The sequence below is a fragment of the Mastigoproctus giganteus genome, chromosome 6, assembly GCF_048544385.1.
Source record: "Mastigoproctus giganteus isolate SK-2022 chromosome 6, ASM4854438v1, whole genome shotgun sequence".
NCBI lineage: Eukaryota > Metazoa > Arthropoda > Arachnida > Uropygi > Thelyphonidae > Mastigoproctus > Mastigoproctus giganteus.
Genome location: NC_143580.1, coordinates 58,335,057 through 58,623,414, shown reverse-complemented (window position 1 = coordinate 58,623,414; position 288,358 = coordinate 58,335,057). Strand labels below are relative to the sequence as shown.

The 288,358-nt window shown below is 37.0% G+C and overlaps 2 protein-coding genes and 1 pseudogene across 4 annotated transcripts in view; 2 read left to right on the top strand and 1 right to left on the bottom strand.

Annotated features, from left to right (window-relative positions):
- Positions 1-105,227, top strand: part of LOC150084321 (uncharacterized) — a 118,781-nt gene extending 13,554 nt beyond the window's left edge. For both annotated transcript variants that reach the window (XM_090375168.1, XM_090375169.1), the window contains exons 2-8: positions 1,066-1,515; positions 33,123-33,200; positions 46,598-46,677; positions 55,324-55,542; positions 84,402-84,477; positions 97,870-98,019; positions 104,879-105,227. In XM_090375168.1, coding sequence (XP_090231294.1) covers positions 1,079-1,515; positions 33,123-33,200; positions 46,598-46,677; positions 55,324-55,542; positions 84,402-84,477; positions 97,870-98,019; positions 104,879-105,044 — 1,206 coding nt within the window. In that variant the 5' untranslated portion in view covers positions 1,066-1,078 and the 3' untranslated portion in view covers positions 105,045-105,227. The remainder of the gene's footprint in view (positions 1-1,065; positions 1,516-33,122; positions 33,201-46,597; positions 46,678-55,323; positions 55,543-84,401; positions 84,478-97,869; positions 98,020-104,878) is intronic.
- A 47,808-nt stretch (positions 105,228-153,035) lies between these two features.
- LOC150084319 (SPRY domain-containing protein 7) lies at positions 153,036-282,178 on the bottom strand. Of its 2 annotated transcripts, XM_090375166.1 has the most exons (7): positions 282,065-282,178; positions 253,729-253,845; positions 236,216-236,376; positions 229,981-230,083; positions 201,786-201,976; positions 163,475-163,568; positions 153,036-153,183 (listed from the first exon to the last, which is right to left on the bottom strand). In XM_090375166.1, the coding sequence occupies exons 1-5, from the start codon at positions 282,174-282,176 to the stop codon at positions 201,879-201,881; spliced, it is 591 nt and encodes a 196-aa protein (XP_090231292.1). In that variant the 5' UTR covers positions 282,177-282,178; the 3' UTR covers positions 153,036-153,183; positions 163,475-163,568; positions 201,786-201,878. The 2 variants fall into 2 exon arrangements, with proteins under 2 accessions (XP_090231292.1, XP_090231293.1); XM_090375167.1 differs by lacking the exon at positions 163,475-163,568.
- LOC150084320 (E3 SUMO-protein ligase KIAA1586 pseudogene) lies at positions 190,401-191,444 on the top strand (annotated as a pseudogene).
- Positions 282,179-288,358: the final 6,180 nt, after the last annotated feature.

The window sequence follows — 288,358 nt, the reverse complement described above, 5'->3', positions numbered from 1 at the left end:
AATGATAAAAACTACAACCCACCCATAAATTTAAAATTGAAAACCACTAAAATTTACACAAAAGCTTGTGTAAATTTTAGTGGTTTTTCAATTATGCTTTTCCACAGCTCAAAAAAAAAAAAAAAAAAAAAACCGGCTGTTATTTTAGTTAATGCTTGAACACACACAGTTATGGTAAATATTTTATTTTATTACTTTTTATTTATTTTTTATACTTTTTTTATTTAAATTTTCTTTTTTTAAATAAATTCTTTTTTATTTTTAATTTTATGTAATAAGCTTTTTTCATCCTTTAATAAGTTTTTTAAAACTTATTTATTGATTAATTTTGCGAAAAAATTTTATTTTGTTGCACAGAGCATTAAACTACAATACATAAATAAGCTTTCGGCTGGGTGGCAGCCTTCATCGGATTAAAATACTTGAATGGCAGTTGGAATAGAGATGCACTGCCAGGATGGTGCGTGAGGTGCGTGGTTAATTGTTTGTTGATGTTTGTGGCTGTGACGTATGGTGGTGACGTGGCCAGCGTTTGTCTATGGATAGAATTAATGACTCTGTGATGGGATTAACTTGACAACCACTGTTCCTGTTTAAAGAGGTATCCGAGCATTTTATATTTAACGATTCCAACCAGGTACGCCTTAGGTAATGGTGGGACCTGTCCACAACCAAGACATCGCGGTGTGGGTCGATGTCGTGGTGGGTTGTCCAGACATGCTCGGCGATAGCTGAGTGTTCCACATCTGCCAAACGGATCGCCCTTTTATGTTCTGAGAGGCGTTTCTCGAGTCGACGTCCAGTCTCTCCAAAGTAGCAGCTCGTGCAGTCACGGCAAGAGATGCGATAGACAAAACCGCTCTGTAGAAGGGTGGGGACAGGTGCTTTTATGTTGGAAATGAGAGAACGCAGTTTCTTGCCTGGGAGTTGGATGCACTTTATCCCATGTGATTTTAGGTTATTTGTGATTTTATTATGATTAATTTTTTTATTGATTGATTTATTGATTTAAAATTTTTTATTGATTAATTTATCAATTTATTTAAATTGGTTTATCTCCCACAGATTCTGTATAAACATGCCTTCCCATCATTCTGATTCCTGTTCTTCAAGTCCTGTGTTCCAAAAACCAAAAACAGTTGCAGCATTGGTAAAGCATGCCAGTTCTGGGAACAAAAGTGTCTCACCAGAGAAGAAATCATTTATAAATCATGCACACAATGGCAGCTCTCAAAAGCATAAGAATAAGAAAAAGAGTTTATCACCAGAGCAGACACATTCAAAAAGTCTTGAAAAATCATCCAGGGAACGTTCACGTTCATCTGTTCACAGAAAAGAAGACTCCCACAAACATATTCGAGGAAAATCTTCACTTAGGGACAATATTTCACCAGAAAGAAAGCATTCACTGTCCCCGTCGTCTAATAAGAGGTGCCCTTATACAGAAAAAGGAGTATATGATAGTTTTTGGAGAGAGAGGAAAAAGTGGACACTGTCAGAGGATTTTATGAGCAGGTAATTTTTTCATATTTTTTATCTCATTAGTTTTCAAAAGTAAATGTCTGAAATTTTTGTTGTGTCGGTGTGTCTCAAACTTCAGTAACTTGAGGATCCCCTCTCCCCTTTACATTTAAAAAAACTGTACACCCAAAAAGCAATAGTTTCATTTTAATTAAAAACATAATAATATAATAATAAGTAAAATTTATACACAGCTATATAATTATTTTTGTTAGCATGAGAGAATAAATAGGAAAATTAAATGCAGTTTTGTCTGAATATTTTAAAATTCAGAAAAATTTAATTTATTTGCATTTAATTTTTTTGCATTTAATGAATTTTTTAAAATTAATTTTATTTAAATCTAAACATAGAACTAAATTCCTGATATGCAGAAATAATGATACCATAAAACAAGCCAATTTTTATCTTAAAGTAAGCCGATAAATTTTTCCATGCCTGATTACACTTTATCCATTTTACAGTAATATTTATTGTGAAGGTTGGTGTTGCTTTTTTGAGACTGTACCAATGACGGGCTTATTAGCAGAAAGGTGAAGCTTTAGGCCTGATTCTGTATTATCTATAGATGGAGTCCTAGGTCTAATTTTATATTTAATTAGTTCTGTATTTTCACTTTATTAATAAATAATGCTGAGAATGCCTTTCACATAAATATATAGTATAAAACTGAGCTTCATTGCTCGTACATTTTGAAATCTTAGTACAAAATAGTATATAATATGTCAAAGCTTAGTCTGATGTTCTAGATAGCCACACATGGCCTAGACTGCCAGATTATGATCACTGAAGATCAATTTATGTATCACATAACTCTATAAAGCTGTCTTGTTCAACTGAAATTAACATCGCTTGTTACCCAGAACTGCATTGAGTGGGCATGTTATTCAATTGTTAAACAGGAAAATAATTACAGCATTTAATTTTTAATTATTTGTTTGAACAGAATAAGAATGTTTCTCATTCCATTTAAAATATGCAGTCATAGCTAACTGTATAAAATTATTTAAACACGCACTTAAATATTCTTATTATCACCATGTAATTAAAGAAAAAAACATGATAGTAATGATATTTGCCATATAGTGCAAGGAAGCTACAGGCTTTGCTGCACTGGAAAAAAAAAACCTAAGTAGACAAGAAAATACAAATGATGTGCTTCCCTCCTCACACAGATAACTATCCAATTGACCTTTGAATTATTCAAACTGTCAGCCTCAAATACCTGCAAAGGCAACTTGTTCCAGCAATCAACGACTCACTGGCTAATGGAAAACTTCCTACATCTTGTCTAAAATCTTGTAAAAAATCTTGTCTAAACCTCCTCGCCTGTAATTTGAATTTATGGCCCCTATTTCTGGAATTCTTTATAACAAGGAAAATTCCACTTTCATTCATTTTACTAACTCCTCTCAGAGCTTTATAAAACTCAATCCGGTTACTTCACAGGTGCCTGGTTGCCAGGCTCTGTGGCCCACATAGTCGGAGTCTTTCCTTGTATGGTGGCCCTTTTTCTGATCTCATAGGTTGCCCATCTTTAGACCCTTTCGAGAAGCTCAGTTTCTTTTCTTTTTTTTTTTTTTCAGATGAGGTCTCCTTACTTGGACACAGTATTCCAACTGTGGTCTTATGATTGCCTTATACATTAGGATAATGACCTCCCTGTTTCTACAGGATAATGTTCAATAAATCATTGACAGGACACCATGTGCTTTCTGCCTGTCTATTTAAAATGCTCAGACAATTGCATATCTGGCTGTATTGTAACTCCCAGATCCTTTTCTTACTCTGCTGTTTTTAATTGAATCCCACCAAGTGTATAATATTTGTGGGTTGCTGTTCCTGAAGTATAACACTTTGAATTTTGCCTTATTAAAACATAGCTGTCACTTTTCTGACCATTCTTGCAGCCTGTTCAAGTTATCCTGAAGGAGTGCTGCTTGGTACTGAACATTAACTACTCTACCAATATTATGTTATCTTCAATTTTTGATATCAAGCCTTCTATCCCCTTGTTGATATTGTTTATGAAAATTGGAAAAAACAGTGGTCCAAAAACTGGTCTTTGAGGACCTCACTTCTGAGTTTACATCAATCTGAAGAATATCCAATAATCACAACCTTCTGCCTTGCAGCCACCCAGCAATCCATCTTACTGTTTTTCCAGTAATCTCAATATGATCTAGCTTATACAGTAACACGAGGGACTGAGTCAAATGCCTTGCTAAAATCCAAATAAACTATGTCAAAATTGTTCCCTACATCCAGCTCACGAGTAACTGTGTTAAAATAACTTACTAAATTATTTAAATATTATTTTCCCTTTACAAAACCATGTGTGTTTTTTTGGAATGCCATATGTATCTAAATATCCTTAGACTGCATTCTTAATGATTGCCGCTAAGATTTTCCCTACTACTGAAGTCAAGGTAATTGATCTATAGTTACCTATTTCACCAATGACATTAAGAGTAGGAGATCTGGAGATTTACTTAACAAGTACAGGTCACTGTTGCACAACAGTTGTTAACAAGCACAGCCTGGTCTGTGCTTGTTAACAGGAGACTGCTTCTACAGGGATGGGATACACTTAAATAGAAATGGTGCAAGAATATTTGCTGATGCTGTCGAGGCAGTGTTAGGTGGATCAGAAAACCGCTAGCTTGGGGGATTCACAGACTAAAAGGTTAAAAGTAGCCGCAGGCAGAGGTGAAGGTGATTCTTGCACTACATCTGTTAGAATAAGCAGCGGCCTGGAGCGAGGCGTGCTGGGGGTTTCAGGGACTGATAACAGTCATAGCGAAACAGGTAGGTATATGTGATGTGTTAGGGTAACTAAGAATAAGAATAGGTGCATGTATACCAATGCTAGAAGTATAGTAAATAAATTTGATGAATTTGAAGTGTTGGTCAAGACATCAAAGGCAGATATTGTTGGGTAGCAGAGACGTGGTGTCACACAGATATTAGGAATGCAGAATTGGAATTTGGGTAGTACAGACAGGATAGGAAGGGAGGAAGTGTTATGTTGTTAATTAAGAAAAACATAAAATCAAAAGAAGTGCATCCAGTTGATATAGATGAACAGTGCACTGTTGAGTCAGTTTGGTGTTACATAAGTACTGCAAAAGCAAAAATAAGAGTAGGAGTGCGTTATAGACCTAATGAGTACAATGAACAATTGTACAGAGAAATAGTGGGCTAGTAAATCAGAATGTCTTATAATGGGGGATTTTAACTTCCCAGATATTGACTGGAACTTGTGGGTTGGTCACTCGTACGCTAGTAAGACTTTTGTGGATTTATTGGATGATTGTTTTCTGCTGCAGCATGTTTGAGAGGCAACCAGAGAGGGTAATACTCTTGATCTGGTAATCAGCAGTGATCATTTGTGTATTAAGAATTTACAGATAAAGGAACCACTAGGTGCCATAGTGATCACAGTGTACTGATGTGGGATTTACTTAAAGATATAATTACCATCAGAGGTAAAGAAAGGGTTTTTGCTTCCGTAAAGGTGAGTACAGTGGTCTTAGACAGTTTTTAAATTCTGTACAGTGGGATCAACTGATGATGTTACCAACAGAAAATTCTAAGTGGGAAGCATTCAAGGAATTAATTGTGGAAGCTACTAAAAGTTTCATACCTATTAAGAAATATTGTTCAGGGTTTAGGCCTAAATGGTTGTCCAATGAACTAATGAGACTTGTGGCAGAGAAGAAAAATGCATGGGATGCATATAAATTATCAGGCGACACAGAAGCCTATGGCAGATATAAGCTAGTCTGTAATTAAGTCACAAAAGAGGTTAGGCAGGCGAAGGCAGATTACAAGAAATCTTTGGCAAAGGATACTAAGAAAAACAGCAAGCATTTCTTTACTTATATAAACTCTAAAAGGAAGGGGATGAATCTGATTGGTCCACTTGATACCAACGGTTTGACTGTTGATGATTCTGCTCAGATAGCAAACAAACTGAATGAGTAATTTGCATCTACATTCACACCTGAGGAGTTATTTAGGTTTGAAATTCTAGAAGGTTATCAAATTGTAGCAGGGTGCTTAATGATTTTGAAATAACTGAGAACAAAGTGGAGGAGAAATTGTTGAAGTTAAACATAAGAAAGGCACCTGGGATGGATGGGATCCATCCAGTTATATTAAAGGAAGCAGCAAAGGAAGTAAGCAAACCCTTCATCATAATTATGAGAGCATCCTTGGATTCAGGGGAGGTCCCCATGGAATGGAAATGTGCAAATGTATCCCCAATTCACAAAGGGGGATTGAAGGGTAACACAAGTAATTACAGACCAGCTAGTTTAACTTCTGTTCCGGTTAAAATAATGGAATCGCTGGTTAAAGATGCATTGCAGAATTATCTAGACTAGACTGCAGCAATAATTCAGACACAGCATGGGTTTGTTAATGGAAAGTCTTGTCTGACAAATTTGATTGGGTATTATGATGTGATTACAAAGGAACTGGATGCAAAAAAATAATTTTGATATCATATACTTGGATTTCAGGAAAGCTTTTGACACTGTTGCACATGGAAGACTACTGTACAAATTGGAGCAGAATGGTATTAAGGGTAAATTGCTACAATGGATACAAGGGTGGTTGGGTGGGAGAAGACAGAAGGTGGTAATCAATGGGTGCTGCTCTTCGTGGACTAATTTTATTAGTGGAATCTCACAGGGTTCGGCGTTTGGTCCACTGTTGTTTTGTTTATTTATCAATGATATTGATGAAGGTATATCAGGCTTAGTGTCAAAGTTTGCAGATGATACAAAGGCTGGCAGGGTTGTTAATGACAGTAATGGAAGCGTAATGCTGCAATGGGATCTAGAAAATTTGGGCAAATGGGCTGAGAAGTGGCAACTGAAGTTTAACCTTGACAAATGCAATGTACTGCATATGGATAGAAGTAACTCCAAAGAAACGTATCTACTGTGTGGTACTACACTTAAGATGGTAGAAATTGAAAAAGATCTGGGAGTAATTGTGTAGTCAGATATGGTTTTCTGAGCAATGCAGACAGGCTGCCAGGGCAGGGCCATGGTGTTTTGTCAATGATATACAGGAATTTTGCTAGCAGGAAAAAGGAGGTGATTGTCTCTCTGTATAAGGCAATGGTCAGGCCATGCCTTAAGTACTGCGTGCAGGTCTGGTGGCCTCATTTTAGGAAGGATGTAGATTTGATTGAGCGTGTACAGAGAAGGGCAACAAGATTGGTGAGGGGATTGAAAGGATCGATCCTCTTACCAAGAGAGGCTTAAGTTCTGCAAATTGCAGTGGCTGGAGACTAGGCACCTGGGAGGTGATCTGATTGAGGTGTATAAGGCCTTGAATGGGTTGAGCACGCTGAATTCTGATGGGATTCTTCCACTTGTTCAGATTACGAACCTAAGGGGGCATAAATTCAAATTGAGGAAAGCCAGATGTAGAATTGATGTGTGGAAATTTGCCTTTAGCCAGCGGGTGGTTAATTTCTGGAACAAACTTCCATCTGTCGTGGAAGTTGATAGGTTAAATAAATTTAAGGAGGAACTGGACAGGCATTTGGAGGGAATGGTTTTATTTATTTTTTTTTTTGGTTGATGCTGCATAAGCTCCTACACTTGCTTTCTTGCATCACATGCCACTACTACTACTACTGCCTTTCTGTATTGGCAATATGTTGGTGCTTCTCCAATCCAAAGGAATCTCTCCCGAGTCTAAAGATGCCCTCCTAATTAAACTCAATTCAATATACTTCTTGGTGGCCTTCCTCAAAATTACTGGGTCTATGCCATCAACTCTAGGAGCCTTACTTGCCTTTATGCTCAAGTTTTTCTAATAAACAGTCATATGCAGTTTTCAAATTACTAATTTCATGTCATTCCACCTCACTTGCACAGCCTCTTCTCAGCACAAAGGGTCTTTCATCAGTAAAGACAGATGCAAAGTACCTATTCATTTCATTCACAACATTAGCCGATTTATCTAAGACTTTCTCACACCCAGTGCACAAGGATCTGATATGATTCACTTTCTTCTTAGTTGAATTCACATATATAAAATTCCTTGTCCTTATTGTTTGCTCTCTTAGCCAGTGCTTTCTCATATGCGGCCTTACTCTTCCTAACCTCATTTGTAGTACTATTACAGATCAACTTGTACTTGTTATAGGTTGCAGTACTTTTTGTTGCTCTGTAACTGTTCTGTGCTGTCTTTTTCTGCTCTATTTGACTAGCCAGCTCTGCATTCATCCATTTCAGCATCCTCCTCCTGCAATATTTTCTTATTGGTATGTATGTATGCATTCATGGCTTCTATGATTGTTGCTTTAAAAGTATTCCGTAATTCAAATATATTATGGAATACTTTTATTAAAGTACCTATTTGCCCTCACTCTGCAATACACCCAATTAATAGATGCCACATAGCACCTTAAACTGTCCAAGTCCCCTCTTCTGAAAGTAAAACCTGTACCTTTACCTTTTACTATTGCAACACCTTCCTTCATCTTCCGACTGACTACTTGATCACTATCTGACAATGGATTCTGTACTTTTAGCCCCGTAATGTCATCTGATTCTTGAGTAATGATGTGGTCAAGAGTATTCTCACCTCTAGTTTTTTTTTTTCTAACATGCTGGTACAAATAATAATCATCTAGTTTATTTAAAAAAAATTTTTCCCCATAATGAGTTTCCCTCCCACTTATTCCAATCAGTCTGGGGCAGAAAAGTCACACATAATAAGACTTTCATGCTTGCTTGTCCATTCCATCTGCATGTAGAGACTTCTGGTCTGTAGATCACTCCTGCTCTCATTACAGTAAAATCTTGTTAATACAAACTCAGTTTATATTAAGTATTCGTTTATATGAAGTACTTACCATTCCCCTGCTATGTCAATTTCTATGTAATATATTTGTTTATTACAAAAATCGGTTAATATGTATTACAAAGTTTGTTTTCATCCCGCGTGAAATAAATATTGGTATTTTGTACATTTAATACAAGTATATTTTGTACATTTAATACAAGTATCTTAGCACAGCTGTCCGATTATTGCCTCTGGTTCCCTGCTTCCCGAAGGACACTGACTTGCTAGAAATTATTTTAGTGTAAACAAAACCAGTTTACATAAGTGCATTCTGAAAAATCATGTTAAATTAACAAAAGAATAAAAACAGTTTTTCTAAGTTGTTTACATACACTCCCCGCTCTCAACGGGATTAAGGTCAGTTGCAATTGTTATGCCAGTTCGAAGAATCTTTTGCTACAGTATACAGTAATCAATTTTTTGTGCCATTTTATCTGAGCTGAGATCTTTTTCGGAACTTGTGTCTTTAAGTTAAAGTTTGTTTATATTAAATCTCATCTAGTAGTGTTATGGTTACAAAATGTAAACTGACATAATTGAGATTGGAAATTATAAACTGAAAATTTTACAAGAGGCTGATAGGATTGAACTTAGCAAAATGGACATTGCAAAGGAACAACATCCCTTTACCTACTTCATCTACAATACTGAAAAACCGGAAAAAAAAAAACTTGAACTGCATAATACTGGAGCAGTGATAAAAAAAAAAAAACAGGAAACGAATTCTTGGTTCAATACACAAGGAGCTTGAAACAAAACGTTTTGAGTGGTACCAACAAATGCATGCATCTAATTTGCCAATATCAGGTCCAATTTTTCAAGAAAAGGCAAATTATCTGGCTGAGCAACATGGAATTAGCAATTTCAAATGCAGCAGTGGCTGGCTCCAAAGATTTAAAGACAGGAATAACTTGGTTTCGCGAAATGTTTGCGGCAAGTCTATATTAGTCGACAAGGAAAAGGCTACAGACTGGTTGTGTTCTGTTTGGTTTATTCTTGAAAAATGAGGCAAAGGATTTTTTTAATCTTGATGAGACAGGTTTATTTTATAATTTGCTGCCAAACAAAACATTTGCTGTTTGAGGAGAGTCTTGTCATGGTAGAAAATTAAGTAAACAAATACTTACTATTCTGTTATGCTGCAATTCAAATGGCAATACAAAACTATGCCCACTGGTGATTGGTAAGTTTTCCAAGCAAAGATGTTTTAAAGAAGTTAACCAACTTTCCTGTGATTATGTGGCCAATAGAAGTGCTTGGTTTACTGTCAAAAAATTTTTCAGTCTTGGTTATCAAAAGTGGACAGAAGAATGTCTTCAGAAAAAAGGAACATTTTGATAACTAGATCATTGTACAGTACATTCTGCTGAGACACTTAAGTTGACAGATATGCTGCCATTGTAGGCGCCTCCGTAGCCAGGTGGGAAGGAGCAGCAGTGCGTAGCACACGCTTCTTGATTAGACCGGGGTTCGAGCCCGTCACCACCAAATACGGAGGATGCGGAAAGGTCATTCAGGGAATGACCACCGCATATCCCGGAGCAATATGGCCTTAGTTGCTAATGCTCCTAAAAACCAAATAACAACAAATAACAACAGCTGCCATTGTTTTTAACCTCCTATTACCATCCATATGACCACTCTTGACCACTCGGCTCCTGACCAGCCGAGTGGTCAGGACCAGCATGGCAGATTATGGTCCATTTCCCTCAACATGAATTGTTGAGGAGGCTTCCGTCCTGCAATGGGTGATAATGGTTGCAGTTTACTTCCTTTACCACCAGTTTTATGCAGCCACAGGATAAAGGCATTATTTATAACAACAAAGAAACATATAGAGCCCACCTGATAAGGTACTTGATCCTCAACGTAGGAGGGAGGGAACAACTTGCAACTAAATTGGAATGTCTTGGATGCTATCCATAATCTTGTTATTGCTTGGGACTGTATTGCATCAAGTGTAATAATCAACTGCTTCAGAAAGAGTGTCTTTGGCGAGAATATTATCGAAAAACATGGTCCAGCAGACGAATGTGATAGCAACATTGAGGAATGGGAAATTTGGAGGAGCTATGGATTTTGTTGGCGAATTTAAAGAGTTTGTGAAGGTACATGCAGTTCCTCCACAGCAATGCAACACCAGAAGAGCTGCTAAGCACCAAGCAAAATTAAGACATTTTTGTTACCAGCAACAGCGAAAGTGAAGAAGCACACACACACACACACACACACTACCATCTAAAAAAAGATGAGCAAAATGCATTGAGCATAATAGAGTTGGCCTGCGGTAACGTTTATAAAGAAACAACTATTGCATTTTATAATGTTGGTGCTGTAGTTAAAAATGCATATAGGACAAAAACTGTGCAAACAACATTGGATTCTTTCTTTAAATTAGATTAATTAATCAGAAAGTTAATGGATTATATGGCTCCTTTTATATTAAAATTAATTCTCTTACTGTGATACTAAAATATTGTATATATCAAAACATATACTGTACAATATTTTCATTTCTGTTAATTGCTTTTCTCTTAGTTTATCTTACAAATAAAATCAAATCTTTAAAAAGTGTGTTAATCTTACTGTATTGTTAGACAAGGCTTTTGTTTTAATTATTTTATTTTATTAATTTAAGTTAATTAATTTTTTATTTATTTTTGATATTATTATTATTATTCTTAGATATGTGCCAAAAAAAAAATAATAAAGGTAAAATTTTGACACTTTTGGGGGATCTCGTTACTACAAACCTCGTTATTACAAAACATGAAAATTTAGGTCCCTTCAACTTTGTATTAACGAGATTCAACTGTATATCTTTGCTTCCAGCTAACTCACGCCACACAGATTCTATGCTGGCAAACGTAACTTCAGACTCAGTAGAAGCTCTTTTCAGCTCAGGATGCTTTTGATAAGAAGCATAACCCTACCACCCCTTCTGTCTTTCCTAAATATATTATACATTCCCAATGTCATTCCCAATTTCCAGATGGCACCACTTTTCTGTTAGTCCTATTATGTCAGTATTAGTTGTACTAACCAGGAGTTCAAATTCAGCCATTTTATTCACAACACTCCTGACATTACTGTAGGCATAGTTAAGATTAAGCGTTCTATAATTTACTACCCTGATACCCCTTGCAGTTATTTAGGCTTGTTTCCTTAGCTTTATCTTACTGCTCATTTGAAATGTTTGCTACCCTCAGAACATCTTGACAACATTGGCTGTTGCAGCATCAAAAAGAATTCTTTAAGTGAGTGCAAGCATTACTTTGACCCATATCATCAGATAAATGCAGATCAATGTTACCCTTCTCCCTCCCCCCCCCCCCAAGCTAGCAGTTTCTCTGAACTGTTAAGGTATCCTCAATAATACTGGCAAAAATTCTTGTGCCACCTTTGTTTAAATGAATACCATCTCTACAAAATAGTTTCCTTCTACCTACAAGTGCATGCCATGCTGATAAAAAAAAAAAAAATATCCCCCCCCCCCAGAGCCTTGCAGATTCTCTCAATCCTTGAGTTAATCCACAAGGCTTTCAGCATATAATCCTGCCTATCATGTCTGGGCAGAATTGCAACCGCACACATTTTTACCTGAATCACGGCATTCTTTCCGCATGGTCCTATATATATATATCAAACAAATTGTCGGGTTGTGTTCGTTAATGCCCACATGAATAATAATGCTCTCTTTACAGTAACATCTTAAAATCTGACAATCTGTTGGTAACGTTATCAATTGTTGCTCTTGGCAAACACCCTGGTTCTGATCCACCTATCTTATATTACAAAAAATATTATCTGTTTCCCTGACAATAGTCTCCCAATAAAACTAGATCACCTTCAACCAGAGCTTTATGCACTTGACTGTTCTTATCTGGGACCTGAATCAGGGGTGCATCGCTTGACAGATCACAAGATACTTGAATCCCTGATAAGCTCCCAGTTACATTTGTTTCTATGGCAAGCACTTATTTTTTCAGTGACTCAAATCCTTCTCATAATGCAACAAGTTCTAATTTGAGATTGGTAATCTCCTTACACTGGGCTAGTGCAAAGAAAAGAATTGTCAGTTGAGATAGGCTTGTGGACCAACCTTTAGCATTAGTAGTGGCATATGATGCAAGAAAGCAAGCTTATATAGCATCAGTCAAAAACAAAAAAACCCCATTTTACCTATCCATTTGCTCCAAAAGTTTGTTCAGTTCTTCCTTGAATCTATTTAAGCTATCAACTTCCACAATGACAGGCGGAAGTTTGTTCCAGCAATCAACCATTTGCTGGGTGCTGGAACAAATTTCCGCCACAGGCTATACAGATGATGAACTCACGACTCACACTGGAAATTCCCACTGCATTTTCTTGTGGGGCATGATATACTTGGACTGTATTTTAAGTGGATCTTGTAGCAACCATTAGTAAGGTAAAAATTTGAACTTTAGAAAGATTACAAAATTTTAATTTACAATATATTACACAATTTATATTACCAAAATGTTACAAAAATTAAACTTTACAAAACTTTAACCAGAAGAAAAGTTAAATTTAAGCTACTGAACGGAAGTTATGGAGTTTTTTAAGAAATGGAATAGAGTGGGAAGGTGTTTTATTAAAAATATATATTTTTAAATATTATTTATTAATAATATTTCTAATTAATATGACTTTTGCTGAATTTCTTGAGCTAGTCTCTCAACATCAGGGAAGTATGCCCTAATTTTCATCTTTAAACATGCCGAGAGACTCACATTGTTCAGACAGTTTCTTGATTTATTTTTTATATAGTTCATGTTCGAAAATATTTGCCCGCAGAAATTCATCGAACCAAAAACATCGAAGTCCAAACGCAAATATTTTCAAATACGTGTCCGGTAAGCTGCTCCATACATCGAACACAATTTGGTCTTGCTTTTCAACTCCTTTATCGCCGTCCATTTGTGTAGAATTGCAAGGGCAGCCTCTCCAAATCGTCAATTTCAGATTTAAGGCATTTTAATTTTGCATTCCACATGTCCTTGATTTTTAAGTTGTCTAACTCCATTTCAAACTTTGCTTCATGTGGGCTAAAAGTTAAAGAGCCGCAGGATGTCAACCCCTGTTGTAGTGCCTTTTCTTTTTTTTATATATATATATAATTACATCAAACACGAAAGGTATTGAAACCCTACATTGTTAACAAATTACCAGCATAGTAGTATACTGGTAATTTGTTAACAACAGGCTCACTCAAGAATTTCAGCTAAGGGTAATACCCAGTTAACCCAGTAGTAGTATCTCCCTAACCCCCTTTGTAACATGAGTGATATCATGATGCTTGACAATCATCAGATTTTAACTTTAATATTTCAAAAAAAAAAAAAAAAAAAAAAAAATTGAGGTATTTGAATTGTGCTTTGAGTGTATTAATGCCTGGACCTTTTGCCAGTAGATTGTAATGCTTAGTAATTTTATTTCTTTATATATTTATTTATTTATTTTTAATAATAAATGAAAATTTTGCAATTGTTGTGTTTTTTAGCCAGTAAAATACCTACTAGTTTTAATGGCAAAAGAGTTTATTTACTTAAATTTTCAGTGTTCATATCATAAAATAGAAACATGAAACAATCTCTACCAAGTTTAAGTTTGTGGAGGCATTTATAGCATAAAAAAAAAAAAAAAAAAAACTTTGAAATTAATGTATTTCAATAAAAAAATTAATAAATCTGTATTAATACTTCTTGTCCCTATAACAAATATTATAAGCATGAAATCATTGTATCTTTTTTTTTTTCCAAGATTGTTTTCACTGCATGAGATTTCCTTGGAGTTAGCAGTGCCAAACAGTGCAAAAACACAAGCTTAGAAGAAAAAAAAAAGAGACCTCCCAGATCACCTGTCCTCCCCTCCAACAGTTCCCTAGTTTTTCCATAAGTTTATTCATACTATCCACTTTGACAACACTAAATGGAAGTTTGTTCAGTAATAAACTACCTGCTGGCTGAATCCAAATTTCTGTACATCTATCCTGGAAATGTTCTTTCTCAATTTGAATTTATGCCCTGTTGTGTGCAGTCTGAGCAGGAGGAAGGATTCCATCAGCATTGATCTTACTCAATCCATTCAAAGCCTTCTCAATTTAGATCTCCTCGCAGGTGCATAATCTCCAGATGGTGCATTTTGCAGAATGGAAGCCTTTCCTGGTAAGAGCACCCTTTTGTTCCTCTTGCTAATCTCGTTGCTCTTTTCCACTCATTCCAACAGATCCACATTCTTCCTAAAATGAGACTTCTAGACCTGTATGCAGTACTCAAGATGTGGCCTAACCATTGCCTTATATACAATAGGACAATGACCTTGTTATCCCTGATGGCAAAATTCCTGTATTGATAAAACCCCATGAGTTGCCTTGACAACCTCTCTGCACTGCTCAGAGAACTTTGTATATCTAACTGCACAATTACCCCAGGTCTTTTTCATTCTCGAATACCTTCAGTGTGGTACCATACAGTTGGTATGTTAATTTAGGATTTCTACTACCCAGGGGTGGATCTAGGTTTTGTGGGGCCTGAAGCTTATACAATTTTTGGGGTCCTCTTTAGAAAAAGAATACAAATTATGAATACAGAGTTATGTACGAAAGTGAATATTTATTTAGAATGTAAAAAAGAAATCACAACAGCGGACAAATACCATAAACATCACAAAATCCAGAAAAATAACATATTTTTATTAATTAACTGCCTGACATCTCTATAATACTTTTTTTCCTACATTTTTTGAATGCTTACTCTTTGATCGCCTCTTCATATGACAGCGATTTTGAATAATCATTTTCTATAGAGAGATTAGAAAGATAATTCAGTCTTTCATCTAGCATGGCTGACTGAAATTTGTTTTTTATTATTGATAGTTTAGAAAACTTTCTTTCAACTTCACAACTCATTATTGGTAATGTCATGTAAATTTTTAGGATTGTTATCAAATTTGGGAAAGCTTTTATCAAGTTTCTTTCATATATGAGCTGCAAGGTTTCAGGGCATTTCAAGTTTTCTTGTGCAGTGACTAGTCTTAGATACTCTTTGAATTGACGACACTCATTAACCAGTTTGTCGTCAATATAGTGGCGTATTATGAGTTTTCTGTTATCTTCATTGATGTCAGTATTTTGTGTTAGATCAGCAAGAAATTTAAATATTTTTCCAGTGTGTTAATATGATTCACTCCTCTTCATTAATTGGATTATCAAACACTACAAGAGCCTATTCATTACTTCTATTTGAAATTTATCTCTTCCTTTTAATGAATTACTGCTTTTGGTATGATCTGAAAATTTTTTTGTTACAATTCGCTTCTCAATGTCAGAATAATTTCTGTTGATTTCATTGCTCATCTTTATTGCTTTTATTTCATATTCCAATAATTTTCTATCTGAATTTTCTCTCAGTTCTTTAATAAATAAATTGAAACATGACAAAAGAAGGTACCCTTCATATTCGTCCAAATCGGGAGTCTGTAATTTCTCACTTGTTTTATTGAAATATTCCAAAATGTCTTTCCAAATTGCAATTAAGATGATGTATTTTAGCTTTATCAACTCTTTGCATCTCGTTTGTTTTTGGGCTTGCCTTCCGAGTCTTTAAAAATATCTTTTAGAGTCCTTAAAATGGTGTACCCAAGTTGCAAGGCTTGAATAGCTTTATAATGGACAGACTATCATGTTACACTTAGACTTGTTAAAGTAAAATCCAAGTTGGTATGTGTGTTTAAAATACTCCATCTACGAGAGGAACCCAAAAAGAAAATCTATCACTGCTACAAAATACTGCAGTAGTCAACCGCTTCAGGTACTGTGGAGGCAGCTTTTTCTCCAACGAGATGAAAGGAATGAGCTGTGCATGCCACATATTCTGCATACTTATTAATGTTTTTAAAGAGTGCTTGCAGCCCTTTGTCCTTACTGTGAATGTTGTTCAATGGCAGGTTACAATCGGCCAGAACTTGTTTCACTTTGTTGAATAAAGTTACATATACAGTAAGTCCTCCACATCCGCAGGGGATACATTCCAAAATGTGGATGGCTGAAACCGCGGATATAAGCGAACACCTGCTGACCCCATATATAACATGATTTTCTTGTACGTACATACAATGTATAATAAAGTTTAATTGATAAATTAAACACAGTAAGGCATTGCCAACATTAAATATAGTAATAATAAAGTACAGCAGACTCTCGATTTACTGCGATTGGATTAATCGGGACACTTCAAGACTCCAAATTTAAAAAAAAAAAAAAAATCAATGAGAAATCATAAAATTCAAGTAATAACTAGAATAGGTATAAACAGATATTTTGCAAGTCGTAAATAAGTAACAAGAAGCGGCATTATAAGTCATCATTGGGAGATTAGTGTGTCTATTACCTTGCAACCCCCGCTGTCTTTACACTTACAAAAAAAAGAGACCAAACGTTTAGTTTGATTTAGTGTGTTGTGTCAATTGTTGTGTTCTGTCAGACCTCAAAAGGACAAATTTTGTTTCATTATTTGTCAGAGATGTTGGAATTTTTTTGTTTAGAAATAGCAAAAATGATGGGCAAATGCAAGAGTTGCGCTTTCAAATTAAACAAAAACTTGAAATTATTCAAAGGTTTGAAAACGGTGCATCTGTTAAATTTCTAAAGAATCATTATAATGTTGATGACCAAACCATACGCGACACTCTAAAAAATAAAGGGATGCTATTAGATTTAAAATCACATCGTAAAAAATAAAGGGAAGCATCGTATTGGACACACGAGTAGTACATGTTAATTTTTTTTCATGGTTAACCGCAGATAACTGAATCAGCGGATATGGGGGCACAACTGTTATAGTTTTCAGTTTGGCAAAAAAGTTAAAAATCGCTCATAGGGTTTTCCATTATAACAGTAGTGCACAATAATCGGCACGTGATCGGCATTTGTCACATCTGGTGTAGAATCTACAATAATGGAGTATTTGGTGTCTGGTTTATTTATTTGATTTACCACTTCATTTTTTACCCGTTTTCCCATTATTTTGATTAATTCTGGTACCCAGTGCCATAGGACATGTTTATATTGTGATATGACTTTTAGCCCTGCATCTTCATGTCCTGCAACGGGTGAGTCGGCACAGTGGGCGGCAGAAGTATTCCTGTAAGTCATTCCTACACCTGGATGGCTAGCAATAACTTAACTATACATGGAAGCGACTGCGAACCACATAAATATATCCCACTAAACCCAAATTAAATGTATTCCCAACTCAACTTCCCCTTAGCCTGATCTCAAAAATACCTGCAGCCACTGCAACACCACCTGACACGAGTGGAAAGAGATAGCAGTCTTAATTGATTGTGGTTAAAGTATCTCCTATTTGAAAATTTTACAAAAACATATGACCACGTGAACACATTGTTAGGACCCTCTCCCAGTACCTTGGAAGGGGCTTGTGCAAGTGAGGGGCCCTGAAGCCTAAGCTTCATGGTAAATCTGTCTCTGGCAGATTTACCGTGAAGACATGTTCACATTAACATTAGATTCATGGTAAATCTGCCAGAGGCAGATTTACCATGAATCTTGTTACAGTAACATATCCTGATTACTGCCATTAGCCACTCTTTCTACCTTCACATCATCTGCAAACAAAGATATTAAAACCTGATGTACCTTCATCAATATCATTAATAAATATAGAAAATAACAATGGGCAGTGTCCATTGATAACCACTCTGTCTCTTCTGCTCAAGCATCTCACTATCAATGGCAGTAACTTGCCCCTAATGCCATACTACTTCAATTTGTACAGTAGTTTTTCATGTGGAACAGAGTCAAAAGCTCTACCGAAATCGAAGTATGTGATATCAAAATTATTTTTTCAGTTCCTTTGTTACCATCATGGTATCCTGTCAGATTGGTCACAAGATCATTGCCCCCCCCCCACCCCATTACAAATCCATGCTATCACTGCATTCCTGTTTAGATGGTCCTTGCATTACTTCTTTAACCAGTGACTTCATTATTTTCCATGGAACGGAAGTCAAGCTAACGTATCTGCAATTATTTCTGTCAACCTTTGGTTCCCCTTTGTGACTTGGGAGTATATTTGCACATCTCCAGTCCATAGGGACCTACCCTGATGTTCTCATAGTTATGGCTAAGTTTGCTTGCTTCTTTTGCTGACTCTCTTAACATAATTGGATTGATTCCATCCACTCCAGGCACCTTATGTTAAGCTTCAACAATATCTCTTCCACTTTCCTCTCAGTTATCACAAAATCATTTAGCTCCCTGTTAGATTTTGATGGACTACTGACATTTTCCTCCCTAAAGAACTCCTTATTAGTGAATGTAAATGTGAAATACCTATTCTGTTTGTGTCAGCAACCTGAGCAGGAACATGTCTATCTCCATATGATGAAACCAGCGTTTCATCAACTGGAGATAGGCATTCAAGGATTTGTGGTTGTATGAGCAGAGCAGGGTTTGTCAAATGAAATGTAGGATACCATTATCAGCAGAATAGTGGATAAGAGGGAAAAAGTGGGCAAAAGAACGGAACCTTAGAAATGTTGAGATCAACTTCTTCAGCTTCTCAAAGCTTTTCCACGAACGTGTCCAAAGATGGGTAATGTAAACCAAGATGTCATCAGTCGATTGAAACTGATAAAACCTATATTGACAATCATTTAATGAAGGTTGGAAGGTTTTGAGATAGTATAACAGTTGCCAGGCAATCAATTCCCCTGTAACTCAGACTATTTGAAAATCATGGATGGCATTGAATGGAATGTGTTCAGTATGGTTAAGGTGATAGTTTTTATGAATTGGAAAATGAGCAACCTCCTTTCATATGTGTTTAATTCCAGCATTTTATAGGTTATTGGCAGAAAAATGGGACGTTTTATTACATTCAGTTATAACATTACTGTGTTCCATAGCAATTGAATTGAGGTTTGTTTTTCGTTATAACACAACCATGTTATTAAATGAACGGACATGTTTTTGTAATGTGATGGCATTATAATAAATGTAAATTTTTTCCAAGAATTTTAGTGAATATTGTATGTACTATTAATACTTAATTTGCCACAATTTGAAAAGTTAAATTTTAAAAAAATATTAGTTGATAGGTTATCAATAAAAACGCAACTCTTAACATATAATTTATTTTCATTGTAAATACTTCTCTGTACAATATACTTTTTTAGGGCTGTGGTATGTCATAGCAGTGCTTGTAATCCCAGAATCAGATTCCACTGCACTGTTCCTCCTCTTAATTTTTGCTGCTTTGAACCAATAAAAATGGGATTTGTTCACTTCAACTAAAAAAAAAAAAAAAAAAAAAGGGCCATTACTGCATAAAAAGAAAAATAGGACTTTAAATCACCTTTGGCATGTTAGCAAGCACCTTACCAAGACAGTTGATGCAGGAGTCAGGGGGAAATGTTGCTAAGTCGGCTTTATCTTTGAATGAGGATGCAATAGAACTGGCAGGATGTAATAGAGGTGGAAGAATGGATGGACAAAAGTTATGGACAGTAGTTTTGTCAGGAAATCAGAAGACTTGACTACTATGTGGAAAAGAAGTAAGTTTCCTACTCTTAGTCTTTTCAGAATAGAGTGTGGATTTATTAATAACTTGTTTACAACTGTTGCAAGATTTAGTATAGGCAGAAAATGAATCTGGAGATTTGGATACAAACCAGTTGTCATATGCTATGTTATTCTGAACAGTTTCATCATATTTGTTTTTGAAAAACGTTCTTTACATCAGTGTTTTCCAATAGTAGCTGAATTGCCCTGGGGTGGGGGGGATTTTAGAAATTTGTGGGGGGGGGTTGTTTGTCATATAGAGGAGTGCTACAGTCGAACCCACCTTTGTAAACTAGCTGAGTCACATCAAACTCAGGGATCTCATTAGTAATACTTGTTTAAAATAAAATTATATATAGAATTTATTTAATTTGTATATAATTACTCTATATTATAGATACAATCTTTTACATCCATATTTATCAGTGATTCTTCTGTATTTATGATATAAACATTTATTGACTACAAGTTAGAGCACTGATGAAAATCAACTAAAAATAAAAATATTTGTAATTTTATGCAGATTTTTATAAAAATCTGAAAATTTTAGTATTCCCAAAGTATGGTAAAAGTTCTCAACTACATCATTATTTTATTTATTTATTTTTTATTAGAGATGTATAGATTTAAACTTTAAAAATTCTTTAAAGCTCTGTTTAGGAGTAAAAAAAAAGTGCCTATTATGTTAATTTTTCATTGAGTTTCATTTTTACTTGCTAATAAAAGTTAGCCTTCGGGCATTCAAGGAATTTTTATTTTGATAATAAAACTTGTTTCTAAATATAATTTTTAATCTTATTTTATCATCCAATACATTTTCAAGAATGAATTTTTACAATTTTCTATTTTCTACTATTTCTTGATGTATTTCACTAATCAAGTTTTTTGATTGGTGAAATATGCATTCTTATGACACACACAAGCTAAGTAGATAAAATATTTTTTCAGCTAGTTTTATAGAGTTAAAATTATTTTGAGTAGGATGCTTCATAAAGGATTTTCTCTACAAGAATATAAACTTAAAATTATGGGATCAGAAGGTTTAGGCCTACTAAGTAAAAAAGGAATTATAAATCATGAATGTCACCCAATATTGCTTTCTTATGATACACAAGCTAAGAATAGCCATGTGGTAACAGCTTTGTTGGAGAAGTAACCACCACCAAGTTATGATCTGAGGGACTAAGGAAAATTATTATTAATTCACTAAGGAAAATTTGTTTGTTGTAAAAAAAAAAAGTTAGACTTGAAAAAGGCCAGTTTGAAAGAAAGAAAATAAAAAAAAAAAACAAAAGTTCCAAGTGATTTGTGAGCTGGAAGAGCAATAGATGTAACAATGAATTTATCAGAATGTGATAAAGAGATTTTAAGCCAAAGATAATAAAAAAAGAAAAGATTTGGGGCAGGAAGTGTCTGACGAGAAATATCAGAGCAGTCATATACATAAGCATCACCTTTAAAGCCGAAAGAATCATATATCAAATAATTAAGACAAATGAGGTGAGAGCTGATCGAGACCAATGCCTGATGTTGGTGTTCAGAGAGCCCTGGTGCACATACTCTCAGACACCCTAAAAATAAGGATGCGGGAGGTTCTGGATTACAGTAGTAACCTTACCACGATGCCCACCGTAGCCTGAAAAAGACCTGACTCATAAAGTACAATGGAACAGATGGGGAGATGTCAGAGCTTTGCACTGGAAAACTAGAGGTGGTTTTTGCCATTCCACGAGTGACAGTACAGTCATTTATCCTGTTATTTTTATTATGTTTTTTTTTTTTTTTTATCTAATTATTGGAACTGTTAATGTGATAATTTAGATTTCAGTTGAGCACAAAAAATTACAAACTGTGAAAAAAATTTTATGAGGAATATTGACATGTTATTGTTATAAAGGTTTAAATGCTGGGGTGAAGAAATCATCATGTGTGACTACTTTCATAATGAAATGATGCTTTAAAATTGCTTATATTAGTGTGGAAGTGGCCTTATTTCCTATGCATTCATTTGCAGTTTGAAAATACAAGTGTGTATGCTGGTGGGTTTAGTGAAGATGATGTCATTTCTTTTTATTTAACTCATCTTGCAGGTGTTGAAATATTTCTTTAATGGGGTGTTTAGCCACCCAACAAGTAACCATCAAAACTCTGTTCTCTTGGAGGTGACATTCATTATACCTCTCTGTGATCCATGTTTCTTTACAGCAGTTATCTTCTTTCAGAAAATATTTAGCTTTACAAAATATTAATTTGCTGCAAGGTTTAACTACAGTTTCTCTAAAAGACAATTACAGTCACTCCCCAACTTACATAATACTCAACTTATGGAAATTCGGCTTTATGTAAGTTTTTGCCGGCAGGTGGAAACATATTTGCATCCTGTAGGAATATCATGAAAATATCGTAATGTGAACCCAATAACACATTGTGTTTTTTTTTTTTTTTTTGTAATTCATTCCAAGACCTCAAGTTGAAATTTTCGCTATATAACAGCTATTTATATCTCTAAAAGGTCATTTTTATAATGGAAATTACGCTACACTTTCATCGTTATCATATGTTCCATTATAAGAATCAATTTTGAACACCTTTGTGATATTTTTCTAAAACACATTTCTGGAGGTCACTACCATAAAACAATAAAAACAATTTACACTTTCCAGTTTATTGGACTTTTCTGTTAGTGCATCTAATTATAAACTAGTAGTAAACTTGATCTTATTGCATTTGCAATAATACTGATAACTGGAATGGTGTGGATTTTTATGTTATTATGGTGAATTGTTTCCCCTTCACTGGAATCTTCAATCATAAAAAAAAACAAATAAATTTTCAGAATCTTCTCCTCATTCCTATTTACTTATTACAATGATGAAGGGAAAGCGACCAATGGAAAGTGCAAGTGCTGGCAGTGCTAGAAAATGAAACAAAATTGATTTATAAATGAAGATGATTAATTAAGAAGTACGAAGCAAGACAAAGTTTGTCATTTGTTGCATGGAGTTATCTCTTGCTGTTTCAACAGTGAATACTATTTTAAGGGACAGTGCATGTTAAAGGATCAACGTATTTCACACCATGGCCAGTCTGCCCCAACAGTGATCACAAAACATGTTCACATGCTATATCGAAGATGGAAAAGCTATTAATAATATGGATGGAAAATCAGATTCAGAAGAAAGATTCAGTGGCCATTCAAGCAAGAAGTATTTGTGAAGATAACGATAAGTGCGACAAATCCCAAGTCAAGTTTGTGGCAAGTAACGGGTGGTTTAATAGGTTCAAGCATAGGTTCAAAAACGATTACGTTTTGGAAACCAGTGAAAGTATTAAAATCGCCAGTGCTGATTCTGCAGCTGCAGAGAGATTTTGATGTGTTGGAAAAAATCCCTTCTAAATGTGCACAGCCCTCAACTTTTGCAGTGGTGTGCTTATCAGCTGCAGAATTAATTCTGGCAGCGATGCTCAAAAAGTAAAACTTTCTGATGTTATGCTTGTCTTCTCTCCCTTTTTGTAATTTTATAATTTTGAAATTTTTTAGGGAAATTCTGACTTGCGAAGTGTTCCGCAGAACACAACCCATACGTTAATCGAGGAGTGGCTGTATTTTGAAACTCTACTGCAGAGCTTTCCAGAGTGGGTTGTATCATGTTTTGATGTGTGTCACCACATTTTGGCATCATATCAGCATTATTTTCACTCTGATTTCCTTTCACTGAGTATATTAGCATTAGTAGAGGCATATGATGCAAGCAAGCTTATGCAGCATCAGCCAAAAAAAAAAAAAAAAACTTCCATTTCACCCCTCCGTTCGTTCCAAGTACCTGTCCAGCTCAGCCTTAAATTTATTTAGGCTATCAACGTCCACAACTAAGGATGGAAGTCTGTTCTACCAACCAACCATCTGCTGGCTAAAGGCAAACTTCCGCACGTCTATCCTACATCTGTCTTTCCTCGATTTGAATTTATGCCTTCTAAAATGATTATTCTGAGCAAGAAGAAGAATTCCATCACCATTGAGCATGCTCAAACCATTCAAGGCTTTATACACCTCTATCAGATCACCTTGCTGGTGTCTAGTCTCCAGACACTGTAATTTGCAAAACTTAAGCCTTTCTTCGTAAGAGTACCCCTTTGTTCCATTCACTAATCTTGTTGCCCTTCTCTGTACTTGTTCCAGCAGTGCTACATCATTCTTAAAATGAGGCCTCCAGACCTGTATACAATACTCAAGGTGTGGCCTGACCATTGCCTTATATAAGGGGATAATCACCTTCTTATCCCTGCTAGAAAAATTCCTGTATATCATTGACAAGACACTATGAGCTACTCTTGCAGACCGTCTGCACTGCTCAGAGAATTTTATATCTGCCTGCACAATTACCTACAGGTCCTTTTCATTCTCTACCACTGTCAGTGTCACTCTGGAGTTGCTGCTTCCCATATGTAGTACTTTACATTTGTCAATATTAAACTTCATTTGCCACCTCTCAGCCCATCTGCTCAACTTTTCCAGATCCTGTTGCAGCAACATACTGTCATTAGTGTCCTTAACAACCCTGCCAACCTTCGTATCGTCTGCAAACTTGGACATTAAGCTCGATATACCATCATCAATATCACTTATAAATACAGAAAACAACAATGGACCCAATACTGAACCCTGAGCGACTCCACTAATAACATTAGTCCACGATGAGCAGTGTCCATTGATTACTACTCTCTGTCTTCTCCCACTCAACCATTCCTTTATCTATAGCAGCAATTTGCCTCCAGTGCCACACTGCTCCAATTTGTGCAGCAGTCTTCCATGTGCAACAGTATCAAAAGCCTTTCTAAGATCCAAATATATGATATCAGAGTTATTCCCTGCATCCAGTTACTTTGTGACCATATCATAGTATCCAATCAAATTGGTCAGGCAAGACTTTCCCTTAACAAAACCATGCTGTGTCTGAGCTATAACTGAAGACTGGTCTAGGTGATCCTGCAGTGCTTCTTTAACCAGTGTCTCCATTAATTTACCTGGAACAGAAGTTAAACTAACAGGTCTATAATTACTTGTGTCAGCCTTTGATCCTCCTTTGTGAATTGGGGTTACATTTGCACATCTCCAGTCTATGGGTACCTCCCCTGATTCCAAAGAAGCTCTCATAATTATGGCTAGGGGTTTGCTTACTTCCTTTGCTGCCTCCTTTAATATAACTGGATAGATCCCGTCGTCCACCCTGGGTGCCATTTTATGTTTATCTTCAACAATTTCTCCTCCACTTTCATCTCAGTTATTACAAAATCATCCAGCTCACTGGCAGAGTTTAACTCACCTCTGGCATTATCCTCCCTGAATAACTCCTCATGGGTTAATGTAGATGCAGAATACTCATTTAGTTTGTTAGCCACCTGAGCAGTATCATCAACAGTTGAACCTTCAGTGTCCAGTGGACCAATCTGATTTATCCCTTTCCTTCTAGAGTTTACATAGGTAAAGAACTCTGTTTTTCTTTGCATCTTTTGCCAAGGATTTCTCATAATCTGCCTTTGCCTGCCTAATCTCCTTTGTTACTTGGTTACAGATCAGCTTATATCTGTCATAGGCTTCCATGTCACCCATTAATTTATATGTATTCCATGCATTTTTCTTCTCTGCCACATGTCTCATTCATTGGCGCCTCCGTAGCCAGGTGGGAAGGAGCAGCAGTGGCACACTTCTTGATTAGACCGGGGTTCGAGCCCGTCACCACCAAATACGGAGGATGCGCAAAGGTCAAGGGAATGACCACCGCATATTCTCGGAGTAATATGGCCTTAGTTGCTAATACTCCTAAAAACCAAATAACATAACTTAACTCATTAGTTCATGTGACATCCATTTAGGCCTAAACCTTGAACAATATTTCTTAGTTGGTATGTAGAGCCTAGTAGCTTCCAAGATAAATTCTTTGAATGCTTCCCATTTTGAATTTGCTGTTGGTAACATCATCAGTTGATCCCACTGTATAAAATTTAAATACTGTCTCAAACCACCGTAGTCACCTTTACGAAAGCAAAAACCCTTCCCTTTACCCCTGATGGTAGTTACCTCTTTGAGTAAATCCCACTTCAGTACACTGTGATCACTGCCACCTAGTGGTTCCTTTATCTGCAGATTCTTAATGAATGAAGAATCACTACTAATAATCAGATCAAGAGTATTGTACTTCCTCTAGTTGCCTCCTGAACATGCTGCTGTAGTAAACAAACATCCAATAATCCACAAAAGCCTTGCTAGTGTGTGTGACCAACCCACAAATTCCAGTCAATCTCTGGGAAATTAAAATCCCCCATTATAAGACACTCTAATTTACTGGCCCACTCTATTTCCCTGTACAGTTCCTTTATTATACTCATCAGAGTCATTAGGCCTATAACACACTCCTACTCTCAATTTTGATCTCCCAATGCTTATGTCACACCAAACTGACTCGACACTGCACTGTCCAGTGATGTCGACTGGCTTCACTTCCTTAAATGTTATGTGTTTCTTAAATAATAGTATAACCCCTCCTCCCTTCCTATCTTGTCTATCCTCCCTGTACACATTGTACTCCCCAAATTCCAGTTCTGCCTTCCTTATATCTGTGTGATACCACGTCTCTGATATCCCAACAATATCTGCCTTAAATGTTCTGAGCAATACCTCAAATTCATCAAATTTATTTACCAAACTCCTAGCATTGGTGTACATGCAAGTATACATGCACCTGTTCCTATTCCTAGCTACCCAACACAACCCATGTGTTTACTTGTTATCTGCATCCCCTCTCCGTTTCACATGGACGTCAGGTGACACGACATCACTGGAGCGCTAAATGCAAAATTCGTTGCGTATACTTTCATTTGAATACTGCTTTCTGTTTTGTCCGGTGCTTTGCTGCTACTTGCCACGTGGTCCTAAGTTTGAGTCTACAGGCCAGGACTGATGAGGTGAGTTTAATTTGCATTTCTGTGTTATTTTCACGTATCATTAACCTAGTATTGTGTTCGTTGCATTCTTTTCCAAAAAAATTCTATGTTGCCGTTTTGTACTTATGCAAAGAGTAATTTTATTGTTCCTTGCACGTGTTAATTGACTTTCGTTTCTGTTTAGCGAAAAAAGGTTATGTTTTTACGTGACTTCAGGAGGGACTGAAGCAAAAACCAGTCGTTGGATGAAAAAAAAAAAATTATAATGGGAGTCATGTTTTTAATCGACTTTCAATTGTGTTTAGAAAAATGGTTAGATTTTTACGCGACTTTGGGAAGGATTCAAGCAAAAATGAGGGTCGAGATTCAGAAACGGGTATCCCTTCCAGACTGCTAGTGATACGGCCGTAATTGACGGGCACTGACTCCGCCCATTGTCACGTGATCTCTTTAAGAGATGGAAACAGCTGGCATGGGTGACATGCACTGCGTGCCAGCCCTGTCAGTGTGCCATGTACCTACCGGCACTGGAAACACGAGGCACGCTGAGGTTTTTCTGGGTTACGAAACCGAAAAATTTAAAAAAAATGAAGTATTGTTCTCGGCTGAATAATTCCGGAGGTCTGGTGGCGGTAGCACCCAGAAAAAGAAGTAAAAAAATAATAAAAATTAAGTTTTTTTTAAAAAAATAAAGTAACTCTGTGATTGGCTGATTACGATTATTTGTTGCTGTGCCATGTTGTCGTCCGCGTGTCACTTGACATTCACCGGGCGAGGTGAGGAGGGGGGGGAACGCAGTGAGTGGGCAGAGTCACAACCCATCAATCATTGCTTTCCCCCTCCTCTCCTCGCTGCCATTTTGAAAGGGGTACCCGTTTCTGAATCTCTACCCTCCAGATGATTCAATTATGACGAAGAAAAATAATCCAATGGTATTCCTTCGCGGTTTCAAAAAAAGATGGGGCTAATTCATTATAATTTTTTCCAAATTTTTAGATTTGATTCAACCATTTAAAGCTATGAACCAACGGTCATATCGTTTGACCGCGAGTGTAACTATGTATTGAAAATATGTTGCGGTTCCCCTCAGGGGATAACTGAATAACATAAAACCGATTCTTCGCTTTATATAAAAAAAAACTATTAAATAAGATATCCCGACTATGTTTACGATGTATGTGCCGCCCATGTGGCACTTGACATTCACCGGGCGAGGAGAGGAGGGGGAATGCAGTGAGTGGGCGGAGTCACAACCTGTCAATCATTGCTTTCCCCCTCCTCTCCTTGCTGCCATTTTGAAAGGAGTACCATTTCTGAATCTCTACCATCTGGAGAAACAAAATTGTAGCAATGAATAACCTCATCATGGTTATAATTAATGTCTCGGTAGAGATCTTTATATGCAGGCCATCCATCACTGATGATTCTTGTACCTGACAATATTCTCTTTCTTATAATTGATAAGAGTTGTTTTATCTCTATTTTCTACTGGAACTAAAAAAACATTGTTTGGTAATTCTTTCGAATACAGTAATATCCCGAAGTTACGCGATAGGTGGGTCCGACGAAAATCGCGTAAGTCGAATTCGCGTAAGTCGGGGTACAACTTTGCATATAAATACATATAAATTTTGTTTAATTGGGACCAAGGACTAACAAAAACACTAGTTTAGAAGAAAAATATTAATAAAATTGCAGTTCTTTATACATATTAATACAAAATATGTATTAAAAAAACAAATGACTTACGTTAAAAAGTTATTTCGATGTCGATGGCTTCATAAAATCTAACAAATTCGTCTGACGACACAGCGCGTTCCTTTTTTTCACGCAGAATTTCTTCGTAGCAAGCTAATAATTTTTTTATTCCTTGCTTTGTAGCTATAACGCGTTCTTCGTTGGAGTCTATGTTTTCTAAAATTTTTAAGCCCTTTACAATTGAGATCTTTTCAATTTTCAACCTGTCAAGTTTACAATTGTCATGTGCTTTTCGGCGTTGCTTCATTTAGGCCTGTAGCACGTGCAATATCACATGGTCTTTCATTTCGCTCAAAGCGTTTCACAATTTCATATTTTTTCTCTATCGACAGAGGCGGACTGGCCATTAGCTTTACCGGGGAAACCCAGTGGGCCGGTGTGATTTTGGCCATAAACCATAGTGTGAGGCCACTATAAATTTTCCCGGGTAAGAATTTTTGATCCAGTCCGCCTCTGTTTATCGATAATTGCTTTTCTTTTTCTCTCTGAATCTGCAGTGTCTTCACCAGGACGCTTCCTTTTCACACCTTTTAATTTTACTAATTTTTAGGGAATAAAGCACAATTACAAAACGAGGAGCACGCTTGATACGCATAAACAAAGCTGCGCGCATGTAGCAACTGAATAAACAACACCATAAAGGCAGAGATACACTATTAACACCTCACATTTCTAGGGTTTACTACCATAAAACAATAAAAATCCAGTTGCGTTTCTGCTAGTGAAATCTGTTATAAACTGGTAGTAAACTCGATCTAATTGCATTTGCGATTATATCGATAGCTGGAATTGTGTTGGTTTTTACGTTATTATGGTGAAATGTGTTTCCCCTTCACTGATATAAAAAACATAAAAGCAGCAAAGTTGAATTTTGTTCATCTTTCGCTCTCAATCTCCGCCGTCGCACCAGATATCGATAACATATGAAAAACGACCTTGAAGATAGTGGGCGGCAGCGTTGCCAAACGAAAAAAATCAAGAACCGCGTAACTCCGAGTTCGCGTAAGTCGGGGTAGCGTAAGTCGGGGTATTACTGTACACCAAAAACCCACTGTTTTTCTATTATTTTATAGCTATATAGTGCAAGAAAGCCTGAGGCTTATGCTGCACCAGCCTAAAAAAAAATTCTGAATTATTGAGAGAGAGAGAGAAAGAAAGAGAAGTAGAAGGGAATCACCAAGAAAGAGAAGAACGATGATGATATCCAGCTCAGGACCCTGGGTATCCCAAGCCCATACTCACCAGATGTGAGTCCCTGGGGTTATTATATATTTTCTTTTGAAAAATGCTGATTCATAAATTTCAACTTCGATAGGTATTCCATTTTCTGAAATCCCTCTAGTTAACTATCTTAATCAATTATTGATATCATGCAGATCTCCCTCAGATCTTTGCATTTTCCAATTACAGTGTTTTTTTATTGATATTTAAATGAAGAGCAATGCAATCTTGAGACCAATCTTAGGACCAGAAGTATAGAAATAATAAATTGAGAAAACGCTAATGTACTATCATTAAAAAATGATTTATGTCTAATACTCTTTGTTTTACGGAAAGGTTTCTTACAACCCCATATAAACATATCAGTTTTATATTTACTTTTTGTTAGCCGCATTTCAAGTTTGCAAACTTCACCAAAAGCTGTACTTTGCAAAATGTGATCCAAGAAATCAAGTGATTAATATTGCCACTGCATAAATTCATCAACTCCGTTAAACAGTGGTTGTTATTTTTGACTTCTTCCTCAGAATAAACTGCATTTGATAATCAATTTGGAGGTTTTTATCTGGACATAATGTAGGGTCTTAAAATTTTTTATGGCACCCATTAATAGAATTTAACCAAAATGAAAATTTAAAAAGTTAGCGGGTTAAGTGTTAAAAATACCGGATTTTGAGTTCGGCTAGTGGGAAGTATTATTAAGAGTTGGCAACACTGATACTGTTATGTCGCGTGACATTCGCCATGTGCAGTCGTCGAGAAGAAGAGGGGGAACACAGTGAGTGGGCGGAGTTATGAACCGTACATCACTGCTTTCCCCTCTTCTTCTTGATGTGATTTTCAAAGGGACACCGTGTTCTGGAGTTTTACTTTAATGAAATTTGGAATAGCTGAACAAATATTTTTCTTTTAAAAAAAGGTGCAAATATAAAATTTAATGGAAATCCATTAAATTGGAAGTCAGGTTGTTACAATTATATATATTATAATATGAAAGCTGGGAGTCGGATTGTTACATAAAGTTGTTGGGACAGAGAGAGAGAGAGGTGTGTGTGTGTGTGTGTGTGTGTGTGTGTGTGTGTGTGTGTGTGTGTGTGTGTGTGTGTGTGTGTGTGTGTGTGTGTGTGAACACACCTTAAAGGGATGGAGTGTCAAATAATTACAGAATTCTGGGTGGTGTGTTAAATTATTTTTGGCGTGCATCAACCTCAAAAAAGTTAGAAAGCATTGCTCTATTGTTACCTATATTTACACTTCTTAAGCAGCTGTTCCAAAACTTTTTTAAACCACCACGTGTCAACATTGGCACTTAATGTGTAATATGTCATTTACATGAGCAGGATATGCAAAGTTTAAAGTCTAAATTATTATGAATTGTGGTTATCTTTTTTTTTCATCTGTTATTACTGTATGCTTCCTTTATTAATTATTGTTGCTAAATAAACTACACTAAAGCTAAAGTTCTGTACACAATGATCAATTAACTTTTTCCATTACTTATCTCTTAGGCTTATAAGTTCCAGTAAAGAAAATATGCATATCACATTACAACAAATTATGAGAAGTCTTTATCTAAAAGTACAATGGAAAGTAGGAATTCTTTTCTTATGTTAACACTAAGAGGAAAGATGTAATGGTTTTGTTTTATATGAATAATCTTGTATAGATTGCTAAAAAACAATAAATATTGTCTACATTCATATATGAAATTTTTAGAAAGAGGATATTTCACATCTATCTAATATTTAAGACATCTGTTTACACTTTGAAGGAGATTATTTTGAAAAGGAGAGAGAGAGCAAGAGCACCAGCAGACCTCAGTGATAAATATTAAAATGGTTAACTTCCTTTCAGTTACAATAAATGATTTTCTAGTAAATGAAAAGAAGTTGTAAGAGAAATTGCTAAAGCTAAAAATGAACAAAGCACCTGGAGCTGATGGAATTTGTTGAGTTATATTAAAAGAATCACCAAAGGAGGTAGTTAAACCTTTTTCTGTAACACTGAGAGTATCCTTGGATACGTGGGAACTGTTATGGCTTAGAAATGTGAATGTATTCTCTCTTCACATGGGTAGTTCAGCGAGTGAAGTAAGTAAATATTGGGTGATTTTTATGCCATAGAAATTACTCAGGTTGATCATTTAATTTGCAGAATATTAGTACTACTGTACAACCACTCAAATTTTGATAAACTGCCAGTAGATGGCAGGAGAGTGTATGTCCAAGAATGCGCTGACACAGTTTCAAGTTATGATATGCTGTTTGGTAGTTGTAAAATAACCTTACATTATAAATGTGAGCCGCATAGTGGAAGGTTTGAAGGCTGAGAATTTTTTTGTTATACTTTATTATGTTCAACATGGACTGAGTACTACAGAGACTAGGAGAGAAATGTCAGAAGTTTACAGAGATAAATGTTTGAAGAAACTGTAATCTTTAAGTGGCAGAGCATCATTTTAGCTCAAGAAACCATGATGACTATGCTCAAAAACGTATTAAGAAATGGCTTCTGGAGTGGATCCACTCATAGAAGCACTCATAGCCATTAAGAAATGGCTTCTACAAGTGGATTCACCAGTAGTATAAGTGATTTCTAACCTTTTCTATCTTGATAATAATAGATAGCACTTTGAAGAAGATTATTTTAAAAAGGAAGGGGGTGGGGAAAGGGAGACAGAGAGAGAGACTTCATCAGTGAAGATTAAAATTAAGGTAGGTTGATTCCATAAATTAAATTATTGATGCATGTCTCATTAATATTATATAGTAGTTAATAATGTACATATTCAGGAATTTTATGCTGTATAATTCACTGCCAGATATTATAATGTCCAAAAAAAATAGTGTATCCAACTGCTTGACAAATGGGTGTAACAGCTGCTAAAATCACATGTTAAATTGATTAAGTGAATGAGTCAGACCAGTGAGTTCAAAACAGAAAAGCAAGTTACCAATAGAGTTTTTATAGATGCCTCTTTTAATTTTTCCCAAAAGTCTTCCACGAAGGATCATTTTTCATTCAGACCATAGATGGGACGACATGTTATTAATTTCTTTAATAAAAATCCATTTCTTTCAGTTATTGGTATCTGGATACTTTTGCAAGGATAGCCTCTTTTGCTATATGCTGAGTGAAGAATGAATGAGTTACAGCTTTTATATCTTCCTATTTGTGAATCTGTTATTTTATATTTTTTTAGAAGACGAGTAGAAAGAGAAAAATTAGGAGCAGTTGGCATTTCATCTCTTTGGAATCCTTCTCCTGAAAGGCAAATAAAGTAAATTATTTATTTCTCTCTTTACTGATTTAAATTTTTATAACTGTATTTAAGATATACACTGATGAGCCAAAACATTGGCCACCTACCAAATACGATGTTGGTCCTCCATGTGCAGCCAAAACAGCTCGTACCCAGCGAGGCATTGATGCTACAACATTTCTAAATGTGTCTTGTGGTATCTGGTACCAACACGTAACCTGGAAGTCTTCTTTGTGTTCAAAGAAGACTTCCAGGTCTCGAACAATCCAGATGGTGTGGCATGGCGTATTATCCCGCTGAAAGACGGCACTGCCAGAGGGGAAGACTGTTGCCATGAAAGGGTGTACCTGGTCAGCAAAGATGTTTAGGTAGGTGGTAGACGTCAAAGTGCCTGGCACATGGATGACTGGACCTAGGGTATCCCAGCAGAACATCACCCAAAGCATGATGCCACCAGCTTGTTTTTGTCCCACAGTGCATCCAGCGCCATCACTTCCCCAGGTAAACGACTCACACGTACCTGGCCGTCCACATGGTGAAAGAGGAAACGTGATTCATTGGACCAGACGCCCTTCTTCCAATCACTCAAGGTCCAGTTTCGATGCTCGTATGCCCATTGTACATGCTAACGCCGGTGAACCATGGTTAGCATGGGCACTTGGAGCGGCCTGCGGTATCGCAGCCCCATTTTTTGCAGAGTTCGATGTACTGTGTGTTGTGACACATTACTCCTGTCACCAGCATTCCAGTTATCGGCAAGTTGTGCTACAGTCGCCCTTCTGTTGCCACATACCATTCGGGAGAGCCTTCGCTCACCATGAGCATCGATGAGCTGTGGCCATCCAAAAAACCCTCACTGGCAGTTTGTGGGTTTCCCCTCCTCGGACCACCTTCAGTAGGTACTTACCATGGCTGACCGTGAGCATCCCACCAGCTGTGCTGTTTCGGATATGCTCTGACCCAGTCATCTGGCCATTACAGTTTGGCCTTTGTCAAACGTGTTTAAGTCCGCTGCCTTTCCCATCTGAAGAACAAGAGTAACAATGATTGACAGAGCTCAGTATCAGGTGTTTTTTTATACCGTGTCTCGACCTGCACATGCACCGTAGTTCACCTGCAGTTGCTTCGATTTGAAGAATGACTCGCTGGTCATAATGTTTTGCTTCATCGGTGTATATTGATGAATGGAACAAATTTTTTTTACAGTTCTCTATCGAATTAAATTAAACTGACAATCATTCTCTGTTTTTACCTAAGTTGGATATTCATATTATAAAAACCAATGAAATGTACAGTAAAGATAACAATTACAATTAAGAACAGGCTGGACATCAAATATTTGTTTTTTTCATCAATATCATTCATATCTCTTATATCTAAATGAGTGTACAGGTCACCTATAGGAGTGAAAATCAATCCTCCTGGACTATCTGTTTGCTGTTCTCTGTCTTTTTCCTCTTCTGCCTTATTTCCTGTTAGGTTTTTAGTTCTAGTTAAGAGTAAGCCCTCTTTCAATTAATGATTCTTTGACACTATCATTTCATCTTTCTCTTTGTCTATATCTAGGTCTTATTAGCATTCACTTTTACTTTAAGTATCTGTTTAGTTAATCTCTGTAGCTGAGTGGTCAGGAGCAGGAGTGCAGTAGCACATGCAGTTTGAGTAGATCAGGGTTCAAGCCCCTGACTGCTAAATACAGTCGATTTGCCAACCTGCACTGGACCAGCATGGCAGATCATTGTCCATTTCCCTCAACACTAAGTGGCATTGATCACAGTGTGCTGAAGTGGGATTTACTTAAAGAAGTAACTACCATCAAGGGTAAAGGGAAGGGTTTTTGCTTTCATAAAGGTGACTACGGTGGTCTGAGACAGTATTTAAATTCTATACAGTGGAACCAACTGATGATGGTACCAACAGCAAATTCAAAATGGGAAGCATTCAAAGAATTAATCTTGAAGCTACTAGCCTTTTCATATCAACAAAGAAATATTGTTCAAGATTTAGGCCTAAATGGATGTCAGATGAACTAATTAAACATGTGACAGAGAAGAAAAATGCAAGGGATACATATAAATTAACATGTGACACAGAACCTATGATAGATATAAGCTGGTCTGTAACCAAGTTACAAAGGAGGTTAGGCGGGCGAAGGCAGATTACGAGAAATCTTTGGCAAAGGATGCAAAGAAAAACAGCAAAGAGTTCTTTACTTATGTAAACTCTTGAAGGAAGGGGATGAATCAAATTGGTCCACTTGATATCGATGGTTCACCTGTTGATGATCCTGCTCAGGTAGCTAACAAAGTAAATGAATATTTTGCATCGACATTCACACATGAGAAGTTATTCAGGGAGGGGAATGCCAGAGGTGTATTCAACTCCGGCAGTAAGCTAGATAATCTTGTAATAACTGAGAGTAAAATGGAGCAGAAATTATTGAAGATAAACACAAGAAAGGCACCTGGGGTGGATGGAATCTATCCAGTTATATTAAAGGAGGCACCAAAGGAAGTAAGCAAACCCTTAGCCATAATTATGAGAGCTTACCTGGACTCAGGGGAGGTACCCATGGACTGGAGATGTGCAAATGTGACCCTAATCCACAAAGGAGGATCAAAGGAAGACACAGGTAATTACACACCTGTTAGTTTAACTTCTGTTCCAGGGAAATTAATGGAGACACTGGTTAAAGAAGCATTGCAGGATCATCTAGACAAGACTTCAGTTATAGCTTGGACACAGCATGGGTTTGTCAAGGGGAAGTCTTGTCTGACTAATTTGATTGGATACTATGATGCAGTCACAAAAGAACTGGATGTAAAGAATAACTTTGATCTCATATATTTGGATCTTAGAAAAGCCTTTGATACTGTTGCACATGGAAGACTGCTGCCCACATTGGAGCAGTGTGGCATTGGAGGCAAATTGCTGCTATGGATAAAGGGATGGTTGAGTGAGAGAAGACAGAGTGGTAATCAATGGACACTGCTGTTCGTGGACTAATGTTATTAGTGGAGTCCCTCAGGATTCAGTGTTGGGTCCATTGTTGTTTTCTGTATTTATAAATGATATTGATGATGGTATATCAGGCTTAATGTCCAAGTTCACAGACGATACGAAGATTGGCAGGATTGTTAATGACACTAATGACAGTACACTGCTGCAACAGGATCTAGAAAAGTTGAGCAGATGGGCTGAGAGGTGACAAATGAAGTGTAACATTGACAAATGTAAAGTACTACATATGGGAAGCAGTAATCCCAGAGCAACGTATCAACTCTGAGGTACCACACTGACAGTAGTAGAGAATGAAAAGAACCTGGGGGTAATTGTGCAGGCAGATATGAAGTTTTCTGAGCAGTGCAGATGGTCTGCAAGAGTAGCTCATGGTGTCTTGTCAATGATATACAGGAATTTTTCTAGCAGGGATAAGCAGGTGATTATCCCCTTGTATAAGGCAATGGTCAGGCCACACCTTGAGTACTGTACACAGGTTTGTAGGCCTCATTTTAAGAAGATTGTAGAGCTGTTGGAATGAATACAGAGAAGGGCAACAAGATTAGTGAATGGAACAAAAAAGGTTGCTCTTACGAAGAAAGGCTTAATTTTGCAGATTACAGTGTTTGCAGACTAGGCACCTGCGAGGTGATCTGATTGAGGTGTAAAGCCTTGATGCTTTGAATGGTTTGTGTCTGCTCAATGTGGATGGGATTCTTCTTCCTCTTGCTCAGAATAATCACCTGAGAGGGCATAAATTCAAATTGAGGAAAGACGGTTGTAGGATAGATGTGTGGAAGTTTGCCTTTAGCCAGCGGTTGGTTGATTGCTGGAACAAACTTCCATCTGTCGTCCTAGAAGTTGAAAGCTTAAATAGATTCAGAGTAGAACTTGACAAACATTTGGAGCAAGTGGATGGGTGAAATAAGGGGTTTTTTTTTTTTTGGCCGATGCCATATAAGCTTGCTTTCTTGCATCACGTGCCTATGCTAATTCTAAACATGAATCATTGAGGAGGCTTCCATCCTGCAGTGGGTTGATAATGGCTGCAGTTTACCTTTTTACTCGTATCCTTTCTGTATTACTATACCATCACTTTGCTTATCTTTGTTATTTGCTTATATTTGTTATCCCAAGGTTTTTTCTGATTTCCTTATTTATATTATATTATGAATCCATTGCTTCCATCTATTAATTCCATTTATTTTTCTCAAAATCTTCATTGCTGAATATTCTAATTATTGATCAATTTCTTACCAAACTTTCAGCTGAATAGGGTAAATAAGGTTAAGAACTGTTTTATACAAACCTAATTTTGTATTTTGGATAATTTCTCTTTTTCTTCAAATGATTTAACTGGCTTCTTACACTTACAGCTTGACTTATTCTATTGCTCAGTGCTGGATTCCACCAGCACTGAGCTTTCTCAATCCATTCAAAGCCTTAAACACCTCAATCAGATCACATCACAGGTGACTAGTTTCCATTTCTGTATTTGCAGAACTGAAGCCTTTCTTAGTAAGACCACCATTCACTAATCGTATTTTCCTTCTCTGCACCCATTCCAGCAGATCTACATCCTTTCTAAAATGAAGCCTCCAATCTTGTAATGAGACCAAGATGTGGCCTAACTATTGCCTTGTAGAATGGGATAATTACTTCATTCCTGCTAGCAAGGTATATCATTGAAAAAACCTCCGAGCTATACTGACAGTCTGTCTGCACTGCTTAGTGAACTTCACATCTGACTACACAATTGCCTGCCCCCCAGAACTTTAATTATACACTACCCTGCGTGTAGTACCATACAGTTGATACATTACTGTGGGATTACTGCTACCCATATGCAGCACCTTGCATTTGTCAATGTTGCCCTACAAGTGCCGTTTCTCTGTCTAATTTTCCAGATCGTGTTGCAGTAGCTTACCCTAATTACTGTCATTAATCACCCTGCCAACCTCTTTATTGTCTGCATACTTAGGCATTAAACCAGATACACTAGACTCCCGCTAGTCTGAACTAATTGGGACCGAGCCCTGTTCGGATTAGCCGAATAACTGCAATAATGCAGAAGCAAGCAGAAACAGGTCTGGTTTATTAAGGAATGAATGTATAGTAAGCCTATTAGCGTTTGTACGCGAGCGTAACACACCGGAAGCAAACCCCCCTCCACGCTATGACTAATTGCACGCAACATTGTGCATTAAACGTGAATGTTTATATCTTCGCTCTACATTACATTTTATAGTTTAGTTTAGTTCAGTCTGCTGCCACAATGGCCACGAAACGGAAACACACAACGTGTACGTTGAAAGATAAGCTGGAAGTTTTTGAAAAGCTGGACAAGGGGAAAAGTGCAACGAAATTAGCAATAGAGTTTGGAGTGGACAAGGCCACAGTAACTGACTGGGAAAAAAACCGCGCAAAGATCGAGCAGTTTTGTACCTCTACTTCAGAAAAATCAGTTGAAAATCGACAAACAGTAAGGCCCTCAACGTTTGACAAGCTTGATGAAGCCTTATTCACGTGGTTCACTCAGGAAAGAGGAAGGGGAACACCCCTAAGCAAACCTCTTGTTAGAGAAAAGGCCATTCATCTCAACAAACTAATGAAAGGTGATGAATCATTTAGTGCGGTTGGTTTGATCGCTGGAAGAAGCGCCATGGGATTCGCCAGCTAACGATCACTGGGGAGCAATTATCAGCTGATCATGCTGCAGCAGAGAAATATTTGGGTGAGTTTGCTGATTTGGTATCACATTATTCACCTCAGCAGATATATAACGCTGATGAGACAAGTTTAAATTTTAAGGCTTTGCCCACAAAAAGTCTAGCATTTCAACAAGAAATGCGTGCCCCAGGTTTTAAAATGAATAAGGAGCGAGTGACGTTGATAGCTTGTAATAATGCTTCAGGAAATCACAAGCTACCTTTGATGATGATCGGTAAATCAGCGAAGCCGAGAGCTTTTAAAAATACGAACATTAACAATCTTCCAGTTCATTATAAAAGTCAAAAAAAAGCTTGGATGAACAGACAGCTTTTCATTGAGTGGTTTCATAATCAATTTGTCCCAGCAGTGAAACGTTTCAGCAATGAAAATGATTTGCCACCTCGTGCCATTCTCCTCATAGACAATGTGCCGTCCCACCCAGACGTTTCCGAGTTGACATCAGGGGATATAAAGGCAGCTTTTTTACCGCCTAATGTAACACCGTTATTACAGCCCATGGACCGTGTGTAACCAGAGGGTGTTACGGTCAATCAACCTTGCATACAGAAAGAAATATCTTAGGTCCTTGATAGAAGATAACACCAATTCACTTTCTTTACATGAGAAAATGAAACAAGTGAACTTAAAAGATGTTGTATAATGGGTTGCTGAGTCGTGGGAGGTGTAACCGAGCAGTCCATACAAAGATCATGAAAGAAATTATGGCCCTCTCTCAGCTTTGTCGATAGCTCTGACGAAAACAATGACATAGAACAATTAATTCAGCTCGTACAGGAAATTCACTGGTGCGAGGAAGCAATAGAATCTGACGTTAACGAGTGGATTGCAGCGGATGGAATAGGTCATGAAAACCTGTCGGATGAGGACATCATGGCAGCTGTCACCCAAGAAGACTCCAAGCAGAATGATGACGGGAGTGATGACGAGCCCGGTGTTTCTGTGGAACAACTTGTGTCGCACACAGACGCGACAGCGGCCCTTGACCTCACTTTACGCTACTTAGAACAACATCCCAGCGCTACACCGGCAGACTACATGTTTATGAAGCAGTGGCGAAACATAGCATCATCTAGCCGATTTTCATCGTTACATCAAAAGAAACTAACAGAGTTTGTTACTTCTGAAAAATGACTTTTGTTCCTGTTTTGGTGTGTAAGTATAGATCTGTAATTTTAATAGGCCATGTCAAACACTGATTTATTAATTTTGTATTAGTACAGTACTACAATAAAATACAATTGTTTTGTGGAATTCTAAATGTTTTTGTACCATTAATGCCATTTAAATTTAACTGGAAAATACAAAAAACGTATATTTTGCGAACTAAAAAATTTCCTCTCCGCCGACCGAAACAAGTATAGATCTGTAATTTTAATAGGCCATGTCAAACACTGATTTATTAATTTTGTATTAGTACAGTACTACAATAAAATACAATTGTTTTGTGGAATTCTAAATGTTTTTGTACCATTAATGCCATTTAAATTTAACTGGAAAATACAAAAAACGTATATTTTGCGAACTAAAAAATTTCCTCTCCGCCGACCGAAACGTGTTCGGATTAACGGGAGTCCACTGTATATCTTCATCAATATAATTGCTAAATTTAGAAAACAACAATGGGCCCAGCACTGAACCCAGGGAAACTTCACTAGTAACATTAGTCCACAAAGAACAGTGTCCATTATTAAACACTCTATCTTCTCCCACTCAAGCAACCATTTATCCAGAGCTGTAACTTGCCCTTAATGCTACACTTCTTCAAGTTGTACAGCAGTGTTTTATGTGCAACTCTATCAAAAGCTTTCCTGAAATCCAATTTCTTAGAATTATTTTTTGCATCTAGTTCCTTTGTTACTGCATCATAGTATCCAATCAGATTAGTCAGACAAGATTGCCCCTTAACAAATCCATGCTATGACTGCAATATAATTGCATTATTGTCTAGAGAGTCCTGCGTTACTTCTTTAACCAGTGACTCCATTATTTTCCCTGAAACAGAAGTTAAGCTAACAAGTTTATAATTGCTTATGTCACCTTTTGATCCCCCTTTGTTAATTGAGGATACATTCACATATTTCCAATCCATAATTATTTCCCCTGAATCCAAAAATACTCTAGTAATTATGGTTAAGTGTTTGTTTGTCTCCTTTGCTGCCTCCCTTAATATAATTGGATAGATCCCATTCACTTCAGGTACCTTATGTTAAGCTTCAACAATATCTCTTCCACTTTCCTCTCAGTTATCACAAAATCAGTAATATTGGAAGATTGTGCATAGGACACACACACCTCACCTACTTGTTCCTACTCATGGGCAATGATCCTCCTATATGCACACATTGTTCATCACAACTTATGGTTTGACATATTCTGTTAGACTGTTTGTATTATTCTCATATCAGAAATATTACCTTCCTCTCTCTGATTCAAATGCAATTACCTTTATCACTAATCCACCTATAGGGAAACAATGCCAATCTGGATGAACTTTTTGCTTATCTCAATCAAATTGGGCTTTATGAATATATCTAATATCAAATAAGGCAAACTCTGATACTGTTCCAAATATTTGAACAGGCACATTTCGGCCTCAGTTGCCCTTCTGCAGCAAAACCTCTACACCACCTTATAACAAAATCATTTAGCACTCTATTAGATGGCGCCTCCGTAGCCAGGTGGGAAGGAGCAGCAGTGCGTAGCACACGCTTCTTGATTAGACCGGGGTTCGAGCCCGTCGCCACCAAATATGGAGGATGCGGAAAGGTCAGGGAATGACCACCGCATATCCCGGAGCAATATGGCCTTAGTTGCTAATGCTCCTAAAAACCAAACAAACAAACAACAACTCTATTAGATTTGATGAACTTCTGCCATTTCCTCCTTAAGAACTCCTTATGAGTGAAGGTAGATGCAAAATACTTATTTAGATTGTTAGCAACCTGAGCAGGATCATCAACAGTTGAACCATTTTAAATCAAGGAGACCAATGCGATTTAATGCCTTCCTGTTAGTGTTAATATAAGTAAAGGAGCTTTTGCTTCCTTTCTTTGCATTCTTTGTCAGTGACTTCTCATAATCTTTCTTAGCTTTTCTAGCCTCCTTTGTGATTTCTTTATGGACTAGTTATTATCTATCATAGGCTTTTGTATCACCTGATAATATATATGCAGCTCATGCATTTTTCTTGCCATGTCATCAGTTCATCTCTCATCCATTTAGAACTAAGTCTGGAACATTATTTCTTAGTTGGTATGAAAAGCCTAGTACATCTATGATTACTTCCTTCAATGCTCCCGTTTAGAAAAAATTGCTGTTGGTAACATCATCAGATGGTCCCACTGTAGTCAACCTCACGAAAGCAAAAGTCCCCTTTACCCTTGACAGTAGTTATGTCAAGGGTAAAGGGTGAAATAGGTGGGTACATGGGATGTGTCAGGGTAACTAGAAATAGGAATCAGTTAGAATAAGCAGCGGCCTGGAGCGAGCCGTGCTGGGGGTTTCAGGGACTGATGACAGTCATAGCGAAACAGGTAGGTATATGTGATGTGTTAGGGTAACTAAGAATAGGTGCATGCTAGAAGTATAGTAAATAAATTTGATGAATTTGAAGTGTTGGTCAAGACATCAAAGGCAGATATTGTTGGGTAGCAGAGACGTGGTGTCACACAGATATTAGAAATGCAGAATTGGAATTTGGGGAGTACAGACAGGATAGGAAGGGAGGAAGTGTTATGTTGTTAATTAAGAAAAACATAAAATCAAAAGAAGTGCATCCAGTTGATATAGATGAACAGTGCACTGTTGAGTCAGTTTGGTGTTACATAAGTACTGCAAAAGCAAAAATAAGAGTAGGAGTGTTATAGACCTAATGACTCAAATGAGTACAATGAACAATTGTACAGAAAAATAGTGTGCTAGTAAATCAGAATGTCTTGTAATGGTGATTTTAACTTCCCAGATATTGACTGGAACTTGTGGGTTGGTCACTCACACACTAGTCAGACTTTTGTGGATTTATTGGATGATTGTTTTCTGCAGCAGCATGTTCGAGAGGCAACCAGAGAGAGCAATACTCTTGATCTGGTTATCAGCAGTGATCATTCGTGTATTAAGAATTTGCAGATAAAGAAACCACTAGGTGCCATAGTGATCACAGTGTACTGATGTGGGATTTACTTAAAGATATAATTACCATCAGGGGTAAAGGAAAGAGTTTTTGCTTCCGTAAAGTACAGTGGTCTCAGACAGTTTTTTAATTCTGTACAGTGGGATCAACTGACGATGTTACCAACAGTAAATTCTAAGTGGGAAGCATTCAAGGAATTAATCGTGGAAGCTACTAAAAGTTTCATACCTATTAAGAAATATTGTTCAAGGTTTAGGCCTAAATGGTTATCAAATGAACTAATGAGACTCGTGACAGAGAAGAAAAATGCATGGGATGCATATAAATTATCAATCAACTCATTACAGACTAGCTTATACCTCTGGCAGGTATAAGCTAGTCTGTAATCAGGTCACAAAGGAGGTTAGGCAGGCGAAGGCAGATTACGAGAAATCTTTGGCAAAAAATGCTAAGAAAAACAGCAAGCATTTCTTTACTTATATAAACTCTAAAAGGAAGGGCATGAATCTGATTGGTCCACTTGATATCAATGGTTTGACTGTTCATGATCCTGGTCAGATAGCAAACAAACTGAATGAGTATTTTGCATCTACATTCACACAGGAAGAGTTATTAAGGTTTGAAAATGGCAGAAGGCTATCAAATTGTAGCAGGGTGCTTAATGATCTTGTAATAACTGAGAGCAAAGTGGAGGAGAAATTGTTGAAGTTAAACATAAGAAAGGCACCTGGGGTGGGGCTGCCTCCTTTAATATGACTATCCAGTCATATTAAAGGAGGCAGCAAAGCAACTAAGAAAACCCTTAGCCATAATTATGAGAGCAAACTTGGACTCTGGGGAGGTCCCCACGGACTGGACTTGTGCAAATGTATCCCCAATTCACAAAGGGGGATCGAAAGGTGACAGGAGTAATTACAGACCAGTAACTTCTGTTTAACTTCTGTTCCGGGTAAAATAATGGAGTCACTGGTTAAAGATGCATTGCAGAATTATCTAGACTAGACTGCAGCAAGAATTCAGACACAACATGGGTTTGTTAAGGGAAAGTCTTGTCTGACAAATTTGATTGGTTATTATGATGTGGTTACAAAGGAACTGGATGCAAAAAATAATTTTGATATCATATACATGGATTTCAGGAAAGCTTTAGACACTGTTGCGCACGGAAGACTACTGTACAAATTGGAGCAGAATGGTCTTATGGGTAAGTTGCTACAATGGATAAAAGGATGGTCGAGTGGGAGAAGATAGAGGGTGGTAATCAGTGAGTGCTGCTCTTTGTGGTGGACTAATGTTATTAGTGGAGTCCCACAGAGTTCGTTGTTGAGTCCACTGTTGTTTTGTATATTTATCAATGATATTAATGAAGGTATATCAGGCTTAGTGTTAAAGTTTGCAGATGATACAAAGGTTGGCAGGGTTGTTAATAACAGTTATGGCAGTGTGCCACTGCAACAGGTTCTAGAAAATTTGGGCAGATGAGCTAAGAGGTGGCAACTGAAGTTTAACCTTGACAAATGCAAAGTACTGCATATGGGTAGAAGTAACCCCAGAGAAACGTACCAACTGTGTGGTACTACTCTTAAAGTGGTAGAAAATGAAAAAGACCTGGGAATAATTGTGCAGTCAGATATGAAGTTTTCTGAGCAATGCAGACAGGCTGCCAGGGCAGGTCATGGGGTTTTGTCAATGATATATAGGAATTTTGCTAGCAGGGAAAAGGAGGTGATTGTTCCTCTGTATCAGGCAATGGTCAGGCCACGCCTTGAGTACTGTGTACAGGTCTGGAGGGCCTCATTTTAGGAAGGATGTAGATTTGCTTGAGCATATACAGAGAAGGGCAACAAGATTGGTGAGGGGAATGAAGGGAGCCTCTTACCAAGAGAGGCTTAATTTCTGCAAATTGCAGTGGCTGGAGACTAGGCACCTGTGCAGTGATCTGATTGAGGTGTATAAGGCCCTGAATGGGTTGACCACGCTGAATTCTGATGGGATCCTTCCACTTGTTCAGATTACGAACCTAAGGGGGCATAAATTCAAATTGAGAAAAGACAGATGTAGAATAGATGCACGGAAATTTGCCTTTAGCCAGCGGGTGGTTAATTGCTGGAACAAACTTCCATCTGTCATTGTGGAAGTTGCGCAAAACCGAAATGCGTTAATCGAATATAATAATCAATAGGAAAAATTATAATTGGGCCTTGACCTTCTGGAATGTCCATAAAGAATTTTAAAAATACCTTTTTAACTGTATACAATGTAAAAGATAATGAAAATAATTATGGAATTAAATGTGTATTGCATAAAACACCGGTTCCCAAACTGTGGGCTGCGGAATATTTTAAATTTCCGAGGGAAACACAAGGTATGTTCGTGTCAGACGGCACCTGGGATTTCTCCCATCTACACAGTGATACTCGACATCTGTCGGACACCGCACAAACTACTAGCGTTGAACAGTGTTGACTCTCTTTTCATCAAACAATTTCCGATAGCCGACAACAATCTTCTCTGGGCCCTGGCGAAATACATATCGCAGAGAACCTCAAACAAAAGGTTTGGGGTTCTCTGCGATACGAAAGCTTTCATCTAGTTCTTTTGCCGTTATCTCCTTCGCGGTAACATTTTCATCTGGCTTATTTAAAAAATTGAATTTTTAAATGCAAGTTTGCATTGACTTTATTAGCCGGAGACAAACAAGTAACATGTCTTCTTCCGATGGTTGATGGAACACACTGAGGCGGGCAGCAGGGAAACATTTGTTTATTGCCTGTCTGAGCTTAATGTGTGATTCAAATCTTTTTCAACTATGGCATTAAAAAAAAAAAAAAAAAAAGATCGCGTTAACTGGAAATTTGCATTGTGTAAAGTGAAAAGTGGTATATTTTTTTCAATTAGCAGTAACGGAAAAATGCGTTAATCGAACTCGCGTTATGCAAGGCCTGGCTGTACTGTTGTAAAGTCCCCCCCCCCACAAAGTTATGTCAATACATTCAAATGATATTGCAAAATAAAGACCACTAGTTCTCAGTACTGCACCCTGCACAGTTTAATCAAATTTTAAGATCATCATTTAACATGGTAAATTTACATGAAGTTTTTTTGTTATAGAACTTCAAAAACAGTTTTATACTTTTCATAAAGTGGAAATTAACTTTTGGCATTAGTTGCAGCAAGTCTCTCAGTCATGAGATGGCAATTTGAAAGGTGGACAATATTTAGAATTAATACAACAGTTTAACCAACAATATTAAGTTCACGATGAAGTGTAGCAAATTTACATGTTTGTTTACAGCTATGTTTTATTATGATACCTCATAAACAGTTTTATAGCTTAGGAAAGTTGGAATAAACTTTGCAGTTGTGTAACTTGAAAAAATTTATTTAATGACAACTAAGGAGTGAAAACAGTCTTTAAATGTGTAGTAGTCCAGGTTGATTGTGTGTGTGTTAACAAAATCATATTAGACAAAATCAGCCTCACATGAGGGATAATGAATCTCATTTTTGCAATTGCTGTTATATACAACTTGCTATTTTTTTTCTCCTTTAGTTCTGATGAAAATGATACAGATGAAGAAAGCTTTAAAAGAAAGGAGTTAAATTCTGAATCATCAGATTCTTATAGTTCAAGTAAGGTTATAAGATTTTTATTTTAAAGATCACAAGTCAATGTAGTGACTCCTGCTCATAGTGCTATCCTGCTTTTAGCACTCATTTCTTCTGGTCCCCATGATCAATCCTGTTAAGTGGGCTTTCCTACTTAGTGCTCTTCAAAGGGACCTGCCCCAAAGGGGTAAGTCCTTTGAAAGTGCCATAGTGAGAGTTTGTTAGCTTTTCCCCTTCTATATGGTTCTTTGATATTAGTAATAAACAGTCTATGAGTCTTCCTTCCTTTTTTCCTTACTCCAACTCCTCCTCTAAAAAAGACAAGTTAAATAATACAGCTGACCCACAGGTTGGAAAACTTATGGGTCAGCTTTGTTATTTGGACTTATCTTTTTAGAATTATTATCTGCTTCTTGTATCATATGACAAAAGATACAAATAAGTTGACAGGTGTATATTCTCAGCTTTATTTGCAAATCCTCCTGAGAATATGCATATGTATGTGTATTAGCTTGAGTATGCACAGGTGTGTGTTCTCAGAATCATTTGCATGTTATGCAGGCTTGAAAAACCTCTGAATACCTCAGGAGGAACAGTTGACACACACTGAAGAATCTCACCCAAAATCACAAAAAAAAAAAAAAAAAAACTGTATGCAAGTGATCAGGTGATTTAGAGATAAGACTTAAGAATGAGTCCATATAAGCTGACTATTACAAAGGGTACTAGGAAAGTTTTGCAATATGACGCAACAATGAATCACAGGAAGTTGCTTGTTGCTGCATGTTGAGACATGTTCATACGTGCATAGTAGCTGCCGCCCCAAGTCGATGGGCTCAGTTATTCATTAGTAGTGAGAGTGTAAAGTGCTTGCGATGGCATCGTGGTCACGAAATGAGATAAGGACAGTTTTGCGGTATAATTTCGTGCGTGGTTTAACCATAGACCAGTGCTTAGAAGAAATGACTCTTGCACTAGATGATGATTGTCCACATCGTACAACGATATTCAGGTGGTATAGAGAATTCCAAAGGGGAAATTTCACTCTGGAGGATTCGGAGAGGCCGGGAAGGCCACGAACGTCAGTTACGGAGGAAAACGTTACTGCTGTGAGGAAAATGCTTGACGAAAACAGGCGAGTGACCTACCAACAGATAGAGGATACTTTGGGCCTAAATGCACCAGCAATTCGTTCGATTCTGCAAGATCATTTGCACGTGAAGAAACTTTGTTCTCTCTGGGTGCCGCATCAACTGACTGAAGAGCAGATGACACGACGTGTGACTTGGTGCCGGGAGATGTTAAAAAAGTTTGATAAGGGACAATCTCGGTATGTGAACAACATCGTGACAGGTGACGAGACTTGGCTGTACTATTACGATCTGCCGACCAAGGCTCAAAACAAAGTTTGGGTCTTTGATGATGATGATGATGACGACACACCCGTAATTGTCAGAAAATCCCGATCTGTAAAGAAGAAAATGATAGCTGTATTTTTCAAATCGAGTGGAATTGTGGAACGTGTCGTTTTGGACACGCAGAAGACAGCCACAGCTAAGTGGTATACTGAACAATGCCTGCCTAAAGTCATTGGATCTATGAAGAACGTGCGGCCAAAGTCAAGAATGGACACCTGGTACCTCCATCACGAAAATGCTCCAGCTCACCGTGCCAAAGCCTGCACCGAATATTTGACCACGACAGGACTGAAACTTCTGGAGCACCCTCCCTACAGTCCAGACCTTGCTCCCTGTGACTTTGCACTGTTCCCGCATGTGAAAATGAAGCTAAAAGGGAGGCGGTTTTCCAGTGATGAGGACCTTCTACGGGCTTGGGACAACGAGTGTGCTTTACTCCCTAGTGAAACTTGGCAGAACTGGTTTAAAGATTGGTTTCGGAGGATGGAGAGGTGTATTGAATGTAGAGGAAATTACTTTGAAAAAATTAAATAAACAAAGCTGTATTGCAAAACTTTCCTAGTACCCTTTGTATTTGCAAGTGTCAGTCACAAATCATGAAAGTTTGCTGCCTGTGATGTACTGCTGCAGTACCTTTACAAAGAGGTCTTAAGTTCTCTTAGTGATGAATGGTGCTATTTACCAATTAATCAATGATGAATTGATTAATCAGCACAGCTATTTGCAGATATTGGAAATTTTAATATCAGAGTTGGAGAGATGTGGCATTGCTGATGACATTTATTTTTCAACATTATTGGACACCAACTCATCATGCAGCTGTTCAGAATTATTTGAATGTGGCTTTCTGGTGGATTTGGTATCCTTCTCTAACATTGTTGTGGCTGCTGCTGAGTCCAGATAACTTGCGAATAATTCTTTGTGGCTTAATATTAAAGTTTCCCAGCACCATTTTGCCTCAGTTGATGTGCTGAAGATGCACATCAAAGAAGCCTCAAACACATCCTATGCTACATGATGCACCATACATGGAGAGCCATTTTGTTCCATGAAAAAAAGCATAGTCTGTACACAGATGATTTGGATTTCTAGTTCTCTACAATTAATAATACTAATAACTGATAAAATAATAAACTGAAATAAAATGTGCATTGAGAGTTCTGGGACTTAATGAGATGAGTTATTTATGCTATACAGCTACTGATGTTTACCTTTTGTTTTCTTTTTGTTATTCTTCACAGTTTATTAATTAACTGTAATTTTAATTTATTTAATTTATCAAGTTAAGTAGAGGTATCCGATATAATTGTATCTAATTTATTTATATAATCAGTTTTATCGAGTATTACAACTGTATCTCCTTTATCTGCTCTCTGAATAATAATGTCCTTATTTTCCTGAAGTTCACGGAAAACTGAACTTTCATGTCTATTCGATTTAGGCAGTTGCATGTCTTTTATGTTATTCACCACTTGGTTAAATTGTTGAATAAATAAATCTTTTTGCGAAAGACCAAATTCAATATCTATTGCGAACTGTTTTTTAGGTAGCTTGGAGGTGGTAAATTATTATTTTAATCCTTTGGATAAAAGTCAAATTTGGTCCTGTAATAGCGTATATGAGGAAAGATTTGTAATCTGTTGATATGTTACATGTTGAGTGGGTGGTGTTTAAGCACTAGCAAAAGCGTTCTGATTGTGTGATAGCATGTTTGAACGCCTGTGGGGGGTGGGAAGTCAGCAACAAACTTGTATGTAATTGATCAAAAGCTCGCAAGTGTATGAACCTGTCTTGATACCCTCGATAATGTATTCAGTTTGTTAATGTGTCTGTTAATAGCGTATATGAGGAAAGATTTGTAATCTGTTGATATGTTACATGTTGAGTGGGTGGTGTTTAAGCACTAGCAAAAGCGTTCTGATTGTGTGATAGCATGTTTGAACGCCTGTGGGGGGTGGGAAGTCAGCAACAAACTTGTATGTAATTGATCAAAAGCTCGCAAGTGTATGAACCTGTCTTGATACCCTCGATAATGTATTCAGTTTGTTAATGTGTCTGTTTTTTTTATTTCTGTGGCCTGTGCTTCACATTGCAAATCTATGGAGGTCTTCAATACAGACCAATCGTTTGGATGTGGATAATTTTTTAATTTGTTGTGAAGTTTCCGAACCTGAGAAAGGTATTTTTGTTTATTGGAATACCAAGATTTTAAGGCAAGTTTACATTATGCGATGTGGCAAGTGCTAGTTGCTTTATGCCTGCAATTTTATGATTTAAATTGACCCTGGCAAATTTTGGAACGATGTTGTTTTGAAGGCAATATTTTAGGAAAGAAATATGATAAATTTGAGCCGAAGATCTTAGTGTTAATTTAATGTGATTTTGCACAAAGATGTTCAAAAAATCTCCCATAATTGTGTGTATCAATAAGTTATGCCTGGAGCTAAAGGAAGTGAATGAAATAGTCAACAAGAGGTTAATATATGAATTTGATTGTATACAATAGAGGTTACTACCCCTTGCTACAATAAACCAAATTAGGGTACAAGCTAAGGATAGGATACAAAAAATTACACCAGCCGACAATAGGAACATCAAAACATACTTTATTTCCGTCCCATATGTTGAACAGTGGCACAAGCAACTTAACAGATTCTTTAAAGATACCGAATTTAAGATTGTTGCCAGACCAATACGGAAATTACATGCTATACTGAACAATCGTCAGTCCTTTCCTCTTTCGCAATACAAATAAATGACTTGGTATACGACTTTTCTTGCAGTGGTTGCAACTCATCTTATCAAGGATCTACGCAATTCCATCTGAACGTTCGCGTAAAACAGCATGTGTCCACAGTTTGTGCTTCTCTTTCAGCAGAGTCAGAATTACCCTTTCATGCCATTAACGAAAAACATACATTTTTATTTAACGACTCCAAAATACTTAGTGTCCAACTTAATTTTATGAGACTATTAATTGCAGAAACTGTCGAAATTAAATTACATGTTGTTGTTTTTTGGTTTTTAGGAGCATTAGCAACTAAGGCCATATTGCTCTGGGAATATGCAGTGGTCATTCCCTGATCTTTCCGCATCTTCCGTATTTGGTGGTCACGGGCTCGAAACCCGGTCTAATCAAGAAGCGTGTGCTACGCACTGCTGCTCCTGCTCACCTGGCTACGGAGTCGCCATTCAATTACATGAGAATGCTATTAATGTTCACCATCCATATCTAATCTCCAATTCATGGTCTTTTGCACGCATGCCCCAAGACAAATAATCGCGGCCGTTTACTCCATAATTTCACACTTTCACACTCCATAATTTCCATTTCTGAGATCACGACATGTGGTCGAAAAGCATTGTCTGCTTCAGGAAGGAAAATCATTTTTCAAAATTTACGTTCACTTTAATTTTTTAAAATTTATTTTTAATTGTTTTTTGAATTTTAATTAATTTTTGACTTGTTTCCAATTGATTTTTTACTGTAATCATTTTGTGTTAATCTTTTATTCATTTTAATTTCTGGAGAGTATCATATGGAAGTATTCTATGTATCATATTGAGGTAAATTTCTCTTATTCTTCTACAAACAGGAATACTTTAATGAAAAAAATTACAGAAGCCATGAACACATACATATTATTAAGAAAATATTGCAGGAGGAGGATAGTGAAATGGATGAATTGCAGAGCTGTCCAGTTAAACTGAGCAGAAAAAGACCACATGGGATAGTTATAATGCGACAAAAAGTATTCAATCTTACAACTAGTATAAGTTCATTTGTAATAGTATGACAGATAAGGTTCGAGAGCCCATAGCTGCATATGAGAAAGCACTAGCTGAGAGAGCAAAGAATGGGGACAAGGAAGAAAAAAGTGAATCATATTGGGCTCTTGTGCACTCAGTGTGGGAAAGTTATATAACCCAGCTGATATTGCAGATGAATTGAATTGGTACTTTGCATCTGTGTTTACTGAAGAAAGACCTTTCATGCTGAGAAGAGGCTGTCATATTAGTGAATTAATCAAATTAGCAATTTTTAAATTACAGATGACTGTTTATTAGAAAAAGTTTCAATAAAGGCAAGAAAGGCTCCTGGAGTTAACGGCATATAGCTAGTAATTTTGGGCGAGGTTGCCAAGGAGGGTATTGAACCATTGAAGTTAATTATGAGGGCATCATTGGACTCAACAGATATTCCTTTTGATTGGAGAAGTGCCAACATATCACCAATACATAAAGGTGGTTCTAAGAGCGAAGTTGGTAACTGCAGATCGGTTAGTCTGACTACAGAGGTAGGGAAAGTCTTGGAGGCAATGAAGAAGACTGCAATCCAGGGACATTTAGGTAGGTGTGGTATTCCGAACATTTAGGTAGGTGTGTTTTTGTAAAGAAAATCATGTTTAACTAACTTAGTAGGTTATTTTGACACAGTTACTCATCTGGATATAGAGAACAATTTTGATATAGCTAGTGAATTTTAGCAAAGCAATATAACGACTGATTTCCTCATGAGAGGTTACTGTATAAGCTGGAACATTAGCATTAGTAGAGGCATATGATGCAAGAAAGCCAGCTTATACAGCATCAGCCAAAAAAAAAAAAAACCACCCCTTTCTCATTTCACTGCTCCATTCGTCTCAAACGTTTGTCTAGTTCTGCCTTGAATTTATTAATGCTGTCAACTTCCACAACAACAGATGGAAGTTTGTTCCGTTCCTGCAATCAACTACCTGCTGGCTAAAGGCAACTTTCTGCACATCTATTGTACCACTGTCTTTCCTCCTCAGTTTGAATCTGTGTCCCCTCAGGTTTGTAATCTGAGCAAGAAGAAGAATCTCATCAGCATCGAGCCTGCTCAATCCATTCAAGGCCTTATACACCTCAATCAGATCGTCTCACAGGAGCCTAGTCTCTTCAGAAGCTGCAATTTGCAGAACTTAAACCTTTCTTCTTAAGAGCACCCCTTTGTTCCCCTCACCAGTCTTGTTGCCCTTCTCTGTACTCCTTTTATCAACTCTACATCCTTCCTAAAATGAGGCTTTCATACCTGTACGCAGTACTCAAGGTGTGGCCTGACCATTGCCTTATACAAGGGGATAATCACTTCCTTATCCCTGCTCGCAAAATTCTTGTATATCATTGACAAGACCCCATGACCTAGTCTGGCAGCCTGTCTGCACTGCTCAGAAAACTTCATATCTGGCTGCACAAATACCCCCCCCCAGGTCTATTTCATTCTCCACTACCCTGAGTGTAACATCACTTAGTTGGTACATTTCTCTGGGGTTACTGCTACCCATATGCAGTACTTTGCATTTGTCAATGTTAAACTTCAGTTGCCACTTCTCCAGATTCCGTTGCAGCAGCATACTGTCATAACTGTTATTAACAAAGTTGCCAAACTTTGTGTCATCTGCAAACTTTGACATTAAGCTTGATGTCTTTTTCCTTTATTATTGTGTTCACTGTTGACACTGACAAATCTAAATTCCGCACGATACTTGTTCATATTTGACCATTTTGAAACATCCTTATTATAATTTTCTCATCTGAATCGATTGCTTTCCTTTTTTTTTTTAATAGATTTGCTAATATCGCTGTCATTTATTCTCTTAGACTTTATCAATATCATTGATAAATATACAAAACAACAATGGGCCCAACACTGAACCCTGAGAGGCACCACTAATAATGTTAGTCCACGTCAAGCAGTATCCATTGATTACCACTCTCTGTCTTCTCCCACTCATCCATCCTTTTATCCATTGTAGCAACTTGCCCATAATGTCATACTGCTCCAATTTGTAAAGTAGTCTTACATGTGCAACAGTATCAAAAGCTTTCCTGAAATCCAAATACAGTAGACTCTCGATTTTCCGGGATAGATGGTAAAATAAAAATCCCGGTTAATCCAAAAACACAGCAAGTCCCCGACATACATTCCAGGACTTCTTACGCAAGTCAAGTTTTACGTAACTAGGGAATGACTAATAAAATATTGCTCCTATATCCGTGATATGCCAAAATTACAAAAACCACAGTATCCTCAGAAGAATGAAGAAAAATAGCTATGTATTTTTCAATTAGTTAGTTATATGTATAGAAAAATAGTTATATTTTTAATTAGTTCAATTTAAAACTTTATCTGGGGACAGCGGTGAAGTTGTTGGAGTGACACATACGAAAATAAAACATTAATGGAAGAAATTGTACGGTAGCCTTGGTTATCATAGTTGATTTCATTGGTGCTGACCCCTTCACAGCTTCTCGTATTCTGTTGTTTTCTTTCATTATTGCATTCACTGTTGACACTGACAAATCTAATTTCTGCACGATACTTGTTCATATTTGACCATTTTGAAACATTCTTATTTTAATTTTCTGATCTGAATCGATCGCTTTCCTTTTTTTTTTTTTTTCGATAGATTTACTAGTACCGCTGTCACTTATTCTCTTAGTCAGCACCTTGATAACGGTCAAAATGAAATTTTATGTAAAGAATTTCATAGGGTTAAGGTGAAAACTCACTATTATCACCCCAAGCAAGCTCACATTTTACTAAAACACCTTTCTGGAGGTCACTACCAAAAAACAATAAAAACAATTTGCACATTCTGGGTTATTGGGCTTTTCTGTTACTGCAATTCATTATAAATGGGTAGTAAACTCAATCGTATTGCATTTGCAATTATGCCGATAGCTGGAATTCTGTGGGATTTTACGTTTATTATTGTGAAATGTGTGTCCTCTTCACTGAAATCTTCAGCCATATAAAAAAAACCTAAATAAATTTTAAAAATCTTTTCTTTATTCTAGTACTAATACTAACACATGTTATGTGTGTTATGGTATACATTATGTTGCTACTTACCTTCTAACACATATGTTGAAGTGGTATAACATTAATTTTTGTTGCTGTTTATGTTGAATGACTATTAGTCATATTGACATGTGATAGCTGCCACCAAAAACTTCAAGGCTGTAGCTTTCATTTAGTGTGTTTGGATATCCTGATGTTTGCATCGCTTTGTGCTTCATAGGAGAAGTACTATTTATTTGTATTGCAACACCAAGGCAACTCACTGTTAGTCCCACTAAATGCCAGATTAGTGCCACAAAAAGGCTATTTGTCTTTTCTATAGAAATCTCCAGTTTAACAGAAATGTGTGTATTCTATAACTAATAAATTATTTTTGCTATTTATACAATGTTTATTATATTAAATGCTATTTCCATGTCTTTCTAGATGAACAAAAACATAAGCATAGAAAGTCAAAGAAATCTAAACATAAGAGGCATAAGAGGGATAAGAAAAAACGTAAAAGAGAAAAGGAAAGCAAAAGACATCAAAAAAAAATCAAGAAAGTTTATGACAGTGCAGAAAGCAGTGAAAGTCATTCTGAAAAGAGCAATAGTGATGATGGAGATGAAATTAAGGAGTTTGAAATGTGGGTAGAGAAAAGAAGTATGCATTATTTAACTATATATTTTTTAATTTCAGTATTTTATGTTACATTGTTTAAGAAGTTTGAAAATTGAATCATATATATATATATATATATATATCCTGCAGCAATATTCTGTGGAATCTATCATTTAACTATAGTGTAATGTCCAAAAACTGGACTTTTTTTTCCCCCTCCCATAACTGAAAAGTACTATTTATTTGGTGTGAAACTTAAAACTTCTTCTCTGCATAGTGTCATTAGTCGATGAATTCATTTTTCAAATATGATTAAATTTAAACTTAAATAATATATCACTTCCAAAAAAACTCTCACCTGGCAGGTTGCTTCCCCACAATGCATTTTGGTTTTGATAATCAGCAGACTTTAAACTGATAGTAAATGTTATTATTTATGAACAATAAATAATGTGAACATATACCACGTGGTCTGAATTGCAAACAATATTTATAATATTGTTTGCAATCTTATGATAAAAAAAAGTCCATAGTTTACCAGATTTATTTCTAAAGCCATAGAGCTTTTGCTATGAATATATTAAAGAGCTATATAATACTTAGTTAATAAGGCAAAAGTAGCAAATTTTACTGTACAAACCTGGAACAAAGTTTACTGCGATTGTTCAGGTAGCTAATCATACAACTCAGGAATTAGAAATTATAAGGAATTAGAAAAAAATTAAATTTTTTTTAGAAAAATTAGAAATATCTTTCAAATTAGAAAGAAATAAAGATTTGAAAAACTGAATAAATAAAAATGTCATCCTTATACTCTGGCATGTCTACTGTGGCTAGAGGCATTTACAACTAATCATTTTGAAAATGAATAGAATCAACCATATTTAGCAGTCATGTGGGGTTGAACCACAATGGACTTAAATATATGCATTTTTGCACTTGACACTTAGCTAGAAACTATGGTAAGCTTTTGTTGCCATCCCAGAAATATTTTGAGTTGCTGGTAGAGTCAGTATGAAATATGAGACAAAACACTGCCTTCTCCTGTCAATAATCAAAGGCTGCCTTCCCTATTAATCACGTTTTCTAAAGACCACCAAGTACAATTATGTGTTTATGTGTACAGTATAGTACGTCACATTCAATTTCTCAAAAAAAAAAAAAAAAAAAAATAGAAAACTCGAAAGCATATACTTTTATTTCTATATATATGTGGAAGATATCATCTTGTGCTGTTGATACAATATTCAGTGCAGTATTATTTATGCTTCTGTTTGTTTGTTTGTTTATTTTTTCTTTGTTATTTTATTTATTCCTTAAATGAAACATTACTAAAACAGTTTTGTGGATACTCTTTTTGGTCACTTCATGGTTTTTCATTTTTAGATTTTGACCAACAGCCCAAGAAGGTAAAAGAAAAAAATAAAAGAATAAAATAATCACATACATAGAGAACTGGAGAAAAGTGACTTGCTCAGCTGTTGAGGTCTTCTCCATTATTATTAACCTATGCTCAAAATTAGAAATTTACTTTGATAATTCATTCTTGGTTCCGTTTATTCTCCAAAAACTGGAATCACCACCTCCTCTGGTTGCTGGTTTTTGGATGTGCATGCATCATATTAAACAATGATGTGAATTTTAATATCATTAAAATTCATGTTATTGATTGCACTGGCATACATTATTTAAAAAAATATTCTCTTTTTTTTTTTTTTTTTTTTTGTGTTCATAAGTGAGCAAATTTTAGGTGCCAATTCCAAATCTGTAATAGATTTTGCTGTCATAGAACAAAATGTACAAAATAAAAAATATAACTTATAGCAGAATAAATTTTTTGAACATTCAGCAGACAGTTTTTACTACAGGCTATGAAGAACAAATGGTGATGTACATGGGTATTTGATGTGAAAACAGTTTTTTTTTTTTTTTTTTTCTTTTCTCTGTTGACTTAAAAACTTTCATTATTCCCAGTTTCAGGTGTACTGGTGCACAAGCACTTTATTTCCAGAGATCATCACTGGATTGTTGATGACATCTGCTTTCTGGTGTGAGGTAGCACTTTTTGGTAGTGTTTCTAATCCTGTGATCAACTTAAGCCCTGCTGCCCCATTCACTTAGAAAGTAAAGGAATTTTGTGTAACTCAACTGTTTTGTCCAAGAAGTATGGGGTGGGAGGGGAGAATTAAAAGTGGTTCAGGACAAAAAAGAAAAGACCTGGGGAGTTACGATTCAGTCGCACATGACATTTTTCACATGTTGTCAACAGGCAACTAGGAAGGCACATGTCCTGTGACATGTAGAACTTTTGCAAGTAGGAAAAGGATGTCATCGTCCTCTTATACAAGTTGATGGTGAAACCACATTTAGCATGTGGGTTAAGGTCTAGTGGTTACTCTTGAAGAAAGATATAGAGCTTTTGTAAAGGGTTCAAAGAAGGGAAACCAGATTGGTAAGGGGTGCTAATCAATGCCATTATGAAGAATGGCTCAGAAGGTGCAGACTGCAAAGCTTGGCAACTAGACATCTTGAGGGCACCTAACAGAAGTATATAAAGCCCCGAAGGAAATCAATAAAATGAACAAGGGAAGTATATTTTCACTGGTAGAAAAGAGAGAAGAATTAGGGATCCAAATACAAAATTTTGTGGAGCAACAGAAAGTTGGATCTCATGGCGTTCACCTTTGGCAGTTGTAGATCATTGGCTAAATTGCCTGCTGCAGTGAGCAAGGCAGATAGTTTGGCAAAGTTCAAAGCAGAATTGGATAGCCACTTTTTGGCAATGGGGAAAGTATGAATGATAGAATATTTCTTCTTTTTTTTTTTTTTTTTTTGGCAGATGCAGGAAAAGTCTGCTTTCTTGCATCTTTAGCCATTATAATACAGGTAACCCTCATATAACATGATAGTTAGGTTCCTTTAAAATCTCGTATAGTACGAAACCTTGTTATACGGGACTAAGAACCAGTACAAAAAGGGGATTACATTCCAGAAGCTAACAAAAATACACCATTTTGTTTTTATAACTATCGGAAACTTAATTTTTATTGTCTTACAAACTGTGATACATATATGTCAGATAATGTACGTTCATTTAATTTTCTTCCTCCTCATCACTGCTAAGCACAATCAAATGAGAATGTTTTCTTTGTTGCAGAATATCTTCACCTTCTGAACTTACTTCTGCAGCATTTAAATTTCATGTATCTTCTGCTCTCTTTAAAAAATCATATATCTGGGTTTGTTTGCTTTTGCTTGATAGATCTTTGTAAATTTCATGGTATGGAGCTAAGCATTTTTGAAGCTCCCTTTTGAACTTTGTGCTCCTTTCAGTCAAAGGATCTGCATTCAAAAAATAAGATTCTAATTGCTCGTCTAAGTTTATGCCCTCCCGTATGCTTTTTAGTGTAAAATTTGGAACTTCAGAATTTTCATCTGTACTGCCATCCTCTGAATTGATTGCTTCATTTAAATTTAAAGTTTATGGAACATATGATACCCTTTTTCCTGTTTTTAAGACGCTACAAAATTTGTATCTTTGATTCTAGAGAAATAGTTTCTTTTGAGCAGAGCTTTTTTACTTTCCTTAGGCATAATTTAGGTTTGGAATTTAATTCACAGCAAAGAAATTATTCCAGTGCAGTTCTTAAGAACAAATTTTAATAATACATACCTGGAAAAATTTATAAAAGAGCAAATAAAAACCAAAAGCCATGAACTGAAATGAACATTACAAAAACTTTAGGTCATGAACTGAATGCTTCAAAGCCACAGTTTTTTTATGGTCTCAAACAAGTTTATAAATAAATCTATTTGTCCTACCAAAATAAATAAATGAAGTGTTACATTGGTGAGTGATAAATTCCCTTCACAGTAAATGCATAGTAGTTCAATAGCACCGAACCTAACACAGGGATTTCCCAATAATTTTTTTTTTTTTTTTTTTGCATAACAACTAGTGAGTCAACAGCGGGGATTCACAAAAAAGAATGGAAATGTTGAAAAATTACATTCTAAAATATAATAACAGGGTTTTCCCTGCACAAAAGCTCAAAAATACTGTGTTATGCGAGGTTTGCCATTATTCTCTAACCACATTAAAGTGATACTGTGTTGTGTGAGGATTACTACAATTTATTAATCGTGTTAGAGCAAAACCATGTTGTGGAAGTACCATGTTATATGGAGGTTGCCTGTACTAAGTTCTATACTAAATCATTCAGTTCAGCTTGTGGCACTTTGATGTTGATTCAGTTTTGCCAGTACCTTCTCAAATTCACTGTGTTTATTTTGGAAAATGAATATGCTGGGAGTGTCAAAGTTCACTTTAATTAATTATTAAAACTTTGCTATGGGGGATGGGAGCAGGATTAACAGATGACAGCAGAAATTAATGTTGTATTGCATCTGTGTTCTTTGTGTTGTATTCTGTAATACTACATATACAAAGATAGCAATCCAACATGTGGTCACTAGATTAGTGGCACACTATAGATACAGAAAATGATCGGATTTTCTTATTCCATTAACCAGTTATCTCATATTTTAACCATGTGGATGGCAAACAATGTGAGGCCCACTATTCATTATGGTCACCAATTCTAACACTAAAGTAAGCGTGGTACACATTTTCCTGTAAATGTCAGTGATTGTTTCTCTGATTTTGTGATGGAAAATTCCTATAGATGTAACAGAAAGAATCAGGATTATTAACACAACTGATGATGTGACATCTGAAAAAAATATGAACATCAAGAATAGCATATACTAATGATAAATTAACATTGAAAATACACGACACCTCTTTTATAAATACAAAATACAATTAATGAGTCCCCAGTGACAAATAGTGTAATGCTATCTTTTGAAAACTCTGAGTAGACAAGAAAAAAAAATGCAAACGACTTTTTTTTTTTTTTTTTTTTTTTTAGTAATTCCATCAGGTAAGGATTAAAACTGGGCTCATAGTTTTCAGATAGTAAACGTTACAGACCATGGCTATTTTTTAATTTGGAAAGTACAGCTGTAAAAAAAACTGGTAAAGAATACTTGTTAGTGGTCAAAATGTGCTGCATGCATGCTTGTAAATTTTTTCCGCATAGAATTTTGGTTTCAGTTTCTCTTGAATACATACTTGTTGTAGAAGTGAGGTAGTTGGCAAGGCTCCACCCCAGGATAACAAGACTGCTGCTATTAAAGATATTTGTTCTTGTTATACGATTATCCAATATAGTGTCAGAATAAATGATAGAATTATAAAGTGCACCACTTTAAACTGTTACTTGCTTTTTTTTATCAAAAAATACTGTTTCAGATAATGCAACAGTGCACCTGCTTATGTAACTTTTTTGGTATGCCTGCTCTTGTATAATATTGTAATATAAAATAAATACAGCCAGATTTTCTTTATCCATAATTCTGTGCTTCATATGTGTGTTTATCAATGTTTAAAATCTGGAAAGGAATATTATACCAGAAAATAGCAAAAATTAAAAAGGAGCATAAAAAAAAACAAGTTGAAAATAAATCTATTAATAGTAAAATAATAAATTTTTTTACAATAAGTAGTACTGCAATGAATTTGAAAAGACTGCATGGTTTTACTATTTAGATTTGAATTCATTGATTTGGATGTGTTGCAACACAGGATGATCTCAATCATATACTTCCACAACACTAGGCATAAGTTTGTTCCAATAACAACTACTCTCTGGGAGGCAATCTGCTGAAGGCAGATTTCTGCACATCTATCCTCCACTGATCCTTTTCCTATTTAAATTTACATCCTCTTATGTTATCTGAGAAAGAGTAAAGATGCCATCAGCTTTTAGTTTACTTAACCTGTTTGTTGAGTAAACTACTAAATCCAGATGCCTGAAACACTGAAATGAGATCCCTTCACAGTCTTCTCTATTCCACACTACAATTTACAGAACTCAGATCTTTCTTGGTAAGAGTATCCTTTTGTGCCTCTGCTCTCTTACTAACAAATCAGTGTCCTTCCTGACAGGAGGTTTCTAAACCTGAATGCAGTGTTCAGGATGCAGCCTGACATTCTTATACAATGGAATAATCCCCTCTTTCTGAGCTGGATAAGTTTCTGCCATTGAGATGTCCTAGCAACCCAGAGAACTTCATGGCTAACTGACAATTACCCCTTGGTTGCTTTCATTCCCAACTACTTTGAGTTTTGGTATTACCAAAATGGAAAGATTATTCTGGGATTACTGTTACCCGAATGCCATACCTTTCAGTTATCAGTATTAAATGTTATTTGTCTAGTTTATCCAGATCTTGTTGAAGTAGCAGTCCCTGATTACTCTCATTAACCACCCTGCCCACTTTTGTAGAATGAACAAACTTAGACATTAAACTTTAAATACGTACATCAATATTGTTAATAAATATGAAAAACAGTAAGAGGGCCCAACAATGAACCCTGGTTGCCACACTCATAACATTAGCCCTGAATGATTGTTATATAGCAACCATTCATGTGGAACAATATAAAAGCTTTACTGAAATCAAAATATATTATGTCATGGTATTTTTTGCATCGATTCCTTTGACTACCTCATAGTAGGTAATTATTGGTCAGAAAAGATCTCCCTTAACTGATGCATGCTGTGATTGCCTTATAACTTCTGTATTCCTGTCAAGATGATCTTGCATTACTTCTACTACTGATTCCATTATTCTCCTTGGTATAGAAGTCAAACTTGCTCACTTTGTCCTTTTACCCCTCTTTGTAAATAGAAAACATTTGCACACCTCCAATCTGTTGGGACAGCCTCTGAATCCAAGGATGCCCTCATTATTATAGCTAAAGGTTTGCTTTTTTGCAGCTTCTTTTAATATAACTAACATAACTATCATGAAATCATTTAACTCTCAGAATCGGGTATATTTCTGGTATCCCCTTTCTGAAAGTCTTACTGTGTGAATTTAGATGCAAAATTTTATCTTTTTATGCCAGTAGCCTTACAGGATGACCAGTTATTGTCATTTACATCTGATGAACCAACATAGTTCATGCCTTTCCGTCTAGTTTTAACAAGACGGAAAGACTTCCTTGTTCTTTACTTTAGAAGCAAAGAAGCAAAGAAGAAAGAAAGAAGCAAAGAATTCCCTGTTACTTTACTTTGTATTCATAGTGAAAGGCCTCATAATTTGCCTTAGCATTCCTACCATTCTTAGTAATTTGATTGCAGACTAATTTATACTTATATTAGGATTCTGTGTCCCATGATAATTTATAATCATCCTAAGCAGTTTCCTTCTCTGTTATTAGTAGAAGCATTGCAAAAAACAGGTGGTAGATGACTTTCATCAACCGGTGAAATACCACCACTTTGCTTATTGGAGGCTTGAAGTGGTGAAACCCATGTTTAGTCTCTAGAGCAAAGTTTCCGGCATCCCCCTCCCCTCATACTTCTCCTTCAACCCATGCACGGTACTAAGTACTATAGGTTTTGAAACCTTTCGTGTTGGGGTTTTCATTAAAAAAAAAAAAAAAAAAAACCAGTTTTGCTTCTGCTTATGGCTGCAGTTAAACTATTAGTCTGTGTATCTCCCAAACTAGCAGTTTTCCAAACCACCTAACACTTCTTCATTTACCTTTAGCAAATATTTTTGCATCCCTTCTATTTAAGTGTATCCCATCCCTATAAAAGTCTCTGATTGATTAGGCTCTTATCATGTACCCCCCTCCTGTTATGCCTAGGCAAAATTCCAATCACTTTTAATTTAGTCATAATTCACAGCCTTGAACATTGCCTCATATCTCTTATGAGTCTTACATGTACAACAATATGAAGGTTACTTAATTAGTTTCTAGCTTAGCATAGAAGGAGTTATCTGATATTAAATGTATGCTATTTTTTGATTGTCTTCTTGTAACTTGGCATGCTTTTCCAAGCAATGCCTTAGATTCGTGATCCCAATTTTGAAAGGCCTGAAAAGAGGAGTGTGGCTGCTATCATTTCATCTGACCCAAATTTCCTTTCAGATAAGTTGATTTTTACTTTCAAGAATAGGTAGAAATCAGGAGCATGATATCTGGAGCATGGTAGGTGAAGAAACAATTCATAGCCAGCCTGATGAATTCACCTATGGCAGCAGCTGATGTGTAAACAGGTGCATTGTCTTGGTGAAACAAAACACCTTTAGTCAGATTTCTTTGTCTCTATGACATTATTGCATCTTGTACTTTAGTTATTAAGTTAGCATAATATTGTCTCTTTATTGTTTGTCCCTTTGGGAGATAATCTAACATTGTTATTATTATTTTTGAATCCCAGAAGCTGAATGCTATGATATTGCCTTCCAGCAAAGTAATGACATTCATCGTTTTGTACTTTTGTCCCATTCTGTAGCTGCTCTGGACTAATCTGCAAGAGATTAAAAAAAAAGTTCAGAACAAAAAAGAGTTAGGGATTATGATACAGTCTGATACAAAGATTCAAAATATAGAAGTTTACCTTTACCAACCAATGTAAAATAGATAGCAAGGAAGGCACATGGTATCTTGTTAGTGATTTATCAAACTTGTGCAAGAGAAAGAACGATGTCATTATTCCTCTATAAAAGACAGTGGTGGGAATGCACTTGAAATACTGTGTGTTGTGTACAGGTCTGGAGGTTGCTTCTAGAGAGGGTCCAAAGAAGAGCATCTAAATTTCCAAGGAGAGCCTTATGAGGAATAGCTTAAGAAGGTGTAGATTGCAAAGCTTGTCAGCTAAACATCTTAACTTGCAGGGCATATAAGCCCCAAAGAGACTGAGTGAAATGAATGAAGGAGAGACGAGAGCTAGGGAGGCACAAATATAAACTCTAATGGAGCAACAGGCGATGAGTCTCATGAAATTTGACATCAGGCAGCTTTTTATTGGAGAGTAAATCAGTGGAATAAGTTATCACCCTCCTAAGCACAGTGGCTAAGGTGGACATTTTGCTACAGTTCAAGGAGGAATTGGGTAGTCATTTTCTGATGATAGTAAATGTATGAATGATTAGGATTGTTTATTTTTTTTATTCGGCAACTGTAGATAAAGTCTGTTTCCTTATATCATTTGGCCATTCCGGTATTAAATATATAATGGTAATGATAATTTAAATTTATAACTCTTATTGTAAGTCTCAGAACACTTTGTTCGGGAAATCCCTTACATTGATAGCAAGAACAGGGCTTTTCTTATTGCAATGACTCTTGACTGAATAGCACTAAATGCTACACCTGAAGTGTACACTATTTCTTGGCACCTCCGTAGGCAGGAGCGGCAGTGCGTAGCACATGCTTCTTTATTAGACCGGGGTTTGAGCCATTGACCACCAAATACGGAGGATGCAGAAAGGTCAGGGAATGACCGCCGCATATCTCCGGAGCAATATGGCCTTAGTTGCTAATGCTCCTAAAAACCAAATAACAAAACAAACACTATTTCTTTAAAATGCTGAGGTTGATGTTTGATTGCTGGGACCTCCAAAATATGGACTGAACAAGTGCATGGCAGACAATGCAGTCCATATCATAATGTTTGGTAGGTCTTGTTATTACAGTTCCTTGAAGTGAAAGTTCTCTTTGTTCCAGAAATACATTTTTCTCATTGTTGTACTATGGTAGGTTGCATTCCCATTAGAGAACATTTTTCACTTGCAGGAATTGTTAGAAAAATTCCCAATAAGCATTTGTGGGCTTCATATTGTTTTTTCATTTCTGCATTACTTAAATTTATTTCCAAATGAAGGGCAGCATGGTTTCATATTGTGAAACCACATTTTCTTTCATTTGGTGTTGTGATCACTAATGGATGTGAAGATACCATATTTCTCTAACCATTTCTGACATTATTTTTTCACTGAATGATCCACAGATACACTTTCCTAGCACACCGTTGTGTTAGCATTGATGGTCTTCCTAAAATGATCTGTCCTTAATGGAAATGAAGACCTCTTGGCATTAATGAACTGCCCTACCAGATCTTGCACTGTCCTTTCCTCCATAGTATAAATAGGCCAAAAAAAAAAAAGAATTGCCATTAGAAGGTTGCATATGTGGCACAGCAGATAAACATATGTAAATAACATCAGCATTTATTGCAAATTAATTTTTACCATTACGTATGTAATCAGACTTTCTGAATACTCTGTAATTCTATTTACTCACCAAAACTTGTTTCCTCTAATATAAGTTATGTAGTAGAAAATACATGATCTCTACATTGTTACCAAAAGGACATTAAGAAACAACACTGAGACAACAAAAAGAACTGGTGGAAAAATAAAAGGTGTTGTAAAGTATTATCTCCAAACAGTGGTTTAGAGACATTTTAATATGATCTAGGGCCTATTTCAGTCTATAATATAATGCATGGTTTGTGAAACATTTCACCAGCTTATAACATAGGTTGATATATTTCTCCATTCTTCCAGCAGAAGAGCATTTAATGTTTTGCATCAATGGACAAACTATTAAATCTGGGATTTGAGCCCAGTTCTGAATAGATCATTTCATCAGTGTTGCATTGTTCTGTTGAAAACCGTGATGTTCTGAACCATAAAATTTGCTCATTGTTAGAAGAGCATTATTGAAGATGTCACAGTATTGTTCCTCCTACAGGGTACTGCTATTCACAGAAGCATCAGTCCAACACCATACCACAAAAATCAGACTCGTGCCATCCGATTACCACCATGTTTCATAGTTGAAACAGTGTGCAGTCATTTTCAAAAGATTTCCTGGGTTTTGACAATCAGACTCGTGCCATCTGATTACCACCATGTTTCATAGTTGAAACAGTGTGCAGTCGTTTTCAAAAGATTTCCTGGGTTTTGACAATACACATGACAGAATCCTATCCACTCCTTCCAAGGTCACTTCTGAGCAATGGCACCTTTGCTTCTATTTGTGCATTAACTTTAATGATGTCAAGTTTATTTGTGCAACCCATGGTAATGCAGCACCTTTTTGTACATTGAAAAATGCTCCTGTGCATTTCCATACTCTTTTGTGGTTTTCCAGAAACTTTGGGGGTAGTACTTTTTAAAGATTTTTTTGTTGTCCAAGTATATGTGCTTGACTTAGTGTGTGTGTGTTTGGCTTGGGAATAGCCAGGTGCTTCCCACTTATGTACAGTATTCCAGCTGAAGAAATTTAAATATATCACTCACCATCATGTCCTGTCCCATGGTGTTACCAAAAAGGACATTATTAAGAATATTTGCTGAACTCATTTCATCATGAAATATCAGTTGTAAATGCACCTGCTTCTTACAGCTTTGTTTATCTTCATTTCTCTACTATAGTGGCCTTATAATATTTGCAAAATTATCAAGGTACTGAGATTAACATATGATTGCTGATGTTTTTTTTTTTTTTTTTTTTTTTTATGGAAACCCCAAACACAAAAGGCATTAGAACCAATAGTAACGTGTATAGGTTGAGAACACAGAAGATACCTGTTGATATTAGACTTGAATTTCTGTAGATTGTAATTTTCCAGAAATACATGTGAAGGAAGGCTGTCTTAGAAAACAGAAGTTGAAGGGATAAATGAGGAAGAAGAAGAAAGGTTGGTTCTGTGTATTCAGACTGGTTTGGAAGAGAGGAGGAATTGTAGATGCCAATTAAGAAGAACAGTGCCCATGGAAGTATTTATAGAAAAGGCATGCAGCACAGATGAAATGTTTGTGAGACAGAGAGTGGAGAGACTTTGTAAGAGGTGAATCATTAATTAACATGATTGCCCTATTTTGAATGGATGACTAGAAGCCTGAGAGAGGTTTTGGGTGCACCACTCCAGTTATGGGAGCAATATTCCATAGCAGGTTGAATTTGAGAATTGTACAGTGAGTGGTTGTTCAGAAGTAACACCAAGAACAAAAGAAAACCCCCATTTTTTTTTAAATGCAGAGGAAGCAATGCTCGGGGGAACGAGATTATGTGGGAAGACGTATACTTCTTGAGCTCCTGCAAACGATAAGTTTTTTACACATTTTATTATATATTTTTGATTAATTAACATATTAATTTGTGTTTTACAAATAGATTAAATAGGCTTAGTATCATTCATTAGCTTATTTTTTAAATTTAGCTAGTGATTTTTGTAAGTTACAACTCTCTGCTTATACCGCTATTGCATTGAAGTTTCGAGTGCGAATATCGTAGCACAGAAGAATAGTAGGATTTTAATTGTAATAAATAAGTAGTTTGAAGGTTTTAACCACTTTTTGGGCATATATATCTTGCATTTACCTAAGGATAAAACTAATTTAACATTGTGATCGTTACGGTATAGGATAACTTCATAGCGTATGTCTCGAACTTGACAGCGTAAAGTATAACATAAAACTAGATAGCATAATACGTATCACTGCATTAGCATAGTATAGTATTGTATAGTCAAGTGTAGTATGGTATAATCTATTAATTAATTAAATCGTATTTAAACAGAAATCATGCCCCAGACTAGAGCAGCAAAGCAACAAGTACAAAATAGCAGGAGTGCTGTGGCTTGGGAAAGAACCGAAGGGGGTGATTCTCCAATGCATCACAGCCTTAAAAAATGTGCAACTTGTGAAATGTTTGCGGAACTTTCTGGAACAGGATATGATCTTGCCAAGAAGGATGTCTTTGTGTGTGCTAGATGCAGAGAGTCAAGAAATTAGGAGCTAGCTCAGCATTCTGATGGGCTTCTATGAGAGTTTGAAGAGTAGGGTAAATGCCCTTGAAGGAATTAAAATAGGAGACCCATTAAGCTCTCAGCTATACTACTCAATGGCAGAGCTCACTCTTGTGCATCAGGTAACACAGCAGCAACCTTCAGAGCAGAATGTGTGGTCACACAAGAGCTAGTTATTGTCGGTGACTCTGTTGTCAGGGAGACGGGAAATATATTGTGCAACAAGGATAGGTAGAACAGGACCAGGGTATGTCTGCCAGGAGCAAAAGTAGATGATGTTGTAGAGCAGATATCTTTTAAGAGGAGAAAGGGTGATATTGTTGTACATGTTGGCACTAATGACATTAAGAGTAGAGATCTGCAGACTTAGCATTAGTTGAGGCATATGATGCAAGAAAGCAAGCTTATACAGCATCAACCAAAAAAAAAAAAACCCCATTTCATCCATCCGGTCACTCAAAATGTTTGTCTAGTCCAGCCTTAAATTTATTTAAGCTATAAACTTCCACAACGACAGATGGAAGTCTGTTCTGACTTACTTAGCAAGTACAGGTCAATGTTGAAAAGTCACAAGTTAGGGTTAAATTGAAAGTGTCTGCAATTCTGCACAGACATTATAGGAGGGAGTATATGATGAGAGCCTTGTCAATCAATATGGACTAGGAGAAATTGTGCAAGGCACATCGGGTAGAATTTTTCTCAGCCTGGTCTGTGTTTGTTAACAGGAGAGATTTATCCTATCTGAAGGGATAGGATACTCTTACATAGAAAGGATACAGGAATATTTAATGATGCTGTCGAGACAGTGTTAAGTGGGTCAGAAAACTGCTAGCTTGGGGGATTAACAGTAGCCGCAGGCATCGGTGGCCCCTCCGTGGCCAGGTGGGAAAGAGCAGCAGTGCGTAGCACACGCTTCTTGATTAGACCGGGGTTCAAGCCCGTTACCACCAAATACAGAGGATGCGGAAAGGTCAGGGAATGACCACCGCATATCCTGGAGCAATGTGGCCTTAGTTGCTAATGCTCCTAAAAAAAAAAAAACCAAACCAAACTGCAGGCATCGGTGAAAGTGATTCTTGCACTGCTGCTATTGGAATGAGCAGCCTGGAAAACAAGGAGCTGGGGATTTCCAGAATTGCTGGGAGTTATCATGGAACAAGTAAATACGTGGACTGTGTTAGGATAACTAAAAGTAAGAATAGGTGCATGTATACTTGCATTTACACTAGTGATAGGAGTATAATAAATAAATTTGGTGAATTTGAAGTGCTGGTGAAGACATCGAAGACAGGTATCGTTGGTATATCAGAGACCTGGTGTCACAAAGAGATAAGGAATGCAGAATTGGAATTTTGAGAGTACAATGTATACAAAAAGGATAGAAATGGAAGAGAAGCAATGCTGTTAGTTAATAAACACATAAAATCTAAAGAAGTGTTAACAGGAGTTAACAGGAGAGATTGCTTCTACAGGGATGGGATACACTTAAATAGAAAGGGTGCAAGAATATTTGCTGATGCTATCGAGGCAGTGTTAGGTGGGTCGGAAAACTGTTAGCTTGGGGGGAGACAAAGACGAATAGATTAACAGTAGCCACAGGCAGAGGTGAAAGATTCTTGCACTGCTTCTACTGGAATGAGCAGAAGCTTGAAAAACAAGATGCAGGATATTTCCGAGACTGCTGGGAGTCATTTCGGTACAAGTAAACACATGGGTTGTGTTAGGGTAGCTAAGAATAGGAATAGGTGCATGTATACTTGCGTGTACACCAATGCTAGGAGTTTAGTAAATAAATTTAATGAATTTGAGGTATTGCTCAAAACATCAAAGGCAGATATTGTTGGGATATCAAGACGTGGTGTCACACAGATATAAGGAATGCAGAACTGGAATTTGGGTAGTACAACGTCTACAGAAAGCATAGACTGGATAGGAAGGGAGGAGGGGTTATGCTATTAGTTAAGAAATACATAAAATCCAAGGAAGTGAAGCCAGTGGACATCGCTGGACAGTACAGTGTCCAGTAAGTTTGGTGTAACATAAGCATTGGGAGATCAAAATTGAGAGTAGGAGTGTGCTATAGGCCTAATGACTCTGATGACTATAATAAGAAACTGTACAGGGAAATAGTGGGCCAGTAAATCAGAGAGTCTTATAATAGGAGATTTTAATTTCCCAGATATTGACTGGAATTTGGGGGCTGGTCACTCACACACTAGCAAGGCTTTTGTGGATTTATTGGATGATTGTTTTCTACATCAGCATGTTCGGGAGGCAACTAGAGGGAGGAATACTCTTGATTTGATTATCAGCAGTGATTCTTCATGCATTAAGAATCTGCAGATAAATGAACCACTAGGTGGCAGTGATCACAGTGTGCTGAAGTGGGATTTACTCAAAGAGGTAACTACCATTAGGGGTAAAGGGAAGGGTTATTGCTTTCGTAAAGGTGACTACGATGGACTGAGACAGTATTTAAATTCTATACAGTGGGACCAACTGATGATGTTACCAACAGCAAATGCAAAATGGGAAGCATTCAAAGAACTTATCTTGGAAGCTACTAGGCTTTACATACCAACTAAGAAATATTCTTCAAGGTTTAGGCCTAAATGGTTGTCAGATGAACTAATGAGGCATATGGCAGAGAAGAAACATGCATGGGATACATACAAATTAACACATGACACAGAAGCCTATGATAGATACAAGTTGATCTGTAATCAAGTTACAAAGGAGGTTAGGCAGGCGAAGGCAGATTACGAGAAATCTTTGGCAAGGGATGCAAAGAAAAACAGCAGAGTTCTTTACTTATGTAAACTCTAGAAGGAAGGGGATGAATCAGATTGGTCCACTTGATATTGATGGGTCAACTATTGATGATCCTGCTCAGATAGCTAACAAACTAAATGAATATTTTGCATCGACATTCACACATGAGGAGTTATTTAGCGAGGGGAATGCCAGAGGTGTATTCAACTCTAGCAGTAAGCTAGAGAATCTTGTAATAACTGAGAGTAAAGTGGAGGAGAAATTGTTGAAGATAAACACAAGAAAGGCACCCAGGGTGGATGGGATCTATCCAGTTATATTAAAGGAGGCAGCAGAGGAAGTAAGCAAACCCTTAGCCATAATTATGAGAGCTTCCTTGGACTCAGGGGAGGTACCCACAGACTGGAGATGTGCAAATGTGACCCCAATTCACAAAGGAGGATCAAAGGCTGACACAAGTAATTATAGACCTGTGAGTTTAACTTCTGTTCCAGGAAAATTAATGGAGGCACTAGTTAAAGAAGCACTGCAGGATCATTTAGACAAGACTTCAGTTATAGCTCGGACACAGCATGGTTTTGTTAAGGGGAAGTCTTGCCTGACCAATTTGATTGGATACTATGATGCAGTCACAAAGGAACTGGATGCAGGGAATAACTTTGATATTATATACTTGGATCTTAGAAAGGCTTTTGGTACTGTTGCACATGGAAGACTGCTGCACAAATTGGAGCAGTATGACATTGGAGGCAAATTGCTGCTGTGGATAAAGGAGTGGCTGAGGGGGAGAAGACAGAGAGTGGTAATCAATGGACACTGCTCGTCGTGGACTAATGTTATTAGTGGAGTCCCTCGGGGCTCAGTATTGGGTCCATTGTTGTTTTCTGTATTTATAAATGATATTGATGATGGTATATCAAGCTTAATGTCGAAGTTTGCAGACGATACAAAGGTAGGCAGGGTTGTCAAGGACACTACTGACACTATGCTGCTGCAACAGGATCTGGAAAGGTTGAGCAGATGGGCTGAGAGGTGGCAAATGAAGTTTAACATTGACAAATGTAAAGTACTACACATAGGAAACAGCAACCCCAGAGCAACGTATCAACTCTGTGGTACTACACTGACAGTGGTAGAGAATGAAAGGGACCTAGGGGTGGTTGTGCAGGCAGATATGAAGTTCTCTGAGCAGTGCAGATGGGCTGCAAGAGTAGCTCATGGTGTATTGTCAATGATATATAGGAATTTTTCTAGCAGGGATAAGGACGTGATTATTCCCTTGTATAAGGCAATGGTCAGGCCACACCTAGAGTACTGTATACAGGTCTGGAGGCCTCATTTCGAGAAGCATGTAGAGCTGCTGGAACGAGTACAGAGAAGGGCAACAAGATTAGTGAATGGAACAAAGGGGTGCTCTTATGAAGAAAGGCTTAAATTTTGCAAATTACAGTGTCTGGGGACTAGGCACCAGCGAGGTGATCTGATAGAGGTGTATAAAGCCTTGAATGGTTTGAGCATGCTCAATGCTGCTGGGATTCTTTCTCTTGCTCAGAATAATCACCTGAGAGGGCATAAATTCAAATTGAGGAAAGACAGATGTAGGATAGACGTGCGGAAATTTGTCTTTAGCCAACGGGTGGTTGGTTGGTGGAATAGACTTCCATCCCTTGTCGTGGAAGTTGATAGCCTAAATAAGTTTAAGGCTCAGCTGGACAGGTATTTCGAAGAACAGAGGGGTGAAGTGGAAGTGGTTTTTTTTTTTTTTTTTTGGCTGATACTGCATAAGCTTGCTTTCTTGCATCAAATGCCTCTGCTAATTCTAATCCTAAAATGCATCCAGCTGACATGGGTGGACAGTGCAATGTTCAGTCAGTTTGGTGTGACATAAGCACTGGGAAACCAAAATTGAGAGTAAGAGTGTGTTATTGGCCTATGACTTTGATGAATACAATGAACAACTATACAGAGAAATAGTGGGCCAGTAAATCAGATTGTCTTATAATGGGGGATTTTGAATTCCCAGATATTCACTGGAACTAGTGGTTTGGTCATGTGCACACTAGCAAGGCTTTTGTGAATTTACTTGATGATTGTTTTCTATAGCAGCATGTTTGAGAGGCAACTAGAGGGAGTAATACACTTGATCTGATTATCAGCCATCATTCTTCATGCATTAAGAATCTGCAGATGAAGGAACCATTGGTTGGCAGTGATTACAGTGTGCTGATGTGGGATTTACTTAAAGGTGTAACTGCCATCAGGGTTAAAGGGAAGAGTTTTTGCTTTCATAAAGGTGACTACAGTGGTCTCGGACAGTTTTTAAATTCTATACAATGAGATCAACTGATGATGTTACCAACTTCAAATTCAAAAGGGGAAACATTCGAGGAAGTTATCTTGGAAGCTACTAGGTTTTTTGTCCCAACTAAGAAATATTGTTCAAGGTTTAGGCCTATATGGATGTCAGAAGCTAATGAGATTCGTGGCAGAGAAGAAAAATGCATGGGATGCATATAAATTATCAGATGTACAGAAGACTGGTAGATATAAGCTAGTCTGTAATCAAGTCACAAAGGTTAGGCAAGCAAAGGCAGATTACGAGAAATCTCTGGCAAAGGATGCAAAGAAAAATAGCAAAGACTTCTTTACTTAAGGGGGATCAAAGGGTGACTCGAGTAATTACAGAACAGTTAGTTTAACTTCCGTTCCAGGGAAAATAATGGAGTCATTGGTTAAAGAAACACTGCAGGATCATCTAGAGAAGACTTGTATTTGTTGTGTCTGAAGTATTAAGATATACTTGTCTGACAAATTTGATTGGATACTATGATGTGGTCACAATGGAACTGGATGCAAAAAATAATTTTGATATCATATACTTGGATTTTAGGAAATATTTTTATACTGTTGCACATGGAAGACTACTGTACAAATTGGAGCAGTATGGCATTAAGGCCAAGTTTCTACAATAGATAAAAGGATGGTTGAGTAGGAGAAGACAGAGAGTGGTAATTCGTGTACACTGCTCTTTATGGACTAATGTTATTAGTGGAGTCCCCCAGAGTTCACTCTTGGGTTCAGTGTTGTTTTTTGTATTTATCAATGATAATGATGAAGGTATATCAGGGGTGTCTATGTTTTCAGACAATATGAAGGGTAGCAGGCTTGTAATTGACAGTAATGATAGTATACTACTGCAGTAGGATCTAAAAATGTTGAGCAGATGGGTTTGAGAGGTGGCAACTGAAGTTTAACATTGACAAATGTAAAGTACTGCATATAGGTAGCAGTAATCCCAGAGTAATGTACCAACTGTGTGGTACTACACTCAGGGTAGTAGAAAATGTAAAGGACCTGGGGGTTAATTGTGCAGTCAGATCTGAAGCTTTTTGAGCTGTGCAGACAGGCTGCAAGAGCTGTCTACACTCATTGTGTCTTGTCAATGATATACAGGAATTTTTCTAGCAGGGATAAGGAGGTGATTGTCCCCTTGTATCAGGCAATGGTCAGGCCACCCTTGAGTACTGTATACAGGTCTGGTGGCCTCATTTTGGATGTAGAGATGCTGGAACGAGTACAGAGAAGGTCGTCAAGATTGGCGAGTGGAACAAAGGGTTGCTTTTGCCAAGAAAGACTTAAGTTCTGCAAATTGTTCTAATTGAGGTGTATAGGGATTTGAAGGGTTTAAGCAAGTTCTATGCTGATGGGATTAGGTTTGCAGTTTTGCATCCTGCACTCTCCTCTTGCTCTGATTACTCACCTGAGGGGACATAAATTCAAATTGAGGAAAGACAATTATAGAATAGAAGTGTGGAAATTTGCCTTTAGCTACCGGGTGGTTCATAGATGAAACTAACTTTCATCTGTCATAGAAGAGGTAGAAAACTTAAATAAGTTCAAGGCAGAACTAGAAAAGCATTTGGAGTGAATGGATAGGTGAAATGGGAATTTTTTTTTTTTTTTTTTTTTTTGACTGATTCCATTTAAGCTTTCTTTCTTGCATCATATGCCCCTACTTACTACTTATGCTAATGCAGTATTTGTGATGTGCTTGAGGCCTCCATTGCCGAGTAGTCAGGAGCGGGAGGGCAGTTGTACTGCCAACCTGCACTGGACCAGCATGGCAGATTATGGTCCATTTTCCTCAAAATGAATTGTTCGGGAGTCTTCCATCCTAAAATGGATTGATAATTGCTGCAATTTACCCTTTTTTTTTTTTTTTTGCCAAAAGAAATTAGAAGTCCGGGCAATCTTTAATAGAGATATGTGATCTTGTCTAGAGATCTGAGTGTCATCAAAGATAAGCATATAGGGTTAGTAGAATTCTTTTTGCAAGATATAAGACAGAACTAAGTTTTTTGAAAGATTGAAAATACAGTAAGTCCCCGACTTATGTAAACCCAAGTTACGTAATTTCGGACTTAAGTAAAAAAAAATTTAATAAATTTTTTTTTTTTTTAGGATTGTAAAATTTAAAACAGTAAAAAAAAATAATAAATAAAATAAATAAGCAAACAGTAACAACGAACATGACATGCACAAGTGAGATATGGAATAACAAGCTTAAAAAATAGGAATGAAGAGAAGATTCTGAAATTTTTTTTTTTTTTTATGACTGAAGGTTTCAGTGAAGGGGACGCACATTTCACCATAATAATCTAAAAACCCACAGAATTCCAGCTACCGGTATTATTGCAAATGCAATAAAATCAAGTTTACTACAGGTTTATAAATGAATTGGACCAACAGAAAAGTACAGTAAACCAAAAACTGCAAATTTTTTTGTTTTATGGTAATGACCTCCAGAAATGTGCTTTAGTAAAATGTGAGGTGATAATAGTGTGTTTCCGCCTTAACCCTATGAAGTTCTTTACAGAAAATTTCATTTTGACCATTATCATGGTGCTGACTAAGAGAATAAGTGACCATGGTACTAGTAAATCTACCAAGAAAAGGAAAGTTATCGATTTGAATCAGAAAATTAAAATAATAAGGATGTATGAAAATGGTCAAACATTAACAGGTATCGAGCAGAATTTAGATTTGTCAGTTTCAACAGTGAACACAATAATAAAGGACAAAGACAGAATACGAAAAGCGTTGAAGGGATCGGCACCAATGAAGTCAGCTATAATAACCAAGACTGCGAAATACATATCAGTTTTACAGTACAATAATATGCTTTTTTTCCCTTCCTTTTATGTTTTCTTTTCTTATGTGCCAATTTGGCTACTTCACCACTGTTCCCAGATAAAGTTTTTAATTGAACTAATTGAAAATATATAACTTTTTTTCTTTTTCCATTCTTCTGAGGATATTATGTGGTTTTTGTAATTTTGGCATATTAGGGATGTAGTAGCAATATTTTCTTAGTCATTCCCGAGTTATGTAAAACTCGACTTATGTAAGAATTCCTGGAACGTATCTCTTACGTATTTCGGGGACTTACTGTAACTAAGTTATCTTTACCCCATTGGAGAATTACCTGGAGATTATCATTTAAGGATTTTGTAGTGGATATTTGAGAAGATGAAGCTGTCTGTGCAGGGCAAGAATTCTTGGACTGGAAGATGAAATGCAACATGTCATCATTGGCAGAACTATGGATAGGATTTCCAGTCAAAAGGAGAAGATCATTAATATATAAGAGGAAAAGCGTAGGCGAAAGAACTGACCCCTTGGGAAACACCAGCATTAATGTAAACGTTAGAAGACAGAGAGCCATCTACCATCACTTACAGCAAGTGGTCAGAGAGAAAACTGGATACCCAGTTGCAAAAAACATTTGGCAATCCATAAAATGGAAGGTTGTTTTGAAGACCTTTATGCCAAACATGATGAAAAGCCTTAGAAATGTCAAGAGCAACCGCTTAACTTTCACTAAACTTGTCCATTGAATTTGTCCATAGATGGGTAACATAAACCAAAACATCACCAGTGGATCATGCCATTAAAAACCCAACTAACAAACCAACTAACCAGTGAATCAACACTGATTAGATTCATATTGGCAATCATTGATCAGATGGAAGGTTTTTGAGATAGTTTAGGAGTTGGTAGTTAATGGATTTCTCCATTACATTGGAAAGAGTAGAGGCAAGTGCAGTGGGACAATAATTGGATGGGAGGGATTTGTCATCCTTTTTAGGAAATGGCTGGATATGGGCAAATTTCAAATCAGAAAGAGAAACACCAGAGGAATCAGATGTGAAAAAGTGATACAGAACAGGAGCACATGTTTTGATTAATGAGTGGAGAAATGCCATCAGGACCTTGAGCTCTCTTGGCATCAAGGTTGTTCAAAATTCTTTACATCCTTTTTGATGGAAGACCACGGGAGGCACTGAGTTGAGTATACTGGGAATGGTAGGAGGTGGTTTACCAATATTATCATTACAAGAGTTAGAAGAAAAGTAGGATGCTAGCAGGTCAGCTTTATCTTTGACTGATATAGTAATAGACCCATCAGGTTTTGACAGAGGTGGGAACAGAGATGGCGGTATAGAGGGGCAATCATTGTGGCTAGTAGATCTGTCAAGATACCAGAATGCTTGACTACCATTTGGACAAGAAGCAAGCTTTCTACTACTCTTAGCCTGTTAAAAATCTAGTTTGGACTGATTAATAACTGCTTTACAATTGTTGCTATCTTTGGTGTAGATAGAAAATGAACCCGGTGATTTTAATGCAAGCCAATTGCAATATTAGCATTATCATTAGTAGAGGCATTTAATGCAAGAAAGCAAGCTTATGCAGCATCAGCCAAAAAAAAAAAAAAAAAAAACCCACTTCCACTTCACCCCTCTGTTCGTTCCAAATACCTGTCCAGCTGAGCCTTAAACTTATTTAGGCTATCAACCTCCACCACAAGGGATGGAAGTCTGTTCCACCAACCAACCACCCGCTGGCTAAAGGCAAATTTCCGCACGTCTATCCTACATCTGTCTTTCCTCAATTTGAATTTATGCCCTCTCAGGTGATTTTTCTGAGCTAGAGGAAGAATCCCATCAGCATTGAGCATGCTTAAACCATTCAAGACTTTATACACCTCTATCAGATCTCCTCGCTAGTGCCTAGTCTCCAGACACTGTAATTTGCAAAACTTAAGCCTTTCTTCGTAAGAGCACCCCTTTGTTCCATTCACTAATCTTGTTGCCCTTCTCTGTACTCGTTCCAGCAGCTCTACATCCTTCTTGAAATGAGGCCTCCAGACCTGTATACAGTACTCTAGGTGTGGCCTGACCATTGCCTTATACAATGGAATAATCACCTCCTTATCCCTGCTGGAAAAATTCCTGTATATCATTGACAATACTCCATGAGCTACTCTTGCAGCCCGTCTGCACTGCTCAGAGAACTTCATATCTGCCTGCACAACCACCCCCAAGTCCCTTTCATTCTCTACCACTGTCAGTGTAGTACCACAGAGTTTATACGTTGCTCTGGGGTTGCTGTTTCTCATGTGTAGTACTTTACATTTGTCAATGTTAAACTTCATTTGCCACCTCTCAGCCCATCTGCTCAACCTTTCCAGATCCTGTTGCAGCAGCATAGTGTCAGTAGTGTCCTTGACAACCCTGCCAACCTTTGTATCATCTGCAAACTTGGACATTAAGCTTGATATACCATCATCAATATCATTTATAAATACAGAAAACAATAATGGACCCAACACTGAGCCCTGAGGGACTCCACTATTAACATCAGTCCACGATGAGCAGTGTCCATTGATTACCACTCTCTTCTCCCCCTCAACCACCCCTTTATCCATAGCAGCAATTTGCCTCCAATGTCACACTGCTCCAATTTGTATAGCAGTCTTCCATGTGCAACAGTATCAAAAGCCTTTCTAAGATCCAAGTATATAATATCAAAGTTATTCCCTGCATCCAGTTCTTTTGTGACTGCATCATAATATCCAATCAAGTTGGTCAGGCAAGACTTCCCCTTAACAAAACCATGCTGTGTCTGAGCTATAACTGAAGTCTTGTCTAAATGATCCTGCAGTGCTTCTTTAACCAGTGCCTCCATTAATTTTCCTGGAACAGAAGTTAAGCTCACAGGTCTATAATTACTTGTGTCAGCCTTTGATCCTCCTTTGTATATTGGGGTCACATTTGCACATTTCCAGTCTATGGGTACCTCCCCTGAGTCCAAGGAAGCTCTCATAATTATGGCTAAGGGTTTGCTTACTTCCTTTGCTGCCTCCTTTAATATAACTGGATAGATCCCATCCACCCCGGGTGCCTTTCTTGTGTTTATCTTCAACAGTTTCTCCTCCACTTTACTCCCAGTTATTTCAAGATTCTGTAGCTTACTGCTAGAGTTGAATACACCTCTGGCATTCCCCTTGCTGAATAACTCCTCATGTGTGAATGTCGATGCAAAATATTCATTTAGTTTGTTAGCTACCTGAGCAGGATCATCAACAGTTGACCCATCAATATCAAGTGGACCAATCTGATTCATCCCCTTCCTTCTAGGGTTAACATAAGTAAAGAACTCTTTGCTGTATTTCTTTGCATCCCTTGCCAAGGATTTCTCGTAATCTGCCTTCGCCTGCCTAACCTCCTTTGTAACTTGGTTGCATATCAACTTGTATCTATCATAGGCTTCTGTGTCATGTGTTAATTTGTAAGTATCCCATGCATTTTTCTTCTCTGCCATATGCCTCATTAGTTCATCTGACATCCATTTTGGCCTAAACCTTGAACAATATTTCTTAGTTGGTATGTAAAGCCTAGTAACTTCCAAGATAAGTTCTTTGAATGCTTCCCATTTTGAATTTGCTGTTGGTAACATCATCAGTTGGTCTCACTGTATAGAATTTAAATACTGTCTCAGTCCATCGTAGTCACCTTTACGAAAGCAATAACCCTTCCCTTTACCCCTAATGGTAGTTACCTCTTTGAGTAAATCCCACTTCAGCACACTGTGATCACTGCCACTTAGTGGTTCGTTTATCTGCAGATTCTTAATGCATGAAGAATCACTGCTGATAATCAAATCAAGAGTATTACTCCCTCTAGTTGCCTCCCGAACATGCTGATGTAGAAAACAATCATCCAATAAATCCACAAAAGCCCTGCTAGTGTGTGAGTAACCAGCCCCCAAATTCCAGTCAATATCTGGGAAATTAAAATCTCCCATTATAAGACTCTCTGATTTACTGGCCCACTCTATTTCCCTGTACAGTTCCTTATTATACTCATCAGAGTCATTAGGCCTATAGCACACTCCTACTCTCAATTTTGATCTCCCAATGCTTATGTCACACCAAACTGACTCAACACTGCACTGTCCGGCGATGTCCACTGGTTTCACTTCCTTGGATTTTATGTATTTCTTAACTAATAGCATAACCCCTCCTCCCTTCCTATCCAGTCTATCCTTTCTGTAGACGTTGTACTACCCAAATTCCAGTTCTGCATTCCTTATATCTGTGTGACACCACGTCTTGATATCCCAACAATATCTGCCTTTGATGTTTTGAGCAATACCTCAAATTCATTAAATTTATTTACTAAACTCCTAGCATTGGTGTACACGCAAGTATACATGCACCTATTCCTATTCTTAGCTACCCTAACACAACCCATGTGTTTACTTGTACCGCAATGGCTCCCAGCAGTCTCTGAAATACCATGCATCTTGTTTTCCAGGCTTCTGCTCATTCTAATAGAAGCAGTGCAAGAATCTCTTTCACCTCTGCCAGTGGCTACTGTCAATCTATTGGTCTTTGTCTCCCCCCAAGCTAGCAGTTTTCCGACCCACCTAACACTGCCTCGATAGCATCAGCAAATATTCTTGCACCCTTTCTATTTAAGTGTATCCCATCCCTGTAGAAGCAATCTCTCCTGTTAACAAGTACAGTCCAGGCTGAAAAAAATTCTACCCCTTGAGCCTTGCACAATCTTTCCAGGGCCGAATTGATCGACAAGGCTCTCATCATATACTCCCTCCTATCGTGTCTGGGCAGAATTGCAGACACTTTCAAATTCAACCCTAATTCTCGGCTTTTGTTCAACAGTGACCTGTACTTGTTAAGTAATTCTGCCGGTCTCCTACTTTTAATATTATTAGTGCCAACGTGTACAACTATATCACCTTTTGTGCCCTTAAAAGATGATATTCGCTCTACAACGTCATCAACCTTTGCCCCTGGCAGACATACCCTGGTCCTGTTCCACCTATCTTTTTTACAAAGCATGTTCCCCGTTTCCCTGACAATTGAGTCACCAACAACTACTAGTTCCTTCGGGACCAGCGCATTCTGCCTTGGGGGTTGTCTCTGTGTCACGCGATGCCCAAGTGCAAGCTCTGGCGTTGATGTGGGCAGCTGAGAATAGAATATGCAGTAAGAATACTGCATATTCTATAAGAATATGCAGTATTCTTACCTTGAACAGCCTTAGCACATTTATTGGAAAACCAAGGTTTAGGTAAAGGAGCAGTGGGGAATAAAGGATTTCATCTACAACAATAATTTCACTGATATGGTCTGAGCATTCATTGATGTCAGAAGATTTAAAATGATAACGTAACCAAGGAAAAGAAGAATGGAAATTTGGCAGATCATCCCATTTTGCATTCTTGGCAATGCCAAACAACATGAGGTCGAATACAGCCACAAATGAAAGGATCCTTTGAAGAAGAGACCATCACTCAGTTGTAGTTTTGAGGTGCCTGGAGGATCATCCATCTTAACTTGGAAGGGCTGTTTATGAGAAGACGATCAAGAGTGTTGGGTGCGTGGTTAAGATTGTCTGGTATTCTAGTAAGTAAATGGACAATCTGTGTAAGGTCATTAGTTATTGTAAAAGCCCCAACATTTCACCCAGCTGGGTCCTTGTAACTAGAAGACTAAAGCCAGCTGGAGTTATGAATGTTAAAATCTCCAAGGAAAATTCTCACTTTTAGGAAAGTTGGATTGAAAAAAGTAGAATTTCAGAGAAATGAAGTGAGAGAGTTCCAAGTCATTATTGGAGTTAGGAGAATGATAAAAGGAACAGATAAAGACAGAATGGGGTGGAGAGATTTTAATCCAGTGAAGATCGAAAAGCGGAGATTCCAAATTACTAAGTGTTTGACAGGGAATATCAGAACAAACTTATTTACAATGACCACATTTGAAGCGAAAGGAATTGTAGAGTGAATAATTAGGACAACTAAGATGAGCAGTGGGTGAGGAAGCCAATAATTGATTTTCTGTCAGAAAAAGTAGGTGGGGTTTGGCAGACTAAGTGGAAATGGACACCATTGAGATTGGAACTGAGATCATGTATATTTGTGATATGTATGGAGGAATGTTTGGGGAGGTTTAGATCTTTTCACTGATAAGTTTGTTCTGTTGGTTTGACTGTTCATGGTACACCTTGAGGAAAGGACATGTTATATGAAATTTGTTCTGTTTTAATAACTGTAGCATGGATTTGAAAATTTTCTTGATCCTGTTGCAGTGGCACACTGCCATTACTGTCATTAACAATCCTGCCAACCTTTGTATTATCTGCAAACTTCGACCCTAAGCTTGATATACCTTGATCAATATCATTGATAAATATACAAAACAACAGTGGGCCCCACACCGAACCCTCGGGGACTCCATTAATAACATTAGTCCACGAAGAGCAGCATCCATTCATTACCACTCTGTCTTCTCCCACTCAACCACCTTTTTATCCATTGTAGCAACTTACCCTTAATACCATTCTGCTCCAATTTGTACAGTAGTCATGTGCAATAGTGTCAAAAGCTTTCCTGAAATCCCGGTATATGATATCAAAATTATTTTTTGGTATTGAATATTACCAAATACATGCCATTAAATATTTTTGTGAACTATGAATTGATGACATAATAACTAAACTAATTGTGAGTATTACAAGAATACAACATCCAGATCTTCTTTTGAGAATTGGACTCTGCAGAGATGGTAACCTGGACTTTATGGACTTGGACATCATGGTAGCAGTCTCATTGTGGCTGCTAAGGTAAACCTTATAGAGAATATTCTTCTTCAGAATACTTTGTTGGAAAATACAGATTGTGGAGAAGGACTTTAGAGACTAATATGCGGAGAACACGTTTTAAGCGCTAAGAACTCATGAATAGACCCACGTTAAAGACGTGTGAAGAGAACAATGAAGTTTGCGGGCGTAGTCTCTTTGCGCCTACTTGGTGCAAGTATCCTTTCAATGTTAATATGTAAATATGTAAAGTTTAATTAATGGTATTTTATGTAAACTTGTTTCTCAGAAATTCTGAGCTATGTAAATAGAATATTGGTCTTAGTAATACTGAGCTGAGCTTGTGGACTTGTTTCCATGTACCTTTTTTTTTTATTTTGCTGGCTTCCAGGTTTAGGCAACCTGGGGGGGCAGGATTGCTGGCACCCACCAGTATGGCACTTCTAGGGTGCAGAATTTTGTGCAGTACCTCATACACAGGGAATAATAGACCCATGAGCTAGTCTAGGTCCACCACAGCACATGTGCAGTTGTGGCCCATCTCCCCATGGTGTAGACAGACATTGGGCAGGCTTTCCGGGTGATCGCCTGCCTGGTGACAAAGAGGCCAGAAACAACTAAACAACATAACAACACACACAAACTACACAAACATAGCACTACACACATTTCCAGCCTTTTACAGAGTTCTGTAGCCATCACAGTATACCAAGGTGGAGATGAACTGATGTTCAGGTGCCGTCCTGCACAAAATAATATACATGTCTACACATGTACTGTCTTGGGAATTTCTCTTGCAAGTATGTGAATGCAATGTTCATTTCCAAAGCCTTCAAGAAATTTTTCATGTGCCCCAGTTTGATGTGGAGTGGTGGAAGCAAAACAAAACAAAACAAAACAGACTGACAGGGAGGACATCTTATATCTTCATGACAGGCCAATTATGACAAGAGCCAGTTGACAAATTTTAATGTGATTTTCGTGTTCAGCAGCATCAAATTAGTCAAGATTGGGTGTTTTCGTTTTCGTAACATTTTACATGTTGACCAGTGTTATTTCTAATATATTCTTGTTTATGTTCCGACACGACCATCAGGTCAATGGAGTTTACAATAAATCATTAATACAAACATTAATTGTATTTAGCAGTCACGGGCTTGAATCCTGGTCTACTCAAAGAATGTGTACTGTTGCACTCTCACTCCTGACCACTCAGCTGCGTCACATATATACTTCACTTCAGAAATCTGTAAATGTATTATATAAACAAATGTGGGGGTTGGGATTATGAATACCTTCTGTTGAAAGCTGTAACTTTTTCTGTTAAAAAATACTTACTGAATTTAAAAAATTAAATATTTTTTTGCAAAAATAAATAGGCATTATAGTTAATATTTGAAAAGTTATAAGATGAACTAATGTGAACCTCGAACCATAATGATGATTTTATTTCCACTAATATTAACCATCTTTTTTCCAGAAAAAGAACAAGAGGAAGAGGATGATGATGTTATTGGACCTATGCCTAAAACCCATGTACAGCTATCAGCTAAAGAGTAAGTGTAATAAATAATGCCCATGTTTATAGACATTTTGCTTTTAGCCATATAAATCTCACACTGATGGTCTCTAGCATAACTTATTGTTCTGTTTTAATGAATGTTAGTTTGGTAAAAGTCCATTCACCTTGTTGGCTCTGAATTTAGCATAACTAAATATTCTCGTTTATACTCCAACACGACAACTAGGTCAGAGGAGTTTACATGAATTATTTTGACAATGAATACAATTTAGCAATAATGGGAGCTTGAACCAAGGTCCACTCAAAGTGCTTGTGTGTTTTTGCACCCGTGCACCTGACTACTCTGCTACAGTTCTCCGTTTAAGCCATTTGGCCATGATTCTCCAAAAGTGAAGGCTGTAATCAGCCTTCAGTTTTGCAAATATACCATTCCAGATTTTCAGGTGAACTCTGTATGAAAATTAAGCAGCTTCTAATTAATAAATTTTATTGGTCCAAATCTCAGAACTTGCAAACTCTCAAAGCAGTGGCTGAAAATAATCGCTTTAATTGATTAGTTATTAAAAATTTCTGTTTAAATGTTTGCTGTTGCAGACTGAGAAATTCATTATTGCCTGTTTAATATAAACTAGTCTATGTAAACTATATAACTATGATAACTATGTAAACCCCAAATACCTTTCATTTACCTTTTTTAATTCATTCACAAAAAGTGCATTTTATTTTGGGATTGCTAACACACACACACACACACACACACACACACACTCTCTCTCTCTCTCTCTCTCTCTCTCTCTCTCTCTCTCTCTCTCTCTCTCTCTCTCTCTCTCTCTCTCTCTCTCTCTCTCTCTCTCTCTCTCTCTCTCTCTCTCGTGTGTCCTTCCACTTCACTGCATTGAAACATAGTTGCCAGTTTAACCATCCCTGAAGAAGCTCTGCTTAGTGCTGATCATTAACTTCCCTACTGATCTTGACATCATGCCACTCCCCCCTTGTCATTTAAGAAATTAAAACAGCTTCTTACGTTATCCCAATCTGCAGAATAACCATAAATCATAATTCTCTGCCTCCTGTGATCCCACTAAGGATTTTCCTTGTGATTCCAATTTCATCTTATACAGTAACCTGTGATATGGGACTGAGTGAAATGCTTTGCTTAAATACATTTTTTTTTTTTTTGCCACTGAAGTCAGACTAACTAGTGGAGTCAGTAGTTACACTTTTCTCTTGAACCCTCTATGTGTGTTTGTGATATGTTGGCACTTCAAGTCCAGTGATGCCCTCATATTTAATCTTAATGGATCAATGTACTCTCCTACTACCCTCCTCAAACTTGCTGGGTGTTTGTCATCAATTCCAGGAGCTGTATTTGCCTTTAGGCTAGTAAGTTTTTTTCAATAACAGCCTTTTGTTATTTCATCATTGCAAATTTCATGCTTCCCAGCTTCACTCATACAGTTTCTCACTAAGAAGACTTTCATGTGTAAATATTGATGCAAAGTACCCTGTACAGTTCATTTGTAACATTAGTTGGGTTTTCTAGGATATACCATAATGAAAGGGTCAAGTATGATTTGTTATTTTCTTTTTTATATTCACATATATGAAAAACTACTTGTCTCCATTCTTTTACGCTCATATCCAGTGATTTCTCATACTCTGCCTTGCCAACCTAATCTTTTCTGTGATACTTTTACACATCGGCTTGTAGCTGTTGCATTCTTTACTACTCTTCATTGCTCTGTTACCCATTTCTTCTTTTTTTTTCTCTGTTAAACTGGCTAGCTCAGTATTCATCCACCTTGGCATCCTCCTCTTGCTCTAATTTCTTAATGGTATACAGTGAAACTTCCCTGTAACGGACAGCCATGGGGAATGAAAATGTGTCCGTTAGAGAGAAGTGTCCGCTAACAAGAAGTCTGAGGGAGAAAAAAAAAAAGAAAAAAAATCGTTAAACGTTTAATTTAAAATTAAATTAAAATATATACAGATTTTGAACAATATTTTTGTAAATAATATACATACAATTGTGCTATGCATATTATGACTTTATCTTAAGAAAAATGCATACAGTAATCACTTATTTTCTTCTGCACCTTCTTCCGGCTGATAATTTTGTTTTCAACATTTGTTTGGAGTGAAGAAACCATTGAAAGTCCTTCAGTATCTTCTTCAGCGGCGAAAAACATTTTTAAACGATTGATTTGTATGAGCGCTTCTTCTATTTTCATCGATGGTTCGTCGTTAATATGTTCTTTGACAGAATGACCTCCTTCCATTTCTTCATCCTCATGAAGAACTTCTTGAAAAATATCGATGATAATGTCGTTGATATCTAGAGCACCATCTTCTGTAGTAAGGTTTGAGTCTATATCTTTGTAGCCAGGGTCACTTGTAGCTGAAGTATCGTACATTATCAATAGATGAAGTTCTTGTTCTTCTTGGTGCTCCACATTGCTGTTCACAACTTCAATTTTTGCATTTGAGAAGCCAGACTTTACAAAACAGTTCACGACAGTTTGTTTTCTAATTGTGTTCACTGAAGAGGAAATCCATTGAATCGCATCTAGGATGCTGAGTTTCTTTGCAAGGTCACTCACACATGTTACATCGTTCATGTTTGCAATGAGATGTCTTAAAACACGTTTTCTGTAGTGAAGTTTAAAATTTTTTATTATCCCTTGATTCAAGGGCTGACACTCTGCAGATGTGTTTGGTGGCAGAAAAACGATTTGAATGTTGGACAATTCAATGTACGGGTGAGATGCAGCATTATCCACGAAAAGAATAATTTTTCTGTTTTGACGAATCACGTGTTGGTTAAATTGACTTATCCATTCGCTCATGATATCTTGTGTCATCCACGCTTTTTTATTATGCTTCCAGTCAACATCCAAAAGATTCAACTTTATGCCCTTGAAACAATGAGGATTTTGTGGGTTCCTATAACAAGAGGTTGTTCAAAGTCTCCCAGCATATTTGTACACAATAGTACAGTCAAGCGTTCCTTAGAAATTTTTCTGCCCTGGCACTTTTCGTTTTTTAGACTCATTGTTTTTTCAGGAAGAGCTTTAAAATAACAACCCGGTTTCGTCACAGTTGTAAATATCCTTAGCTTCAAAATCACGACATAAATCTTCCAATTTGATGGTCCACTCTGTTACAACCCCAGTATCAACAGATCCACCTTCACCACTTACGGTTTTCCAAGAAATTTTATGCCGAGTTTTGAACTTGTCTAGCCCTCCCACAGAAGCTTTGAACTCATTTACTCCCATAGATTTCGCAACCTCCAAAGCTTTTTCCATAATAATAGGCCCATTAATGGGAATTTTTTTAGCACGTGCGCGACAAATTTGAAGTCCAACAGTTTTCGGGAATGATTTTTGAACCTGATCATTTCCGTGTTGCCAAAATTGTTTGAGCAGTTCATTTTTTTCTTTAGAATGTCGCTTACCTGCGTCTTCCCGATTTTGAATTTTGCAGCGAGATTGCGAACACTATTTTTTTGCCAATCATACGCATTAATGAGTTCGACTTTATCTTTTAAAGTTAAATCTTTACGAGAAGACATTGTGCACTTACACGACACTGAACAAAACTGAAACGACGAAAGGCCGACCATATTCCCCCCCCCCCTGCACACACCGAATTCATCAGAAGTTTTACACGTGCCTTAAAATTCTTGAAAAAGGGTTTAGAACTGCGACATAAACCTTGATAAAATTCAGAGAATCTGAAATAGAAAATAAACACACGATTGAGGCAATACGTGGAAGAAACGTTCCTAGAAAAAGGGCCGTGAGCTCGCCCGCTGTCCGTTATGGGGAGATCAAATTAAGTGCTAATCTAAACGAAACAGTGCAGATTGCCTGTCCGTGTCCGTTACAGAGAATGTCCGCTAGACAGAAGCTGCAAACACGTTAAAACCAATGGAGGTGAGTTGGGGAATTTGAAAATGTCCGTTGTAGAGAGATGTCCGTTAGAAGTTTCACTGTATATACACTCAGTGATCACTAAATTGTGACCATCTACCTAATACTGTGTTGGGCTACCATTTGCTTGGATAACAGCCACTATTCACTTAAGCTTTGCCTCCACTAGTTGTCTGACAACGTCTGTAGGAATCTGCAGCCGTGCTGCCTGCAAGGCTTTCCACGGTGTCGCAATAAATGACGGGTGGTTGCATGTCCATACATCTCACTTCCCATTCCAGAACATCCCACAGTGTTCAATTTGATTGAGGTCAGGCGAATTTGGATTCCAATCGAGAAGGGGTGATATCTTCACTGTGTTCTTTGAACCACTCTTGCACAGTGCAAGCCCAACACAGCATGTTATCGTCCTGAAAGATCATGTTTCTGTCCAGGAAAAAGAAAATTGCAAAATGGCAGGGCACAGATGGTCTCCTAAGAGCTGCCAGTAGATTTCACCAGTGAAATGTTGGCCCATACACACAAGGAGTCCTAGTTGTTGCCAGCAAAACATGTCCCATATTAAGCAACCACCACCTGCTTGGATAGTGAGCACCATGCACAATGTGTCTATGGACTTGTATTGCTTTCAACATACATAAAGGCATTTGTCGGTGTGTTGCACCAGGTATTTGGATTCATCCGACCAGCACACTCATTTCTGATCCTCCAGTGTTTAACTAATGTATTGTTTATACCACACCATTCATTGTTGACTATGATTAACGTTGAGGAGAGGTTGTCTTTTGGATCGTCTGCTGTGTGTGTTTGTGGAACCCATGCATCTGAGTGTGTGTGGTGCATTGTCATTTGGAATATTGTTCTTGCATTCCCCACATTGTAGTACAGTGTCAACTGTTGCACAGTGACCTGCTGTTGAGCCCATATAGCATGTTGCACCCTTCCCTCACCATGAATGTCCACCTTGCATAACCTGTCAGCATAGATTGGTGACCCATTCAGCACCATTCTTTATTCACCTTAACCATAGTGGGGCCATGAGCAGCTGGAAGATGTGGCATTTGCAATATGGAAGTACCCGATGCACGAGCTTCCTCATGTCCTTTTGAAACTCTGTGATATCTTTACTACTTCCCATAACTGCTAATTTATCACTTTGACTTGCACAACCAGATGCAAATTGCCACTGTTCTAGTATGCAAAGCTGTTCAGCTTTTTGTACTACAAGCTATATGGGTAGTAATGAAGGAGCATGGCTTTGAAGCTTAACTACAAGCAATGAAAACAAGTGCTGGCAAGAAATTTTGCTTTAGAAATATGGATTGTAATAAAGAGCATGGCTATATAACTGAGTAGAAAGAAACCAAAAATTCAGAGATAAAATAAGAACAAATGTGTGTTAATAAGTTGCCACCACAGGCTATTTATTTAGATTAGCATGGCCACAAAAGCTGCCATTGATTTTTGATCTAACATCCTACCATTTTCCTTTTGATATGTAGCTTGCCTTTACTGTCAAAAGCTAAAAGTGGATTCCCCAAATTATTATTTATTAATTTTAAATTTGTAATGGTTCAAGCCAAAGATTTACTTGCTATTGAAAGTTACTCACCATAGAAAATTGATTTTTTGAGCTCTGGTTCTTTATATCACCTCATTGACATTTTAATTTAGAACCATTATTTAGGATTGGCTGCTCTGGCAACAGTTCTGTTTCCAATTTGTCCACTGATCTTTTTTTGCTTGTTATAGAAAGTCATTTCCAACTATATTTCTAATTTTATTAGTATTATAAGGTATTTGGATATAACTGAACATGATATCAATAAGCTATATTCATTATCTCTGTTTTTTTATTTGATGAATGAATTATTTTTATAGATTAGTTTGAAGTCTCAGGTCCATAAAATGGACTCAACTGTAATGTTGAGTTCATTAAGGGTATTATCATCATTATTAATCTTTGATTTTAAGGCTCTAAATTAAAATAAAATTAATTTACATTAAATAAAAGTTTGCTGTATTTAAAAAATATGAATCACATCTATAGTGCAGAATGAGCCAAGACCATATGCTTATCACATTTGCTGTCCTTCACAAGTAACCATCACTGAAAAATGTGATGATGAAGCATCATTGTGGTAATATATAGTTTATTTCATTTTTAAATAAGAAACAATGATGAAAAATCCTTATACTATATTATTTTGATGTTGTAGTTTCTGGTTACTATTTCCAATTCATATGAAGGAGAAGACAAGAATTTTATGGTTGTTTTTTTTTTTTTTTTTTTTTTTTTTTTTTTTTTTTTTTAGGGAAGACCATTGCAAGTATAAACTATGTAATGGTTTGAAAGTTACTTATTTCCCAAGAGAGACATTTTTGTTTTAAATTGATTCTGTTTATCACACTGTTTATATTCTAGGTGCCTCACTGGAGAATATAAAATATAGAAACTATATATTACCACAATGCTTTTATTTTGAGAAGTAGTATGGCTACTGAATGCATAATGCCAATACAAGATAAACTAAAAAAACTTAAGTTTTTTTATATAGTATTTTCAAGTTTTTTGCTTGCTTGTTTTTCTTGTCATTTTTTCACAGTAAAGCATATTTGCAATATTCATTAAATGGAAAGATTGTGAGGGGAGATGAAATGTTATATCATCAGATTAATTCCAGTATTTCATAATCCCAGTATTTCATAACAAATCCCAGTATTTCATAACAAATGGTTTTATATTTTTTCATCCATAATTTCATTTCTTACAAATATTGAAAAAGAATAGTTAACTAAATTTTGAATTAATAACAGATTTATGCTGCATTTTTCAAATGGTGTCAGAAAGAACATTGCATAGAAAGTTTTTAGTACTGTTTAAGCTGACACCAACAGTAACACAGGATCTTTTTCCTTCTGTTATTTCACAGTCAAGGAAAACAGACTCATATGGATCCAACAGTAATGCATTTTAAATTTGTGTTGACATCACTTTCAGCATAGAAGTGCCACATGGTTTATTCTTTCTGTTAATTAAAAATAGAAATTTAAGTAGATTTCATTTTATATATATATATATATATATATATATATTTTTTTTTTTTTTTTTTTTTCAGTGAAGTATTAGAATTAAAAAATAACTAATAAAGTATTACTATCATAAAATTGCATTTATCAGTAATACTATGAATTTACTGTATGTACTCAGAACTCTGAGAAGTCAGAACAAAGTTATTTTAGTAAATTTTATTATATAGTTAAGAAAACTTAAAATGAATACCTCCTGGGCATAAACAAATGGCACTGACTTTTGTTTCCTATCTTACCCTTATGTCACCAATCTTCAAGACCCCGCTGTATTACCTCATGTGGTAATGGAGTGGGATTGTCCACATTCTTCTATAGATGATGATCAGGATGAAGGAGACTTGGCTTATAATGCTAGTGACACGATTTCAGAAAAGTGTGGTGTTCTGCAGCAGTCAGACACTGCTTATGTTTTGTTGCTGGTGAGTTGGTTAGTAAGCCAGATATAACCCAATTTCCATTTTTTTCCCATTTATTAATACACACAGTTTACATACATTCATATACAGGGTGTCTCAAAAATATTGGTACAAACGTTTAGGGGAGGTAGGTAACATCTAAAGGAATGTGAATTGCATAGGAACCCATAACTGGAAACATCACTGGAAAGTAGTAGCAGAGGCACAAGAAGCATAAATGACACAAGACAGTAATTAGTGGCAAACATTTATTTGACATAATATTATCAGTGGAGTACAAGATGGATACATTTCATGATGTTACAACAGATGCTCGAAGGTTCCACCATGAGACGCAATGCATGCGTGACACTGAATGCAGCATGGATTGTCGGACACGGTCGAACACACCTGGAGTTTCTTTGACAGTAGCAGCAGTGCAGACGAGTCTCGCCACGAGATCCATTTACGTCTCCACAGCCGATTCATACACAATAGATTTGAGGACCCCCCCACAGAAAGAAATCAAGGCTTGATAAATCAGGTGAGCTTGGGGGGGCAGGCAACAGGTCCACCATGGCCAGTCCATTGACGCCCAAAACGCCTGTTCAAATGGTCACAAACACACCTTCCATAATGGGCAGGCACCCCATCATGTCAAAACGAAATGTTATGTCTCAAATTTGCTGGAACATCGTCAAGTAACCCTTGTAGAACTTGTTCAATAAAGATCCGTTTTTTAGCAGAGTTCATGCGGGATGGTAACAGTTATGGGCCGACTAAGCAGTCACCGACCATACCTGCCCACATTTATTGCGAAGCGATGTTGTGCTGTATGGGGGCACACACCGTGTGGGTTGTCGCAGGCAACGGGTCCACAACGGCCAGTCCATTGACGCCCAAAACGCCTGTTCAAATGGTCACAAACACACCTTCCATAATGGGCAGCCACCCCGTCATGTCAAAACGAAATGTTATGTCTCACATTTGCTGGAACATCGTCAAGTAACCCTTGTAGAACTTGTTCAAGAAAGATCTGTTTTTTAGCAGAGTTCATGCGGGATGGTAACAGTTATGGGCCGACTAAGCAGTCACTGACCATACCTGCCCACATTTATTGCGAAGCGATGTTGTGCCGCATGGGGGCACACACCGTGTGGGTTGTCGTGAGCCCACACATGAGCATTGTGTTGATTGAATAAGTCTTCCCGAGTGAAATAAGCCTCATCCGTGACCAAAACATAGGCTGGAAAATTCAAGTCTTGAACACTTCCTTGGAGAAACCACTGCACAAAAGCCACCCGTGCAGGATCTTAGGGGGAGTAGTAACTGAACCCTTTGGAGATGAAAGGGGTGTAAGGAATTGTTGTGCCAGACACACTGTACACTGCAATGAGACAGAGGCAATGGCACGTATGCTGGTAGTAGGATTATTCTGGACGGCATTCAACACACTTTCTTCCATGGCTGGAATTCATGTCAAACGTGGTCTGCCCGCACTACTCCTGTTACCTCTAAATGACCCATAGTCGCACAGATTTTGATGCACACGTGCAAACAAACAGTGGTCCGGTACATGTCTGTCTGGGAAGTGTTCTTCATAAATTCGTTGAGCGGCTTGTCCATTGCCCTCTGCTAATCCATACACTAAGTGCATGCTCTTCGTGCGTCGACTACTGCTTGAACGAGTAAACCAGAAATTTTCCCTCTTGCGAACTGATGAACAGTGCCGTGTACCGACTTACGGTGATGTTTCTGGTTATGGGTTCCTATGCGATTCACATTCCTTTAGATGTTACCTATCTCCCCTAAACATTTGTACCAATATTTTTGAGACACCCTGTATATACAAAACTTACATAGATTTATATACAATTATATATACATTTCCATCATCTAGGGCTTGCGTGTGTGTACGTACGTGTATAATGGTGGCTCCAAGGTAGTAGCCCATCTCCACCTTTGTTCTCTGTGTTGGTAGAAACACTAGGCCACTTCGCTGCCAGGGAGCAGCGAACACCTGGCAAGCTACCGCCTGGTGCTCGTCCCCAGGCAAGATATAACCCCAGAAAAAAAGTGTGAAAAATACTATGTAAATGTCAGTGTGGGGGGATTTTTTCTTCTTTTTTTTTTTTTCCCCTTTTTAATTTATTAAAGAAGGTGGTCCCAGCCAGCTTTCCTGGCAAACCCACCATCTATCGCAGTACTGTACAGGTGGTTTCTAACATAACATATACTACTAGTTGGTTATCATTCCTGCACATGGAGACTGTCAGGGATCGTTTGCCAGTGTACTGATAGCATCACTATAATACCCCCAATCTAGAGAGTATGTTAGTTCATTATTCATATATCAATGAAACAGCTGTGGCACTAAAGCTGATCATATGTCTGCTGGTCTTGATTAGAGGATGAATCTTTCTAATGAGGAAACATTTAACTGCTTCATCTCACCACAGAAAGTCAACTTGACATTCACTACATTACATAAAATCACAATCAGGATAAGTCAAGAACGTTGTTCCCACAACAACGTATGCAGCTGATGTACCCATCACATAGCTATGGGCTGACCGGGCTAGCCAGGTGGGTAAAGCGCCTGCCTGGCAACCCAAAGGTTGCAGGTTCAAATCCCGGCTCGGGCTTGGATCAGAGTAAAATGCAAAAACTTTGGGAGGTGCATTATGGCCACAGAAGCCGATGCGCCAACAACTAACAAAAAAAAAAAAAAAAAAAAACTAAGCTATGGTGAAGCTGTAATCAAGAATAACACTGCTCAGGAAATGAATGCAATCCATATACAGGTCCATGCAGTAATGGAATGAACAGGGTAACTACTAAGGATAGCTTGGGTGGTGTCACTTGGAGAATGTTTTGGACTAAATTTTGTAGACTACACCATCCCATCTGTGAAGCACAGTGGTGATGTCAGCAATCTGATTATTCAATCTTCTCATTATAGAAATACCAGTTTTTTTGTGGTGGTACCCTGCATTAGGATTGCTATTTTAGACATCCATGCAGGACTCTGGTCTGAGCCCAGTAGAGCCACTGTGTGAAAAATTGACATGTGAGAACTCAAGCTCTGGGTGGGGATTGTCCCACCCATCATGAGTAAATACAAATATTGTGCACTTTATGATGTAAGTTGTTGCATGGTAACTGTTCATATTATATCTATAAAATATAATGGTGGGTTAAAATTTTGAACTGAAATGAAGCTTAATTTTCATTTACTATGAGCCACATATATCATTATTGATTTGTTCATGCTCTCCCACTCTCAAGAAAAATAATTGGTTCTACTCCTAAGAATTATCCCATTTTTCCTGCATGTTATCCGGAAATTTAGTTAGCAGTATAATTTAATAGTACAATTATTCAGCAATTACATCTTAATCATCTCCTGGAGTGTTTTACTCTCAAGAAATGTGGTTTTGTTCTTATTATCAGGATGAAACTACATTTCCAGCTCCACCACCACCACAACCATTATGGGAGGTAATGAAAAGGTTCAGGTATTCTGAGCAGTTTATTTGGCATGGTTATTAAAGAGGACAGAGATGTTCTTGAATCTTGCAGGGGTTGAGGGATTCAGAAAATTTGTAATTTTGCTAATGCTTATATTATATTTGTTTGATTTTGACTTGTGTTCAAAATGCCCTATTTTGACTCATTATGATTCATATGAAGTCAAAATAGGACATTTTGAATACAAGTTTTTGAAATTTGCAGTGATAAAAACTGTTAAATTTCATTTTTAACTTTAAACTAACTCTGCAGTAACTTTACAGTAATTAACCATTAAACCTTTCAGAACTTGATATTTATCAGTAAAGGAACATATAGGTTCTAAACCTGACAAATGTAAACTTTCTCTTTAATGTCTGAAAAAAAGTTTTTTGAGTTTTCTGAATTCTTCTTGGAGTAGGCCAATATTTCATCCTCTCTTAGTGGATTTTTTTTTAATAAAAAAAATCTATATTTAAAAAATGCTGTGTTTTAAATACCTTTTATTTTTAAAAAAATATTAATTCTGTTGAAAATTAAAAATAAAAAAAATAATGAAAAAGCTCTTACAGGCATAAAATATAAAGATGAAGCTATTAGCCTTTTCCAATTTTAAAAACCTTTAAACATGTAAAATTTAAAACATACCCATGCACATATATTTCTGCTTATTATAATGTATAAAATAGTTTTAAAATCTTTTTTTAAATTTGCATATATCAGGTGCTCTTATTCACTTTGTTTTCAAATTTTTTCAAAATTATTTCAAATTTGGCATGCCATGTGCATAATTTGGATATTACCCATGTCAATAACCCTACAACATGTAATATTCAAATGTCAATCACTTTCTGTTTCTGTGTTTATTATCCAAAAATAGCATATTTCAAATGAATCTCTCAAAAAGACAAAAACTGTTAATAATTCTTACATCTCATGGGACAGTTTTATAAATTACTTTAACTAGAAACAAACACAAATTTTAAGCTTTGTAGTGTCAGTAGCAGTCAGTTTCCCATGCTAGAGTTACTAGGATTGAAAAGTAGAACAAATGTGGTGGAGTTGTACCTCCTGGGTGCAATCATGCTATAACTTTGGGAAAACAATAAATAAAAATTCAAAAACCATACCGAGTGACAATTTGTCTATATTTAGGAAGGTACAGAAAATTATAGATTTTTATTTGCAGCCAACAATTAACACTGGCTTGTTATTTTTGTGTTACACCTTACAGGTGTAGCTCCACAGCTACAAGATTAAAATTAATATGAAAGCTGGTGCTTTACATGCTCTCTAAAGGTCTAATAATGTGTGGTGCTAGGAAACAAAGCACTAACTGTCTGTATATTGGTCATTTTGTCACATCTGTTCTAGTCACAAGAGTGGACAAAAATGGTGCTGATGTGGGTAGCCATGGGAAAGTTCTTCTGTGGTCCTGTTGATTAGAACACCTTAGTACTCCGAAAACAAGAGCTGACCCGGCAATTTTTTATTGGCTGAATGGTATAGATTGTGCTGAGGGTATTTGCTTACTAATTTGTTTAATCAGCTGAACCTTGTGATGTCATCTGTCCCCCTTGCCCCGATTCAGTGAAAAGTGATGGATTTTATTGTAGTGGGAGTCACTAATGCCTAAATTTCAGCTGCATATAAAAGATGTGACCTGATGAATTAGGTCACTATGTCAAAATGTATAATGATAAAAAAAAATTTAAAAAAGGTATAAAGGGTACATTTTAACCCCCCCCCTCTTCTTAATATGCTGGAAATCCCTATCTCTGTTAGTTGGTGGCTTCTCTGGGTTGCTGAGATTCTCTTGGTTGTATTTCACTTTCCCATCGCACTGTGTAATACACACAGATTATTGTTAATTTGGAAGGTACATTTGTCGAACATTGTTCTGGCAGAAAGATGGATTTGTATTAAATGTTTTAAGATTCCAGTTTCTGAAGGTTGGCGGGTAGGTACTATACCAGAGCCATTTTTTTCTACTCCAGCAACCAGACCAAACAGCTGTATGGATAACTTTTAAACAGCATGTAAAGCAGACACTTGCAGTTTAATTTTAACTTATTTTTAGATGAAGGAAGACATGGATATTTAATGTATAGTTTAAGCACAATTTAAATTTTAAACTAAATTTAGAATGTTTGATAGGACTTGCGCCCTTCCAACTGCAAAGCATAGCAATGGTGGCTTTAGTTTCAAAAATAAATGAAACGAACATTCCTAATTATTAATTTCAAGTCAATTTGAATTCAAGATGCCCTATTTCATCTATTTAAGAAAAGTAAGCAGGTTTACTTTTCTTAAATAGATGAAATTTTTTTAATTTCTGAACTTACTGATTCAGCTTAGGGAATAGATATTGCTTGTTTCATTTTTTAAACTAGTGGTTACATGTATAGTTAATATTATTTAATTAAATGTCATATGTTGTTTTCTATGTAAATTGAACAACAAACATATTTTGGATTAATTTTAATTTTTCAGTTATGGAAAAGCTTTGCTGCCAGGTGAAGGAGCTGCTATGGCTGCCTATGTAGCTGAAGGAAAACGAATTCCAAGGAGGGGAGAAATTGGCTTAACCAGTGACCAGATAGAAGCTTTTGAATCTGTAGGTTATGTCATGAGTGGTAGCAGGTATGTAATATTAATTAGTTACTTTAAGATCTTGAAATAATGCATTTTTTTTTAAACCAAAAGTGCAAAATATAATATGTATGTAACCTGTAAATATACTCACACTGTACAATAAGCCCTCACTTTAGAGGATTTTGGAAATAATGAACCAGGATTATCATTTGTACTAGGTGTTCTAATTGCCTCAGTCTGATATTTAATATCAGTTAAATAAGATCTTTATTGTACAGTTCACCGGTACACGCAGGTACCACGACCATACAATACCCTTCACGGCACCATGCCAGGGGTTAACATATTTTTACAAAAGAGCAGAGTGCCAGCATTTTCATCACTATCACTTCATCAGTCTACTAAGATAGAAATCAGCAGGGAATCATCTGAACCACCAGTGAGTCTACTTAAGGCCTCTTCACATCACACTAAATAAGCTTTAATCAGAGTTTCTGCTGCTACTATAGGACACAGCAAAATTTCAAGTTCTTCTACTCCACATAACTGATAAGTGCAGTAAAATACAGCATTACAACATTTAATGTCTTTTATTTCATAGTACAACACTTTTTGTAACGTTCTGGCAGCTTTGTAGATTACATACTGTATTTCTTCGATTGCAAGACACTTTTTTCCCCTATAAACATCTCTGAAAATGGGGTGCGTCTTAGAATTGATGGCGTCTTACAATCGTGGTTTTTTTTTCTTGAATTTTCCCGTGCTTTTGCACAGCATCACACATTTTTTTAACGTGGAAACCCCGTCTCCAAGTTTGACCGCTATCGCATTCTCCAATTCCATGGACAATAAAGTGGCGTGGGTGATTTCACGTGCTTTCGATAAGTGAAGCCACTGTTGTTTCATTATAGTGGAGCTCACTCAGCAAAAACTAGGAAGTTTTATTTGTATCTTCGAACGTATGTAAGTGGATTTACTGTATTTCGTTAATTTTGATCCATTATTACACATTAAAATGTCAAAAAGATTGCACTACGAAGTCGCATTGAAACAAGAAGTTATTGTTTATGCAAAAGAACATGGAAATAGAGCTGCGGGTCGACATTTTGACATTAGTGACATAAATGTTCGTCGTTGGAGATATGATCGCAATTCCATATTTTCGTGCAAAGCAACAACCAATTGCTTTACAGGGCCTAAGAAAGGAAGATTTCTACAAGTCGATAAAGCTGTGATGCGTTTTGTAATGGAGACATGTGCAGAAGGATTACCCAACACTTGACAGTCCATGCAATTGAAAGCCAGAGAAATTTCCAAGTCCCTCAGAATAGAGAAAATAATTTTTAAAGACAGTTGTGGCTGGTGCGACAGATTCATGTGTCATAGTGGATTATCGTTAAGGCGCCGAACATCTATCTGTCAAAAAATTCCTGCAGACTTTCAACAGAAGCTGATTAACTTTCAGCGACAGATGATGAAATTAAGGAAAAAAAGAAACTGAGTTTAGTCAAATTGGAAATGCTGATGAAACCCTGGTCTTCTTCAATATGCCTCGAAATTACACTGTCAACACTAAGGTGCTAAAGAAATCAAGATTATAAGCATGGGCTACAAAAAGCAGCATATCACTGTGATGCTGTGCATCACCGCTGATGGTCGAAAGTTGCCACCATATTTAATTTTAAATGGAAAAACCATACCGAAGAATGAAATTTTCCCTAAAGATGTTATTGTACGTGCACAAAAAAATGGATGGATGTCAGCAGAGCTTATGGAAGACTGGCTAAATGTTGTGTGGAATAGACGTCTTGGAAGTCTTCGTAACCCACCCAGCTTGCTAGTACTTGATGCATTTCGTGGACATTTGTCTGAACGGGTCAAAAATAAAATCATGCAAAAACGTGGTGACTTGGTTGTGATTCCTGGTGGCATGACTAGCCAACTGCAGCCACTTGACGTTTCAGTCAACAAACCATTTAAAGATTACCCGAGAAAAGAATATGAATTCTGGCTGTTGACCAACAACCATCCTCTGACACCTTCCGGAAAAATTAAGAAAGCGCCGGCATCAAAATTGGCAGAATGGGTATCAACAGCTTGGAAACTGATCCCAGAAAGAATAGTCAAGCACTCGTTTAAAAAATGTTGCATCACCAACGTTCTTGATGGCTCAGAAGATGATATATTATGGGATAATGAAGATAATGACAGCTCAGAAGATTCAGAAGGAAGTGATGAATAACATGCCTGCTGATAAATACCGGTATTATTGTTGTTAGTAAATTGAATTCAATTATAATAAAAATATATGTTAGATTTATTTTAGTGTTTTATTTTATTATTTTATTTTTTCTTAGAATCAAAGCTTTTTTTCTGAAATTAAGGCGCGTCTTACAATCAATGGCACCTTACAATCAAAGAAATACAGTATATTCCTTTGAAATTTAATGGACAGGCTTTACCCTCACATAGTCTGTTAAATGGAGGTTATACTGAGTTTCCTGAATGCAAGTTATTTCCTCATGTTAACATGTGAACAGGTTAGATAATGTATGCATTGCATTACACTTTTTTGTTGGTAATAGTGGGAAATGATGAGAGAAAGTAAGCTTATATAGCATCAGCCAAGATGCTATGTAAGCTGATGCTCATTTAAATAATCTGAATTCGAAATTCAGATTATTGAACAGAATATAGATTATTGAAATCAGAATATAAATTCAAATTAATTGGAAAATGGTGAAGGTAAAGAAGGCTAACACGAGAACCACGGGAAACTTACTGGACAAACTGGTTTTTCATTACTGCAGTTTCTTTCTGTATTCTTGGTAAAACATGGTGCATGTTATCAGTATCAGCAGTGGAAGCTGAGAAATGATATATTGATTGACACATAGGTGTGACAGACGATAACATCATAGCGTTAAGTGAGGTGTGTGTAGAGAATCTTTCTTTCTTTTCCTAACATAACCTAACCTTTAATGTTAGGTTAGGAAATCTAACCTTAAAAATGTACAAAGAAATCAGTAATATGGTTTTTTAATAGTGAAAACACTCCTGAACTCCAATAATCTGCTTTTAATAATGAGAAAAAACTAATCATTACATCGTCTGTCATGATGCTCACATTTCAATCAATATATTGTTCTCAACTTCCACTCATCTTTTCTAGTAGAGGATCCCCCTCTATGTCCTACCTGTCATACACGGCAAACAGTAGAACAGGTACTAATTATATGTTCAGCTTTTGCAGTCGAGTTCCGAAATTGCTTCAAAGAGTTGATAACAAAACATCAGTTCCTCAAGGAAATGAATTTCTATAAACCAAATATTATCTCTGCAGCAAGCATGACTCTTGGAAACTATTCACAGTAAAATGCAAATACAAACAAAACTGTTGTATAAAACCTTCCAGGCACATTTTAGCCCAGTAGCTCTTGAGCCAAGAATTTCTAAATCAATCAATCAACTTCTACTGTCGCTACCGATAACACGCACCGTCTGTTTACTGAGAATGCAAGGAGAAACTGCAGTAGCAGCAAACCAGTTCAGTAAGTTTGCTGTGGTTCTTGTGTTGGCTTTCTTTACCTTAGCTGGAGAAAGCAGTTAATCATGAACTATATGCTCACATCAGAGCCTTTCAAAGTAAAATTCAGATTTGAGAAATACAACTTAGGGGTGGTGACACATCATTTCCCTACATTGGCCAGTCATAAGAGGTTTGAATATATTTTCTATGCTGATGAGCTAATGGTCTTTGACAAAGAATTTGGTTCAAAATTTTAATGACTTTAGAATGAGAGAAGTGGATTTTTTCAAATCTATTTAATGTATATGTTGACCTGGCAAGAAAGGAACTGCAGATGGAATTAATCAAACTTAAGAGCAATGAACTTCGGAGATAAAAATTTCATGATTGTTCTTTATTGCAATTTTATGCTAATCTTCCAGTAGAAGACTCCAAAAATTTGGAATTTGCTAAGCATGCTTCATGCTTGGGAGTACTGTGAACAACTATTTTATATTAAAAATTAAATAATAAAAAAAAAAAAGATTAACTGACACATCTTAAAAATAATTTGCAAGTTGCAACATCTAAGATTCCCCCAAATATTGAAAATTTGGTCTGTATAAATATTTTGTCCTAAATTTTTCACCCTACAGTTTTAAATGAATAAAATTTATATAATTTTATTGCTTAAATTTCAATCTTACATACTGGAGGCCCTTTTGGTTTTGTCTTTTTACAGTCTGCCAGGCTCTCAGAAGTTTTCTGATAGACAAAATTGAAATAGAAAAATAATTAATAATTTGTTACGCTATGCAAGTCTGCCGTTTAATAAAGAATGTATTGTATTTTATTTCTTTGCAGATCTATTTGATGTATTTGATGTTTAATTATGGAATTCGGTAGAAAATTAATTTTAGGACCCGCAGTCATGCCTGAAAGTCTTATTTGATCTGCAGCCAATCAAAAGGCTGCCCATGCCTGATGTAAACAAACACTGCTACCAGTTTTGTTCTGATGACAATATTGAGGAAAGGGTTATGGAGGAAGGATGAGAGACAGCAGATAAATCCAAAACATTATTGGTTGTTGTTGTTGTTTGGGTTTTAATGGTGCATCAGCAACTAGGGCTATAATGCGCCAAAACCATGTCCCATACTAGATAACAATAAAAATTGTAGTGACGTAGTTGCTTAGGTCACTATGTCAATATATATAAAAATATAAATATGTACGATGTAAACTAATATAAAGATATATTTACATACAAGTAAAAAGGTTTATCGATTTTAAAAACAGCTGACACATTGTCGTTGTCAGATAAAATCTGGCTAAGTGTATAAGGCTCTGTCAGGTGGCTAAAAACGTTAAAATACGTAAGACGTTGCTGTCTATATCGTGGACATTCGGTTAAAATATGACAAATGGTTAAAAAGGTGTCACAATCCTCACACATAGGAGAGTCATCTGCCCTCAGCAAGAATGCATGCATAAGATGACTATGTCCTATGCGGAGGCGAGCTAAAACAACTTCCTCTCTACGGTTCCTGCACAGACTCGACTGCCAATGTTGAATAACAGGCTTTATCTGATATAACTTGTTAGCGACCTCATGCCAAGATTGTTGCCATTGGAAGAGTGTATTAGCTGCCTGTAGTCTGTATAACATCATTAGTTATATATGTCTGTTCTGTGCATACAGTTTTGCAAGGCAACCTCAAAATGAACAAAGTTTCAGTTAGATGGATATTCAGAATACCAATCAGGAACAGAAGAACAATTGTTTCAACATATGCCAAGAAATTATGAGATGCTGTAGTGAATAGTTATTTTCTTTCATACCAGCTTTTATAATGAATGACATGCAAATCACACTATTCAATCAGAAGACAACATGCCAGTTTATCCATTGATAGCACATAATTACTTCTACCAATGAAATTTTGCATTGTCACAATTGTAGAGAAAACGATAGTTGCAATTTTCTGGAATGCTAAGGGTATCATTCCAACACAGTGCATTCCAAATGCCATTATAGTTACAGAAAAGCTGTCTAGTGAATTGAAAATACCACCCACCCCAACTTTGCAATAAAAATGGCCACATCTCATGAATAATCTTTGTTTCACCATGACAGTGTTCTTACCCACTGTTCCACTCATGCGCAAGAAATTTTCAAAAAACAAACAAAAAAATTGAACTTTTCTCATTGCCTTTCATACTCACTGGGTTTTGCACCAACACATCCAGTTGTAGTTGATTGAAAAAAAAAAAAAAAAACTTTTCCTTTGCAGCAGGGAATTTCCAAGCCAATCAGCAGTAGTAGCATGTGGTGCCTTTTACCAGTGGGTTTAACACTTCACTGAAGCCCTCATAGCTTTGGATTTAAAAATATGCCACAAATGTGTGAAACTGATTGTTTTGAAAAATGCTGAAAAACTGTAAATTTTCTTCATCATATATCATTTGTAAATTTTCTTCTTTTATTGTGTATAATTTCTGCTGAATAATTAAAGAGGCCTTATAACTTTGATACAACTCATAAAACATTTAATCATGAGACTTCCCAATAGATCTAAGGGATTAGTAAACAGCTTTCTACTCTTATTTGTATGTCCACAGTCAGCTGACATTATAGCATTTTTCAGATTAGACATTGGGATTTTCACTTCCCTAAAGGTTGATAAACATATCTCACCTTATGTGAACTCCTGTCTTCTATAGAGCAGATAATCCCCCTCCCCCCCTATGTCCTAGAATGTAACCTTAGTTGCTGATGCACCACAAACCACCCAACAGAAGCTCCTTCTGAAACAATCTTAATAACATACTACAGGATGATAGCCCAATACCACTACTATGCTTAACAGCTAGGAGAGAGTGCTGTCATTTTCAGAATATTCTCTGGATTCATGCCACACTCAAGTTCTTCCATCTGGTGGGAACCAAGTATATCTGGATTTTGTCACTGAAAAACCCTTTCCACTTCCTCACAGGTCAGTTCCTCCAAGCATGATATTGCAAACATGATAATCACAAACCTAATTCATCCACCACTGTGAATTAGGTTTGTGGACAGCAGCTCATCAGTGGAATTTTTGTTGATGCAAAACCCTGCATAGTGTATGCACTACGAGAACTATTCTTTCGTGTTCCCAAACCATTGATTCTTTGACAACTTCATGCACTGTTTTCATGTTTAAATGTGGCATGGTGTGCTACTCTCTATGGTATTTGAATATTTAGTAGTCTGCATCAAAAAGGGCTTTTTCATTAGCATCCATTACTTTTGAAAATGTGTGAAGACAATCAAAATCTGTCAGTGCAGGGGTATTTCTTATGATGTTCAGTTGCAATCCATTATTTTTTTCTGATTTATATATCTTTGTATACTTGCAGACATCGGAGGATGGAAGCAGTACGTCTCCGCAAGGAAAATCAGATATACAGTGCAGATGAGAAACGTGCTTTAGCTATGTTCAATAGAGAAGAAAGGCAGAAAAGAGAAAACAAGATATTGTCACAGTTCAGAGAAATGATTAATGTGAAGCTTCAGAGTAAATAATGCACTTCAGTGTAAATTTGGCTAGACTTATAACAAGACTTAACTCTTGTTATAAGTTCATACAAACAATTCATATGAATTTAGGACAAGAAAAAAAAAGATATTGTAGCAGTTCATAGAAATGATTAATATGAAGCTTCAGAGTACATTAGACTTTGCAATTAAAGGTCACGTATTACCTGATTTCAAGATTTCAATCAGTCTGAGTATTATTTCACAAAATAGATAATCTTCCACTTATGAAAGCCACTTAAAAAAATTCAAGACATACATTTGGAAACCAGTGTCATTCCTTGTGTTTCAAATGTAAGTGATTTTTGACTAAATTCCATGACTTTTTTGTTTATTTGCTGTTTTGTTATGTTTATTTGAAACGCCTTAGACTTAGTCATCGTTTTATTTATTTGAGACATCTGAAATTTAATCGTTGTCCAAATCTGTTAATAATTTTAGTAGTTTTTATACTTTGACATTGAGACTAAACATGTAATCATGAAATATCGTGTTTGCCATTAATATGCAAGGTCACTTCAAGAAAAAATGGTTTCAACTTCAGTAGTGAAAAACAAGTGTCATAATATTCTTTCAGAAGGAATATTGCTTCAGAAATTTAAAAAATAAAATAAAACTAGAGGGAGGAGAATTATTTCAAAATATAACTTTGAGAGCACTGATATAATTTGTTGTTTTGTTTATATTAAACGGATCTGTGAGAACTCTTCCCCCTAGTCCAATAGTAAAATGTGAATGTAGATTTTCACCCCTAGTGAAATATTTTATATAATAGTTACATATGGCATGTAACTATTTTGAATTATGGTTATTATATATTTTTATAATTTTATGTATTTTAAACAGTTGCATTTATAACATACAGTATAAGAAAAGTCAGTAAAGTGAAGATAAAACTCAATGTTGGGTTATTTGCATGTAAGGAAAAAAACAAGTCAGTTAATGTATGTATTGTATCACATTTCAGGAACATTAGATTGTCTTTTTTTCTGTGATTAATAGAAGTGAAAAGTAAATATAATTATCTCCTTGTCAATTAATTACTAAGATTATAACTTTACAGATCACTTAATAAACCTTATAGTTTCATGTTCTCTAAACTCAGATCCATTAAGATTAAGTACTATGGTATATATTTATTACCCTTCTTCCATATACTATTTTTTGTCTCTCTCTCTCTCTCTACATATATATATATATATATATATATATATATATATATGTATATATATATGCTATAAGGATAAAAATAAAAATGTGTTAAGTGGCAATAGAGAGATAAAAATAATATGGCAGTTGCACCTGAGCATGCAAAGCAGTGGCAAAGGATACAAAAGTTTATATATATGAAGTAAAAGTAATAAATTTATTAAAAAGTGCAAAGACGTGCATAAATTACACAAAATACCAAAACTAATAGGAGAAGGATAGCAGAAATTGGAGATATAGAAAGTGTGAGAAAGAGAAAGAATGTGAATATCCTCTCTTTCACTCGCTTTCTATATCTCCAATTTCTGCTATCCTTCTCCTATTAATTTTGGCATTTTGTGTAATTATGCCTCCATCTTCACACTTTTCAATGAATTTGTTACTTTTCCCTCATATGTATCGGGTGGTTATAAAATAAGTTTACCTATTCAGGAGACCCTAGTGAAACAGTTAGAGCTGTAAAAATCGATGGCTATGTCATTTAGGGTATGGGGATTTATAGAAGAAAAATAGTTCAAATTTCTGCCACCAGGGAAAACGGCGCTGCACATATGTAAAAGTTGTCATTTACTTCAAGACATGCTGCTTATGCAAGTGACGTCTTGTTAGATAAAAGCAGAAAGGCCAATGACACTGTCAATAACCATTATGGCTCTTACAAAAAAGGAATGTGCTCTTTTAGTAAAACTGTTCCATCAGACTAATAGTAACGCTAATGCAGCACTATGTGAATATCGGAAACTTAAAGGTTTGCATAAAGGTCCTTTGACGTCAGTGAGGTTTTGATGAAAACTAATAGAGAAATTTGAAGCGACCAGGGAGTTAGGTGTAATTCCAGGCAGGGGACGACCACATATCGGAATGGAGGATGAAGTGGCAGTTTCAATAGCCTCCAGGTCAGAATGTGAAGCACTACAAGTCAGTAGTGCCAGAGTTGTGTCAAGAAACTTAAACTGCCCTTGGTCTACTGTACGTAAAATGCTTCGAATAATTTTATGCTGGTTCCCATACAAGAACTAAAGTGCTAACTGGGCTAGCCGGGTGGGTAAAGTGCCTGCCTGGCAACCCAAAGGTCGCGGGTTCGAATCCCGCCTCGGGCTTGGATCAGAAAACTGCAAAAACTTTGGGAGGTGCATTATGGCCACAGAAGCCAATGCGCCAACAACTAACAAAGGGAAGGGAGAAAAAAAAAGAACTAAAGTCTTGTGATAAGCAACAATGAATAGACTTTGCTCTGCGATTTCTGGCTTTTATGGAACTTTATGATACATGGGCCCGAATGATATTGTGGTCTGATGAGGCACATTTCACTGTTCATGGGGCTGTAAATGCACAAAACTGCCAAATATAGGGAACTTCTCATCCATCTGCTGTGCATGAAAGACCCCTACAAAGTCCATACATTACAGTATGGTGTGGATTCACAGCAAAGTTTATAATCGGACCATTTTTCTTTGAAGAGTCTACACCTCGTGGCTCTGTAAGGTGTACGGTAACTAGTGCATGGTACTGTGCTCTTCTAAGAGATCACATTATTCTCGCTCAAGACAGTTTACCTTGGCAACATTGAAAGCAAGCATTAAACAGCATGTAGCCAACATCTCCAATGAGATGCTATGCGAAACTGTTGCAGGCAGTTCTCCATTTACAAAATGTCATCTCAAGTGAAGGAAAGCACATAGAACAATATCTGTAGATTTCTAAGTTCTGATATTAAAATCTAATCCTAAGTTAAGTATTCCTTCTCGTGCTTACAGTGCAAATTTCTACCCTGGTGGCTGGAATTTGAACTAATTTTTTTTGTTTCTACAAATTGCTTCCCCATAATCTAAATGGCATACCCAACAATTTTCACAGCGCTATCTCTGTTTTGACACTAGGGTCTCCTGAATAGGGAAACTTATTTTATAACCATCTGGTATATACAGTGCAGACAAAAAAACTGCATAACCTTAAAAAAAGTAACGTTTGTAGTGAAACGTATAAGATATTGTTTGATTACAGTCATTTTGTTTGTTGCAAAGCAAAGGTATTGCATCAGACAGTAATTGCAAGTTATTGCATCGGAAATTTCTATAAATACGGCATTGGAGGGTACACACGCTCATTAGTATCCTGTTTTGCAGAGGTGTAAGCATGGTTCCATATGTTCAGTTGACACCAAGAAAAAAAAAGTGTAGCTGTAGCTCTGGCCCAGGAAGGACTTTCTGTGTCTGCCATTGCTGATAAAATAGGCTGCCACCAGTCAACAGTATTCCAGTTGCTGAAATTAAAGCGTGAAACTGATGATGTGAAGAGACAACATGGATCAGGCTGTAAGAGAGTGACTACGCCTTCCCAAGGTCGATATTTGAAACAGCTATGTCTTCATAATCACCATGCTAGTGCTTGTGATCTAAAACTGGACTTTCAGATGGCCTCTGTTGTTGAAACAAGTGCACGAACTATCCAAAGACTGCTTTTGGAATGTGGTCTGCATGCCTATCGGCCCAAGAAGAAGCCTTTGTTGACCCAACAAATGAGGAAGAAATGACTTGCTCGGGCTAAAACACATGTTTCATAGACAAAAGAGCAATGGGACACTCATATTTTCTGACGAATCGAAATTCAACCTGCATGGCTGAAATGGGAAGCGATATGTCAGAAGACGAAAATCGGAGGCATACCATCCTGACTGCATAGCACCGACTGTAAAGTTCCCCCGCCGGTCAGATGGTCTGGGGATGCATAACAAGCAAAGATCACTACTCAGACATCCAAAACTGCATTTTTAAAGGATTCAGTACCTTGCCACATAGCAGAATTGGTAAGTTTTATGTTGTTTAGATTTAATGATGAGTTTTGTCTTGTCTCACAAGGCTTAAAACATATTTGCACTAATGTTTTCCCTCGTTTTTTTTCCATTAAGTTGCAGTCATACCTTAAAAATGCTGTCATTACAGTGTTGGACTGGCTCAGCAACAGTCTAGATTTGATTTGAACACTATTGAAAGTTGTTGGTAGATAATGTCTAAAATTGTTCAGAAGAAGCCAACAAGCAAGATTCAGCTGCAGAAGAGCATTGTAAGGGTGTGGTACCATGAAATTGGGCGACCATATGGTTATATGGTCGATTAACTCTATGCCAGATCATTGCAGGGCTGTAATTCCAGCTCGAGGAGGAACAACAAAATAGTGAAGACTTATTTTGCTGATTTACGGTACATAATTCTATTACGTTACCTTGTCATTTTAGTTTGTACAAGTAAATACAATAAAATGTATGTTTGGTTGTCATGGTTTCTCATATTTCCATTAATTACTCATTTTACCCTTTGGGAAGATATTTATGGCAAGTAGGTAGAATAGGCAGAAAAGAGAATCTGTGCGATAGTAGAACTTGCTAAGTCGGTAGGAGGGGAAGGTTTTGACAATATGACTACTGAAGATGCTTAAGAATTATTGGTAGCAAAAGAGGCTGCCGAAGTGGATTTGGTGAAAATGGCATTGGAGGTAAACCAAATCAATTCAAACAATGATAGTGCAGCTGAAAATTCTCAAGTTCAAGATTTTACACTAAAAAACACAGGAAGGCATAAACTTAGCCCGGTAATTAGAATCTTATTTTAATCAAATGCATTCAACAACCCGCAGCGCAAAGCACATTATTTGCAAAATTCACAAGTGATGCAATTTTTTTGTCTGTCACTATATGTGTATCTCTGCACAAGCGACATGTTCATAAGTTACAATTTGTATAGAAAAAATAAATAAAAATTGCTGGATTTCTATTGGTACAGATACAATTTTAATTAAATTTGGCATAATCACAAGTTTTAGTATAATGACTAATGTATTAAGACAGTATAGCTTAGTTTTCAGCACTTACCTCTTGAATGAATCGCTTTGATGTAATGTGATTATAGAAGACACATAGTTAATGTGAAGAAGAAACTTATTTATACATAATCATAGCTATAAATGCGAATACAATTTGAAATTTATTAAGGATTTAAAATAATTAAAACTTAAAATATGCACGAGAAGCAGGGAATGTACATTCCATTATCACATTTGTCAATTAAAATCATTAAGATGGGAATATTTCTGAATGGATTAATAAGCAAGCTAATAGTTGCACACGAGCAACTTTCGATTTACGTCCTCAGTTAGCATTGTGTGAAGAGAAAACGTGAATGGTTTAATAAGAAGAAAAGTCGATTCCCAAAACGCAATTCAGTGCACGTGGAAGTTTTATGGGGGTTAAATTCCAAATAGGGGAAAGGTTGCTTGGGAGTTTTGTGTTTAGTACGTTAAATGACGTATGTCACCGAAACCATTCAATAGCTAGTGCTTCATTTTGAAGAATTTTGTAATTAGACTAATTTAATTATTGTGATAACTGAATCTATTAGTGGGTTATGATTGTAGGAATGGACGTGTTGCGGTAACTCTGTTTTATGTTAGATTTAAAACTATTAAAATGGTAATGTGAACATATTAGAGATTTTGAAAGTACAGTCAGTCCTCGTATAGCACGATAGTTGCGTTCCTAGAAACCCTCGTGCAATATAAACAACAGGCCCTATGGGAAAAATAGGGTTAGGTGCCGACCACCCAAGATTGAACACACATCGGTGACCAAAACATTACCAAACACAATAAATAAAATACTTATGTATTTTAATCGTTATAAAATACGTGAGTATTTTATAACGATTGAAATACGTAATAAAAAATATAATGTTTATAATATTTTTTATTATTATATTATATTTTATTATAATATAATAAATAATAAAAAATACATATTTTTTACGAAAAAAATACTTACGTATTTTATTATGACTATTACGTAATAAAATATTGCTAATGCTTTTGCTTCTATCGTAAGTAAACTTGTTTTTTGTTTGATTTTCTATCCAAACAGATGACAGCTGTTCCATCCCTTCCAATTCTTTGTGTCTTGATCTAATGGATTTTAATTACACTTTGAGTTGTTCCCGCTATGTTGTTTTTATTTTCTCTGCATTCTTTATAATTCTCGGCATTGCCTCATTTAGGACTGTAGCACGTGCAAAATCACACGGTCTTTCATTTCGCTCAAAGAGTTTCACATTTTCTTATTTTTTCTCTTTCGACAGAGGCGGACTGGCCATAAGCCTTACCCCAGTGGGCCGGTGTGATTTTGGCCATAAACCATAGTATGAGGCCACTATAAATTTTTCCGGGTAAGAAATTTTGACCCAGTCCGCCTCTGTTTATTGATATTTCTTTTCTTTTTTCTCTCTGAATCTGCAGTGTCTTCACCAGGACGCTTCCTTTTCTCACCTTTATTAGTATTTCCTCACCTTTATAAAGTATTTTACTCATTTTTGGGGAATAAAGCACAATTACAAAACGAGGAGGCAAGCTTGATGCACATAAACAAAGCTGCGCGCGTGTAGCAACTGAATAAACAACACCGTAAAGGCCTCTGAGATACACTATTAACACCTCACATTTTACTAAAGCACATTTCTAGGGGTTACTACCATAAAACCATAAAAACAATTTCCAGTTGCATTTCTGCTAATGGAATCTGTTATAAACTGGTAGTAAACTCGATCTAATTGCATTTGCTATTATACCGATAGCTGGAATTGTGTTGGTTTTTACGTTATTATGGTGAAATGTGTTTCCCCTTCAATATAAAAAAACATAAATACATTTTCAGAATCTTCTCTTCATTCCTATCGTGTTGCGTTCAGTTGGGGTGATTCCGCATTTGACTGCCATTTCTTGTAAACACAAAGGCGAATCATGCATAAGCGAATTCGGTTTGTGTTATATAAGATATCGTTCTCCTATTTATAAATCGTCTATGATCGAATTCGTGTAGTGTAAACACGTGTTATACGAGGACTGACTGTACTAGGTTATTAATTGTGTTTTCAACTCTGGAAATGGTCTCTTTTATTAACTGTAATGGATATTTTCCATCTATGAATTTTTCCGTAAGGTATTTTAGTTCTATTGATAAATCATTTTGTGTATAGCTATATTTAACGGCATTGTGAATTTGATTAAAAAGAACTGCTTCTTTGATGTATAGAGGATGATGCGAATAAAAATGTAAAAATTTACCCGTACGTGTTTTTTTTTCTATAAATCTTTGTACCTACCTAACCCTGTACCAACTTTATAAATAGTAAGGTTTAAAAAATTGTTATCTATTTCCGTTTCAAGAGTAAATTTAAGTTGTTTGTGTATTGTCTTAAATGTATTGGGTAATGTATCGATGGAATTCTTACTGCCTATTAAAAGTATGTCGTCAGCATATCTCATATATAATAAAAGAGACCATTTCCAGAGTTTAAAACAGAATTAATAACCCACATCATCGCAACAATCATCATGATAAGGAACTAAATTGTCCTCCCTTATCACAGACAATAAGCGAAACAATTTCAACGGATTTTTACAAACACAAACATAACCATAATTTTTTCATCATATAATAAATTAGGCTCCAAATTTAATTCACACAGAACAACATGCAAATAATATCTAATTTGTTGCATGTTGCAACATGCAAATAATATTTAATTTGCATGTTGCACCATGCAAATTAAATAAATAACAAAAATATTATTTATTTAATTTGATTCCAATCGGACCGTAAGGCCTGTTAGATTGGGAGCACTGCGGCAAAATTTGGTACTTCCAAAATCTCTAATACACTCGCATATTACCATTTTAATAGTTTTAAATCTAACCTATCTAATACAGAGTTAATGCAACACATCCATTCCTGCAATCATAACCCACTAATAGATTCAGCTATCACGATAATTAAATTAGTCTAATTACAAAATTGTTCAAAATGAAGCCCTAGTTATTCAATGGTTTCGACGACATACGTCATTTAACGTATTAAACACAAAACTCCCAATCAACCTTTCCCCTATTTGGAATTTAACATGCATAAAATTTCCACATGCACTGAATTGCATTTCAGGATTCTAATTTTCTTCTTGTTAAACCTTTCGCATTTTCTCTTCACACGATGCTAACTGAGAACGTAAATCGAAAGTTGCTCGTGTGCAACTATTAGCTTGTTTATTAATCCATTCAGAACTATTTCCAGCTTAATGATTTTAATTGACAACCATGAAATGGAATGTACATTCCCTCCCTCCTCGTGCATGTTTTTAATTATTTCAAATCCGTAATAAATTCCAAATTGTAATCTTGTTTATAGCTATGATTATGTATAAATAAGGTTCTTCTTCACATTAACTATGTGTCTTCTATAATCACATTACATCCAAGAGGTAAGTGCTGAAAACCAAGCCACGCTATATATACATTAGTTAAATTTGGCATGTATTGACATATTTTTAAAAGGCCAAACTATAAAATTTCATGAAAATCCATCTGCTGGGAGTCATTCTGTTGCATGCAGATGAACGGTTTAACGAAAGTTTAGAAGACTGGGACATCAGGACCCAGCACAGGCCACCTTCCCTGAACAAACAGCATCATTGGATCTACCTACCTACCCAGGCTGCCTATACAGTGACTGATTCCAAGGCCACTGGCCTGCCTGATCTTCTCCCTTCTGGTTTCTTCCAGGTATCTGTTTCCAAGGGTGCCAGGGTGGGGGGGGGGTGTTCCAGAACAGATACCAGATGACTTTTTTTAAAGATCAGTATACTAAATAAGTCTGATGTCCTTGCATCAATCTGCTTTTAATAATGAAGATTTTATCTTCATTTCCTGTATTTTTTTGTTTTTATTATTCTATGTAAAATTAGGGATCCCATGGGTCCCAGTTTTCCTGGGACACTTCAAGATTTTACGGATCTCTGTTCCTGTGTCCCGACATAGTCGATCTGGGATGTCAAATATCTGTTTTTTTCAAAACGAAATTGTTTCTCGAACATGTTCACCTGACACCTAGCAATATTGAGTCAAGCTCTACTATACAAGTATCTCAAAACAAAGTACCCCATGGCTGCAGTTAACCTTATACTGGTGACATGGAATGACCAATACAGGCAACCCCCATATAACATGGTACTTCTACAACACGGTTTTGCTCTAACACAATACATTGAGACAATCCTTGCACAACATGGTTCTTATATAACGGTTAGAGAATTTTGATAAATCTCGCATAACAGTATTTTTAACTTTTGTGTGGGGGAAACCCTGTTATTATGTTGTATGTAATTTTTCAACATTTCCACTCTTTGAATTCCCACTGTTGACTCACTAGTCAAAAAAAATATATTGAGAAATCCCTGTATTTTATTTTGTTGGGAAATCTCCATATTATTTTTTGTGCTGTTGAACTTGTGGAAAAAAATCTAGATTTCAAAGTTTTATTACTATTGGATAGCACACCAGGTCATCCAAAAGATTTAAGTCATCCAAACGTTGAAGTTTTGTTCCTATCACCACAGTTGTACTAGGTTAATACAACTTCTTTCATTCAGCCATTAGATTATATCCACCTTTAAAATTCATTCCATCAGAAAATCGTTACAATGGATTTTGGAAAAATTTGATTCCGAATCTATTGAAGTAATGGAGGTATGGAAACGTTTCTCAATTGTGGACTATATCAGAACCATAGCTTTATCGCCGAAAGAAGTAAAACAGAAAACATTAAGTGCATGTTAAAAAATGTATGGCCAGTCAGTTTAAGAAATATGGTCGAACTGGCAGAAAAGGGAATCAGTGCGATAGTAGAACTTGCACTGTATGTTGTGCATTTGTTTTGATAGATATACAGTAGAGCTTCGATAATCTGAACTAATTGGGACCGGGGCTAGTTCGGACTTCTGACCTGTTCAGATTTTTGAACTTATCAAAAATACTGTTCTGGAGACTAAAAAAAAAAAAGTTTAGTAAGTTTAGAAATAAAAACACTGAGTTGTGCTTATGTATTTTTATTCATAGGTAACAAAAAAAAAAAAAAAAAAAAAAATCAAACTTTCAGCCACATTGACACGTATATGCCTTTAAAGATGAAAATAAATATTTTTTGCTGCACCATTTTCGAACTTTGTTTTTTCGCTGCTAGATTTCTCACTCTTTTTGGCAAGAGTAGTTGAGTTGGACAGCATTTAGTTTGTTGATTTTCACATATAATTTAATTTGGTAAAGTAATAAAAGTGTAATTTTGTGCTTTATATCTTGATTTTTATAGCCTGTGGATAATATTCCTCTGATTTTCGCTTATTATAATTGTTTAATATAATCAAAATACAGTTCGCAAACATGATCACAAACCCCAGGGCTCACATCTGGTGAGTATGGGCTTGGCACACCCAGGGTCCTGAGCTGGATATCATCATTCTTTTCTTTTTTGGTGATTCCCTTCTGCTTCTGACTCTTGTTTTCTCTCTCTCTCTCTCTCTCAGGGTAATTCAGAAATTTTTTTTTTTTTTTTTTACTGGTGCAGCATAAGCTGCACCAGTAAAAAAAAAAAAAAAAAAAAAGTACAAGGAAGCTTCAGGCTTCCTCGCACCATATGGCTAGTAATAATAATAATAATAATAAAACAATAACCGGCATGTACAGTAATTATTTTGACACCAGCATAAAAAAAAAAAAAATTAAGGTTGCCTCATTTGGATTTTCAACACTATACTGTACTACATACTTATTTCTTTATAAATATTTTATCTCAAGTTCAGTGTTTTTAATAAGTAACATTTTACACGTGTTAATGATGTTTGGGGGGGATGCAAAAATTTTCAATACAGGCAACTCTGTTTAAGAACAAGTTCTGTTCCAAGACGTTTGTTGTGTATTTGCATTCCTGAGCTTTTACAATACGTATCATATATGTTAGCAACAATTTTAAAGCATTAAAATTATGTACTCAACATCGAATGGTGTATATGTTACAATACAATACGTTTTATTATAATAATAAATAAAATTTTCTGTTTATATTCAGCAGTCACGGGCTTGAACCCCGGTCACTCAAGGCACGTGTGCTTATGCACCTGCACACTTGACCACTAGGCTACGGCAGCCTGTATGTATGCATTATGGTTTATCATATATGATACGTAAAATAAAATAAAAACAATATATCGTACTTGTTAATTTTAAGTAAAAATATAGAGTTACAACATAGAAATGAAGAAAATGAGTACTAACAATATATGTACTGTACATACATATATATTCAACTTTTACTCTTCGATACCTTTATCAGAATTCAACATTCTACACAGCATGGCATGTAAACCAACGTTTTTTTACTGGCTAAATTAGTTTTATTAACCAAGAACAGTTCAGTGAATTATCATATAATAATTTTCTGATAATTATTGTAACAAATACATTTTTTAAGATAAATTATTTAAATCTTACAGTTACGTTCACTATACATTTGGCATTTCATTTTATAAGGAGCTCTAGCTATTGGCGACTTTAAGAAATTTTGAATGAATTGTGATGTTTGTTATAACGAATGTTCATAAACCGAGAGTTGCCTGTACTATATGATAAATATGGGGGGGGGATAATGGAAACACCTGTGATAAGAATTATAGGTCGGCACTAATATGGTGTTGCTTCAGCCTTTGATTTTAAAGCAGCTTGTACTGTACATAGATTCAAATAAATCTTGAACTGTCTTATGAAAAATATTGGAACATTCTGCATGAAGAGTATTTCAAGCTCCTTGAGTGAAGGTGAAGAAAATCTGCTTCTCACTTTCCTCTCCAAATATGCCCACAGTGGCCCAGTAATGTTTAAATCTGATGATCGTGCAGACCATGAGAGATGCTCACCCTCAGGTTAATGCTCCTTAAACCAAGGTTGGAAAAATCATCTGGCTGTGTATATTGGAGCATTATCATCTTGAAACATGGCATTGTTTGTGGGAAACAATGTTTGCACAGTGAAATGAACCTGGTCACCCAGAATATCAAGGTAATCAGTGACAGTAATTCACACATTCAGAGTGATAGGACCTAACGAATAACAAGATATTGCTGCACAAACCATTGTTGATCCTCCTCCATGTTTGACAAGTTGTACAAGACAGTCAGGAAGATGTGCTTTCTTTGGCATTCACCAAGCAAACTACCTGATGCTAGAAAAAGTGTGAGCAATGATTCATCCGAAAATATGACATTTTTCCAATCATCAAATGTCCATTTTAGTTTCTGTGCTCCTCACACCAATGCATCTTCTTTCTAGCATTACCATCAGTAATAAGTGACTTGGCAATAGCAGCTGTGCCATAAATTTCAGCTTTGTTTTATATCATAGTGTAGTATCGGTACGAAATAGAATTACGTATATCTCAAACTTGATAGCGTAAGGCATAATGTAAAACTAGATAGCGTAATATGTAGCACTGTAATAGGAATCTGATAGCTTAGTATAGTACTGGCAATTAATTAAATTTATAAATCCTTTTAATTTTTATTGTTAATTAAATTGTATTTAAATGGAAATAATTCCCCAGAATAGAGCAGCGAAGAAGCTAAAGTGCTGTGGTTCATGGGAGAACTGTAGAGGACGATTCTCCAACACATCACAGTCTAAAAAATGTGCTAACGGCAACGTTTGCTGATCTCTCTCAATCATAACATGATCTAGCCATTTTTGTGTGTGTGTCAGGTGCAGAGAATGTGAAATTAGGTGCCAACTCAGCGTTCTGATGTGCATCTATGAGAGCTTGAAGAGTCGGGTGTATACCCTCGAAGGAATTAAAATGGGGGGCCATTAAGTTCTCAGCTGCCCTTCAGTTCTCTGGCGTCACGTGGCAACCTTCAGGGCAGAAGGCTCTGGTCCCACAGGAACTAGCTATCGTTGGTGACTCAATATTCAGAGAAACCAGAAATATATTGTGCAATAAGGATAAGTGGAATAGGACCAGGGTATGTCTGCCAGGGGCAAAAGTTGATGACGTTATAGAGCAGATATATTTTAAGGGCACAAAAGGTGATATCGTACGCATTGGCACTAATGACATTGTGTAGGAGATCTGAATTTACAGATAAAGGAACCACTAGGTGGCAGTGATCACAGTGTACTGATGTGGGATTTACTTAAAGATATAACTACCATCAGGGGTAAAGGGAAGGGTTTTTGCTTTCATAAAGGTGACTACAGTGGTCTCAGAGATTTTTTAGATTCTATACAGTGGGACCAACTGATGATGTTACCAACAGCAAATTCTAAATGCGAAGCATCCAGGAAGTGATTTTGGAAGTTACTAGGCTCTTTGTTCCAACTAAACAATACTGCTCTAGGTTTAGGCCCAAATGGATGTCAGATGAACTAATGAGACTTGTGGCAGAGAAGAAAAATGCATGGGATGCACATAAATTGTCAGGCGACACAGAAAGCCTATGGTAGATACAAGTTAGTCTGTAATCCAGTCACAAAGGAGGTTAGGCAAGTGAAGGCAGATTAGGAAAAATCTTTGGCAAAGTATGCAAAGACTTCTTTACTTATATAAACTCTAAAAGGAAGGGGATGAATCAGATTGGTCCACTTAATATCAATGGATTGATTGTAGATGACCATTCTCAGATAGCTGCCAAACTAAATGAGTAATTTGCATCTATATTCACACGAGTTATTCCAAGAGGAGAGGGCCAGATATTTATTAAACTCTGACAGGGAGTTAAATGATTTTGTAATAATAGAGCAAAGTGGAAGAGAAATTGAAGTTAAACTAAGAAGGCACCAAGGGTAGATAAGATCTATCCATTTATATTAAAGGAGGTGGCAAAGGAAGTAAGCAAACCCTTAGCCATAATTATGAGAGCATCCTTGGACTCAGGGAAAGTCCTCACGGACTGGAGATGTGAAAATGTATCTCCAATTCACAAAGGGTGAAATGACTAATTACAGCCTTAGTTTGATTTCTGTTCTAGGGAAAATAATGGAGTCACTGGTTAAAGAAGCATTGCAGGATCATCTAGACAAGACAGCAGTAATAATTCAGACACAGCATTGGTTTGTCAAGGGGAAGTCTTGTCTGACCAATTTCATGGGATACTGTGATGTTGTCACAAAGGAACAGGATTTAAAAAATAATTTTGATATCATATACTTGGATTTCAGGAAAGTTACTTTTGATACTGTTACACATGAAAGACTACTGTACAAATTGGAGTAGTATGGCATTAAGGGAAAGTTGCTACAAGGAATGCAAGGATGGTTGAGTGAGAGAAGACAGAGAGTGGTAATCAATGGGTACTGCTCTACGTGGACTAATAGTATTAGTGGTGTCCCTCGGGTTTTGGCGATGGGCCCATTATTGTTTTCTATATATTTATGATATTAATGAAGGTATATCAAGCTTAATGCACTCTTGTTGCAGATGATACAAAGGTTGGCAGGGTTCTTAATAACAATAATGACAGTATACTGCTGCAACAAGATCTGGAGGAGATTGGCTGAGAAGTGGCAACTGAAGTTTAATATTGACGAATACAAATACTGCATATGGGTAGCAGTAAACCCAGAGAAATATACCAAATATGTAGTGTTACACTCAGGGTAGTGGAGAATGAAAGTGACCTGGGAGTAATTGTGCAGACAGCTATGAAGTTTTCTGAGCAGTACAGACAGGTTGCCAGAGTAGGTCATGGGGCCTTGTCAATGATATACAGGCATTTCGCGAGCAGGGATAAGGTGATTATCCTCTTGTATAAGATTAGTAAAATAATAAGAGGAGTATACCTCAATATAGTGCGTAGAACCCTTCCGTATGATACCCTCCAGAAATTAAAACGAAAAAATCGGCAAACTTACCGGTACATTAGAGGAAAAAATAAATAATTAAATAATCAATTTAACACAATACAAATCAATTTAAAACAATTAAAAATCAAATTAATGCAATTAAAAGAATCAAACGAAAATATTTTTGAATATTTTCGTTTATTTAATTAATTAAATAAATAAATTTAATTAATTACATTAGAGTAAAAAATAAATAAATTAATTATTTATTTTTTACTCTAATGTACCGGTAAGTTTGCCGATTTTTTCGTTTTAATTTCTGGAGGGTATCATACGGAAGGGTTCTACACACTATATTGAGGTATACTCCTCTTATTATTTTACTAATATTATTATCAACGTAGAACATATTGAGTAGCACAGCTCTGATTCATACTATCTAATTAACTTTTAACCTCTTGTATAAGGCAATCGTCGGGCCACGCCTTGAGTACTGCATACAGGTCTGGAAGTCTCAATTTAAGAAGGCTGTAGAGTTGCCGGAATGATTACAGAGAAGGGCAAGAAGACTGGTAAAGAGAACAAAGGGGTGCTCTTATGAAGAAAGGCTTAGGTTCTGCAGATTGCAGCTTCTTGAGACTAGGCACCTGTGTGGCGATCTGATTGAGGTGTATAAGGTCTTAAATGGATCGAGTAGGCTCAATGCTGATGGGATTCTTCCTCTTGCTCTGATTACAAACCTGATGGGGCATATATTCAAACTGAGGAATGACAGTTGTAGAATAGATGTGTGGATGTTTGCCTTTAGCCAGCAGGTAGTTGATTGCTGGAACAAACTTCCATCTGTTGTGGAAGCTGATAGCTTAAATAAAATTAAGCCAGAACTAGACAAACATTTGGAATGAATTGGATCAGTCCGAATGTGTGACTAAACGTTGGATTCCCTGATGATAGAAATCCACTTCTTGGTCCTCCAGCCACCGTCGAACTGCTTTTTGCACCTGTTCGTTTGCAATTCGTTGTACCCCTAGATGCTCTTTCAGCTTGCCGAAGATGTGACAGTCATAAGGCAAAAGATCAGGACTGTACAGCAGATGTTGCCATACCTCCCATCCAAAACTTTGGAGTAAGTGTCGTGTTGTGCATGCATTGTGTGACATCCTGAATGAGAACAACACCTTTGCTTAACTTTCCAGGCCTATTGTTTTTCATGGCAAAGACTGTAATGTTTGGCAGTATGAGGCAGCATTAATTGTTGTGCCTTTTACCATAAATTCCATGTAAACAACTCCTTCACATTCGAACCTCGAACTTAGAGTAACATTCCAGCAGATGTGCCATTATGAACGCTTGCTTCTACACAACTGTTACTACTACGTCAACAAAACTCACCTACCAGGAGGTGCACGATATGAACTCCATCCCACGCAGGCACCACATTTGTTGTGCAATTATACCAAGAGATGGCAGCAGGTGTAACTTTTTTTTTGAATGCCCCTCGTACCTGCAGGAAGCAAACAAAAAAAAAAAAAAAAAAAAAATACTGCATGTTCATAAAATGTCATCAGTAATTACAAAAGCTACTTTCATATCAGGTGTTTCCATTATTTTATCCATCCCCTTTATATATAAACAAAGCAAACAACTTTCAAATATTGTCTTTTGTATTTCTTTAATGACTTAATTTTCTTGTCATATGACACACTCTTAAATAATTATTCTCAAACACTATGCTGAGTGAAAAACTGATCTGTATTAAAAGTTTACAGATTCAAAATTTAAAAAAATAAATAAATCTGAATCTGGAAAACTTGAAACTTAAGAAAGACACTAGTGATGCCTTCATCATCCCCATTAAATTTCTCCAACTTTCCCTTGTTCAGAACAGTGTTATGTGATGCAAGCAGCCTCTCTCTACCTGCTGCTTGAAGGTTCATGAATCCATTCTCCAAGTCATGTCACTGGGAAATCATAAAAGTTGTTAACTGCTTCCTTCCACAAATTCATTAAATGCATTAATGGTCCAGTGATTTTACATGTTGCTGTGATGTAGGTTTTCAGTGAAAGAATTGAGCATATTTATCCTACATGTGATAGAAGTTACAACTAGTATTCTTTTTTAGGTTGTTATGTTACCTTGTTCTAGGAACAGATGTGGTGTTCAGATGACAGAAGGTTTAGGTTGTGACAGATTTTATATTGGAGATGGTTCATTTCATGTTGCTGCCATACATTGCTATGCTTTATAAGAGTGAATCAGTACTGTGTATGAAAAATAAAAATATATAAATACTTATTGACTTCATTGAATTTTTCACAAAACTTGAAAAAAAAATCTTTTATTTTATAAGAGGGTTCCTTTATTGTACAAGTTTCAGTTAATACCACTAATGTTGATCATGTCCCTGAAGAGGGACATTTTTGACAACATAGGGGCTAAATGTTTGCAGTTTTGACAACATAGGGGCTAAATGTTGGAATTTTTGATTCATTGTCAAAATTATCCAACCATAAATTTAAACATGAAACCCAGCTGCCAGAAAAGTTAGGCCAAAAATTTCAACCTTGGTACTCTAGTAGGCATCATCATTTTTATATTAAAAACCATGGATAGAAACAGGACTGCATTCTCTTACTAGGCACTCCTTTCACACAATGGAAGCATAATACACTTCTACATTAGTCTTTTGCTTGAACTTACATAATGTCATACTTGTCAGCCTTCCAGAAATTATAAGTCCTGTGCCAAAAAAATGTACTAGAACAGTACACCTCTGCACAAGCTCACAGGAATAAAAATGGCATTATTATTATTAGCCATATGGTGCAAGGAAGTCTGAGCTTATGCTGCACCAGCCAAAAAAAAAAAATAATTCCCACATTACCCTGAAAGACAGAGAGAGAGAGAGAGAGTGTCAGAAATAGAAGGGAATCACCAAGAAAGCATGAAAGAGAAGAATGATATCTGCTCAGGACCCTGGGTTTGCCAAGCCCATAACTCACCAAATGTGAGATATTGTAGTAGATAGTTTTTCTTTTAAGCTCCAATCCTGAGTGCAGATTTTTATACATTATGCAGTAAAACTCTTAATTTTAGTCACTAGATGGTGAGTGCAACAGAAAATTTAATCAATCATCAAGTGCAGGACAGTTCAGAAACTAGCAGAATCTAGGGATACCACTTATTTTAACAGTGTCTTCTATAGTCATGTTTTTCCTTGAAGATCAGCATTTTAGTTTTTGTAGCAGCAATTCAGTGTTTACTGAATAATACCCCAGCAGAAAAATCCACGAGAATGTTAGTGCATTTCTGAAGAGCATCTTGAGACCAACTAGAAAAAATACAATAATGAGGCTGTAGGCATAACCTACGGTGCATGAGTTTTTCAAAATGACACAGGAGAAAGTCCCAAAACAGAACCTGGGGAACACTTGTAAAACAGCCTTGGAGGTAGTTGGTATTTAGATAGAACAAGCACCTTACTGTTCTGAACTGTACCACCTAGCTGTGTATTAGGTGATATAGCTAAGAAGAGCATCTGGCAGTTATAAGACAAAGGCACTCTCTGACCAAAGAATCAAACATGTCACTGAAGATGGCTAACTGATACTTAGATCTAAAAGTTTCAATGTGAGAAAACAGATTAACAAGGGCATCCCCATAAGATCTCCCAGGATGGAAGCCAAATTATCTAGGAGAGGTAATGGTCCTAAATTAAAAGAGAGTGGTGATTTTGATAGCAATAAGATATTCCTGCAAGATTCCTAAGTTGGCAAGCAAAATGCTTTTTGACATGATTCAGCATCTCAAGAAGGTTTATCTCGTTTCTGTATTATTTTGAGTAAGGCAATTTTCTCTCAAGGGCTCGGATCTTGTATGGCCTCTGTAATCTCAAAATTAGTAATTACACCGAGTGGACAGAAATCATGGGATATCTGCCTAGTAACGGATAAGCCCATCTCTTGCCCAGATAAGAATAGTCACACGGCAAGGCATTGTGTCCACTAGTTCACTAAATCATCCCACAGGTATTTCCATCCATGCTTGCTACACCACTGTCCATAATTCCATTGCATTCCTGGGTGGAGGACCCAAAGCTTGAGCAGACCTTTCCACAGCATCCCAAAGATGCTCCACAGGGTGAACGAGGAGGTCATTCCATGGTGGTAAAATCTGTGGAATGCTCTTTGAACCATGGGAAGGCACATTGTCCTGCTGGAAGAGTCCAACCCTGTGGGTGCATGACTACAAAGGGATGCAGATGGTCTGCAATGATGGACATGTAACCTGGACTTCAGAGATGCATCTAGACATACCAGAGGTCCCCATGTACCAGTTCAACATGCCCCAGACCATTACTGACCGTCCACCTGCCTGAACAGTTCTTTGTTGATATGGGTGCATAGTTTCCGCCAGGTATGCGTCAACTCAAAACAGATCAGATCATGAGACCTGTCTCCAATCCACGGTCCAGTGCTGATGTTATTTCACCCAGTTGCATAGAGCCCTGTGTCGTGGTGTTAGCAATGGGACTCTGGTGGGTTGATGGCTCCCATAACCTATTGCTGCTAATGATCGCCTGATGGTCTTGATGGAGATGTTTCTGGCACCTCCCTCAAGTTGGCAGTGATTTGTGCTACTGTCGCTCTACGGTTGGCTGAAACAATGTGAGACAGACGTCAACGGCCACGTTTATCCACCAACTTTCTCCTTCCACAGCACTGTCCACAATGAGATTTTATTCTGAAATTGACACATTCCCGGTACATTCTTGATACTGTTGAACAGCGATGGTGCAATTTCTGTACCACCTCCGCAGTAGAGTAACCAATGCATCAGGCATCCACTATCATCCCTCTTTCAAAGTAGGTTAACCCACGTTTATCCATACTGACATTGAATTACCATCTACATGGATGGTAATTCGATGTCAGTATGGATAAACGTACCCATATGCAGTACTTTGCATTTGTCAATGATAAACTCCAGTTGCCACTCCTCAGCCCATTTTCCCAACTTATCTAGATCCAGTTGGAGTAGCATACTGTCATTAACAACCCTGCCAACCTTTGTATCATCTGCAAACTTGGACATTAAACCTGATATACCTACCAAGCGGTGGGTTCGTCTACTAGCGAGAGGGGTGACAGCATCATGTTGCCCAGGAACCAGGTATCCCATGAATTCTGTCCTTTCAGTGTACACTAATTTGTCATACTTATTTGTGTGTTATATTTTATTGTTGTTGGGCTCCCCTGTATCTCTGTGCTGATGCTGACATCCTTGATGCAGGCAGCCTGGGTTCAATTCCGATGGGGGCTCACATTTATGGTGTTCACCCAGCATCATGATGTGAAAGGGGAGCGGACACTGGTCACAAAAGCCAGAAACACAATGGAAATCGATTCACTGACCACATGATGACCTGCCAAAACCGCACAGCTGGTCATACCTTCACGGGCTGTTGCGACACAGTTTAGTTCAGTACTGTTATTTATATTTCACAGTATTGCAATGTTTGTGTTTAAACAGATCAGTAAAAATAATTGTTTTTTTCTGATTATATTTATATCAAGTTTTTTTGAACTCTGGTATCTTTAAAGGGGCCTCGCAAGACTTACCTCCTTGGGCACCGAGAAATGTAAGTACAATCCTGGGAAAGAATCCCCCATAAAAGCATTTGTTGAACAAAAGGAGGAGTGTGTCCTAATTTCTTGGAATTTTGTAACAGATGTTTTCAAGATCAAGGCCAGAGCATTTATTAGATTAAGTTCCAGAAAAGGCTAATTTCAATTCATATGTAGAAAATAGGTCAGGGTTGCAGCATTAGTAGAGGCATACAATGCAAGAAAGCAAGCTTATGAAGCATTAGCCAAAAAAAAAAAAAAAAAAAACCTGCTCCCATTTAATCCCTTCATTTGTTCCAAATCCCTGTCCAGCTCAGCCTTAAATGTATTTAGGCTATCAACTTCCACAACAAAGGATGGAAGTCTGTGCCACCAATCAACTACCCGCTGACTAAAGGCAAATTTCCGCACATCTATTCTACAACTATCTTTCCTCAATATGAAACTGTGCTCCCTCAGGTTCTTGGTCTGAGCAAGACGAAGAATCCCATCAGCATTCAGCTTGCTCAACCCATTCAAGGCCTTATACACCTCAATCAGATCACTTTTCAGGTGCCTACTCTCCAGGTGCTGCAATTTTGAGAACTTAAGCATTTCTTGGTTAGAGCATCCCTTTGTTCCTCTCACCAATCTTGTTGCCCTTCTTTGTATTCATTCTAGCAACTCTACATCCTTCCTAAAATGAGGCCTCCAGACACAATGGTCCATGTTTGAATCACAAGAAGCAGCCCCACACCACAACCCAGCCTCCTCCAAATTTCATTGTGGGCAAGACATCCTGTAATAGTTGATGTACACAGTACTCTAGGTGTGGCCTGACCGTTGCCTTGTATAACAGGATTATCACCTCCCTGTCCCAGCTAGCAAAATTCCTATATATCATTGACAAGGCTCCATGACCTCCCCTGGCCGCCCGTCTGCACTATTCAGCTGCACAATTACCCCCACCCCCAGGTCTTTTTCACTTTCCACTTCCCTGAGTGTAGTACCACCCAGTTGGTACGTTTCTCTTCGGTTATTGCTACCCATATGCAGTACTTTGCATTTGTCAATGATAAACTCCAGTTGCCACTTCTCAGCCCATTTTCCCAACTTATTTAGATCCAGTTGGAGTAGCATACTGTCATTAACAACCCTGCCAACCTTTGTATCATCTGCAAACTTGGACATTAAACCTGATATACCTTCATCAATATCATCGATAAATATGCAAAACAAAAATGGGCCCAACACCGAACTCTACTAATAACATTTGTCCACAAGGAGCAGTGTCCATTGATTACCGCTCTCTGTTGTCTCCCACTCAACCATCCCTTTATCCATTGTAGCAGCTTACCCTTGATGCCATACCTCTCTAATTTGTATAGCAGTCTTCCATGTGCAACAGTATCAAAAGCTTTCCTGAAATCCAAAAATATGATATCAAAATTATTTTTGGCATTCAGTTCCTTTGTGACCACATCATAACAACCAATAAAATTGGTCAGACAAGACCTCCCTTTGACAAACCCATGCTGTGTCTTAACTATTACTGCAGTCTTGTCTATATGATCCTGCAATGCCTCTTTAACCAGTGATTCCATTATTTTCCACAGAACACAAGTTAAAATAATGGGGCTGTAGTTACTTGTGTCACCTTTTGAATCTCCTTTGTGAATTGGTGATACATTTGCACACCTCCAGTCCATGGGGACCGCCCTTGAGTCCAAGGAAGCTCTCATAATTATGGCAAAGGGCCTGCTTACTTCCTTTGCTGCGTCCTTTATATAACTGGATGGAAACCGTCCACCTCAGGTGCATTTGTTATGTTTAACTTCAACAATTTCAGCTCCGCTTTGCTCTGTGTATTACAAAATCACTTAGCTCCCTGTTAGCGTTAGATAAACTTCTGGCACTCCCTGCATTGAATAACTCCTCGTGTGAATGTAGATGCAAAATACTCATTCAGTTTATCAGCTACCTGAGCATGATCAACAATAGTCAACCCGTCTATGTTAAGTGGTCCAATCTGATTCATTACTTTCCTTCTAGAGTTTACATAAGTAAAGAACTCCTTGCTGTTTTTCTTTGCATCCCGCATTATAGCCTTAGTTGCTAATGCGCCAATAAAATCCAAATCTTTGCATCCTTTGCCAAAGATTTCTCATAATCTGCCTTCGCCTACCTAACCTGCTTTGTGACTTGATTACAGACTAGTTTATACCTGCCATAGGCTTCTGTGTCGCCTGATACTTTATATGCATTCTTCTTCTCTGCCACTAGCCTCATTAATTCATCTGACATCCATTTAGGCCTAAGCCTTGAACAGTATTTCTTAGTTGGAATGAAAAGCCAGTAGCCTCCAAAATTCAGTCCCTGGAGGCTTCCCATTTCGAATTAACTGTTGGTAACATCATCAGTTGATCACACTCTACAGAATTTAAAAACTGTCAGAACTCTGTAGTCACTTTTACGAAAGCAAAAGCCCTTCCCCTTAGCCTTGATGATAGTTACATCTTTAAATAATTCCCACATCAATACATTGTGATTGCTGTTGCCCAGTGGTTCCTTTATCTGCAGATTCTTTATGCATGAAGACTCACTACTGATAATCAGATCAAGAGTATTACTCCCTCTGGTTGCCTCTTGAACATGTTGCTGTAGAAAACAGTCATCGAATAAATCCACAAAAGTCTTGCTAGTTTGCGAGTGACCAACCCCAAAGTTCCAGTCAATATTTGGAAAGTTAAAATCTCCCATTATAAGACATTGATTTACTGGCCCCCTATTTCTCTGCATAATTGCTCATTGTACTCATCAGATTCATTAGGCCTATAACACACACCTACTCTCATTTTTCCTTTCCCAGTGCTTATTTCACACCAACACTGCACTGTCCACCAGCATCGATTGGATGCACTTAGATTTTGTGTTTCTGAGCAGCGTAACCCCTCCTATCCTTCCTATACACATTGTACTCCCCAAATTCTAACTCTGTATTGCCTATATCTGTGTGACACCACGTCTCCGATATCCCAACAATATCCTATACTCCTAGCATTGGTGTACATGCAAGTATACAGGCATCTGTTCCTGCTCCTAGCCACCCTAACACAGCCCATGTATTTACTTGTTCCACTATGACTCCCAGCAGTCCTGGAAATCTCCTTTACCCCGCTTTCCAGTCTGCTGCCCATTCTAATAGAAGTAGTGCAAGAATCACTTTTGCCTCTGCCTGCGGCCACTGTTAACCTTTTAGTCTGTGTATCCCCTCCACGCTAGCAGTTTTCCGACCAACCTAACACTGCCTCAATAACATTAGCAAATATTCTTGCACTCTTTCTATTTAAGTGTATCCCATCCCTGTAGAAGCAGTCTCTCCTGGCCTTGACCCGTTCCCTCTCCTGCAGGGAACAGGTCAAAGCCAAAAGATAAGTACAGGTAGTTCCCAACTTTACAAGTTAATTCGTTCCTAGCACACACTCGTAAAGTGGGAATTAAATCCCATAGACATAATGTTAAAAAATAGGGGTTATGTTCTGAACAATGAAATTAGTTAGCTAATTAGTTTATGTTTAAACGATGATCGAATTATCCAAAGAAATTAAAATGTAGCCTGTAAAATCAAGCAAATTATAATAAATTATGACTTACAAATTTTAAAGAATGTTTATTCTCATCATCGACTAAATGCACACTCGCTGATCACTTATTGTCTCGGCACTCGTTTGTTGCACAAGGAGTAGTCTTCTTCAGAAATGCTTCAGGAGGCATTTATTTCCAATATAATCTTCTATTTTCTTTATAAATTTCAACAGATGCATAAGCATTTTTTAATGGAACGCACAAATTGCAACTAACACGATTTGCGCGGAGTAACAAGTTTACGAAGCTTAAAAAAAAAAAAAAAAGGAATGGAGAAGATTCTGAAAATTTGTTTTTATACGATTGAAGATTTCAGTAAAGGGGAAACACATTTCACCATAATAACTCAAAAAAACCAGACAATTACAGCTATCGGTATTTTCGGAAATGCAATAACATCGAGTTTACTACCCGTTTATAATTTCTTGCAGTAACAGAAAAGCCCAATAAATTGGAAGGTGCAAATTGTTTTTGTTTTATGGTCGTGACCTGCAGAAATGTGCTTTAGAAAAATGTCACAATGATAATGATGTCACAATGATAATGATGTCATCATTGTCACAATGATAATGATGAAAGTGTAGTGCATTTTAGTGATTTGAATTGGTAACTAATACAATTTTAATTATAAAAACGACCTTTTAGAGTTTATATAGTGAAAATTTCAACTTCTGAGGTTGTGGAATGAATTATCAAAAAACAATGTCATTGGGTTCACATTACGATATTTTCACGATACAATGGTGTCTCTGGAATGGATTAATATCATAAGGCTGGGTACATTGTATTGTATAGCTATGCATGTGGTTTGAAATGCGGTATTTATGAATGTTAACATTCATTTTTTGCAATTAATTTTTATATTTTCAATTTTGTTGATACTTGGTAACTTTGAAAAAAAAAAAAAACTCTTAAACCTGGGAACTCGTAAAGTGAGAACTGCCTGTACTATTTGCAGCATGGATGGAAGCACGAGTGGTCAATCTACTTGTTTTCTATTAAGAACAGATATTCTTTCAGTACTGTAAATATTGGGGGAATGAATCTTGTTTCTGTTGATTGTATACAGAAGACCCCAAGAATCACAGTCTACACTAATACCAAGATTTAGACTTTTGGACAGAAGTAGCTTTAATATATTTTTTGAGATATCGGTAGAAGCCTATCAATCTCATGTTGCAACCAGTCTTTTCCACTGGAAATTCTTGCATGCCTGGTGAACTTGCATACAGATGGTGAGTTGATAACTCCACTGGAGGTATCTTCAGGGTGATGATTTTCTCTCTAGTTAATCATATTGTAGTCCAGAGAACAGCATCCTGAATTGATTTTACAAAAAGTGGAAAGAGAATTAAGAAAAGGCATTACATCAGATGGGAAATTGGGCTGTGGAGAATGGTAGTACATATGTGAGACATTATTTATTCAGATATATGAGGTGCTACCCAAACGTTCCGGAAATGTGAATGTTGCACGGGAACTACATCTAGTATGGACTTGTGGCACTAGGTAACACTGCATGCATCCTCTGTGAATCAGTGTGCCATTGGCGTCAGGCTAGATAGAGACATTCAATATTTATGCTGAGTTCTTTGGCGGTGTTTCTTGTATTTTGCAATGTCTGAAGCAACATGCTTGCATCAAGTTTTGTTTTCTTCTTAATGATACAGCAGCAGAAACCCATAATAAGTTAAAACAAGGTTTTGGTAAAAATGCTTTAGGCCAGATACAGACCTACTACTGGTTTAACCGTTTTAAAAACGGTCAAATGTCGGTTGATGACGATTGCTCTGGTCATCCATCATTGAGCACCACCCTGGAAAACGTTGCAAAAGTTCGGGCGGCTATCTGTGAAGACCACAGGCAGACTATCCACGACATTTGTGGCACTGTAGGACTATCATACGGCATGTGTCAACAGATTTTATAAGACAAGTTGAACATGAGAAGGATTGTGGCCAAGTTCGTGCCACAGTTACGAGTGAAGACCAAAAGCAGTATTGCATAGAAGTTAGCAGAGATCTTCAAGAATGGGCCACGTGTGATCAAAACTTCCTTTCAGGGTGAAGAGCCCATCTTTGCCCCGATTGAAGAAAGCCCGACAAGTGAGGAGCAACGTGAAGTCCATGCTGATCTGTTTTTTGGACATTGACAGGATTATCCACAAGGAATTTGTCCCTCCTAGCCAGACCATCAATGCAAAGTTCTACTATGATGTTCTGAGGCAGTTAAGGGGAGCCATCAGGAAGAAACATCCAGAGAAATGGCGTACAAAGAACTGGGTCCTTCATCATGATAACGTGCTGGCCCACAAATCTCTCGCTGTACTTTTGGCATCCACAACACAATTGCCCCCCCCCCCCCTTCTCTACCAGACTTAGCCCCCTGCAACTTCTTCCTCTTCCCAAGAATGAAAATCAAGCCGATGGGTCAAAGATTTGACAGCACAGATATCCAAACTGAATTGCAGGTGGTGCTCAACACTATGATGAGGACTTTCACGATGCATTCAAATCATGGGAGAAGTGCTGGAATCGGTGTTTACACTCTCAAGGGGACTACTTCGAAGGTGATGGTATAAGACTTGTGGCGAGGCTAATTTATTTTATAAATACATTTCGGGAACTAACTTTTGGGTAACACCTTGTATACACATGGATTTACAGCCTCCTGCAATAAATCCATCGTCTCATCCCCATTGCAGAGGTTGGGAACCACTGTTCTAACAAAAAAAAATAATAATAAAAAATTATGTTGGTGCTATTAGTTGAAATCATCAGTGGCTGCTATTGGTTTCAAGTATATAATTTGAAATTCTTGTAATTTGCATTTCTGGGGACAGTCAGAATTGGGAACATTCCATGGACATCTAGTAACCAGTGGCAGATCTGATGGTCAAAAAATTCTGAGCAAGCTCTGCTGAATTAGCAGTTATAAGCCAATTCATTTAAGAAAGTAAATGATATTTTTGACTTATTACTATACATTCATGAGAATATGTTGTCCAATGGTTTTTTTTGGAGGGGGGGAGATATGTTTTTCACACAACTTGAAATAATTTCACAGACTGCTATTTTAGCATTGTAGAGGCATATTACTGCTAGTGTAGAAAGAGTAATGAATACTTTGAAATGGATCAAGGACTTTTGCAGAACTATAATAATGGAAGATCATCTGAGTGATTATGCATTATCATTTATTGAAACAAATTTAGCTGAAACTAGATTTTTGGCAAACTGCTCACACTGAATGTGAACAGAAGTTCAAGGAGTAGTTTAAATAAATTGAATTTTACTAGCTGTTTGTGTTTTTATTTTAATACATGTGTTTAGGTTATTATATGAACAGATATAGCAATATGTGCACCTCTTGTTCATTATAAGAATTTTAACAAACCTATTATATAATATATGAAGTGTTGAAAGTACCATACCACCAGGTATGCTTTGCACATGGTGATTCAAACACATTGGGGGCTAGGCAGTTGATATGGTGTGATTAAAAATCACGATGGCTGTTCACAAAGCTTGCAAAGTGCCACCCCAGAACTTGTAGTTTCATCTCAATAAATGTAAAAATGCCTTTTTGAAAAATAAATTGCTAGTCTTTGATATATTGAAAATTTAACCCAAAAGTATACCTAAACAAAAATTGGGTTTGGTATTCCCTACAGAACATGAACTCCTATTTTGGTTTGCCAACTGAGCCCCACTTCTTAGCTCAGCCACTTCTGGTAACTGCTGACACAATCGAGACAGTGTTGGGTGTATCAGAAAATTGCTAGTTTGGGGGGGGGGGGCTTCTATTGGAATGTGCAACAGCCTAGAAAGCAAGGTATTGGGTATTTCAAGGCCTGCTATGAGTCATCATGAAATAAGTAAATACACGGGCTGTGTAACTAAAAGTAAAAACAGGTGCATGTACACTAATACTCAGAGCAGTGAATAAATTTGATGAATTTGAAGTGGTGGTCAAATCATCAAATGCAGATATTGTCAGGATATAATAAACATGGTATCACTCAAATATAAGGGATGGAAGATTGTTCCTACTATCAACCACCCGCTGGCTAAAGGCAAATTTCTGCACATCTATTCTACAATTGTCTTTCCTCAATTTGAATTTATGCTTCCCTCAGGTGAGTAATCTGAGCACCAGGCACCTTGCAGGTACCTGGTCTCCAAAAACTGCAATTTGCAGAACTAAAGCCTTAGTAACACCAACCCTTTGTTCCACTCACCAATCTCTTTGCCATTCTCTGTACTTGTTTCAGCAGCTCTATATCTTTCCTAAAATGAGGCCTCCAGAGCTGTATACAGTACTCATGGTGAGGCCTAACCATTGCCTTATACAAGGGAACAATCACCCCTTATCCCTGCTAGCAAAGTTCCTGTGTATCATCGAAACGACACCATGATGCTACTCTTCCAGCTTTTTTGCACTGCTCAGAAAACTTCATATCTGATTGCACAATTACCCCCAGGTCCTTTTCATTCTCCACTATCTGAGTGTAGTACCACCCAGCTGATACGTTACTCTGGGGTTACTGCTACCCACATGCAGTACTTTACATTTGTCAATGTTAAACTTCAGTTGCCACCTCTCAGCCCATCTGCTGAACTTCTCCAGATCCTGTTGCAGTAGCGAATTATCATTACTGTCATTAACAACTCTGCCAACCTTCATATCATCTGCAAACTTAGACATTAACCCTGATATACCTGAATATGGGGAGTACAATGTATACAGAAATGATTGACAGGATAGGAAGGATAACTGCTTAGATTTTATGTGCTGATTAACTGCTATTAGTTAAGAAGCGTGCAAAATCTAAGGGGCAGTGCAATCAGTTGACATGGCTGGCCAGTGCAATGTTGAGTCAGTTTGGTGACATAAGCACTTTTTTATTTATTATACTATGAGGTCCCAGCAACCCCACAACCTATTTACAATGCTGTACCATTAACAATGTTGATGCACAATTACACAGATCCTGTTGCAGAAGGTCAATAGTCCCAACATAAGTTGATGATCATCTCCGGGGATCAAATTGACACTTGTAGGTCCACTATGAACATTCAAAATGAGAAGACCAGGAAGTAGATGTCTAAACAAAGAATTATGATCATATTGAAGAAAGTCACTAAAAGCTGAACAGTCCCAACAGCATAGCAGTTAACAGTAAAGAAGAATGCCTCAATCAGTCTCCACATATAATCCCTGGAACTACAGGTCATCCATCAAGAAAGTAACCATAGTTCCATCTAACATTCTCATTATGGTGGTCTAACCCCTTCCAATGGAGCCTCAATTTCTCTGAAACAAGCCTGCCAAAAAGTGTCAGCAGTCTCCCCAACAACTGCACTGAATCACCCATTAGAGGAATAGGCATTGGGAGGATGTATTATAGGGTTCCTGGGAAAGCAAAAAATAACAGCAGGAGTGTGTTATAGGCCTAATGACTAAGTACCTTTCGCCTCAAAGTTGGTACTGGTGCATATGTCCGTTCCGATATTCCCTGTCTCAGAGACTTGGTAATTTGGAATCTCCTCTTTTTGATCTTCTCTGGCTTAAAATCTCTCTCTCTACCTCATTCAAATTCATCTGTTGTCTCTACCGTTCTCCCTACTCCACTAATCACTTGGAGCTCTTTGACTTCCTCTCTTTGCAACTTGACTTTCTCCAGTCAAACTTTTCTAATGGGGTAATTTTCCTTGGTGATTTTAATGTTCAAAACTGGAAAATGGAAGCCAACTATAGTTGGCTTCCATTTTCGAGTCATACCGACCCAGCTGGTCGAGATGCTGAGGCTTTTGCAATTACTAATGACCTTGCAGAGATTGTTCATTTACCTACAAGAATACCGGACAATCCCAACCATACAGCCAATATGCTTGATCTTTTTCTCACAAACAATCCTAAGTACACGGGCGAAGTGTACTTAAAAGTCAATAGTGGAAGAAAGGGACTTGGGAGTTATGATACGGTCAGACAAGAAGTTCTTCAAGCATTCTAGATAGGTTGCAAGGAAACCATGGAATGCTATCAATGATTTATCTGCTATTTATCATTTGCTAGTAGATATAAGGACAACATAATCCCATTATATAAGGCAATTGTTAGATCACACTTGAAATACTGTTCAGGTGTGGAGACTGCACCTAAAAAAAAAAAAAAAAAAAAAAAGACTTCAAGCTTCTTGAAAGGGTCCAAAGACTGGTACACAAACAACCCTTCTAAGTACATGGTCGAAGTGAGTGGTCCTTTAGGCACCTCAGATCACTCCTTGGTGATTGTCTCTTCTCCAACGGAGCCTTTATTTCATGGCTATTCCCAACCTCGTGTTGTTTGGCATTACAAGAATGCAAAATGGGATGACCTGCGAGATTTCTTTTCTTTTCCTTGGTCGGATTACTGTTTCAAAACTTCTGATGTCAACGTTTGCTCAGATCGTGACAGTGAAATTATTCTTTTAGGAATGGAATCCTTTATTCCACACTCCACTTTAAAATCTCATCCTTTATCTTAATGTCCTCCGTAGCCGAGTGGGCAGGAGCGGGAGTGCAGTAGCACACGCTCCTTGAGTAGACCGGGGTTCAAGCCCCTGACTGCTCAATACGGTCGATCTGCCAACACGCACTGGACCAGCGTGGCAGATTATGGTCCAGCATGAATTGTTGAGGAGGCTTCCACCCTGCAGTGGGTTGATAATGGCTGCACTTTACTTTTTACTTTTTATCTAAACCTTGGTTTTCCAATAAATGTGCTAAGGCTGTTCAAGAGAAAAATGTTGCATATTGTAATTGGCTTGTTTCCAATTCTTCAGTTTCATTTTCTGCCTACACCACAGCTTGCAACAATTGTAAAGCAGTTATTAATCAGTCCAAACTAGATTCTGAACAAGCTAAAAGTAGAAAACTTGCTTCTTGCCTAATGGTATACGAGCATTCTGGTCTCTTGCCAAAGCTATTGGCCACAACTTCTGCCCATTTCTGCTCCTACCCCTGTCAAAACTAGATGGCTCTGTTGTCACTTCGGCCAAGGATAAAGCTGACCTGCTAGCATCCAATTTTTCTTCCAACTCATGTATTAATGAACTTGGTAAAAAACCTCCCACCGTTCCCAACACGCTCCATTTAATGCCTCCTGTGGTCTTCCGTCAAAAGGATATCAGAAGGATTTTGATGAATCTTGATGCTAATAAAGCTCCAGGTCCTGATGGAATTTCTCCACTTGTTTTCAAAACCTGTGCTCCTGAACTTACTCCTGTTCTTTGCCACCTTTTTTTCACTTTCTTATTCCAAATGTGTTTTTCCTTCTGCTTGGAAATTTGCTCATATCCAGCCAGTTCCTGAAAAGGGTGACAAATCCCTCCCATCCAATTATCATCCCTTTGCAATTACTTCTACTCCTTCTAAAGTAATGAATTAATCAATTAACCGTGAACTCTTAAACTACGTAGAAACCTTCCATCTGATCAACGATCGTCGGTATGGATTCCGTCAGTGTCGATCCACTGGTGATATTCTGGCTTATGTTACCCATTTATGGACAAATTCAATGGAAAAGTTCGGTGAAACGCAAGCAGTTGCTCTTGACATCTCAAAGGCTTTCGATCGTGTTTGGCATAAAGGTCTACCAAACAAGCTTCCATCTTATGGTTTACCAACTGTTTTTATAATTAGTTATCCAGTTTTCTCTCTGATTGTTCACTGAGGGTGATGGTAGATGGTTCTCTGTCTTCTAACTTCTCCACTAATGCTGGTGTCCACCAAGGTTCAGTTCTTTCCCCCACTCTTTTCCTCTTTTATATTAATGACCTTCTTCCAGTGACTGGAAATCCTATCCATAGCTTTGCCGATGACAGCACACTGCATTCCACTTTTCATTTTGAGAAACCTTGCCCTGCTCGATAAGCTTCAACTTCTCGAATATCTGCTACCAATTCCTTAAATGCCGATCTTTAGGTAATTCTCCAGTGGGTCAAAGACAACGTAGTTGATTTCAATCCTTCTAAAACTCAGTCTTGTCTTATATCTCACAAAAAGGGTTCTTCTGCTCCTATGCTTATCTTTGTTGACACTCCAATTTCTAGACGATGATATATCTCTTTTGGGGATTACCCTGACTTCTAATCTCTCTTGGCATTAGCACATTACAAATATTGCTTCAACTGCATCTAAAAAATTTGGTTTTCTCTTTTGCTCTTGGCATTACTTTTCTTCCAAACAGTTGTTCACTCTGTACAAATTGCAAATCCACCCCACTAGCGAATACTGTTCCCACATCTGGGCAGTGCCACCAAAACCTCTCTCAGGCTTCTAGATTCCATTCAGAAGAGGGCAGTTAAGTTAATTAATGACTCATCTCTAATAGAGTCTTTCCTCTTGATGACTCATAGATGTACTGTTTCTGCTGCATGCCTTTCCATGGGCACTGCTCTTCTGAATTGGCTTCTATAATTCCCGCTCTCTCTTTCAAAACAGTCCGAACGCATGCCGCCACCAACCAACATCCATTTATTGTCCAACTTCAAACTCACAGAACCAACTTTTCATCTTCCTCGTTTATTCATTCAACTGCCATTTTCTGGAACAACCTTCCTTCCTACATATTTTCTGAAAATTATAGTCCACAGAAGTTGAAGTCTAATGTCAACAAATATCTTCTTTTGTCTTCTCAACCTCCGACCCAAGCACGGTACTAGGTACTATAGATTCTAATACCTCTCGTGTTTGGGGTTTTTATTAAAAAAAAAAAGTACAACAGATTGTCCAGAGAAATAGGGTAGGCCAGTAAATCAGAATGTCTTATAATCAGGGATTTTAATTTTCCAGATATTGACTGAAAAGTCAACATCACTCACACACTAGCAAGACTTTTGTGAATTTATTTGCTTACTTTTCTATAGCAGCATGTTAGACAAGAGAGAGTAATACTCTTGATCTGATTATACTTGCATTAAGGATTTGCAGATAAAAAACCACTAGGTGGTATTGATCACAATGTATTGATATTGGTTTAACCTAAATATTTCAGAAAACGGTTTTTGCTTTTGTAAAGGCGAGTACATTGGTTTAGGACAGTTATTACATTCTATACAGTGGGTCCAACTGACGATGTTACCATTAGCAAATTTTATATCTTTATATCTGAATACCATCCAAGGCTTAGACCTAAATAAATGGTAGATAAACTAATGCAAATCATGGCAGAGAAGAAAAATGCAAGGGATGCATACAAATTATCAGGTGATACAGAAGCCTATTGTAGATATAAACTAGTTATAATCAAGTCACAAAGGTTTGGCAAACTAAAGCAGATTATGAGAAATCTTTGGTAAAGGATGCAGGGAAAAAAGAAAGATTCTTCTTTACTTGTGTAAGCGCTATAGGAGGGCTTTAGTTTTCTTTTTTTAGGTGCATTAGCAACTAAGGCATATGCGGTGGTCATTCCCTGATCTTTCCGCATCCTCCGTGTTTGGTGGTCACGGGCTCGAATCCCGGTCTAATCAAGAAGCGTGTGCTATGCACTGCTGCTCTGGCTCACCTGGCTACAGAGGTGCCACTAGAGGGGGGGGATGAATCACATTGGTTCTCTTGATATCGATGGTTCAACTGTTCATGATCCTGCTCAGTTTGCTGACAATTATTTTGCATCTACATTCACACATGACAAATTCTTTAAGAAAGTGAATGTCAATAGTTAATCAAACCTTAACAGGGAGCTAAATGGGTTTTTTTTTTTTTTTTTTTTGTGATAATTGAGAGGAAGGTGGAAGAGAAATTGGAGTTATAAAAAAAAATGACCTGGAATGGATGTGATCTATTAAATTCTATTAAAGGAGACAACAAAGGCAAAACAAACTGTTAACCATAATTATGAGAGCATCATTAGATTCAGAGGAGGCCCCTGTGGTTTGAAGATGTGCAAATGTATCCCCAATTCATAAAGAAGGATCAAGGGTGACCCAAGTAATTATAGACCTGTTAGCTTAATTCTATTTCGGTGAAATAAATGGAGTCACTGGAAGGAGTAGTGTAGGACATTGTAGCGTGCAATTATACTTCAGTTACAGCATTGTTTTTTTTTGTTTTTTTAAGGGAAAATATTGTGTGACCTATTTTATTGGATACTATGATGCAGTGACAAGGGAATTGGATGCAAAAATAATTCTGATTCATATATTTGGATTTTAGGAAAGCATTTGGAGCAGTATGTAGCATCAAGGGCAAGTTACTGATATGGATAAAGGGATGGCTGAGTGAGAGAAAACAGAGTGGTTATCAATGGACTAATGTTATTAGTGGAGTCCCCCATAGTTCAGTGCTAGGCCCATTATTGTTTTCTGTATTTATTAATGTTATTGACAAAGTTATGTCAAGATTAATTCGTTGTCTAATGTGTACCACCCAACTGCATGTCGGGAACTGGAGTGAGGAAAGGGTTGGGAGTTTGCAGATGATACAAAGGATGACAGTATGTTACTGCCACAAGATATAGAAAAATCCGGCAGATGGACTGAAGTTTAGCATCGTCAAATGCAAAGTACTGCATAGGGATAGCAGTAATCATAGAATAACACAGCAACACTATTGTACCACATTGTAGTTAGTGTAGAAAGAAAAAAGACGGGATAATTGTGCAGTCAGACTTAACTACTCTGAACGGTGCAGACAGGCTTCTAAACCAGCATTAGTAGAGGCATATGATGCAAGAAAGCAAACTTATACAGCATCAACCAAAAAAAAAAAAAAAAAACCCTTGCCATTTCACCCATCCATTCGCTCCAAATGTTTGTCTAGTTCTGCCTTCAATTTATTTAAGCTGTCAACTTCTATGACAGATGGATTTTGTTCCAGCAATCAACTACCGGCTGACTAAAGGCAAATTTCCGCACTGTTTTTCCTCGATTTGAGTCTGTCCCCTTGGATGTTTAATCTGAGCAAGAGGAAGAATCCCATCAGCAATGAGCTTTCCCAAACCATTCAAGGGCTTATACACCTCAATCAGATCACCTCGCAGGTACCTAAGTCTTCAGACACTACAATTTGCATAACTTAAGCCTTTCTTCGTAAGAGCATCCATTAGTTCCATTCACTAATCTTGTTACCCTTCTCTGTACTCATTCCAGCAGCTCTACATCCTTCCTAAAATGAGACCTCCAGATCTGTATATAGTACTCAAGGTGTGGCCTGACAATTGCCTTATACAAGGGGATAATCACTTATCCCTGCTAGAAAGATTCCTGTATATCACTGACAAGACACCATGAGCTACTCTTGCAGACCATCTGCACTGCTCAGAAAACTTCATATTTGACTGCACAGTTACCCCCCAGGTTCTTATCATTCTCTGCTACCCTGAGTGTAGTACCACAAAGTTGATACGTTTCTCATATCACAGTTGATATGATGTGGTTACAAAGGAACTGGATGCAAAAAATAATTTTGATATCATATACTTGGATTTCAGGAAAGCTTTTAACACTGTTGCACATGGAAGACTATTGTACAAATTGGAGCAGAATGGTATTAAGGGTAAGTTGCTGCAATGGATAAAAGGATGGTTGAGTGGGAGAAGACAGAGGGTGGTAATTAATGGGTACTGCTCTTTGTGGGCTAATGTTATTAGTGGAGTCCCATAGGGTTCGGTGTTGGGTCCACTGTTGTTTTGTAAATTTATCAATGATACTGATGAAGGTATATCAGGCTTAGTATCGAAGTTTGCAGGTGATACAAAGGTTGGCAGGGTTGTTAATGACAGTAATGGCAGTGTGTTACTGCAACAGGATCTAGAAAATTTGGGCAGATGGGCTGAGAAGTGGCATCTTAAGTTTAACATTGACAAATGCAAAGTACTGCATATGGGTAGAAGTAACCCCAGAGAAACGTACCAACTGTGTGGTACTACACTTGAGGTAGAAAATGAAAAAGACCTGGGAGTAATTGTGCGGACAGATATGAAGTTTTCTGAGCAATACAGACAGGCTGCCAGGGCAGGTCATGGGGTGTTGTCAATGATATACAGGAATTTTGTTAGCAGGGAAAAGGAGGTGATTGTCCCTCTGTATAATGGTCAGGCCACGCCTTGAGTACTGTGTGCAGGTCTGGAGGATTCATTTTAGGAAGGATGTAGATTTGCTTAAGCATGTATAGAGAAAGGCAACAAGATTGGTGAGGGGAATGAAGGGATCCTCTTACCAGAAGAGGCTTATGTTCTGCAAAATATAGCAGCTGGAGACTATGCACCTTCGAGGTGATCTGATTGAGGTGTATAAGGCCTTGAATGGGTTGAGCACGCTGAATTCTGATGGCATTCTTCCACTTGTTCTGATTACGAACCTGAAGGGGCATAAATTGAATCTGAATAAAGGACAGAGGTAGAATAGATGTGCGGAAATTTGCCTTTAGCCAGCAGGCAGTTAATTGCTGGAAAGAACTTCCATCTGTTGTGGAAGTTGATAGGTTAAATAAATTTAAAGAAGAACTGGACAAATATTTAGATGGGATTGTTTTGTAATTTTTTTTTTTTTCTTTTTGGCTGATGCTGCATAAGCTCATGGGCTTGCTTTCTTCCATCACATGCCGCCACTACTACTACTACTACTACTCTGGGGTTACTGCTACCAATATGCAGTACTTTACATTTGTCAATGTTAAACTTCTCTTGCTACCTCTCAGCTGTCTGCTCAACTTTTCTAGATCCTGTTGCAGCAGCATACTGCCATTAACAACCCTGCCAACCTTTGTATCATCTGCAAACTTAGACATTAAGCCTGATATACCTTCATCAATATCATTAATAAATACAGAAAACAACATTTGACCCAAAACTGAACTGTGGGGGGGGACTCCACTAATAACATTAGTCCATGAAGAGCAGTGTCCATTGATTCCCACTCTCTCTCTTCTCCCACTCAACCATCCCTTTATCCATAGCAGTAATATGCCCTTAATGCTACAGTGCTCCAATTTGTACAACAGTCTTCCATGTGCAACAGTATCAAAAGCCTTCCTAAGATCCAAGTATATGATATCAAAATTATTCTGGCAGGTGATCTAGATGATTTTGTAATAACTGAGAGGAAGGTGGAGGAGAAATTGTTGAAGATAAACATAAAAAAGGCACCCAGGGTGGATGGAATCTATCCAGTTATACTAAAGGAGGCTGCAAATTATGAGAGATTCTTTGGACTCAGGGGAAGTACCCATGGACTGGAGATGTGCAAATGTGATCCCAATTCATAAAGGAGAATCAAAGGGCGACACAAGTAATTATAGACCTGTTAGTTTAACTTCTGTTCCAGGAAAATTAATGGAGGCACTGGTTAAAGAAGCACTGCAGGATCATCTAAACAAGACTTCAAGTATAGCTCGGACACAGCATGGTTTTGTTAAGGGAAAGTCTTGCCTGACCAATTTGATTGGATACTATGATGCGGCCACAAAGGAACTGGATGCAGGAATAACTTTGATTACATATATTTCGATCTTAGAAAGGCTTTGATACTGTTGCACATGGAAGACTGCTGCACAAATTGGAGCAGTGTGGCATTGGAGGCAAATTGCTGCTATGCATAAAGGGATGGTTTGATTTGATTTGATTTTGAGTTTATTGGCGCAAAAACAACTATGGTCATACTGCGCCAAGAAACGATTAAAATAACAATAAAGATAAATTCTGGTAACCTTTAAAAAGGTTACCTCGTCAAATTGTTATTTATATATGTGTGTATATATTAATAGCTTTTAAAAATTTAAAAACTGCCGACACGTGGTCGTTGTCTGATAAAATCTGACTGAGTGTATATGGCTCAGTCAGATGAGTAAAAGCGGTAAAATGTATATTGTGAACATGGGTATAATGAACGCAATCTATTAAAATATGCTTTAGAGATAAAACGGTGTCGCAAGACTCGCACATAGGAGGGTCATCCGCCCTCAGCAGAAAAGAATGTGTCAAATGACTGTGTCCTATGCGGAGTCGGGCAAGAACAACTTCCTCGCTCTGATTCCTGCGCAGACTAGACTGCCATGTTTCTATTACAGGCTTTATTTGGTATAATTTATTTGTTCTCTGTCTGTGCCATAGTTCTTGCCATTGGGAATATATCTTGTTCCGTATTATTTGCCTGTAGTCTGTATAGGGGACTGACAGGCAACAATTATGAGTGGGTGTTGCTGATTTGGCTGCAGCGTCAGCCAAATCATTTCCCTTTATCCCAATGTGGCTAGGAATCCAGCAGAAGCGGTTATCAAACTTGTATTCATGAAGAGAATGTATCTTCTGCTGAACTCGACAAAGAACTGGATGAGAATTGTGTCTCGGAGATAATAAAGCCTGTAATACACTCAATGAGTCGGAATATATTATTGACCTTTGATATTGACAAGTTCGAATGTGATCCAAGGCTAGCTCTATAGCATACAGCTCTGCAGTGTATATGCTGGAGTCAGGAGGAATCTGCTGAGATATTATAGTGTCCGGAAACACAGCAGCAGATCCTACGCACGATTAAGACTTCGAGCCGTCTGTGTAAACGGGCAGGAAGTCTGAGTACTCAGCTTGGTGTGCAGAGTAGAGCTTCTGGTAGACAGATGACGAGGTTTCAGATTTTACCCATTTCTTAAGGGAGATATTGCACGATGGAGTATGAGCATGCCAGGGTGGAAGAGTCTCTTTTGGTGTTTGTGCAATCTTGTCTACCATGATGTTAAACTCTCTTAGTAGCTCTTGGACACGAATACCAAAAGGTCGGTTGGCAGTCTGACGGGTATTGTACAAGTTTTCCCAACGTGGCTCAAAAACGGATGCCCACTTAGGATGGTCTGGCAGGGATTTCAACTTTAAAGCATAGTTTAAAGACAACTGCTTACGTCGAAGGGATAACGATGGTTCGTTTGCTTCGACGTATAAGCTCTGGACAGGAGATGTTTGAAAAGCTCCGGTAGCGATACGGATAGCCTGATGGTGGACAGGGTCCAGCCATCGGAGGACACTATCTCTAGCAGAGGAGTATACCTGGGACCCGTAGTCTAATTTGGGTCGTACAAGTGCACGGTAAAGCCGTAGTAGGGTGCATCGATCTGCTCCCCAACGCGTTGAGGAGAGAGAGCGGAGAATATTGAGTCCCCTCGTGCATTTTGTACGAAGTTGACGAATATGTTCGAGAAAGGTCAACTTTTTATCGAACACAAGTCCCAAGAATTTTGTGTCTGACACTACTGGAATAACATTTGGTCCGAGCCTTAATTCAGGTTCAGGATGAAGATTACGCTTGCGACAAAAGTGTACGCAAACGGTCTTCTCCGGCGAGAACCTGAAGCCATTAGCAAGTGCCCAGGAATTCAGTCGATCAATGGCTTTCTGCAGTTGTTTTTCAATAACCCTCATGTTGCATGACTGACAAAAAATGCTAAAGTCATCAACATAGAGGGCACTGTTTACAGTTGGAGGAAGTTGTTCTGTGATGGAATTTATTTTGATGGCAAAAAGCGTGACACTTAATACTGATCCTTGTGGTACTCCCTCCTCTTGAGTGAAGGAACGAGAGAGTGAGGATCCTACACGAACTTGGAAAGATCGATTGGCTAAAAACTTTTGAATAAAAAGGGGGAGATGCCCTCTAAGGCCAAGGTTATGTAAATCTTTTAAAATGCCAAATCTCCAAGTTGTGTCATACGCTTTTTCCATGTCGAAGAACACCGACACCAAGTGTTCGCGTTTTAGGAAAGCATCCCGGATGGATGCTTCCAATCTAATAAGATGGTCCAAAGTGGACCGGTTCCTGCGGAAGCTGCACTGGATGTTGGAGAGGTCATTTGATTCTAAATACCATATTAAACGAGAATTGACCATTCTCTCCAGGATTTTGCACAAACAGCTAGTCAGAGCAATAGGACGATAATTGGTGGTGACTTTTGGATCCTTTCCTGGCTTAGGAAAGGCAAGAACGATTGCCTTTCGCCAGGAGTCCGGAAACTGCCCTTCAGTAAAGATTCTGTTATACAGAAGGAGCAGACAATCCATAGATTTTGGTGAAAGATGTTTAATCATTTCATAATGGATGCCATCTGGTCCAACAGCACTTGCTTTGGAAAGAGTGAGGGCTCTTTTCAGTTCCTCTATAGTGAATGCCCCGTTGTAGGGATAGAGGCCCTTGGTCTTAAAATTAAGTGCTTGTTTTTCCAGTTTATGTTTCAGGACCAGGAACTCTGGGGAATACAAAGATGTTGCAGAGATGTTAGAGAATGTTTCCCCAAGAGCATTGGCTATTGCAGTTGGATCTGCAATAGCGCATCCATTATAATCTAGGATTGAAGAAGGATGGGATGTATATTTTCCCTTCATTTTCCGGATTCTATCCCCGACTACCTTAGAGTTGGTACACTGGTTAATAGATGATGTAAAACGGATCCACGATTCCTTTTGACTCTGACGGCGGATATATCGTGCTTTGGCTCGTGCACGTTTAAAGGTTATAAGGTTGGTCGTGGTGGGATATAGGCGGAATATCCCCCACGCTTTGTTTTGAGCCTTTTTTGCTGCTGTGCATTGTGAATTCCACCAAGGTTTAGGAAATGGTGGAAACCGGGCAGATTTTTTTGGAACAGCATTCGCAGCTGCTTGGACAATATTTTCTGTGATGTACTTAACTGCATCATTGATAGACTCTTGACTGACTGTGCTAAGATCAAAATTTGCCTGATGTTGGAAGGCAGTCCAGTCAGCCTGATCAATCTTCCACCGTGGTAACCTAAAAGGAAGACATGGTCTCCCACTGTGTAACAAGGTTATCACGGGGAAGTGATCGCTTCCGTATGGATTCTCCTCCACTTCCCAAGTGAGTGAAGGGAGTAGAGAAGGGGAGCAGATAGAGAGATCAATGGCAGAAAAGGTACGGGTAGGCATGTGGAAGAAGGTGTTTGTTCCAGTATTTAGAAGGGAAAGGTCATTGTCATTGAGCATATGCTCTATGACTCGTCCCCTTCCGTTGATGTTAGCACTACCCCACAGGGTGTTATGTCCGTTAAAATCCCCGAGAAGTAAGAAAGGGGGTGGCAGCTGCGTAAGGAGATCATCAAGGTCTGCCTGGGGGATGTCAGTCCCAGGTGGCAAATAAATGGAGGACACAGTTAATAGAAATCCCACTGAAAGGCGAATTGCAACAGCCTCTATGCTGGTTGTAATTAGCAAAGGCTGCACTGGGGTCTGGTTACCCACAAGGATAGCCACTCCCCCATGTACAGGGCCATCCGCAATTCTATCCTTTCGAAAAAATGTGATGTTGTGCATGGTGGGATCATCATTTGCCTTTAGATATGTCTCCTGCAAGCAAAAGCAAACTGGCTCGTGCTTTTGCAGGAGGGCCTTGATGTTATCCATATTTTGCCGGAATCCACGACAATTCCATTGTAGGAATTTAGCCATTATTTTGGCTTGGTGAGTCCATCAGGCGGCTTCCGAGGTGCTGAGGGCTTACTTTTATCAGTCTTGGATTTATCTTTTTTGGGGAAGAATGGACGCTGTCCCATGTCCATTTCTTCCTCCGCAAAGAGTTCCAAGACTGATCTCTTCGGGTACCTCCTTTTGCTCGACATCCATTTTTTCTTGGGTACTAGGGGGGACTTCCCCTTTCTTATTCTTTTCTTTCGTAATTACCTTTGTTAATTGTGGAGCATTAGGAGGTACCGATATAGGAGTGGCAGCTGATTGGTCCTTCTGTGTAGGTTTTTGCGAACTTAAGAGATACCACGCGATGGGAGTGAAAGACTCCTTTGGAGGAATGGTCATGTCCGTCTGAGTTCCGACGGAACATCTCCCTGCTACCTTCTGGGCGTAGGTAGGTCTGTTGATATTCAGGGGTTTGACCAATTTCCTTGCCTCCTGGTATGATATATTTAGCTCTGCCTTCAGCCGTTGAATTTCTTTTTCTTCTTTCCACCTCTGGCATGCTCGTGAGTAGGCCGGATGTTCGCCCTCACAGTTAATACAGGTGGGTTTTGCGGCTGAACATGCTGTTGTTTCGTGGTCCTTTGCACCGCATCGTGCGCATGCAAGGACTCCACGGCAGGCCATTTGAGAGTGTCCATACTTCTGGCATTTAAAACACCGTAAAGGGTTCGGAACGTATGGACGCACTGAACAATTAATGTATCCAGCTTTGATCTCGTCAGGAGGTTTAGGAGAGTTAAAAGTCAGGATAACGCTCCTGGTTTTAACTATTTTTCCATCCCTTCGCGCAGTGATTCTCTTGACGGCAATGACTCCCTGTGGTTTTAATTCGGAGCAGATTTCCTCCTCGGTGACGTCGAGAAGGTCCCACTCCGAAATGACACCTCTCGATGAATTGAGTGTTCTGTGTGGTGTCACCGTTATAGGGATTCCTCCGATTGATGTTACTCGGAGTAGATGCTCGGATTGCCTGTCATTTTTAGTTTCAATTAAGAGGTCTCCAGAGCGGAGCCTCTTAACTGATTTGGGTGAACCTACTAACCCATCTAACCCTTTCTGTATAAAGAAAGGTGACATTTTTCCAATCGGTTTTTCATTGGTGGAGTGCATGATTAAAAACTGCGGGATAGGACCTGATGGTAATTCAGTCCGCTGCCTCTTTGAAGCAATATTGCTGTCAGTGTCTGTATTTTCAGATAGGGACCGGGTTGGGGCCCCTGAAGAAGTAAGTTTCTCAGGATTCATGAAGTTTTTTATATGGTTCAGTGCCCGGGCTCCCCACCCACCACGGAGCCCAAAGGGACGCCCACTACCCGGCATGCAATAAATGCGCTCGGGAGTGGGACGCCAGGGCTACCCAGACACTATACCCGCACCACCGCCAGCCTGAATCCTGTCCCTCGGACCATGAGGGTAGGGGCATGGCATTGACACGGTTGACCCTCGCAGGCGAACCTACTAGCCGATTGATCCTAGCCGGGCCTTCCAGGACCACCCGGCTTGTCGAAGCAGGGGCCAAAGTGGTGTATTGAAGCTGGGCCCCTCAACCACCAGGATCCCCCTTTCCGAATTTCCACGGGTCGCAGCGCACGGCAAACACGCCGGATTCCATTGATGTAAGCGTGGAACCTGGGCTGTGGGCGTTGGATCCCAGTGATGCTAGTCTGGAAGTCCAGCAGCGTCACTGGGAGTCCCCTCACCACGTACAGGTGTCCACATCGAGGGGCATAAAGGGATGGTTGAGTGGGAGAAGACAGAGAGTGGTAATCAATGGACACTGCTCATTGTGGACTAATGTTATTAGTGGAGTCCCTCAGAGTTCAGTGTTGGGTCCACTGTTGTTTTCTGTATTTATAAATGATACTGATGATGGTATAACAAGCTTAATGTCCAAGTTTGCAGGGTTGTTAAGGACACTAATGACAGTACGCTGCTGCAACAGGCTCTAGAAAAGTTGAACAGATGGGCTGAGAGGTGGCAAATGAAGTTTAACATTGACAAATGTGTAAAATATTACATATGGGAAGCAGTAACCCCAGAGTAACATATCAATTCTGTGCTACTACATTGACAGTGGTAGAGAATGAAAAGGACCTGGGGGTAATTGTGCAGGCAGATATAAAGTTTTCTGAGCTGTGCAGACGGTCTGCAAGAGTACCTCATGGTGTCTTGTCAATAATATACACAAATTTTTCTAGCAGGGATAAGGAGGTGATTATCCCGTTGTATAAAGCAATGGTCAGGCCACACCTTGAGTACTGTATATGGGTCTGGAGGCCTCATTTTAAGAGGATGTAGAGCTGTTGGAACGAGTACAGAGAAGGGCAACAAGATTAGTGAATGGAACAAAGGGTTGCTCTTACGAAGAAAGGCTTAAATTTTGCAAATTACAAAGTATCTGGAGACTAGGCACCTGCAGGGTGATCTGATTGAGGTGTATAAAGCCTTGAATGGTTTGAGCATGCTCAATGTTGATGGGATTCTTCCTCATGCTCAGAATAATCACCTGAGAGGGCATAAATTCAAATTGAGGAAAGACAGATGTAGGATAGATGTGTGGTAGTTTGCCTTTAGCCAGAGAGTAGTTGGTTGGTGGAACAGACTTCCATCCTTTGTTGTGGAAGTTGATAGTCTAAATAAATTTAAGGCTGAGCTGGACAGGTATTTGGAACGAACGGAGGGGTGAAATGGGAGCAGTTATTTTATTTTTATTGGCTGATGCTGCATAAGCTTGCTTTCTTGCATTATATGCCTCTACGAATGCTAATGCGCTCCAATTTGTACAACATCTATGTGCAACAGTATCAAAAGCCTTATTAAGATCCAAGTATATGATATCAAAATTATTCCCTGCATCCAGTTCCTTTGTGACTACATCATAGTATCCAATCAAATTGGTCAGACAAGACTTCCCCTTAACAAACCCATGCTGTGTCCAAGCTATAACTGAAGCCTTGTCTAGATGTTTCCTGCAGTGCTTCTTTAACCAGTGCCTCCATTAATTTCCCCAGAACAGAAGTTAAACTAACAGGTCTGTAATTTGATCATCCTTTGTGAATTGAAGCCACATTGGCACATCTCCTATCGATGGGAACCTCCCCCGAGTCCAAGGAAGCTCTCATAATTTTGGCTAAGAGTTTTCCTACTTTCTTTGCTGTCTCCTTTAGTATAACTGGATAGATCCCATCCACCCCAGATGCTTTTTCTCTTTTGTTTATTTTCAAAACTTTCTGCTCCACTTTGCTCTCAGTTACTACAAAATAATTTAGCACACTGACAGAGTTTTTTTTGCATGAAGAATCACTACTGATAATCAGATCAAGAGTATTACTTTCTCTGGTTGCCTCCCAAAAATGCTGCTGTAGAAAACAATCATCCAAAAAATCCACTAAAGCCTTGCTAGTGTATGAGTGACCAACCCACAAGTTCCAGTCAATATCTGGGAAATTAAAATCCCCCATTATAATACAATCTTATTTACTGGCCCACTTTATTTCTCTGTACAGTTGTTCATTATACTCATCATCGTCATTAGGCCTATAACACACTCCTCCTCTGAATTTTGTGTTTCCAGTGCTTTTGTTGCACCAAACTGACTCAACACTGCATTGTCCACCCATATCAACTGGCTGCACTTCCTTAGATTTTGTGTGTTTCTTAACTAACAGCATAATCCCTCCTCACTTACTGTCCTGTCTATCCTTTCTGTACACATTGTACTCCCCAAATTCCAATTCTGCACTGCTTATATTTGTGTGGCTCCACGTCTCTGATGTCCCTACAATATCTGCCTTAAATGTTTTGACCGACATCTTAAATTCATCAAATTTATTTACTAAACTCTAGCATTGGTGTACATGCTTTGTTGTTGTTGTTGTTGTTATGGGCGTTTAATGGCGCATAAGCCACTATGGCTATAATGCGCCTTAGGTGGTGTACATGCACCTGTTCTTACTCTTAGTTACCCTAACACAGCCCATGTATTTACTCGTTCCATGATGACTCCCCCAGTCTCTGAATCCCCAGCACCTTGCTTGCCAGGCTGCTACTCATTCTGATAGAAGCAGTCTCTCCTGTTAACTAGCAAAGACAAGGCTGAGAAAAAAATCTACCCCATGAGCCTTGTACAATCTCACCAGTGCTGAACTGATTCACAAGGCTGTCATCATATACTCTCTCCTATTATATCTGGGCAGAATTGCAGACACTTAAAAAAAAAAAAAAAAGGTAAAGTGCAGCCATTATAAACCCACTGCAGGATGGAAGCCTCCTCAACAATTCATGTTGAGGGAAATGGACCATAATCTGCCACGCTGGTCCAGTGCGGGTTGGCAGATCGACCGTATTCAGCAGTCAGGAGTTTGAACCCCGGTCTACTCAAAGAGCGTGTGCTACTGCACTCCGCCCCTGACCACTCGGCTATAAATTCAACCCTAACCTGTGGCTGTTTTGTCAATGATATACAGAAATTTTGCCAGCAAGGGTACGTAGGTGATTATCCTGTCCTATAAGTTAATGGTTTGGTTTCATTTTAGGAAGAATGTGGATCTGTTGGAATGGGTGCAATGAGAATAGATGGGAACAAAAGGGTAGGTGTTGCTGTTTGGTTTTTAGGGTAGGTGTTGCTGTTGCTGTTTGGTTTTTAGGAGCATTAGCAACTAAGGCCATATTGCTCCGGGGATATGTGGTGGTTATTCCCTGACCTTTCTGCATCCTCCGTATTTGGTAGGCACGGGCTCGAACCCTGGTCTAAATCAAGAAGCATGTGCTACGCACTGTTGCTTCTGCCACCTGGCTATGGTGGTGCCTAAAAGGCAGGTGTAGCAAGAAAGGCTTCATTTCTGCAAATTACAGCATCTGGAAACTAGGTACCTTCAAAGAGATCTGATTGAGAAGTCTAAAGCTCTGAATGGATTTGATTGGTTGGTTGGTTGGTTTATATTTTGTTTTTGGGGATTTTACAGTGCCGAAAAGCTATGGCCACTAAATTGAAATAAAAAGTAATAGCCACCCACAAAGTTGGCTATTACTGTTATTTAAATTTAATTACTAAAATTATTTAGGGCAAAAGACTCAGTGTGTATGTGGCAAACAAGCAAACTATTTGGTATTCAGTGCATCAATCTCATAATTATGAAGGCACTTCATAAGTTGCCTTGGTATTGAACTACTCTAAATAAAAGTACTGCTCCAATGGAGAAGTATATTGCTATTTATAGTACTGCAATAACAAAGCAGCTCATGGGAAAGAGCCTTCACAATATTAGTTTGATGCAATAAGTAGCAAACCTAGTTTGCTCATTGCCACACACAATGAGACTATGCTCTATTTGTTCAATATTTTAAATTTACTGATTAATTCCTATCTGCACTGTGCTCCTAGCCTGTAGCCATGATGCGCAAAAAGTTAGAAAGTAATATATACATTACAAGAATCATAAAGATATCATTATTATTTACTTTGCAATCCAGTTGTCAGAATGACTAATAAATGGAAAGCAAGGGGTAAAAAAAGTGTTACCTAATCATTCATCTGTGTCCTAACCAAACTTACAAAACACAGAAAAATATGGACATCAAGTTTTTATTTACAGTCAATTTGGAAAATATACATGGAAATTTGAAGTGTTTTACATGATTATTCGGTAAAAATGCTCACGTGCACAATTTTACCAGCTGAATAAGTATTGACACCAAAAATGGAAAAGATCACAAGAAATCTCAAAATCAGGGAGACATATAATCTAAACAGATTTAAAATAACTATTTACACTTACTGGATATAAAAAATTTACACTTTTCTGTCTAGGTATAATTTTCAAAACTTTAAAAAAATATTTACTTTTATACAGTCTAAATGCAAGTTAAAATTAAAATATACATTTCTTCTTGGACTGATTAATACAATGAGCTGAAATTTATTTCATATAATCATATTTCTTTATCAGACATAAATGAATTACATAAAGAAAATCTGGAGTGATCATTCAAGTACTATTCAACAAGAACCATTTTAAACTTTATGGCCAAAAAAAATTTAAGAAACTAAAAAAATAGCAACAAACATTTATACAAATAAAAATATACATATCAACAAATAAAATTCCATTTAAAAATCAATGTTAATTTTCACTTGCTACAGTAAATGAGAATGGAATAGTGGGATTCTGAGATCTTGATGCAGTTAATTCTGAAGAACCCATGCCTTCAGTTTCCTTTCAAAGTATTAAAGCTATCAGTGATTGGATAATTTATTTTGAAGTTTAACTTTTTCAATTTGGTTGCTAAAATTGAAAATTTTTTTTCTTAAACTCAAAAACAATTTCTAACGTGTTTAAAAAATTCACTAAATTCCCAATACTCCTCATACCTTTTATCATTTACAATAAACAGGAAAAATATTTTAAATAATTACAGATGTTTCCAGTGTAGTTGCAGATTCTTCCTTAGAGTGAAGACTCTTAATACTGAAGAACCTATGCAGTTGGATTGGAAAGGGTTTGATTATGTGTCCCTACAGAGCATACAAAAAGGAAGTTTAACAATTAACAGATATATAGCAGGCCCTTGCCAATCGTGGGATGACAATCCGAAAGACAGCTACATTCAAAAAATTTAAGCAGCCTGTATATAAAAAAAAATAAAGGAGCAAACTCAACTTACAGGATATTTTTATATTTAATATGCAGAGTGACTGGAAATTATGTTACCATTTACATGGGAGAACAGCAATCCAATACAGGATTATATTGGATTGCTGTTCTCCAATACAATCCTGTGATGAAACAATAAAAATTGTTTCATCAATCTTTATTCCAAACAGGAAAACAGTTAGTTATATTTTGTTACATTAAATATTACAATAAATTTTATGGCCCAAAAAAAAAAAAAAAAAAAACTGCTCCACAACTTCATTTTTGATAACATTTCTATCATATCAGTGGTAAAAATTTCTAATAGCCCTATTTTATATATATTCACTAGTAAGCTTTGTTTGGATATTTTAAGCTTTTCATATTAAAGACATTCAATGGTGAAAGCTTTGTGAGATTCCCCACTCACTTTAATGTATTATTTTATGCTGTCTGAAATTCTGCCCAAGCACAACAGGAAGTGCAACTATTTCGTTGGAAGTCTTCTGCATTAGACTAACTCAAAATGGGATTGTTCTACATGGTCTTTTTCCTAAAAAGAGGAGGGAAATTTATCATCATAGCCCATCCTACTTGGTAGAAATCTTTTTTGCAAATATGAAACACATTTCATTAGAGTTGGTGCAAAGATCTTTGCTAATGTCACTGAAGAGGTATTCACATAAATGCTTACAATGCTGATATTCATTTTATTGATAACATGGTAAAGACATCTGCACACATCAAGGGTTCTTGTGAGGCCACAAACTAATGAATCTTCTGATATTGGAAGGACATAATGAGTTATAATTAAAATTAATGGGATACTAAAGCCAGACCCACAAGCTTAAATAATTTGTTAGGGTAGTAAATGACAGTTTGAACTGTGTTTACAGAAATATTAGGTATATAGCTAATAAAACGAAAGGGTTTGAACTATTGGAAATTCTGTGCACCAGAAATAGGAGATAATTTTCATTATAGTATGTACGAGGAAGGATAAACTGGAGAGGAAGGCTGGGAGCCATATTATTCATCAAAAGCCATCTGTGTGCAACAAGAGCATTCATGTAAGCACTGAGAGAGAGAGAGAGTGTGTGTGAGAGAGAGAGAGAGAGAGAGAGAGAGAGAGAGAGAGAGAGAGAGAGAGAGAGAGAGAGAGAGAGAGAGAGAGAGAGAGAGTGTGTGTGTGTGTCCTGGTGAGATAAGAAGCAAAGAGAAAAACAAGACAGTTGTGAAGACTATGATGAGCACCTCCATGTAAGGTGAGCAAATTCAATTCCTTGTTATAGATTTCAATCTGCTCCCTTAATGATTTTGTAGAAAATGAACTTACAATTTGGCCCATAAATCTATAATTCAACTATATAATGGACATTATGTCAGAATGTTAGAAAACGTACTAAGGGAAAGAATATTCTGGATCACTGCCTGCAATCTTGAATAGTGTTGTAGGATTGACATTACAGGAAAAGGGACTACGCCAAGCTAAGATTATCTCTATCAATTGGGAAGACACCATAAGGAAGACAAATACAAGCAAATCATGAAATAACTTTTAAGCTGCCAATACAGACAAGACAACACAAATACATAATACATAATTTAAAAAATAGCACAGGTCAGTTACACCATGATTAAAAAATAATAATAATCTGAAGTATATAAAAGTATCACAAAAATAGTTAGGTTGGCAAAGTATGAGAAATCACTGCCTAAGATGAGAATAGAAAGAGGACAAGGAGTTTACATATATGTAAATACAAGGAAGAAAAGAGCAAATCAAAACATCCATTACATAATGGATACTGAAAGGCTGAGGATCCAACTGATTAACTGAGTGATTACTTTTCATCAATCTTTATACTTGAAACCCCTTCACATCCTTTCTCAGAAACTCTTTCTGAGAAGAAACTGTGCTAGTGAATTTAAGTGATATGAAATCAGTAACATAGGCATGATAGAGAATTAATAGAGGATTATTTAGAAAAACTTTAGAGCCTGAAAGCAAAGACTTCTTTACTTATGAAGGATGGAGATGAATCATATTGGTCTGCTAGATAAGAATGGTTTAATTGTTAATAATCCCACTCAGATTGCTGACAAACTGAATAGATATTTAGTACATTCACACATAAGGAACTTTAGGAATAGGAATGCTGAAAATGGATCAAATTCTAACAGGGAGCTAAATAATTTTGTGATAACCAAGAGAAAAGTGGAAGGGAAATTGTTCAAGAAGAAACCTTGGCTATAATTATAAGAGCTTCATCAGATTCAGATGAATTTAATGAAGTCACTATAAAAAGGACTTGTGCAAATTTATCCCCAATTTACAAGGGGAGGGGGAATCAAAGGGTGACATGCGTAATTACAAAACTGTTAGCTTAAATTCTGTTCCAGGGAAAATTATGGAGTTAATGCAGGACCATCTCGAGAGGAATGCAGTCACAGCACAAATTTGTTAAGGGACAATCTTGTCCAACTAATCTGAATATTATTAGCATTAGCATTAGTTGAGGCATATGATGAAAGAAAGCAAGCTTAAGAGCATCAGCCAAAAAAAAGAGAGAGGGGGGAAAAAACAAAAAACCCTTCCCATTTCACCCATCCGGTCACTCCAAATATTTGTCTAGTTCAGTTTAAATTTATTTAAGCTATCAACTTCCACAACAACAGATGAAAGTCTGTTCCAGCAATCAACTACCCGGTGGCTAAAGGCAAACTTCCACACATCTATTCTACAACTGTCTTTTCTCAATTTGAATCTAAGCCCACTTTCACTACTATAGCCATTGAAGAAGCAAAAACATGTCTAAAGCAATCTCTCACACCCCCATATAAAGCCTAGGAGTCTCAAAACCACTCAAAATCCCAAAACGCTCAAAAATATCTCCATTCAGTTCATATCTCAGAACAATTACCATTTTTATATGTTATGAAACATCTGCTGTGTCATCAATCATGACAGCTACAAACGAAGCTTCTTTAATTTCTCTTTTTATTTCATCTTGGCATATTTGCAGAAAACAGTCAAGAATATCATTCTGAATAGTTTTTGAAATGCCTTTAAATGCTGCATTACTTTCTAAATGGTTCTTTAAATTGGAATCTAATGTATAGCAGAATTTATTAATCCTCTGATACTCCTGATTTTTAGAATCATCTTTTTCGTCATGTCCACGTAAAGGAATTTCAAACTGTCCACAAAATTTAATGCAGTCTACTATTTTAGATAATATTTTTTTAGATAATAGACTCACGATCCTTGGTAACTTTTCTGTTATGTTTGCAGATCGAAAGCCTGTAGGCCTCACTAAGCTGTTCTTTAATATTTATGCTTCCTAAAAGTGATAGTGAAATACATTATCAATGTGTTTCTTCAATCTCTCATGTTTCAGAGTTTTTTCTTTCTTTCTGATTATGTTTGTAAAGTTACTTTTTGTCCATGTTAAGTCACCTCCGAACAGTAAACATGGTAAATAAAACTGCATTTTTAACTTCACAACCACAAATCCAACTTTTCCTTTGGTACCATTCAGTTTTAAAACTGAATATATTTCTTATTATTACTTATTCCCCGCTGAGAAATTTGAATCTTTGGTGTGGGGTGGTCTTCTTTTTTAATTGCATTTTTTTCTTGGAGAGATAATTGTGAAAAACTAAGTTGCTGAAGTTTATTCACTGTCACGCGATTTACTTCATGGGGAAGCATGGAGGCCATGATCGAATCAAATTTCACAAAATCATGTGTTGTAGAAATAATGTTTTACTTACACATCACCTCATAATATAACTTCAACTTACCAAGTTCAAGCTCAATTAAGCTGTAATTACATAATTTCACTGTTGGATGTTGAGTACTGACTTAACACTGATATTATTTAGTTACTTAATGGGAATTCGGGCGAATAACAAAGACATCAATATTGTGGCTACACACCCATCATGGTCAACTATGAAATCTGCAATGTGCACTTTACAGTGACTTTGATGCATTTCACCTATAAAAAATGTATATTGGCAAGTTTCCAATGGCAACCAATTACAGATATTCACTGGAATGCAAAATATGTCACTGCCTGGTGCACAGTAAGGCCTACGGTTAATTAAACTTCAAAGTTGGAAACAATTTCGTGTTTTTATTCGTTTATTATTGAAATGATTACTGGAAATAAAGGATACACATACTATATGTGGGTCTTGTTAATAAAAATATTCATTGCATTGCATTGTTCTTCACAAAATTTCATATAACTCCATTCACTGTATATCTAGATTTAAATAGCTGGGGGTGCTGCAGTGCCTATGGACAAGCTGCCCCTGGTCTAGTCTCCAGATGCTGCAATTTGCAGAATGAAGCCTTTCCTTGGTAAAAGCACCCTTTTGTTCTTCCTCACCAATCTCGTTGTGCTTCTCTTATCTGTTTCAGCAGCTCGACATCCTTCCTAAATGAAGTCTCCAGACCTGTAGATACAGGTCTGGTGACTGTAGATACAGTCTCCAGATTTAGGAAGTTCCCATACTTCATTCGTTATATCAGGGATTCACAAAATGTGGCTTGCAAAATTTTTGTATGCAGCCCACATCCATTTTTATATCAAAATTTATTCAGAAGTGTTCTCTAACATGTATGTTGTGCAATGTACATGCATATCAGTCTTATCACAGGATTAACCCGATATACGGCCCACTCACAATTTCAATTGTCATATTTTCGTCAATATTGGCCAGCTGACAAAAAAGTTTGAGAACCACTGCCTTACACAATGGGATAGTCACCTCCTTATCACTGCTAATAAAATTCCTGAATATCATTGACAGAACCTCATAAGCTGTCCTGGCAGCACATCTGCATTGTTCAGAGAATTTCATATTAGATTACCCCCCAGGTCCTTTTTATTTTCCATTACTTTGAACAAAGATGATATGATACTGAAAATGACAAAATTTGAACAATGTATGAACTTTACATTTTGTTGTAAACTTGGAAAGTTAGCCATGTTAACCCATGAAATGCTCATTACAATTTATAGAGTGATGCTATGATGAAAAAAATATTTTCAAATGGTGGATTCAAAAGTTTCTTGAGGGAAATTTTTCCACATGAAAATGAAGAATGTGGTTGCCTCAGTATTAAAGCACAGGCAGTAGGGACCTTGCCTGGGGCACAATTCTTTTAAGGGGCACCAAAAACAGAAGACCAATGATGCAAGAAATTTATATATCCTTAGTAAGAGGGTGCTGAAAAACCTTTCTGCCCGGGGTGCAGAAATACCTTGGTCCGGCTCTGGATTGCCTATCAACATCCCAAAACAAAAAAACAGTGACGTTCAAACCATCATTGAATCAGATCAATGACTTACCATTTGAAAAAATGCTGAGGAAATATTTCTTTTGGTTCAGTTCAGGCCATCCTGGATGAGGCAATCTGGGCACAAAGCAAGTGAACACCAAATCTGTTTCGCACATTCTCACTCAAGAATGAAAACAGCATCAGGTCATCATTTCATCTGAGTTGTTCAAGCAAGCTGTATCAGATCATGTATTTTTAACAAAATCTATAGCAGGTTGAGAGTCTTGGTGTATGGATATGATCCAGAGACCAAAGTTCAAACTCCCACTGGAAAATGTCATCACCAAGGCCACAAAAGGCATAACAATTAAAATCATATGAAGGCCATGCTAATTCCACTTTTTGACAAAGGAATGGTGCTATCATCCTTATTTGGCATTAAAACAGGATGAAAGGAAAATGAATTGAGTCAATTCAATAAAATCCAATCAAACACAACAAACAACCTAAAAGCACTCACAAAAGAAGATTTCCAAAACTGTTTTTGATCAGTGGTAGCTGCAGTGGAATAAATGTGTGATTTTAGTAGGAAATTACATTAAAAAATACTAACAATGTAAATTTATCACTTAATAAAATGTTTTGAAACAATCAAAGCTCCCACTGGAAAAGGTCATCACCACGGCCACAAAAGGCATCACAGTCAAAATCATGTGAAGGTTATGCTGATTGCATTTTTTGACAAGGGAATAATTTTATCAAAATACAACAATCATTGAACTTTCCTATCAAAACTTGTCACACTCATATAACACATACCAATATAGTAAACTCTTTAAAATCTAGCATCCTTGAGGACTGGGAGGTGCCAGATTTTAAAGTTTTATGGATTTTATAAATACATAGTGGTTGCAATTTTTTAGAAGGGCACATTTCAATAAATATTAAGCACAAACAGCTGAACTTATTTACATCCGTGAACATTTATAATGACTATCTTGTTTTTCATCCATTTTTGTGGGCAGAAGGATTTAAACTGCACTGATAATCCAATGGTCTTAATTCTCACAGCAGAACAAACTTGCCTTTGTAACAAGTTCCATTGGTATTGTACCACTTTCAACAGACAGCTTTAGCTATATTACAACTTTGAAAACATTTTGTAAATCACATCAAACAACTTCTTTACAACTTTTTGCCAGTTTGTTGTCACTAGAGACCACTTGCTATCTAATTGAAAGACCAGTTAACCTAAACAGGCTGTTACAGCAATCTCATCTTTTAAACAAAATTAACCTTCTGGAGAGGCCATCTGTTTAAAAGTACTGCAATACCAGGGCAACTCATTGCAAAGGCAAGTTTGTTCTGCAGTGAAAAGGATGACCATTGCATTATCTAGGACAGTTGAAATCCTGTAGACTGCACAAACAGATTAAGGGTCAAGGTAGTCCTGCAAATATCTTATAAAGGGAGCAATTCTCTCTCTCTATTTTGCATGAATTCTTAAAGACAAACTGGATTGCTTTCTTAATATTTCTGGATCGTGAAACATTGATGTTTTGTAAAATGTGCCAAATTTTACAGAATGTATTATATGTATAATTTAATATAATATCGGTGTTTAGATACACCATAGATAACTCTTAATAAACTACAAAGTAGTTGTTGTAGGCATCATTTGCTCTTTCTCATATTGTGCTCTGCCTTCACGACGAGTTGCCATGATATTGCACTACTTCGAATAAGTAACGCTTCACTAATAGAGAAGGCTATTGTTACTTATTCTCAGTTGAGTACCACCACCCAGACAGCACTGTTTCACGACTATTGGCCGATCATCAGTGGGTGGGCAGGTACCCTGGTATTGCAGACATGACGACCCAGTTGTGAAGTTAATCACACAATATGAGAGATGCCAAGAGGTGTAGATGTCAATATTTAAAATAAATAAATGCACAAGGCATAATACTTTAAGAGTTTGGTATCTATATAATATCGGTGTTTAGATACACCATAGATAACTCTTAATAAACTACAAAGTAGTTGTTGTAGGCATCATTTGCTCTTTCTCATATTGTGCTCTGCCTTCACGACAAGTTGCCATGATATTGCACTACTTCGAATAAGTAACGCTTCACTAATAGAGAAGGCTATTGTTACTTATTCTCAGTTGAGTACCACCACCCAGACAGCACTGTTTCACGACTATTGGCCGATCATCAGTGGGTGGGCAGGTACCAGGGTACCTGCCCACCCACTGATGAACAGTGCTGTCTGGGTGGTGGTACTCAACTGAGAATAAGTAACAATAGCCTTCTCTATTAGTGAAGCGTTACTTATTCGAAGTAGTGCAATATCATGGCAACTCGTCTGTTTCAACAACTATTGGCCGATCATCAGTGGGTGGGCAGGTACCAGGGTACCTGCCCACCCACTGATGAACAGTGCTGTCTGGGTGGTGGTACTCAACTGAGAATAAGTAACAATAGCCTTCTCTATTAGTGAAGCGTTACTTATTCGAAGTAGTGCAATATCATGGCAACTCGTCGTGAAGGCAGAGCACAATATGAGAAAGAGCAAATGATGCCTACAACAACTACTTTGTAGTTTATTAAGAGTTATCTATGGTGTATCTAAACACCGATATTATATAGATACCAAACTCTTAAAGTATTATGCCTTGTGCATTTATTTATTTTAAGTATAATTTAATATTTATGCAAAGTTCATTATTACATTGTTTTTTTAGGATAAAAACAATTTAATACAGACCAAACCGTCTCTTACTGAATTACTTTAACCATTCCCCCCATTACTTCAGTTACCTTAATATCTTAAACCATTGTTTCTCAGTGTATGGCAATGAAGGAATTTCAGATGGATTCCAAAAAAGTCAAGATTACATAAAAATATTTTTAATATACATTTTAATTTTCATTATCTGACAAGCAAATGTATCAAAAGAAGTCATGCCAGTAGGTACATTGAAAAAAAAAAAAATAAATAAATAAATAAATAAAATAAATAAATACATTTTTAGGTGTGTTAGCATATATGCAAAAAGCACCTATTGTCTTTACTATGTCCATCCATCTGCCCACATGTAACAATCCAATTAGTGAATGGATTTTCATAAAATCGCATTTAGAAAGATTTGTTGAGCCATCCTGAATTTGATGGAAATTGGAATAACAGAAATCTGGAAATTATTATTTCTTTTCCACACATAACTTTACTGTCGGTGGATGGATTTTCATGAAATTTTATATTTGGTTCTTTCAGAATGGTTTGTCAAGCTTTCCCAAATTTTATTAAAATTGGAACAATAGAAATCTGGTAAATATTATTTCTTTTTTTTTTTTTTTTTTTTTCCCATACATATCACACAGCTATACATATACTGTAACCGAAGTACTAGATGTTGTTTGTTGCCATGCACTGACTGAAGGAATGAATGGGCAATATGGCAAATGCACAGAAAAATTTTTTTCTCAGTTTATGCATAGAAGTCATTTATTAAAGAAAGTTGTTATTAAAAAAAGTCCTCTCTTTGTTATAAATTATGAATTATTACTATTTGCTAATGTGCTTTGTGTACATTAGCAAATAGTAATAATTCATGATTGCATGAAGATTCATATCGGCTAACTTGTTCTGGTTATATTCTGAGTCTGCCACATAGGGTCAGAGGAGTTTACAAGACAAAGAATGCATGAGCATTATCGTATTTTGCAGTCACATGAGCTCAAACCAAGGTCAACTGAAATGCGTACATGACTGTACCCCAGACACCCCTGCACCCCTCGGCTACACAGGCAGTGGTATCAAAGGTCACTATTCGGTATTTCTGGGAGGGGGGGAAGGAGAGAAAGAGAAGAAATATTTTAAACTTGTGCAATTTGTGATGCCATACATTATTTTAATATTTTAACAATATAAGGGATTAAAAAGCGTCATGTGAATACATTTGTATATGCTGTACATCACTCAATATATCATTCTGAAAAAAAATAATAATAATAATAAATAAATAATTTTTTTTTTAACTCTCCTTAGTTGCACCCTCAAAGTAACACATCTGCTTATGTGCCATCTGTCAGACACTGTTTTCTTTTAATACAAAAAGCTTATGTTTAACTTTTTTGTTCAGTACTGTAGGATTGCAGGGATATTTCAATGCAGTAGATGAAATCAAATCAAAATTCATAATGCTTTACCTGCATTCAATTTTTACCTTGGCCTTATGTTCAACTTAAAGACAAATATTGTTATCCACTATTCTGCCTAAGTTGCCAATATTGTTTTAAATTGTACAGCATCACCAGAAAGATAAATACATTATACATTTAAATATATGAGACACTACCAGAACAGCTGTTTCGAAATCTATTGCCTTCTTATCAACTAGAGTTAGTCTATTTGAGAACACATGTATTTATGCCTAGACAACTTCAGCAATATTCTCAGGGCTCATAATTTAACAGGGTCCATAATTCCCATTATATTATCTTTTGCAATTAGGTGCATGTAAATAGCTATTTTAGAACACAGTACAGGTACAGCTATTACAATGCTTTTTTTTTTAAATAAATAATTGTCTCAAAGTATGAACTATAGGAAGAATGAAAGATGAGAAATGTCAAATTAGTGTTTCAGGCATCATGATCTGAAATTTCTTTCCTAAATCTCCTCTGTAGGGGCCTGCATATGGATATTTCATCTAGGGCTTGTGTTCTGACATTTCTTCTAGGATCCAAAATTTTATAAATGAACTTGTGAGCACATGTTGAATTGTGAATAATGTATTCTGTCTAAGTGAACAGCCAAGCAATGTATGGAAGAAAAATTTCCACTTAAAACATAACTGTTATATTTACCTAAAACCCCCAGAATTAGGACATGTTTGCCCCATGCAGCACAATACTATAGGACTGTAGAGGTAACTGATGAGAAGCCAGTACACTCCTCCAGCTAATCCAATTAAAGAAAAAAATCAAACAGTATCTGTCAGGTGCTAAACAGTTAACTTTCTCATAACTCTAGTAAAGCTAATGAAACTACAAAATATTTAATATTAATTAATTTAAATTTTCTGGAGTAATACACCTGGCTTTACTATACAGGCATATTTAGTTTTTTATTACTTTTTACAGCCTTGATAGATCCCTTATAGCTGCATAAACAAAATGACAAGCAGACATTGTATTCTCCTGGTCATTTTGGTATCCATTTCAATATCTCTTTTTCTGCATAAGATTGCACACAAGTAATCTCAAGGAGGGTGTAAGTGTAATTTTTACTCATGCAAATAGCCTGTCATTCCTACAACTCCCTTAAACTCAACCTCCACTATGAATTAGCACTGATTACATGGTTATTTGTGATTACTCTTTATAGTTTATTTTGTGAGTTTTTTTACGTATATGAATTCTTTTGAAATTAAATGTTTTCACTTGACACTTTTCCAGGTCCACTGTGTTTTGTGATACAAAATGCAACTTTTTATGGAACAAAATTCAATAAATATAAGGAACTTAAACTGGAGTGACTTTTTTTTGGAAAACCCTGTAGATAAACAATAAAGGTATTAAATTCCATTTCTGACAATAATTAGAAAATATAGCCAGAAATGAAAATTACTATAAAAAAAACACGAATTAAAACTTCTCGTAATCCTATTAATTTAGTTTCAGCATAACTTTGCTCATTTATTACTGGAGAAGATTAAAAATATACAACATAAACAGCCGTTAATGTTTGTGCATTCTAGGATATACAGGGTGTTTCAGTTAAACGTTTCAGAACTTCTAAGAGGGGTAGGGTACATCCTGACAACTCGAAATCATATAGCAATGTGGGGTCGGAAATGCTTTCCTGAAGCGGTGTTGTACACAGAAGCACCATAAAGAAAAGAGACCGTAAGTGAGAAATCGTTTTAATAATACATGAAAAGAAGCAAAAGGTACATGGATTAAAGTAAGTGTTCGAAGTTTCTTCCACAGGCTACAATGCACGCCTCACATCTCCGACGCATGGACATCCGAACATTCTGGAATACTCCAGGCAGCGTGTCCAGACACAGCAACCGGAGGATTATGCACCTCGTATTGCTTTCGCACAGTGGTACCTTGGAAAATGTGCTAAAAATCCCCTTTTTCCTGCTGAAGTGTTGTTTTCCGATGAGGCATCCTTCACAAGGGAAGGAATTTTCAATTTCAACACGCATAACGACCATATCTGGGCGGTCGAGAACCCGCATGCAATACGACGTCATGCAGCACAGATTCGACTTTCGGTCAATGTATGGGCCGGTATTATGGGAGATCACCTCATCGGACCTTACCTGTTACCGTGTCGTCTAACCGGACCTATCTACTTGATCTTTCTGCAGCAAGTATTGCCACAACTTTTGAGAGATGAACAGATTTCTGCATCGACGCAACAGACAATGTGGTTCCAACACGATGGAGCCCCTGCCCATTATAGCGGAGATGTTCGTAACTACCTGGATGTCACATTTGGTCAACAGTGGATCGGACGTGGTGGTCCGGTGCGTTGGCCTGCTCGGTCACCCGACCTATCATGTCTTGATTTTTATTTCTGGGGTCATATGAAATCGCTAGTTTATGACACCCCTGTTGACAATGCTGAGGAGCTGGTTGCAAGAATCGCAATAGCTGCCGAAGAAATTCGAAATTCGCCTGGAGTATTCCAGAATGTTCGGATGTCCATGCGTCGGAGATGTGAGGCGTGCATTGTAGCCCGTGGAAGAAACTTCGAACACTTACTTTAATCCATGTACCTTTTGCTTCTTTTCATGTATTATTAAAACGATTTCTCACTTACGGTCTCTTTTCTTTATGGTACTTCTGTGTACAACACCGCTTCAGGAAAGCATTTCCGACCCCACATTGCTATATGATTTCGAGTTGTCAGGATGTACCCTACCCCTCTTAGAAGTTCTGAAACGTTTAACTGAAACACCCTGTATAGCTTCCTGAGAAGAATGTTTGCCTTGAGATTAATATGCAAAAAGCTATACAGAAAACGAGTTTTCCTTAATTTTATAAAAAAAAAGGATTTAAAATTACACTAGCCAACACGATTACCTCCAACAACTTAAATACTATTTTAAACCAATTTTTATGGTTAGATTTCGAAAATCACCATGATAGTTTCACATCACTTCAGTTATTAAATATAGAGGGAGTTTGGGAGTTACATTTTACCAAAATATGCCAATTTTGCATAATCTATCCAGTAATGTATGACATAGTGATTTACTTTAAAGATATAAAGTAATTCTCTTGATTTTAGCAAACTATTCTGGCCTCGTTTTCTTTGATAAACATAATTAGACTTCTACCTATGGTCCTTAGGTTTAAATTCTGATGCAACAATTTACAATTTGAAAAGAGCACAGTGTTTTTGGTGAAGATTTTTGTAGGCTGTGCCAAGGTTTTCCAAGTATTAATGTAAATCTATCCTCCAAACATAAGTTTAAAAGCAGTTTTGCTTCATAATGGCAACAAATTTCCATCAGTTCCTGTGTTTCATTCTGTTGGACTTAAAGAAAGTCATATATATATGTTGTACTACATTGGGACAAGCAGGACGAGTTCATACAGGACAATGTAATGTAAAATATATTCCTTTGGTGCAATCAAATAAGGTTCTTCTTCCACCCCTGCACATCAAACTTGGATTTATGAAAAATTTCGTGAAGGGACTAGATCAGTAGTTTTCAACCAGGGTGCCGCAACAACATTCCAGGGGTGCCACGTAATTTCGGTTGGTTGGTTGATTTAGAGATTTCTTAGGTGCATCAGCAACTATGGCCATAGCACGCCAATGTAATTTGGGTTTCAGTTACTTAAACTTATTATTTTTTTAAATTGATATGTTTATTTCATTATAAAATGGTGTACAATATCTTTTTAATTTTGTGGTGATCTATAATTGATTATTAGCATTAGTATTAGTAGAGGCATTTGATGCAAGAAAGCAAGCTTATGCAGCATCAGCCAAAAAAAAAAATAAATAAATAAAAATAAACCACTTCCACTTCACCCCTCTGTTCGTTCAAAATACCTGTCCAGCTGAGCCTTAAACTTATTTAGGCTATCAACCTCCACCACAAGGGATGGAAGTGATGTTTCTTTAGTACCTCTATATAAGTACCTTTGGACTCAGGAGAGGTACCCATAGACTGGAGATGTGCAAATGTAACCCCATTCACAAAGGAGGATCAAAGGCTGACACAAGTAATTATAGACCTGTTAGTTTAATTTCTGTTCGAGGTAAATTAATGGAGGCACTGGTTAAAGAAGCACTGCAGGATCATCTAGACAAGAATTCAGTTATAGCTCAGATGCAGCATGGTTTTGTTAAGGGCAAGTCTTGCCTGACCAATTTGATTGGATACTATGATGTAGTCACAAAAGAACTGGATGCAGGGAATAACTTTGATATTATATATTTGGATCTTAGAAAGGCTTTTGATACTGTTGCACATGGAAGACTGCTGCACAAATTGGAGCAGTGTGGCATTGGAGGCAAATTGCTGCTATGGATAAGGGGATGGTTGAGTGGCAGAAGACAGAGAGTGGTAATCAATGGACACTGCTCAACGTGGACTAATGTTATTAGTGGAGTTCCTCAGGGTTCAGTGTTGGGTCCGTTGTTGTTTTCGGTGTTTATGAATGATAATGATGATGGGATATCAAGTTTAATGTCCAAGTTTGCAGATGATACAAAGGTTGACAGGGTTGTTAAGGACACTACTGACGCTATGCTGCTGCAACAGGATCTGGAAAGGTTGAACAGATGGGCCGAGAGGTGGCAAATGAAGTTTAACATTGACAAATGTAAAGTACTACATATGGGAAACAGTAACCCCAGAGCAACGTATCAACTCTGTGGTACTACACCGACAGTGGTGGAGAATGAAAAGGACCTGGGGGTAATTGTGCAGGCAGATATGAAGTTCTCTGAGCAGTGCAGACGAGCTGCAAGAGTAGCTCATGGTGTCTTGTCAATGATATACAGGAATTTTTCTAGCAGGGATAAGGAGGTGATTATTCCCTTGTATAAGGCAATGGTTAGGCCACATCTTGAGTACCGTATACAGGTCTGGAGGCCTCATTTCAAGAAGGATGTAGAGCTACTGGAACGGGTACAGAGAAGGGCAACAAGATTAGTGAATGGAACAAAGGGTTGCTCTTACGAAGAAAGGCTTAAGTTTTGCAAATTACAGAGTCTGGAGACTAGGCACCGGCGAGGTGATCTGATAGAGGTGTATAAGGCTTTGAATGGTTTGAGCATGCTCAATGCCAATGGGATTCTTCATCTTGCTCAGAATAATCACCTGAGAGGGCATAAATTCAAATTGAGGAAGGACGGATGTCGGATAGATGTGCGGAAATTTGCCTTTGGCCAGCAGGTGGGTGGTTGGTTGGTGGAACCGACTTCCATCACTTGTTGTTGAAGTTGATAGCCTAAACAAATTTAAAGCTCAACTGGACAGGTATTTCAAACGAACAGAGGGGTGAAATGGGAGTGGGGTATGTTTTTTTTTTTTTTTTTTTTTTTGGCTGATGCTGAATAAGCTTGCTTTCTTGCATCATATGCCTCTTCTAATGCTAATGCTAATAAAGAATAAAATTATTATAACCTGTATATATATAATTTGTATTATGAAATGTAATTTTTATAATTATATTATTGTAATAACTATCATATAACATATATTTTTTAATATTATATATATATAGAGAGAGAGAGAGAAAATTGAGGCAGAAAATTGAGTAGAGGTGCCGCAAAATAAAACTAATTATTTAGGGGTGCCGTTATTAAAAAAAGGTTGAACCACTGGACTAGATAAAGATGGTAACAAATTTGCATACTTGAGAAGTTTTTCCTAATTTAACATATGCCATAATTAAGGAAGGAATTTTCGTAGGACCACAAATTAGGAAACTCCCGAAAGATGTTTTTGAAACCCAGTTAAAGGAGATTGAATTGGCAGCTTGGTGATCATTTAAGGCAGTAGTACATGGTTTTTTGGGTAATAGGAAAGAAGAAAACTATGAAATGTTGGTGTCTAATTTACTCGAGTGCTACAAAAACATGGGCTGTCGAATGCCGTTGAAGATTAATTTTCTTCATTCCCATCTCGAATTTTCCCCCAAAAATCTGGGAGATGTGAGTGGTGAACAAGGGGAGCAGTTTCATCAAGATATTCCACGATGCAAAAGTAGTACCAAAGCTGTTGGGATCCTGTAATGATGGGGGATTACTGCTGGTTCCTTGTGAGGGAGAGTAGGCAGGAATACAAGAGAAAATCCCTTAGTAGCAAATATTTTTAAGAAAAATTACAGGTATGCTGATTATTTTTCCGCAAAAAAATTTCGGAAATTTTTTTTTCTGAACTTAAATAAGTTATAGAGAATATATATTTTTTTTACACTTGTATTACAAACTCGAATTATATCCCTTTATTTTAACATTAAACATTGGTACATCTTTTGAGGTAGACATGATAGAGACTTTTTATGGTGATTTTCAGATTCAACATGTTAATTTCTTCCAGAATCACATATTTTTTGCAGAGGTATGACAAAATATGTTTTTTTTTTGGCTAGTTTTATGGAATGAGAAAAGACAAATACAATATTATTCATAGCTTAATTCATAAAAAAACTCCAAAACAAAGCAAACAGTGAACAAATTAATTTTATAAGATTTATATGCATATTCATAACAAAAATAACAAATCTATCCAATATATCGTACTTCACAAGAGTGACATAAGTCAAAAACTTATTTTTTGAGATGTGAATCTATATCTACCATCTAAAATCAAAATGTAAATTGATTTCACAATTAATTATTTGATACACAGTAAAGATAAAATATTACTTATTTATAAATCACTGCTAACCTCTGCAGGGTAATATTTCTAACCTTATTTTGGCTCATGTCACTTTATAGCCATTTAATATGAAAATATATTTTTTTGTTTCAGTTGTGATATTCATATACAGTAGCGTCAAGATAGCTAAAACATAAGTAGTTTATGAAAATACTCTTATTATAAATGCAACAATGTAAAAAAAAATTATTATTTTAAAGTATAATATATAGTAATTTTAATATGATCAGAATCATAAAAAATAACAGAAATAATTAAAAAGTGCAGAACTGTAAAACCAAAGTAGTATTTTTAAACGTTATTTGACTTTACTAAGCTTGAAAGACCTGAATTCTTTTTATACACTTAAAGGAAAGTTTCTAGTATATAAACACAATCATATTGTAATATTACACTGCAATATTATATAATTGTAACATTACATTTTTTGTAATATCATAATATTGTATATGGTAGTGTAATTATATTTTGTTATAAGTTGCTTATGAAATTTTTACTGCTACATTACCAAACTTTTTTTGTATAAAATCTCTTTAAATCTTGAGTCTGAATGAGATTAGCATTAGCAGAGGCATATGATGCAAGAAAGCAAGCTTATGCAGCATCAGCCAAAAAAAAAAAACCACTCCCATTTCACCCCTCCATTTGTTCAAAATAGCTGTCCATCTGAGCCTTAAATTTATTTAGGCTATCAACTACCACAACAAGGGATGAAAGTCTGTTGTTTTTATTATTAGCCATATGGCGCAAGGAAGCCTGCGGTTTATGCTACACTAGCCAAAAAAAAAATTTCAGAATTACCCTGAGAGAGAGAGAGAGAGAGAGAGAGAGAAGTAGAAAGGAATCACCAAGAAAAAGAAGAATGATGATATCCAGCTCAGCACCCTGGGTTTGCCAAGCCCATACTCACCAGATGTGAGCCCCTGTGTTCCACCAACCAACTACCCGCTGGCTAAAGGCAAATTTCCACACATCTATCCTGCATCTGTCTTTCCTCAATTTGAATTTATGCCCTCTCGGGTGATTATTCTGAGCAAGAGGAAGAATCCCATCGGCACTGCGCATGCTCAAACCATTCAAGGCTTTATACACCTCTATCAGATCACCTTGCAGGTGCCTAGTCTCCAGAAACTGTAATTTGCAAAACTTAAGCCTTTCTTCGTAAGAGCACCCCTTTGTTCGACTCACTAATCTTGTTGCCCTTCTCTGTACTTGTTCCAGCAGCTCTACATCCTTCTTGATATGAGGCCTCCAGACCTGTATACAATACTCAAGGTGTGGCCTAACCATTGCCTTATACAAGGGAATAATCACCTCCTTATCCCCCTGCTAGAAAAATTCCTGTATATCATTGACAAGACACCATGAGCTACTCTTGCAGCCCGTCTGCACTGCTCAGAGAACTTCATATCTGTCTGCACAATCACCCCCAAGTCCCTTTCATTCTCTACCACTGTCAGTGTAGTACCACAGAGTTTATACGTTGCTCTGGGGTTGCTGTTTCTCATGTGTAGTACTTTACATTTGTCAATGTTAAACTTCATTTGCCACCTCTCAGCCCATCTGCTCAACCTTTCCAGATCCTGTTGCAGCAGCATAGCGTCAGTAGTGCCTTAACAACACTGCAAACCTTTGTATTGTCTGCAAACTTGGACATTAAGATTGATATACCATCATCAATATCATTTATAAATACAGAAAACAACAATGGACCCAACACTGATGCTCTGCATGAATCTCTTCTCAATTTTCATTATTTCTGTCACCTATTTTGGCTTTGTTCATAAATTGAGGAAGCACTATAGTATCAATTGCATAAGTCCATAAGACCAAAGAAATCTTTGGTCTTACGGACCTATTTCACTTATTTCTGACTTTATAAAGTTTTTCTCTTTTTCCTTAAAGCACATCAAAGTGGCATGTACCATGAATGTCAACTGTCTTAGATTTCAAAAATTTCTTCACTGCTTTTTTAATAAAAAATTACATCCTTGCAGCCTTCATTTTGTGACCTTTAATTTAAAATTTATGGGTAACAGAGCCATAGTTACAACATGAAAAACATCTGAAAATAATAAAATAGAATAACCACTGGATGTAAATTGTAAAATTCAGATCATTCCAGTTGAAAGTATCACCATTCTTTGTCTTCTGTTTTTTCAGCTTAAAAATAAAATGATGATGAAACATGATATTTCCAGTGTGACTAAGAGACAAATATGAGTTTGCAGTAGAAAACTTCAGCATTCCCAGACCCAAGATAGTATGCACGTTTAAATTACAAGAGTAATCTTCATTTGTTTCTTTGACTAATGGTACTGTTTCTTGCAAAATTCATACCAAAAGCTCAAATGATCAATGAACCTATTTTACAAAGAAATTCTAAAGTGTTGGAGTTTCTACAGTGCACAAATGGAATGAACTGTAGATTAGTGATTAGGTTCTTCATCATGACAACATTCCAAGCCTGCAGTGCACTTTGTGTGAAACAGTTTTTGACACAAAGTGGTGCTGCCTAGCTAGATCACACCTCATTTACCAGACTTGGCTGCAAAAGACTTTTCACTGTTTTTCAAAGATCAAATTGTACAATTGTCCAAGTTTACAGATGATACGAAGGTTGGTAGGGTTGTTAATGACATTACACTACTTTAACAAGATCTAGAAAAGTTGAGCTAATGGGCTGAGAGGTCGCAACTGAAGTTTAACATTGACAAATGCAAAGTACTGCATATGGGTAGCAGTAACCCCAGAGTAACATATCAACTGTGTAGTACTACAATCAAGGGTAGTGGAGAATGAAAAGGACCTGGAGATAATTGTGCCATCAGATATGAAGTTTTCTGAGCAGTGCAGACAGGTTGCAAGAGTAGCTCATGGAGTTTTGTCAATGATATATACAGTAATTTTTCTAGCAGAGATAAGGAGGTGATTATTCCCTTGTATAAGGCAATGGTCAGGCCACGCCTTGAGTACTGTATACAGGTCTGGAGGCCTCATTTCAAGAAGGATGTAGAGCTGCTGGAACGAGTACAGAGAAGGGCAACAAGATTAGTGAATGGAACAAAGGGTTGCTCTTACGAAGAAAGGCTTAAGTTTTGCAAATTACAGTGTCTGGAGACTAGGCACCTGCAAGGTGATCTGACTGAGGTGTATAAGGTCTTGAATGGTTTGAGCAAGCTCAATGCTGATGGGATTCTTCCTCTTGTTTAGATTCCGCACCTGAGGGGGCATAAATTCAAATTGAGGAAAGACAGTTGTAGAATAAATGTGCAGAAATTTTCCTTTAGCCAGCAGGTGATTGATTGCTGGAACAAGCTTCCATCTGTTATTGTGGAAGCTAACAGCTTAAATAAATTCAAGGCTGAACTAGACAAACTTTTGGAGTGAATGGATGAGCAAAACGAGAAGGGGGAGTTTTTTGGCTGATGCTATATAAGCTTGCTTTCTTGCATCATATGCCTCTACTAATGCTAATGCTAAATTCATCTTCAAAGGAAATGATGCAGGTCATAAAGCAAATTCCAAAAGCAGACTTACAAAAATGTTTTTAGCAGTAATAACATCACTAGAATAAGTATATAGCCTTCCTCTTCACTGTGACTTATAAATTCTAGTGCCACTATTTAAAAAAAAAAAAAAAAAGTCACCACTTTATAGTCAACTCATATAAATAATTATGCACTAAAATTCTATTATTCACATACAGTTCCTATTTGTTATTTCTGCTATGTTTAATTTTCTATAATTCAATACAGGTAGTTCTCAACTTTGAGTTAATTCGTTCCTAGCGTGTGCTCAAAAAGCGGGAATTAAATCCCACAGACAATGTGAAAAATAGGGGTTAGGTTCTCAACAATGAAATTAGTCAGCTAATTAGTTTATGTTTAAACAATGATTGATTTATACAAATAAATTAAAACGTAGCCTGTAAAATCAAGCAAATTATAATAATAAAGAAATTATTTATGACTTACAAATTTTAAAGAATGTTTATTCTTCATTATTGACTAAATGCATACTCGTTGATCACTCATTATTGGCTCAGCACTCGGTTTGTTGCACAAGGAGTCGTCTTCTTCAGAAATGCTTCAAGAGGCATTTGTTTCCAAGATAATCTTCTCTTTTCTTTATAAATTTCAATAGCATGCATAAGCATTTTTTAACGGAACACACAAATTGCAACTAACACGATTTGTGTGGAGTAACAAGATTATGAAGCTTAAAAAAAAAAAAAAGGAAAGAAGAGAAGAATCTGAAAATTTGTTTTTTATACGATTGAAGTAAAGGGAAAACACATTTCACCATAACAACGTAAAAACCACACAATTCAGGCTAACGGTATTTTCGGAAATGCAATAACATCGAGTTGACTACCCGTTTATAATTGCTTGCAATAACAGAAAGGCCCAATAAACTGGAAAGTGCAAATTGTTTTTATTTTATGGTCATGACCTCCAGAAATGTGTTTTAGAAAAATATCACAAAGCCGTTAAAAACTGGTTCTTACAACAGAACATGTGATAACGATAAAAGTGTAGTGCATTTTAGTGATTTGAATTAGTAACTAATACAATTTGTACTATAAAAACAACCTTTTAGAATTATATAATGAAAATTTCAACTTCCAAGGTTGTGGAACGAATTACCAAAAAACAATGTGTTATTGGATTCCACATTACGATATTTTCATGATACAGTGGTGTCTCTGGAATGCATTAATATCGTAAAGCTGGGTACACTGTATTGTATAGCTACGTGTGTGGTTTGAAATGCGGTATTTATGAATGTTTAACATTCATTTTTTGCAATCAATGTTCATATTTTCGATTTTATTGATACTTTATACTTTGGAAAAAAAAAAAAAACTCATAAACCCGGGAACTGCCTGTACTACATATTTGAATAATGAAAGCTGGAAATCTCTGCCAGAAAGACATAAACAAACACTGAAGTTATTGTCTGGAAGAAATTTCAATTGTTTTTATGAAAAGAAAGGAAGAGAAAAGAAAAAAACAACCAAATCATGGGAATCAAACAATAGCCAATGACATGAGCAGCAAATACACATAACTCTAATTTACTGCTAATATAACTCTAATTAGAGTTATATTATAGAACTACTGCACCAGCACATCTCATATCATGTGGTGGTGTGTAAAGCAACACAACAACCAACACCATAGTCATCAGTATACTGTATCTGTAACTGCATGTATTCTTCAGTTGGTTTGTCTGTTTGCTTAATAAAAACCTTGCAATTCTGGGAGATAAAAACCATGCAACCTCACTTCAAACCATCTAACATCACATAAAAAAACCAATCCACCTGTTGAAAAGGAATTCAAACTCAGGCCTTTTCCACATGGTATGGAAGGGCAAAATCTTAACCACCGCGAGAGCTTGGCTAAAAATGGCCTCCCCTCCCCTTTGATTTCAGTTACATTCACATTTTTTTTTTTTTAAGATTTTATTTCACATTTATAGGAAAAAAATTTTTAAACTAAATTTTTTGTTGTGATTTGCTATTTTTTCAGATATTCATAAAAATTTACTTTAATTTAATACTTAAATTAAATTAAAGGTAAATATATTACATGCCCTTTAATCAGGAATTTGAATTTTATGCCCAAGCTATTCATATATAAGTAAACGTTACTGCGATATAAAATTAATGAACATCCCAATATTTATGATCCATAGTCAAACAACAACAGTGAAATAATTAAATGATGCCAGATGAAATTCTACAGATTTATTATATAGAAAATAAATCTTGGAGGCTTTATCTTAAATCTAGGTCGTTATTTGCAAACTAAAGTTAGGTTCACAGATATAAAAAAATCATGGAAACAATTCTCCTACTAAGGGATGTGAATAACAAACACTTCCAACTACCTCTGATATAAATATTTACATTAACTGTTAAAGATAACAGGTGCTAATACTTGTAATGCCTTTGATATCAGAGGAAGTTGGGGCAATGGAACTGAGGAGTAATCGCACTCATTTTATAGAGTTAATTTTACAAGCAATGGTTATAAGGTGAGTGATGCACAGATACCATTATGCTAATCATTCTAGACAGTAGTCATAGTTACAGGAGTGAAATGAATACTTTTCATTACATCATAAAGCAAATAACTATAAAGTGAAATGTAGGCAAAATTTTCAAAGATACAAGTGTTATATCACCATTGAATATATGTATCAGAGACTGAACTGCATACATCATGTAATTAAGCCTAATATACCAAAATATTTATTTGTATATCTTGCTTAACCTTTTATTTTTGTCAATAAGATTTGTGTCAATGGCAAAGTAAAAAATCAAAAACAATTTTAACAAGGAGCACAGCACAGTTGCCCAAAACCAATTAGTATTTTCTCAGAGTGAAATCTAATATTTAGTGTCGGCAAACCCAAAGCAATAAGCTTTAATTGAATTATTGCTTTTAACTAAAGGAGCTAACCTCTTTAGTTAAAGAGGTTAGCTTTTTTAGTTCCATCTTGATGCAATGATAAAAAAATTCGATTCAACAAAATTTTTAACACTGATTTTACAACCTGAACATCAATATCACATAAATTATACACCTAAGCATAACAATGCAAAAGAAAAGAACTTCTTGGGATAAAATATTTTTGATAAATTGGCTTGTTAAATCAATATGGCATCCTTACACTTCTGATGAAAGGCAAATCTATAGAAAATGCAGTAATCCTGATTACTGTGTACAGTGTTGCCATTCTAAAATTTTAAATATTTTTCGAATCACCCAGAAAAATCCGACGAAAATATGATAAATGTTTATAAAATCTGTAGAAATATCTGCACAAGGAATATTTGTATAATAAGTGTGTGTTTTTACAAAAGCACAAAAATTCTTTCCATTTGGTACTGTGGTTCACTGTATAACTATTCAAAAATATTTTTGAAAAGTAGCAAAATTTTCTGAAAATCAATTTATAATATTTGTTTCAAATGAAAAATCTTGGAAATAAACAAGAAGCCCTTTGACAATCACCCACTGATATATTGAAGTCATATATCCCATTCTGCAAACTAAAACATTTTAAATCATTATTTTTATTATAATTCTTGACACATTAAAATTATATTTATTGTTACTTTTCTTAATAATTACTCCTCAAATGAAACAATTCAGATGTAGGTTGTGATATAATTTTAAGAAAGCATCTGCAATCCTTGTAAAAATGCATACAGTGCAACCTTGATATACTACACCTCCGTATACTGCAAATTTTAGCTATACCAAGGGTATGATTATGTCACTCAACACAAGCATTTATGTAAAAGAATTATTAACTTCCTACTTGAAACGGGAAAAAAAAAAAATAAAATAATAATATATATATATATATATATATATACACACACACACACACACACACACACACACACATATATATTGAGAGGAAGGTTATAGTATTATAATCATTACGATATACAATAAACCCCCACTATTTGCAGTATCTGTATTCGCGGTTTCACGTATTCGTGGTCGCTGATTTAAAACTAAAAAAATGTGAATTTTAAAGCGCCGTGAACATTTTCTGTCATGAAAAAAACATGGGCGTGGCTAAAATCATTTTGCCCAGTCCACAGAGTAGTACAGTCAGTCGTCGTATAACACGTGTTTGCACTACACGAATTCGATCATACACGATTTATAAACAGGGGAACGATATCTTATATAACACGAACCGAATTCGCTTAAGCACGATTCACCTTTGTGATTACAAGAAATGGCAGTCGGACAGGAATCACCCCAACTGAATGCAACATAGGAATGAAGAGAAGATTCTGAAAATGTATTTATTTTTTTATAGCAGTGAAGGGGAAATGCATATCACCATAATAACGTAAAATTCCAGCTATCGGTATTACCGCAAATGCAATTAGATCGAGTTTACTACCCGTATATAACAGATTCCACTAGCAGGAAAGCAACTGGAATTTGTTTTTATTGTTTTATTGTTTACTAAAGCAGAAATGTGCTTTAGTAAAATGTGAACTAGTGAAGTGTTAATAGAGTTGTCTCTGCCTTTATGGTGTTGTTTATTCAGTTGCTATATGCTCACAGCTTTGTTTATGTGCATCAAGCGTGCCTCCTCATTTTGTAATTGTGCTTTATTCCCTAAAAATGAGTAAAAATAACTTAAAAGGTGTAAAAAGGAAGCGTCCTGCGCTCAATGGGTGGGGGGGGTGACAAAATCGCGAGCGCGGATGTTTCAGGCTAATCCTTGTTCAGTATGTGTAATGCCCTTGTCATAGTAGATGTCATCTCTTGCTTTTAATTGATTCATTTACAAAAGTGAAAAATCTACCATTTTGCAGTGTGTTGGTGTAAACAGACTTTTTCGAGCGTGTTAACGTTAAAAGAAAGTGACTTTATTGTGAACAAGTTCTTTTCTAATCCTACAAAAATATGGCCGCGAATAACAAGGGAATTGTGAAAAGATCAAAAAAGGTGATGACATTAGCGAGTAAAATTGAATTGTTAGACAAAATTTCTAATGGTGAAAGTGTCTCCTCAGTGGCAAAACATTATAAAATCAATGAGTCAACGGTGCGATCAATCAAGAAATCGGAAGAAACAATCCGCCGTAGTGTCCGTGAAAACGTGCTAATTGCATCAAAAATTTGCTCTGTAACTCGTGATGTGAAATTAGAAAAAAATGGAAAAGGCTTTAAATCTGTGGATAGAAGACCGAACTCAAAATAAAATCCCATTAAGTTCACTCATCATTCGTGAAAAGGCAAAACACCTTTATCAGCGCTTCAGCGAATCTGGTGATAGCACTGGAGGGATAAGTTTTTTAGCCAGCAAAGGCTGGTTTGAAAGATTTAAAAATCGATATGGCCTTCATAATGTGAAACTGGTAGGCGAGTCTGCATCAGCGGATTTCGTGGCTGTAGAAAGTTTCCCGACTAATCCCGGTGTTCAATGCAGAAACTGGGTTGTTTTGGAAGAGAATGCCAGCCAGAACATACTTAACACAAAATGAAAAAATTGCAAAAAGCTTTGGAAGCTTTGAATTTCCTGGATTCAAAGCTTCCAAAGATAGGCTTACTCTTTTGTTTTGTGCAAACGCTAGTGGACACATGATCAAACCAATGCTCGTGTATAAATCGCAGAATCCACGTGCTTTGAAGGAAAAGAATAAAGGTCATCTTCCAGTTTATTGGAAATCCAATAAAAAAGCCTGGGTAACAACTACACTTTTTAGAGAGTGGTTTAATGATAGCTTTGTGCAAGAGGTGGAAAGTTACTTAGCTTCAAAATCTTTGCCTTTCAAAGTTCTGCTACTTATTGATAACGCGCCAGGACATTCAAGCAGTCTAGAATTTGACCACCCAAACGTTGAAATTGTGTTTTTGCCACCCAACACCACATCACTTTTACAACTGCTAGACCAAGGTGTGATTTCTGCATTTAAGTCCTACTATGTTAGAAGAACTTTTACTGGCTTAATTGAAAAAATGGAAAGGGAGTCAGACTTAACTGTAAGCCAAAGTTGGAAAAATTATAACATTGCAGATTGCCTGATCAACATCAAGACATCAGTTGATGAGATAAGTGCATCTACAATTAACGTGTTGGCGAAAATTGTGGCCAGAAGTGGTTGTTGCTAAAACAATCCCTAATGTCAATGAACTGGTTGCCGATATTGTAGAAATCGCACAGGGAATAGAAGGCGGGGGCTTTGAAAACATCGATGCAACAGACATTCAGGAACTTATTGAGACTCATGCAGATGAACTTACAATAGAACAGTTGGATGAATTAGTAACAAGGTCAAATGAAAACCAAAATGATCCTGAGGAGGAAGATCTCGACATTGTTAGACCAGAGTTAAATAGTAAGTCATTAAAGGAAATCTTTAGCCTCTCTATACAACTTTCAGAAAAGGTGGTAGAAATGGATCCTAATTTGGAAAGAAGCATCAAGTTTAAACGAGACCAAGAACAATTACTCTTGCTTAACGGGGAAATACAAAGTAGCTCAATAAAAAAATGAAGAAACAAACTTTGATTATGAGTTATTTTTCGCCAAGCAACCCATGTTCTTGATATGTTTTTGAAAGGTTTGTTTAAAATGTCTAATAAATATGTACAGTATTACATTTAATAAATTGTTTCTTATTTTCATTTCATGCCTTATGCTTGTATTTTTCTATGTACTCTCTACGTTTGTCTATGTACATAGTCATATTATGTAGGTAAATACACATAATACGTACAGATAAAATTTTAGACTAATTTTTGTTATATATTTCATACTTTGGAACGGAAACCTTTTATTACTATGGGCGCCATAACTCAGTATTCGCGTTTTCAGTATTCGCAGAATTTCTCAGGAACGTAACCCCCGCGAATAGCGGGGGTTTACTGTATATCTAGAAGAATCTATGGAAAACGCATAGTATATATATATATATACACTATGCGTTATATACTTCTGTATATACACACAGAAGGAAAATATATATACAAAATTAAAATATACATGTCTTATCGTTGCACATCCATGTCTTATGTCGTGGATATGCAACGATAAGACGCAATAAAACATGTCTTATCATTGCATACCCACAATTATGTGTATGCAATGATAAGATGTATATTTTACTTTTGTATATATTTTCCTTCTGTGTACAGGAACTCCCTGACTTATGTAATACTTGACTAATGCAAATTCGACTTTACGTGTTTTTGCTGGCCAGTGCAAACTGAAAAAAATATGGAAACATATTTTGCATCTGTAGGGATAAATGGAGGTATTGTGAAAATATAACAATGTGAACCCAATAACATTTTATTTATTTATTTATTTTTTTTTTTTTTGTAATTTGTTCCAAGTCCTTGGAAGTTGAAAATTTCGCTATATTACTATGCTATTTATCTCTCTAAAAGGTCATATTTATAATGGAAATTTCACTACACTTTTTATCATTATCATATATTCCTGTTATAAGAATCAATTTTGAATGCCTTTGTGATATTTTTCTAAAGCACGTTTCTGGAGATCACGACCAAAAAATAACAAAACCAATTTGCACTTTCTGGTTTACTGGGCTTTTCTGTTAGTGCAATCTATTATAAATGGGTAGTAAACTCAATCTTACTGCATTGTGATAATCCTGATAACTGGAATTCTGTGGGTTTTTACATTATGGTATTATGGTGAAATGAGTTCCCTTCACTAAAATCTTCAATCATATAAAAAGCATAAATAAATTTTCAGAATTTTTTCTTCATTCCTATTTATGTATTACAATGATGAAGGGAAAGGGACCAATGGAAAGTACAGGTGTGGCAGTGCCAGGAAATTAAACAAAATTGATTTATAAATGAAGATGAAAATGATTAAGAAGTATGAAGCAGGCCAAAGTTTGTCTTCTACTGCGAGGGATTAGGTCTCGCTGCTTCAAGAGTGAATACTATTTTAAAGGACAGTGTGCATATAAAAGAACATGTCAAAGGATCAACGCGAACAATTATTAATAATTTGGATGGAAAATTAGATTCAGAAGCAAGTGCCACTGAGTCCAATGGCCATTCAAGAAAAAGCAAGAAGTATTTATAGGTGGTTTAATAGGTTCAAGCATCACGCTAGATTCCAAAACTTTAAAGTATGCGGTGAAATCACCAGTGCTGATTCTGCAGCTGCAGAGAAATTTTGTGATGTGTTGGTAAAAATTATTGATGAAGGCGGCTATTCAATGCAGCAAATTTTTAACATTGATGAGACTGCTCTGTAATGGAAAAAAACAGGCCAGACTGAACATACATTGCCAAATAGGAAAACACAATACTAGGTTTTAAGGCTTCAAAAGATAGGCGCACACTCTTGTTTGGGGCTAATGCAGCGGGAGATCACAGATTAATACCACTGCTTGTGGAACATTCTGGAAATCCTTGTGCATTTAAGGACATCTATAAAGCCACCCTTCTCGTGCATTTCCGATTGAACCAGGGAGCATGGATAGCAATATCTCTCTTTGAGGATTGGTTTAAATGCTGCTTCATTCCAGAGGTTGAAAAATATTGTAAAGATAATGACATTCCTTTCAAGATTTTTCTTCTATTAGATAACGCTTTATCAGATAATTATTGCACTGCTTCTACTGAAATGCAATTGAGCAGGAGCCTGGAAAGCAAGGCAATGGGGATTTCCAGGACTGCTTAGAGTCATAGAGAAACAAGTAAATACATGGTCTGTGTTAGGGTAACTAAGAGTAGAAACAGGTGCATGTATACTTGCATGTACACTAATGCTAGGAGTATAATTAATAAATTTGATAAGCTTGAAGTGCTAGTCAAGACATCAAAGGCAGATATTGTTGGAATATCAGAGACGTGGTGTCACACAGACATAAGAAGTGCAGAATTGGAATTTGGGGAGTACAATGTGTACAGAAAAGATTGACAGGACAGTAAGGGAGGAGGGGTTAAGCTGTTAGTTAAGAAACACATAAAATCTAAGGAAGTGCACATCCAATTGATGTTGGTGGACAATGTAATGTATCCAGTTATATTAAAGGAGGCAGCAAAGGAAGTAAGCAAACCTTTAGCCATAATTATGAGAGATTCCTTGTACTCAGGGGAGGTACCCATGGACTGGAAATGTGCAAATGTGATCCCAATATACAAAGGAGGATCAAAGGGGGAGACAGGTAATTACAGACCTGTTAGTTTAACTTCTGTTCCAGGGAAATTAATTGAGGCACTGGTTAAAGAAACATTGCAGGATCATCTAGACAAGACTTCAGTTATAGCTCGGCCACAGCATGGGTTTGTTAAGGTCTGACCAACTTGATTGGATATTATGATGTGGTCACAATGGAACTGGATGCAAAAAATAATTTTGATATTATATACAGGCATACCTCGATTAACGAATAGGATGCGTTCCACGAAATTACTTCGTTAAGCGAAACTTCGTTTTCAGAGGTAAAAATACTATGGCCAGAATAGGGATACGTTCCTACGTAAAGAAAATGAAAAGCTTTTTTTCGAACAAAGAAAAGTTTTATTAAATAAACAGTCAACTTACATACAAAGTGAAATCACATTTTAAAATATGAGGTTAAAGTTGATTGTTTATGCTTTTTTTCTCTTTCATTTAACAATTGCCTATACGGAGTTATTGCATTTAACACTGATCGCTTAACTATAACACTTCTTCCTAAGTCAGGATCATTTTCACTAAAAAAATTTAAAACGTTTTCAAGATCATTTAAGCACCTTTTTAAATCTTTGGTTGTTAATACTTTTTCGGTAGGTACTTCTTTAACTTCGCCTTCATTATCTTTGTCTTCGTTGCTAACAAGGCTTTCTAAATCTTCCACTGAAAAACCATCATCTTCTGCATTCAATAAATTTCTAACATCCTCTTCATCGACATTTTCGAAACCTATTTGATTGAGCCATCTGGATAACTTCATTTCTAATTCTTGGATGTTATTTTCTTCTTCTAGTACAACTTCTGGCCATATTTTGCGCCAAACTCCATTTAAGCATTTCTTAGTGACTTCTTTCCAAGAACTATCAATGCTTTCTATTGCCTTTTTAATGGTGTAGTTTTTCCAAAACGTTTTAACTGTCATTTCCTCTTTATCCTCTAGTTCAGTTAAATTGCTTAAAGTTCGACGCAGATAATAAGCTTTAAATGATGCTATTACTCCCTGATCCAATGGTTGAATCAGGGAAGTTGTGTTTGCTGGAAGAAACACAACTTTGACAGGAATGCATGTGTCCAACGTGTTAAGATCAGTAGGATGTCCCGGAGCATTGTCTAACAACAAAAGAGCTTTTTCTTCAAAGTTGTTTTTTTGACAATATTTGTTTATATTTCAGGTGATTAAACAAAAATGGAATATTTTTTTATGTTAAATGGGGCTTGAAATTGCGGACTTCGTTATATCGAGGCTTCGTTATCAGAGGTAACGTTAACCGAGGTATGCCTGTACTTAGATTTTAGGAAAGGTTTTGGTACTGTTGCACTTGGAAGCCTACTGTACAAATTGGGGCAGTATGGCATTAAGGCCAAGTTGCTGCAATGGATAAAAGGATGGTTGAGTAGGAGAAGACAGAGTGGTAATCAGTGGACACTGCACTTTATGGACTAATGTTATTAGTGGAGTTCCCCAGGTTTCAGTGTTGGGTCCATTGTTGTTTTCTGTATTCATTAATGATATTAATGATGGTATATCAGGATTAATGTCCAAGTTTGCAGACGATACAAAGGTCGGCAGGGTTGTTAATGACAGTACACTACTGCAACAGGATCTATAAAAGTTAAGCATGGCAAAAGAAGTTTAACATTGACAAATGTAAAATACTGCATATGGGAAGCAGTAACCTCAGAGTAATGTATCAACTGTGTGGTACTACACTGACAGTGGTAGAGAGTGAAAAGGATTTGGGGGATGGTGCAGACAGATATGAAGTTTTCTGAGCAGTGCAGACGGTCTGCAAGAGTAGTTCATACTCTCTTGTCAATGATATACAGGAATTTTTCTAGCAGGGATAAGGAGGTGATTATCCCCTTGTATAAGGCAATGGTCAGGCCACACCTTGAATACTGTATACGAGTCTATAGGGCTCATTTTAAGAAGGATGTAGAGCTGTTGGAATGAGTACAGAGAAGGGCAACAAGATTAGTGAATGGAACAAAGGGTTGCTCTTACAAAGAAAGGCTTAAGTTTTGCAAATTACAATGTCTGAAGACTAGGCACCTGAGAGGTGATCTAATTGAGGTGTATAAAGCCTTGAATGGTTTGAGCATGCTCAATGCTAATGGGATTCTTACTCTTGCTCAGAATAATCACCTGAGAGGGCATAAATTCAAATTGAGGAAAGACAGTTGTAGGATAGATGTGCAGAAGTTTGCCTTTAACCAGCGGGTGGCTGATTGCTGGAACAAACTTCCAACTGTCATTGTAGAAGTTGATAGCTTTAACAGATTCAAGACAGAACTAGACAAACATTTGGAGCAAGTGGATGGGTGAAATGAGAAGGGTGTGTGTGTGTGTGTGTGTGTGTGTGTGTGTGTGTGTGTGTGTGTGTGTGTGTGTGTTGGCTGATGCTATATAAGCTTGTTTTCTTGCATCACATACCCTTAATGCTAATTCTTCTAGACATCCTACGCATCTAAATCATTTCAATTGGAACGTGAAGAGTCATATTTCTACCACCAAACACGACTTCACTCATCCAACCTGAATGAGTGAGTGATCAGGGTGTTATTTCAAATTTAAAAGCATACTATTTATGCACAACATTTGCTCTGGCATTATCTGCAGTAGACAGTGAGAAAAATTTACATTGAGACATTTGGAAATCTTACAATATTTACCATGCCATTTTAAACATTAATTAGCATTAGCATTAGTTGAGGCATATGATGCAAGAAAGCAAGCTTATACAGCATCAGCCAAAAAAAAAAAAAAAAAAAACCCTTCCCATTTCACCCATCCAGTCACTCCAAATGTTTGTCTAGTTCAGCCTTAAATTTATTTAAGCTATCAACTTCCACAACAACAGATGGAAGTCTGTTTCAGCAATCAACTACCCACTGGCTAAAGGCAAACTTCCGCACATCTATTCTTTAACTGTCTTTCCTAAATTTGAATCTATGCCCCTCAGGTTCTTAATCTGAGCAAGAGGAAATATCTGCTCAGCATTGAACCTGCTCAAACCATTCAAGGCCTTATACACCTCAATCAGGTCACTTCGCAGGTGCCTAGTCTTCAGACACTAATTTGCAAAACTTAAGCCTTTCTTCGTAAGAGCAACCCTTTGTTCCTCTCAGCAATCTTGTTGGCCTTCTCTGTACTCATTCTAGCAACTCTAGATCCTTCCTAAAATGAGGCCTCCAGACCTGTACACAGTACTCAAGGTGTGGCCTGACCATTGCCTTATACAAAGGGACAATCACCTCCTTGTCTCTGCTAGCAAAATTCCTATATATCATTGACAAAACTCCGTGATAAGGCCTGGGCAGAAATTACCAAAAGTTGTTTAAATGGTGCATGGAAGAAAATATGCCCACGGCACATAAAAGGCTTCGAAGGATTTGAAAAAGACGAATCATATGAAGAGGTTACAGATAAGATTGTTTTTTTTTTTTTTTTTTTTTGATTTGGTAGTTGTTGGCGCATCGGCTTCTGTGGCCATATTGCACCTCCCAAGGTTTTTGCAGTACTTTGATCCAAGCCCAAGGCGGGAATCGAACCCGCGACCTTTGGGTTGCCGGGCAGGTACTTTACCCACTCGGCTAGCCCAGTCGGCCAGATAAGATTGTAAAGGTTGCAGAGCTCCTTCAGTTGGAGGTTAAAGCCAAAGACATGGAGGAGTTAATAGAGGAAAAGAGTAGGAATTATCTAACAAAGAACTTATTGACTTGCAAGCAGCAATAGTAAAATGCTGACGAAGCTCAAGATGAACTAAATGAGGAGCCGAGATGCTTCATCACTAGAGAGAGATGGCAATGGCGAGGTTTGAGAAGATGGATCCTGATAGCGAACAATTCTTAAAAGTTAACAGAGAGGTGAATTATATGCTTGCTTGCTACAAAGAAATCTACGATGAAAAGAAAAAAATCCACCGTCCACTCATCCATTAATATATTCTTTTGTTAGGTTGAGCGGCCGACCCCTTCTAAATCTCCACAGCGGCATACTTACCAGCTGAAGACGTCGATTCTAGCAACAATGCTCGAGAGGTAAAACTTACTGACGTTATGTCTGTCTCCTCTCTTTTTTTTAAAAATTATAAAATTTAAAAATTTTATAATTTTTAAATTTTTTAAATTGTAATTTTTCCTGCGCATGAGATAAAAAATTGAATAAATACAATAAATAATTCTATTCACATGTTAATTGAAAATTTCTTTTTTGATTCAATCAATTCAGCCAGCACAGTTGCGAGTACTGCACAAGCATGGGGGAAATTCCAACTTACGTAGGGTTCTGTGGAATGCAACCTTTACGTTAATCGGGAGTGGCTGTATATATACTAAGCATTTTCCATAGATTCATCTAGGTATATTGTAATATGATTATAATACTATAACCTTCCTAACAATATATAAACATATACAACACATTATGGACAAGCAGTGTTCCCTGGTGCAATAGCTCCAGTGATGAAGGAGATTTATTGCTACTCACATATTTCCTTCAGTAGGAAAAGAAAATAGGTTAACAAATGTAATTCAAAGGACCAGTTACATGGCGAATTTCAGAACTTAATACCCAATATTAGCGAAAGTGATACGTTTAGAGAGCATTTCAGGTTAAATCCCAAACAATTTGATGAGGTGTTACCGTTTATTGAAGATGCATCAAGAAACTTGATACAAATTAACATCACATTTAAGGTCAGTTAATGCTTCAAAAAATCCTTTCATTTATAAAATATTATGTAATATCCATAGAACGATATTCATTTTCATAATCTTCAAACTACTAATTATTTTCATTCAAGTAAAATTACATTTAAGTTAGTGTCTTAATTTTTCATATTAGTAATAATAAACAAGGAGTCATTCTCATCCTCCACCTTCGTGGTTATGTCAGAAAGGCCTCTTTTAACATCATTCTATAAACAATGAGAACGTAGTTTGAAGTCTCGACGTGAGAATGAGAAGTTCCGAGATGCTCACGATTGACATGTTAAGGGATAAGAAAGGAAGGGGACTTACAGAAGAAATTGGAGGGCTCGTGATATTGAACCCTTCATACAGCTGTCTCTTCCCCACACGCTGAACACACCCAGTTTTTTTTCACCCAATGTTTACTCTTTCTCATTTCAAGGTGAGGTACATTTGCTCACACAGTAAATACCACTAGAGATACTGCAATCCACTCATTACGACCATCTGACAGAAAGGAGTAGAAAGCTTCTGTTAAACCCATGAGAAATGCAAAGCTTATGCATGCAAAGATACAGTTACGTGAGACCCTGAGCCTTGGATGTAGGGAATTCCTCCGAATAGGTCCTATTGTGTAGTAGAAAATCATGTGAGAATTCTCTCTCTCTCTCTGTCTCTCTCAGTGCAATACTTCCACTGTACTTTTCAACTTTCAGAAACATCGACAATTACAAGCACTGTATTTCATATAGGTACATTACCTTTGGATTATTCGTTTGAAAACAGAAAGGAGATAAACCGTTAATCATAAAGGAATTCTTCCTAAAGTATTAAATTTTGTGGTGTTATCTCAATATTTTGCATTTATCGCGAGTGTTATTGTTTCAGATGAAGATAAGTTTTTCAACTGTATCTTATTCCCCAGAGAATCACTTTCTTAAGCATTCAGTGTAAGGTAAGTGAATTTTATTAATTTATGCTGTGATTTTTATTTCATTCTTTATTAATTCAAGATAAGAAATTTGTTGTGTCATAATTACGAGTTATTCCTAAGGGTAAAATCAATTTCATGTTCTGGTCTCCTCCTTTGGCCATTAATTGGTTAAATTGCTCAAATGCATATTTCAACTAAAGTAAAGCTGTCATCAGTGGTGATTCACCCATTGAAAGGTTTCTAAAGACTATTTTATGGATAGTTAAATAAATGACTACCTGGTGTTTGATGAATGTATGAAAGACAAAAGGATTTTGCTGAGAAATCAAATTCAATACTTTGCTGCAAAGTAAGTGGCTGTGAGTCAGTACGTGCCTATGAGAGATACATTCCTTGCACGAAATTCAAACATTTCCAACTTTATTACAGCGATATATTTTACCCTAAAATCAAAAATCAAGTTTTGGAGGAATTTTCTAAGAAAAAACCGAGATCTGCGATTGTGAATGAATATACTAGTAAAAATCTATTGCTAACACATAATGAAATGTTTTCCAATACCCGCACAAGCTGAAGATGAAGATCCAGACCTTCCCAATTGCTGGAATATGAAGCAGGTTGAGGAATTTAGGAAGAAATACGATGGTTTGGTTTTGCAACAAGAAACTGGGTTGTGATCAGTGTGCAAAATTTTACTCCGTAAACATAATGTGGTCACAAAGGAACTGGATGCAGGAAATAACTTTGATATCATATATTTGGATCTTAGAAAGCCTTCTGATACTGTTGTGCATGGAAGACTGCTGAACAAATTGGAGCAGTGTGGCACTGGAGGCAAATTGCTGCTATGGATAAAGGGATGGTTGAATGGGAGAAGACAGAGTGGTAATCAATGGACACTGCTCATTGCGGACTAATGTTATTAGTGGAGTCCCTCAGGGTTCAGTGTTGGGTCCATTGTTGTTTTCTGTATTTATAAATGATATTGATGATGGTATATCAAGCTTAATGTCCAAGTTTGCAGACAATACAAAGGTTTGCAGTGTTGTTAAGGCACTACTGACGCTATGCTGCTGCAACAGGATCTAGAAAAGTTGAGCAGATGGGCTGAGAGGTGACAAATGAAGTTTAACATTGACAAATATAAAATACTACATATGGGAAGCAGTAACCCCAGAGTAACGTATCGACTCTGTGGTACTACACTGACAGTAGGTAGAGTACGAAAAGGACCTGGGGTAATTGTGCAGGCAGATATGAAGTTTTCTGAACAGTGCAGACGGTCTGCAAGAGTAGCTCATGGTGTCTTGTCAATGATATACAGGAATTTTTCTAGCAGGGGGATAAGGAGGTGATTATCCCCTTGTATAAAGCAATGGTCAGGTCACACCTTGAGTACTGTATACAGGTCTGGAGGACTCATTTTAAGAGGATGTAGAGCTGTTGGAACGAGTACAGAGAAGGGCAACAAGATTAGTGAGTGGAACAAAGGGTTGCTCTTACGAAGAAAGGCTTAAGTTTTGCAAATTACAAAGTGTCTCGAGACTACGCACCTGCAAGGTGATCTGATAGAGGTGTATAAAGCCTTGAATGGTTTGAGCATGCTCAATGTTGATGGGATTCTTCCTCATGCTCAGAATAATCACCTGAGAGGGCATAAATTCAAATTGAGTAAAAACAGATGTAGGATATATGTGCGAAGTTTGCCTTTAGCCAGCGGGTAGTTGGTTGGTGGAACAGACTTCCATCCTTTGTTGTGGAAGTGATAGCCTAAATAAATTTAAGGCTGAGCTGGACAGGTATTTGGAACAAATGGAGGAGTGAAATGGGAACGGTTTTTTGTTTTTGGATGATGCTGCATAAGCTTGCTTTCTTGCATCATATGCCTCTACTAATGAAGGGAATTCATGTATTGAAGGAATGGAAAAGTTGTAGTATTGAGGCATCAGGAAAAACTAAAGCCATCCAGCAAGCATCTCTCCCAAAAAATGATGAATAAACACTTTTCATCAAAGGCACACTGTGTATGTGTAGAACTACTGATAGGACGTACAAATGATTTAATTAGCAAATGTGTGGATAAAATGAACAAAAAATATATCAGCAGTACATGTAGAGTCTTCAATACAGTTTACTCCATAGCAAAAAGAAGTAGGCCATTTTCTGATATAGAAGATGAGATTGAACTGTAAGTAAAAAATGGGTTGGATATGGGAATAGAACTCCATTCTCAGAAACTACTGTTAAAATAGTTGATCATATTGCAAGAAAAATTGAAAAGGAAATATTTACTAAAATAATCGAAAAAAAATTAAAAATTTGTGTCATCACTGACAAAGCTTCAACCATATCTAATAAACCGGTGATCAAAAATTTAATCAAAGTTGGAAATTCTAATTTATTTTGATTTGGTTGAGATGAAAGCACAGGATGCTGAGACTATACACCAAATTTTGTTAAAAAGTTTGAATGACGTTGGATATTTGTGAAATAACCTGATTGCATTCTGTTCTAATGGTGCAAGTGTAATGTTTGGTTGCAAATCAGGGGTGAGCACCAGACTTGCAAAAGATTTTCCTGATGTCATCATTTGGCATTGTTTAAATCATTGCCTGCAACTAGTCTTAGACGATTCTATCACCGAAATAAAACAGGTGAATCACTTCAAAATCTTCATAGATAAAACCTACACAATTTTTCACGAATCCAACAAAAATCAAATGGAACTTTTCAAAATTTCTGAAGAACTTGGACTAGAAATTACAAAGATTGGTAAAGTTTTTGGACCAAGATGGGCTACTTGTACCTTAAGAGCAACACTTGCTGTATGGCGCACTTATCCAGCTTGGTACAAATATTTTTCTTTAAGTAAACAATATTCAGGAATGGCCTCCGGTCTTTGCAACAGATTCTTCATAGATGATTTAGCATTGATGACAGATATATTGAAAGAAATTTCCTTACTTTCTAATGGGCTTCACAACAGAAATTTAAGTCTTACAAGAGCCAAAAAGTTAATAAAAAGATCCATTGGAGCATTTGAAATGCTCAAAGAAAGTTCTGGAAGCTTTGTGAAGAAAGTTGGTCCTATCATAACTTTTACGAGTATTGGCTTTGTTGAGAATCAAAACTATATCAGCCTTCCTCGTCAAAAACTACTGGAAACAATAACAGAAAATATGGAAGCCAGGTTGATGGACTGTGATAATTTAAAATCAAGAAATAATGCACAGAATAGAGATAATAAAATTCATGAAGTGGTAAGCTTACTAGAACCAGGCTGTTGGAATATCGATGAAATTGTTGTCCCTTGGAAGGCTGCCGAAGAAAAACTTTGTGAATTTCATAAACTTTTCCAACATGAAATCAACGTCAATGATTTCCACAACTATGTGGAAAGTTTTCTAAAAAACTGCCACAACCATGAAATTCCAAGTATGATAATACAAAAGGCAAAATATATTATCAATACAGTCGCTATTAGTTCTGCAGAGGCAGAAAGAGGTTTTTCTGGGATGAATATTATATATTCAGATAAAAGAAGCCACCAGTCCAGAATGCTGCAAATTTGATGACAATTAACCTGACTGGCCTTCCACTGGATTCTTGGGACCCCACTCCATCTGTTCAAACATGGCTAAGAGTTAACCACACAGCCGATGACAAGGGAGTGAAAGATGGAGGAAATAAACAGCATGATGATAATCTTTCAACTTGCAATTTGAAAGTACTTGAAGGAAAAATAAAATATTAATAAACTATGTTAGGTTTTTCTTTTTTACTTTGAAAAGGGGGAGTAAGGTGATAGAGAACCGGTTTTTAAAATTTTTGATTACCACCAATGTGTGTGTGTGTGTGCGCGCGCGCGTGTGTGTGCAGTGGCTCCCTAGCTTTACGATTGGTTCACTATATGATCAAATCACTTTACGATGGACTCTCCATAATAAAATACTGTTCTCTATACAATGTGTGGTAAGTGCCAGTCAATTGTGATCACGTTTGCAAATTGAATTTTTATTCTATTAAATGGCGATTCTAATAAGTGAAAATAGAAGGAATACTATCCACAGGCTATAAAAGTAAAGATCAGAAATTTACACTTTATTACATTACCAATTAACAAAATTAAGTGACAAGTGAAAATTGGAAGAATATTTTCCCAGGTTAGAAAAATGAAAATAAATTTAAGCTTATGTACATAGCTTAATTAATACTGTAATATGTACAGGCTGGCCTCGATTAATGCGATTAATTCATCCTACGAGCGCATCATGCAAAACGGAAACACATTAATTGAATATAATAATCAATAGGAAAAATTATAATTGGTCCTTGAACTTCTGGAATGTCCATAAAGAATTTTAAAAATACCTTTTAAATAACTTTTTAACTGTATACAATGTAAAATATAATGAAAATAGTTATGGAATTAATTAAATGTTTATTGGTTAAAACAGCGATTCCCAAACTGTGTGCTGCGGAATATTTTAAATTTTCGAGAGAGAAACAGCACTACTCAACATCTGTTGGACACCACGCGAACTATTAGCTCGAGGTAGGTCACAGTTTCAACATTTCTTATTAAGTTGTTTGGACCTAACTACTTAATAAACAGAACTGTTAGGTATTTCTTTTGGTCTGGGTGCACCGTGATAAAATTACTGAGACACTAAAGGCACCGTGAACCGAGAAAGTTTGGGAACCTCTGACATAAAATACACAATGAAGAAATGACTGTTGCAGAAATATTTGAACAGTGTTGACTTTCTCTTTTCATCAATCAATTTCCAATAGCCGACAATCTTGTCTGGGCCCTGGCGAAATAAATATCGCAGAGAACCTCAAACCTTTTGTTTGAAGTTCTCCGCAATACGAAAGATTTTATCTAGTTCTTTTACCATTATCTCCTTTGTGGTAGCATTTTCATCTGGCTTATTTAAAAATTTGAAATGCAAGTCTGCACTGACTTTATTAGCGGGAGACAAACAAGTAACACATCTTCTGATGGTTGATGGAACACACTACGGCTGGCAGCAGGCAAACATTTGTTTATTGCCCATTCGACGAGCAGTAAGCTTAATGCACGATTAAAATCGTTTTCAACTATTGCATTAAAAAAAAAAAAAAAAAAAAAGATCGCATTAATTTGCATCGTGTAAAGTGAAAAGTGGTATAATTTTTTCAAATAGCAGTAACTGAAAAATGCGTTAATCGAACTCACGTTATGTGAGGCCTGGCTGTACATACTAACTAATTGATATTTCTGTTCACTATCTTTTTTTTTTGTAAAATTTAAAACAGTAAAAAAAGATAAGCAATCAATTACAAAGAATGCAGCACACACAAATTGCAACTAACACGATACACACAAGTGAGATACGGAGTAACACGTTTACAAAGCTTAAAAAATAGGAATGAAGAGAAGATTTTGAAAATTTATTTGTTTTTTATGATTTAAGATTACATGGAAGGGGAAACACATTTCACCATAATAATGTAAAAACCCACAGAATTCCAGCTATCGGTATTATCACAAATGCAATAAGATCGAGTTTACTACCCATTTATAATAGATTGCCCAATAAACCAGAAACAGCAAATTGTTTTTATTGTTTTATGATAGTGACCTCCAGAAATGTGTTTCAGAAAAATATCGCAAAGACATTCACAGGATTGATTCTTAGAATCGAACATATGATAACGATGAAAGTGTAGTGTATTTTAATGATTTGAATTGGTTTTCTGAAATTAAAGTGGCTGATTCCACTAACCAGTAATCATGTTAACTGGTGCCTACTCATTTCACTTTACGATGGGATGGACTTATGATTGTCTCCGACCAGACCACATGGGTCCTTCCTCAGCCATTAGCAGCATTTGTAAACGTGTTGGCCACGTGTTTTGTTATTGCATCCTTTAGTTGAAGTGATTTTTTGTGCTGTGCTTTAATCAATATATTAGTTTTAATCAATATGTACAATTTCCATTATAAAAACCACCTTTTACAGAGATACATAACTTAGTTATATAGCAAAAAATTAACTTCTGAGGTCTTGGAATGAATTACCAAAAAACAATATGTCATTGGGTTCACATTATATTTTCACAATACGATGGTGTCTCTAGAATGGTTGTTTGTTGTTGTTTGTTTGTTATTTGGTTTTTAGGAGCATTAGCAACTAAGGCCATATTGCTCCGGGATATGCGGTGGTCATTCCCTGACCTTTCCGCATCCTCCGTATTTGGTGGTCACGGGCTCGAACCCCGGTCTAATCAAGAAGCGTGTGCTATGCACTGCTGCTCCTGCCCACCCGGCTACGGAGGCACCTCTCTAGAATGGATTAATATCATAAAGGTTATATATGTATATACTGTGGAAGTCCACAGTATATACATATATAACTATATTTCTGAAAAGAAAACCAACTACAGTAAAAGTCTGAACTGCTCAGGGACTGGGTTGACCCAGATTTTTGAATTTTCCGGATTCTCAGGCAGTACTTTTAAAATTCAAATTTAAGATGGAATAAAGAAGAGATGGCCAGGTAAATTTTGACAGTTTATTCATTAGCAAATAAGGCATGTTTCATTTATCAAAACGAGCAGTTTTAAAGAAAAATAAAGTCATCACCTAACAAAGATGTAAACAATTTTCACCACAAAAAAAAAAAAAAAAACAATGTGTGTAATGCTTGAAATTGTGTTTAAAAATAAACAATGTAAAAGAAAAATACAGTATATAAATGAAAGCAGAAGTTACATATTTTATATAAATTAATTATTTGTTTTAGTTTAGACTATGTGTATTTTAGTGCAATTGCATCATTTATACACAGCTAAATAAAAATAGCAAATTTGCAACAGCGGCATCGTTTAAGTTACATCTCATATTGTTAATATTTTTATCAATGCATCGTTTAAGTTACATCTCATATTGTTAATATGAGATGTAACTTAAACGATGCCGCTATTGCAAATTTGCTATCTTTATTTAGCTGTCTATAAATGATGCAATTTCACTAAAATTCACATAGTCTAATCTCTTTCACAGCTTGAGGCTTTAAGCCCTAATGCATTAGTTATTTTGGTTTGTTATTTGGATTTTAGGAGCATTAGCAACTAAGGCCATATTGCTGCGGGGATATGCGGTGGTCATTCCCTGACCTTTCCGCATCCTCCGTATTTGGTGGTCATGGGCTTGAACCCCAGTCTAATCAAGAAGCGTGTGCTACGCACTGCTGCTCCTGCCCACCTGGCTACGGAGGCGCCAACCTAATGCATTAGAGTCTTGTTTTAGTTTATCAACGAAACATTTTCATATAAAATACAAAGTTCAAAAAACAAACAAATATTTATTCTTTCTTTTCCACAATTTCTGTTACACTGCTTGTGGATGGAACACTTGCAGATTCTACTCTATCTGCTACACTGCTTGACGCTTCTTTGCTTTCTTTAAATACTTTCACATATATCTTGTTTACGACTTTGTAATTTCTTCGTAATAAAATTATTATGCACCATGTGCACATGCATGACATCCTGAAGACTGAAGCTATGATTCTGTTCCATAAATTTAATAACTGTTTCAATGGACTTTTCTGCAGTAGCCCAAGATATCTTTTCTTCTTCAACTTTGTCGTTTTCTTCACCAGATTCTTCTGAATAATTCTCCTCTATCTTATCAGGAGTTAATGCTTTGAATAATTTCTTGATCAGCAAAAGTCGCTGCAACTTCAACATCATCTTCAATGTGTATCAACTCTTCTATGAAATCAGCATTAAGTTTGCTTAGAGGGTTGTCTTCCGTACATAATTAATCAGTTCTTTCACCTCAGATGCCTTCAGCTTTATGTGAAATCCTTCAAAATCTTCATTTCGATCAGATTGTAGATCTGCAAACATCTCGTTTGGCCATAACTTTCACCACACTCTTAAAAGAGTTACAGGCTTTACTGCATTCCATGCAGTTGCGAGTGAAAATGTTACATCTTTGATTGTAAAACTGCACTGAAATTCTGAAAGGTTGACATTCTTATGCATCATTTTTGTCATAAAATCATTTTTATAGTGACATTTAAAGTTCCTAATGACTCCTTGATCCATGGGTTGAATTAATGGTGTTACGTTTGGTGGCAAGTAACATGCAAAAATATTTCTGCAATCAGACACTAATTTTGATTCATGCGAGTGGGCCCTACAGTTGTTGAGAAGTAGCAGGCTTCCCCAATTTTCTCAAGTTCTGATGAACTGATGGAACAAAATCAGGAACAAACCAATCGCAAAATATATCTTTGTCCATCCAAGCATTCTTTTGGGCTTTAATGGAATTAATGTCACAGGAAGTGCACAATTCCATTTAAAGCCCGTGGGTGCTAAAACTTACCAATCACCAAAAGCTTAATTTTATGCTGACCTGAAGCATTAGCACACATAAGAATGGTTACTCTTTCCTTATTAAGCTTAAACCCTGTTGCATTTTGTTCTTGGTTTCCAGCCAAAGTTTTTGTGGGCAAACACTTCCAGTAAACCGCTGTTTCATTGGCATTATAAATTTAATCGGCTGTAAGGTCATAGTCAGATACAATTTTTTCAAATGTTGTACTATATTCTGTTGCTGCTTGTGTATCAGCCGAATGTCTTTCTCCAGCAATATCTAACTGTCTAATACCATGATGAGCTTTGAAATTCCTAAGCCATCCATCTAAAATGTGCACTCTGATTCAATGTTCATTTGCTCCTTAAAAGACCTTGCTTTGGCAATAAGCATCAGCTCAGAAACTGCCATACCTTCCGATTGTTTTAGCAAAAACCATTCGTACAACACTTTATCGAGATTCTCTAATTTTGGCCGATGTAAAACTTTCTCTCAGAAATTTTATTGTAAGGCTCAGACGAGGCTGTGAATTCTAGAATTTTATTATTTGCCTTTTTTATATCGTAAATTGTAGACTTTCCGATGTTGTATGTTTCCATTAAAACAGTATTGCTCACACCACTTTCTAGTTTCTTAATTATTTCAAGTTTGTCATTCAATTTCAACATGTTCTTCTTTCTCTTCACACCATGAAGTTTATCTATTTTAGGAGCCATTATTGTGGACTTGTAAATACGTATGCTATATACGGTAAATGGAAAGAGTAGGACAAAAATTATAGCATTGCCACAGTTTGATTGCTCGTTTAAAAATGCCGACCACGAGTTCGCTTGTTGTCGCTGGGCATCTGTGGCACTTATGCATGCGTGTGCGCCGCGCGCGCGCGCGCACACACACACACACACACACACAAAAGTCTGCTAAATTTAAAAAGTTTGTGAGTTTTCGAAAATTCCAGATTCTTGGGTGGCCTGGATTTCTGGCATCTGGATTTTCGGACTTTTACTGTACTGTTTTTCTGCAGTATATTCAGTTTCAGAATAAATTTTTATAAAAAAAAAAAACAGGACTTATAAGAGCCTAATTACTGTAGATTCACAATTTTTCCCCTACCCTGCTTCAATTAAAAATACAATATAAAATATATCTTGATTATATCGCACATGAAATGTTTAATTTCACATGGAGTACAATCAAAAGCAAACATTGCCTCCATGGGAGGCAGAAATGGCAATTGTATGCCAACTGTGATATTTTCAGTTGCACGGTACATTTTTGTAAACAACAATGTAACATCCTTACTTAAACCATGAAATCATATTTAGAATATGCAAAAAAACTGTGAACAGCTTATAAACTGCACATAAAGTGACAACTGATTAAAGCTATCAATTCATTGGCTCCCACTGCTGTTGCAGGAGCTGATAATGTTCCCCAATTCGTTGTTAAGTGCCTGAGCCCCTTTATTATTCAACCACTGCTGCCTGTCTACAATGACATCTTGAAGACCCATTCCTTTCCAATTGAGTGAAACAGCTCTAGCATCAGGCCTATATCAAGATCTGTAATCCATCGCTAATTACAAACCTCCTTGCAACCACAAATGCCATATCAGCAGCATTTGAGAGCAATCACAAACTTGCCATAACATACTCAGATATAGAGGCTGTGTTTGATGCTGTGAATGTCTCTTCTCTTGTATGGCTTTTACAATCAGACTATCATCACATCAAGGGAGACATCTGCTCTCCTTGGCAAGAGGTTTTTACAACTTGACACTGGAGGAAGATGCTATTGGAGGACTGTTTACTGCTGGAGTTCCATAGGGTGGTATTCTTCCCAGATTGTGGTTCACAGAAATTATTGCCCCACTGGTGCAGAATAACCAAAAAAATCATCTCCTACGCAGATGACTAAGATTTTTACTCCAATTGGGCCTAGTCCCAACCGCATTGTGACCACTAACCACATTAAAAAGTCTTATGGAAATTGCATCCTTTCTACAGCACTTTGGCTTGACAATCAACCCCGGGAAGACCAAGATGATGATGTTATCTCAGAAGACCAATCCTTCTGTGATTGCAGCCAATTTTGATAACACCCAAATCCATGTTGTTACTATGCATTCTGACTTAGGTGTAATGTTCGACTCTAAATGCCGTTTTAATACTCAGCTGGATAAACTCGCTTCATGGGCATCGAGTCTTTGTTGGACAGCAAAACAAAATCTGTTGCACATTAAAGATACCGAAATTTTTAAGAAATACATCAGAACGATTATCTACCCACCATTACAGTATGCATTAGAAGTCTGGGCTTCAGCCACCCAACAACAAAAAAGCCTCCCATTTGCATCTGAAAAAAGCCTCCCATTTGCATCTCCCAATCTGCCACCACAGACAAGAACAACTGCATTAGCAAATGCCATTGGGGTTCCCCGTCTTTCCAAGTTAACTGATTCCCGGAAATTGGTCATCGCAGTGAAAATGGTTGCGAGACTCATCTCCAAGCCATCCATATGGGATACATGCTGTTGGAGAATCCCCCTCTCTACCTTGATTCGCATGTGATAAAAGCTATAACAAAGCAAGTGCTTTCCATACAGCAACAGTTGGAATAAGCCATTCTTTGTCTTTTTTTTTTTTTTTTTTTTGCATATGTTTGTTTATTTTCACTTTTGTGTCTTTGAGTTGTTAACCCCTGGCCTGTGTGACATGATAGGTATGTTGTAAATTCATGCTCTGTAAGCATCCTTTTCAGGTTGCAATAAAGTCTCTCTCTCTCTCTCTCGTTAGTTAGTCACTGCCTACAGTTAAATGTTCTCTGTAATTATTGTACTGTGAAATTTGTTCGCATTGTTCATAATCTGAAGGTGAAGATATCCAAGTAAAAAAGAAAGTTTTTTCTATAACAACATGCTGAAGTGTACTTCTATTCTTTCTTCAATTAAAATTTTATGCTGAGACTACTGTTTATTTTACATAGCTGCATAACATCATACTCCAAGAGATTTCAGCGAGCATCACCATTTAACTCTGGCATTAATATACCTTACAATTTGTCATTTGAAAGATGCATATAACACTTATACATTTCTGAAAAGAATTAATTTTTTAATGTTGACACATTTTATTCTTAAGCTTTAAATTGCAGCATGAAGCAGAGATCAGGTAGCGAAATAAGTTTCAATTGTGTTCAGTTATGCTAAACATAATTCGCCGAGGCATACATTACATTATCACCTTTTGACTCTCTAGATTTACACTACAATTTTAACAGTGCTACACAACAAACTGTAAAGAAAGCACTAAATGTAATGAAGTTACTGAAACCCATGAAACCAAAAGCCATGATTTTGATTCACTCTTGCTGGTGTAACATGTGTAGGTATAAGATTTCCATTATGTTGCTGAGCAGCTCCATGCTACCTAATGTGCTTAAATGTAAATTGGTTTCCCTATTGCCAATTTCTTATAGTGTATTTTGTTTTTCCCCAAAAATATTGCCACTGCATAATGGCGATGTTTTTGGGGAAATTTATATTATTATAATTTCCACAATTCTGATGTTACTAACAACTTGCCCTGGTTGGGAGCAATTATCCACACTACTCTATTATTTGCATTATCTGATAACATAAATTCCCTGCTGCCATTTTATAAGGAAAACTTATGCTTTATAAATAAACAAAAAAAATATGAATTACAAAATATAATTTTAATTGAAATATCCACTGATTTCTTTAGATTATGATTTTAAAAAAAATCAGCTTTATACTTCAAGATTAATCTGTCAATTTTCATTTGCTCTGTTAATAGCTTTTGTAATCCTCTATTTATTATATATATATATATATATATATTTTTTTATTTTTTTTTTTTTCCCCAAGTTAAAAGTTCAAAGTAATTCAATATAACTAGGATTTACTTCCTCAGTGACACCACTTTGAGTATGAACATTTAGCAGAAATGCAAAGCATGTACTGTTAATAATACAACAGTAACCATATATGAATCACTCTTTTTTTGTTAGTTGTTGTTGGCACATCGGCTTCTGTGGCCATAATGCACCTCCCAAGGTTTTTGCAGTACTTTGATCCAAGCCCGAGGCGGGATTCGAACCCGCGACCTTTGGGTTGCTAGGCAGGCTATGAATCACTCATTGATGACCATTGAATTAGTATTTTCATAAAAATTAGATTAATCTACTAGTGGGCATGCCAAAAAGGCTACATGAGCAAGCACACTGTTGCACTGCATAATGGCAATGTTTTTGGGGAAAGAAAATATTTCAAAATGGTGCACTTTATAATTGTGGTCCAACACTATAGGGGATAATAAAAACAAAATAATATCTTCAGTAGTAGCAGTCTTGTTATCCACAAGAAAATAATTCCTGACTACCTCATTTCTAACACACACACACACACACACACACCAAACTTTATTTTAAGCTAAAACTGTATGAGAAAATAGTATATGATGCATTTTTTTACAATACAGAGAGAGAGAGCTGATTAAAGTCATAAAAGCTGAAAGGTTGTATTATGAGGTGTTTGATTTCTTTTACAGCCATAATTCCCCAATTTAAAAAAAAATGATTCAGATCAAAATTTATGGTCATACTAAAGGGATATTAAAATTTTCACTGACATAATTCTAATAGATATTCTAATATATATATTTAATTTGCTGTTGTCGGCTGGGTTCAACAATGTGCCTACTGCAAAGTTAAGGAAATATAAGTTAAGGCAATTTTTTTTTTTTTTTTTTTTTTTTTTTACTGTGGCAAGCAACACATTAATTTGTAAAAACAGAATAATTTAAAATAAATATATATTTACAATCAGAATTGGTTTCAAAACATTTAAATAGAAGACTTTCTGACTGTATTTTATACATTTTATATCTTTAAATAATTCTACATATTTGTCACAGGTAATGTCATTAATGGTTACAATTAAAAAAAAATAAATAATAAAAAATTTCTAGAGTTCCTAAAGATTTTGTAACTGTTCGATTAATAACAAACTATAAAAGCAATACACTAGAAACAATTAAAGTAAAATGTAATTAAGTCATGAATCTGGTTTCTTTATAGTAATACTTTGTCTGTTGACTTCTTAATACCTATTCTATGTGGTGAATTTGCATTTTTTTTTTTTTTTTTCTCCAACTACTCTATTCTCATTTATTTTTAGTAACCTATTCTTAGTGAACATTTGAGAATTTCTTGTTAGTCTTATAAGGAATTGACAACTGCTTTAAAATGGAGCAGCTGTTTTCCTAAAGAAATAACCTGATTCTGTAGCATAGTTTAGGAAATAATGTTAAAATGGCTTTATCACCATCAGTCATTTTCAATACACCAAAAATATTCATCTCTAAATAACCAGCTTTTTTTTTTTTTTTTTTTTTTTTGTAAAAGTGACCTTCATTTGTTTACTTCTCCTTCTGACCATCCCCAAACTCAGGCATCTTTTTTTTTTAATCATTTTTCAGAGCCTTATTCAAGCTCATCAATACCTTCTCTCACTCACCTTTATATAATAGAGAAAGGCAACTTTCACTAGTACATTCATAGGTTGGGAGCAAAGGATGCACATGGACGGTGCATACTACAGTCATAAAAGCTATAATAATGATTTTTCGACCATTATTCTGTCAAATCCCTGAGGAGGCTGATGATTGAAGGTAGTAAAGGCAGCATCCAAAATAGCACCATCATCCACTAAAAAAAAAAAAAAAAATTACATAAACACAAAGAATTTAAATATTTAATTATATATACAGTGGAACTTCTCTATTACGAACTTCTATTTAACGAATTTCTCTATATTACGAATTTTTTCGCGAAACATTGCACCTTGAAACGAAATTACATGTAAAATTAACCCCATATAACGAAGTGTTAGTCTCTCTATAACGAATTTTTAAAAAAATTAGTAAAAGCATTTTTGAAGATTTTCAAGCATTTACTGCTAAACAGCCGCTCAAATATACTGCCTCCTTCCTTCAGAAATTGCACATTAGCATCTGGAATTAAATAATCATACTTTTAGTGAACACTTATGGCCATTGACACCCGTAGGGAGGGTTTTTGTTTCATTTTTGTTACAGTTATTAAACCAAATGGGTTTTCTTAAAAGTGGTCTTAAACTTTACAATAAATAGCGTAGATTTGTAAATTGATGTTGGCTCAGGGGAAAACGAAATTCGCTGCGGTAAACCTTTAGCATGCTGCGGCGGCAATACATAGAATGCTACCATAATCGGTTTTTAGTAACGCCTACTGAGTGACATTCGCTTCTCACCTCAACTGTACCGCGTGACCTTCTTGTCAATCATTATATGATATGTCCGTTCTCGTCTAACTGGACTCCCAGTAGATGGTTTTCATGATTTTTTTATTTTTATTTTAATTTCGTTTGGACATAAAGAATTTAATGCTAGCACTGGGTGGCTAGATAAATTTAAGAAGCGCCACAGAATTGTAGAAAAGGTTATTTGTGGAGAAAGTGTTAATGTAAGCGAAGAAGATTGCAACAGTTGGAGGAACAATACCAGAAGCTTTTGGAAGAATATTGAGCGTAAGGATGTTTCTAATGCTGACGAAATGGGTTTATTCTTTAAATGTTTACCGAATAGAACACTTGCTTTTAAGGATGATAAATGTTTTGGCGGAAAACAAAGCAAAGAAAGAATTACTGTGCTAGTTGGAGCAAATATGACAGGAAGTGAAAAATTAAGACTTTTGGTTGTCGGAATATCAAAAAACCCAAGATGTTTTAGAGGCACAAATTCTTTGGAAGTTGACTACACCTTTTAATAAAAAAGCATGGATGACAAGAAGTGATATTTTTGAAGAATGGATATTAAAACTAGACAAGCGTATAACAAAAGAAATCGTGTTGGTACCTGACAACTATCCGGCACATCCTGCCAAACTTAAAAGTGCGAAGTTGTTTTTACCACCAAACGTAACGTCAAAACTCCAGCCAATGGACCAAGGCATTATTAAAAATTTTAAATTTCATTATCGAAAGAGAATAATAATGAAGATTGTCAATGCGTTATCAGAAAATAGAAACTTGGAGGTTACAATTAATCTTAGAGATTGCATCTCTGAACTGGCAAAAGTTTAGACGAACGATGTCACCGAATATACTATTCAAATTTGTTTTTCGAAAGCGGGATTTGCATTGAATACAGAAGTCGAACAACAACTGGACGAACAAGATGAACTGCCCCTTTCACAACTGAAAAACTTTTGGACATTATTAGAATCGTCCGGAAACATCGAAAATGAAATAACACTGGATAGTTATGTTTATGTAGGTCACAGCAGAACATCCAAATGAAGATGAAATACTGCTGAACAGTGTTAGACGCGACCATGATCACGAAGAAATTGACGATGACGCATCAGAACAACCCGTAGAAAAGCCAACTCGCGAAGAAATGATTAACACTTGATTAACGGTTCGTATGGGTCTACAGTTTTGTGAAAATGTTCCTGATAATGTTTTTAATGCTCTGAACAAATGTGAGGTTTTCTTTGAGAATCAGACAATTTTTTAATTGTACTGTGCAAACGAAAATTACAGATTTTTTTTAATTTGTGATATTTACCGGCGAAAATTGTGTAAACGTAATTTAAATAAGTATGTTTTTGAAATAAAATACATTAAAAATAAATGTAGATTCGTTTTCATTCTCTAATTAGATAACAATTTCTAATAAAAAAAGAATTTCTCTGTATAACGAAATTTCTCTATAACGAATTTTTTCGCCGGATTTATCGAATTCGTTGTAGGGAAGTTCGACTGTATATATATTTAAAATCAGTGTGTGTACGCATGCACACACACACACACACACACACACCCATTATAATGTTCCTGCTTATAGCACTCTCTCACTTTTAATGTCTCATGGTCTACCATGCATTTTTCAATGCCTATAACATTCCTGTTTTAAACAATCATGTGCAGGTTTTTGACTTGTATATTAACTATTGCTTTATAAAAAAAAACATATTCCACTTATAATGCTTTATTGGTTATAGTGCTCTTTGTGGTCCCAATGAAAGCACTATAATAGGAGTTTACTGTGTGGGTGCATGTGTGCACATACACACACAAAGATATATATATATTTGTGTTCATTTAAAAATGCCTTAAATAAAAGTTGCAGTGTTCAGTACACGGGTTGTCAAGCCTAGAAGATGCTAGAAAAGTAAGAAAGAAATAAAAAAAGAAAAGAAATAAAAAGGATACAGAATACAAAAATTTATTCTAATACATAAATGAAAAGGAAAGTATAGGTTATAATTAATTTGCTTAAATTAAATATAAATTAATGGTCAGACTTGTATTAATGCACAGTGAGGGTCAAGATTTAAGTAAAACCAAAATATAGAACAGTAACAGTCAATTTTGTAATTTTTGTTATAAAAATTGCAAAAAAGGTTTTGCATGGTCTAAAAAGGATGGGGATGTAATACTACAAAGAATTAAATGGGATAGATTATCATAGACATCTTCAAGGGAATACTATTATTGTAATTTATCCAGGCCACAGTGTTCTGTACTGCCATACTGATGTAGGAAATGTTAGAAAGTACAGGAAAGGGTAAAATGAACCAGCAAAGGTAAAAGGCAAAAATAAAGGTAACTGCACACTATAAAGGTAACTATAAACTATAAATTGCAAGCTATATACATATTCTTTTTAATATAAATGGTTAAAATATCAAATTTATGTTAACTGAATTTAAAATTTAATCCACCATACAATATGTTTCTCGTTACCTTTTTTGGATATTTGCCCATATCCTCATGTCTTTCAAACATGAGGATATGGACAAATATGTTTTTGGAATACAGTATTATCAATCTTTAGTATAAAATCTACATACAATCAGAATGAGAAAACAAAAAAATTCCAGTTAAAGGAGAACTTTAACTGAAATATATTCGCAGCTGTCAATATAAATTATCAAGTTTTTACCATGACATGTCTCATTTAAGTATTATTTATTTTTTCTGTGAATTAAAACTGTTCTTAAGAATAGACAATCCTTAAAAAACTAATTTGGGAATCAAATGTGTACTTTTAAAAAGACTGAGTAAAAATCAAATTCAGTTTAAGAGCTATTCAGCATTAGAGGTCAAGGATGTAAAAACAGCATATACATGACTTTATTTTCGCATTGTAATGTGTTTTTGTTGTTGTTGTACTGCTGGTAATGTTTTCATCTTTAAAAACCAGGAAGAATCCTTTCAACTTTAGAACCTTTAATGCATCTTTATATCTTTTTGTTCATTTCATTTTAATTGTATTCTTTTTTATTATTTTTAATTATTTTATTCTTTTTTATTACTTATTCCCTTTTGTTTTCTCATTTTTGCTAACCATTCTCAAACTTTCTAATTTTTTTAAAAATGTTTTGAAGAAAAAATAAAAATATTTTTTCTCCAAAGAGAGGGGGCTGATACATGTGTGCTTTAAATAAAAGCACATGTATCAGCCCTCTCTGGGCACAGACATCAACTCAGAACCAACTGATTTTATACAATAAGACTAAATTTTTAACAAAATATGTACTGACAAAAGTATTGGTATGGCATGGAGTTCAAAGTGAGATCTGCAGTGACAAAGAATCTACAGTCCACGGAAGCTAAGAAACAAATGAGGGGAAAAAATGCAGGTTATCATGTTCTTTATCTCTTATCTCAGCCTCTTGGGGCCAAGAATCAAACAAAACAATGCACCCCCCCCCCCACCAATCTCGGCGAGTGGGAGGAATGTTAACCACATTGCTTTTGTTCATCTCTTCATCACTGATATGTATGAGGAACAGCCTTCAAGCATATACTTTTGTGTTTAAGGGATTCTATATACAGGATGGAGGAATTCTGATGGCAAACAAATGTGGCTCTCAAATAACATTAAAAGCCAAACACCACACTGTCCCCATCAATCTCGTTCAACCTCATATTTTTCCAAAGTTTTCCTATGCAATTTCTACCTACTTTATAAAACTGACCTACAAATTATGCCAACTCTTGGAATACCTGGTTTGCAAAGGTGGGTGGAGGAGTGGAACCTGATGTAATCCTGCTTAACTTTTTCCCCCTAAGCCAGTTTAGTTGAGGAAAGCGATATGTGTGAGTTGGCTGATTCATGGGCAGTCCCCAAACTTGTGGGTTTTCTAGTTTATGACTGTTGTTAACTGGAGGGAATAATTATTCTGTTTCAGGGTGTTTTTAATTATGTTCATGTTTCAAATCCCCCCCAATGTCACAGGTCCTGAGGAGTCCTCAAGATGAGGCCCTTCATCATACCACAATATTTTAACAGATTGGTCCTTAACTATCACCAAATTTTCTAGATCCTGTTGCAGTAACACACTGCCATTACTGTCATTAACAACCCTGCCAACCTTTGTATCATCTGCAAACTCCGACACTAAGCCTGATATACCTTCATCAATGTCATTGATAAATATACAAAACAACAGAGTACCCAACACCGAACCCTGTGGGACTCCACTAATAACATTAGTCCACGAAGAACAGCACCCATTGATTACCACCGTCTGTCTTCTCCCACTCAACCATCCTTTTATCCATTGTAGCAACTTACCCTTAATACCATTCTGCTCCAATTTGTACAATAGTCTTCCATGTGCAACAGTGTCAAAAGCTTTCCTGAAATCCAAATATATGATATCAAAATTATTTTTTGCATCCAGTTCCTTTGTAACCACATCATAATATCCTATCAAGTTTGTCAGACAAGACTTTTCCTTAACAAACCCATGCTGTGTCTGAATTATTGCTGCAGTCTTGTCTAGATGATCCTGTAATGCATCTTTAACCAGTGACTTCATTATTTCACCCAGAACAGAAGTTAAACTAACTGGTCTGTAATTACTCGTGTGACCCTTCGATCCCCCTTTTTGTGAATTGGGGATACATTTTCACATCTCCAGTCCATGGGGACTTCTCCTGAGTCCAAGGATGCTCTCATAATTATGGCTAAGGGTTGCTTTGCCGCCGCCTCTAATATAACTGGATAGATCCCATCCACCCCAGGTGCCTTTCTTATGTTTAACTCCAACAATTGCTCCACCACTTTTCTCTCAGTTATTACAAAATCATTAAGCAACCTGCTACAATTTGATAACCTTCTGCCATTTTCAAACCTTAATAACTCCTCATGTGTGAATGTAGATGCAAAATACTCATTCAGTTTGTTTGCTATCTGAGCAGGACCATCAACAGTCGAACCATCGATATCAAGTGGACCAATCAGAGTCATCCTCTTCCTTTTAGAGTTAATATAAGTAAAGAAATCCTTGCTGTTTTTCTTAGCATTTTTCGCCAAAGATTTCTCGTAATATGCCTGCTTTGCAGCAGACAGGGTTTCTAATAAGAAGTGCCCCAAGACATCTATAGTTCAAACAATTTTGAAATGTTTTCATTTTAATATTTACAATTTAGTTTTCTTCCTTGTGTATGTTCCCCCAAAGGCAGGTCATTAGCTACTAGGCAATTATACAGATGTATTTTCTTAGTACCTTGAGCATCTATTTGTATCACGTTCAAAGCCAGTTTACCTGTCTAGAGGAATGAAAAATAATCAGGGAGAAAACATCCACACCTCCCCCTTATGACTGCAAACTAAAATCAGAGTGAAAAAGGCTGTTATAAATTACTCTAGTCTGTGGCAGAATTCAAAGCCAAACCTTTTTAAATAGGTACCAAGTTAGTTGCTAAGTCAGCATACTAATATGGAGGTAACAGTATAGTATGAATACTTCTAAAAATGCCTTAAAAAGGCTTGGTGGCAGCTTGCTTACATATTTTATTAACTCAACGCAACTGAGCATTAAAAAAAAAAATGTTCTTAATACATGCAAAAATGTACATCTTGATACCTAGGAGAAGAAAACTACGATTCAAACCAGGGTAGGTGTGACTCTTTAGTCCAGTAAGGTAACATACCTAGGAGATGGTGAGCAGCAACTCCTACAGTACAGGCAATGAGTGGGGATAGAAGTTATCTGAACAGTTACTATCCTAACAGCTTAGAGATAGATTATGTCATTACAACACTGCAATGCAGAAAGCCAGCAGAGAAATTACAGCATTACTATATCCCTAGAACAATCACCGTGGCAAGAAAACTAAGGACTGAACACCAAGAAGCTGTTCAGAGCTACCAGAGACAGAGAGACATTTGCCGTCTTGGTCACTGACCTCCGTTAGGAGATGACAAAGATGACAGAGAAGCACATTTTGAACTAACTTGAAGGATGCCTGTGTAGTGTGTAGACCTCCCCACAAACACAGAAATAGGAATAGTGTCAATGTCTTCCCCATCCACTAATGGACAAACCTCTTCACTAAAACACAAATAGATTGTCCCACACAACACAATCATGTGGTTCAATGTTTTCCTTTGTGTCTTTTATTACCCAAACTTCAAAGGACAAGTTCTTTATTATAGAGGATCTTCCAGTAACTCTGTACAAACCAGTTTCTTTATTAATTTTTGAGAAAAAGTTTTAGCCTTGATTAAAATCAGTTAATTTCTAAATCCTGAGCCCATTCTTTAAGTCACTGAAAAGGATTCTTAGAGAGGGATCAAATACATACAGTTTCAGTGCTTTTGTTATAACTTTTTTTAGTGTTTAAAAAAAAAAAAAAAAAAAAACTTAGTTTTATTGTAATCATTACAGTTTAACTCCATAAAATTGGCCTCTTTCAAACTGATGTGCAAAGAAGTTTCAGATGAGGTATGCTATACAAGTTCTCCACTTCTTTTAGCTTTGAAACATTATGACATTTTGCGTAACATATTTATGTAAAAAGACATATGTATAATATGTCTAAAGACATATATAAAATATGTATATGCTGCATCCAGAGGGAATCTGCTCAGATATAGTATTATTGGAAAAAATAACAGCAATCCCACGTATGATTCCTTTGAGCTGTCTCTGTAAAATGTATGATTCCTTTGAGCTGTCTCTGTATCTGCATACGTAAAATCAGTGAAGCTCACATAATCAGATATGATCTCCCTCCCTTAACACTGACTAAACATTTATGAATTTATTTTGCTGAAACAACAATGCATTCTTATTATTATTATCAATTATTTAAGTCAATCGCAATGGCCAATAAAAAACAATTTTTTTGTATCTCTAGAGTTGCAGATTCTAAAGGAAATTGATCCAGTGATTCCAAAAATACCAAAATTATATCTCTATCACTTCTCCATTAAAAGATATACAGGCATCTCCTGCTTAGCACTCTTAACTGGAATGATAAAAACAGAGTGCTGAGTGAATCTGCATTAAGTGGGGAAGATTTATCCATAGGAAATCTTGTAAATAATTTTAACTGGTTGGATTTCCCGTGTTTATGCTGATTTTATGTCACTATTTCTCTCTATATAACAATATTAAACATAACAGAAATGTTTAAACTATAAACTTTAAATATTCAAGAAAATGCAAAAAAAACTTATCTTAAATTACAGAATCTTATTTGTATAAGATTAGTGATACTGTTAAATTTTAATGTTAAATGTTAAACTGAATAAATAAATCAATGCATAAATAAATAATTTTCAGATCATTCAAAACTAATAAATATAGTACAAATCGAGAGCTCTCCCAAATCCAGTATTTTTTTTAGAATGTCCAATTTAGTTTCTGGTGAAAAGCTTTTCTGATGGCTTTTCCCACTATTCACGTTATTAGCACTAGCTTAATCAGTTGATCTCTGAGGCGATTAAAAAAAAAAAAAAGTAGAATTTGAAGCCACCTACGTGGTAAACTAAAATCAGTCATGAAGATTTGATTTGTTTTGATTTGATTTCATTTTTATGGTGCAAAAATGACTAGGTTATAATGAGCCACAACAAAGTTAAAATTTAAAGATCGGGATTTTGGTAACCTTTAAAAAAAGTCAGCTTGTCAAAAAGTTATATATATACATATCAATAAATAAAATTTAGTATAAGAATAAAAATAAATTTTATATTTCATATCAGTACTCAGTAGAAAGGAATGTGCCAGATGACTGTGTCCTATGCAAAGCTGAGCAAGAACTTCTTTACAATCCCTGCACAGATTAGACTGCCATTGTTTGATTACGGGCTTAATCTGATATAGTTTGTTAGTTACCTGACGATGCCATGAATTCTGCCACTGGGAATATAAGTTATTACAGATTACTTGCCCATAGTCTGTACAAGGGACTGACAGGTCAAGATTATATGTCGGGGCTGCTGATTTCGCTGCTATGTCAGCCAAATCATTTCCTCTGATCTTGATGTAGCTGGGGATTCAGAAGTGGATATTGAATCGACTTTCATGGAGTGCATATCATCTGCTGAACCCAAGACAGGGATGGATGAGTGGTATATCTTATTGCTGATAAAGCTAAAGATACACGCAAAGATTTGGTGCATAATCGGTGGATGCTGGTATTGATGAGTTCTTATGTGATTCAAGGCTAGCTCTATAGCATGCAGCTCTGCAGTATATATGCTGCATTCAGAGGGAATCTGCTCAGATATAGTATTATTGGAAAAAATAACAGCAATCCCACGTATGATTCCTTTGAGCTGTCTCTGTAAACTGGCAAAAATCAGAATGCTCTGCACAACATTGTGAATAGAGCTGAAGGTAGACAGAAGACAGGGTATCAGACTTCATCTAGTTTGTAAGGGAGAAGTCATATGCTGGTATTTGAGCAAGCCAGGGTGGAAGGGGCTGCTTTCGTGATCAGGCAAACTGGTCTACAGTGATGTTAAGCTCTCTGAGTAGCTCTTGGACATGAATACCAAATGGATGGTTGGCAGCCCAACAAGTATTATGAAGTTTCCCATCATGGCTCAAAAATGGATGTCCATATGGGATGATCTGACAGGGATTTCCGCTTAAAAGCATACCATAGAGAACTGTTTTCATCGAAGCAACAAGGATGGTTAATTTCCTTCCACATACAAACTTTGGACAGGATGTCCTGAATGCACCAGTAGTAATACAGAGCCTGATGATGAATGGGATCAAGCCATTGAAGGAAACTATTTCTAGCTGACACAGACTTGAGATCCATAATGTAATTTTGATTGCATAAGTGCATCACACAGATGGAGTAAGGTGCACCCCAAGAAGTAGAGGAGAGTGCAGGCATGTTCAGCCCATGCACTTTGTGCATAGCTGAGAAATATATTGGAAAAATGTCAACTTTCTGTCAAATATGAGTCCCAAGAATTTTGTCTCTGCTACTATTGGAATGGTGCTTTGCCCAAGTCCTAATTCAGGTTTGGGGTGGATACACTTGTGACAAATATGAATGCAAATGGTCTTCTCTGGTGAGAACCTGAAACCATTGGCCAATGCCCAGAAGTTAAGTAACCAATAGCTTGTTGCAATTGCCTCTTGATAATCCTCATGTCGCATGATTGGGAAAATATGCTGAAGTCATCGACATAGAGAGCACTGTTTATGGCTGGAAGAAGTTGTTTGGTAATATTTACTTTAATGGCAAAAAAATTAACACTTAGAACAGATCCTTGCAGTACTCTCTCCTGTCGGCAAAAGGACCTCCTTGGTTTTGACATCTATTTTTACTTGTACTGCTGTTGGTGGTTGAATTTTCTATACTGTTACTTTAGTGCACAATTTTGGCAAATGTTGAAGCAAAAGGAGGTACCGATAATGGAGTGCCAGGTGACAGTTTTCTGTGCTGGTTTTTCTGAGCTAAGTATATAGGGGCAATGGGCATAAATGACTCTTTCACTGGAATAGTTATTTCCATCTGAGTCCCAATGGAACATTTCTTGACAATCTTTTCAGCATATGTTGCCTTATTGCTGTTTACTGGTTTAACTGGTTTTCTGGCCTCCTGGTATGAAATTCAACTCTGCATTTAGTCATATTTCCCCTTTCTTCCTTCCACCTCTGGCATGCTTGAGAGTATGCAGGGTGCTCTCCTTGGCAGTTAATGCAGGTGGGTTTTTCAGCTTTACATGATTTAATTTCATGGTCCTTTGCACTGCATCAAGCACATGAAAGGACACCATGGCAGGTCATTCACGAATGTCCATATTTCTGGCACTTAAAGCAGCTAAATGGATTTGGGACATACGAACGTATTGTGCAGTTCAGATAACCAGCTTTAATCTCATTGGCGCCTCCATAGCCAGATGGGCAGGAACAGCAGTGCGAAGCACACGCTTCTTGATTAGGCCAGGGTTCGAGCCGGTGCCCACCAAATACGGAGAATGCAGAAAGGTCAGGGAATGCCCACCGCATATCCCCGGAGCAATATGGCCAATGCTCCTAAAAAAAAAAAAAAACCAAATAACAAAATAAATAAATTAATCTCATTAGGAGATATTGGCATATTAAAAGTAAAGGTAAGGATTCTAGTCAGAACTAACTAGATTCCCACCTCTAGGTACAAATATTCACTTTGCAAGTGTCACTCCTTGGCTTTTTAGGTCTGAACAGATCTCCTCCTCAGATACTTTGAGAAGATCCCATTCTGAGATTACACCTTAGGATGAGTTTAGCATCTTATGGGTTGTTACTACAATCAGTATTCCCTAATCAAATGTTGCTTGGAGGAACTATTCTGAGTGCCTATCTGTTTTAGTTTCAACAAGAATGCTGCCAGAATGAAGCCATTTAACTGATTTGGGTGAGCCTGCTAGCCCTTCTGGATAAAGAAGGGTGACATTTTTCCTGTGGGCTTTTCACTGGTGGAATGTACAATCAGATATTGAGGTGTGTTAGACCTGGTGTATCTTCGGTTCTGGGACGTTTTGCTGAGGTGACATTTACTGATTCATTGTTATAATTTTCTGGTAGGGATGCTGTTGGGGTCCCAGAAGAAAGATTTAGAGCATCGGGATTCGTGGTGGTTTTTAATAGGACACCCACTATCCGACAAGCAATAAATGCGCTCGGGACTGGAACACCAGGGCTATCCAGACACTATACCCACACTGCTACTAGCCTGAATCCTGTCCCTTGGACCATGAGGGTAGGAGCATGGCATTGCCATATTCGACCCCTGTAGGCAAACCCACTAGTTGAGTGATCCTGGCCAAGCCATCCAGGATCACTCGTCTTGTTGAAGCAGGGGCCAAAGTGGTGCATTGAAGCTGGTGCCCCTCAACTACAAGGAACACCCTTTCTGGGTTTCCATGGGTTGCAGCACATAGCAAACACACCGGATTCCTATGACGTTAGCTTGGAACCTAGGCTGTGGGTGCTGGATCCCAGTGATGCTACTATGGAGGACTAGAGTGTCACTTGGAGGTCCCCTCACCACATACAGGTGCTCACACTGAAGGGCAATCACACAGACACAAAATGCACATAAACAATATACATACAACATACACAGGAACTTACTGGAAACCAAAACTAAACTGAAAGCAGCATTGCTGAGTGGTGCAATGCTGTTTTCAGTTTAAAAGAAAATGCAGGAGTTGGTTTCAGCTAAAAGCAACTGCCTTTCAGGAAACGACAGTTCCCAAAGACAAGTTTTATAAACAACACTTTAATAAACTTCAGTTAAGTAGAATCTCCCCTGAGCAAGGTTGTTGTTTGTTATTTGGTTTTTAGGAGCATTAGCAACTAAGGCCATATTGCTCTGCCTGAGCAAGGGTTCCAATTAATGTTCACTTTTCCATGACACCGCTGGACAGTAGCATGTACAGAGTGTATATTTTTTTAATATGCAAGAAATGGTGCCATGAGACCACAGAGTTTTTTCAGCAGTGGAGATAGGAATCTTGTGCCAGTACAAATAGCTACAAAAATTAACACAGAAATTTAAATTGCAGGTGGACATAAACTTTTGGAGCAATAAACTGATAGTTTTCAAAATTTCTCCTTGGAAAAAAGTGGAAGTGCTTTTGAGCATTTCTAGTTTGGCTGGAAATTCAGCAATTTTTTCTCTTTAATTATGGTATTAGTTAAAAGTTAATTTAAATTAAAGAACACCACTTTGAAAGCAAGCACTGTGAATTGCAGTTTATTGGAAAATCGAATTGAAGAGCATCAAAAAAATTTTGAAGGAGCCTCTCAGGCACCCAAACACCCACACCTGGGCTAAGTGAACTGTGTTATAGAGGGGACAACAGAATTGAAATTTTACTAAATTAATGGTCAATTATAAAATAACACATATACTCACTTAAAAATTAGTCTTATTCATTTTAAAATACCTTAATCAAACATACAATGTACTGTTTGTTTGTTATTTGGTTTTTAGGAGCATTAGCAACTAAGGCCATATTGCTCCGGGGATATGCGGTGGTCATTCCCTGACCTTTCCGCATCCTCTGTATTTAGTGGTCACAGGCTCGAACCCTGGTCTAATCAAGAAGCGTATGCTAAGCACTGCTGCTCCTGCCCACCTGGCTACGGAGGCACCATATATAATGTACTGAAAACATTCCCATATCCTTAGAAATATTTGCTTCTTACAGAGTTTTCATATACAGTCGAAGCTCTATATAATGACCCTACCCCCATGGGAATGAGAAAAACAGTGGTCATATCGATTGTTCATAAAATAGCATTAGGTTAATGAGAAATTGGCCAGGATCAACGCATAGGACATTATAATGTGTGGGACATTAAAAAGAGGGTCGCTATAAAGAGCTTCAACTGTAGTCCATTTTGCTTTCCCTCTTAAGAAACTAACTATAATCTTCCCATCATGGCAGTATCCCAGTTGTCTTGATATCACTTTTCCATTGTGAATGAGTCTCTTCATCGCTTAATTTTTAATAATTCAGGAATAAAAAAAAATGAATTTTCAGACATTCATGAGTCCTTACCTTTGTAATGTGGTAAAGTTGACACCAGAGATTAATAATTATCTTCTTTCCTTCATCTTCCAAGGAACCCATGCACAACTGCTTTAAATGATTGCCAGCTGCTATTTCAGTACCTGTAGTTTTGGTTCAAATACATCCACTTTGGCCTACCGGGCTAGCCAGGTGGGTAAAGTGCCTGCCTGACAACCCAAAGGTTGCGGGTTCGATTCCCGCCTCGGGCTTGGATCAAAGTACTGCAAAAACCTTGTGAGGTGCATTATGGCCACAGAAGCCTATGCGCCAACAACTACGAATAACAATAACATCCACTTTGAGGAGTTTCCTTATTTGAGGCCCAATGAAAATTCCATTTGTTTTGCATCTGTTAAATTGGGAAATGCTTCCCTTAGGTAGCAGAGTCCATTTCCTTTTTTATCTAGAGCCTTAACAAAATTCTTCATTAATCCAAACTTTATATGCAAAGACAGAAGAACCTTTTCAGATTCTTCAACCAGGTGGAACATATTTTATATTACTTCTCACTGGTAAAAAATTCCTCTCTCTTTTCCCACTGCAGCACAATATAATGTTTTCTGTTGCATGACTGTTCCACAAATAGAAAAGAACAGTAGTCTGTGAAATCCCCTATAGACAAGCGAATAATCCAATTGTCTAAAGATCACCACAGTTATTCCAAGTAAAGTCACGGTAATTTATTGCACTCAGGATCTTTGGCATACTTTATACATTTCTTTCAAGCTAATGTGAAGTGGAGAAACTAATTGGAATGCATTTCCATTGTGTGCAGCAAAACTGCTTTTAAACTTAGATTTGAAGCATAAATAAATATACACCATTCATTAGGATTCTGTTCAATGCCAAGTTTGTCCAGAAGACTACTAATGTCTTTAAAAAACACATACCATCTTCCATAATGAAAATATATTTTAAAAATACTTGGTGACATTTTAAATGTACTGTAATTTTAGGTGTTGCTTCAAGCAACTCCCATTGTTTTCACCTAGAATCATGGAGTTCTGCTTGCTCATGAAATAAGTTCAGCATTAGTACAGGCATATGACGAAAGAAAGCAAGCTTATACAGCATCAGCAAAAAAAATTAATTTCACCCATCCATTCACTTCAAATGTTTGTCTAGTTCTGCCTAGAATTTAAGTTGTCAACTTCTAAGACAGATGGAAGTCTGTTCCAGCAATCAACCACCTGCTGGCAAAAGGCAAATTTCCACACACCTATTTTACAACTGTCTTTCCTCAATTTGAATTTATGTCCTCATGCAATTAATCTGGGCAAGAGGAAGAATCCCATCAGCATTGAGCTTTCTCAAACCATTCAAGGCCTTATATGCTTCAATCAGATCACCTCGCAGGTGCCTAGTCTCCAGACATTGTAATTTCTAACACGTAAGCCTTTATTCGTAAAAGCCCTTTGTTCCATTCACCAATCTTGTTGTCCTTCTCTGTACTCGTTCCACCAGCTCTACATCCTTCCAAAAATGAGGTCTGCAGACCTGTATACAGTACTCAAGGTGTGGCCTGACCATTGCCTTATACAAGGAGATAATCACCTCCTTATCCTTGCTAGAAAATTTCCTGTATATCATACAGGAATTTTTCTAGCAGGGATAAGGAGGATATATCATTGACAAGATACCATGAGCTACACTTGCAGACCGTCTCACTACTCAGAAAACTTCATATCTGATTGCACAATTAATCCCCACGTCCTTTTCATTCTCTACCACTGTCAGTGTAGACTCACACAGTTGATACACTACTCTAGAGTTACTGATACCCATATGCAGTACTTTACATTTGTCAGTGTTAAACTTCAGTTGCCACCTCTCGGCCCATCTGCTCAACTTTTTTAGATTCTGTTGCAGTGCCATACTGTCATTAAAAATCCTGCCAACCTTTGAATCGTTTGCAAATGTAGACATTAAGCCTGATATACTTTCATCAATATCATTAATAAATACAGAAAACAACAATGGACCCAATACTGAACACTAGCGGAATTCCACTAATAATATTAGTCCACAAAGAGCAGTGTCCATTGATTACCAGTCTCTGCCTTCTCCCACTCAACCATCCCTTTATCCACAGCAGCAATTTGTCCTAAATGCCACACTGCTCCAATTTATACAGCAGTCTTCCATGTGCAACAGAATTAAAAGCTTTCCTAAAATCCAAGTATATGATATCAAAATTATTTTTTGCATCTAGTTCGTTTGTGACTACATCATAGTATCCAATCAAATTGGTAAGACAAGACTTTCCTTAACAAAGACAAGACCCTTAACAAACCCATGCCATGTCTGAACTATAACTGCAGTCTTGTCTAGATCATCCTGCAGTGCTTCTTTAACTAGTGCACTCTATTAATTTTCCTGAGATAGAAGAAAACTAACAGGTCTGTAATTACTTGTGTCACCCTTTGATCCTCCTTTGTGAATTAGGGTCACATTTCCACATCTCCAGTCCATGGGTACCTCCACTGAGTCCAACGAAGCTCTCATAATTTTTGCTAAGGGTTTGCTTATTTCCTTTGCTGCCTCCTTTAATACAACTGGATAAATCCCATCCACCCCAGATGCTTTTCTTTTGTCTATTTTCAACAAATTCTGCTCCACTTTGTTCTCAGTTATTACAAAATCATTTAGCTCACTGCCAGAATTTAATAAACGACTGGCATCCCCTCCCTGAATAACTCCTCTTGTGTAATGTTGATGCAAAATACTCATTCAGTTTGTTAGCTACCTGAGAAGGACGATGAACAGTTGAACGATCGATACCAAGGGGACCAATCTGATTCAGTTTACATAAGTAAAGAACTTTGCTGTTTTTCTTTGCATCCTTTGCCAAAGATTTTTTGTAATCTGCCTTTGCCTATCTACCATAGACTTCTATGTCACCTGTTAATTTATATGTATCCCATGCATTTTTTTTCTCTGCCACATGTCGTATAGTTCATCTGACATTCATTTAGGCCTAAAACTTGAACTGTATTTCTTAGTTGGTATGAAAAGACTAGTAGCTTCAAAGATTAATTATTTGAATGTTTCCCATTTAGAATTTGCTGTCAGTAACGTCATCAGTTGGTCCCAATGTTCTAGAATTGTGAGGAAAAATTCATGCATTTATAGAATTTAAAAACTATCTCAGACCACTGTAGTCACCTTTATGAAAGCAAAAACTCTTCTCTTTACCCCTGATGGCAGTGACCTCTGAGTAACTCCCACATCAGCACACTGTGATCACTACCACCTAGTGGTTCCTTTATCTGCAGATTCTTAATGCATGAAGAATCACTGCTGATAATCAGATCAAGAGTATTACTCCCTCTTGCTGCCTCCCATACATGCTGCTGTAGAAAACAATCATCCAATAAATCCACAAAAGCTTTCCTAGTGTGTGTGACCAACCCACAAGTTCTAGTCAATATCTGGGAAATTAAAATCCCCCATTATAAGACAATCTATTTTCTGGCCCACTTTATTTCTCTGTACAGTTGTTCATTATATTCATCAGAGTCATTAGTCCTATAACCCACTCCTACCCTCAATTTTTCTTTCCCATTGCTTATGTCAGATCAAACTGACTAATACTTCACTGTCCACCCATGTCAACTGGCTGTATTTCCTTAGATTGTGTTTTTTAACTAATATCATAACCCCCTCCTCCCTTCCTTTTCTGTCCATCCTTTCTATACACATTCTACTCCCCAAATTCAAATTCTTCATATCTGTGTGACACGACATCTCTGATAACCCCATAATACCTGCCTTTGATGCTGTGACCAATACCTCAATTTCACCAAATTTATTTACTAAACTCCTAGCATTGGTATACACGCAAGTTTACATGTAATTGTTCTTATTCTTAGCTACCCTAACACAGCCCATGTATTTATTTGTTTTATGATGACTCCCAGCAGTTTCTGACATCACCTGCACTTTGTTTTCCAGGTTGCTGCTCACTCCAATAAAAGCAGTGCAAGAATCACTTTCATCTCTGCCAGCAGCTACTGTTAATCTCTTAGTCCATCTATTAGTCCCCCAGTTTTCCTACCCACGTAACACTGCCTCGATAGCATCAACAAATATTCTTGCACCCTTTCTATTTAAGTGTATCCCATCCCTATAGAAGCGTCTCTTTTGTTAACAAGCACAGACCAGGCTCAGAAAAATTCTACTCCATGACCTTTGCACAATCTCTCTAGGACCAAATTGATTGAAAAGGCTCTCATCATCATATACTCCCTCCTATCGTGTCTGGGCAGAATTGCAGACACTTTCAAATTCAAGCCTAACTAGTGGCTTTTTTTCAACATTTTGTGCAGCCTAAATTTTGACCTGATCACCAATCTTGCAACCGAAGTATAAAGAATATTCACATTTAATAATACTATACATTCTGTTCCCCTTAGTTTTTGTTGTAAACTGTCCACACACACAACAGAAATTTTCAAGGCGATTGACACTTCCTTTGCTTCTGCATAAAAATTTTTACATAACAATACTAAGCAAACACAGGAGAAACAAACAAATAATATGCAACAGACATGCAGATAAACTATAACCGTACCCACACTAAAACTGTCTTTCAAGTAATGAGAACGGTGGAAAACAGACAGACATGAACATATTAACTCTTCCCAACATTATGGCCATCTATGAGCAGATGTAAACATTATTATTTGTAGATAATACAATAGCTGTGTCATGCTACTTTCCTAAATTGTAGTAATAAGATATACATATTATGGGTAAACACAAAATACCGGTATAGGTAGAAATTGTGACATTACAGGAAAATAGTATTTTTTTGAAATCCACATAAAAATTAATTGTAAACAGATAATGTATTAGTGGAGTTAAAAATCAGGTTAGCCAGTGTCAATTTTTTAAGTCTGCCTACCTTCAATTTTTTTTGTTAATAATTTTATGGCACAGTAAAAAAAAAAAAAAAAAAAAACCACTTCAAGAAAAATTATACCTACTAGAACTTGGTAAAGAAGGAAATAATAGATACATCAAAAGTTCACTATAACTAGATTAGAAAAATCAGAATAAATACTCTATAATGGATTCTCATTATAGCAAAATTACAGGTTAAATATTGTATAAATGCTGAAGATAACACTAGAAATTGTGAACGTCTGTAGTATATTCAATCCTGACTTTCGTACATTGTAACAATAATAATTTATTGTAATCCAACAATAATAGGATAATGGTGACAACTGCAAACATTACATAATGAACTGCACCTAAATGGAACCAGCACCATGAAATTTCTTCCTCCTCCCTGGAACAGTGTCATGGAGAATAAATACCTCCCTTTTCTTAAAGATATCAAAGAGGGAAAATAAAATAAAGATTACTCACATCACCTGAAATTTTCACTTTTTTCAATACTGCTATGTGCACAGTCACTTATTTCCAATATTGTTTTTATGTTCCCAGCTTTCCATTTCTCTTCCCTCCCAGTAAGTTCCATTCCAAAATTTAACTTATACATTTCCAAGGAAAGAAGTTCTCATCTGTACCATGCTTTTCCAAATGCAGAATTTGCTCTACAAACAAGTCCATAATTACAACTAATATGTTAGCAATTGATTCACAAGAGTGAAAACAGAAAGGCAAGCCAATTTACAACACTTCAGTTATGCTTTAATTCTTCTCTACTAAATTTGTTTCCATGGCAAGGCATTACCATTAGAAATGGTTCAAAGTTAAACCTGGAATGAGGTAGAGCTACCCTTTATCACCACTTCTTTTTGCAATTTTAACGTGCCATTTAATAAAAGAATGTATTAATTGCAATGATTTTAATTTTGCATCATTTGTAAATATTATTTACAAAAGATGCAAAAGAGGAAGAATACCATCAGCACTTAGCTTACTCAATCCATTCAAAGCATCAGAATCAGATACCTTAATCAGATCTCCTTGCAGGTACCTAGTTTCCAGACATTACAATTTGCATAAATAAAGCCTTTCTTGGTACAACTACCCTTTTGTTCCCCTCTAGTCTCACTGCACTCAATCAAACAAATCCACATCCCTGGTAAAATGAAGCCTCCAGACCTGTATGCAGAACGAGATGTGGCCTAACAACTGCCTTATACGACAGGATAATTACCTACTATTCCCTGCTGGCAAAATTTCTGTATATCACTGATAAAACTCAATGGATTGTCCTAGAAGTTTGTTTGCACTATTGAGAGAACTTCATGTGTGACTGCACAATTAACCCAAGGACTTTTTCATTCTCCACTAGCCACAGTGTGGTACCATAGAGCTGGTATGTTATTCTGCAATTACTGCGACCCATATACAGTACCATGCATTTGATTTCCACTTCTCACTCCATCTGCTTAATTTTTCGAAATCTTATTGCAGTATCATACCTTGATTACTGTCATTAACCATCCTGCCAACGTTTATATCATCTTAAAAATTAGACATTAAGCCTGATATACCTTCATCAGTATCATTAATAAATATAGAAAACAATGAGACAAACACTGAACCCTGGGGGGGGGGGGGAGCATATACATTAATATCATCATCACCCATTTTCAATCCACTGCAGAATGAAGGCCTCTCTACCAACTTTCCAGTTCCTTCTGTTTTGTACAATGACTATCCATTTACTATCCACAAACTCATGAATTTCATCTGTCCATCTCCATCGTTGTCTTCCAGGTTTTCTTCTAGCTCCTCTTGGGTACCATTCTGTTATTTTCTTAGTCCATCTGTCATCATGTCTTCGAGCTATGTGTCCTGCCCAAGACCATTTTAGTTCTGATAAGAATGTCCTTTACTTGAGTTTGCTGCCTGATCCACGTGTTTCTCTTCTTATCTAACAGTCTGATTCCCAATATAATTTGTTCCATTCTTCGCTGTGTAGTTCTCAGCTCCTCTTCCATTCTTTTGGTGGGTGCCCAAGTTTCATTTAAATGTCATGGTGGGGAGTATACATTGGTTCATTATTTTACATTTCAGACAAATTGGGATATTGCTCCTCAGTATGCGACTATATTTCCTGAATGCTATCCATCCAAAATTTATTCTTCTCTTTACTTCCAGCCATTTATCATTCTTACAGCTAATACTTGTCCCACATAACTATATGGCTCCACCTTTTCAATTACTGCTCCTTCAATCATTATATCCCTTTCTGTAGCATACTTGTTCATCATTACTTTTGTTTTAGCCATATTCATCTTTAGTCCAAAATCCTTACTAACTGTGCATAACTGATTAAGATTTTCCTCTAATTCTTTGGGGTCGTGGCTTATGACCACAATGTCATCTGCAAATCGTAAATGGTTTAGGTACCCTCCGTTCACATTGACTCCTTTCTGCGACCAGTCTAATCTTCTGAAAGCTTCCTCAAGGGCAGCAGTAAACAGCTTCGGAGATATTGTGTCTCCTTGTCGAACTCCTTTCTCGATTTTAAATTTGCTACTGTCTTTGTCTAGTCTTAATAAAGGAGGTAGCACTCTCATATATTTTCTTCAAAATCATAATATATGGAGTATCTATGCCTTGTCTTTCCAGTGACCGAAACATTGTCTTATGCTGTATGGAGTCAAATGCCAGGAATAATGGTGTTTTATATTCATTTGCTTTCTCCATTAGCTGTGATATTATGTGAAGGTGATCCATAGTTGAGAATCCTGTCCTAAAGCCAGCTTGTTCTTTCGGTTGATTCTCATCAAATATTCTTTCTAATCTGTTAGTAATGACTCTTGTGAACACAATTTCCAATTTCTGATTTATCTCCTTTCTTATGCAGCAAAACTATGATTGCATTATTCCACTCCTTAGGCATCACACCTTTTCTAATGCATTTTGTAAGAGACTTGCCAGTTTTTGTGTCATGTCTCTTCCTCCCAATTTTAACAACTATAAGTAACTTCATCTTCCCCCGGGACTTTTTGATTCTTCATTTTCTTCAACGCATGTTTTACCTCATCAGGAAGGATATCAGGTATGTCGTATGTGTTACTAATTTGCGATCCATCTTCCCCACTGCTGGCTTCATTCCCTCACTCCTCGTATAATTCTCTATAGTATTCTTCTGCTATTTGTATTATGCCTTCTCTGCTATTTATAAGTACACCATCGCCATTCTTCAGTTTCAGTATCATTTGTCTTTCTATATTACTGCTCGGGGCTGCTGATCTAAGTCCTTTGTTTTCCCTTAATGATTGTTCTACTTTTCTTGTATTGAATCTTATGTCCTCTCTGAGTCTCCTTCTAATGGCCTTGCATAACTAAATATACTCAATTTTCTCCTTGTCAGAGTTTATCTTGCTCTTCATCATGACAAGTGTTTCTTGACTAATTTTTTCTTCTTTGGATTTCTTTTTCCCTATATGTTTCTTGGGCTTTATCACTTTCAGGAAGTTGTAATATTCCTTGTCGATATCTTGGTCCTGAGCAGTCACCAGAAGATCGGACTTGTTCTTAAGTTCCAGTACATACTGCTTTTTCTCCTCTTCTGTTATCTCAAAGACCTTCATATTCTTTACTCGAGTCAGTTTTTTCCTTTCTTTTCTTACATCTATATCAAGTGTGCATCTTGCCATTCTATGATTACTTTCAACATTTACGGTAACATCATTCACGATATATCTTCTGTTAGTGAGGATGAAGTCAATTTCACTAGTTGTTAATCCATTTGGGCTCTTCCATGTCCACTTTCTGTTCACCCTTTTCTTGAAAAAAGTGTTCATTACTGACATTCCTCAAGATTCTGCAAATTTCACAAGTCTTTCACCTCTTTCATTTCTTTCACCAATTCCAAAATTTCCTATAGTTCCCCCTTTCTGCACTGTTTTGTCTCTTTTCAACCTTAGCATTAAGTTCCCCATAATAATAGTGTAGTGGGTTTTCTGCTCATCTAGAAGATTCAATTTCAGTGTACATTTCTTCAACCTCTTCGTCATCATGGCTCAATGTTGGGGCATAAATCATTATAACCTTTAGCTTGTACCTCTTAGAAATCTTGGGTATTAGTCTTGACACCCTTGGTGATGTACTTTTGAATTCCAAAATGTTGTTTTTTATATCTTTATGGACCAGAAAGCCAACTCCACCTTTGCTCCTTTCACTGTTTCCATTAGTGTACAGCAGATTTCCACTTGATAAACTTATAAGTGATTCATCTCTTCTTCTTGTTTCAGCCAAACCGATGATATTCCAATTCACATTTTCTAATTCCTTTTCCAGCTCTAATATCCTGTCTTCACCAATGAGTGATCTTACGTTGTAACAGGCCAAATTCAGTTTCCATGCATGGCAGCCTGGTCATACCCAGAGATTCTTAGCCCCCTCTGCTTCCACTCTGATTCTCTTGCTGCTGTAAGAGGGGGGAGTGACAGCCACTGGGGATTGAGAGCCATTTGTTATGTCTTGCTGTGATGTGCTGGAGGGTTTGGTCTTTTCCTCTTCACGCTGACCAGGCATCTTGAAGAGAACCACTGTACACATTTGTTGCCACCTAAGTGACGTAACATGGCTTACCATCGAGAAGGTGTGCATGAATGGATTTTAGGGAGGCAGGCCAACCAGACTTCTTCTAAATCTTTTGAAATAGAAAGATATTAGATCCATCAATGTTTTAGACTGAGTGTCTGATAACATACAGAATGCCTGTTCCCCATTAATATCATTAATCCACAAAGAGTAGTGTCCACTGATAACCAATCTCTGTCTTCTCCTGCTCAACCATCCCTTTATCTAGTAGTAATTAGACCCTAATGCTATATTTGCTTCAATTTGTACCGCTGTCTTTTATATGCAACAGTATCAAAAGTGTTTCTGAAAAAAAGCTTTTAGAGTGGGAGATGTAAAAATTGATCATTATTATATGCAAATGATACTATGTTGTTAAATAAGTAGCCTGCAAAGGAAAATTTTGAAAACTAAATAACCAAAACTGGTACAAATCTCAGTAAATTTGTGTTATGTAGGAATGGTGTTTAAAGTGGACTAGATCCAACAATAAAAAAAAAATAAAAAATAAAAATACAAATAAAAAAACTGAGAAAAAATCATGAAGTGGGAAATAAGCAATCAAAGATAAGAAAAGATGTTACAGGCATTTAGAAAGGATGTTCTTGCTTACACTCTGGCTACCAGGTCAGAGGAGTTTATAACAAACCATGAAAACAATCATTAATCATGTTTAATAGTCATGGGCTTGACCCACAGTCCATTCAAAGGATGTGTGTTACTGCATTATTGCCACTGACCATATATATATATATATATATATATATATATATGGATGGATGAAGGGAGATTAACTAAACAGATATCTAAAGCAAAAATGAACAGTAATAGGCTCAGAAGCAGACCAAGAGTAAGATGGATCAATTATGTCAAGCAACATTAGAAGAAAGAGGGCTTACTCCGGCTAGGGCCAAAAATATAACAGAAAATAGAATAACACTGACAGTCCATGACTGATCTGAATTACCACAGCAATCTAGATAGTCATTAGATATAACAGATTTAGATGTTGATGATTGCACTTAGATTAGAAGCATAAATTAGTTGAACTGATATGCAGGGTGTTTCAAAAGTGATGGTCAATAATTTAAAGGTGAACTGTACAGACTAAAATATGCAAAAAAAGCCTAGTAAACATGGGTCCTTAAGTGAATTGTTTTCAAGATATTGCACATATCTAGTTGGGATCCACCACTGACTTGTTTGTTTAGGTTATGCTCATTTTCTCCCTTTCTCCCTCTCTCAAAGCTCTGAGACATAGCAGGCATACTAGTACTTATCAGAGGATAGTCAACATGGAAAGAGGTTACAGCAACAAAGAGTGTGCGGACATGCACTTCATGTATGGTAAAGCCAACGGCAGTGCACTCGAGGCTGCACGTTTGTACCAAGAAGCATTTCCCCGCCGAAAGCAGCCCAACAGGTGCATTCATCAGGGTACATCATAGTTGAACTGATATGCAATATCAGTTCAACCTTAGAGAACATGGGCGCTTTGCACATGGAGTATGAGCAGGTAGGCCCAGAAGCATAACACCTGTTGTTGAGGAAAGGGTGTTAGAAAGAATAGAACAAAATCCAAGAATTTCGACAAGGAGGGTTGCTCTGCAAGAGCGCATACTGAGTCATAGCAGTGTGTGGTGAATTTTACATCATTAATTACTGTACTCCTACCACATCCAGCATGTACAAGGTCTCAGCAATACAGACTACCCTCCCAGAGTGAACTTCTGCCAGTGGATGCAACAACAGTGTGTCCTGAACCCCAATTTTTAAACAACATTTTGTTCACTGATGAAGCTGGGTTTACTCGTGATGGTATTTTTAATTTTCATAACTGTCACGTTTGGTCTGACGAAAATCCTAATGCAATTCACAAGTCACGACATCAGCAACGTTTCTCGTTGAATGTCTAGGCAGGACTCCTAGGAGACTGTCTAATTGGACCACACTTTCTGCCAAACAGGATAACAGAAGAGCTGTACCTTCAGTTCCTGCAGAATGTTCTTCCAGACCTACTTGATAATGATAATGTTCTACTTCAGCAACGCCAGAACATGTAGTTTATGCATGATGGTGCACCAGCACATTTTGCTCGAGTTGTGACTCAGTATCTAACTAGAAGGTACGGGGGATAGGTAGAGGTGGGCCTGTAATGTGGCCTCCCAGATCACCAGACTTAAATCCTATTAATACTGACACAATATAATAGCATAGCTTAATTTAATTTATTATGGTACTCACCTTTTTATAATCTGCATTGATGTTGGAATAAAATGGATGATAATTTTAAATTTAAGTTAGTGTGAATAAGTTAGGATTTAAAAACAGAATTAAATGTGCACAAGGAAGTAGAAGTGCACATCTTCGTACTTGGTTGTCAATGTTGAAATTTGAAACAATTGAAGTTATATAGTTGGAAACAGAAGGCCAATAGCCATAACAAGTGGCTTTCATTTTATGTCTTCAGTTGGCAATGGTAGAATGAGAGTAAATGCGTGTATTTAAGAAGACTAAGTTCACGTGATGCTCCTGGATACACGTGGAAATCTCAGATGCATGAGATTCCAGACCGGTGCTATGTTATAGGGTAGTTTGGAATTTAATACTTGGAGAGTGGAATGGCGGCAAAACCATTCTATAACTAGGGCTTCACATTGGAAAATTTTAAAACTGGATTTTAATTTGATAATAGGAATGGCTGAATCTACTAAGGGGGGTGTGGTTGTGGGATTGAACATGTGTTCGATTCCACAACCGTACTTCCCTCACAATTAATAGCTTACTAGAGCTCACAACCTTTCTATTAGATGCCAGATACTTCCGATTTCTTAATCAGATTTACCAGCAAACCTATGGGATTAGGGATCTCAGCCCCCCTATCTGAAATTACCTAGCCTCCGTAGAAAATCATATATTACAACCATACCCCCCAGATATTAAGTTATTTATATGATACGCTGACGATATCCTCTTAATAGGGCACAAAATCCACAATAAGTGATCTTTTCATTAAATTTAATTCCATGCATAATAGATTAAAATATACCCTGGAATTAAAAGAAGCTGGACAAATTAATTTCCTAAACCTCACTATACACAGAAGCGATATAAAACTAGGAACAAGAATTTTCAGAAAAAACACTCGCACGGGCAAATACTTACACTTTGAATCGCATCACCCTCTTAACACAAAACATGCAGTCCTTTATAATTAAATTTACAATGCTATAAAATACAGTTCCACACATTATGACCTTAATAATGAACTACAATATCTTACAAGTAAATTCATATCTAGGAAATATCCTATTCAATTAATCAAACAAACTATTATCACAGTCCAAAATAATATTAACAACCCACCCAAACACATTTCCAATAATAATTCACTTATTATCCTCCCTTACCATAGTAATTTTGCCAACCAATTCTGCCGTTTATTCAAAGGTACCGATATCACCCTTACATTCTCATCTTATAATAAACTAGGTTCATTATTCAACTCATATAAAGATACACAAAATTACCACATTAGTGACATGGATAATATCATCTACTTAATAAAATGTCAAGATAACTGTAATGCTTGCTACATTGGTAGCACCACCACAAAATACGGTTCTACCAAAACATCAAACACACGTGCATACTACCACTACAATAGCTTTAGGACGGGACAGTCCAATACCGAATTAGCAACACATGTTCAATCCCACAACCACACCCCCTTAGTAGATTCAGCCATTCCTATTATCAAATTAAAATCCAGTTTTAAAATTTTCCAATATGAAGCCCTAGTTATAGAATGGTTTCACCGCCATTCCACTCTCCAAGTATTAAATTCCAAACTACCCTATAACACAGCACCGGTCTGGAATCTCATGCACCTGAGATTCCCACGTGTATCCAGGAGCATCACAGGAACTTAGTCTTCTTAAATACATGCGTTTACTCTCATTCTACCATTGCCAACTGAAGACGTATAAAACGAAAGCCACTTGTTATGGCTATTAGCTTTCTGTTTCCAACTATATAACTTCAATTGTTTCAAATTTCAACATTGACAACCAAGATTGACAACGAGGACAGGCACTTCTACTTCCTTACACACATTTTAATTCTGTTTTTAAATCCTAACTTATTCACGCTAACTTAAATTTAAAATTATCATCCATTTTATTCCAAAATCAACGCAGATTATAAAAACGTGAGTACCATAACAAATTAAATTAAGCTACGCTATTATATTATGTCAGTTATAAATGGTACTTTAAGAGATCTACAATTTTCGAATTATCCTATTAATACTTAAAACCCCAGATTTTTGTATCTGGGGTCATGTAAAAAGCTTGGTGTACACTTCTGACATTAATACAGTTGAGGAATTGCAGCGTCGGGTTGAAGGAGCCTTTCAGCAAATCAGAAATGACCTAGGAATGCCTGAGAGGATTCGCAACTCAATGCAGAGAAGACTACAAAGCTGTGTACGGATGCAAAGACAGCATTTTGAACACCTTTTGTAACATCCTGTAACATCTGTAAAATCCTGTGGTGTTGAAACCAAAAATTAAAAATGTATTACCTTATGTTTAATAAAACCACCATTAGCAAAGGATTTACAACTTTTTGCTAAACTAGTGCTCCCATAGTCAGTGGCGGATCTTAACAGAAAACGTGCATTATCTCGAAAACGGTTCATTTGCAGCCAGATGTTCACTGGGGCTTTTTTGCTTATTTTAGTTTGTACTTTTCACCTTTAAATTATTGACCATCATTTTTGAAGCACCCTGTATAATACATTTATTATCAAACTAAATACTAATTTGTATAAATACACATGGTGAAAAGTGTATTGCATATTTTTATATCAATTTCTTCATTTTAATTTTTTTCTATTTTATCAAAATTTTCATTTTTGGCACTGGTGTGCATGCATGTGTGCACGCACGCACGCACGCACACAATTCCCATTACAGTAACTCTTGCACAATTTCACAAATGTCTTATTACTGAAGGTTTTTTCTAATTAAAAACAGCAATAATAAAAAACTGTGCATACTTTGTATGCAGAAAAAAAATGTTTATTTTATGTGAAAACATCCTTGGCTTGGATCTTAACATCATGCCAATAGCCTAATTAGCTATTTGTTGAATAGTATGATTGCAACAATACAAGTATTTGTCATATGACTGCAACGATACAATTTCTTTTTTCACCTCGCATTTTCATTACATTCCATTGTTAGGTGCTACTATAGATGTTTCACATCAAAAATATACTGTATTCATTAAAAATAAATATTATATTCTTACCATACAATACAGGATATACTTCTCCTTTGGCACCAGTAACTGGACACTGAAGATTTTTTCCATTAAGATAAAAATTCAGTTCCACGTGGTCATAAGTAACTCCCTAACAATAAAAGTGTGAATGTGAAATATTAAAATTTTGACATAAAAAAAAAAAAAAAAAAAACCTTTTTAAAATTTCATTTTTCATTCAGACAGATTTCAGAATGCAACCAAAACTTATTTTTCTGCTTATATATTTTGACACTATTTTTACCAATTTAGAGGCAACCATCAGACTAGAGTTACCCATCAAGTTAAGCTGGAATAGTTTTTTTATTATATTTAAACTATTCCAGCTTAAATATGATATAACATGCTTCAAATTTCAATAATGCAATGATTCAAAAAAAGGAGACGCTTTCAGTTGTTCATGAAACACTAACCATACATTACCAAATGACAGATAAACTCTGAAAATTATAATCTTAAATCTCATCTATAAATTTAATTTCCATCAATTTTACCAGAGGGAACATGTTAAAACAGCTTCTGCATGGCTAAAAGCATTTTGCATCATTCAGTTTTCAAAAGTAAATTTGTTGATAGTGTTCAATGTGGCTTTTATACATGCTACAAAAAGGAACACTACAATATGCTTTGGCACCAGTGAGTAAAGTAAGTACAGCCACTCCCCGACTTATGTAAGGGTTGCATTCTGCTAAACTCTATGTAAGTCGGAATTTGCTTAAATGCTTATGCAGCACTCACACATTTGATTGAAGCAAACTTGATTGAACTTGATTAAAGCAAAAAATAAATGTTTGACGAACATGCAAATAGAATTATTTATTCGATTTTTTTTATCTCATGTGCAGGAAAAATTACAAAAGTGTACAAATTACAAAAATTTCAAAATTATAAAATTACAAAAAGAGGGAAGAGACAGGCATAATGTCAGCAAGTTTTACCTTTTGTGCATCGTTACCAGAATTAACTCTCCAGTTGATAAGCATGCTGCTGTGGAAGTTGAGGACTGTGGAGATTTAGAAGAGGTTTTTTCCAACACATCAAAAAATTTCTCTGCAGCTGCACTGGTGACTCCACCGCACACTTTAATGTTTTGGAAACTAGCGCGATGCTTGAACCTATTAAACCACCCACTGCTTGCCACAAACTTGGCTTGGGGTTCACCGTACTTATCCTTAATATCTTCATAAATACTTCTTGCTTTTGCTTGAATGGCCAATGGACTCGGGGGCACTCACTTCTGAATCGATTTTCCATCCATATTATTAATAGCTTTCCAACTTCGATATAGCACCTGAACGCTGTTTTGTGATCACTGTTGATCTTAAATGCATTGATCCTTTAACATGTTCTTTTATACGTGCACTGTCCCTTAAAATAGTATTCACTGTTGAAGCAGCGAGAATTAATTCCGTGCAATAGATGACAAACTTTGTCCTGCTTCGTAATTCTTAATTAATCATCTTCATTTCTAAATCAATTTTGTTTCGTTTCCTGGCACTGCCAGCGCTTGCACTTTCCATTGGTCCCTTTCCCTTCACCATTGTAATAAGCAAATAGGAATGAAGAGAAGATTCTGAAAATTTATTTATGTTTTTAATATGACTGAAGATTTCAGTGAAGGGGAACTAATTTCACCATAATACCGTAACATAAAAACCCACAGAATTCCAGTTATCGGTATTATCGTAAATGCAATAAGATTGAGTTTACTACCCATATATAATAGATTGCGCTAACAGAAAAGCCCAATAAACTGGAAAGTACAAATCGTTTTTGTTTTATGGTAGTGACCTTCAGAAATGAGTTTTAGAAAAATATCACAAAAGCATTCAAAATTGATTCTTATAACGGAACATATGATAACGATGAAAGTGTAGTGCAATTTCCATCATAAAAATGACCTTTTAGAAAGATAAATAGCTTAGTTATATCGTGAAAATTTCAACTTCCGAGGTCTTGGAACGAGAAAAAAAAAAAACAGTGTTATTCGGTTCACATTATGATATTTTCACAATACCTCTATTTATTCCTACAGGTTGCAAAATATGTTTCCACTATTATTTTAAGTTCGCACTGGCCAGCAAAAACATATGTAAAGTCGAATTTCCGTAAGACGAGTATTACGAAAGCCGGGAGTTGCTGTACTGGAAAATGGTTTAAGGTTGAACATTGATTTTTACAATTTTCATAAGTCATTTAATTAATGAATGTAAAAATTATTCTCCACACCACTAATGAAATGTGCAAGAGAAGGTCTTTCAGCAAAGCATGCAAGAATCTACTTACAAATATACCATAAAGAACAATCTAAGGTATATTCTCAGGAAGAATTTACTTTTGAAAGCTGACAAGTTGCAGTTAGCACAGTTATTAAAACCAAATGTCAAATGCAGGCACTCTGGATTTTTCTGTGACTTTCGAAGAAAATGGAAGAGGGCAACATGGCAATATCGCTTGCTGTTTTTAGTGATGAAGTCACTTTTCACTTGAGGAGACTTTTCACTTGAGGAGGATCAACAATTGGATGTGGGACATCGAAAATTATTAAACACTGAGCATGAAGGGACTCCCCAAAATAATGCTTTGTGCCATCTCACATTGGAAAATTTTTATGGAAGAAAGACTCAACCTTATGCCAATGTCATGAGAAATCCACCAATTTCATTTTCAGCAAGTGGGTATGTGTTGTGCCACTAGTGGTGACAGACATTCCTGAACTGAAATACAGGATTGATGAGGGAGTGGCATCAATTACCACAGCAGATACAGGCAAAAGTCGGGGGAAAAAAAGGGACTGTTGAATTCATGTCTACCATATGACTGCTGCCATTCATATCAAGGGCCTGTAGGTCCACAGTTTCCCATAGAAGGGTGTCCTGTCCTTCAATGAATGTCCCAACAATAGTAAATGACAATTTTTATTTCTATGAGCTCTGAAGTTGTGTACTCTTTTAAAGTCACCCTGTACACAGTGTAACACTAAGTTTATGATGTCTCTCTTATACTTTTCTTTGTGGTAGTTTAATGAAAAGCCCCTACTTGGTAGTTGATATATCTTAAAACAGACCAACTAAATTAAAAAAAAAAAAAAAAAAAAAAAAAGACAGATAGAGAAAGGAAAAGGCAAAGCATAAATAGCATTATGATATGCCACACTTCCTATATTATCATCCAAAAGTTGCACTAGAATACTATTTACTCTCACATGCAGTTCTTCAATTTCTGCTATTTACAAACTATTTTAAACTTTGAAAATTATTATTCTTTTTTTTTTTTTTATTTGTTGGGATATACCAGGGGTGGTCATAGCACGGCTTGCACTGGCTTGTGGTGTGGCTCTCATGTGGATATATTTGATTTTTATTAATATCAAAATTTTATATATAACACTGATTAAAGTTTAAAAATAACATTTTTTTTTAAGTAAACATATTCCTTGTTAAAGTTTTTTTTTTTTTTTCAAAAACAAAAAAAATACATAAATTTCTCAAAATACTAATTCTGACAATACTTCACAGAAGATATTCTAATTCTGTGAAGACAATACTTCACAGAAGATATTTACATATTGGGTTTGCTTGTCAATGCTTTATGGGTGCTGTCCATCTTAGCAGTTAGCTGCCAAAAGTTTGGTTGATGACTTGTTGGGCAATATACCGATACTTATTTTTAATAAATTTAAATGTTGAATACAAAGACTCACAAGAATATGTCGTACCGAAAATAGAGATTAATCTCTGTGCACACTCTTTTGTTTCAGGATATTTTAGTTCTGGAACCTGCTTCCAAAACTCAACAATCGAGCAGCCACTTCCTTTTAGTTGTTTCAATCCATCCTCTTGGAGCTACTGTACCTCCAACTCTACAGCTGCTGTATCCCCAGCAATTGACAGTGAGACGGGACAGCCATTCTTCATAATGACAATAATGACAACAAGAAAAGGATTTTCCAAAAATGCAAATGATGGTTTAAGTGCTCTTAAATTCACGAAATCTATCATTAATTTCTTCTGCCAGTCTGTGTAACTTGCATGCATAATCTCTAGTTATTATTCCAAATCCGAGTAGAGTTTGCAAAGTTTTACTCAAACATGTGAAATGAGGTTTTAGAAACCAGGTCCTTTTCAAAGAGTTTCAGTTTGTTGTGGAAGCTCAACAATATCTGTGAAAAATGCCATATCTATTAACCACTGGGCATCATCAAGTTTGAGGGAAAGATTTCCCTTTTCCTTTGAAAAATTGTTTGATTGGTTCCATCAAGTGAAAGAACTTTGTTAGAATATTGCTTACCGAGGGCCACCTTACTAAACAAAACCATGATACGTCATATGAAAGCTGATCATTGTCTATTTCTTCCATGAACGCTTTGAACTGTCAATGTGTTTTGGTGCTTGTACGTATTGGGTTAATTTTCAGAACTACCTCCATAATACGTTCATATTTAAAATATTTAGCTGCTAGGTGTTCCCTATGAATAATGCAATGGATGGGGGAAAAAATGTGTCAGCAGTTAAAAGTCCCACAAATTGACACCTCTCATAGTCGGGGTGCCGTCAGTTGCAACACCGACTATCTTCTTAATCGGTACAGAAGCTTTGCCAAGCGCGAGATCAAGAGCGCCTTTTATGTCTGACGCTAGAGTCATATCCTTGAAAGCAATCAGATCTAATAGTTCTTCTTTCATGTCTAGATTATCAAAATGAACAAATATGGCTAGTTGGGGTTTATCTTCAATTTCTGTAGATTCGTCCAAGGCCAGACTCAGTCCTGAGCAATTCTTTAAATCATGTGGCAAGTTATTTATGTCAGTGCTGATTACAGAAGTTCATCTTTCCACTGTACGTCGGAATGCAGGGATTTGTTTGATCATTTTATGCAGTTTTCTACTGTCTGGGTCTAAAACTGAAAATACTTAAGCAATATTTTTCCTTCCATGTAGGAGTGCTTTGCCCGAGCAATATTGAAGACCAAAATAAATCCAGCCTCTGTTGTTACATCTGCCTCTTTAATAAACATTGACAATCTTGGTTTGATTATTAAATTTTTCTTTTAAAGACAATATTTTAGTTCACCTTAACACGGAACCAGCAGGAAATTGTTGGGTGAAAGAACTGATTCATTTCGTAATGGCGCTTAGGATTACTGGCCTTGAAATGTGACAGTGTTACATGACACAAAGACACATTGTTTTTGTGGAGAAAAACAGTAAACCAAACTCCTCTTCCTGCTCTGCCTTAAATCCCCTACTCTTGTCTTCATATTTACGTTTTCCAGACACCATAATAACTTTTAAAGAGTTTCACTTAACAAAGAAACTAACAATGTTCACACGAATTAACTCGTGCACTGTAAAAACTGATCGAACCACACGTACATCTAAAGCATTTTATCATACAGATGCTATGCACTCACTATCATAGATGGAGCCATCGGCTCGTGGAGACGTATGTACACGTTTTATTATATAGCGCTTTCCACTATTGAGCTCCTGAATGTCGTCTAGCTGACCCCCCCCAATACTGACCCCCCCAATAACTTGTACCATCAATTTTTAACAAAATTAATGGTACAAGTCAAAACAATAAAGCAACACTAAAATTCATAATGTCATCAACTTTAATTAGAACTTTTTTCAGCTGCAAAAGTGAATCAAATGCCAATTGACAGTTAAAAAAAAGCAACTTACATGAACTGGAAATCACACTGCCAGTATTTGCTAACTCCTAATAATTTGTCTTGGTTTCTGAGTGTGAGAAAAATTCTTATGGTCTTAATTTCAGCAACTTTTGTGTCTGATAACCTTTATAATTATAACACTTTAATCATTACAATTAAATTTTTATAATTAGAATTATTGGATATCAGTAATGTCAGATATTTAGTGACTCACTTAATATAATATCAAGCAAGTGCTCCGCAATAAACTGAACCTTAAAGGTAAATCCTTATTTACTCACACTGAATAAATAATTGGATATAAAGTTAACATAAAGTTAAATTCAATGATATTGTTCTCAAGATAACAGGTGCAATATACAGATATTCATACCATTAAGAAAACATTTAACAAAATAATGCAATAATACTCTTTTAATTTTTAGTTTTCTCAAACACTGCAAAATGGTTATAAGAAGTCACAACAGAAATCAGTACATAGGAGGGGAAATGACATAACACCATAATCAGCACACAGAGAAATGATATTAAAAACTGCAATGCTCACAATTATGTCTCCTTCCATGGGTACCTCTGGTAGTTTATACAGAACTTCACCATTGTGGACAATAGTACCATCACCGCAGAGCATCCAACTGTCTTGGTCTTGACCCAGGGGAACTTTGTTTAGGTCAGCCTTACGTGTAGCCAATCCAACACCCCAGAGACCTAAAATAATATTTAGCAATGAATAACTTGAAATAAAATACAGTACTACAAAATGAACCTAATCAGCCTAGACTAATGTTAACAATTTCAGTTATTTCTTTTAGTTCTTACCAGTCAAATCCAATGAATGATGACCATCCTTCAATTCCTCAAGGTCATTTATTGGCACAATGACTACTTTGGTCAGAGTGTGCTCATCACATGATTTATCACGTACAAAGGTCATCCAAATGAAACCCACAAAATCAACATAAAATGTATATTATGCAAAAACTGATAACAACCTTGTATCAGATTAGTGATCAAAGTCTTGGCAACACTGAGTGTTCACATGGCACCATCTGCTAGAATTATTTGGAAACAGTAATTTTTAATGATGGCAGCACCCCTGCAGTCATTCACAAAGGTAGAGATGTGATCTGTAATCTGATTTTTGAATGAAGAAGGAATAAAACCTGCTGAAATTTACCAGAGAATGTTGGTTGAGTATGTGTGAGCTAATTCTCAACTGGGGCAAGCACATCATGTTGTAACACTAGAAGTCATAGCAGCTGTGGAAGAACTCATACAGGGAAGCCATCACATTACTTTTGAAAATTTTGTGCTGCATGCAAGTTTAGAATTGACTCAGCACATATCAGAGAAACATCTGTTTGTTGTCTTTAGGTTTGTGCCTGCAGCATGATAACACTCATCCACATAATGCCCATTCTATAGTGAATGAAACACAGGAGATGCTGTCTGAGGTATTAAACCATCCTCCAACTCACCAGACTCAGTTGCATATAATTAAAGCCTTTGTTGGCCACTAAAAGACACTAAGAGGACATCACTTCTTGTCAATTATTGTTTGCACCTATGTTTTATTTCTAAGATGCATCTGCAACTTAGAAAAAAACTTAGTGGTAATGAAACAGCTGCGATCCATATTGAACCATTGTGTATTGTGTCTGTCCACATTCTTGTCCAGGTGCTGATCTGTATGTTATATTGACTCAAAAGTCCAGAATAACTCATGGGAGAAAACCCAACTCTGTCTGCCTGAGATCAGCTAGTCTCAATCAAGGAGGCCTTTAGAAATCCCTTTAGTCATCAACAGGACTCAATCCCAGATGTCTCAAAATGTGGTTGGTGCAACTGGTGAAACTGGGTATCTGGGCTGTTATTTGGTTTTTAGGGGCATTAGCAACTAAGGCCATATTGCTCCGTGAATATGCAGTGGTCATTCCCTGACCTTTCCGCATCCTCCGTATTTGGTGGTGACGGGCTCGAACCCCGGTCTAATCAAGAAGCGTGTGCCTGGGTATCTGGGCATTATTGCAGCTGGCTGAAGTTAGTTGAATGTAATGGGGACTACACTGAAGACAGACATACATCATTTCCTTGTTGTTTATGATTTTATTTAACCTTTCAGTTTTCATTTCAATGATCTTTGTACTACTTTGTTGATCTGGTGGCACATTAGCATCTTAGACCATACAGCACTAGTCTAGTATGTCCATACAAGCTGTGTATCCACAGGCAAATCTGTGTCATACAGGATAAAAAAACCTCAAATAATTCATAGGATGGGGTGGGCCTACTGCAGCTACCTATAGCTCAAAGGAAGAGGCCTTTAAGAATTCATCCAGTCTCTGATGAGATTTGAACACAGACCTCTACAAACAATCTCAATCTTCAGACTATCCCATCAATTACAGAGGAACAGTCACAATGGATGGCACTAGCAACACCATTTATGTTTGTCAGAATCTAAAAATATACCGACCATAGAGCTCTCAATGTCAAAATAAGGAACTCTACACAAAATGTTCTTCTGTTCCTGGATGATCATGCAATGTATCTGAATCCTTCTTTTCAAACATATACTTAATTTTATCTTGTCAGCTTTGTTCTTTGGGAATTTTCGGTGCACTGGCTATTCAGACGTAGTGCACCAGTTTTCATAAGGTAGTTCATGCAATTTTGTTGTCAATAAAGTGTGTTTGCAAGCTAGTTGCATATTGTGCAGACCAAATAGCCTACGGAAAGCTTCCTACTCCAAACAACCTCCAATTAGATCCACCCACAAACTTCACCACATGTGACAACTGGCAAAACCACCATACAGTCACAGAATACATCTTCCAAGCCAACTAGATTTGGGTCATCCACAATTTAATTAAACTAGTTTGCATTTTAAGGTTCTCTGACGTTTTACTACTGATAAAAAATCTGAACTCCATTTTTAATGGAAATTTCAAAAGTTACTTGAGATTTGCTATATCATGTCAGAAAATTTTACAAATAAAAAAATAAAAAAAAAATGAAAATATTGGTGGAGGTGCATCTATTTTATTTTATATTTTTAGATTTTATGGACAAGTTATTTTTATATAAAAATATTTTAAAAAATAGAAATGAAATGTGTTAAGGGCTTTAGCCTCAGGTTGCAAGAGATTTAGACAACGAAGTAATGAGAATAAGTAACAACAGTTTTCTCCTTTGGTGAAGCATTAATTATTCGAAGTAGTGCAATATCATGGCAAGTCATTGTGAAGGTATTCACAATGTGAGATATAACTTAAACAATGCCGCCTTTGCATATTTGTGCTAATTCAGAGTTTAGCTGCATACTAATATGATGCATTTGCACTAGCTTGTACATAGTAGTAGTAGTAGCATGTGATGCAAGAAAGCAAGTATGAGCTTATGCAGCATCAGGCAAAAAAAAAAAAAAAATCACACCATTCCCTCCAAATGCCTGTCCAGTTCCTCCTTAAATTTATTTAACCTATCAACTTCCACAACGACAGATGGAAATTTGTTCCAGCAATTAAACACTCGCTGGCTAAAGGCAAATTTCTACAAATCTATTCTACAACTGTCTTTCCACAATTTGAATTTATGTCCCCTCATGTGATTAATCTGGGCAAGAGGAAGAATACCATCAGCAATGAGCTTGCTCAAACCATTCAAGGCATTATACACTTCAATCGGATCACCTCGTAGGTGCCTAGTCTCGAGAAACTGAAATTTGCAGAACTAAGCCTTTCTTCGTAAGAGCAACCCTTGGTTTCATTTATCCATCTCATTGCCCTTCTCTGTACTCATTCCAGCAGCTTTACTTCCTTCCTAATGTGAGGCCTCCAGAGCTGTCTTTGTGGCTATACTTTCCTTTCCCAGTGTTCACCTCTTGATTGACAATCCCATTAGCAGAAAGCAAGGCATTGTGTAACCAAGTTGTGCTGAATAGCAGATCGATAACTTTAAAATTTCCACACAGTAGTCACCTATGACCTTCATAACAAATAATTTTTTCTAAAAATAAGTTTAACATTTTCATATTTTTCTTTTAAGTGTTCTAATTAGGCTACAAGAATGGATGCATCTTGTTTCCATAATGAAGGAGAACTCCTTTGAGGCTTTACTTTAATGTATTTTAATGAATCAATAAATACCCTCCACTCTTGATTGGTAGAAAATTCCAAAGAAATTCATAACTGCAAGGTTACTGATGCAATATATCACTGAGTCTTCTTCAGAAAAATGAGGAACCAATTCTTTTTCACACTGTCCATACCATATAAAAGATTATTCTTGGGGCCAACAGATTCTTAAATTTAATCTTGACTCTAAAAAAGCTCTGCAGACCCTTTAGGTAGATTTAAATCTCACACCAACTGTCAAGTTCACTTTGTGTAAACCGCTGTGGTCCAGGGTTGGGAATTTCTTTACCACAATAGTTTATGTCATCCTCTAGATCCCAAATGTCAGATTTAGGATCAGATGGCATGTTTAAGAACAAATGGTGGAGGTGGTATCAGTAGTACAGGTCCATGGGGTACTAGCCATACAGCTGAAGTAATATTCTTTGCATTACATCCTGCTACATTTACAGAACAAAAGTAGCAGTCATTAATATGATCCCAAGGTTCACTCCATACCATGTGAATAGCAAACATTATGGTTTTCCTTTTACAACAATAGCAAGTGCTCCACATGAGTATGGCACACAATTATGGGGGGGGGGGCAATTTTTTATTTTGGTCACTTAATTTCAAAATATGCAGCACACTCATTTTTCACAAATGAATGTTGTATCCGACCTCTGATTTACCACAATGTAATTACTGTAAATGTAACAAAATATATTTGGAATATTCACATAACCACAATTTGTCACTGTAAAAGACAGAATATGAATATCAAGTTAGAATACTATTTAGCACAACTGCACCAGAAAACAACAATGTGGAGGAAACACTTCATAGTTGATATAGCTACCTGACTTGCAGATAAAAACATGTTTAAACACACCTTGGCAATTTTATACCTGACAGTCACAAAGGGAATATTATGCATATTGTGTATACATGGAATGCATATCTAAGAATATAATTCATATTGTTCATAAAAAAAGCTGTGCATAATAGGTAAACAAGATTTAGATTTTTAGAATTATCACTAAAAGTACACCCAGAAACACCATGAATTTTGAAAAAATCATTATGCAGATCAGTGTTGTTATTACCAATCTACTTCAGTACAGAACATCCTCAATGTGAGTGACAATTCAAAAGAAAATTTCAATAACAAAACTGAATCTGTGCTTCAAGCAATATTTCATACAAATGCAAGTTTGAAACAATTTTATACTGCAGGCGGTAGACATAATCATGAATATAATTACCAGAAGTCAGCCATTAATTGCATATTCTTTGTAAAGAATACAGCCCTAATCACCAACAAGAAAAGTTGCCAATTCACACAGGTTGGATTATGGTGGAAACCTCTGTCATGAGCATTTCTCCAAAAACTCCCTAATTCTATATAATTAACATCAGGTGATTGCAAGGGGCACGGCAGATAGGTAACCTTGTCCTCAGTTCTTTGAGCTACTACTACAAACAATATGAGCCCAGTGAGATACAACAGTCATCCTGGAAAACAGACTACACATCTATCCTGAGCAATTATTTCTAATCACTCAGGATAGATGTGCAGTCTGTTTTGGTGAGATGGGATGAAAGGGTACAGGCATGCCGGGTATATATATCCTGCACTATATGTCCCAGAAAAACTGTTGACTGCTGGATGCAGTCACTCTGGAAGGTACATTTCCTTCAGCTGTCATCACACATACATACATATACATCCATTTGCAGCAGAAAAGGGTGAAGGACTACTTATCAGACATCACATTCCATCCTGCTCACCAGTCCACAGTCTAAGTTCCCAGCACTAATAAAACATGCATGTAGGTACTGGCAAGTGTTAGGAGCAGATTATGTACAGCAACCTAATGTGGTATCCATCATTATGTGGCTTCCTTCTGATAGTTTGTGGAAACAGGCTGCCCACAACTCATGTTGAATTCTACACACAATTGGTCTGTTAATGCTCATCTGTTGTTTAACATTGTTAACTAATGATCAAATATCATCTGCATCTGTCAGCCACTGTTACGTTTCAATGATAACGTTTTCGATCTTCACCCATGCTAAGATCATCTTTGAGACAGTTCCTCATGACACTACTGGGTTTTTCCGTTAAGAGGCCCACCCAAATATAGGCCAATCTGGGCCTATGGTAGGATTTTGTTTTCCAAATAGAAGCCTATTGGGGACAAATAATAACACGCTTTCTCGTAACGTACCGTATATCGGCGCTCTGCGCATGCCCGAGATGTCATTGCAATAGACGTGAACTGCGCGTCTTTACTCGTTGTCAGAATATTTAACCCTAAAAATGAAAAATAAAAAGTCTAGTAAACGAAAATCGTATACTACCAAGGAAAAACTACAGTTTGTGACACGTTTAAAAACGGGGGAAAGTCAAAATTCAATAATATCGCAATAAACCGGCATTGACAGGAAAAATCTTCGCCGTTGGTTGCAACAAGAAGCAGAATTATTGAAGCTGGTTAAAAAATGACAGCTTGTGTAAACTTAATTATAAACATCAGCTTGTGTAAACTTAATTATAATGAAAATGAACTTGCCTCTATAAAGATATAATGACAATGATTATGTTTACCTAATTTCATTTAGGTTCATGCAACATTACCAATTACAGTGAAATGATGGTTACATAATACTGGTATCTTTTAAAATACAGAATTAATCCTGCAGTGATTAAGATGGGTCAAGAGATACATGCATTTAAATTTTTGCTTGCCCATTACTAATTTCATGCAGGATTTTGTTGGCAATCCTGAAACCTTCCTACATTTACCTCTCCTACTCCTTGCCATACTATCAATTAGTTGTTATTGGACTTTGGCTTAAGAACTATACCAGTACTTTCTTCATTGTAGTCTGTAAGATCCAACCTAGATAGTGAGACATCACATAAAAGTGAAAGAGTTGTTTTTTTGCAATTTCTGTGTGTGAATGCTGTTGTTGTTATTGCTATTGGGTTTAACTACACAAGGGCTACTGTCGCCAAATTGTGTCTGTTCGTGTGTGTGAATGCATGTATGTGTTAGATTTTTAAATGATATGGTTCTTTTTGAATACTGTCCTTAGTTTAATGCACTTAAGCAGAAAAAATATCTGTATAACATATGCCAGAATGATTTTGATAGAATACATGGAATTATATCATTGATAATGAGCATAAATTTAGTGTGAACTGAAGGGCACTTTAAATAATTTTTGCAATTTTTTTTTCAATACATTATCAAGAATATTAATAAATCTACTTTTTTTAATGTTTTTATTTTGTTTTGACCAAACATTTTTCCAATGGGCGTGACATGCCCATCTGTATGACAGGAGTTTTTCTCACCCAGTCAGTGAAAGGTTTAATGAGTTCCCATAGCTGTTAACTTTTAGAAATTGAAAACCTGAAACTCATTAATAGACTGATTTTCAGTCATAAAAATAAAAAGTTTTGTAAACAGCACATTTTAATGCGATATATGCTTTACTCTGTGAAGCCTAATCATCAGATTGCATTTAATTATACTGATATATAAACTTAAAAACAATCGAAAATACAGGTAGTTCACGACTTCCTGTATTAATTTGTTACTAGCGTGCACTCATAAAGCAGGAATTTATACCTCATAGCCGTAAAGTTAAAAACAGGAGTTACATTCTCAACAATGAAATTTGACCATAGTAATGTTAAATAATGGTCAACAAAACAATAGTTTATGTAAGTAAATGGGCCTGTAGTAATAGATTCCATGACGATAAATAAGTACTGTACTGTAGTGTTTGATCCAGAAAGTTTAATAAACGATAAATGACATGTAGCTTTCGGGATTAAATGGACCCCTTCATCAGCAATTCTAACAAGATAAAGATGTTAGAGACAAAATTTTTAACGAATACAGAGTGTGTACGTGTGCAGTGATGCATGCATGAGATTAAACATTCAACTACTAGGTTGCTGTTCATTGTTGTTGCACGGATGTGTGTGTGTGTGTGTGTGTGTGTGTGTGTGTGTGTGTGTGTGTGTGTGTGTGTGTGTGTGTGTGTGTGTGTGTGGATTTGCGGCCAGTGTTTATCCAGTTTCAAGATAGGGTGAACCTTGTGCCCTTGCAGCGATTCATAGTTCTTGAATTACAAGAGATGTTAAGTGACTCTAGCCAGAGGCAGAGGCGAAAGTGTTGGGATTGGTCAATCACTTTGTAATCGAGCTTGGGGTTAAGATCATGATGGGCAACTATCTTGAAACTAGATAAACGCTGGCAGCAAATCCACACACGTCTGTGCAACAACAATGAGCAGCAACCTAATAGTTGAATGTTTAATCTCATGCACGCACAACTCTGTATTCATTAAAAATTGTCTCTAACATCTTTATCCTGTTAGAACTGCCGATGAAGGGATCTATTTAACCCCAAAAGCTACATGCATTTATCGTTTATTAAACTTTATCAAACAGTACAGTACTTATTTATCATCAATAGTTTATGCTTAAACAATGATTTATTTACCAAAGAAATGAAAACATAGCCTTTAAAATCAAGCAAATTATAATAATAAAGAAATTATTTACGTCATACAAATGTTAAAGAATGTTTATTCTTCGTCATCATCAACTAAACGCACACTCGTTGATGGTTCCACATTTACTGTTGGCTTGGCACTCGTTGGTTTACTGAAGGCACAAGAAGTCATTATACTTCAAGGAAATGCTTCAAGAGTTATTTGTTTCCAAGACAGTCTTCTCTTTTCTTTATAAATTTCAAGATAGCATGCATAACCATTTTTTAAATTTGTAGCAGCTTTTCTAGGGTGCTAGAAATTTGAATCTTGTGACTAGAAAATCTCAATTGCTTTTTGCGTGTTGAAAAGCTTCGTCAAGCCCCTTGAGAGTGAAGGAATGAACAGGAATTGCAGCTCTTAAATCTTCTTCCTTAGCGTCTTCACATTTTTCCATTTCAAGGAGGTCTTCATTTGTGAGTTCTCCACCATGTGCTTGAAGCAGATGGTTACGTGAGTTGTAGAAACTTCAAGCTGCAATTGGTTAGCAATATTAACGACCGCTTCTGTTTCATTTTGTACCATCTTTGCTGGTTCTTAAATTCCTTCAAAATTATCAATAAACCGAGGACAGTTTATTCTAAACACCCTTCATGTTCTTCTCTGTAATTTTATCCCAAGCTCATTCAGAAGTGGACTGGGTCAAAAATTCTTACCAGGGAAAACTTGTAGCAGCCTCATACTAGTGTTTATGGCGAAAATCACACCAGCCTCTGGCCCACCGGGATTTCCCCAGTAAGTCCTATGGCAAGTCTGCCTCTCGGCTCATTTTATTGTTTTGGTTGCACCTTAAATATGGAATTCTTTCCAAAATTCTTTAAGAGTCGGACTTCCCTCCTTATCTCTGCCTGAACAAACAAACGCACACATAGTAGTATCCCAATAATACACAGTAGTATTGTATAGCTATGCATGTGGTTTGAAATTCCGTATTTATGAATGTTTAGCAGCATTTATTTATTGCAATCAACGTTCATATTTTTGATTTTGTTGATACTTGAAAAAAATAACTCTTAAACCTATGAACTCGTAAAGTGAAAACTCGCAAAGCAAGAACTGCCTGTATAGATTATTTAATTCTTCCTACTTACCCACAGCGTTAAAGATTAATAAAATTAAATTCCTATATCAGAAATTCACTAATACTATTATAACATCAACCACCATGGCTGGAACGTGCCTAAAGAACTAAAAAATTTATGTTGATACCTAAAGTGTAAACTGCATCTGACAGAACTAAATAATTACATGTCTCCCCCCCCCATTGTTAACCAATATCCCACTCTTTCTAATCCATTTCATGGGATCAGATATGTCAAACTAAATGAAATTTTATATAACACAGGGCTGGATTCTAAGGATATAACAATCATAAAGGATTCAAAAAACCAAAGTTAGGATGGGAAATGTGGAAATGGGCTGGATTGAAGTGAGGTGTGAGACAAGGCTGCATCCTATATGTAACTTATATGCAGAAAAAATAATACAGGAAGCTCTGAATGAAATTGAAGATGGCACTGAAATAAACGGAACAAAATAAAATAACATGAGATATGCAGTTAACACGGTTATCACGGCCACCTCTTTGTGAGGTGGCCATGGTAACTAAATAACACAACAGCTAGTGAGCAGAACAAAATCTAAAAGTGAAGAAATGGGTATTACAATTAATGTCAATAAACAAAAAATAACATTCTCCATCCTCTGCAGAAATAGAAATACAGAAGAGGTCAACAACTTTTGCTACCAAGGAAATGTCATTCTACTGAGACAACAATCAAACTAAAGAAATCCAATTATGCAGAAACCAAGCAAAAAACAAATTCAATCAGATGAAAAATATCCTGTGTGAAGGCAAACTGAACTTTGAATTAAGAATCAGGATTTTGGAATGCTACGGTGGCGGACAAAAAAACTACATCACTTGTGAATTTTGCAAATAATGTGTTTGCGCTGCATTGTGGGTTGCAGAAATGTTCAAAATGCATTTGTTAGATGGGATATATATATCTCTGTGAATGAAATCTAATAAAGACTCCACCTGATATACCTAATTGCCATAAATATCTTCCCAAAGGCTAAAATGTGTAATTAATGGAAATATGAGAAATCATGCGTATGGCAATCATGACAACCAAACATAAATTTTATTGCATTTACATGTACAAACTGAAATGACAAGTTAATGCAATAGTATTATGTACTGTAAATCAGCAAAATAAGTCCTCAATATTTTGTTGTTCCTCCTCAAGCTGCAATTACAGCCTTGCAACGATCTGGCATAGAGTTAATCAACTTCTGGATATGTGGTTGCCAATTTCGTGGTACCACACCCATACAATGCTCTCTCCTGCAGCTGAATCTTACTTGTTGGCTTCTTCTGAGCAATTTTAGATGACATTATGTACCAGCAATTTTTAATAGTGTTCAAATCTGGACTGTTGCTGGGCCAGTCCAACACTGCCAGCATTGCTGAGGTATGACTGCAATTTAATGGAAAAAACCAAGGGAAAACATTAGTGTAAATATGTTTTAAGCCTTGTGAGACAAGAAGACAAACTCATCATTAAGTCTAAACAGCATAAAACTTACAAATTTTGCTGTGTGGCAAGGTACTGAGTCCTGCTGAAAAATGCAGTTTTGGATGTCTGTGTTACTGTCTGATCCCTAATAACGAGTTTCAGGCACTCCTCCAAGATAGCAGTGTAGGTTTCTGTATTCACCATTCCATTAATAAACTTAATTCGCCCCACCGCTTTGCTTGTTATGCATGTCAGACCATCTGACCAGCGGGGAACTTTACGGTCGATGTTATGCAGTCAGGATGGTATGCCTCCGATTTTCGCCTTCTGACATATCGTTTCCCCATCCGAGCCATGCAGATTGAATTTCAATTAGTCAGAAAAGATGACGGGGTCCCATTGCTCTTTGTCCATGAAATATGCATTTTAGCCCAAGCAAGTCACTTCTTCCTCATTTGTTGGGTCAACAAAGGCTTCTTCTTGGGCCAATAAGCATGCAGACCACATTCCAAAAGCCATCTTTGGATAGTTCGTGCACTTGTTTCAACACCAGAGGCCATATCAAAGTTCAGTTTTAGATCAGGAGCACTAGCATGGCAATTAAAAAGGCATAGCCATTTCAAATATTGATCTTGGGAAGGCATAGTCACTCTCTTATGGCCTGATACAGGTCTTCTCTTCACATCACCGGTTTCATGCTTTAATTTCAGCACCCGGGATACTGCTGACTGGTAGCAGCCTATTTTATCAGCAATAGCATGCATAGAAAGCCCTTCCTGGGATAGAGCAACAGCTAACTTTTTTTTCTTGGTGTCAACTGTACATATGGAACCATGCTTACACCTCCGCAAAACAGGATACTAATGAGCATGTAAACCCTTCCAACGCCGTATTTATAGAAATGGCAGATGCAATAACTTGCAATTACTGTCTGATGCAGTAGAAGCATTAGCTGATGCAATACCTTTGCTTTGTGACAAACGAAATGACTGTAATCAAACAATATCTTATACGTTTCACTACAAATGTTACTTTTTTTAAGGTGATGCAGTTTTTTTGTCGGCCACTGTATATTTGGCCTATATTGCTATATGGAGGGGAATATGGATAATTAACAAAGAAATGACAAAAAAGATTAGAGGCATTTCAGATGTGGTGTCTATACAGATGGCATACAAATCACAGAATTAAATGGGAGTTAGTCCAGCTGCCTTTGCTGTTTATAGAAACGGCAAAGGCAGCTGGTCATCTAAAAAACACAATACAGAGCAGAAATTGGTATGCTATGGATGGATATCTCCTGCAAATGAAGAAATATAAAATATCAAAAGAGGAAGAGCAAGAAAGAAGGAAACAGATAGATGACCTGAGAGACTGAACTTGATTCAATGCTGAGAAAATAATACTACTCTGCATTTTAAAAAAAATTCACCGATGTTTTCTTGGAAAAGGGTGTTTCTGAATCATTTTCTAATGCTGATTTCAAAAATGACCTCCATTTGTTTCCATCACATCAGGTTCCTTCAAAAATCACAAAAAAAAAATTTTTGTGATTTTTCACAAATGTTTTATTAATTTTTGTAGAATTTGAGCACTGAAATTATAACAAAATGCTACTTTTACCAGACTTTTGTATTTAAATACCTGTTGAAAACACTATTAAAAAGGTAGTGTGATTTTCTTTCAGATCCTTCTACTTTACAGTCCCTCTTCAGCATCCAACATTAGTCAGCCATCATGTTGACAATCTGCCTCCTCCGGTACCTTGTCTCTATATCTTTAATGTCCTGGTGAAATCTTCTCACCCTATTCTTCACTAATGCTTCCTAGATTTCCTGGGAAGTAGTCGACATGGGAGTGTAAAAAAGTGTACCTTGACATTCATATTGCAGCCCAGTTTATTGAAGTTTGTCAACATATTTTCAACTATATTCTTGTAGTCTGGATCCTTGTTGTTCCCTAAGAAGTTCTTAAAAACAGATCTGAAGCTAATCCATGACTGTTTTTCTTTTATTCATAGTTCCCTGAAAATCTCAGTCCCTGATCAGTTTGTAAATTTGTTGAATTTGAAGTTCAACAAAAATACCTTGTTTTATCTCTTGGGTGATCGATAGGAATTTAGTACAAAATTAGTTGAAGCAAGGACCTTTCTGAAGTTAAGCTTTCACAAACTGTTTCATCAAACCCAGTTTGCTGTGCAAGGGTGGAAGGAAGATAGTTTTAGGGTCTATCAGTTGTTTATGAACTATGTTCTTTGATCCAGCCAACAAACTGCCCCTCTCTAGACAGACCTCGACATCCCAGCTTACTCCTTGCCTGACTGTCCCACTCACACAAAAAACAAGGAATTTTTGTATAGCCAGACTGCTCAAGTAACATGCCTATTATTTGAAAGTCAGTACAGACCAACCAACCATGTTTCTCATACTCAATACTTGTTAACAACTCCAAGTTCTCATATATTTCTTTCAGATGCACAGAGTGAGCTCCTCGAATTGACCCATATTTATTTCCACTGTGGAGCAACACACCTTTGAGACTCCTCTTTGATAAATCAATAAAAATTCTCCACTGTGTAGGATTGTAACTAATTCCTAAACAGTTTTTTGCAGTAATAAGTCATTTAAAGATAAGGTAAGGTAAGCATCTGTTATTTATTTTTGTTATTTGATTTTTAGGAGCATTAGCAACTAAGGCCATATTGCTCCGGGGATATGCGGTGGTCATTCCCTGACCTTTCCGCATCCTCCGTATTTGGTAGTCACAGGCTCGAACCCTGGTCTGATCAAGAAGCGTGTGCTACGCACCGCTGCTCCTACCCACCTGGCTACGGAGGCGCCAAGGTAAGCAGCAGCCGTTATCAATCCATTGCAGGATGGAAGCCTACTCAACAATTCATGTTGAGGGAAATGGACTATAATCTGCCAAGCTGGTCCAGTGTGGATTGGCAGAGCGATCGTATTCAGCAGTCAAGAGTTTGAACCCCAGTCTACTCAAAGAGCGTGTGCTACTGCACTCCAGCTCATGACAACGCGGCCACAGAGGCCTTTTTTATATGACTGCAAAAATGCATAGAATTGTCCTCAGAAAAGCAGTGGATAGTTTTCGTTCTCTCTGTCTGTTCCATGAGAAAAACATCCCATGTGCTAGAAGATTTTTTGACTTAAGTCTAGAACCAAGAAGTTCTGCAGATTCCTTTGGTAAATTTAAATCTTTTACCAGATCATTGAGTTCATGCTGTGAAAACAGTTGAGGGTTCAACTCAATGTCTTCAAGCATATGGACTTCAGTTTCATCTTCAGAAGCTTCACTCTCAGCACTGTCTGCTGCTACATTCTCTGATATAAGGGGAGAATGGGAAATCAACAGGTTATCTCCATGTGGGACTCATCTAATGACAGATGGAATATTAGGATACACAATTCCCTTCTTACTCTTTGCATTGTATCCCTCTACATTAACTAAGCAATAGTAACAGTCATCACAATGGTTTGTAGGCTCCTGCAAAATAATGGGAATTGCAAATGGCATAGATTTCGTTTTACCATTTTTCCACAATCTCTTTGCTTCAACATAGGTTTGGCAAACTTTATGTGGGGCCCAATATTTATCTTGGTCACCAAGTTTCACTCCAAAATAAGCACAATACACATTTTGTACAAATTCTGTAATATGTTGTCATTGTTTGAGGAGGATTATTCAAACACTTGCATGAAGACATTTCTCTTTTTTCAGACAAAAATTTGCCATGATAACCTCAAAAATAAACTGAGCTCATACTAATAAACACTGCTGCATTTAGCTCTCAAGGTCAAGAAACAAATGACTGAAGGCAATGTTGCTAATATGTGAAGATTTAGTTTACAAATTCCCAGCACTCCTAACTTAATACATACATTCGGTAATACAACTCACAACATCAATCATCAATTTAAGTAATTTGTGAAAAAAAAAAAAATGGTAGTAAGAGGAAAAAATTAATAATATTTCTGAAATCAGCAAAAAACACTGAGTTAAAAACGACTATCCGTTTACAACATCGAAAACCATGGAAAGTGGCACAATTCATGATGCTAGGGATAGAGATACTTGCTTTTTGCCTGCCAACTTCCTTGTTGCAGATAGCACATAAAGATGATGATTTCGCCATATATGTAAAAATTTTTGAAAAGATTTCTACATATATGCTTTTAATATTAATTTTTTCTTATTTGACATGGTTGCTCAGTATTATATTAAATTATAACAATATCCTAAAAAATCATTAAAAAACTAATTTTATTTGTTTTTTGGTCTAATACGTAAATAGATTTAGTCTTCTACATCTATTTACGCATATCTGATTCAATTTCATCAACTTCTAGATATAAAAATATCCAGAAGTTGAGTCTATAATTACTTGGAAACATATATAAGAGGAGAAAAACAGATTTATTGAAGGATTTGTAACATATTTGAAATGAACTTAAAAAACATACAGAATTGAGGTTCTATATAACGACCACCAGGGGAATGAGAAAATGGTCATTATATTGGAAGGACATTATATTGATCGTTCATAAAATCAGCAACAAAACAAATAAAAGCTCGAACATTTAATGTAATGTTTACTAATACAATATAGTATAATCTTATTTATAATATGTACTACAGTATTAAACAAGAAAATTATGACTTTAAATTTTGCATTGATTGTGGACTGCAGTAACGTTACAATTAAATTGTAAATTTTACTACTCAGGCTACATACTCATTAAGACCTAACAAGAGAATTGTTTCATACTTTAAAATAATCTGTCAAAACACACTGTTTCAATGGTAAATGTTTTAAAAGTGTTTTAATGTTTTAAAAGAGAATTATGAAGGTACATGATAGCAGTTATTTCACTTTCACAGTTAGGCTGCACTTGAAAAAAATCAATGTACAAATTATAATCCTAGATGAGCATCTTTCACTGAAACTTCTTGTTTAACCACAGTACGTTTTTTTTTTTTTTTTTTTTTGGCTGATGCTGTATATAAGCTTGCTTTCTTGCATCATGTGCCTCTACTAATGCTAATGCTTCTCATCTACATCACTAAAAATTTCGGAAGATTCCTTTATGTCTGCAATGAATTCCTCTTCATTCATGCATATCCTGAAACATTCAATGTCCACATCCACTTGTGCATAATCTTTTAAGCTTAAACTTTCCTGTAATTCTTCCAATTTCTTCCCTGTTATCGGACTGTTCTTTGCAATTAATAGAGGAAGAAGTATGCAAAACTTCACACATTGCATAATTCACATTGCATAATTTACCGCCTTGAATTCACAATTCAAGGCAGTAAATCCAGCAAGTTTGAAGCAGTTGGTGATCACTTTTTTATCAACTTCATCCCATGCTGAAACACAAATACATTTCCCGAAGGATACTGATTTTGCATTGAAATTTGCTTTCAAGACACAGCACAATTTTGTTTAATAGCGTTCTTCAGTAGTTTTTCTTAAAACACTGGATAACACCTTGATCAAGTGGCTGAAGAACTGATGACATATTTGGCAGTACTTGACACTGACTGCACATAGGTCGTTTACAAGACAATAAGGGGTGCAGTTATTTACAAACAGGAAAATTTTTCTATTCTTCTCAATCATCCTATGATCTAAATCTCTCATCCATTCTTCATAGATTTGTGATGTAGATTCTTCATAGATTTGCATCATTACTAGCCATTCCAAAACTACCCGTTCAAGATCCGGATACTTTGCCTTTCATGCTCGAATCCTACACAGTGCAGCAGATTTCTCTAAACTTTCAATCTTTATCTGATCTTTCAGAATAGTGAACAGAGTACTCGTAGTAATGCCGAACTGTTTGGTGATGTCAGTCTTAGAATGCACACAGCTTGTAAAATCCTAATTTTATCTGCGATTGGCAAAGCTATCCACTTTCTTGGAGCCATGCCAATAAACATACTCTAACTCAGTGGTTCCCAAACTACCAAGATCAACAGACCCCCTTCAAAAATGAAAAAAAGTTCACGGACCCCTTATATATATATATATATACTTCACCTAATACTAATATATATATATATATATATATACACATAGAGTGTGTGTGTGTGTGTGTGTGTGTGTGTGTGTGTGTGTGTGTGTGTGTGTGTGTGTGTGTGTGTGTGTGTGTGTGTGTGTGTGTGTGTGTGTGAGAACACTGGGTTTTCTGAAATGAAAATTCAAAGTTTTATGTTTAAAACAACTCAACTTTATTCTTATTTTTACATAGATATATAATAATAGCTTTATTTATCATCAATTTGCTATACATAGAACGAATAATTTGACCAGTTCCAGAGGGTCTTTTGCAGACCCCCCCTGGAACTGGTCTATGAGCCCCTGGGGTCTGCAGACCCTAGTTTGGAAACCACTGCTCTAACTAATAAAATTAACTTCTAGCCAAAGTTCATTTCATTACCGTACTAAGAAAAGAGTGTGGGTAAATCTTAACAAATGATTTCTCATGGTCAGGCTGCAAGCTTATTAATTACATCATATTTAAAGCATTCTGTCATTTTTAAATGTGAATATTGTAATAAAAAAAGTAAAAATTCAGATTAAGAGATAGAAATTTATGGTTGTTACAGAGAAATCCTTTTATTTTCAATGTTGTTATACTGAATGTAAAATAGCATTAGGTTAATGAGAAATTGGCCGGGACCAACCACAGAGGACATTATAACATATTGGGACATTAAAAATGTTTATACCAGAACCCAAAGTACTTTCAAATAGGTTAACCATTCAATCATAACTTCATATGAATTCTTAGTTTTTAAATTACTTAGCATATTTTAATAAAGGTACAAACCTGTTTGTTGTAATTTCATTTCAAAATAGGCTTTATTTTGGACAATTGGGGCATTTGCAAGTGCGGCTCCAGTTCCACACAGTCTGTGTCCATTTTTGACTATTACAACTTCATGTCCTAATAAAAGACTTATTATTAAAATCTGCTGGTTGAAAAATTTGGTTAAATTTAATGACTTAGTAAAATATGAATATTCATATTTACATTTGCAAAATAAATATTCTGTCAACATAATTCATGCCGAAATAAGATTAGAATGCATTCATCAAACATACATAACTATTAAAAGAAGCTGGGATAAAAAGTTTTGCTGGAAATAAAGCAATATCTGAACTGTAGTCTATAGTAAGGCCACAGCAATTTAGTTGGAGATATGGACCAAAATTTTTCAAATTATTATCATCTTCTGCAGATGATTGAGTATACAATTTCTTCAGTTGAGGTAAGTTGGTAGGCATTACTTTATACTTCTTTTTTTTTTTTTTTACTTACATTCTGTTACAAAAGAGTACACTTGGGTTTACCACTGGTCACTACATTTTAAGACCTCTAATATGATTGTGGAAAGTCACGAAAAGTAGGCTCTGATAACTATTAAAAAATACGCTCTCTGCATATATTTATTGGAAATAAATTTGAAGAAAATTAATATTAATAAACAAAATAATATACAAATATTGTGTTGCGTTCTGATTCCTGTCTGTGAACCTTGTTCAGTAGTGTTAATACAAAAATTGAACTATTAAATAATATACTGGAGCATAAAACTAAACACTGAAATAAAATAAAAGCAACTTCAAAGAATGTCTAATACTGGACTGAACTCTGACTTATTCATTGAGCAAAGACAAAGGATGGTCGCATGCTTCTGTGGTCCTTCCTGCTACTGGATAGTTTCACTGGCATGAAGTGACCTCACCATTGACATTGACACAAATTCTCAAATGACCACTGCTCATTGGAGAATTATAGGAGTAATGCTGGAAGCAGCCTGAGCTACTATGGAGAGGAAGGAATAGAGGGAAATGGAGGAGAGGAAGAATGGAAATCCCTCCTCAGGTACAATTAAAGAGCTTGTTGATGGGGAATAGTTATTTTCCCAGTGAATAACCATCACTTCACCCTGGGTAGTCTGTTAACTAATTCTACCAGAAGAGATTTCTATTCTGCTCATCCCCACTGTCTTCCTCTATACCTTCCCACCCTTCCCAAAATAGCTGCCTGATTCTTCTCATTATTATTATTAGCTATATGGTGCAAGAAAGCCTGAGGCTTTTGCTGCACCAGCAAATAAAACAAAGAGAGAGAGAGAAGTAGGAGGGAATCACCAAGAAAGAGAAGAATGATGATATCCAGGTTAGGACCCTGGGTATGCCAAGCCCATACTCACCAGATGTGAGCCCCTTCTGATGTTATCCTGCCAGCCAAAAGTCACCAGGTTATAATACTGGAAGCATCATGCCAGTGATGCCATCGAACAGTAGGAATGAGCACAGAAGGCATGTGCCCAACTTTTGTCATTACCAGTGATTCCCTTGTGATACAGTAGTACCAGTGATACAGTGGATTTCAGTTATTTGGGCCACTGGGTAACTGGGGCAGCCATTTATTTGGGACAAATTTTAAAGAACAGAACCTAATTGAGGGAACAGCCAAGGCTTTCTTTGCTTAATTGAGACATGCCATTTAATCATGGCAGGAGACTGCAGCATTCAAGATTATTTCCCGTCCGACCAGACCACGTGGTTCGACATGAAGCCTGATATACCTTCATTGATATCATTGATAAAAATACAAAACAACAATGGGTCCAACACTAAACCCTGGGTGACTCCACTAATAACATTAGTCCATGAAGAGCAGTGTCCACTGATTACCACTCTGTCTTCTCCCACTCAACCATCCTTTTATCCATTGTAGCAACTTGCCCTTAATACCATACTGCTCCAATTTTTACAATAGCCTTCCATGTACAACAGTATCAAAAGCTTTACTGAAATCCAAGTAAATAATATCAAGATTATTAATTTTTGCATCAAAGGAACTGGAGACAACATCATAGTATCAAATCAAATTAGTCATACAAGTTTCCCCTTAACAAACCCATGCTGTGCCTGAATTATTACTGCAGGCTTGTTATTATTGTAGACAACTAAATGATCCTGAAAAGCCTTCTTTAACCAGTGACTCCATTATTTTTTCGGAGTGACTCGTGTCACTCTTTGATCCCCCCCCCCCTCTGTGAAATGAGAACACATTTGCACATTTCCAGTGCGTGGGGAACTCTCCTGAGTCCAAGGATGCTCTCATCATTATGGCTAAGAGTTGGCTTACTTCCTTTGCTGCCTCTTTAATATAATTGGAAAGATCCTATCTGCCCCAGATGTCTTTCTTATGGTTAACTTCAAAAATTTCTCCTCCACTTTGCTCTCAGTTTTTCAAAATCATTTAGCTCCCTGATAAGATTTTAATAAACTTCTGTCCTCCACTTCCCTACAGAATTCCTCATGTGTGAATGTAGATGCAAAAATACTCATCCAGTTTGTCAGCTATCCGAGCAGGATAATTAAAAGTAGAACAATAAATATCAAATGGACCAATCTGATTCATCCCCTTCCTTTGAGAGTTTATATAAGTAAAGAAATCTTTGCTATTTTTCTTTGCATCCTTTGACAAAGATTTCTCATAATCTGCTTTCGCTTACCTAACCTCCTTTGTTACTTGATTACAGACTAGCTTATATCTACCATAGGCTTCTGTGTTCCTTGATAATTTATATGCATCTCATGCATTTTAATTCCCTGCCACGAGTCATTAGTTCATCTGACATCCATTTAGGCCTAAACCTTGAACAGTATTTCTCAGTTGGTATGAAAAACACAGTAGCTTCCAAGATAAATTTTTTGAATGCTTCCCATTTAGATTTCATACAGAATTTAAAAACTGTCTGAGACCACTGTAGTCACTTTTACAAAAGCAAACGCCTTTCCCTTTAACCCCTGATGGTAGTTATATCTTTAAGTAAATTCCACATCAGCACATTGTGATCACTGCCTGAAGTGGTTCCTTTAGCTGAAAAATTTTAATGCATGAATAATCAGTGCTAATAATCAGATCAAGAGTATTACTCCCTCTGGTTGCCTCTTGACTATGTTGTTGTAGAAAACAATCATCAAATTAATCCACAAAGGCGTTGCTAGTGTGCGAGTGAACAACCCACTCAATTACTGTCATTAACAATCCTGCCAACATTTGTATCATCCACAAAATTGGACATTAAGCCTGATATACCTTTATCAATATCGTTCATAAATATACAAAACAACAGTGGGCCCAACACTGAACCCTGGAGGACTCCACTAATAACATTAGTCCACAATGAGCAGTTCCAGTCACAATCTGGGATGTTAAAATCCCCAATTATAAGCCATTCTGATTTACTGGCCCATTCTGTTTCTCTGTATAGTTTTTATATAAAATAAAGGTGGCATCACATAAGTTCAAATCCGCCTAACAACTCTCAACTGAGTATCTTACATCTTTCATAAAATAAATAAAACATTGTAAAAACATAAAATATATAAATTAATTAAAAATATATAATTAATTAAAAAAAAAACTGCATCAAATTTACACTAGCAACTCATCCATATCTTAAACAATTGTGACTACCAAGAACTCTAAAATCAAAAACAGACTTTTAAACTCTAAGTATTGTCCAGGCCTTCTTGGTGAAAAATCTTATTGTCCAATTTTAGCTTCAGACATGAAGATAAAATTGAACGGGGTTCACCCCCAGAATAAGCCTCTTGCTTCGAGTAAAAACTTCTTTTGCAAAGGCCAGGAGTGCTGCAAGATTACTTGCTGTTTAATTTTTTTTTTTTTTTTTTTTATGAAAACCCCAAACACAAGAGGTATTAGAACCTATAGTACTTAGCACCATGCTTGGGTTGGAGGTTGAGAAAACGAAAGAAGATATTTGTTGACATTAGACTCGAACTTCTGTAGACAAATTTTCAGGAAATACGTTTGAAGAGAGGTTGTTCCATAAATTGGCAGATGAATGATTAAACGAGGAAGATGAAAAGTTGGTTCTGCGAGTTTGAAGTTAGACAGTAAATGGATGTTGGCTGGTCGCGGCACGGTTTCGGAATGTTTTGAAAGAGAGAGCGGTAATTATAGAAGCCAACTGTAGAAAAGGCATGCAGCAGAAACAGTACGTCTATGAGACAGCGAGTGGAGAGACTCAGTTAGAGAGGAGTCATTAATTAACATAATTGCCCTCTTCTGAATGGAATCTAGAAGCCTGAGAGAGGTTTTGGGGGCACCATCCCAGATGTGGGAACAATATTCCATGGAGGGGTGGATTTGCGATTTGTACAGATTGAACAGCTGTTTGGAAGAAAAGTAACGCCGAGAGCAAAAGAGAAAACCAAGTTTTTTAGATGCAGAGGAAGCAATATTTGTAATGTTCTTGTGACAAGAGAGATTAGAAGTCAGGGTAATCCCCAAAAGAGATATATCATTTTGCCTAGAAATCGGAGTGTCACCAAAGATAAGCATAGGAACAGAAAAATCCTTTTTTCGAGATATAATTCAAGACTGAGTTTTAGAAGGATTGGAATCAACTAAGTTGTCTTTTCCCCACTGGAGAATTACCTGGAGATCTGCATTTAAGGAATTGGTAGGGGATATTCGAGAAGTTGAAGCTGATTGAGCAGGGGAAGGTTTCTCAAAATGGAAAGTGGAATGCAATGTGCTATCATCAGCAAAACCACGAATAGGATTTCTAGTCAATGGAAGGTCTGTATTAACATACAAGAGGAAATAATGGGGGAAAGAACTGAACCTTGGGGGACACCAGTATTAGTGAAGAAGTTAGAAGCCAGAGAGCCATCTACCATCACCCTCAGTGAATGATCAGAGAGAAAATTAATTACAAAAAACAGTTGGCAAACCATAAGATGGAAGCTTGTTTAAAAGACCTTTATGCCAAACACGATCGAAAGCCTTTGAGATGTCAAGAGGAACTGCTTGCGTTTCACCGAACGTTTCCATTGAATTTGTCCATAAATGGGTAACATAAGCCAGAATATCACCAGTGCATCGACACTGACGGAATTCATACTGGCAATCGTTGATCAGACAGAAGGTTTCAATGTAGTTTAAGAGTTGGCAGTTAATTGATTTCTCCATTACTTTAGAAAGAGTAGAAGTAATTGCAATGGGTCGATAGTTGGATAGGAGGGATTTGTCATCCTTTTTAGGAACCGGCTGGATATGAGCAAATTTCCAAGCAGAAGGAAAAACACTTTTGGAATAAGAAAGTGAAAAAGGTGAAAAAGAACAGAAGTAAGTTCAGGAGCACAGGTTTTGAGAGCAAATGGAGAAATACCATCAGGACCTGGAGCTTTCTTAGCATCAAGATTAGTCAAAATCCTTCTGACATCCTTTTGATGGAAGACCACAGGAGGCATTGAATGGAGTGAGTTGGGAATGGTGGGAGGTGTTTTACCAAGATCATTAATACATCAGTTGGAAGAAAATGGGATTCTAGCAGGTCAGCTTTATCCTTGGCTGAAGTGACAACAGAACCATCTGGTTTTGAAAGAGGTGGGAGCAGAGATGGGCAAAAGTTGTGGCCAATAGCTTTGGCAAGAGACCAAAATGCTTGGCTACAACTAGTGCAAGAAGCAAGTTTTCTACTCTTAGTCTGTTCAAAATCTAGTTTGGACTGATTGATAACTGCTTTACAATTGTTGCGAGCTTTGGTGTAGGCAGAAAATAAAATTGAAGAATTGGAAACAAGCCAATTACATTATATGCAACATTCTTCTCTTGAACAGTCTTAGCACATTTATCGGAAAACCAAGCTTTAGATAAAGGACGAGATTTTAAAGTGAAGGGTGGAATAAAGGATTCCATTCCTACAAGATATATAAAAAAATTGATTTGGGATGCGCAATACAGCCTAAGTAGCGATTTCACCAGAAAACACCACAACAACAACCTACAAGAATAATTTCACTGACATGATCTGAGCAAACATTGAAATCAGAAGTTTTGAAACAGTAATCCGACCAAGGAAAAGAAGTAAAGAAATCTCACAGGTCATCCCATTTTGCATTCTTGTAATGCCAAACAATACAAGGTTGGGAATAGCCATGAGATAAAGGCTCCAGTAGAGAAGAGACAATCACCAAGTTGTGATCTGCGGTGCCTAAAGGACCACTCACTTCGACCGTGTACCTAGAAGGGTTGTTTGTGAGAAAAAGCTCAACCCTGTTGGCTGTATGGGTAGGATTGTCCAGTATTCTTGTAGGTAAATGAACAATCTGTGCAAGGCCATTAGTAATTGCAAAAGCCTCAGCATCTCGACCAGCTGGTCAGTGTGACTAGAAAATGGAAGCCAGCTGGAGTTGTGAACACCAAGGAAAATTACCTCACTGTTAGGAAAGTAAGATTGGAGAAAGTCAAGTTGCAAAGAGAGGAAGTCAAAGAGCTCTAAGTGATTAGTGGAGTTGGGAGAATGGTAGAGACAACAGATAAATTTGACACAATGAGGTAGAGAGATTGTAAGCCAGAGAAGATCGAAAAGAGGAGATTCCAAATTACCAAGTCTCTGACAGGGAATATTGGAACGGCCATATGCACAAGTACTACCTTTGAGGCGAAAAGAATTATACAGCAGATAATTTGGGCAACTGAGATGAGCTGTAGTTGAATCAACCAATAAGTGGTAAGAAAAAGTACATGGGGTTTGGCAGACTGCAAGTTTAAATGGACATCGTTGAGATTTATCACAACCCACTGCCTCCTGCTATCCATCTAAGGATTTTTCCTGTGATTCCAACCTGTTGCTGCTTATAAAGTAACTGCTCATGTGGGACTGAGTCAAATGCTTTGCTGAAATCTAAATAAACAATGTCAAAATTATTCCCTAAATCCATCTCATGAGTGACTGTCAAAATAGCTAACCAGGTTTGTTAAACATGATTTTCCCTTTACAAAGCCATGCTGCATATCCTTCAGAATTCCAATTCCATCAAAATGATCCTGAACTCCACCCTTGTTCACTGCCTCCATGATTTTCCCTACTACTACTGAAGTTAGACTGACTAGTTCGTAATTTCCCACTACATCCTTATGTATTGAAGATACATTGGCACTTTTCCAATCCAATGGAATCTCTCGTGAGTCCAATGATGCTCTCATAATTAGTCTCAATGGTTTAATGTACTCACTTTGTACCTCCCTTAAAATTATAGGTATTAGTATTACTGCAGTGTGCAAAGAAACAGGAAGCTCTCACTCTAGGAGGAGGGGTTATGCTATTAGTTAAGAAATACATAAAATCCAAGGAAGAAGCCAGTGGACATCGCTGGACAGTGCAGTGTCAAGCCAGTTAGGTGTGACATAAGCATTGGGAGATCAAAATTGAGAGTAGGAGTGTGCTATAGGCCTAATGACTCTGATGAGTATAATAAGATACTGTACAGGGAAATAGAGTGGGCCAGTAAATCAGAGAGTCTTATAATGGGAGATTTTAATTTCCCAGATATTGACTGGAATTTGGGGCTGGTCACTCACACACTAGCAAGGCTTTTGTGGATTTATTGGATGATTGTTTTCTACATCAGCATGTTCAGGAGGCAACTAGAGGGAAGAATACTCTTGATTTGATTATCAGCAGTGATTCTTCATGCATTAAGAATCTGCAGATAAATGAACCACTAGGTGGCAGTGATCACAGTGTGCTGAAGTGGGATTTACTCAAAGAGGTAACTACCATTAGGGGGAAAGGGAAGGGTTATTGCTTTCGTAAAGGCGACTACGATGGACTGAGACAGTATTTAAATTCTATACAGTGGGACCAACTGATGATGTTACCAACAGCAAATGCAAAATGGGAAGCATTCAAAGAACTTATCTTGGAAGCTACTAGGCTATACATACCAACTAACAAATATTGTTCAAGGTTTAGGCCTAAATGGATGTCAGATGAACTGATGAGGCATATGGCAGAGAAGAAACATGCATGGGATACATACAAATTAACACATGACACAGAAGCCTATGATAGATACAAGTTAAAAAGGAGGTTAGGCAGGCGAAGGCAGATTATGAAAAATCTTTGGCAAGGGATGCAAAGAAAAACAGCAAAGAGTTCTTTACGTATGTAAACTCTAGAAAGAAGGGGATGAATCAGATTGGTCCACTTGATATCGATGGGTCAACTGTTGATGATCCTGCTCAGGTAGCTAACAAACTAAATGAATATTTTGCATCGACATTCACACATGAGGAGTTATTTAGCGAGGGGAAAGCCAGAGGTGTATTCAACTCTAGCAGTAAGCTAGACAATCTTGTAATAACTGAGAGTAAAATGGAGGAGAAATTGTTGAAGATAAACACAAGAAAGGCACCTGGGGTGGATGGGATCTATCCAGTTATATTAAAGGAGGCAGCAAAGGAAGTAAGCAAACCCTTAGCTTATAATTATGAGAGCTTCCTTGGACTCAGGGGAGGTACCCACAGACTGGAGATGTGCAAATGTCACCCCAATTCACAAAGGAGGATCAAAGGCTGACACAAGTAATTATAGACCTGTGAGTTTAACTTCTGTTCCAGGAAAATTAATGGAGGCACTAGTTAAAGAAGCACTGCAGGATCATTTAGACAAGACTTCAGCTATAGCTCGGACACAGCATGGTTTTGTTAAGGGGAAGTCTTGCCTGACCAATTTGATTGGATACTATGATGCATAAGCTTGCTTTCTTGTATCAAATGCCTCTACTAATGCTAATGCTATTTTCTCCAGGATATCATCTAGTAATGACGGACAAAAACACAGTTTTGCCCCTCAGTCCCCAGTAACCCTTGAATGGAAAGGGATGCTAAGAATCTCAAGGTTCGTCACTTAGAATTATGGAACGTGAGGAGTTTGTATACAGCAGGAAAACTTGACAATCTACATCAAGAAATGAATAGACAAAGTAGATATTCTTCGTGTTTGTGAGTCAGATGGCCAGGCAATGGTAAATGTGTTACAGACAATTGTATGTTTTATTACGCAGGCACTGATGACCGAAATCATAGAAGTTGGATTTTTGGTCAATACTAAAGTTTGTAAGGCAATAAAAAATGTATTACCTTACTCAGAAAGAGTGATGATGATTCAATTAGCAACAAAACCTTACAGCTTAAATATAATTCATATTTTTGAACTAACAGCAGACAAATATGAAGAGGTGATTGAGGCATTTTATGAGCAAATTAAATCAATGCTACAACTATACAAAAGCAGAGACATCACATTGATAATGTGTGATTATAATGCCAAAGTTTGTGCTGGTGAATGTAGAGGGACTGTGGGCAAGTTTGGACTCGTATGCTGAAGAAATGTTTAAGGAAGCTACAGAAGGATGTATAGAAGAGATAAAGATTAATGGCAATACTGTAAACGTGATAAGATATGCAGATGATAATATTCTGCTAGCCAGCTTCGAGAATGATTTACAATCATTAATGGACAGAGTAAATAGAACAAGTGAAACTTCTGAACTGAAGTTAAAATTAAGAAAACAAAATTCATGGGGATCAGTAATAAAGAAGTACAAACAAAAATTACAATCAATAATAAAGAAATTGAAAGGGTTAAAAGTTACCATTGTCTTGGATGTATGCTGAGCAAGGACTGGGACCATTCTATTGCAGCTATATAAGCACATGCAGCTTTCCTTAAAATGAAGAAGCTTCTATGCTGCAGTGATCTTAGGCTTCCTTTAAGAACAAGAATACTGAAATGTATTGTCTTTTCTATCCTTTATGGAGTTGAGACCTAGACACTGACAAAGAAGACCCAGAATATGCTTTTGAGATGTGGTGCTATAGATGAATATTAAGAGTGTTATGGAGTGATAAGATAAAGAATGATGAGATCATATGAGAGAGAGAGAGAGAGAGAGAGAGAGAGAGACATAAATAATTAACACCATTAAGGAGAGGAAACTAAAATATTTAGGGCATTTTATGAGGAATCACAAATATTAGATGTTTCAAATGATAATCCAGAGCAAGATAAACGGAAAAAGAAGTCAGGGGAAAATATCTTGGTTGGCAAAACCTAAGTGGTATGATCAGAGTAACAAGGGTTTGTTTAGGGCTTATACCTCATGTATGTCCATTGCAAAGATGACAACCAAACTCGGCAAAGAGACGGCACATTGAAGAAGAAAACGTAATGTGTGACAGTCTGAGTATACACGTATTGTTACATTATCTATCTGTAATTTATGTATGCACGCAAAACTATATATGTTTGGGAGACAATGTTTGCTTATGTGTGTGGCTGTGTGTATATGTGTGTAAGTCAATACATAATTATGAATATTGTTATTATTATTTCATGTGTATCTCTATTTGGTCCTTGAGGTTGTCACAGACATTCACTCAGATATGCCAGACAAGCTGTATTTCAAGTGAGAAACTAAAACTAAACACTACAAGTGAGTGGTCTTTTAGGCACCTCAGATCACAACTTGGTAATTGTCTCTTCTCCAATGGAGCCTTTACCCTATGGCTATTCCCAACCTCATGTTGTTTGGCATTACAAAAATGCAAAATGGGATTACCTGCGAGATTTCTTTTCTTTTTTTCCTTGGTTGGATTACTGTTTCAAAACTTCTGAAGTCAATGTTTGCTCAGATTGTATCAGTGAAATTATTCTTGTAGGAATGGAATCCTTTATTCCACACTCCACTTTAAAATCTCGCCCTTTATCTTAACCTTGGTTTTCCAATAAATGTGCTAAGGCTCTTCAAGAGAAGAACGATGCATATCGTAATTGGCTTGTTTCCACTTCTTCAGTTTCATTTCTGCCTACACCAAAGCTCACAACAATTGTAAAGCAATTATTAATCAGTCCAAACTAGATTTTGAACAGGCTAAGAGTAGAACACTTGCTTCTTGCATTAATGGTAGCCAAGCATTCTGGTCTCTTGCCAAAGCTATTGGCTGCAATTTTTGCCCATCTCTGCTCCCACCTCTGTCAAAACCAGATGGTTCTGTTGTCACTTCAGCCAAGGATCAAGATGACCTGCTAGAATCCCATTTTCTTCCAACTCATGTATTAGTGATCTTGGTAAAACACCTCCCACCATTCCCAACTCACTCCATTCAATGCCTCCTGTGGTCTTCCGTCAAAAGGACGTCAGAAGGATTTTGACTAATCTTGATGCTAAGAAACCTCCAGGTCCCGATGGTATTTCTCCACTTGTTCTCAAAACCTGTGCTCCTGAACTTACTCCTGTTCTTTGCCGTTTTTTTCACTTTCTTATTCCAAAGGTGTTTTTCCTTCTGCTTGGAAATTTGCTCATATCCAGCCAGTTCCTAAAAAGGGTGACAAATCCCTCCCATCCAATTATCGTCCCATTGCAATTACTTCTAAAGTAATGGAGAAATCAATTAAATGCCAACTCTTAAACTATCTAGAAACCTTCCGTCTGATCAGTGATCGCCAGTATGGATTCCATCAGTGTCAATCCACTGGCGATATTCTGACTTATTATTATTATTAGCTATGTGGTGCAAGGAAGCCTGTGGCTTATGCTGCACCAGCCAAAAAAAAAAAATTCCCGAGTTATTCTAAGAGAGAGAGAGAGAGAGAGAGAGAGAGAGAGAGAGAGAGAGAGAGAGAGAGAGAGAGAGGCATAAGTAAAAAGGAATCACCAAGAAAGAGAAGAATGATGATATCCAGCTGAAGACTCTGGGTGTGCCAAGCCCATACTCACCAGATGTGAGCCCCTGGGATTATAGTAGAGGGCTAGGGTCCTCTTCTTAAGCCCCCAGGTGCGGCGAGTGACTATGGATGACTTGATCCTGATACTGATAGCAGTCTCAAGAACTCAACTAAAGATCTCTGCAAACCGAGCTATAAATATCCTACAAGACTGTGCCACCCAAAACAACTTAAAGATATCTCCAACAAAAACTTGCTCCATCCTACTTAAAGGTTCTCTCAATATCAAAAGGCTTCCCCAGATAAAGATTCAGGAAACAACAATTAAGCTTTCCACCAAATTGAAATACGTTGGTATTCTGCTGGATAAAAATCTGTTATTCACTCCCCATCCTACTTACCCAGCAGAATACCAACATATTTCAGTTCAGTGGAAAGCTTAATTGTTGTTTCCTGAATTTGGGGAGGCCTTTTGATATTGATTAGAAAGAATACTTGATGAGAATCAAACGAAAGAGCAAGCTGGCTTTAGGACAGGATTCTCAACTATGGATCACCTTCACGTAATATCACAGCTAATGGAGAAAGCAAATGAATATAAAACACCATTATGCCTGGCATTTGTGGATTATGAAAAGGCATTTGACTCCATACAGCATAAGGCAATGTTTCGGGCACTGGAAAGACAAGGCATAGATACTCCATATATTATGATTTTGAAGAAAATATATGAGAGTGCTACATCCTTTATTAGACTAGACAAAGACAGTAGCAAATTTAAAATCGAGAAAGGAGTTCGACAAGGAGACACAATATCTCCGAAGCTGTTTACTGCTGCCCTTGAGGAAGCTTTCAGAAGATTAGACTGGTCGCAGAAAGGAGTCAATGTGAACGGAGAGTACCTAAACCATTTACGATTTGCAGATGACATTGTGGTCATAAGCCACGATCCCAAAGAATTAGAGGAAAATCTTAATCAGTTATGCACAGTTAGTAAGGATTTTGGACTAAAGATGAATATGGCTAAAACAAAAGTAATGATGAACAAGTATGCCACGGAAAGGGAAATAATGATTGAAGGAGCAGTAATTGAAAAGGTGGAGTCATATACTTATCTGGGACAAGTTATTAGCAGTAATAATGATAAATGGCTGGAAGTCAAGAGAAGAATAAATTTTGGATGGATGGCATTCAGGAAATATAGTCACATACTGAAGAGCAATATCCCAGTTTGTCTGAAACGTAAAATAATGAATCAATGTATACTCCCCACCATGACTTATGGAAGTGAAACTTGGGCACTCACCAAAAGAATGGAAGAGAAGCTGAGAACTACACAGCGAAGAATGGAACGAATCATATTGGGAATCAGACTGTTAGATAAGAAGAGAAACACATGGATTAGGCAGCAAACTCAAGTAAAGGACATTCTTATCAAAACTAAAGAACTAAAATGGTCTTGGGCAGGACACATAGCTCGAAGACATGATGACAGATGGACTAAGAAAATAACAGAATGGTACCCAAGAGGAGCTAGAAGAAAACCTGGAAGACAAAGGCGGAGATGGATAGATGAAATTCATGAGTTTGAGTAGTAAATGGATGGCCAGTGCTCAAAACAGAAGGAACTGGAAAGTTGCTGGAGAGGCCTTCATCCTGCAGTGGATTGAAAATGTCTGATGATGATGATTTGATATTGAGAGAACCTTTAAGTAGGATGGAGCAGGTTTTTGTTTGAGATATCTTTAAGTGGTTTTGGGTGGCCCAGTCTTGTAGGATATTGACAGCTCGGTTTGCAGAGATCTTTAGTTGAGTTCTTGAGTCTGCTGCCAGCATCAGGATCAAGTCATCCACGTAGGCCTGTGACCTCACATCACCAAGGTCAAGGTTTAGAAAGCTGTCGAGCACCACGTTCCAGAGAAATGGGCCAAGTACCGAGCCTTGCTGGTCATGTGACTGAGCAGTACGGAGCACTGATGATAGGTGTATAAGGTATGTTTGTGTCAGACGGCACTTGGGATTTCTCCCATCTCCACATGTGTTCACTATATCGAGGACAGTATACTGTCAAGCCAGAGACTTGAAAGTGTGTAGGCCATGTCTGTGCAGTGCGATGTGTTGTGCCAATTGTTTATCTGGCTTATTGGCCGCCAGGCCCCTAGTGGGGGCCTTACATTGCCCATACCTAGCCACATGGAGGCTAGCCGGATGTCTCCAGAATAACAACTTGCTCTGGCGGGTCCTGCCACCTAGTTTCCTGGGATGTTACCCATTTATGGACAAATTCAATGGAAAAGTTCAGTGAAACACAAGCAGTTGCTCTTGACATCTCAAAGGCTTTCGATCGTGTTTGGCATAAAGGTCTTCTAAACAAGCTTCCACTTATGGTTTGCCAACTGTTTTTTGTAATTGGTTATCCAGTTTTCTCTCTGATCGCTCACTGAGGGTGATGGTAGATGGCTCTCTGTCTTTAACTTCTCCACTAATGCCGGTGTCCCACAAGGTTCAGTTCTTTCCCCCCCACTCTTTTCCTCTTGTATATTAATGACCTTCTTCCATTAACTGGAAATCCTATTCATAGTTTTGCTGATGATAGCACATTGCATTCCACTTTCCATTTTGAGAAACCTTGCCCTGCTCAATCAGCTTCAACTTCTCAAATATCTGCTACCAATTCCTTAAATGCCGATCTCCAGTGGGGCAAAGACAACTTAGTTGATTTCAATCCTTCTAAAACTCCGTTTTGTCTTATATCTCGCAAAAAGGATTCTTCTGCTCCTATGCTTATCTTTGGTGACACTCCGATTTCTAGGCAAGTTGATATATCTCTTTTGGGGATTACCCTGACTTCTAATCTCTCTTGGCACAAGCACATCACAAATATTGCTTCCTCTGCATCTAAAAAACTTGGTTTTCTCTTTCGCTCTCGGCGTTACTTTTCTTCCAAACAGCTGTTCACTCTGTGGAAATCGCAAATCCGCCCTACCATGGAATATTGTTCCCACATCTGAGGCGGTGCCCCCAAAACCTCTCTCAGGCTTCTAGATTTCATTCAGAAGAGGACAATTAGGTTAATTTATGACTCCTCTCTAACTGAGTCTCTCCACTCGCTGTCTCATAGACTCACTGTTTCTGCTGCATGCCTTTTCTACAGATACTTCCATGGTCACTGTTCTTCTGAATTGGCTTCTATAATTACCGCTCTCTCTCTCTCTTTCAAAACATTCCAAATACGTGCCGTGACCAGCCAACATCCATTTCCTGTCAACATCCATCCATCTTCCTCGTTTATTCATTCAACTGCCATTTTCTGGAACAACCTTTCTTCATACATATTTCCTGAAAATTTGTCTACAGAAGTTCAAGTCTAATGTCAACAAATATCTTCTTTCATCTTCTTAACCTCCAACCCAAGCACAGTACCAAGTACTATAGGTTCTGGTATCTCTCTTGTTTGGGGTTTTCATGAAAAAAATAAAATAAAATAAAAATTCAAGTGCTGGGTGAGAAATAACCAGGAAAAAAAAAAAAAAAAAAAAGTGTTATGTGTAGTTCTATTTGGGGTACTGTAGTGAGTGGGATAAGCATGTGAAAAGGATGGCTGAATATGAATGTCCTATATATGTAGATTGTTGTACCCCGCTAATCTCCACTAATGCCAGTGTCCCCCAAGATTCAGTTCTTTTAACCACTCTTCTCCTCTTGTATATTAATGACCTTCTTCCATTGACTGGAATATGTACATTAAAAAAAAAGTTGCGCACAGATAGGCCCCGTTTTACGATGGCCTATTTTACGACTTTTCACATTAATGACTGTTTCAAAATATTACCTGAAAAAATAACAAAAAAATCGCAACTCAGTAACACGTTGCAGCAACACCTGCAAGTCCAAACATGCACTAGGCGTTTCTTTTGTTTTTCGTGATGCATTGTGGATGGAATGATAGCTACGCCAAGAGTTATTATTATTATTAATAGCCATATGGTGCAAGAAAGCCTGAGGCTTATGCTGCACCAGAAAAAAAAAAATTCCCAAGTTACCTTGAGGGAGAGAGAGAGAGAGTCAAAAGTAGAAGGAAATCACCAAGAAAGAGAAGAATGATGATATCCAGCTCAGGATCCTGGGTGTGCCAAGCCCATACTCACCAGATGTGAGCCCCCGGGGTTCTTTGTTTACAGTGTACCATGTTCGTTTCATTGTGAATTTTCCCTCAATTGTTAATGGGTTACACAGTGTTATTTCTCATTAATAATAATTTTTGTTTAACTATGAGCTCTAAGCATAGGGCAGTTTCTGTGCCAGGGGGCCAAAAAGAGTGTAAAACACTAACAATTAAGGAGAAAATGGATGTGATCATCACATGGAGTCTGGTGAGCATCGGTCGGATGTGTGTAAGGCGTTGAGTTTAGCACCTTCTACTGCAGTGGTTCCCAACCTGGGCTCCGCGTACACTCCAGGAAAATAAAATAGCTAGAAATTGAATGAAATTAAAGAATTAGAAACATAAATTAGAAAACTAGAAATCACATTCAGAATAAAAATTCCCAACCATGTGTTGTTTGGCATTACAAGAATGCAAAATGGGATGACCTGCGAGACTTCTTTTCTTCTTTTCCATGTTTGGATTACTGTTTCAAAACTTCTGATGTCAACGTTTGCTCAGATCGTGTCAGTGAAATTATTCTTGCAGGAATGGAATCCTTTATCCCACACTCCACTTTAAAATCTCGTCCTTTATCTAAACCTTGGTTTTCCAATAAATGTGCTAAGGCCGTTCAAGAGAAGAATGTTGCATATCGTAATTGGCTTGTTTCTAATTCTTCAGTTTCATTTTCTGCCTACACCAAAGCTTGCAAGAATTGTAAAGCAGTTATTAATGAGTCCAAACTAGAGTTTGAACAGGCTAAGAGTAGAAAACTTGCTTCTTGCCCCAATGGTAGCCGAGCATTTTGGTCTCTTGCCAAAGCTATTGGCTGCAATTTTTGCCCATCTCTGCTCCCACCTCTGTCCAAACCAGATGGTTCTGTTGTCACTTCAGCCAAGGATAAAGCTGACCTGCTAGCATCCCATTTTTCTTCCAGCTCATATATTAATGATCTTGGTAAAACACCTCCCACCATTCCTAGCACGCTCCATTCAATGCCTCCTGTGGTCTTCCGTCAAAAGGATATCAGAAGGATTTTGATGAATCTTGATGCTAAGAAAGCCCCAGGTCCTGATGGTATTTCTTCACTTGTTCTCAAAACCTGTGCTCCTGAACTTACTCCTATTCTTTGCCGCCTTTTTTCACTTTCTTATTCCAAAGGTGTTTTTCCTTCTGCTTGGAAATTTGCTCATATCCAGCCAGTTCCTAAAAAGGGTGACAAATCCCTCCCATCCAATTATCGTCCCATTGAAATTACTTCTACTCTTTCTAAAGTAATGGAGAAATCAATTAAATGCCAACTCTTAAACTATCTAGAAACCTTCAGTCTGATCAACGATCGCCAATAGGGATTCCGTCAGTGTCGATCCACTGGTGATATTTTGGCTTATGTTACCCATTTATGGACTAATTCAATGGAAAGGTTCGGTGAAACACAGGTAGTTGCTCTTGACATCTCAAAGGCTTTTGATCATGTTTGGCATAAAGGTCTTCTAAACAAGCTTCCATCTTATGGTTTGCCAACTGTTTTTAGTAATTCGTTATCCAGTTTTCTCTCTGATCGCTCACTGAGGGTGATGGTAGATGGCTCTCTGTCTTCTAACTTCTCCACTAATGCCAGTGTCCCCCAAGATTCAGTTCTTTTAACCACTCTTCTCCTCTTGTATATTAATGACCTTCTTCCATTGACTGGAAATCCTATTCACAGTTTTTCCGATGATAGCACATTGCATTCCACTCTCCATTTTGAGAAACCTTGTCCTGCTCAATCAGCTTTAACTTCTCAAAAATCTGCTACCAATTCCTTTAATGCCGATCTTCAGGTAATTCTCCAGTGGGGCAAAGGCATCTTAGTTGATTTCAACCCTTCTAAAACTCAGTCTTGTCTTATATCTTGCAAAAGGATTCTTCTGCTCCTATGCTTATCTTTAGTGACACTCCAATTTCTCGGCAAAATGATATATCTCTTTTGGGGATTACCCTGACTTCTAATTTCTCTTGGCACAAGCACATTACAAATATTGCTCCCTCTGCATTCTAAAAAACTTGGTTTTCTCTTTCGCTCTCTGTGTTACTTTTCTTCCAAACAGCTGCTCACTCTGTATAAATCGCAAATCCGCCCAGCCATGGAATATTTGGGGGCACCACATCTGGGGAGGTTCCCCAAAAACCTCTCTCAGGCTTCTTGATTCCATTCAGAAGAGGGCAGTTAGGTTAATTAATGATTCATCTCTAACAGTCTCTCCACTTGCTTTCTCATAGACGTACTGTTTCTGCTGCATGCCTCTTCTACAGATACTTCCATGGGCACTGTTCTTCTGAATTGGCTTCTATAATTCCTGCTCTATCTTTCAAAACAGTCCGAACACGTGCCGCCACCAGCCAACATCCATTTACTGTCCAACTTCAAACCCACAGAACCAACTTTTCATCTTCCTCATTTATTCATTCAACTGCCATTTTCTGGAACAACCTTCCTTCATACGTATTTCCTGAAAATTACAATCTACAGAAATTCAAGTCCAATGTCAACAAATATCTTCTTTCATCTTCTCAACCTCCAACCCAAGCACAGTACCAAGTACTATAGGTTCTGGTATCTCTCTTGTTTGGGGTTTTCATGAAAAAAATAAAATAAAAAAAAAAGTTGATGCTTTAGTAAAAAATTATGAAATATTAATTGAATACTGCAATGAGCAAGTTAACGAATGTAATGATCCTATTAGTAAATACTGTTTACAAATTTTGACAAAATCACAATATCATATGGCATTAATTGCACTCAATGATGTATTAGGAGAGCTTGAATTGCTTTGCAAATATCTACAAAAAAATGTTTAAACATTATTAGCATTAGCATTAGTAGAGGCATTTGATGCAAGAAAGCAAGCTTATGCAGCATCAGCCAAAAAAAAAAAAAAAACCACTTCCACTTCACCCCTCTGTTCGTTCAAAATACCTGTCCAGCTGAGCCTTAAACTTATTTAGGCTATCAACTTCCACGCCAAGGGATTGAAGTCTCTTCCACCAATCAACCACTCGCTGGCTAAAGGCAAATTTCCGCACGTCTATCTTACATCTGTCTTTCCTCAATTTGAATTTATGCCCTCTCAGGTGATTATTCTGAGCGAGAGGAAGAATCCCATCAGCATTGAGCATGCTCAAACCATTCAATGCTTTATACACCTCTATCAGATCACCTCGCTGGTGCCTAGTCTCCAGACACTGTAATTTGCAAAACTTAAGCCTTTCTTCATAAGAGCACCCCTTTGTTCCATTCACTAATCTTGTTGCCCTTCTCTGTACTCGTTCCAGCAGCTCTACATTCTTCTTGAAATGAGGCCTCCAGACCTGTATACAGTACTCTAGGTGTGGCCTGACCATTGCCTTATACAAGGGAATAATCACCTCCTTATACCTGCTAGAAAAATTCCTATATATCATTGCCAATACACCATGAGCTACTCTTGCAGCCCATCTGCACTGCTCAGAGAACTTCATATCTGTCTGCACAACCACCCCCAGGTCCTTTTCATTCTCTACCACTGTCAGTGTAGTACCACAGAGTTGATACGTTGCTCTGGGGTTGCTGTTTCCATGTGTAGTACTTTACATTTGTCAATATTAAACTTCATTTGCCACCTCTCAGCCCATCTGCTCAACCTTTCCAGATCCTGTTGCAGCTGCATAGTGTCAGTAGTGTCCTTGACAACCCTGCCTACCTTTGTATCGTCTGCAAACTTCGACATTAAACTTGATATACCATCATCAATATCATTTATGAATACAGAAAACAATAATGGACCCAGCCCTGAGGGACTCCACTAATAACATTAGTCCACGACGAGCAGTGTCCATTGATTACCACTCTCTGTCTTCTCCCCCTCAGCCACCCCTTTATCCACAGCAGCAATTTGCCTCCAATGTCACACTGCTCCAATTTGTGCAGCAGTCTTCCATGTGCAACAGTATCAAAAGCCTTTCTAAGATCCAAGTATATAATATCAAAGTTATTCCCTGCATCCAGTTCCTTTGTGACTGCATCATAGTATCCAATCAAATTGGTCAGACAAGACTTCCCCTTAACAAAACAATGCTGTGTCCGAGCTATAACTGAAGTCTTGTCTAAATGATCCTGCAGTGCTTCTTTAACTAGTGCCTCCATTAATTTTCCTGGAACAGAAGTTAAACTCACAGGTCTATAATTGCTTGTGTCAGTCTTTGATCCTCCTTTGTGAATTGGGGTCACATTTTCACATCTCCAGTCTGCGGGTACCTCCCCTGAGTCCAAGGAAGCTCTCATAATTATGGCTAAGTGTTTGCTTACTTCCTCTGCTGCCTCCTTTAATATAACTGGATAGATCCCAATCACCCCAGGTGCCTTTCTTGTGTTTATCTTCAACAGTTTCTCCTCCACTTTACTCTCGGTTATTACAAGATTCTCTAGCTTACTGCTAGAGTTGAATACACCCCTGGCTTTCTCCTCACTAAATAACTCCTCATGTGTGAATGTTGATGCAAAATATTCATTTAGTTTGTTAGCTACCTGAGCAGGATCATCAACAGTTGACCCATCGATATCAAGTGGACCAATCTGATTCATCCCCTTCCTTCTAGAGTTTACATAAGTAAAGAACTCTTTGCTGTTTTTCTTTGCATCCCTTGCCAAAGATTTCTCGTACTCTGCCTTCGCCTGCCTAACCTCCTTTGTAACTTGGTTACAGATCAACTTGTATCTATCATAGGCTTCTGTGTCACGTGTTAATTTGTATGTATCCCATGCATGTTTCTTCTCTGCCATATGCCTCATCAGTTCATCTGACATCCATTTAGGCCTAAACCTTGAACAATATTTGTTAGTTGGTATGTATAGCCTAGTAGCTTCCAAGATAAGTTCTTTGAATGCTTCCCATTTTGCATTTGCTGTTGGTAACATCATCAGTTGGTCCCACTGTATAGAATTTAAATACTGTCTCAGTCCATCGTAGTCGCCTTTACGAAAGCAATAACCCTTCCCTTTACCCCTAATGGTAGTTACCTCTTTGAGTAAATCCCACTTCAGCACACTGTGATCACTGCCACCTAGTGGTTCATTTATCTGCAGATTCTTAATGCATGAAGAATCACTGCTGATAATCAAATCAAGAGTATTACTCCCTCTAGTTGCCTCCCGAACATGCTGATGTAGAAAACAATCATCCAATAAATCCACAAAAGCCTTGCTAGTGTGTGAGTGACCAGCCGCCAAACTCCAGTCAATATCTGGGAAATTAAAATTTCCCATTATAAGACTCTCTGATTTACTGGGCCACTCTATTTCCCTGTACAGTTTCTTATTATACTCATCAGAGTCATTAGACCTATAGCACACTCCTACTCTCAATTTTGATCTCCCAATGCTTATGTCACACCAAACTGACTCGACACTGCACTGTCCAGCGATGTCCACTGGCTTCACTTCCTTGGATTTTATGTATTTCTTAACTAATAGCATAACCCCTCCTCCCTTCCTATCCAGTCTATCCTTTCTGTAGACGTTGTACTCCCCAAATTCCAGTTCTGCATTCCTTATATCTGTGTGACACCAAGTCACTGATATCCCAACAATATCTGCCTTTGATGTTTTGAGCAATACCTCAAATTCATCAAATTTATTTACTAAACTCCTAGCATTGGTGTACACGCAAGTATACATGCACCTATTTCTATTCTTAGCTACCCTAACACAACCCATGTGTTTACTTGCATCGCAATGACTCCCAGCAGTCTCTGAAATATACTGAATCTTGTTTTTCAAGCTTCTGCTCATTCCAATAGAAGCAGTGCAAGAATCTCTTTCATGTCTGCCAGTGGCTAATCTATTCGTGTTAATCTATTCGTCTTTGTATCCCCCCAAGCTAGCAGTTTTCCGACCCACCTAATCTATTTTCCCGGAAGTTTCGGGAAGTTGTACAAATGTAAACCCCTGGCTTTTTGGCCGTGAAGGGCATTAAAGATTATCTCTCTCTCTCTCTCTCTCTCTCTCTCTCTCACTGCCTCGATAGCATCAGCAAATATTCTTGCACCCTTTCTATTTAAGTGTATCCCATCCCTGTAGAAGCAATCTCTCCTGTTAACAAGTACAGTCCAGGCTGAAAAAAATTCTACCCCTTGATCCTTGCACAATCTTTCCAGGGCCGAATTGATCGACAAGGCTCTCATCATATACTCCCTCCTATCGTGTCTGGGCAGAATTGCAGACACTTTCAAATTAAACCCTTTTTCACAGCTTTTTTTCAACAGTGACCTGTACTTGTTAAAATTATTGATGCACATCAATATGTTAAAGCTAAAATAAACAAATTAAGAAGCCAATATCTTGGAAAAAATATTTTCTGGAGTGAAAATGTGAAAAAAGTATTATCAAAAATTTAAAGTGATGTTGACACTGCTGCTATAATTTGCTTTATCAAACGTGTATGTGATCACTTAGATAAAAGATTTCCTGATGATGAATTAAACGATTGTAAAGTATTTGATATTAATGCTATCACAAATGAAAGCAATAATTTTGACTTTGGGAAACAATGTGATACAACTTGCAAAAAAATATTCATGATTTATTACAAATAACAAAAGTAATGTTATTTCTAAAATATCAGAAGAATATTCAGAATTAAAATTTATAATTGCTGAAAAAACTAAAAATGAAACATTTAAAACTTTCAGTGATACTTTAAATTTCGTACTTATAAATTTAGTTTTGTAATATATCCATTCTGTGATATTATAGGAACATTTCATGCATCAAGTGCAGACTGTGAGCGAGGATTTAGTAATATGAATTCAATTAAAACAAAAAATCGAAATAGAATACATGAAGATCATTTAAGTGACCTTATGAGAATTAAATTTCATTTAGTGAATGGTGCAACAATAAATGTAGATGTCTACAAAGTAAGGACTTCTACAAAGATCAGAAGAGAAAAATTCCAAGGAAAATAAATAACTAACTGTAAAGTGTAAATTTATTGTTAACATTTTTTTTATTATTATGTATGTCCCTACTTATAATGAAAACAATTTGTAAAAATATTGCACATATTTAATCTTGTCTGAAATTTTTTTTACTCAGGTGCATTTCTGCACAGTGCAGCTATAAGAAAAATTAGAGGGAACATTGGTCCCATGGCTAAATTCCAGAGAAACATTAGACCAACACCCAAAACTTACACTACCTCTGGTGTTTACAGTCTATACTGCAACACAGAGAATACTACATGCTTTTAGGGGAACCCCCAGTGCTGCTTGACAATAAACACTATATTCTTTCTGTACATACTGTACTCCCCATATTCAAATCCTGCTTCTCTTATATCTAGGCACTGGCGAGGTGATCTGATAGAGGTGTACAAAGCCTTGAATGGTTTCAGCATGCTCAATGCTGATGGGATACTGTCTCTTGCTCAGAATAATCACCTGAGAGGGCATAAATTCAAATTGAGGAAAGACAGATGTAGGATAGATGTGTGGAAATTTGCCTTTAGCCAGCAGGTAGTTGGTTGGTGGAACAGACTTCCATCCCTTGTTGTGGAAGTTGATAGCATAAATAAATTTAAGGCTCAGCTGTACAGGTATTTCGAACAAACAGAGGGGTGAAGTGAAAGGGATTTTTTTTTTTTTTTTTTTTGGCTGATGCTGCATAAGCTTGTTTTCTTGCATCATATGCCTCTACTAATGCTAATCTTTGTGCTGCAAGCAAATGTTATATAAATTCTGTGATGGGCACTATTGTACCGTGTGTGTGTGTGTGTGTGTGTGTAACAGACAGATAGGATTAGAAATACAATGTACTGGAAGGGCAAGTACTATATGTGCTCTAAGGAAAAACTGGATCATATTGAGTGAGAAGTGTTTTCTCAGAAATGTAACTGAATGGAAAGCGACAGGCAAGAGAACAAGGAGGAAAACTGGAACACTGGCTGACTGATTGAGTTTGATGGGAACAAAAGCTAACGGAAAGGAATAGTGACTGGGAGGGAAGCAGATGTGATTCAGTTCTGGATGTTATTTTTCATATGGCACAGACCTGCCATGTGAAAAAAGAATGCATAATCATCATCGTCAGTCAAATCAGCTCATGGTATCAGCATTACTAACTAGAATAAGAGCACAAGTCCTCAGTTAAATTGCACTGATTCTCCACCACCAAAGAAACTCAAGGCAGCACAAACAGCTGTAAAAGTCTAACTGATTCACTGCTGGTTGATGCACATACAAGTGAAGCAGTTTTTAATTCATCTGAATGAAAAAAAAAAAAAAACCACCTGACTTTAAGAACTATTTTTTTTCCAATTTTCAGAAGAAAAACCAGGTATTTTTCTTCTGCAAATTCAAAAAACTTCAGATTCTGACTAATTCACACACAGTAAGAAGAAAGCCCAAAAATAACTCTGCCCACCTCCATCTAGACTGATTCCTATGATTTCTGAATTCAGTGCATTAAGGTCGGAGACCAAGCCAGCGGTGAGCATGTTAATGTGTGTGTAATGCTAGAACTTGCTACATGTTGAATTTGTTGAACAGAATAAAAGCTGATATACAACATTACTGTCAAATGGTAATCTGTATGTGGTTAGGCCAAAAAGCATAGAAGGATTCTTGACAGTTTTTTCCCCCAGAATAATTCTGTGTCACCTTCTTACATTTTTTTATTCCACTGGTGTTTTTCCTTCTGTTTGGTACTTTGTTAATTTCCAACCAGGTCCTGAACAAGGGTGAAAAATCACTCCTTCATTGAAAAGGCCTTTGGACTTAGGAATTCTGTAATTCATCTGTAATGCTACTAAATAACACTGACTTGAACCTGTAAAACGTCTTTATTATGATAAAATAAAATAAAATACATACGTACTGATTGTATAACTATATGTTAAAATATTAAAATAAAATAAATGTTGTATAACAAGAATAAAATTCAATAAAATATATAAAATTAAAAGCGATAAAAGTTGTTTGAAACCACTAATACAGGAGCTTTCGGCAGCAGCGGCCGCCTTCATCAGCCATAGTGGTTGCAGGATGACCGACAATCTATATGTGCCGACCGGGCTAGCCGGGTGGGTAAAGTGCCTGCCTAGCAACCCAAAGGTCGCGGGTTCGATTCTTGCCTCGGGCTTGGATCAAAGTACTGAAAAAACCTTGGGAGGTGCATTATGACCACAGAAGCCTATGCGCCAACTACCAAAAAAAAAAAAAAAAAAACCTATATGTACCACACATCTCAGAAGGTCTGCGACATGGACTATGGAGTCTGCACATGGTTCACTTCTCGTGCATTGGAACCGGAAGATGGACAGGCCACTCTAAACCATTCGTCTCTTCAAAGAGTGGGTGAATGCAACAGCCCTTATCCATATTAAGATTGTAGTGCCCGGACGAACATATTCTTAAACTCTCCAGCCATTTCCAGTTCCAAAAGCCATGTGCCTTATCCACAATCATCACAGCTTCTTTAGCAGAAATGCCATGCCTAGTTTCCCAGGCATATTCCGCTACAGGTGAACCTCCGTAATTTGCAGTCTTAAGGGCTCTATTGTGTTTCCCTCAGGCGATCCTGCAGCCTGCATTTCATTTCCCCCCACATAACACCCCCACAATCAGGACACTTGATTTCATATATGACCACACTAGTGTCATAACCCGCAATAGGATCTTTAGTTGCAGACATTACTGTGTGCAGCCTACGCCGACCTGGCAGCTGCACACAGCATATCTTACACGAATGCAAGATACAGGGAATGAGTTCTGAAATGCCTGGATAGTAGAGAATGTATGCAGTGGAAACAGGTGTAAAAGCATCCCTGTGATGACTGTTGTTCATACCTCTTAAACACCTCTCACTAATGCACTGGGAGTAACTGCACGTTACTAGGTCTGCTGTAGCACGTTTAATCTCCTCGCCTCTCTCTTCAGACGAGGAGCAGTGGGACCCCATCCTTTCCAATAAGGCCTTAACCACACTGAAGAGAGAGGAGAGGAGATTAAACGTGTAGGAGATCAAACTGCCCTGTTTTGAACAGGGCAGTTTGATTAATTAATGAACCATCTCTTACAAAGTCTCTGTCTCACAGATATTCTGTTAATGCTGCATACCTTTTCTATAGATACTTCCATGGGTACTGTTCTGCTGAATTGGCTTCTATAATTTCTCCTTTCTCTTCCAAGCCAGTCCAAATAGGTGCCACAAGCAGTCAATATTCATTTGCTGTGGAACTTCGAACTCACAGAACAAACTTTTCTTCTTCCTTGTTTACCCCTTCAACTTCTGTTTTCTGGAACTACTTCCATTCACACGATTTCTTGAAATTACAGTCCACAGAAATTCAAGTCTAATGTCAACAAGTCTCCTTTCATCTTATCAGCAACCCAAACCCGGTACTAAGTACTATAGGTTGCAACACCTTTCACGTTTGGCGTTTTTCATAAAAAAAAAAAAAAAAAATGTGTGCACGTGTGTGTTTTAACACAGGTTCTCAATAATGACAACACATCTTAACAAATTTGGATAGGAAGCGGTGAATTCCCAAACAAAAGCCCACATCTGCTGTCTTTTGACCTCGAAGAAATGAAATGGGTTACTTTATTCCAAAAAGTGAAATGCATTTCTTATTCACCACGTGCAACAAAAAATTTAGTCTCCAAGACTAAACGAGGGTCTAATGCAATCAGTGCAAACTGTCAATTTTATTAAGAGAACTACATTGAATTCATGAATGTTTACAATTTTATTGAACATATTACGGCCTGAGCATGTATACTTATCAAAACTACAATGAGTAATCACAATGCACAGATGCAAAAATATAATGTTCTGGAGAACACGAATGCGAAAAATCTCATTAGTGAATTACTTTAGCATAGTAGAGGCATATGATGCAAGAAAGCAAGCTTATACAGCATCAGCCAAAAAAAAAAAAAAAAAAAAAAACACTTCCCATTTCACTCATCCAATTCCTCCAAACATTTGTCCATTTCTTCCTTGAATTTATTTAAGTGATAGTAGGAGATGTATGCAGTAAAGAATAAATAAAACTTCTACAACGACAGATGGAAGTTTGTTCCAGAAATCAACTACCCACTGGCTAAAAGCCAATTTCCGCACATCTATTCGACAACTGTCTTTCCTCAATTTCAGTTTATGCCCCCTCAGATTTGTAATCTGAGCAAGAGGAAGAATTCTAACTAAAGGTCTACTTTCTCCCTTAATATAAATGGATAGATCCCATCCACCCCAGGTACCTAAATTATGTTTAGGCTTCAACAATTTCTCTTCCACTTCCCTCTCAGTTATCACAAATGTCAAATCTTCCTACTCAGTTATCACAAGTACACCTTCAGCATAGCCTATGCCTGACATATACAATGAATTTATATATTTATATACAGGTTTTTGCTCTATTACTAATAATTAACTAATTAAATTATAACTATTATAATCAATTCAAAAAATTTTAGTTAAGCTAATTCGTTTATTTGGTGTTGCAGTCTATTTTGATGAATATTTACATATCTTAAGAAAATTGACTGGACATCAGTGAAGAACAACGAACATTATCCTAATGGCGAAAGGCTTAGAAGTGTAGTCTTCAGAGCTTAGCAAATAGATACCTTGGTGAGGGGAGGAATATTTGAATGGAGTGTATACGGGATTGCTTAGTAAAACGAATGAATGGAAATATTCTAACTCACAATTCCAACAAGAATCAGAGGGCACGACTATAAAATCTTAGGGGTAGAATATGTGAACTGGAGAGTTTGGTAAAGTTGGAGGAAGAATTAAATATGTACTTTTTTTTTGACAATGGGAATAATATTAGACGTTCGTTTGTTGTTTATTTCCCTCTGACTCATGCAGAATAAGTTTTTGTTTTGATGCAAAATAATTACCTTAAACGAATCTGTTTTTAATTACCTTCTAATAACGTTTTAAATAAGTATGCAAAACTTCAAAAATAATTTCTCTCTTCCCAAACAAATTATGTTAAATTAATAAATACTAACTCGTATTTAGTAAAATAGTTTTCTACTAAACGCGCATAATTTTAGGACTTCAAACACTAAAATTTAATTTTAGCTTTCAACTCTGTTTACAACTCTCTCTCTCAATAAGCATACTATCACATGTCTTAGACAACGATAAAACTGAAGTTTTAGTTTTTGAATTTCATATTAATAACATCGTGTCAGTGGAATCATGAACGAAAAATTAAAAAAGTAAGCACTAATACAGATGACATATTCAAGAAATCAATATTATGAATCTTGTAGCTAGTGTTCAGAAAAGAAGAAAAATAATAATCCGCTGTTTGGTATGGCAAGTGCTACTGGAAGTAAGTTGTGTTGAAAATGAATAATGAGCATTTTTTAAACTTTTTTTCCCTTTTTCTTTCAATGAATAATGTACTTGCCCATGTGTGAGGTATCCAAAACTACAATCGGTTGCTCTTTCATCGGAACATAGCCACTACCAACCCCAGTTCCATTGAAACACACTCGAAAACATCCAAAACACGCAGCCATCATCTTGCATCAACTAAAATTTCACAAAAGCACCACCTAACCACAACGTAGTAAAACTCTGTGCTAACTAGACGTGTTCTGTTACGTAATGCCTATGCAATTGAATCTCAGCATCTTTAGTAACCGATATTCAATCTTCCTTTAATAGTAATATTACAATTGAACCGTTTACTATTAGTTGTGCGTTCAATAAAATGCTATAAAATATCTGATTAAACTTGGACAAAAGTCTTAGAATTTTAGTCTGAATGCTGTTTTCTGTTTGCCTCCTTCTTTCTCTTTTTACTGTGTAAATAAAAATATAACCCCAGGGGCTCACATATGGGCTTGGCACACCGAGGGTTCTCAGCTGGATATCATCATTCTTCTCTTTCTTGGTGATTTCCTTCTACTTTTGTGTGTGTCTCAATCTTAGTGTAACTGGGGAATTTTTTTGGCTGGTGCACCATAAGCCTCAGACTTCCTTGCACCATACAGCTAATAATAATAATAATAATAATAATAATAAAGCAGGTTCAAAGGAAGATCACTAGGAGTACTTGCGCGTGATTTAGAACTTGCATTAGTTAGATTATGCTGTAACCCCAGGGGCTCACATCTGATAAGTTTGTGCTTGGAAAACCCAGGGGCCTGAGCTGGTTATCATCACCTCTCTCTCTCTCTCTCTCTCTCTCTCTCAGGGTAACTCGTGAAAATTTTTTGGCTGGTGCAGCATAAGCTTCAGGTTTCCTTGCATTATATGGTTAATAATAATAATAATAATAATAATAACTTACTTTCTTGCATCATATGCCTCTGCTAATGCTAATCTATTGAACCAGGCTTGGCGGGAGCAGAGTGGTCATGATCTTGCTGGAACCCATAATCATACTATATCATACTACTATCACCCACTGTGGTAGGGATGATCATGGATGCAGGTTCAAGTCCGTCAATAATGGGCTTTTTTTTCACTCTGGGCTTGAGTTATTGTGTCTCGGGGGTGGGGGGGGGGGCAGCCAGCACGGAAAGTAGGGTTTTTTCGTCCAACAAAAACAAACTAGAAAAGCAACTCCACTCAAAACAAAGATACTGCATATGACACACAAGTAGATGAGTTAATTTCTGGGGCACCAATGTGGCATTTTGTTTATCTCCCTTTTTAATCTTTTGAATGAGTCTTCGCGGTAGCAAAGTGGCTATAATCATTGTCCCCTCCATACGTGACCAGGAAATCGAATTCTGTAAGTGATTTTTTTTCACTTTGTAGCCAAGTTAACGGTCTCAGGAGGGGACAACAGGATTTTCCTCCTGGCAACTGGGATTCTTCGTCCAGCATAATAGAAAACCGCACAAAACAATTCCTGCAATTTAGAAACAAAATATATATGGGTATATGAGTTAATTCTCCAGCAGAACTATTATTATTATTATTGCTCATATTATTTCTCACTGATTAGGGCATCCACTCCGTGACCAATACTGCTACTGAGTACACAGGGTGGTTGTAATGTTTAGTGTTACGTTTGGTCGAGGAAATCTCTTATTTTCCTAAAGGTGTTCAGGATTCCAACTTTCTGGAGTTCCTTGTAGGTGTTCTCTGGGAGACCTATTGCTGCTAGGCTGCTATATAGAGTCTTTGGCACCACACCGGTGGTTGACACGATGATCGGGATGGTCGATACTTCTTGCATATGCCACATCTCCTTGACCTCATGTTCGTGCACTTCCTAATTTTTTCCTCATGGGTTTTCTGAACATTGCTAGTGCTGGGCACCGATAAGCCAATTAATTAATTAAGTAAGTTAATTAAACAGAAATTTAATTAACTTAATTAATTAATTAAGTTAATTAAATTTCTGTTTATACTCCTGCATATTCTGTTTATACTGACAACCAACTCAGTAGAGTTTACAATAAATCGTAAATACAAATATTTATCGTATTTAGTAATCACGGGCTTAAACCCCGGGCCACTCAAAGAACGCGTGCTATGCACTCTCGCTCCTGACCACTGGGCTACGTCAGGCAATCAGGTAGGTAGGCTTTTCCATCTTGTCCACAAGGGTTATGTCCGGTCTGTTGTGCAGGATGGTCTTATCGGTTATTATGGCGCGGTCCCAGTACAGTTTGTGGGTTCGGGTTTCTAGTACCGCCTGGGGTTCGTATTTATAGTATGGTACACTTTCTTTGGTCAACTAGTAATTCCTCGTTAGAGTCTGATGTATTATCCTGGCAACCTGGTCGTGTCTATGAGTGTACTCAGTCTGGGTAATCACCTTGCACCCCGCCGTGATGTGTAGGGTCGCTTCTGAGGCCAGGCGGCATCGTCGAAATGTGTCATCTGATATTCCAGGCTCCTTTGCGATGTATTTTCTATAGTTTCCGGTGTTGATTACCTGGTCTTGGATGGCGAGCATGAATCCTAAAGTCTCTCGGAAGAGCGTCCCGCTTGTGAGCCATGCATTGAAAGCAATGCTATCGATGTGATCTTGATAGAGGTCATTGTAGTGTCTGCCATTGAGTGTCTGCTTTACCCAACTTTCTAAATTCGTTTTTTGTGACGCCAGGATGGGTGGTGTTTCTCCCTTAGGTTGAGTGGGGTATAACACTTATCTATCTTCCTTATGGCCTGGTGCTGTGTTGTTCTCTAAATAATCCTTCCGGTTAACTATCGCTGTTTTCTGTTGCTCTATCAGGCCCCTTCCTCCCTCTTTCGGAGCTATTGTTATTCTCTCTCTCTCTCTCTCTCTCTCTCTCTCTCTCTCTCTCTCTCTCTCTCTCTCTCTCCACTGTTGACTTCGGGTGGTGTTGCCGGCTCCTGGTCATCGTTGTCCTTGTCTTTCGCATGATATCTTTCAACTCGGTGTTAGTCCAATCTATGACCCCGAAGGCGTCTGTTAGAACTGGAGCTGCATAGGTCTTTATAGTAGCAACTGTGTTCCCTCCGTTCAGTTTTGCTTTCAGCAGGCTTCTGAGTCTCTGATCATATTTTTCGGTCAGGCACTTCTTGATATCCTTGTGATCTAACTGCTGAGCCTACATCGTCCCTAGGTATTTGTAGGTCTCTCCTTCTGTAATAGCTTCGATCTCTTTAGCAGTCAGCAGCTGATAGTTTCGGCCAATTAATTTTCCCTGGTGCAGTGGGTGGGGCTTGCATTTGTCTAGACCAAATTCCATCCCGATGTCCTTGCTGAATTCTTCGATGATCTGGAGTAGTTGCTGAAGTTGCTTCTCGGTTGCCGCGTACAGCATGTTGTCATCCATGTACATTAGGTGAGTGAGGGTGTTCAGGTTCTTTCTTCCTTCTTTGAGGTTATATCCATACTTGCTGCCGTTAAGCATGGTGGATAGCAGGTTGAGTACTAGACAGAATCACTTGGGCTCACAACATCTCTCTGAAAAATTCCTCTTCTAATGGAAATTGGTCTGGGTGTGATGTTCTCGACCTTAATAGTGGTACTCCATTTCGCCATTGTTGCTCCTAGGAAGTTTATCACTATCGGATTGGCCTTGTAGATCTTCAGGGTCTCTATTAACCAGCTATGAGGTACGGAGATGAAAGCGTTGGGGTAATCTATGTAGGCCTTGTATAGGTTGCAGTGTTTCTTGTAGGCTTGCTCCATAACTGCGGCATCTATGGTTAATTGCTCCTTGCACCCTTTTCACCTCCGCTTGCATCCTTTCTGCTGTTCGACCATTATGTTTTGACTCTCTAAGTGGTCTGATATCTTCTTGGTTATGCAGCTGGTCAGGATCTTGTACAACGTTAGGAGGCAGGTGATTGGCCTGTATTTCTCCCGGTTTCTTGTATCTTTGTCTTTAGGCTTCAGATATGTGACTCCTTCATTGAGAAACTTCGGATTGTCTCCGGGTGCCTTATATTTCGAGTGAACTGTTGCTAGGTGCTTGTGTGTACAGGTGAGCTTCTTGTACCAGCAGTTGTGGATATTATCAATTCCTGGAGTTCGACAGTTGTGGGTGTTCCTGATCGACTGTTTTACTACGAATCTCCCACTCTCTCATCTCTTGTATGTCCTTGGCTTTCTTCCGTTCTACTTCTATCCAGGTTACTCTGCTGTTATGTCTTACTTCTCTGCTCCAGATATTTCTCCATAACTCCTCAATCGTCTTCTGCTCATGTGGTCCGTTCACTTCTTTCACGTCTTTTCCCAGTTTCCTGTAGCATGCTCTTTGGTGCTCATCGAAGATTCCATTGTTTATTTTCCTCTGGGTGATCTCTTCGTATCTGTGTAGTCTCTTGCTGAGTGAGAGTATATTCTGTTTCACTGTGTCCAAGTATTCTCCTATTCTCTGATTTCTGGTCTCATGTTTGCTGTGGAAGCTCTCTTGAGAATGCTGTTCACCTTTCCAATCAATTTCTTACTTCTATTATCCTGTTTGTACTGGGTCAACTGACCTATCTTGACTCTTAATTCTTCTATCTTCTGCTGAAGTCTTCTTTCCCAAGCTGTTGGTTCCTTCTGTTTTTTGGTTTTTTTGCTGCTGGTCTCTCGTTTCTTTTCCATTAATTGTAGTAAGTGCTATGGCAGCACAGTATATGGCTATGTGGATAGCCTCCAGCGTTGGACCATTGTTGTCAAGGTAATGTGGCATTATTTGCCGATTGAGGTGGTTGTTATTCTCCACAGGATTTTATTTGGCCTCTGCTTAGGTATCATGTGGAGTCCATTCCTTCGAATTCTGTTAGGGCCGTCTTCCACTCGCCTTCTATGTTGGATATCATGACTTCGTCTCTTTCCACTTCAGCTACTCTGGGTGGTATTTATTCTTGTTCTTCATCCTCTGGTTCTATATGGACCTATTGACCATATTCTTTCTGCTTCTTTATTATTATTATTATTATTGTTCTTCATATTATTTCTTCCTGTTTCAGGGTACCACCTCGACGGGTATTGTTACCAAGTACACAGGATGGTTGTTGTTATGTCTGGTGTTACTGTTGGTTGAGGAACTCTCTGACTATCCTTCAAGTGTTCAGGATTGCAACTTTCTGCAGTTCCTTGTAGGTGCTCGCTGGGAGACCTATTGCTGCTAGGCTGTTATGTAGGGTCTTTAAGCACCATACCTGTGGTTGACACGATGACTGGGATGGACTTTACTTGCTGCATATGCTACATCTCTTTGATCTCCTGTCTTAGGTTCGTGTACTACCTGATTTTTTTCCCATGGGTTTTTTGGGGGTTGCCGATTGTTGTGTACTGCTATATCAATCAGAATTGTAGCCTTTTCCTTCTTGTCCACAAGGGTTATGTCTGGTCTGTTGTGCAGGATGGCCCTATCTGTTATTATGGTGCGGTCCCAGTACAGCTCGTGGGTTGTGGTCTCTAGTACTCCCTGGGGTTTGCACTTGTAGCACGGTCCACTTTTTTCGATCAACTGGTATTTCCTTGATTCTGGCTACATGGTCGTGTCTGAGTGTACTCAGTCTGGGTGATCACCTTGCATTCTGCGGTGATGTGTTGGATCGTTTCTGAGGCCAGGTGGCATCGTTGACATGTGTAATTAGACACTCTGAGCTTCTTGGCAATGTATTTTCTATAGTTCCTGGTGTTGATTACCTGGTCTTGGATGGCAGCATGAATCCTTCAGTCAGGGGGAAAAGCATCCTGCTCGTGAGCCATGCATTGGAAAAAATTTTATCTATGTGATCTTGAAGGAGGTTATTGTAGTGTCTTCTCTGCCCATTTTTCTAGCTTCATTTGTACCTCCTGGTTGGGGAGACTCCTCACTAGGGTACATATTTATTACACTATCAGGTTAACGTTATATGTATTTCACTATACCATTACATTTGTAATGTCATAAGTTAATTATAATACATAATAAAATTACCTAATTACACTAACACACGTAATTTGAACTTTTGAAATACCTATGGGCTACTTGCTTACCAATTAAAAATCTTGAATTTCATTACTATGCACCACACCACAGCAGTACAGGATTAAGTTAAGAGCTAGCAAGGGCCTTAGCCAGTGTGCCCTTCTTTAACGGGCATTAAATTTTGCAAATCATGAAAAAAATATACTCTATATACAGGGTGATTCACTACCAGTGTGAAAAATTTGCAAGAGGTGTAGGGGGCACAAAGACGAAGCGGAATCACATAGCATTGCAGGGTCCGAAATGCCTTCGTCATGCAGTAGAGGACATTGAACGGGAGGTCGCGTGAACAGCGA

Excerpts from the sequence above, each read along its gene's own strand:
- LOC150084319 (XM_090375166.1), bottom strand. The coding sequence starts at position 282,176 with ATGGCTGCGTGTTTTGGATGTTTTCGAGTGTGTTTCAATGGAACTGGG. Across the intron at positions 253,846-282,064 it reads TTTGGATACCTCACACATGG|GACATGAAGTTGTAATAGTC; the intron begins GCAAGTACATTA and ends GTCTTTTATTAG. Across the intron at positions 201,977-229,980 it reads AGTATATCCTGTATTGTATG|TGGATGATGGTGCTATTTTG; the intron begins GTAAGAATATAA and ends TTTTTTTTTTAG.